At 46.5% G+C, this 288,358-nt stretch overlaps 1 protein-coding gene across 12 annotated transcripts; it reads left to right on the top strand.

Annotated features, from left to right (window-relative positions):
- Positions 1 to 21,075: 21,075 nt before the first annotated feature.
- Positions 21,076 to 160,637, top strand: RGS3 (regulator of G protein signaling 3). 12 transcript variants are annotated; one of them, XM_049895057.1, is made up of 23 exons: positions 21,076 to 21,271; positions 40,143 to 40,193; positions 43,605 to 43,663; positions 45,784 to 45,878; positions 47,667 to 47,735; positions 57,883 to 57,943; positions 59,120 to 59,210; positions 59,890 to 59,945; positions 67,363 to 67,444; positions 68,245 to 68,350; positions 69,400 to 69,751; positions 70,659 to 70,698; positions 76,671 to 76,867; positions 79,800 to 79,883; positions 85,960 to 86,071; positions 90,996 to 91,039; positions 98,512 to 98,634; positions 144,057 to 145,025; positions 152,982 to 153,046; positions 156,536 to 156,637; positions 157,021 to 157,082; positions 157,671 to 157,837; positions 158,606 to 160,635. In XM_049895057.1, the coding sequence occupies exons 1-23, from the start codon at positions 21,190 to 21,192 to the stop codon at positions 158,789 to 158,791; spliced, it is 3,255 nt and encodes a 1,084-aa protein (XP_049751014.1). In that variant the 5' UTR covers positions 21,076 to 21,189; the 3' UTR covers positions 158,792 to 160,635. The 12 variants fall into 12 exon arrangements, with proteins under 12 accessions (XP_049751014.1, XP_049751016.1, XP_049751024.1 ...); XM_049895059.1 differs by lacking the exons at positions 144,057 to 145,025; positions 152,982 to 153,046; positions 156,536 to 156,637; ... (1 more) ...; positions 157,671 to 157,837; positions 158,606 to 160,635 and adding an exon at positions 103,296 to 108,951; XM_049895058.1 differs by lacking the exons at positions 21,076 to 21,271; positions 40,143 to 40,193; positions 43,605 to 43,663; ... (3 more) ...; positions 59,120 to 59,210; positions 59,890 to 59,945 and adding an exon at positions 60,939 to 62,737 and having other exon boundaries at positions 158,606 to 160,633.
- The last annotated feature ends 127,721 nt before the right edge of the window (positions 160,638 to 288,358 follow it).

The raw sequence follows: 288,358 nt of genomic DNA on the forward strand, positions 1-288,358 counted from the left end.
GTCTCATAGGGCTTTCTAGGCCGTAATCGTTATGGGAGCAGATCTCCAGGTCTTTCTCTACTGGAGCTGCTGGGTGAGTTTGAACCGCCAACCTTTCCGTTAGCAGCTGAACACTTGACTGCCTAGGAGACTTATATTCCCAAGAAATTAGTCTCCTAGTTACTTTGTTCTTTGATACTTTCTTTGTAATTCCTACCAGGGACAGGTCACTTGGTTTGGGTCACCATGGTTTTCTGAGCATACTTCCCAAAGACACCTGGCCAAGTTTGACCTGTATGTAGAAGCAGTCAATAAAAGCATGTTCAGACATTCTGTGCCTGTGCTCTCTCCCTGACAGAGCCAGCGATCCTTTATCTTGGTATAGGTCCTGACATCTGGGGTGACAGACTCTGTTTTTCACTATTGCTGGGTTGTAGAAAACTCCCTGAGTTTGGTGCGAGATAGTCAGGTCCCTGATAACTGAACCTTTAAAAAAAAAAAAAATCATCTATTCAAATGAGATCAAAGGAATTATTTGCTAAATTAAGGACAGAAATACCTCTGACCTTTAGATAGAAATGATGAGAGACACTTTGGAGTCCAGATGAATCTAGGAAAAAATTTCTCAAATTTCTCTTTCAGTTGCCATAAGGTACTAAGGTGTGAAATTAATTTGTCCTTCTGTTTAAGCACTTATTTAACAAATATCTGTTGAGCATCTATTATATGTTAGAGAATCAACCCCTAATTATCTTGATAGAGAAAGGAAATTTTTGGAGAAATGGAAATTCATTCCCAGGAATATAGCTCCTCAGGGAAATTTTCCCGACTAATTGGCAAGGTTGTCTGCGACCACTAGGTGGTGATATTACATTATGAAAGTGAAGCTTCTCTTCCTGACCTCCTCGAAGACCGGAGGCCTCTGTTTGGGAATGAACTCCACGGCAAGGGGTTTTGGTTTTGGTTGGAGGCCTTTAGTTATTTCTGAGGGCAGTGTATATGCAGCCAGAGACTTCTCTGTGAGTAAATGGAGAAAAAGAAACAAATTTCACTATTACATATGCGATCTACTTTAAATGCTCATCCTTGAGGAATGAGACTGTGTTTACTGATATTATGGTTATAGCCTTAACGTGCTAGGCACTCAGTAAGTAGTTGAAAATAAATGAGTTTCTGAACAATTAGATTGTCACTGGCAGAGCCATTTCAAAAGTGGTGGAACGTGCTCAGAGACCTAGGATTTTGGGGACTTAGGAGTTATTGGGAAACCCTGGTGGCATAGTGGTTAAGTGCTACGGCTTGTAACCAAAGGGTCGGCAGTTCGAATCCGCCAGGCGCTCCTTGGAAAATCTATAGGGCAGCTCTACTCTGTCCTATAGGGTCGCTATGAGTCGGAATCGACTCAACGGCACTGAGTGGGTAGGAGTTATTGGTGATCCGAACAGCTGGGCAGACACCCAGGGAGTCTCTGGAAAATCTTTGGGAAGACAGAAATATCAGAAGTGACCTGAGGCTCTTATATTGCTTTGTATCCCCTAACTTTGTCGTGACCAAATTTCATCTGTTTAAAAATACAGGGAAGGTATAAACCAATAAATCATGTTTTTGTTTTTTTTTCCCTGCGTCTATATTACTTTAAGGTTGGCTTTGCCCTGGAAGGAATCTCCAAAAATAATTTAATCAGCCCTTCTATGCATCTCATTCATTGGTCCATTTGCTCATTCATTCATTTGTTTTATTTTATTCAACAAATATTTACTGAGCACTTATGTGCAAAGGACTAATCTAAACTGTGTAATAGCCTACGACCTTTTTATCTCACTGGCCCCTTTGAGTTTACTAATCACCAAATCATATTAGTATCGCATCCAAATCCGTCCACTTCCCTCTCTTCCTTCTGTCCCTATCGTAGTCTAGACTCCTATCTTTGTTGATGTGACTTACTGCATCAACCTGCTATTTTCACCCTCTACTAACCATTCTCTCATCTTTCCAACATGCATATATGATCATGATACTCTTTTGCTTAAAACCCTCCTTTGCTCTCATGATAGAACCCAACCTTTTTCACTTGTTCTACAAGACTTGCAAGGCAGGGCCAAGACCTGGTTGGGCCCGGCTTGTCTCCGCAGCCCCAGCTTCCCCCACGCCCTCCTTGTTCTATGTGCTCCATGTCCTCTCTGTCAGACATTTGTTCATGCTTTCATTTTGTTCTGGAAAATTCTTTTCTTCTCTGTCTGCCTGGCTATTTTCTCTTTATTCTTCAGGTCTCATCTTACATGTCATGTATTCTGGGAAGATTTCCCTGACCATTATCAAGGTGAGGTTCCCCTCTCACTTTTCTTCTTGTAGCCTCTATTGAGGTTGATGCCTTGCCTGTCGCCACCTGCTGCTGCCAGACTATGAGTTCTGTGAGTGGCAGGGCCTTGTCTCTCCTCACTGCATATCCCCAGCACTTAGTTGAGTGCCTGGCATGTTGTAAATGCTCAATAATACATGCCAAATGTGTGAATGAATGAGAGAAAAATATACATGACATGTAAAATGTCTCCTTCCTTTTGAGTACTTATAATCTAGTAATGTGAGCTAAGTGGTACTCAGAAAGAGCTATAACCCAGTGCCCAAAAGAGCTATAGTGATGAGAATTTCAGGCTAGGTTAGTTTTGGCAAGTGGAGAGGGTGTGAGGTGGCCTTGAGGTGGAAGGAGGTGAACTGGAAAAAGCCTGGGGGATAGGCAAGGAGTACAGTGTTCCTGCCTGGTAAGGGTGAAGGGGGGGTGTGGGGCTGGGGAGAACTCACAAGATATTGCAGGGCCTTGAATGCCAGGCTAGAGAGCAGGGACTCTATCTGATAGCCCATGGGGAGCCACTGATGGCTTTTAAATAGGGGAGGAATAGGTCTAAATTAGTGCTTTTAAAATGTTAATCCAGTGGCAGTGTGAAACCTGAATTGGAGAGAGACTACATAAGCATTTAGGAGGCCATTACAGAAGTCAAGACGGGAGGTGATCTGGGCCTGAATTATGTAGGTGGCAATAAGAATGGAAACAAAGGGACATTGTGCAAAGGAAGAATTAACAAGCACCTGGAAACCGGAAAGAAAGTGTGAGGAAGAGGAAGGAATCAAAGAATTTTCAGCCTGATCCGGTGAGGTGCTATCAGTATCAGGAACTATGAAGTCAAGAGGAAGAAACAGTTTAAAGAAAGACAAACTCATTCATCAAACGTTTAGATAATGGTTATATATGCATTTAACCAATGGAAATTCAATTAACATTTGAGGCAAAAAAGAAAGCACAAGTGGGAGGGAGTGACAGAGAATATAATGCAACTGTTGTTGCTAGGTGCCGTTGAGTGAGTTCCGACTCAATGGGAAACCTACGTACAACAGAATGACACACAGCCTGGTCATGTGCTATCCTCACCATCGTTGCTATGTTTGAACCTATCATTGCAGCCACTGTGTCAATCCACCTCGCTGAGGGGCTTCCTCTTTTTCACTGGCCCTCCACTTTACCAAGCATGATGTCCTTCTCCAGGGACTGGTCCATCTTGATAACATGTCCAAAGTACGTGAGATGAAGTCTCACCATCCTCGCTTCTAAGGATCATTCAATTGGTTGTACTTCTTTCAAGACAGATTTGTTCATTCTTCTGGCAGTCCATAAAAAAAAAAAAAAGTCCATGGTATACTTAATATTCTTCACCAACACCATAATTCAAATTCATCAATTCTTTTTCGGTTTTCCTTATTTGTTGTCCGGCTTTCACATGCATGTGAGGCAATTGAAAATACCATGCCTTGGGTCAGGTGCACCTTAGTCCTCAAGGTGATATCTCTGCTTTTTAACAGCAGATTTGTCCAATGCAATTTGTTATTTGATTTCTTGACTGCTGCTTCCATGGGCATTGATTGTGGATGCAAGTCAAATGAAATCCTTGACAACTTCAATATTTTCTCCATTTATCACAATGTTGCTTATTGGTCCAGTTCTGAGGATTTTTGTTTTCTTTATTTAAGGTATAACCCATACTGAAGGCTGTAGTCCTTGATCTTCATCAGTAAGTGCTTCAAGTCTTCTTCACATTCAGCAAGCAAGGTTGTGTCATCTGCATATCGCAGGTTGTAAATAAGTCTTCCTCCAATCCTGATGCTGCTTTCTTCTTCACATAGTCCAGCTTCTCAGATTATTTACTCAGCATGCAGATTGAATAAGTATGGTGAAAGGATACAACTCTGACACACACCTTTCCTGATTTTAAACCATGTAATATCCCTTGTTCTGTTCGAACAACTGCCTCTTGGTCTATGTACAGGTTCCACATGAGCACAATTAAATGTTCTGGAATTCCCATTCTTTGTTTGCAGTGTTACCCATAATTTGTTATGATCCACACAGTCAGAAGCCTTTGCGTAATCAATAAAACACAGGTCATCTCTCTGGTACTCTCTGCTTTCAGCCAAGATCCATCTGATATCAGCAATGATAGATAGCCCTCGTTCCACATCTTCTGAATCTAGCTTGAATTTCTGGCAGTTCCCTCTCTATATACTGCTAAAACTGTTTTTTAATTACCTTCAGCAAAATTTTACTTGCATGTGATATTAATGATATTGTTTGATAATTTTTGCATTCCGTTGGATCACCTTTCTTTGAAATGGGCACAAACATGGATCTCTTCCAGTTGGTTGGCCAAGTATTTATCTTCAAATTTCTTGGCATAGATGTGTGAGTGCTTTCAGCACTGCATCTGTTTGTTGAAACATCTCAGTTGGTATCCTGTCAATTCCTGGAGCCTTGTTTTTTGCCAATGCCTTCAGTGCAGCTTGGACTTCCTTCAGTACCCTTGGGTCTAGATCATATGCTGCCTCCTGTAATGCAACTTTAATGCAGTTCTACTCTGTCCTATAGGGTCGCTATGAGTTGAAATTGACTCAACGGCAGTGGGTTTTATTTGGGGTAATGCAACTAGGGGGACTTGTTCTAGCTCTCCCACTCAAAGAAAATACATCCCAGAGGGAGCCTGAGATGAAGAAGACAGATTTACTGTTCCCCTTTCTATTTACAAAACCACGTGTATTTTATGGGCCATTTAAGGGATTTTTTGAGGGAAATCTTGGCTATTCACAATCTGTGCCTTATGTATTATTTTAAAACTGAATTTCCTAGCAAGATTTGACTTTTTAAAATGTGTACCAGATTTTAGGCTGGCCAAAGTAGGCAGATACTAAGAAGAGATCCACCTTGGTCACTGCTCACAATCTAGTTGAGTAGAAATATGGAAGCAGATAATTAGGGCTACAGTTGTGGTGAACAGTAAGGTTGAAGGGTGGGTGCAGTGAGGGAGGAGATTTGTGTTTGGTGTGACGAGGCAGATATGGTCCTGGGCCCTGGAGCCTATCATCTGAACAGGTGAGAGTAGCAATAAAAGGGGGTGAGATCTTAAAGAGAGAATAATGAGGAAGGAACAGGACTAAATGCAGAGCCATGAAATAGAGAAATCGTCAGAGAAGTGGGAGGAAAACGAAGGCAAGGTGAATGAGGACTGAGAAGAGGCAAGTGATTTAGATAATTAGGAAGTCATTGGTGATGGGTGAGTGAACAATTTTAGTAGAGTGGTGAAGGCAGAAAAAGGGGTACAGGAGTGATTAAAAAGAAACTGGAAGCCAAGGGAATATATATCTCTCTCTTCTCTCAGTTACAGCTCCAGCCAAACCAACCTAGATATGCTCCTTGGTTCCCAGTGAAATTTCCCTGGAGAATGATTGGTCTGGATGCCATGACCCCTGCCCCTGTATTTCTTCCCAGTATGACCTTCTGCTACTGTGCCTTGAAAGGGTACTTTGCCATCACAGTGCACTCATCTGGAAATACGTTTTGCTCTACATAAACCTTATATTCAAGCTTCAGCACATTCCAGCTGAGCCACAGATTTCAGCAGTGGTTGCTGCATTTTATACTAAGCATTATCTATATTATTTTCTTCCATAAGTAGAATACACATTCCCACATGAACTGCAAATGCTAACTTTCTAATAGCTTCCCTGGAGTTTGCTTCCTGCAATTACCTCATCAGAATTTAGACAAGGCAACATATAACAATTTATTCCAGTATGCAGGGAGCTCTGTTTTTCAGTCAATGATTCTTTATCCTAGTTATATTGTTCTCCTAAAGAGATTTGAATTTAAGAAGAAAAAAGTCTTTTATATGTACTTACATAGTTACCACTTCTGGTGCTCTTCATTCCTTTGTATAGATCCAGAGTTCCATCTTGTACCATTTTTCTTTCTGCCTGAAAGATTTTCTTTAACATTTCTTGTAGTGCAGGTTTGTTGATGAGGAGTTCATTCTTTATTTCACCTTGGTTTTTAAAAAGATATTTTTGCTGGGTGAAGAATTCTAGGTTAGTGTTCTTTCTTTTTTCTTTCAGTACTTTAAAGATGGTGCTTTACTGTTTTGGGGGGGCTTATATTTTTTCTGACGAGAAGTCTGATATCATTCTTATTTTTGTTGTTCTGTATGTAATGTGTCTTTTTTTTTTTTTTTCCTGATTGCTTTTAAGATCTTCTCTTTATTACTAATTTTAAGCAAGTTGATTATGATGTGGTTTGGTGTAGATTTCTACATGTTTCTTCTGCTTGGGGTTCACTGAGATTCTTGAATCTGTGGGTTTATAGTTTTCATCAAAAATTTTACTCACTATTTCTTCAAATATTTTTTTCTGTTCCCTACCTCCTTCAGGGATTCCAGTTACACATGTATAAAAAAAAACAAAAAAACAAAAAAACATGTATTAGGTTGCTTGAATTTGTACCAGAGTTTACTAATGATCTGTTCATCTTTTTTCACTCTGTGTTTTATTTTGGATAGTTTCCATTGCTATGTCTTCAAATCTACTAATCTCTTTTTTTTTTCCCTGCAGTATCTAATCTGCTGTTAATCTAATCCTATGTAGTTTTTTTTTTTTTAATCTCAGACACTGTATATTTCACCTCTAGATGTTCATTTTGAGTCTTCTTTTTTTTTTTTTAACCTTCCAGGTCTCTACTTAACATGCTCTTAAGGTACTGCTTGGACATATACCATATAGTTATTGTAACTGTTTTAATGTCTAATCCTTTTGGCTGATTCTTTCCTCAGCTTTGGGGAGTAAATTCCTCACACACATGAGCTCATTAGTACTTAGCTGAAGGTTTGATGGGGGACCCTCTGCAGATCTCTGGAGCTTTCTCTTTGTGAGTTTTATTCTTTCTGAAACTCTGTCCTGTGAACTCTAGCTGCTTTGACCCCAAATTCCTCGACTCAGGGGTTAGGAGTTGGCCTGTGTTCCCTCACCCTTTTGGAAAGTCTCTCTAAGCAATAAGTTGAGGTAATCATAGAACTGACCTTGTTTGTTCTCTGTTTCTTGGGAATCACTCTCCTTCATTGCCTAATGTCCAATATCTTGAAAACCATTGTGTTATATATTTTGCCCAGTCTTTTAGTTGTTTGATGTGTGAGGGAAAATTCGGCCCCTGTTATTCCATTTTGAGTGGAAGCAGAAGTCTTTATTGTCCTTTAAGTCTGAAAAACTTTTTGATGGCCTCTGGAATGCAAGATTATGTCAAACCAAGTTGTGTATTATCAGGCCAGGAAAAGGGATACTTTCTGAAGAAGCTAACCAAGCTTCTAACATAGCTGCAAGGCCACTGAGCCATTCTAGGAGAGATGGGGCACAGTGCCTTTCTTTTCTAACTCTTATCAGGTCATTGGCTTTTCTCTTCAGATTCAACTTACTATTTTACATTCCTTTGGTAGTGATGGTTTTTGTCTTTTCCACTTTGGAGCAACACCTCTCAGCTCACACTTAAAATCTTGAATTTTTTACTTGGTTCCCAGTTAGACCCTGTTTGTGTTTGGAGGTCACCAAAGGCTTTTACATCTGAGGCAAATTAAAATTTCTCAGTGGTATTTACAGCAAGCAGTATCTGCTCCTGTGGGGAACCACTAACACAACGATGCTGTGTTCTACCTTGAAGAAGAGTTGCAGACATACATATAAAAAGCAAATCCTTCACTTTAAGGGTGAACAAAATACCACTGAAAAAAGTGTTCCAGCTGGTTAAATTTAGGACAAGAAAAAACCTGACCCAAGAATATTCTCTGGCTTTGAGCCCAGGGTATTTTTCCTTTTAGAGTGAATTGAGTACATTTTCATTCATGTGGAACTGTTGCCTCCCAGCATTTTATTCTGGGATGGAAGGTTAACAACGACTGCCTTGTTGCTAAATCCAATGGACACTTCTCAGTTATTAACCTACTTGACCTCTCAACAGTATTTGACACTGTTGATTATTATCTCCTTCTTAATACAGTCCGTATTCCCTGGTTTTCCTTCTCCTGTCCTGGCCTTTCTTTCTCTGCCTGTCTTTTCAGTTGGCACACTTCTTGGTTCTGTCCTGAGCATTCTTCTCACACTGAACATTCCCTTTGGGCTTTCTTGTGCATGTCCATGGCTTCCCTAGAAATTCCTAAATCTATATTTCTAGCCTAGGTATTTTTCCTGAGTATCATTCAGTTGTTCACCTGACATGTTCACTTGGATCGCACACAGGTAACTCAACCTTAGCACGCTCACAGTTGAACTCATCAACACACTGTTTCTCTTTGGCCTCAACTTACTCTTCCTCCCATGTTCTCCACCTCAGTAAATGGTACTTTTAAGTACCCAATTTCTCAAGTCAGGAACCTTGTATTCTCTCTTCCAATCAATCACCAAGTCCTACTGATTCTACTTCTTTCTATTCCTACTTCTGCTATACTAGTTTGGGCTATTTCCGTCTTTCACCTGGACTACTGGAAAAGATATCTCCTAATAGTACTTTCTACTTTCATTCCTCCTGTCTCTCCCCACATCTACTTTTTACACACTAGCCAGAGTGATCTTTTTAAAACATGAATTAAAGCCTGTTGAGATTTTGCTTAAAATATTTCAATGGCTGCCCTATGCTCTTAGAATGAAGCCCAAATTCCTTATAATAATATATGAGGCCCTGTTTGATCCCCCCCGCAATTAACCTTTCTGTATGTTACTCCCTTTCTCACATTCTAAGTTTCCTACTATGCTTTCCATAGTTCAGTTCCTCAAACATATATAATGCTTTCTCTCTCTCACTTTCTGGCCTTTGCATGTTTTATTTTTTCTGCTTGTTACCTTTCTTCTACCTCCAGTGCTTGGCTAAGTCATCCTTCATGTCACTTCCTTTGAGAAGTTTTCTCTGACCCCATTTAGCATCTTGGTCTGCCAGCTCCCCAGACTAAGTGAGATGTAACACTCACCCAGTCTGCTACTGGACTGTAAACTTCATCTTGTTCACTTCTATATCTCCAGTGCCCGTTTAAGGCTCGGCACAGAATACGTGCTTAGCAAACATTTGTTGAACTGAATTTAGACTTGTGAGAAGCCATGGAAGTCTCAATTCTAGTAGTCTGTAGCCTAGCCACTCTGTGTGAGCAGGGGAATTGGTGTGAAAGATGGCATTCTGTAGTGGTTCTTTTGCTGGCAGCTGGAGTCTTGCTTCCTCACTGTTTACTTACTACTTTAGCAACCTGATTCAGTTAATGACTGTGAACCTTAGTTGCCTTATCTATAGACACAAATGCTTGAACTTCCTAAAGGCAAATAGTGGGACCAGATTTTTTTTTTTTTCCATTTCTTTACTTAACTAGTATTTTATGCATTGTTGTTGTTGTTAGGTGCCTTTGAGTCCGTTCTGACTCATAGCAACCCTATGTACCACAGAATGAAACATTGCCCGGTCCTGCGCCATATTCATGATCGCTGTTATGCTTGAGCCCATTGTTGCAGCCACTGTGGCAATCCATCTCCTTGAGGGTCTTCCTCTCTTTCACTGACCCTCTAATTTACCAAGCATGATGTCCTTCTCCAGGGACTGATCCTTCCTGACATGTCCAAAGTAGGTTTGCTTTAGTCAACTGCATGTCCTCTCTCTCCTGTTCATGTTCTTTGCCTGTTTTTCCTTCGATATATTCTTTTTAAAATTGTTTTATTAGACTTCTTTGTGTTGTTGTTGTTAGGTGCCGTCGAGTCTTTCCATTCCTACAGTTTCTCATAGTGATCCCATGTGACAGAGTAGAACTGCCCCATAGGGTTTTATAGGCTGTAATCTATATGGTAGCAAATCTCTAAATCCGTCTCCCATGGAGCCAATGGGTGGGTTTGAACTTTGTACATATATGTATGTATTTGTCATATGTTTTAGAAATGTTTTTTAACTCATTTTTTAATTAAAAAATTAAACGTTTATGGCCATAGAAAAGTATTTAATTTTTATGTACTTAGAGCTTTTCTTTTAAAAATCTTCTTTTATTTTTGGTTTCATACCTTTTCCTTTCTGGGAACAGATAAATTATCACATATTTTTCTAGTTAATATTTAAAGTTCTAAATCTACAATTTATTTGTTTTTTTAACTGCAAAAGTAGCCTATGTTCAAAACATTACAAAAAATTGAAGTGCATAAAGTAAAAAGCGGAGTATATGTTACAAATATTCAAATTTACCACTTGTCTTTTATTTTTTTTATAATGCCTTTTACCATACAGTTTTAATTTTTTTTTGAACACATATAGCTTTTTTTTATTGTGGTAATACATATATAAATATATATATGTACATATATAAATACACGTATAACATAAAATTTGCCATTTTAACCATTTTCAAGTATACAGTTCAGTGGCATTAATTATAGTCACGACGTTGTGCAGCCATCACCATTTGTTTCCCAAACCTTTCATCACCCCAAATAGAAACTGCACCCATGTAAGCCTTACCTCCCCATTCCCCACCTCCCCAAACTCATGGTAGTCACTAATCTACTCTCTGCCTGTGTGTATTTGCCTATTCTAGATTTTTCATATAAGTAGGATCATAGAATATTTGTCTTTTTGTGTCTGGCTTATTTTACTAAGCACAATGTTTTCCTGATCCATCCGTGTTGTAGACTTTTATTTCTGTTTTTTTAAAAAATTTTTATTGTGCTTTAAGTGAAAGTTTACAAATCAAGTCAGTCTCTCACACAAAAACTTACACACAACTTGCTAAAACCAAAAACCCACTGCTGTTGAGTCGATTCTACATACGCCCAATTGCTCTCCCCCTAATGAGACAGCCCGCTCCCTCCCTCCACCCCCTCTTTACGTGTCCATTTCACCAGCTTCAAACCCTCTCTACCCTCCAGGCAGGAGATGCCAATAGTCTCAAGTGCCCACCTGATCCAAGAAGCTCACTCCTCACCAGCATCTCTCTCCAACCTATTGTCCAGTCCAATCCATGTCTGAAGAGTTGGTTTTGGGAGTGGTTCCTGTCCCGGGCCAACAGAAGGTCTGGGGACCATGACCACTGGGGTCCTTCTAGTATCAGTCAGACCGTTAAGTCTGGTCTTTTTACAAGAATTTGGGGTCTGCATCCCACTGCTCTCCTGCTCCCTCAGGGGTTCTCTGTTGTGTTCTCTGTCAGGGCAGTCATTGGTTGTAGCCGGGCACCATCTAGTTCTTCTGTTCTCAGGCTGATGTAGTCTCTGGTTTATGTGGCCCGTTTTGTCTCTTGGGCTCATAATTCCCTTGTGTCCTTGGTGTTCTTCATTCTCCTTTGATCCAGGTGGGTTGAGACCAATTGATGCATCTTAGATGGCTGCTTGCTAGTATTTAAGACCACAGACCCCACTCTCCAAAGTGGGATGCAGAATGTTTTCTTAATAGATTTTATTATGCCAATTGACTTAGATGTGCCCTGAAACCATGGTCCCCAAACCCCCACCCCTGCTACGCTGGCCTTCGAAACATTCAGTTTATTCAGGAAACTTTTTTGCTTTTGGTTTAGTCCAGTTGTACTGACCTTGCCTATATTGTGTGTTGTCTTTCCTGTTACCTAAAGTAGTTCTTATCCACTATCTAATTAGTGAATACCCCTTCCCACTTTCCCTCCCTCCCTCCTCTCATAACCATCAAAGAATATTTCCTCCTCTGTTTAAACTATTTCTCAAGTTCTTATAATAATAGTGGTCTTATACAATATTTGTCCTTTTGCAACTAATTTCACTCAGCATAATGCCTTCCAGATTCTTCCATGTTATAAAATGTTTCACAGATTCCTCACTGTTCTTTATCGATGCGTAGTATTCCATTGTATGAGTATAGCATAATTTATTTATCCATTCAGCCGTCGATGGGCACCTTGGTTGCTTCAATCTTTTTGCTATTGTAAGCAGTGCTGCAACGAACATGGGTGTGCATATATCTATTTGTGTAAAGGCTCTTATTTCTCTAGGATATATTCCAAGGAGTGGGATTCCTGGATTGTATGGTAGGTCTATTTCTAGCTTTTTAAGGAAGTGCCAAATTGATTTCCAAAATGGTTGTACCATTTTACATTCCCACCAGCAGTGCATAAGTGTTCCAATCTCTCCACAGCCTCTCCAACATTTACTATTTTGTGTTTTTTGGATTAATGCCAACCTTGTTGGAGTGAGATGAAATCTCATTGTAGTTTTGATTTGCAGTTCTCTAATGGTTAATGATCATGAGCATTTCCTCACGTATCTGTTAGTTACCTGAATGTCTTCTTTAGTGAAGTGTCTGTTCATATCTTTTGCCCATTTTTTAATTGGGTTATTTGTCTTTTTGTAGTTGAGTTTTTTTTTTTTTAATTTTTATTATGCTTTAAGTGAATGTTTACAAATCAAGTCACTCTCTCACATAAAAACTTATATATACCTTGCTACATACTCCCAATTTCTCTCTCCCAATGAGACAGTCTGCTCTCTCCCTCCACTCTCTTTTCGTGTCCATTTCACCAGCTTCTAACCCCCTATACCCTCTCATCTACCCTCCAGCGGGAGATGCCAACATAGTCTCAAGTGTCCACCTGATCCAAGAAGCTCACTCCTCACCAGCATCTCTCTCCAACCCATTGTCCAGTCCAATCCATGTCTGAAGAGTTGACTTCAGGAATGGTTCCTGTCCTGGGCCAACAGAAAGTCTGGGGGCCATGACCACTGGGGTCCTTCTAGTCTCAGTCAGACCATTAAGTCTGGTCTTTTTATGAGAATTTGGGTCACTGCTCTCCTGCTTCCTCAGGGGTTCTCTGTTGTGTTCCCTGTCAGGGCAGTCATCGGTTGTAGCTGGGCACCATCTAGTTCTTCTGTTCTCAGGATGGTGTAGTCTCTGGTTCATGTGGCCCTTTCTGCCTCTTGGGCTCATAATTCCCCTGTGTCCTTGGTGTTCTTCATTCTCCTTTGATCCAGGTGGGTTGAGACCAATTGATGCATCTTAGATGGCTGCTTGCTAGCATTTAAGACCCCAGACGCCACTCTCCAAAGTGGAATGCAGAATGTTTTCTTAGATTTTATTATGCCAATTGACTTAGATGTCCCCTGAAATCATGGTCCCCAAACCCCTGCCCCTGCTGCACTGGCCTTCAAAGCATTCAGTTTATTCAGGAAACTTCTTTGCTTTTGGTTTAGTCCAATTGTGCTGACCTCCCCTGTATTGTGTGTTGTCTTTCCCTTCACCTAAAGTAGTTCTTATCTACTATCTAATTAGTGAATACCCCTCTCCCACCCTCCTTTCCTCCCTCCTCTCATAACCACAAAAGAATGTTTTCTTCTCAGTTTAAACTATTTCTGAAGTTCTTATAATAATAGTGGTTCTATACAATATTTGTCCTTTTGCAACTGACTAATTTCACCCAGCATAATGCCTTCCAGATTCCTCCACGTTATGAAATGTTTCACAGATTCCTCACTGTTCTTTATCTATGCGTGGTATTCCATTGTATGAATATAGCATAATGTATTTATCCATTCAGCTGTTGATGGGCACCTTGGTTGCTTCCATCTTTTTGCTATTGTAAACAGTGCTGCAATAAACATGGGTGTGCATATATCAGTTCGTGTAAAGGCTCTTATTTCTCTAGGATATATTCCGAGGAGTGGGATTGCTGGATCATATGGTAGTTCTACTTCTAGGTTTTTAAAGGAGTGCCAAATCAATTTCAAAACTGGATTTACCATTTTACATTCCCACCAGCAGTGTATGAGTGTTCCAATCTCTCCACAGCCTCTCCAACATTTATTATTTTGTGTTTTTTGGATTAATACCAGCCTTGCTGAAGTGAGATGAAATTTCATTGTAGTTTTGATTTGCATTTCTCTAACAGCTAATGGGAAACCCTGGTGCCGTAGTGGTTAAGTGCTATGGCTGCTAGGCAAAGGGTCGGCAGTTCGAATCCACCAGGCGCTCCTTGGAAACTCTATGGGGCAGTTCTACTCTGTCCTATAGGGTCACTATGAGTCAGAATCGACTCGACGGCACTGGGTTTGGTTTTTTTTTTTTTGGTTAATGGCTAATGATCGTGAGCATTTCCTCACGTATCTGTTAGCTACCTGAATGTCCTCTTTAGTGAAGTGTCTGTTTATATCTTTTGCCCATTTTTTACTTGGGGTATTTGTCTTTTTGTAGTTGAGTTTTTGCACTATCATATAGATTTTAGAGATCAGGCACTGATCAGAAATGTCATAGCTAAAAACTTTTTCCCAGTCTGTAGGTAATCTTTTTACTCTTTTGGTGAAGTTTTTGGATGAGCATAGGTGTTTGATTTTTAGGAGCTCCCAGTTATCTAGTTTTTCTTCTGCATTGTTAGTAATGTTTTGTATACTGTTTATGCCATGTATTAGGGCTCCTAACATTGTCCCTATTTTTTCTTCCATGATCTTTATCGTTTTAGATTTTATCTTTAGGTCTTTGATCCATTTTGAGCTCGTTTTTGTGCATGGAGTGAGGTATGGGTCTTGTTTCGTTTTTTTGCAGATAGATATCCAGTTATGCCAACACCATTTGTTAAAAAGACTGTCTTTTCCCCATTTAACTGTTTTGGGGCCCAGTTAAAAATTTTTGCATTGCTTATTTTTTTATCTTTTCTATTACGGTTTCTAGGATTCACGTTATGCTAAGAAAGGTTCTTCTCAATCTGAGTTATGAAAATATTTTAATATTTTCTTCTAATACTTCTTTTGCTTACGAGAGGTCAGGAGTTCAGTCCACGTGGGATTTAGTTTGAGAATGGTGTAGCTCTGTAGGCTTTACCTTAATATTTTTTTCCAGATAGATGTAAGTCTCTCAACATCATTTATTCCATGATTTTTTTTACTGTTTTTAATACTATCTTCACCTTTATTAATTTTGCACTTATACATGGGATCATTTCTGAACCTTATTTTATTAAATGGATCTATTATTTATTTCTGCACCTGTACCACATCATTTAAATTATTGCAGATCTATATCTCATAGGTTAATTTTGCCTTTTTCTTTTTCAGAAATGTCTTGACTACTATTTACTTTTCTAAATGACCTTTAGAATCATCTTTGAAGATTTAAATTGGAATTGTGTTGAATTTAACAACTTCTATTTACTCAGTGGGTAGTAGGTTCTATTTACTCAGATCTTCTTTTACATATTTCAGAAAATTTTTGAAGTTTTCTTCACATAGGTATTGCATATTTCTTGTTTATTCCTGGGTATTTTATAGTTTCTCTTGCTGTTGTGAATGGGATCTTCTTTTTATCACTTTTTCTAAATGATTATAGTTGGTATATAAGAAATGTATTAAGCTGTGTAATTATGTTTTGTCTGTTTTTTTATTAGTTTTAATACAATTTCAGTTGATTCTCTTGAATGTTATTTATAGAAAACTATGACAGCTGCAAATAATGAGAGTCTTTCATTTTATTACTTATGTTTTAAATGTATTTTTCTTGTCTTACTGCATGACTAGAGCTACTAGAACAGTGCAGATTAGTAAACATAACAGGCATTTTTGTCTAGTTCCTGAGTTAATTAGAATTCCTTTAATGTTTCCAGCATTATATATATTTTCTTTTAGTTTCTGAAAGATAACCTTTTTAAGACAATTTTCTATATTTCTAATTTTTAAAAAAAGTTTTATTTTGCTTGTTCTATATCAGAACGGGAAACGCTGGTGGTGTAGTGGTTAAGCGCTACAGCTGTTAACCAAGAGTTCAGCAGTTCGAGTCCACCAGGCGCTTCTTGGAAACTCCATGGGGCAGTTCTACTCTGTCCTATAGGGTGGCTGTGAGTTCGAATCGACTGGACGGCAGTGGGTTTTTGGTGGTTATATCAGAATGGTGTTCAATTTTATCATTTTTTCTTTTTGCAATCTATCATGATGATCATATAACTTTTCTTGTCTAATCTATTAGTACAATGGATTATACCAACATGGGGATTGGCAAACTTTTTCTGTAAAAGGCCAGGTACTAAATATTTTAGACTTTGCAGGACATAGAATCCCAGTAGCAACTACTCAACAGTGTCCTTGTAGAGAGAAAGCAGCTATAAATAATAGGTAAATGAATGAGCATGGTTGCATTCCAATAAAACTTTATTTATAGACACTGAAGTGTGAATGTGTCACAAACTATTCTTCTTTTGATTTTTTCCCAACTGTTTGAAAATGTAAAAACTGTTCTTAGCTTTCCTACTCTGCATACAGAAGCATGTGGCAGGTCAGGCCATAGTTTGCCAGCCCCTGTGCTAATATGTTTGTTAATTTTGAACCGTCTTTGCATTCCTGAAATAAACATCAATTGGTCTTGGATATACTGCTGGATTTGATTTGCTAATATTTCATTTAGGATTTTTGCATTTATATTCATAAGTCAGATTACTCTCTGCAGAGATTTCAAGCTAGTTGATGTATTTTATATGGCCTCCATAATATTTTTAAAGCTTTTGAATGAGTGGTCAGTATTTAAAAATTGGGAGACATTACATCAAAAATTTGAGATATTTGGCTTTTCTTCTAAAAAAGGAGGGAGGAGGGGAGGAGGGATGTGACAAAACTGGGAGGTTGTGGGCCCAGTTTTGCCGCATTTGTAATAGATCTCTATTTTATGTTTTCTATTTTATTTTTGCCTTTTGTATATAGTTGTCTGTTGCTAAGCTTACTTGGTTTTTGTTTTTGCCTAGTTTTGTACCTAGCACTGACAAATCTTCCAGTTTTTTCTAGATTCTGGAAATTAAATTACATTGGCATCATTTATTTCTTGAAGGTTTTATAGAATCAGCCTCTAAAACTAGCTGGGTCTTTTTTTTTTTTTAATTTTATTGTGCTTTAGGTGAAAGTTTACAGCACAAATTAATTTCTCACTCAAAAATTTATACACAAATTGTTTGGTGACATTGGTTGCAATCCTTGAAATGTTTCAGCACTCTCCCCCTTTCTGTTTACACCCTGGTTTCCCTGTGTCCATTCGTCCAGGTTTCCTGTCCCTTCCTGCTTTTTCTTCTTTGCTTTGGGGCAGGTGTTACCCATTTGGTCTCGTATACTTGATTGAACTAAGAAGTATGTTCCTCACATGTGTTATTGTTTGTTTTATAGACCTGTCCAATCTTTGGCTAAAAGGTGGACTTCGGAATTAGGGGGCCGTAATCTCGAGGGTTCCTCCCTATCTGGGTCTTTTATAATTTTGTCAGATAGAATTTTGGTTTACTTTTCTATTCTATCTGTGGTTAGTAACCTACTAGAAATTTCAACCTCTTGTATCAGTTGTAGTAATTAATACTTTCTAGAAATTCATCCATGTTTTCCTAGATTTTCTAATTTATTAAGTTGCAATGGTTTTCTTTTGTAAGTTAAAAAATAATTACCTTTGAATCTTGGTTATCCTTTCTCTTTCCTGAACTTGTTTATCTGTGGTTTTCTTTGTAAGTTTTGCCAGAGGTCTATTTTAATAATCTTTTCAAAGAACTAGGTTTTAGTTTTATTGTTGAAGTCTAGTTTTGGGGAGGAGAGGAGGGGAATAAATTTAAACTTTACCTTTATTATTTCCTTTAAAATTTTCTTCTGAATCACCTTGTTCCTCTTATAGCTTTTTAAAATGAATCTTTAGTTCATTTATGTTTAAAATCTGTTGTTTTTTAAATAAAGTATTTTTCCTTATACTTTTTATTCCGTTACATTGATCTGTTTGTCTTTTTTTTTTTTTTCCTGGTACTATGCTATTACAGTACTATTTAACAACTAACTTGTAATCCCAGTCCTCTTTATTATTATTTTTCAAAAATTTCTTGGATATTGGGCCAGATGATACCTTAAAGGCGCTAAGGCTCTTTAATAGTTAATGTGAAAATGCACACTAATCCCTACCCTCCAAACCCAAGTAGTCCTTATTTTCAAGATACAAAAAAAAAAAGCCTGTACTGTAATCACTCTGTGTGTGTGTATGTGAATGCGACGTATGTATATATATGTGGTGTAATTAAGCGTGTGTTGCATGTATCTGTGGTGTGAGTATGTGTATCTATATAGGATGCATGTACGGTGTATGTGGTGTGTTCATACATATGTATGAGATGTGTTATCTGGTGTGTTTCTTTTTAGGGTGTGTGTATAAGTGTGATATATGTATATGTATGGTGTGTTTATGTACATGGGATGTAGTATGGTGTGTGTGTATGTGGCGTGTTTGTGTATGTGCATGGGTGTATATATGTGGTATGTATATGCATATGTGTGCAGAGTGTGTAGTGTGAATGTTTGTATTGTGTATGTGTGGCATGTTTATGTACGTGTGGAGTGCGTGTGAGGCATGCGTGAGGTGTAAGAGAGATTCTGAGACCTGTGGTCAGAGGATGCCAGAATGCTTAGGGCATGTCAGAAAGCTGGCACTGTCCTCAAGCTCCCCAGCCTTCTTGGGAGAAAGCAGGGTCATAACCATGACCCCTTCTTGATGTCCTCTGTGGGCATCAGTGTGGGGAGTTAATAGGGCTAGTCTCTTCTGCAGGGATTTATTTGGGTGCATTTTCCCAGGCCCTCTGTGTCTTCCCTCCACTGAGAAAAAGGTAACCTAACCCTTTAAGAGAAGGAAGACTCCAAGCCCTCACTAAGCAGAGGGACCTTGCTGGTGGTGGTAAAGGTGGTGCCACTAGAAGGGTCAGCTCAGGATCAGGCTGGCCTTTGGATCTCCTAACTGACCAGGTTAGCTGCTAAGTGGGGTAGTAGGAGTTGGGAGGGAACCTGTAAGGGACCTTTGTTGTGAGTGGAGGTGGACGTGCCCAGTGTGGGCCTCGATCTTTTCTCCCCCAGGCTACGTTTGGACAGTAGAACTCTGTCCAGCTCCCTGGCTAGTAGGCATGTGCAGGCTGCTCACTGCCTCCTGAGTACAAGGTGGCCTTCCCCAGCACAGGACTCTACAATGGTCCCTGGCAGAGCTGTGAAGAGGCAACTGTCCTCTTGGACACATGGCCCTCCCCCTTTCCTGTGGACCTCGCTTTGCCTTGGCTCCTGACCACCATGCTTTCCAGTTCCTGCATGAGCACCACTTGGAAGGGCATCCTCAGGCCTCCTGACTCATGGCCCAGTCTTGCTCCTGCAGGTCTGTAGCACCTTCAGCCTCAGTATTCTGTGGTTTGAGCCTGAGGTTGCCATCTTCCCTGGCTGGATGGGGTGGCCAAGCCAGGATACTTCCCTGCCCAGAAAGAATGCCTGGACTCAGACTTCCCCAGCCAGGAGGAAGATCAGGCGTGCTCAAGTTCAGGGCGCAGGTAAGTTCATCTGCCATAGGGTTGGGGCCACATGCATGGGCCTGCCCCGGCTAAGGGCAGTGCTCTTGGTGGCGGGTGGAAGAGAAGAGCAGGGCAGGGCTTTACAGAATGCCAGGATTCAAACAACCCTAGGCCTTTATGTGGCTGATTTGACAACTAGTTTGCTGATTTAAGGACTCCTTCTCTGGCCTCTGTTCCCTGCTGTCGCTGCGGCATCCAGTTTCCTTACGTGGCTCAAGGCAGCAGGTCTGCTACCTCCATCCTCTGTTGGCCACGGGGCAGGTATGAGGAGGCCAAAGAATAGAAGGAGGATGGCCCTTGGGGCAGACAGGTCGGGGTTCAAATTTCAGCTCTGTCTCTTCCTAGCTCTGCAAACCTTGGACAAATCACCTACCCTTTCTGTCTGAGGTTCATCCCTGGTAAATTGTGGCTAATAACTTCCTCTTGTAACTGTAAGGATTAAACAAGATGATATGTGACATTGCTCAGCTCAGGTCCTGGCATGTGATACTCAGTATAGATTCCTTTTCTCCCCACTTTCTCTCTTGTGTCCCACAACCCTGCCTTGAGTGTATCACAGAACCACAAATATCCATTTGGCAATGAAGTCAGGGGAACAGGGACACATTACATTTTTAGATTTACATCTGATCAGCAGCTTTCCCTCCCACAGCCGCAACAGTCAGAGATTTGCACAGCAGATGTCTTGGTGTGAAACAGCTCCCTAGAGGCATCCCATGAATGTTTACCAACAAAGCTGTGCAGGGGCTGACCTTCCTTCCAGCACTTTCTCTCCCGCTCCGTGTCCTGTGCTTTTCTGTCCCCTCAGGCTCTGGGGTCCTGGCCTCTTGTCCCCTGGCACCAGACTGCGGGTGGGGCTGTAGGCGGGGCGAGAGCTAGCCGCTCATGTCTGGACCTGTGCCAGGCTGCTTTCATCCAGCGGGAGGCTCAGAGGGCCATGGAGGTGGCCGGGTTTGGGAAGGGGGTGCAGCCTGGTGGGAGCGGTCCCTCCGAGTACAGAGGATACTTTTCCAAACCCCACTGCACTGGGCGAGGAGGGTGCTCCTTTGCCCTTGCTTGGGTCTGGATGATTACAGGTCTGAGCTTCAAAGCACGCTAATTGCGGGCCTGGGGAGCTTGGTGAGCAGGCCAACCCCGCCCGGGTGGCCACGCGGGGGCCGCGGGCCTCTCGACCGGGCAGGCACTTCCAGCCCGAACGCGGTCCTGGAGCCAGGCGTGGCCGCCCGTCCTGCAGGCGCCTCGGGTAAGGAGCCGCCTCTGCCGGCAGGTGGCTGTCCTCGCTGGTCCCGGCGCCAGCGCCGCCTCCCCCCTGGCCCGGCGTCTGCTCCGTCAGGTGGAAAGCTTCGCATTCAAAAGAGCACGGGCCAATCAGGGCCTGGCGCGCCCGGCCGGTTCAAACTCGCGCGGCTCCAGCCGCGTCTCCAGCTTTCGCCGCGCTCCCGCCTTGGAGACGCTGGCGCGGGGGGCGGGTGAACCTGCTGCCACAGTTACAAGGGAGAAACATAGACACCTCGGGTTACACGCATTCCTGCCCGCGCCTGCCCAGAGCGGGACAGCCATGGAGGTGCGCTCCCTGCACCGTGTCTCCCTTGGGAGCCGGCGGGACCACCGGGACTTGTCCTTCTACCTCACTACCTTTGGTAAGTGCTCTCCGGTGCTGGCCGCCGAGGGCTGCTTCACCCTGCTCTGAACGCCCAGAGAGGGCAGCCTCCCATGGTGAGAGGTGCGGCTGGGGGCAGACGCAGTTTCTATTTGGGGGCACTTTCTCTGGCCCCCGTCCTCCTGTGATTTCCCAAGAGGGGCTCAGGGCTTAGGCCCTGCAAGCTGCTGGGCACCACCTGCTGCCTGGCCACTGTGCCAAGTGCAGTTGGTTCTGCCTCACTTGGCTGGAATAATCACTCCCCAGCTAATCTCTTGGAGGCTGGCTTTGTCACCTTTGAGTTTCCCATTAGCAAGCAGCTCAGGGTTAAATCAAGGTTCTGTTACTGCATCTGAAGATCTCTTCCACTTTCCTTTGGCTCAGGCACAGAACAGGTACCAGGTCAGCCCAGGGAGCCTTGGCTCCTTGTGGACTCACTTTGAAGGCTGCAGTCTGACCACTTCCGAGGATATCAGATCCACAGGGAAAAGAATTCTCTTTTCCAGGACAGACTAGGCTCTCAGTTGGTTCACAGGGCTGCATTGGGGGCTTGAGGTTGAAAGAAATGGGCAGTAGGCTTCCTCTCCCAAGCCCTTCAATAGCAGAACTCCAACCCAACCCCAACCCATTGCCGTTGAGTAGAACTGCCCCATAGAGTTTGAAGGAGTGCCTGGTGGATTCCAACTGCCGACTTTTTGATCAGCAGCCTTAGCTCTCAACCACCATGCCACCAGGGTTTCCATAGCAGGACTGGGTCCCCCCAAATAACAGCTGGGCAGAAGCTGCCCCAAAGACCTGGACAAACCTGGCCTGTCAAGTAGCCATAGTAAATTTAACAACCCTTCTGTAGAGCACAGCCCTTCTTGACTCTTCCTTAGCCCATTGGTCCTCCTACTCCCTCCTGGTTGAGAGGCATTATTTTTCCTATGTAAAGACTTGAGATCCAGAGAGAGGAAGGTCTCACAGTGAGTCTGTGATAGAGTTGGTCCCTGAGCTCAAGCCTTCCCACAACCTGTTCAGCATATATATATATATATATATGCAATTTTCTTTATGAAGGTTGGGACAGTGACTCTGCAAGCATAATTGGATTTTGCCCAGATTTCAAAGGTAGAGTACCTAAGAAGTTAGGCCCTGACTGGGGTTCCTTACTCCCTGGCTCTCAGACTCCAGTCCAGCACGCTTGGCTCTTCACAACGTGTTTTTTTCTCCAGGGTCACAGGAGTGATGGAAAAGCTGTGGCCCAGTTGGTGGAGGATAATAATTAACTAGCCATCATTCACTGAGCACTTACCATGTGCCATGCATTGTGCCAGGTGTTTTACCCACATTGTTGTTGCTTGTTGTTCGCTGCTTGTTGAGTCAGTTCTGACTCATGGCAACCCTATGTGTACAGAGCAGAACTACCACATAGGGTTTTCAGGGCTGTGACCTTGCAGAAGCAGATCGCCAGGCCTGTCTTCTGAGGTGCCTCTGGCTGGGTTTGAGCTGCCAATCTTTCAGCTAGTAGTTGAGCGCTTAACTATTTGTGCCACCAGGGACTTCTTTACCTGCTTTATCTCATTTAATTCTCCCAGCCCTATGAGGCAATTCATGTTAGCCCCATTGGGATGTGGGGCTCTGCCTGGCAAGGGAGATTTCCAGAATGATCTGGGTTGGTGGGGTTAGAGGTGGTCAGAAAAGAGTGTCAGGGGGCTGTGAGAACCTGATACCTTAGCTGTGCCCTGATTAAAAAGTAAAGATATGTTTCATTTTTCTCCCCTCCTTATTATCATGGTAAGATGTATATTCATTGTTGAAAACTTAGTGGAAAGAAGGAAGTAAAAATCAATTGTAATCTGACTCTGCAGAGAAGACCATTGTTAACATTTTGGTTTATATTTTTCTAAACTTATTTCTCTCTCTCTCTCTGTCTAATTTTAATAAAACTGAGATCATACTATAATGTGCAGTTTTATAACCTACCTCTTTTCCTTACTGGTATGATGATATGAATATTTTCTTCCATCAGGCCATATTCTTCTACTGTATTAATCTCCCTGCCAGATCTGGGTAGTTGGGGAGGGTCCAGGGCCAGCAGAGAAGGAATCTTCTGCCCAGCCGTGACCTCAGGGCTGTGCCCAGTGGGTATCAGTGAAGGCTGCTGCTTGAATAAGTGACTGTGACCTGAGTGTGCACGAGGCAGGCAGGAGCCCAGCTGGGGTAGGGAGCCTCCTGCTCTTCTGTATGCAGGTTTCTCTCAAATCTTACTGAGGACACTAATTAAAATGTTCGAAAAGTTCTCTCCTGTTTCCTGTGTTACGTCTGTTTCTTTGGGTGCCATTTGCTGTGGTTGCCCAGCTTGGCGCTCCTCCTTCAGGCTGCTTATTTTCCTCATACACTGCGTGATCTTTCCTCCTCCGACCATGAATTCGTATCAGTGGTTATCAAACCTGGCAACTGTCAGAAGCCCCTGGGGAGCCTGTGATAAACACAGATTCCTAGCCTCTGCTCCCAGAGATTCTGGTTTAATAGGTCTGGAATGGAGAATCTATGTCATGGATTAAATTATGTCCCCCCAAAATGTGTGTATCAACTTGGTTAGGCCATGATTCTCAGTATTCTGCAGTTGCCTTCCATTTTTTGATTGTAATTTTATGTTAAAAGGATTAGGGTGGGATTGTAACACCACCCTTACCCAGGTCACACGCTTGATCCAATGTAAAGGGAGTTTCTCTGGGGTGTGGCCTGCACCGCCTTTTATCTCTCAAGGGATAAAAAGGAAAGGGAGGCAAGCAGAGAGTTGGGGACCTCATACCACCAAGAAAGCAGCACCAGGAGAAGAGTGTGTCCTTTGGACCCGGAGGCCCTGAGCCTGAGAAGCTCCTTGACCAAGGGAAGATTAAGGACGAGGACCTTCCTCCAGAGCTGACAGAGAGAGAAAACATTCCCCTGGAGCTGATGCCCTGAATTTGGACTTGTAACCTGCTAGATTGTGAGAGAATAAATTTCTGTTTGTTAAAGCCATCCATCTGTGGTATTTCTGTTATAGCAGCATTAGATGACTACGACAGTCTATCATTTTAAGAAGCCACCTGAGCGTTCTGATGGTCAGCCAGACTTGGAAGGTTTGAATCTAGACTCATCAGTTTTGGCAGCCAATTAATGTGGGCTCCTTGAACTGTGAAGGCCTTTGCTAAGTTCTCCCCCAGTTAGCTGGCCTTGTCCCAACATGGCAGGTGGCTCCTGGCCTTCAGTGGTGGGCTTTGTGCTGGCAGGAGCAGATGGAGTGGCTGCCCAGCTGCTAGTTAGTTTCCTGGGCATGCATATTTAAAGGGGGCTTAAGCATCTCAGGAAATGTAGAGAGTAGAATTCCCTTCGGGGAGAGTACTGTGTGGTATATTGTTGGCAGGGATACTTTGATAAGTTCCTTAGACTGTGTGTGCAGTGTGCATGCATGACCCTTTGTCCCTCAATAAAGGGTATGTTCAAGTGACTTTACTTGGCTGTATACTGCCTTCTAAGGAGGTGAGGGGAGGGGAGTATGCAAGCTGGGGCTAGAACCAAATGCTTGGAGCAGCGAAAAAGAGGCTGAGCGCGGTGTCCTTTCCTCTGCAGCCCTGGCCTCTTCTAAAAATATGTGTCAAGTCTAGGGGCATTTTTTTCTTTATCTATAAGAATTTTTTTTTTTAAGAATTGGTTTAATTAAAAAAGCGTTTTTATTGTGCTTTAGGTGGAAGTTTACAGCTCAAGTTAATTTCTCATTCAAAAACTTACACCTATATTGTTTTGTGACATTGGTTGCAGTCCCCACAATGTAACAGCATGGCCCTCCTTTCCACCCTGAGTTCCCTGTGTCCGTTTGTTCAAAAGAACTGGTATAATTTGCACAAACCATTATAGGTCTACATAATATTTTTTTCAAGATTATATCTTTTAATTTTATTAGGGTGTTTGTTAACATGCTTTTTTCTCCTTTTTTTTCTAACAATTTTATTGAGCTGTAATTCACATACCATGTAATTTACCCATTTAAAGTGTACAATTCAGTGGTTTTTAGTATATTCACAGAGTTGTGCAACCATCATCACAATAAATTTTTAAAACATTTTTGTCTTAGTTATCTAGCGCTGCTATAACGGAAATACCACCAGTGGATGGCTTTAACAAAGAGAAATTGATTCTCTCACAGCTCAGTAGGCTAGAGGTCTGAATTCAGGGCGTCAGCTGCAGGGGGAAGCCATTCTCTCTGTTGGTCTTCTCATCAGTGTTGCCCCAGACTAGGAGCTTCTCTGCTCAGGAACCCCAGGTCCAAAGGTACTCCCGGTGCTTCTTTGCTGGTGGTGTGAGGGTGTTCCCCCCAACCTCTGCTCGTTTCCCTTTCCTTTTTATCTCTTGAGAGATAAAAGGTGGTGCAGGCCACACCCCAGGGAAACTCCCTTTACACTGGGTCAGGGATGTGATCTGGGTAAGGGTGTTACAGTCCCACTGTAATCCTCTTTAACGTAAAATTACAATTACAAAATGGAGGACAACCACACAATACTGGAAATCATGGCCTAACCAAGTTGACACGTATTTTGGGGGGACACGATTCAATCCATGACAATTTTCCTCACTTTAAAAAGATAACCGTACCCTTTAGCTCTTACCCTCTCTACTCCCAACCCCCTAGACCTAAGTAACCACTAATCCACTTTCTGTCTCTAAGGATCTGCCTCTTCTGGGCGTTTCATGTAAGTGGAATCGTGTAATATATGGTCTTTTGTGACTGGCATCTTTCACTTAGCATAATGTTTTCAAGGTTCATCCATGTTGTGGCATGTATCAGTGTTTTATTCCTAGGGTAAAATAATCCTCCACTGTGTGTATATACCACATCTTGTTTATACATGCCTCACTCGATGGACACATGGGTTGTTTCCACCTTTTGACTATTATGAATAATGATGCTATGAACATTTATGTACAAGTCTTTGAGTGAACATATGTTTTCATTTCTCTTGGATACGTACGTAGGAGTGGAATTGCTGTGTCAAATGGTAAGTCCATGTTTAACTTTTTGAGGAAGGGCCAAATTGTTTTCTGAAGTTGCCGCACCATTTCACATTCCCGCCAACAATGTACGAAGGTTCCAATTTCTCCACATCCTTAACCAACATTTGTTATTATCTGACTTTTTGATTACAGTCATCCTAGTGGGTGTGAAGTGGTTCTCACTGTGGTTTTGATTTGCATTTCCCTGATGACTAGTGATGTTAAGCATCTTTTCATGTGCTTATTTGCCATTTGTATATCTTCTTTGGAGAAATGTCTATTCATAACCTTTGTCCATTTTTAAATTCTGCTATTTACCTTTTTATTATTAAGTTGTAAGAGGTCCCTTCTCGGATGTTAAAAAACAAAACAAAAAAACAGTTGCTGTCAAGTGAGTTCTTATTCATGGCAACTCCATGTGTGTCAGAGTAGAACTGTGCTCCATAGAGTTTTCAATGGCTGATTTTTTGGAAGTAGACTGCCAGGCCTTTCTTCCGAAGTGTCTCTGGGTGGACTCAAACCTTTAACTTTTCAGTTAACAGGCGAATGTAGTAACTGTTTGCACCACCCCCATACCTGTTGCTGTCGAGTTGATTCCAAGCCATGGCAACCCCATGTGTTACAGAGTAGAACTGTTCCATTGGGTTTCCTAGGCTGTAATCTATATACATGCAGATCACCAGGCTTTTCTTCCATGGCACCGCTGGGCAGGTGTGAACCGCCAACCTTTAGATTAGTAGATGAGCACAAACTGTTTCCGCCACCCAGAGATCTTTTCACCATTCAGGGACTCCTTATCAAATATATGATTTGGAAATACTTTCTCACATTTCTGCGAGTTGTCTTTTCACTTTCTTGATAGTGTCCTTTGAAGCACAAAACTGTTAAATTCTGATGAACTCTAATTTATCTTTTTGTTGTTGTTGTTGTAGCTTGTGCTTTTGGTGTCAAATCTAGAAATTCACTGTTAAATCCAAGGTCACAAAGATTTACCCCTATGTTTCTTCTAAGGGTTTTATAGTTTTAGCTCTTACATTTAGGTCTTTGCTCCATTTTGATTTTTGTCTATCGCGTGAGGTAAGAGTTGAGTTTCGTTCTTTTGTATGTGGCTATACGATTTTTTTTTTTTATACGATTACTCCAGCGCCATTTGTTGAAAAGACTATTCCTTCCCAACTGAATGGGCTTGGCACCCTTGTTGAAAATCAATTGGCCATAGACACATGGGTTTATTTCTGAACTCACAGTTCTATTCCATCATCTGTACGTCTGTCCTTATACCAGGACCATTGTGTCTTGATTACTATCGCTTTGTAGTAAGTTTTAAAATTGGAAAGTGTGACTCCTCCAACTGTGTTCTTCATTTTCACGATTGCTTTGGCTATTCTGGATCCCATGAGTTTCCATATGAATTTTAGGCATATTTTATATAGGCAATAAATATTACTCAGAAAAAACCCCAAATTCACAAAATTGTTGGCAAAATATTTAAGAAATATCTTCTTGAAGGGATGCCAGCTTATTAGCTTGTCTGAGGAAACAAGTTATTAATGAGCCTGGGGTCTCTGGAAGGAGCCCTGGTGGCACAGTGGTTAAAGTGCTTGGTTGCCAACCATAAGGTTGGCGATTCGAACCCAGCAGTGGCTTTGTGGGAGAAAGATGTGGCGGTCTGCTTCTGTAAAGATTTACAGCCTTGGAAGCCCTATAGGGTCGCTATGAGTTAGAGTCACCTAGATGGCAGTGGGCTTGGGTGTGAGGTCACGGGATGTAGTGAGTGGTCTGGGGAGAGAACAGATGGCCTTTTCTTAGGGTGCCTTGGCCAGGATGTGACAGGCAGGCTGGACATTGGGTGACATAACCCAACTCTGTTTAGAACTGCCAGCCCCAAATGAACCCACAGGGTGAAAGCTGTAGGCAGCAACTCTGCATGCAGGCTTTAGAGGGGTGCCTGGAGTCTTTGGTTTGCCAGTGGGACGTTGGAAAGATATGGTTCTGAAGGCAGAATAGACTGAGGAATGTCATTAATTTGCTAAACATTTTCTTTCTTTCCCCATATCTGTGTGGCAGCGCGATGTTAGCTGGGGCTCCATTCCATTCATTTCTCTGTCAATTTCAAACCTCCCTCTTTAGAAGCCACAGAGATAAATAACCCATTTTCTGAAGTGAGGCAGAAGCTTGGGAACAGATGCCAGCCAGCTGCTCAGTGTGTTGGGTAGTGTGAGGTTGGGTCCTGAACTGGAAGACTTCAACATGCCCCTGCCCGCTGCCCCTGGTTCACCCTTGTTCCCAGTCCTGGGGCTCTGAGCCTGGGAGATTTTCTAGGGTTGGCTAGGGAAACTATTTCTCAGGAGCTCATCATTTGCTGGTTGGAGTCCTCGGCTTTTCTGTCATTAGGTGTCCATCTGCTTCGAAGGTTTCCAAAATTCCTCAAAGTTTCTGGCCTCTCGATAGCCTTTTGTTCTCTTTTTCAATTCTGCTGTGTATGTTTTTGTTTAACCTTTTTTATTTTGAAAATACAACATACAAACAGAAAAGTGTCCCCCCAAATGATGTGTTGTTCAGTCATTTATCACAAAGCAAATACCTGTGTAGCCTTCATCTGGGTCAAAAATAGAACACTGCCAATATCTAGAACCTCACATTTGATATATAGTTTTCTTTGCCATTTAGTTCAAAATATTTGATAACTTTCATTGTCATTTCTTCTTCAATCCAGGGGTTATTTGGGAATGTATTTCTTGATTTCCCAGTAATATTTTTATTATTTAGTTTACATTTTGGTCAGGGAATGTATTGTTTCTGATTACGATTCGTTCCTAGGGAACAACCCATTAGAGTTCCAATCCAAAAGGTGAGGGCTCAAAAGGACCCCAACTCCTTGGTAAACCCTGATCTCTGATTCCTGTTTCTCTGGCTCCGGGAGGCTGGCAGAAACTACTCAGCCTCTTAGCTTTTCAGTTGCTGCTCTGGAGCCTGAAAGAGCATGGGAGTGAAAATTAGCACAAAGAACGCTAAACGTCATTCCATGAACCTCCATCCTCCCCAGATCTTGGCCTGGCAGTTCTTCTCTGTCTTGTTAGGTCTCCAAGAAGATGCTTTTAAATATTGTCTGGGTTTTCTAGCTTTCCTCAGTGGGAAGGTTGGTTCAAATTACCTGGTCTGTCACCCCAGAAATGGAAGTCTGTTACATACGTTTTCTAATTTTTCGAGGGTTTTTCCTTTTTGTCATTTCAATAGGGGAGGTAGGTAATTGGGCTCAATTTATATTGAAACTCGATGCTTGTTTGGATGGCATGCTGGTGAGGTCAGAAGTGCTATATAGTTTTGATCTAGGACAGGTGGTGCTTGATTGAGATGCTTCGTATGGGTAATATTAGGAAACTTTGTTCTCCTCAAATGATTTCCCCCTGTGGCATTATCTTACAGAGGTAGATTTAAAAAATGCTATTAGTTTTTGAGTATCTTCTATGTGCTAGGCACTTCACATGTATTAGCTCTCATTTTTACAACAACCCTGATAGAGCTGTATTATTGTTATTCCCATTGTAAAGATGAGGGAACCCAAGTCCGAGTGATTAAGGATCTTAAGTGGTGGAAGCAGGATTTAGACCAGATTTTACTGACTCCAAAATCCATGTTTTGTTCATAGTTCCATGCTGCCTTTCTTTTGTTTTCACATTAGTGCTGGAAAACTTTATTTGATAGCCTTAATAAAGTGAAACGTGATGAAAATAAATTATTGATTTCATTGTGTGGCTTAAAGCAATCAGCACGCATACAAGGCTCTCATCATTATAAAGTAACACATATTTGCTATGGAGAAAAAGTCTGTAATATGAAGTAGATGATGCTGAGTAATTTATAAAATGTGGAAAAACTGACAATTTTAGAATAAAAATTGTACGACTTTATATGTATAATTTAGGATTCACTGAGTAGCACAATGGTTAAGCTCTGGACTACTAGCTGAAAGGTTGGTGGTTTGAACCTACTCAGAGGGGCCTTGGAAGACAGCCCTGACGATTTGTTTCCCCAAAGATCACAGCCTTGAAAACCCTATGGAGCAGCTTTACTCCTCACACATGGGGTTGCCATGAGCTGCAATTGACTCAACAGCAACTAACAACAACGATATAGATGCTTTAAAAAATCATCACAGTAAAATCTAAAGGAAAACTGTGAAGGGCAGAAATATGTGAATTTTGTACACATAATAGTATTTGTGTGTACCAATATGTGTATATACCAGTATGTGTATACCAGCATGTATAGAAGAAAACTATTCGCCCTGCAGGTAAAGCGTGTGCATGAAGGTGCTGGGGTATCCTTGGGTTAATGTGGGACAGTTCCACGTTAGGCAGTTTGGAATGAGCATGGTTCGAGTCTTTCCAAATTCTTTATTAAGAATCTCAAGGACCTCAAAAACAGGAGGCCTTCTGTTTTCTTAGTCATATTTACATACAGGTTTATCTTAGAACTGTATTTTAGCCTAACAAATTAAAGACATATGTTCAAAGAAGCACTTGTACAAGAATGTTCAAAAGCAGCATTATTCGTACTAGCGAAAAGGTGGAAAACAATCCAAATGCCCATAAAGCGATGAATGGATAAATAAAATTCAATGTATCCATATAATGGGATATTATTTGGCAGTAAAGAGAAATGAAGTACTGATACATGCTACAACATGAATGAGCCTTGAAAACGTTATTCTAAGAAGCCAGTCACAAAAGACCATGTATTATATGATTCCATGTATATGAAGTGTCCAGAATAGGCAAATCTACAGAGACAGAAAGTAGATTAGTGGTTGCTGTGGTTATGGGGAGCAAGAGAAAGTGGAAGGAAATGGGGAGTGACTGGGGTTTCTTCTGAGGGGGTGAAAATGTTCTAAAATTAGTGATGATAGTTGGGCAACCCTGTGAATATAGTAAAAAACATTGAATTGTATGTTTTAAATGATTGAATTGTATGATATGTAAATTATATCTCAATAAAGCTGTTAAAAAGAAAAGCCAAACCCAAACCCATTGCTGTCGATTAGATTCCGACTCAATAGTTACCCTATAATTCCTTTTATGTTCTAGAAGTCATCCATTATCACTTCCACCATATTGTGTTTGTTAGAAGCAAGTCACCAAGTCCAGCCCATACTCAAGGGGAGGGGAATTAGGCTCCACCTTTTGAAGGGAGGAGTAGCCAAGAATTTGTGGACAAATGGTAAACCGACGATAGCCGTGTAGTGACATGAGAATGGAGGCTCTGGGGCTGGAATGCGGAGATTCAAACCCCATCTCTGCCGCTTACTGGCTGTGTGACCTGGATGAGCTATTTAACTCTTAATCTTCAGTTTCCTGGCCTGTAAAATGTAGATTAAAAATAGTTACTATTTCATGGAATTGTTTAGAGAAGTAAAAGAAATAAAAAACATTCAGTAAAGTGCTGAGTACATAGTCAACATGTAATAAACGCTGACATTCTTTGCCCAGTGCTTGTGCCCAGCCTAGTGGCTCAGTGTGGCCTTGAAATCTGTGGTGAGAACGTGAATGAGGACTGTCCTGCGTTTGCGTGTGAGCTCCACAGGACAGCTAGACTTTGTGTTGTTATGGTTCAGCCAAGGTTCCATGCTGACTGTGGTAGATTTGGAAATTTTATTATACTGGCTTGCCCAGGAAGGATCTAGACTCCCTTGTGAATGATCCACAAGAATCTAATTCATCAAGCAATCTGAATGCTAATTTTTTAGTCGATGCTGAAGATAAAATCACTGAGTGGACTTTCAGAAGATTTATGCTGGCCAGTGCAATCTCTTCCTGGAAAGAAAGACAGCTTGGGAGACCACATTAATATCAGATTTCACAGGAAGCAGAGAGTCAAGCAAGCGAAGGGGGTTGAATTGACCCATCACAATTTGCATCCCACCCCAGTAGCCCCCAGCCCACTTTTACTCTGCAAGTCTCCTTCTGTTAGCAGGTACCATCAAAAACCAGGACCCCTTCTCTGAATGGAATTCAGGATATCACCAGCAGATTCTCCTCTTCAACACAACCAAAAAAAAAAAAAAAAAACCAAACCCACTGCCGTCGAGTCGATTCCGACTCATACCAACCCTATAGGACAGAATAAAAAAAATTAGAACTGCCCAGTAGAGTTTCCAAGGAGTGCCTGGTGGATTCGGACTGCTGACCTCTTGGTTAGCAGCCGTAGCACTTAACCACTATGCCACCAGGGTTTCCGTTCAGCACAACAGACACTTGAAATTCTCCAGGATTGTGTTCCAAGAGCTGGGTTCTTCCAGGTCCCCAACACTGCTGCAACCTACCATTTCTCCTGTAGAAGGCAGAAAATGAAATTGATAAACATACATAACCCTCTTGTGTCTTAATGAGGGCAACGGTGTGGATGAGGTGGTTGAAAGGTACAAGACAAGGTGTTTCTGGCAGCTGGCTAGGCTCCCTCCCTCTTGTGCACATGGCCTGTGGTACAGATTTGTCCTCACAAATGAGGGGGAATCTGGAATTGCCGATGACTGGCTAGGCTCCATGTAGACCCTTATAGACCCAGCCTCCTTTGTACATTTGTCCTGGTAACATCACTCTTCCTGTGGCTTTTAACACATGACAGTTCTTAAATGAAAAATTGTTTTTTGGGGGGTGGAGTGTGTTTTAGGATGACTGCTGCATCATGCTACCCAGCTAATGCCCTCGTAGAGGCATTCCCTGCACACCTAGGGTGGCAGAGACTCCCTCTGGGACACTTTTGTGCTGACTTCTGAGCCCAGCAATGGTGTGCAGCTCCATCTTCTTGCTTCACTTTCTGGGTATGTCTCTTCCTGACTATGTCCAGAGATTCAAATTTCATCTTCCTGTGGTCCTCTCTGACTAACATCTGCCAGATTGCATTTCTTTACTTAGCTTCCATAACATTTTTCCACAGTGTGTCTGAACCCCCCAGATTATGTACCTGGCAGAATTTGGGTTCGTTGCCTTCTCCACACTTTCTTTGAAGCTCACTCTCATCCAATATTTTTCCTGTCATATGTCCGTCTGTTCTCCCTTTGGCTCTGGTTGCCGGCTCCCTGCTGCACTCCAGCAGCCTCTCTAGGTACCTGTCACCACCACCCTTTGTAGATGGAGTTGGTGTCTAACTGTAGTCCCATGGTAACTGGGGACATGTCCTTTCCAGGGTCCTTGTATAACCTTGATGAGGATGACTTCAGGGTCTTTAGCCTAAACTTTCCTGGACATTCTCATAGGCCGTATCCTGAGTCTGTTGAGGAAGTGAGGATATCAGAAGGGCCAGAGATTTGGGGGCTCATGAGGGGCTGGGGAGGTGCAAGCAGTTTGCTCTCAAGTACTAACCAAAATGTTGGCAGTTTGAACCCATCCAGCAGTGCCATGAAAGAAAGACCTGGCGATCTACTTTCATAAAGATTACAGCCAAGAAAACTCTATGGAGCTCAGTTGTATACCATAACACATGGGATCACCACGAGTTGGAGTTGACTCAACAGCAGTGGGTTTGGTTTTTTGGCCACGGGCTGGATTAGCTGATACCAAGACCAGCTGAAGGCTCCAGGGATTCAACCTGACTTTCCCTTCAGTTGGTGGTTTATTTCTCTAGACTTGGAGTCATTTCTTTGAGCCTGCCCTCTCTTTGGCTTCTTCTTGGCTTCTCAAGAAAAGCTGTGGCACCTTGTCTTGTACCTGATGGCTCTCTCTGCTCCTAAAGCCAAGGGTTGATTGGCAAGCAGGGTCTCCTCAGGGAGGGCCAGGGTGCCCTAAGCCCTACTACGGCAGAGAAACCAAACCTAGCAGACCATGTCCCAGGCTTAGGCCTCCCAGTGCAAGGCACACCCTACCCCAGCCCCACCCTCAGACTCACAAAACCAAAAAACAAACAAACTTGTTGCCATCCAGTCGATTCCGACTCATAGCGACCCTATAGGACAGAGTAGAACTACCCCATAGGGTTTCCAAGGACCAGCTGGTAGATTCGAACTGCCGACCTTTTGGTTAGCAGCATAGCTCACTGTAGCTCTTACCTCAGATTCACAGATGAGGGTAAAACGATGAGACCCTTCCCTCGGGTCCTGTGCTTTTCCCCCTCTGCCTCCCCCCATCAGCCTACTCCATCAAATGTCCAAGAGTCAAGGCCCCTGAAGTCATCATGCCCAACCTCATTTGACAGCTGGAACAGTCATGCCCAGATGTAGAAGGTGACTTGCCCTGGGCCCAGAGAGACCAGGGTAGCCCCAGAGCCATGACTGGAGACCAGAACCCTGTCCCCATACCTACGTTCTTTCCTGCGCAGGACACCAATGTCCTAAACACCACAGCCCTCTAACGTGCACCTTCTGGGCTTCTGAGACCTGTGTCATGGGCAAGAGAGCAACAGGGATTTCTGACCGGGTAAAGAACCAGACCTGGTTTGCTGGAGGCTGAATCGCTTAAATACCCTAAAGGGCAAGGATCAAATAGAGGTCAGTTCATAGTGGTTGGTGGGCTCATGAAGAATTATGAGAGGTTTATATTTCCTCTTTCTGTTCTCTAAGCCCTGCCTGCCTCTCCTCCAGGCAGCAACAAAGCAAAGTCCCAGCCACCATCCAGTTTTATGGGGGCATGTCCACAGATGAACAGTTGGAGCAATGAGGGATGCCTCACTGTGACATGAAGAATGGTGGAAGGACTTTAAGTCTAGAGATAAAACCCATAGACTGCAGAACCAGGTCTGGTCAATGAAAGTTACAAGAAGGCCACTTTTGGCTCAGTATGAGAGGGAACATTGAACAATCAGACATATCTCAAAAAGGAATGGGTTCCCATTGTAGGAAGTGAGCTCCCCATCACTGGAGGTGATTGAGCAGAAGTAAATGACTGCTAGACAATGTTGTTATAGATGGAGCAGATGCAAGGGTTTTCTGTTTGATGTGCTGGGTTGCTGCAGGCTTGGAGGCCCTTACCTGGCTCGCCTCCCCTGTGCGTGTCCACTAGATGAAATGACTTCAGCAGCTGTTAACCAAAAGGTCGGCAGTTTGAATCCATTAGCTGCTTCTTGGAAACCCTATGGGGCAGTTCTACTCTGTCCTGTAGGGTCACTATGAGTTGGAATTGACTTGATGGCAACAGGTTTTGAGGTTCCAGAAGATTCTTAAAGACTGAGATAAAATTTTTTGACATGTCAGCGAGGAAGAGGGGTGTCTGTGAGGATGAAATAAAGTTTCGTCCTTTTTTTTTTTAATAAATACTGGAAAAGCCAGGGGAAAACCTCCCCCAATCTCTCATTCTTCACCTGCTTTGTGGCTCTGGTCTTTCATTATCTTTATGTTCTCCCTCCCTCCTTCCTATGCTCTTCCTCTCTGTCTCCCTTCCTCTCTTTCTCTCTCCTCTCCTCCTTTCCTCCTTTCTTTGTTTTCTTTTTCCTTTATTTTTAATGATAGAAGTGCTATAGTACATGGATATATTCGTATTGTTAAAGCGACAACAATAGCAGTACTGTATTTTTACATGAATAATGCACGTGTTATATGTTTTTGCCAACCATGCAGCCCTGTCACGTATTATTTTCCTAGGTGTGGTATGCGTGTCACATGTGTGGGCATGTTATTTACGTGGCTGTGTTTTTTGTGAAAAAATACAGGAAACTGAAATTCCTTTTGACCACCCTACCTCCAATTCCCAGTCTCTAGAGGTGATCATTAGTTTTAATTTGGGGTCCTTTAAGGACTCCTATTTTGAATGTGTGTATGTATATATAGAAATGTATACACATTTAGAAATAAATACATGTACAGAGAAATATATACCATATGTATTATTCTGCAACTTGTTTGTTCCACTTAAAAACTTGTCTCAACAGTATTTCCATATGTTGTGGATTGAGTTGTATCTCCTTAAATTTGTGTCAACTTGGCTAGGCCACGATTTCCAGGATTGTATGGTTGTCCTCCATTTTGTGATCTGATGTAATTATTCTCCATTTTATGATGCATTGTAAATCCTAACCTCTGTATGTTAATGAGGCAGGATTAGGGTGGGGTGTATCTTGAATCACCACCTTACAAGAGGGTGTAACTCAAGTCATACTGTTACTGAATTCACACCCTTACCCTTACTCAAGTCAAACCTTTATTTGAGTCGTACCTTTTATCTTACAAGAGATAAAAAGAGAGAAAGGCAAGCAGAGACGGGACTTCGCCACCACCAAGAAAGAAGAGCCAGGAGTGGAATGTGTCCTTTGGATCTGGGATCCCTGTGTTGAGAACCTCCTAGACCCAGGAGACAGAGCTGTGACACCAGAGATGGCCGAAGATGGTGAGAAGTGGTGGCAGAGAACCGACAGCAGCAGAACTAGGAGACCTGCAGGAGGTGGTGCAGTGGGTATGCTGACCCATGGAGCAAGAGAGCTGAGTGCCTTTGGGCAGAAGGCTTGCTGGCAGAGTGGGAATAGTTATCAAACCCAAAACCAAACCTGTTGCCATTGAGTCTATTCCTGCTCATAGCGACTCTGTAGGACAGAAACCCTCATAGGGTTTCCAAGGCTGTAATCTTTATGGAAGCGGACTGTACATCTTTCTCTTGCATAGCAGCTGGTGGGTTTGAACCATTGACCTTTTGGTTATCAGCTGGGAGCTTTAACCACTCCACCACCAGGGCTCCTTAGTATAGCCATGTTGTTGTTGTTATTTGGTGACGTTGAGTTGGTTCTGACAGAATGAAACGCTATACATTATAGTACTATACAAAAACACACAGTTATGGAAAAAACCAAAAAAACCTTTTGCCGTCGAGTCAGTTTGGACTGATAGTGACCCTATAGCTATAAGTATGGTTTATTTAACTGTGATGTGGATGCAACTGCTCTTCTGACTGCCCATCAGTGAGAGTTCTCCAACATTGACTTGGGCTACCTTGAAAAGTAGTGAGCTCCCCGACACCAGAGGGATATGAGCCAAGGCTAGAGAACCACTGCTGGAGGTGTTGCAGAAGGGACTCCTGATATGACGAGGAGACTGAATTAGGTGGCTTCTGAGACACCTCCCAGCCCAGAGACTGTATGAGTCTTTGAATTAACCATCTTCATACTGATAGACATACCAGGTTTTTCCAGCTTTTCCTTGTTCTAAACAATGCTGCAGCGCCAGCCTCTGTGCACATGTGTGAGTTTTGCCTGAGAGTTATCTGGAAGTAGAATTGGCCAGGCTGAAGAGTATGCACATTTAAATTCTAATGAATATTGCCAGAAATTACCCTCCATTTTACATTACCTCCAACAGGCTATGAGAGTTCCTGTTTTCCTATACTTTTACCAACATTTGACATTATCCGTCTTTTCAATTATCTGCCAGTTGGATTGGTGGAAAATGGCATTTCAATGCTATTTAATTTGCATGTACCTGATCTCTTTGAGGTTGAGCATCTTTCCATATGTTTCTTGGCCGTTTTGTCTTCTCCGAATTGCCAGTTTGTGTTTTTTGCCTGCTTTTCTATTGTGTTGTCTCATAACTTTGTTTATGATATCTTTTTTTTTTCTCGTATATGTCTTTTCTTAGACATATGAATTCATTTTTTTAAATTGCGATTTAGGTGAAAATTTACAGAGCAAATTAGTTTCTCATTAAACAGTTAATATACAAATTATTTTGTGACATTGTTTGCCAACCCCGTGGTGTGTCAACGCTCTTCCCTTCTCCAACCAGGTTCCCTGTTTCCATTCGTCCAGTTTTCCTCTCCCTTCCTGCCTTCTTGTCTTTGCTTTTGGGCTGGTGAACCTGTTAGTCTCATATACATGATTGAACTGTGAAGCAGGTCCCTCATGTGTGTCATTGTTGGCCCTATAGACCTGCTGTCTTGGTCATCTAGTGCTGCTGTAACAAATACCATAAGTGGATGGCTTTAACAAAGAAAAATTTATTCTCTCACAGTCTAGTAGGCTAGGAATCCAGATTCAAGGTGCCATTTTCAGGGGAAGGCTTTCTTTCTCTATCGGATCTGGAGGAAGGTCCTTTTCATCAATCTTCCCCTAGACTAGGAGTTTGTCAGCACAGGGACCCTGAGTCCAAAGGACATGCTCTGCTTCCAGTGCTACTTTCTGGCTAGTATGAGGTACCTGTATCTTTATGCTCACTTCTCTCTTTTATATTTCAGAAGAGATTGATTTAACATAATATCTAATCTTATAGATGTCATCAACATAACTACCACTAATCCATCTCATCAGCATCCTAGAGATAGGATTTACAACATATAGGAAAATCCCATCAGATGACAAAATGGTGGACAATCACACAGTACTGGGATTCATGGCCCAGCTAAGTTGACAGATATTTTTGGGGGACACGATTCAATCCATGATACTTGCCTAATCTTTGGCTGACGGGTGAACCTCAGGAGTGACTTTATACTGAGTTAAAAGGGTATCTGGAGTGTTTATGATATCTTTAATTTTAACAGAATTTTAAAAAATATTATGGAGTCAGATTTATCTATCTTTTCCCTTGTGGCTTCTGCATTTTGTGTCTTGCTCAGGAAGCCCTCTCCAAGCTTGTAAACATGTTCAGAGGCTTTTCAGTATGCTCTAGTCCAGGGCTCCTCAAACTTAATGTACATTAAAATTACTAGGGATCTTGTTACATCGGAGATTCTGATTCAGTGGGCCTGGGGCGGGGCCTGAGAGTCTGAGTTTTTAATTTCCTTCCAGATGCTGCTGATGTTCCTGGTTCTTAGACCACACTTCAAGTAGCAAGGCTCTATGCCCGGGTGACAGAAAGCCTCCTTAGTTTTTCTTTAGGGACTCAGGATTCTGTGGAAGGGTTGGGGGTATGTCTTAGTTATCTAGTGCTGCCATAACAGAAATACTACAAGTGGATGGCTTTAACAGTCTAGTAGGCTAGAAGTCCAAATTCAGGGCGTCAGCTCCAGGGGAAGGCTTTGTCTCTCTGTCAGCTCTGGAGGAAGGTCCTTGTCATCAATCTTCCCCTGCACTAGGAGCTTCTCCATGCAGGAACCCTGGGTCCAAAGGATGCACTCTGCTCCTGGCACTGCTTTCTTGGTGGTGTGAAGTCCATCTCTCTGCTTGCTTCCCTTTCCTTTTATCTCTTGAGAGATAAAAGGTGGTGCAGGCCACACCCCAGGGAAACTCCCTTTACATTGGATCTGGGATGTGACCTTAGTAAGGGTGTTATAAATCCCACCCTAATCCTCTTTAACGTAAAATTACAATTACAAAATGGAGGACAACCACACAATACTGGGAATCACAGCCTAACTAAGTTGACACATGTATTCAGGAACACAATTCTATCCATGACAGCTTGGTAGCATTGACTTTGAAGGATCCCCCTCCCATAACTGGTCTCTTCTTTTTTGCATTTCCCCAAACTGTGATTCACTCAGTGTCTTTGTGCTGGTACTACCTCTTGAGAACACAGCTAGCTGTGTCTATCACAGCTGGAGGGTTTTTGCTGACCCACCTCGCCTCCCCAACCCCCAAATAGCGTTCTAGCCAAGACCCAGGATCCTTAACTTGCCAGTCTAGACTTACTGTGATGTGGATGCAACTACTTTTCCAGCTGCCCATCAGTGATAGTTCTCTAACATTGACTTGGGCTACCTTGTAAAGTAGTGAGCTCCCTGTCGTCAGATGGATATAAGCTGAGGGTGGAGAACACTGCTGGAGGTATTGTAGAGGTGACAGGTGAGGAGGCAGAACTAAGTGACTTCTGAGATATCTCAACCCACGGACTGTATGCATCTTTGAATTGCTTCCCATGAACAAAAGAATATTCCTATCACTACCACTCCGTTTTTACCCAACAAGGAGATGAGGTGAAGTTGTTCCCATTGTTGTTTCCTTAGGTCAGCTGAAGCTGTCGATCGATGCCCAGGACCGTGTTCTGCTGCTCCACAGTGAGTACGGATGTGTGCCAGGCTCCTCAGGGAAGGAGTGTGCCACTCAGCCTCCCACCTGGAGCCAGGGATGGGTGGGGTGTTACAGACCAAGGCTTCATTCTCATCTTTGTATAGTATCTTACCAACCCAAAACCAAACCTGCTGCTGTGGAGTCGATTCTGACTTAAAGTGACCTTAAAGGACAGGGTAGAACTGCCCCATAGGGTTTCCAAGGAGCAGCTGGTGGATGCAAACTGCTGACCTTTTGGTTAGCATCTGAGCTTTTAACCACTGTGCCACCAGGGCTCCATATAGTATCCTACAGTGTGTCCATTTAAAAATAAGTGAGTGTTCACTTGGGGCTTTTTCTAGAGGACTTGCCCTTGTTCTGCCCCTGAGGTATATGGAACCCACACCATGGGCATTTCTCCTCACCAGGCTGGAACTGTCTCTGGACACGACAGCATCATCCTCAGCCCCAGAAGAGTGAGCAGAGCAGCAGGAGACCATTCCTATCCTCCCTCTTCCCTCCTTATCTGAGTTTTCTCTTTTCCTTGCTCATTCATTCATTTGTTCATTGATGGGCAGCGTAGTGTCATGGTTAAAATCACAGTCTTTGGAATCAGACCACTAGAATCTGAATCCTGGCTCTGAAACTTTACTTGCTGAGTGGACTTAAGCAAGCTCAGTTTTCTCATATGTAAAATGGTGGTAATAATAGTACCTACCTTATGGGTTGTCACTATGAGTCTGAATTGACTCAATGGCAATGGGTTTGGTTTTCTTGGGTTTTTGGAATGGGTTGTTACAAGGATTAAATGAGCTAATGTTAGCAAAGTGCTTAGAACAGTGCCCAGTATGTATTAGACCTGATATAAATGTTTGTTAAATAAGATAGAAAACCATAATTCTGATAATAGTGGTTGGGCATCAACTTTGTGCTCGGGTCTGGGGACACCAAGAAGAGGCATCTGCCCCTGCCTAGGTGGTGCTGGTGGGATACCAGGGGAGGCTTGGCAGACAGGGTGATGTTGACACTCCATCCTGGAGGAGGAACTCTGTTAGTCAGGCAGAAGGGAACAGAGGAGGGAGCATTCCGTGCAGAGGAGCAGCCAGTGCAAAGACCTGGAGATCAGAGAGACCCTGGTACATCTGAGGGATGGTCTAGCATGGATGGGGCACAGCACAGGAGGGTGTGGAGGGGTCAGTTGGGGCTGGGCAATGAAGGTCCTATGTGCCACCCAGAGGATTTTGGGCTTTACCTGTCCGTCCATTCACCTGTTCATCCTCCCGTCCAGCACATATTTACTAAGCTTCTGTCGTGGCCCCCACTGCCTAGACTCTTCTGTTTAGCCCAGAGGCCCTGCCTATCTCTTGCTGCTGAATGTGTCCCCCATCCCTTGTTCTGTGCAGCCACTTGCCCACCTTGAATGCATCATGCTTGCTCATGCCTTTGCAAATACTTTTCATTGTATCTGGAATGTTCTTTCTTTTTTGAATTCCTTTAAAAAAAATACCCACCCCCCCTCTGATTTTATAAGGAATATGCCTACCTTAATCATCATTAAGACTCAACTTGGGAAGGCTCATATTACCTCATCCCCCCACCCCAGGGATTGCCTTCCTGACCCACCAGCCTGGGCTGAGTGTGTTGTATCCTCCTGTGTCCTCATCATAGCCTTGACCACACTGTGCTTCCCTTGTCTGCTCAGGGCTCTTTCATCCCACCAGCCTGGGAGAAAAGTGAGGGCAGAATCCATGTCTGCCTCTGCTCTGTGTCCTTGGGGTTCAGTCAAGGGGGAAGGAACCCCCACTCGGGGCCAGGGAGACCCAGGAGTTCATCAGGCCTGGACCCTGCCCTCAAGAACCACACCCTGGAGGGGAGGAATGGGCACAGGAACAGTAACTGGAATACTAGCAGGCGCCTGGGTTTCTCTGGACTTGGCCTTGGGGGTCCCAAGGTGACGTTCCCAAGGACCAGCAGAGGGACGTTCTTTGCCTGCCAGGGCCTGACTCCAGCTGTGCAAACAGTTTTTGCAAAATGCATCTTGGCCTCCACCACTCCATTTGTCCTGCACAGTTTGCTTTGGCTTCATCCCAGTCTCAGGCCCTTCATCCCTTCCAGTCCATTCCCACTCTCTCCTTTGGCTTCCCAGGCCTCATGGCTCAGACTACTGAGAGCTCCCATTGAGCCAAACACTAGGGCCCAGGCAAAACCAAACAGAAAAGAAAATAGCAGAGAGGCTCATCTTCTGTCAGGTCTACCATCTGATTTCTTTAGATGGTAAGCAAATGGACCATGCTTGCTCTCATGATCAGACTTCCCCTGCCCTCCACCTCCCAACAATCCTTTGCCTTTGTTTATTTATTTTTCTTTAGCAAACATTTGTTGAATAGTTAATTTATTTGCCAGGCACTCTACTAAGCACTTTAGACACATATCATTTAATCCTCAGAACTACCATGTGGAAACCCAAAACCAAAACCATTGCTGTTGAGTCAATTACAAGTCATAGCAGATCTATAGGACAGAGTACAACTTCCCCACAGGGTTTCCAAGGAGTGCCTGGTGTATTTGAACTGCTGAGCTTTCGGTTAGCAGCCGGAGCTCTTAACCACCACGCCACCAGGGTTTCCATGTGAAGTGGTTGTTATTACTATTACTTAAAAAAACTTGCCCACTAAAAAATGGGCAAGCCCAGTCTCAGAGAGCTAAAGCGACTTGCCCTAGTTCACAGAGTTACTGTTATAGAGCTGGGATTCGTAGTTGGGTCTGTGTACCTCTCGAACCCAGGCTTTTACCTTCTTTGTTGTACTGTCCATTAGCCACAGCCCAGCTCATTCTACAGGGTCTGCTCTCCAGCTTGGCCCCTCTATTCCCAGAAGGCAGTTCTGCATGGTGGAAGGAGCACCTTCTAAACACAGTTCTCATCCCATTGCTCTCAGATTTTAAGCAAGTTTCTTGCTGTCTTTAGGCCACCCTCCCCTTAAAAAAAACAAAAAACAAAAAACCCCAAACCTGTTACTGTTGAGTCAATTCCGACTCATAGCAACCCTGTAGGACAGAGTAGAACTGCCCCATAGAGTTTCCAAGGAGCACCTGCTGGATTCAGACCGCTGACCTTTTGATTAGCAGCCGTAGCTCTTAACCACTACACTGCCAGGGATTCCCCTCCTACCTCCTAGAACCTCATTTTCCCCTTTAGATAAGGGGTTGGACTCAATGAATTTTAAGTTCCCTGCAGCTGTCAGATTCAGGGAATTGTACGGGCTGTGTAATGGTTTGGTGAGGGAGCTGTCAGAGTGTGGGAGATGGTGGGACTGGGCTAAATCAGAGAGGAGTTAACATCTAATAGTTGTTATTCAGATTAAGTACCAGGTAATAATCCTTCCCACCCACCCACCCCAACATCTTAATTTTCTGTTTAGTCATAGAAGGCAAAGGCCTGATGAGCAGAGAACCTGGAGTCTGTGATGCCTATGTGAAGGTACATGATGGGGCTGGAGGTGAGGGTGTATATGAGTGGAGTCGGGGATGATGAGGGGCCATCTCACTGAGCTGGGTCCCAAGGTACCAGCACATCTGTGGACCTGGGGCCATTTGAGGTGGCAGTTAGTCTCCCATTTGTTCGGTCACTGGGCATTTATTAGACATTGTGATGAGGCTCTGTCCTTAGCTTGGTACCTGGGGCTTCCTGCCAGAGCTGTAATCTTTTTTTTAAAATAATTCCTTTTCTCCCCCTAAATTTTATTTCTTTTATTGTCGTTGTTGAGTATATACACAGCAAAATACACACCAATTCAATGGTTTCTACATGTACCATTTAGTAGCACTGCTGACATTCGAGTTGTGTAACCATTCTCACTCTCCTTTTCTGAGTTGTTCCTCCCTCATTAACATAAACTCACTGCCCTCTAAGATTCCTACCTAGAGTTGCTGTTGTCAATTTGATCCCATATAGATAGCTCTTAAAAGAGCATAATGCTCAAGGCAGACTTTTTTTTTTTTACTATTTAAGCTAAAGTATTGCTCGGTTTTAAGATGACCTCAGGGGATATTTTTGGTTTAATGGTTTAAAGATTGTCTCAGGGCAATAGTTTCAGGGGTTCATTCACCCTTTATGGCTCCAGAAAATCTACAGTCCATAAGAATTTAAAATTCTGTTCTGAATTTTTCCCCTTTTGATCAGGATTCCTCTATGGAATCTTCGATCAAAATGTTCAGTAATCATAACTGGGCACCATCCAGTTCTTCTGGTCTCATGGCAAAGGAAGCAGCTGTTCGTGGAGGCAGTTAGCCACACATTCCTTATCTTTCTCCTATTCCTGACTCTCCTTCTTCCTTTATTGCTCCAAGTGAATAGAGACCAACTGTTGTGCCTTGGATGGACACTTGCAAGCTTTTAAGACCCCATGCTCTATGCAACAAACTAGGAGGTAGAACAGAAGCACTAAACAGGTTATTAGGCCGATTAACTGGGATGTCTCATGAAACCATGACCCTAAACCTTCAAACCAAGGAACCAAATCCCATGAGGTGTTTGGTTGTACATAAGCAGCCTTAGCAGCTACTCTTCTTTCTGTCGTTGTTGAAAATATATCTATCACACAACTTCTGCCACTTCAACTTTTTACAGGTGTACAACTTATTGACAGCAATTACAATAATCGGCTGTGCAACCCTACCCCTTAATCAGTGTGATTTTTCCATCACCGTTGACTCTTCTTTTAAGAGCTGGAATCTTAAGAGCTACCTTGGTCATCCACGTAGGCGGGCACATTAAGTGTGTACATGACTGAAATCCACAGACATCCCCGTGTCCCCTGTGAAAAGCGACATTTTCTCTTTTCTGTCCCCGAAGCTCTGTACATGAGGAGGCAGAGTGGCCAGGTTCTGGTGGCAGAGTGAAGGGAGAGTATCTAAAGGCTGGGAGACCTGTCTGGGTTGGCCCCTTGCAGTGAAGCCAGATGCCCCATCGGGGCGGGGGCCTACTTTCAGCAAGAACCAAAGGCCAGGAGCCTTCCAGAGTGTGGCATCTGGGTGCCAGATACAGGCCCCAATGCACCACTCTGCATTATTCCCGAAGCCCCCAGGCTGGGTCAGAGGTCCCTGAGGGCAAGGACTTGGCCAGCGGCAGGGCCAAAAGCCTGAGGCAGGGGAAGAATTGGCCCAGGGTGAGAGTATGGATCTGGGGCCTTGACTGAAAGCCGACCTGGAGCCTCCTGTGAAGGGAGCACTCAGAAGCTGACCGGGAACTTAGAAAAGGGGAGGCCCTTTGCTTTTTGGGAAACCTCTCTTTTTCTCTGCTTAGAGGAAGTACAGAGATGATAAAGGTGTACCCCATCTCTGGCTGGGCCTGGGGCACATGGTGGGCCTAGTGCCACCCACTGTGAGGCCCTGTTCTGGCTTCTGATTCCAGTGCCTCTGGCCCTGGGCTCCTAGCTCTTTTCCAGCAGCCAACTGAGGACTCCACTCTGTCCTCTGCAAAGGCTGGTCTGAGGGGCACATGGGAATCCTTTAACTTGGAGGTGAACAGAATCGGCTGGTAGGCTTAGGTGATTACATGGCTACGAGATCAGCTAATGCTTAACTTTTCTCCAATTCAAGATCTCTTTGATCCCTGAAGATAACCGAACACGCCGGCAGAAGACGGAGACTATTCCAGACTGCAGAGACCCAGCTTTCCACGAGCGCTTCGTCTTGTAAGAGTCTGGTGCAGCCAGGCCCTGGAGAGGAGAGGGAAGGAGTGTTTATCTGGAAACAGCTCCGTTTGCCAAATCTAGAGCTAGATCTAAGCAGAAACACAGTGACTTCTAAAGGATGTCTTTGTTTTCTCATTCACTTGTGTCCTTGCGCCAGTGGCACTGGGCCCAGCAGTGAGGTTCACAGTGATAAGGTATCATTTGGCTGGTTCTCACAACCCAAGTGCCCAGCCTGAGGCTGGCAGCCCCTGAAAAGAGTAGGCAGTTTCCCACTGTGCTTTGGGCCAAGCTTTCTCCCTTAGCAGTAGAAGGAATTTTCCAAGCTGAGGGATGTTTTGTACCACCCGCCCCCCCCTTTTTTGAAACTCACTGACCTCTCTGGGCCTCAGCTTCCTTATTTGTAAAATGGGGCTAATAATAGTACCGGCCTCAGAGCGCTGTGAGGTGTAAATGAGACAGTATAACACAATGCCTGGCAGAGCCGTAGCTATGATTGTTGCTGTTGTTATTATTTTCTCCTTTCTCTGAACTCTGGGGCTAGTGGGAAGGTAATGGACATTTTTTCTTTTCCCTATTTGTGAAAATTAATAATATTTTGTTTTTTTCCCCCTAACTACACAGGTTTATTGTAGAAAAATAGAAAATATAGATAAGCAAGAATAACACAATAGAAAACACCCGTGTTCCTACTACTCATGGATACGCCTTGTATTTCTTTTCAGACTGTTAATTTGTGTGAGCGTGTATGTCTGTATGTATATGTGTGTATTTATAGAGATGGAATTGTTCTGTGATACTGTGTTGTAGCCTACTTTATTGTCCTTAACAAAGTAGTATAAACTCTTTTACCTATGTAAACACTCATCTCCCACATTATTTATGTTGTTGTTGTTGTTAGGTGTTTTTGGGTCAGTTCCAACTTGTAGAGGCCCTGTGTATGACAGAATAAAACATGCCCGGTCCTGCACCACCCTCACAATTGTTGCTATGGTTGGGCCCATTGTTGCAGCCATTATGTCAATCCATCTCATTGAGGGTCTTTCTCATTTCTGCTGACCCTCTACCAAGCATGCTGTCCTTCTCCAGGGACTGGAGATATGTAGGTAATGTTTATGCAGATAACATGTTCAAAGTTCGTGAGATGAAGCCTCGTCCTTGCTTCTAAGGAGCATTCTGGCTGTACTTCTTCCAAGATAGACTTGTTTGTTCTTCTGGCAGACCATGGTATATTCAGTATTCTTTGCCAGCACCATAATTCAAATGCATCAATTCTTCTTTGGTCTTCCTTATTCTTTTTCCAACTTTCAGATGCATATGAGGCAGTTGAAAATACAATGGCTTGGGTCAGGTGCACCTTAATCCTCAAAGTGACATCTTTTTTAACACTTTAAAGAGGTCTTTTGCAGCCTATTTGCCCAATGCAGTGCATCGTTTGATTTCTTAGCTGCTGCTTCCATGGGCACCGATTGTGGAAATCCTCGACAACTTCAGTATTTTCTCCATTTATCATGATGTTGCTTATCAGTCCAGTTGTGAGGATTTTTGATTTCTTTACGTAGAGGCGTAATCCATACTGAAGGCTGTAGTCTTTGATCTTCATCAGTAAGTACTTCAAGTCCTCTTCACTTTCAGGAAGACACTATTTATACTATAGTTTGTTTATTTGACCAGCTCCTTGTGGTTGAATATTTAGATTATTTCCAATTTTTTTGGAATTATGACCAGCTCCGTGAGTCTGGCCTGGAGCTCAGCCCTACTAACCCCCTGATTGTCTGATTTACTTCACAGTCCTGTCCAAGAGGAAGATGATCAGAAGCGTCTTCTGGTTACTGTGTGGAACAGGGCAGGTGACTCCAGGTAAGGAGAGTTGCTGAGCTGGAGTGGGGATCTTGCTCTGAGCTAGTGGGAGGCAGCCAGATGATTAACATACAGCAGGGGCCCCATTAGTACTTGTTGGATGGATGAGTGATAGCAGGGACACTAAACTGCCACCTCCAAGTCCCCACCACTCCAGGGGATGCCAAAGATTGTGTTATCAGTGAGCATTTGTTGAGTACTTGGTATAAACCAGGCACCATGGTGGGCACTGGGATGCCAGCGGCTTCTGTTTGGTAATGGGGAGATACTGAAGGGTGGATTCTCCTCTCAGCATGTCTACTGTTCAGTTAGAGACACCGGGCACTGCTTGGAGATAAATTACAGTAACAACATGCACACGCTAAGTTCCCCAGGACTATAAGCTCCATGAACATAGGCCTATTTCTCTCTTGATCACCACTGTACCCAGTGCCTAGCACATAGGTGTTTAGTAACTGTTGGTTGAATGAATAAAGAAATGAAATGAGTAAGAAGGACAATATACATGGAAAAGAGAGAGTTCATTATGGGCTGAGGTGATCAAGGAAGGCTTCATGGAAAATGTGGGATTTTAAAGTTGGGGCAGAGATTAAGAATAAGACAAGGAGAGAAGCCTGGAAAAGGTGTTCCGGGCAGGGGCACAGCATGGGCAAAGACAAGGAAGCAGGAATATGCATAGGAAGCAGGTGGGCTCAGGGTGCCATGAGCGAGGCCAGTTTAGGGTGTGCAGGAGTTTTGTGAAGTAGAATCCAAACAGGCTCATCTTCCAGGCTTCCCAGGACACAGTACAACAGATGCCCTCATTGGTAATTGTGGTTAGTCCGAGTAGGGGAGGTGCACTGAGAAGGTGAGCTGAGAACTGGTTCCTGAGGAAAGGGATGAGAGCAATTGACAGACTGCCTGGGACACAAAGAGACAAAGCCTTGCAGGGCCATTTCTCATGCTGTGGTCTGTTGTGAGCAGCAGGGGTTTGTTCTGCCAGTGCAGCCCAGGAAGTCTGGGAGACTCTGTGGCCAGTAACATTTGTCTGGTAATCACAGGACCAAGTGGTGATTGAAAAAGGGTCCAGATGAATGACAACTCAACTCACCAGCTGAGACCCAGAAAATAATTTTGGGTTGAATGTTTTTTAATTCCCAAAATTTAATTAGCTGGGCACTGGTGGCCCAGTGCTCAAGAGCTCGGCTGGTAACCAAAAGGTCGGCAGTTCGAATCTACCAGCTACTCCTTGGGAACCCTATGGGGCAGCTCTACTCTGTACGGTAGGGTTGTTACGAGTTGAAATTGACTCGATGGCAATGGGTTTGGTTTTGGATTGGTAGTATGCTTTTTAAAGTTGGGTCTTATTCAACCTTCAAAATGAATGATTTGTCTTTTAATAAAACATCTACTTTTAATCATAAAATGATGCTTAGGTACTATAGACCACATCCATTCATTCATTCAGCTGCTATTTCCGGGGTACCAAAGTGGCAGCATTGTTCTAGGTGTTGGGGACAGAGGGGGTCAAATTATACTATCTTGCTCTCAAGGGGCTCACTATAGAGAATTGGGGGTGTCGGTAAGGAGCATGCTGTTAACAATAAGAGCAGTCATTTACTGGGTGCTTGTCTTGAGCCAGAGGTTAACAGTACATTATCTCATTTAATTCTTGTTGTTAGGTGCAGTCCAGTCGATTCTGATTCCTAGCGATCCTGTGTACAACAGGACAAAACACTGCCCAGTCCTGTACCATACGCAAAATTGTTGCTACAGTTGAGCGCATTGTTGTAGCCACTGTGTCAGTCCATCTCGTTGAAGGTCTTCCTCTTTTTTGCTGACCCTCTGCTAAGCATGATGTTTTCCAGGGACTGGTCCCTCTGATAACATGTAAAGTAGTGAGACAAAGTCTTACCATCCTTGCTTCTAATGAGTATTCTGGTTGTACTTCTTCCAAGACAGATTTGTCTGTTCTTCTGGTGGTCCATGGTATATTCTTCACCAATACCATAATTCAAATGCATCAGTTCTTCTTTCGTCTTCCTTATTCTTTGTCCAGCTTTTTCATGCATATGAGGCAATTGAAAATACCGTGGCTTGAATCAGGCACACCTTAGTCCTCAAAGTGACATCTTTGCTTTTTAACACTTTAAAGAGGTCTTTGGAGCAGATTTACCCAATGCAGTATATCATTTGATTTCTGGACTGCTGCTTCCATGGGCATTGATTTTGAAGCCAAGTAAAATGAAATCCTTGACAACTTCAATATTTTCTCCATTTATCATGATGTTGGTTATTGGTCCAGTTCCGATTTTTGTTTTGGTCCAGTTCCGATTTTTGTTTTCTTTATGTTGAAGTGTAATCCATACTGAGGCTGTAGTCTTTGATCTTCATCAGTAAGTGCTTCAAATCCTCTTTGCTTTCATCAAGCAAGGTTATATCATCTGCATACTGCAGGTTGTTAGTCTTCCTCCAGTCCTGATGCGGTGTTCTTCTTTATGTACTCCAGCTTCTCGGATTATTTGATCAGCATACAGATTAAGTATGGTGAAAGAATACTGTCCTGACACATACCTTTCCTAATTTTAAACCATGTAGCATCCCCTTGTTCTGTTAAAACAACTACCTCTTGCCTGTGTCCAGGTTCCTCACGAGCACAAAGAAGTGTTCTGGAACTCCCATTCTTTGCAGTGTAATCCATAATTTGTTGTGATCTGCACAGTCCAATGCCTTTGCACAGTCAATAAAACACAGGTAAACATCTTTCTGATATTCTTTGCTTTCAGCCGAGACCCATCTGACATCAGCAATGATAGCCCTCGTTCCATGTCCTCTTCTGAATCCAGCTTGAATTTTTTTGGCAGTTCCCTGTTGATGTACTGTTGCAATTATTTTTGAATTTTCTTCAGCATAATTTTACTTGCATGTGATATTAATGATACTGTTCGATAATTTCCACATGCCATTGGATCACCTTTCTTTGGAATGGGCACATGTATGGATCTCTTCCTGTTGGTCGCCAGGTAGCTAGCTGTCTTCCAAATTTCTTAGCATAGACAAGTGAGTGCTTCCTGTATTGCATCCATTTGTTGAAACATCTTATTGGTATTTTGTCAGTTCTTGAGCTTGTTTTTTGCCAATGCCTTCAGTGCAGCTTGGACTTCTTCCTTCAGTACCATTGGTTCTTGATCATATGCTACCTCCTGAAATGGTTGAATGTTGACTAATTCTATTTGGTACAGTGTCTTTTTTTGATGGTTATTTGTTGTTCAATGTTTTGCCCATATAATCCTTGAAGACTGCAACTCAAGCCTTGAATTTTTCTTCAGTTCTTTCAGCTTGAGAAATACTGAGCATGTTCTTGCCTTTCTAACTCCAGCTCTTTGCACAATTCCTTATAATTTAATTCTCAGAACACCTAATATGAGTGTGTTTTTATTTTAAGTTTTCAGAAGAGGAAACAATCTGAGAAAGTTTAGTAACTTGTCCAAGGTCACACAGTAAAGAGGAGAGCCAAAATAGGAACCAGGCAGCTGGACCCTGGAGTCTTCATTCTCAACATTCCTGGGCACACAAGCAAAAGGACAGAAGAAAAAGCTAGTATAGTGTACAAGGCCAAGCAGGGCAGGGGTGGAGTGGGGAAGAATCTGCAAGCTTGTTGGTGTTACTGGAAGGTCAAGTACAAAGTGGGGACTCGCTAGAGATACGGTGAAGAGGTTGCCATGAACCAAATCAGATGGCTCTGTAGGTTCTGTTAGGAGCTTGGGTTTTCTTCTAACAGCCGGTGGTTCTTGATCCTGTCTATGCATCTGAATCACGTGGGATGCAGGTGCCCAGATGCTACCTCAGACGATTAAGTCAGAGTCTTCCTGGGTGGGACCTAGGGATCCGCACTTAAATAAGTTCTCAGGGTGATCCTCCCACAGCCAGTTTGGTATTTAGGAATGTGTTTGGCGATGAGGAGCTGGTGAAGGGTTTTCAGCAGGGGAATGAAAAGTCCAGATGTGCATTCAAGAGCTATCATTTTGATAGGCCTGTAAAAGATGGAGTTCGGTTGGGGAGGAATTAGGAGATTCTTGCCATGATCTATGTGAGAGATGATTTGGATAGAGGAAGGTAAACAGATTGAGGGTGTATTTAGGAGATTAAGCTAGTAGTACTGTGAGCCGTGGGAGAAGTTAGGATAACTCCTGGGTAGATGGTGGTGTCCCTAGCTAAGAGAACGTATACTAGATGGGAAGGTGAATTCAGCTTTGGATACAGTGAGATGCAGGAGCCTGGAGAACAGCTGGGTGAGATCAATGCAGGAGGAGGTTGCCTTTACTGACCCGATCTCAGGGAAGGGAGAGCTCTGTGCTAGGATAGTGACATGGGAGCCATCACCACCAAGGCAGTGGCTGGAATTCTGAGCAGGTGAGACCACCCAGGAAGAATAGGGAGTGTCAAGGACCAAGGGCAGAATCATGTCTCTTTTGGGACAGGCAAAGGAAGAGAAAGCCCTGGAAGAGACAGGAGCGTCAGAGAGGCAGAAGGACATCCCCCCGTGAGGGCACTGCGTAGAGGCAAGGATTAGAGCAGGTGCTGGAGGCAGACACCCAACTGTGGGAGGAGCCGCTCTCTGCACTGTGTTCTGGAGCAAGCCGGCAGAGAGCTGCTGGAGAAGCAGCTAGTGAGGCAGTTCACAGTTTTTGGAAAAGCAAGGGAGGCTGGGGAAGGTGAGTCAGCCTGACAGAGGCAGTGTCTCCACTTGTTGCCTATTTTGGGAAACTGCGATTCCTTATTAAACAAAACACAGTTAAACTCGTGGTCACAGTCCCAACCCAAAGTTCAGAGGGACAGAACAGGCTCGGACAGGCTCCCTTTGGGAACAGATGGCCCTGCTGATGCTGTTAACACCACTGAGGCGGCTCAGCTGGGGGCTGGGGGAGGTAGCATAGATCCACTTCTGAACGAGAAGGCCTCTGAGCCAGAGGAGGAAGCAGAGAGATTGCAGGGAACTTCTGCCCTGCTGAACGCTTTCAGATCAAATTGTGCTTCTCAGAGGGACGGACATTCACCTCATCCACATGAAAGACGATTAGGGAAGGAAGGAAACAAGCATTTATTGAACTCTTCTCTGTGCCAAGCACTTTGCATACATTATCTCACTTAATCCTCATAACGGCCCTGAAAGTTAGGAATTATAATAGTCCCTCTCTGGAGGGAAGAGGACACAGAGGTGAAGGAATTTGCCTGAGTTTATAGAACAATGGCTCATATTTACTAAGCATTAACTATGTGTGGACATTAATCTAAGCACATTCCATGCGTTATCTCATTTAATCCTCACAACACCATGTGGGGTAGGTGTTAGTATTGTCTCTCTTTTACAGCTGAGGAAACAGAGGCACAGAGAGGTTAAGTAGCTTGCCCAAGGTAACACAGCCAGGATGTAGTAGAAACAAGATGAGAATCCAGGCAGTCTGGCACCAAGTCCATGTACTTGTAACCAGGTTACAATACGCTTGACCATCTCCAGGGGAGATAAGTGACCCAAAGCCATATTCTTTCTGTCAGTACACTTGTTTCTCAGGCCTTGGCTACTTCTCATAGCATTTATAGTGTAGTTTTATATAAATCTTCAGCTGAATGTGTAGTGGCCACATTCTGAAACCAATAGCAGATAAAACAGAAGCATCTGTTTCACAAATTGTCAGGATCCTTCAAACGATGGCTGTAAAATTTTATTAGAGAAACAAGATGATCTACAGAGAAGCCTGGGGAAGGGCCAGATGATTTTAACCGGTCATGATGCTCACAGAGGGAGCTGAGGAGAACCAGGCCTAGAGAAGTAGGTTTGGCTTAGCTTTGACTTGCGGTGAGGCCGAGGTTAAGTCCCTTTCCTTGTCTGTAAAATGCATTGATCTCTGAGGCTTCTTTCAGCATTGAGGCTCTGTGAGTTACAAAGGTGAGCTATTATTTAAATGTTTAAAAAAATTTTTTAAATACTTCTAAGCATATGCAAGAGTAGAAAGTATCATATAATAAAACTCCATATACCCATCGTCCAGCTTCATCAATTATCAATATCTGGCTAATCTATTTCATCTGTGTCCCCACCTACTTCCCTGCTTTGGTGTGTTATTTTAAAGCAAATCCACTGTGTACATCTCTAAAAGATGACTTTAAAATAATACAACCACAATGCCATTATCACACATAGAATATTAACAGTAATTGGTTAATATCATTGAATATGGAACTGAGCTATTTAAAAGTTCTGTTTGATGATTTGGTAAAAGCCAAACTGAAGCTATCAATCGTATTGTTTTCAGAATTTATGCCAGAAAACAATCTTGGAGAGAATCACAATGTTACATACGAAGTTAAACAAAGATGTATATAATTGAAGAATATACTCTTTTATGCCAGTAGTAATGAAATTTATGGAGGGGTCTGCTTACCGTGTGCCAACGTCCTGGTCAATGGAAGTACATTCTCATTTAATCTGTTTCACAAACACGACCTCACTACCGAGTACAGCTGCCTAATGCTAAAGATCTTGTGACCAGAGGTGGGTACCAAGCCAATGGAAAATAATGAATGGAAAATATGTGTTCATTTTAGGCCATCAAATTAAAAGTAAATTCATTAGATGGCATAACAGAAATAGTTTACTAATAACCAAACCCATTGCCATCGAGTCAATTCTGACTCATAGCGACCCTACAGGACAGAGTAGAACTGCCCCATAGGGTTTCGAAGGGACAGATGATGGATTTGAACTGCTGACCTTTTGGTTAGCAGCCTGAGCTCTTAACCACTGGGCCACCAGGGCTCCGGGAATAGTTTAAGTCCCCTTAATACCTGTTGCTGATGAGTCGATTCCTACTCATAGTAACCCTACGGGGCAAAGTAGGACTGTCCCATAAGGTTTCTAAGGCTGTAATTTTAGCAGAAGCAGATTGCCACATATTTCTCCTGCAGAATTGCTGGTGGGTTCAAACCACTGACCTTTCAGTTTGCGGCCGAGCACTTTAACCACTGCACCACCAGGGCTCCTTAAGGCCACCTGGAGAGAGAATTAAAGTGCATTTCCAAAAAATAATGTGTTTTCATCTTGCAGCATGTCTCCCGCCCTGTGCTCAAAAGTAACTTGAATCCATGTATGCTCCAGGAAGTCTTACCTCTGATCATTTGCAGTGGCTATTCCCTCTGCCTTAAATGCTCTTCCTCTCATTGTCTCTGGCTAAACTTGTTACACCTTCTTTGAGCCCTAAACTACCTCTTGCCTCTTGGAGCTTCCAGTGTTTGTTGCCTGCACTGTTCATCTGTCAATCTCACCCTGTCTTGTAACATCCCATGTATTGCTGTCTTGAACTGCTATTTAAATCCCTAAACATCTTGTTTCCTTAGCACGGCAGCAGCTTCTTGCCCAGTGGCTGCCGATCATAGGCCTGATGGATTCATCCATTCGTCAAGGCTTTATTGAGCGCACCATGCCCTGAGCTCAGGGCTTGACATTCAGAAGTAGCTAGGGCTTGGTCCCTGAGCCTTTGGACCTAGCAAAATTTCAGGCAGTGCTCAGGGTGAGTGCTAGTTTCCGTGTTTAAGGACTGACCCCATGGTATATTGCCATGTACTCAGGTTGCGTGTGAAAGAAGTCTTTCTTCCTCCAAAGAGCTTTCAAAAGCTGACTTACGTAGCTAATTGAAGAACACTTAGGTTTCTGATTATGAACATTAATTGTGACAATTTACTCTGCCTGAGTTATCATGAAATCATTGGAGGCTCCTTAGCAGGAAGCAAAGCTCAGGGACGCCATTAACCATTTAACATTCTCTAAGCACACCAGGGAGGAAACCCTGGTGGCATAGTGGTTCAGTGCTATGGCTGCTAACCAAGAGGTTGGCGGTTTGAACCCACCAGGCACTCCTTGGAAACTCTGTGGGGCAGTTCTACTCTGTCCTCTAGGGTTGCTATGAGTCAGAATTGACTCGATGGCAACAGGTTTGGCTTTTTTTTTTTAAGCACTGGGGAAGGATCCCTGGTGGCACAGTGGTTAAGTGCTTGGTTGCTAACTGAAAGGTTGGTGGTTTGAACCCACCAGCCGCTCCTCAGGAGAAAGATGTGGCAATCTGCTTTCGTAAAGATTACAGCCCTGAAAACCCTATGGAATAGTTCTGCTCTGTCTTACGTGGTCTCTGTGAGTCGGAAATCGACTCAATCGCAATGGATTTTTTTGGGGGGTGACTTTTTTGTCTTAGGACCTTGGTCTGGAACCTTCTTAGAACTGCTGTTCTTTTTTTTAAATATATTTTATTTATTTTGTTGTTGTTGAGAATATACACCCCAAAACATTAACCAATTCAACAGTTTCTATATGTACAATTTATTGACATTGATTACGTCCTTTGAGTTGTGCAGCCATTCTCACCCTCCTTTTCTGAGTCGTTCCTCCCTCATTAACATAAACTCATTGCCCCTTAAGGTTCCTATCTAATCCTTCCAGTTGCTGTTGTCGATTTGATCCCATATAGATCGTTCTTAAAAGAGCATAATGCTCCAGGCAGACCTTTTTTACTGCTTGGTTTTAAGATGATCTGGGGGATATTTTTGGTTTAAGGTTTAAAGATTATCTAGATTATCTCAGGGCAGTAGTTTCAGGAGGGGTTCATCTATCCTCCATGGCTCCAGAAAGTCTACAGTCGCTGACAATTTGAAATTCTGTTCTGGATTTTTCCCCTCTTGATCAGGATTCTTCTATGGAATCTTTGATCAAAATATTCAGTAATGGTAGCCAGGCACCATTCAGGCAAAGGAAGCAGTTTTTCATGGAAGCAATCAGCCACACATTCCGTATCCTCCTCTTATTCCTAACTCTCCTTCTTCTTCTGTTGTTCCAAGTGAATAGAGACCAATTATTGTGCCTTGGATGGCTGCTTGCAAGCTTTTAAGACCCCAGGCACTACGCAACAAACTAGGAGGTAGAACAGAAGCACTAAACAGGTTATTAGGCCAGTTACCTGGGGCAGCCCATGAAACCATGACCCTGAACCTCCGAACCAAGCATCCAAATCCTCTGAGGTGTTTGGTTGTATATAAGCAGCCTCAGCAGCTACTCTTTCTTTTTTGGTCATTGTTGTAAATATATCTATCACACAACTTTTGCCAATTCAGCTTTTTACAGGCGTACGACTTATTGACAGCAATTATCATAATCGGCTGTCCAACCCTGTCCTTAATCAATGAGATTTTCCCGTCACCATTAACCCCCCTTTCCCTCTCCCTCCTGCCCCTGGTAACTACTAATAAACTTTGGTTTCCATACAGTTGCCTTTTCTTGTCTTTTTATTTAAGTGAGATCTTAAAATATTTGTCCTTTTGTGATTGGCTTATTTCGCTCAGCATAATGTCTTCAAACGCCATCCATATTGTAGCATGTATCAAGACTTCATATGGTAGTTCTATTTTTAGTATTTTGAACTGTTACACTGTTTTCCGCTGTACTATTTTGCATTTCCACCAGCAACGAGTAAGGTTTCCAATTTCCCCACATCCTCACCAACATTTGTTATTTTCTGTTTTGTTTTTTTTTTTTTAATCTTAGCCATCCTAGTGGGGGTAAAGTGGTGTTGCATTGTGGTTTTGATTTGCATCTCTCTGATAGCTAATGATGCTGAGCATTTTTTCGTGTGTTTGCTGGGCATTTGAATGTCCTCTTTGGTGAGATGTCTGTTCAAGTCCTTTATTTCATGATTGGGTGGCACAAAGCTTCTTGAGCCTGAGGTCTCATAAATTTTCTCCTCAATTGAACATAATGTGGGAGCTGAAATTTCCTGTGGAGACCAGCTCTTCAAATCTACTCAGCACCAGAACAGTTGAAAGCTGCGACGTCAGTCAGAGCTTCTGTGATTGGTGGAGATTGTGCTGCACAAAGGCATAGGGTACTTGGGTTTCCAATGGGAGGGGAACCAACAGAGCCTCAGCTTTCCCCTCTGTAAAATGGAGATGATAATTCCCCTCTGGCTGACTGACGAAGTTGGAAGAATCAAATAAGATGATGCAAGTAAAAGTGCTTTGTAAATCACAATGCGACAGGCAAACCTGATACTATACCTGATAATCGGTCTCCCTCCGATGTAGCCCAGTGAGAAGGTGCTAACTCAGGCCTCTGCTGTTCTTCCAGACAGAGCAGACTTATCGGCTGCATGAGCTTTGGGGTGAAGTCCCTCTTGACTCCGGACAAGGTGGGTCCTAGGGAAGCTTCTGGTGGGATCATCCCACTGGGATAGGCAAGAGCCTTTCTCTGGAAGCCCTTGGGCAGAGCCTCTGTCTGTGAGATGGTGCTCCACTCAGACAGGTGCCCAGCGCCCTGAATAACCACACTGTGTTTGTTATGTGCCTGACTGAGGAGGGCTTGGGTCCCTTTCTTGGTTCGCTCTTACCTGAGAGCAGTTGTCAGGTGGTCCAAAGTCCTCCCAGAAGGCTCTGAGTCTGTCGTCTGCCAGTAAGGGCACTGGCAGGTTCCTCAGCGTTCAGAGCACTTCTGGGCCTGCCCTGGAGGAGAAAGACCAGGTGCTTCTTATGGTCTGCTCCAGGGTACCTTGATGTTGTCTACCAGGTCTTATGTTTCTGGGTCTAGCATGGGCTCAGGGATGGAGGGAGCAGCACCATCCTCTACCGAGCTTTCCCTCAGGCTGGGTGAGGCTCCATGGGATCTAAAGAATGCTTCCTTTGAGTGGCAAGTCTGTCATCCATCTCCACTCTGCACTGCCCTCTGAAATGGGAGGATTTTGAGCAGGGGAGGGATGCTCTCCTTTTGCACACCCTGGGAATGTCCTAATGGCCTGCTGCATGGAGTTGCCATGTGGCCTTGCTACCCAGCTTTGTCTTCTGGTGGTAAAATCTGGGGGCAAGGTGACTGAGGACCCTTAACCCATGTGTGGATCCCAGTTATCTTCTCTTAGCTCCAGCCTCAGCTTCATTCCCTGGGGAGAAAATGTTCTCCCATGGGGACTGCTCAGGAGCTTCAGGGTGTCTACTTTCTTGTCTCCCTTCTGTTCTTTTAACAAACACTTATTGAGCTCCTATGGTATACCAGGCCCAGTGCTAGGCACATCAAGGAGCCTGTTCATAGCCTGTAGGGGAGGCAGGCATGCAAATAGACGGTTGTCCTCCAGGGATAAGAGGCCGTGGGAATTCGGAGCAGGGGAGGACGAGCTCTGCCTGGAGCATCAGGGAGGGCTTCCTGGAGGTGCAGATATGGGAGACTTCAGGGCACAGAGGCTGGAATGTCTGTTTCTACAGAGATGCCACTCCCTAGGGAGGGTCTTCAGCTGCTGCTTTTTGTGGGGGTTGGTGATGGACTGACCTGTGCCTTCTGCCGCCTTTATCTGAGCACATCACCTTTTCTCTCATGACAGGAGATCAGTGGCTGGTACTACCTTCTTGGGGAGGACCTGGGCCGGACCAAGCACCTGAAAGTGGCGAGGCGGCGGCTGAGGCTCCTGAGAGGTGCATACATACCGCCTTCAGCTTTTGCCTGCACACGCTTCCCTCCCTAAGCTCTCCCTTCCCCATCTGGGTAGTGGCATCAGCCCCTGTGTTTTGTGGCACTTGTCACCCCAGGCTGTGATCAGGCTGCAGGGTCCAGGGACGATTCCTCACGAGCAACCGGCAGAATGCAGGCTGCAGGAAACCTCGTACCTGTGACACCTTTATTTATCTGGTTGGACTCTCCTAGGGGAGGGTTACAGGCCTGACTCCACGTGGTTCAGCTTCCTCCACCCCTCACTGATGGAGAGCTGGGCTCAGAAACTTCTGGAATGGCCCCATCCCAGGCTTGGTGATCTCAGGGATTCCCTCTGGACAGCCTTGCATCACAGAGCAAACTCTGGATCAGAGATCCAGTTCTTGCCTATACCTATTAACAGTGGGTTTTAGACCCTGTCATGAGTCCTAAGGCCCAGGACTTGGATTTTACACCCTCTTCAGTTCTGTCTTTCCTACGCATGTAGCCCTGGCTCCAGAACCCCTACCTGGGCTGAGCCTCGGGCATCCTCACACCCTGGAGGCCAGAAGTGGCCTAGGCAGCCATATGGGCCTGTGCCTTCAGCCCTGTCCTCTGGATGGCCTGTGGAATGGTCCCATCATGTCAGCAGAAGGTTTCTGACTCTGCTCTGTTACCTTCCAGACCCACTGCTGAGAATGCCAGGAGGCTGGGACATGGAGAATGGAGACAAACTCCAGGTATGTGGGGACAACCATGGGTGGGGCTGACAGTACCCTTGATTTATCATCCCTTGCATCTATCAATCTCTTGGCCCAGGAGATCCCCAAGCAGGGCAGCATTTGGCGTCTGAGACTTGGGTTCATCTGGTGCTTAGAAACCCAGCCAGTCATGGATGCCGAAGGGTCTTTCTTGACTTTCCTAAGGCGTGCTATAGTAAATGAGTGCTTGTCTTGGGTTGTTCAAGGTCAGGGAAGGGGTGAGGAGGGAGCTGGCCCCATCTGCGGATGGAGGAGCCTGGACCTTACGGACCTTCAGTCTCTCGAAACCAAGCCCTCCCCTTTGCACAGGCTCCCTCCGGCTCCTTGCTTCCCCTGGCACTGTGGCTGGACTACCCCTTCAGGTTAAGACCTCCTGATGTCAGGGAGCAGCCATAATTCTGAACCTGAGACCATTAGGAGTCTTTACCTAGGGATTTGGGAGATTTCAAAATTCATTCTGTCCCTTTGCAGGGCATGGCTGGTGATCCATGGTTTTCTCTAACAACTAAGAGATGGAAAAACAAAATCCCAGTGATTTTGCTGGGTGCTGTTATGTTATTTTTTATTAAATCCTCACCGCCACCTCTGAAGTGGTGCTTACTTCCCCATTTTACAGACAGGAGGGTCATACTAGGTTCAGAGACATTAGGTCAGTCTAAATGGCCACACAGCCAGCAGTGCTGGAAGCAGGACCTGAAGCAAGGTCTGTTGGACTCCCAAGTGTACTACACCATGCCACCTCCTGGATGTGACCCAGTTGGGAAGATATGACATTGATATTTTCAATAATAATATCTTGCAGTCTTGTATATAGGTATATTATAATCCACAAAACATATTCCTTTTAATTTAGTTAATTCATTTATTCGCTCACTCATTCATCTGTTAAATATTTATGGACACCTGCATAGGCCAGGCCCTGTGCTGGGTGCTGGGATGCAACTGCAAACAAGCCCAAGATCCCAGCCTTCATACAGCTCACAGTCTAGAGCTGTGCTGTCCAGTATGGTAGCCACTGGCTACCTGTGGCTATTGAGCGCTTGAAATGTAGGGCTATGGAAGTGAATTTTAATTTAATTCATTGAAATTTACCTCGCCATGTGTAACTAGTGATTACCGTACTGGTGGGTGCAGTATTAGAGCAACTTGCCAGGTCTGTGGCTCTGTTACCCCAGCAGGAGGTTATAGAAGCTTTCCTCTGGCCTCAGGGTTGTTGCTACAAAGACATCTTTCTCTCTCTCTCCATTCTTGCTGAGCAGAGCAAGGACGGTGACCAGGGAGTCTACTGGGTGATTTGTGAGGGTTACAGGGACATCGACACAGCAAGTTTCTAGCTGCGTTAGGAAAGTCCTGTTTTATGGTAGATTCTGCACACAGGCCCTGGGGCCTCTGGGACAGCGTGCTGAGGTGCACTTGCTTTCCTAGTTTTACACACTCAGAGATGTCAGGAGGCTCAGCAAATTGGGGGTGATTGTCAGAGGCTTAGCTGGGGCTGGAGGAGAGGTCACCTTTCAACTCCTTCATTGTGCAGATGGGGACATGGAGGCCCTGCCCATGGTCACACAGCAACCAAAGTGGGGCTGGACCAGGGGTCATTCTGGTATCAAGGATGCAAGTGGGTGGGCTTCAAAGGGGTGCAAGAGGGAAGAGGCCCACCATGTGATGCTCTACGCAGTGGGATTCTGGGGCCACAAGTCAGGAGACAAGGCTTCTGGTGCCAGCAGTGCCGCTACCCTGCTGTGTGATCTGATCCTCTCCAGGCCTCAGTTTCTTCATTTGTAAAATGAGGAGGCTGAGTCATCTGATGTTTTGGAAATCCTTTTTAGCTTTGACATTACAGGCTACATACCAGCATATTCTTAAGGCAGCCCAGATATGTGAATGAGGAAACTGACTTTTAAGTTGCTTCTGAGGCAGGCAGGTCCTGTGTCCACAAATGCTTTATGTTCCTTGTCTTAAGGTTGGGCTGTCTATGGGTGCAACCCCCATGGCATCCATGGGTTCTTTTTTTTTTTTATTGTGCTTTAAGTGGAAGTTGACAAATCAAGTCAGTCTCTCATACAAAAATTTATATACGCCTTGCTATATGTTCATAGTTGCTCTGCCCCTAATGAGACAGCACACCGCTTCCCTTCACTCTCTATTTTCGTATCCATTTGGCCAGCTTCTGACCCCCTCTGCCCTCTCATCTCCCCTCCGACAGGAGCTGCCAACATAGTCTCATGTGTCTGCTTGATCCTCATGGATTCTTTAGGCTGGGTTAGCCTCCCACATTTGCTACCGGGGACCCTGGGACTGGCAGGGGGAGGTGGCGTTGTTATAGAGTGGGTGTGTTTTCTGCCTGGGTTCTCATCCAGCGAGGGGTGTTTGTGAGAACATTGGAAGCACAAAGTGGCCCATGGCGGAGAATGCAGCCAGAACAAAGGCGCCCTCTCCCCGCCGGGGCCTGGGGAATACTAACTAGTTGACAGGAATTTTAATATAAAACTCTCCCTCTTCCTTGTCATTCTGAGGTTTCAGGAAGCCTTCAGGCTTATCGTGCAGAGGCAAACAGCGCAGACAGGGCTTGGGGAGGTGAGAGGTGATTTCCTGCCATTCTTCTACGGGGCGGGCTTCCCAGGGCGGTCATGCCAGGCTGACGGGGCGCAGTACGGGCTCCCGCTGCTGGGGGAGAGCTGGGTTTTCATGGGGCGGCAGCCAAGACGGGACCCGCAGCCATGAACCGCTTCAATGGGCTCTGCAAGGTGTGTTCGGAGCGACGCTACCGCCAGGTGGGTGCTTGGCCCCTTGGGAGATCACGGTGGGGGCTCAATGAGCAGGACTCCTCTCCACACACGGCCGTTCTTAACTCCCCAGATCCCTGTGTGGGACCATTTTGATCTAGTAGGAGGGTAGAGGCAGGAGTTGGACCCAGGGTCCAGCCGGCTACCACCACCCCTTTCCAGGGGGAGATGAGACCCACCTCTGTGAGTTGTCCTAACCACTGACTGGGTGGAGTCCTAGGAGAGGTTATCTTATTCTCTTCGTTTTTATTTGGGAGGATGTTTAAGGAGATATCCCTAGGCTGAGATTGGAAATGTCTTGGTTGCTGAGCAGCTGGGTGTTTCTGGAGGGGGTTTGGTATATTTGCTAACTTGATCCCGTACTTCTGTTGGGGTGGCATTGCCTGCCTGTTCTGTATTCTCTCTGTGTGTGTGTGTGAGATGTGTTTTTGTTTGTGTTGGTGGCTGCTTGCATGTGAGGTACAATGTTTCGCTGTACCTGTGTGCATACATTGTTTCCCTTCTCTGTAGCCCTGGTGCCTTGAGGTGCCTCAGGATTCCTTTGCCTTTGGAGCCCAGCTTCCTTAAGAGGGTTTGACCTCTCAGGCTCCAGACTTGGAATGTGGGGCAGAGTGGGGTGGAGAGCGATGATCCAGTTAGCCCCCTAAGCCCCTTCTGGAACTGTGATGGAGCATTTTTTTTTCTTATGAAAAAGGGATGGAGTCAGGGAGGGTGAAGGCAAGAGATGTCCAGTTTTGGGAATGTCTAAGCTGGAAGGAATCTCAGAAACGGTCCTGATTTTTAAAATACAGAAAAATCTTTCTGCATGTTTTAGCGACCAGATGGTAATCTGGGTCACTGACTCCTTCCCACATGCAGTGCTTAGGTCCCAGAGAGATGACCAGAGGGGCCCCCTGCCCCCAAGCACCCACCTGCTATGGGGCCCCAGTGTTCTTCCCCCAGCCTTCCACAGCTCTCAGGTCCTGCCTTGCCACCCCACTGTGCTCTCTGCTCTCCCTCCCTTCCCCCCCACCCCCCCGCTCCAGTCCAGAGCAGCCCCTGGGACATCAGCAACTGGGCAGAGTAGTGAGGCAGAGAGAACACTAAATGAGCAGTCTAGAAGTCCCTGGTCACCCTGGGACTCTGGGCCAAAAGACCAGGGCATGATTGGGTGTCAGATTGGGACCAGGTGTGAGTGCGATCTGGACCTGGGGATTTGGGGACCCAAAGCTCAAGACAGATCCTGGGTTAGAAACCAGTGCAGTGTGCAGTGTGGCGAGCACCAGCTTTTTGTCAGACCTGGGCTCAAATCTAGCTCTGCTCCTCCTTAGCTGTGACTCTTGAACAAGTCACTTTACCTGTCTGATCTTCAATTTCCTTGTCAGGAAAATAGGGATAATATCCAGTGAAGATGCTGTGAGAGTCAATGAGCTGATGTGTATGAAGTAACTGGCACAGTGTCTGGTATGTACATGTATGTACATCTAGGTAAATCAATAAATGGTGGCAGTCGGGGTTGAAATCTAAGCATGACAGAGGATCAGAGACCAGGTAGGAGAGCAGAAATGAGGTGCTGGCACAGTGAGACCTGGGAGCAGTGACAGTTCCTGCAAGAACCACCCCCAGGAAGGGCAGCCTCTGTCAGGAGCAGTGAAGTCTCAGACAGGGGCAGGGCTGCTCCCCTCATCTCCTGAACCGGAGGGCTCAGACCTGGGGCCTGCCACTTTTTCCCTTCTGGCTTCGGTTTCCTTCTCTGTAAAATGGGCATTCTAAAACTAGCCCTGCATTCCTCTCAGGGCTAAAGTGACCATCAGGAACCTTGGACAGAATCCAGCTAATGTGGCCGTTGCTCACAATGGATGGAGCGTAATTTTGCTTCCTTCACCGAATCACGCTCCCTCACAGAGCCAGATGAACTTGCTCCCTGACACCCTCTCCTCTTCCCTCCTCCCACCCCCACCTGGGTTGGACTGCTGTTTGGGTTGGCTCTTCTGAGGTTGGTGCTCAGGAATGGGGAGGGGACTCCAGTCCACAGTCCCACCTGGATGAGGGGGCCAGGGTGTGGGCAGGGGAGGCTCTTTTGCTGGAGCACACTGCTTCTCTCGAGAGTCAACTCTGGGGCTGGTGCCCAAAGTTTTAGCACTGAGCCCTGGTGTGCTGGGATCTGTTTTCCAGAGCCAACACCCCAGGCAGGAAGGGCTGTGGTCTCTTGGTGGGTTAGGACTTGGGGAGTGCTAGAAAGGCTTTGGAATTCTAGCTTCTGCTTGGGTCGAGAGGTGGGTTGCGTGGCCCCATAAAAATTCCCAGCTTGTCCCACGGAGTGGACCAGGCTTCTGACATCTTCCCCTTGGCCTTGGGCTGGGCCTGACAACTAGTAGTCCGTCCTCTCCTCCAGCTTTCCGCACTCACTCCAAGGTTTGTTTTTCTTTCTTTCTTTCCATTTTTTTTTCTCTTCCTGTCTTAGCTGCGTGTTTTCCCAGAATTCTTATGGGAACGGGGTATTTTCCTGCCCCCTCCCCCTTCCCCTTGTCTGTCAGATTTCCTGTTTTACAAACTTGCTTTGAATTTAGGCCCAGGGCTGGTGGGAAGCAGAGCCTCAGGAGCCCTGGCAGCTTCCAAGAGCCTTGGTCACCCTGGGCCCCCTCTCCCTCCCCTTCCTCATGCCTAACCTTTGGGACAGCCTGCAGGTGAGTGCCAGGCACCCAGCCCTGAAGGAACAACCCTTAAGGGAGGAGACACAAGTCTCCCGACAAGGCCTGCCCTTGACCTTCTCCAGGACTGCTGAGCTGGCTTCTTCCTCAACCTGCCTGGGACACCCTCCCCGATGCCTCATCAGGCCCTCTCCAAGTCCCAGTTCTTCTAGGGGGTCTCTTAGAACCCCTTTTCTGACTTTTCCTGCCCTTAATTCTTCAGCTCTCATCCAAATGTTCCCAGTGACCTTGAATTGCTCTTTGGCTGGGCAGGGGCTGGGCTTCTGTACCCCCACCCAAAGCCTAATAGGGGGCAGCTGCAGAGGAGGGGAGTGTGCAGCAAGACTGGACTGACCTGAGCCAGCAGACCCCACTGTACCTTGACAGTTTCCTTCTGCTGATGGGACCCTGCTGACCGGCCTCATTCACTTAGCCTTGCCGAGTCCCTACTGTGCACTAAGTGTGGAGCCCAAAGTCAAAGCTCTTAAAATAAAAAGTTTTTATTTTACTTAATTAAATAAGTATTTTATTTAATTTTTGGTGAAGGTATACATAGCAAAACATGTATCAATTCAATTTCTACAAGTACAATTGGTTTTGGTTACCTTACTTTCTCCATGTAACATTGGTTACCTTCTTCAAATCGTGTTGCCTTTTCTCAATATCCTTTTCCAAATTGTTTCACCATAGTCAGCACGAATTCACTGCCTCCTGAGCGTCTTATAAAACCTTTCAAGTTGCTGTTGTCAGTTTGATCTCATATAGGTAATTCTCTAAAAGAATACAATGCTCAAGGTATGCATTCTTTTCTAATTAAGCCAAACTACTTTTTGGTTTAAAGATGACTTCAGGAGATATTTTTGGCTTAAGGTTTAAAGATTTTCTCAGGGCAATTGTTTCGGAAGTCTTCCAGTCTCAATCTCTGGGTGTCCCCAGAGATTTTAGATTTCATGAGCATTTGTAGTTCTGTTTCACATTTTTTCCCCTTTTGATCAGAATTCTATTGAACCTAAAGTCAAAACACTTTTGTCTGTATTCCCAAGACAGTCCTCACACTGTATTCTAGCGCTTGCTGTGGAGAGGTCTGTGTATGCTCGTGCCCCTCTAGGAGTCAGAGATCAAGGCTTCATGCCTCTGTACCTCAGCAAACCTGACATGTAGTAGAGTCTCCATAAATGTACTGCATTGAAAAGAACATCCAGATGGCAGGGCCCTTCCATGGGACTTCTGAAAGTAGAGGTTGTGAACCTGCTGTGCACATGGGCCTGAACAGGCACAGTAGGTCAGTGACTTAGGTCAGGTTTAGCGGAGGCCTATCTGTGCCCCTCGCCTGGAAGCCTTGAAAGCCCTTACCGAATGCCTGTGACACTAGAAATGGACTGCCTGGAGAACCCAGCACTCTTTCCCTGACCCTTGGCCTGAGATTGTGAATGTGTGTCTCTGTCTTCCAGCCTTGTGTTCTGAGAGGACAGCAACTAGATCTGCTTTGTCTATGGGCTCCAGCCCTCAGCACAGGGTCAGCACTGGGCTGATGCTCTGTGAACCTCTGGGGAGGCAGGAATGGACTGAAGCAGTCAGTGGGTCATAGGCAAGGTGGAGATGGGCAGGTCCAGTGGGCCCCTTTGGACAGGGCTGGACTGCATGTTTGCCAGGACTGAGGAAGGTGAGCTTTACCTTCTCAAGGTTCTGTACCAGGCCCTCCCCACATTGGCCTGGGGCTCTCTCCTGAGCTCTCACATTCCTACTTGGCTCACACTCCAGTTCTCAAGATGCCTGGGCTGAGATAGGGACACCAAAAGGCCAGCTGGCTTACTTCTTGGCTCTAGTTCCTCAGAGAGGAGGGCGGCTCCAGGATGGGGCCTGTGGGCTCCCAATCTTGGAGGCGCAGAGGCAGTGCCATGGCCTTGTGGCTTCTGGAAATAACTGGACAGGGCTGTGTCCTAGATTACCATCCCAAGGGGGAAGGACGGCTTTGGCTTCACCATCTGCTGCGACTCTCCAGTCCGAGTCCAGGCTGTGGATTCAGGTAAGTGAGTGACTTGGGTGATGCCCAGCCCCCCTTACCCGTCATACACCTGGGCTTTGCAAACAGAGGTTAGAACTGAACAGGGGTCCCCAAACTGGAGCAGTGTCCTGGTTTTTCAAAATGAAAAGAATAATATTTTTAAATGACCACAGACAAAACTGAGGTTTATGAAAATATACCCACTCTCTTTTTATCAAAATGAAAATAAGTTTTTATATTTTGGCTCCCAGTCATTTTGAACAGGAACTAAACCTATATTTTCAGTAATGACTGCATGGGAAAATGAGAGTTTTTTATGAACCCTGTTTGGAATTGGTCTTTTATTCTATTCCAAGCCAGATTAGCACTTAAAATAGTTATTCCTCCCTACTTTTCAGAAATAAAAGACTTCTCTTAATCACAGAGTGGGCATCTTAAGGGCAGAAGACAGGGCTTAGTATCTGGGTATCCCCAGAGCCTACATGGGCCCCGGGGCATGAGGTTAGTGCTCAAGGAATGAATGAGGTATGTGAGCCTGGCAACAAGGAAGGGCTCTTCGTGGTGAGGAGGCCCCCGGGAGAGGGGGAAGGGGCTTGAGTGGAGGGTGGGCAGCAGAGAGGTGAGCCAGCCCTAGGGCGAGGCAGCCGGGAGGTGGTGAGGGCAAAGGCCCTGAGAGCCACCAGGTCCAGCCCCTCACTTCACAGATGAAGAGATGAGAAGGGCAGTCCTTGCCTGAGGTTACCATGGAGGCAAAGGACTCAAGTCTTGTAGGGGGTCTCGGGCTTCAGGAGCCCCTGAGTGGCTTTTCTTTGTCCTGGCAGGGGGCCCGGCAGAGCAGGCAGGGCTGCAGCAGCTGGACACAGTGCTGCAACTGAACCAGAGGCCTGTGGAGCACTGGAAATGCGTGGAGCTGGCACATGAGATCCGGTGACAGGGCAGTGGGTGGGCTTGGGCCTTAGGCTGATGACACACCTTCCCACCCAGCCCGGGGCACCCCACCCTGCCCTGCTCTTGCCTTTCCCTCCTCTGTCCAGCTGTGAGCTTTGCTCCCCAGGGAATAAGCTTCTTGGCCTGAAGATGGGAGGTTCAGACTTAGAGCAGTTTTGGCTCCCAGAGCAAACAGGGTGGAAGCTCTCAAGTAGATCCTGTGTTCATGACATGGCTCAGGGGTCACTTTCTAGTTTGGCTAATCATTTGTGCTACCTAAGAGCTTTTTTTTTTTTTTTAAGAGCTAGGCTGAAGGATATGTAAAAAAAAAAAAAAAAGGATGTGTAGATGTTGCCAATTTTTAAGTGGCACAATTTAAACATTAAATAATTATTTTTTAAGATCTTTGAGTTCCCTAAATTTTGATGCCCTGAGTTCCTGGGTGGTGCAAATGGCTTGTGGTTGTCCACTAACCTAAAAGTTGGTGGTTTGAACTTACCCAGCAGCACTGTGGAAGAAAAGCCTGGCTATCCTTCCATAAAGTTATTACAGCCAAGAAAGCTCTATGGAGCAGTTCTATTCTGTAACACATGGGGTCACCATGAGTCAGAATCAATTCGATGGCAACAAGTCTTGTTTTTTTCGGGGGATAGTGAAGCCCAGGTGGTCCCATTTTTGGGTTGACCTCTAGAATGACTAGATGAGGGGTCGCGCATGGGTGGTTTGCTTGCCCCTACTTGCTTATATTTTGCCCATGGCAGACATCGTTAGTTGAGTATGGCAATTTCTCCTGGTACATCATCCGGGCCTTGGCCTCAAGGTCCTTCTCAGCCACCGTCAGTTGATTAGAGTTGACCTAAGATCCTTTGGCTGTCTTTGCTTTAGCTGGCATCTTCTATCCCTTCCTGCAGTGACATTGGGAGCATCTCCCCTGCCTCTGCTTCCCTCTCCCCTACTCTTTTTCTCTGCCCTTGCAGGCCCCCACCCTGGCTGACTTTGGCCTCCCCCAGACTCAACTTCTCTGTGTGCCCCTCCCCCCCAACCTCCAGGAGCTGCCCCGGCGAGATCATTCTGCTCGTGTGGCGCATGGTCCCCCAGGTCAAGCCGGGACCAGATGGCGGGGTGCTGCGGCGGGCCTCCTGCAAATCAACACATGACCTCCAGTCACCCCCCAACAAGCGGGAGAAGAACTGCACGCACGGGGCCCAGGCCCGGCCCGAGCAACGCCACAGCTGCCACTTGGTGTGTGACAGCTCGGATGGGCTGCTGCTTGGTGGCTGGGAGCGCTACACCGAGGTGGCCAAGCATGGGAGCCAGCATACCCTGCCTGCCCTGTCTCGTGCCACTGCCCCCACTGACCCCAACTACATCATCCTGGCCCCGCTGAACCCTGGGAGCCAGGTATGGACAGCTGGCTCAGGGAAGATGAGGGGTATTAGGTCCCTGTGCAAGCCCAGGAAGACCTGAAGGCTCAAAATTGTGTTCAGAGGAGCCTGTAAGAGGTTGGGGTGTTAAGCCAGGAGGTGAGGAAACCCAGGCGGGGTGTGTATTAGCTCTGGCTTCTGCAGGGCTGTCCTGGGCAAATAGAACAGATGGGTCGAGGTGGCCTCAGGGAACAGATCCAGGATCACTGGGGGATGTCCCAGGGTGGAAAATTACAACTAGACTGAAGAAAGAGCTTTCACAAAGCTCACTTTTCTGCAGTGGAATGGGCTGCCTTGCAAGGCAGTGAGCTCCCTGTTATGGGAGGTATGAAAGCAGACACTGGATGATTGCACGTAGGGATGATGTTGTTTCCCAAAACATGAGTCCTGTGAGATACTTGGGATAAAGTGTTCTGAGGTCAAAATAGATTTGAGAAATATTCTATATTCTCTTCCTCTCTTGGGAGATTCCCAATGCACAGTAGCCTATTTAAGGCTCTGAGGCTCTCAGTAAAGACATATCCAGTATTTCTCAACCTTCCCTGACAGTGGCACTCTTTATGGCCTGGTTGTTATTGTCCCACAGTACCAATGTTCCATGGAGTGCACTTTGGGAACAGCTGCTGTAAAGGAGGTTGGGGAATTGGCCAAGGGGTTAGTCTTGATGGCAGCTCAAGCCTCTTTCAAGCTGAACATCCTGGGATTCTGTGTTCTCTTCAAGCTCCTTCCCTCAGCTGGTTAGCTGGATTGCTGTTTTTCCCTTGTGCCCTCAACCACTCCACTCCCTATCCCCCAGCCCTTTCTTGGCCTGGTGTCCAGCAGTCTGTTTGTCTGTCCTGCCCCATTCCTGGGGCTGAGATGGTTCTCGTGTCTTTTCGTTGCAGCTGCTGAGGCCCGTGTACCAGGAGGACACCATCCCCGAAGGTGAGCCTGTCCTCTGCTGCTGTGCTCTCTGAGTCCCTGACAAATGGTGGGGACCAGCTGGGCATCTGGCCCAGTCTCCTCCTCTGATTTCAGAGGCCTTTCCAACACAGTCAGGTTCTTCTAGCATATTGACACAGATTCTGTCCTCTTGGTATTTTTTCATCCTCACTCAACCACTCACCCAACCAGTGTCTTTTTTCCCTTAGAGCCAGAGCTAAGAAGGAAGAGAGGTAATCTTCCTGGAGCAGTCTAAGAGACAAGGTCTTCAAGAGTCATTCATTCAGTTGAGATTCATCCAGTTTTACTGGGCAATCAGTATATGTTTAGTGCTATAGGGAATGTGTCTGGGCTGCCCAGGAGGGAGGCATAGCATTTGAAGCTGGAAAGTCTCAAGTTTGAGTTCTAGCTATATAATTTTGAGCAAGTCACATCCACTTGCTTAGCTTCAGTTTCTTTATCTGCAAAATGGGGCCAATAATTCCTGCCTCAGAGAGTTATTAGGAGGACTAGGTTAGATAATGGTTGTGAGTAGTAGCCTGTCTACTGTGAGATGTTCCACAGAGGGTGATTGTCTTTAAAGTACGCAGATATCTCTGCTGTTGCAACTGACTCTTCTCCTTTATCTTTCAAATCCCAGCCAAGGGTAGAAGCTGGGCTCAAAAGCAATTCCTTCTTCCAGGAAGCATGAGATGTCAGTCTTGATGCTGGAGCTGGTGGCCATTCTTTTAAATCCTCTATGTGCCTGCTTGGAGCCTTGGTGGCACAGTGGTTAAGAACTTGGCTGCTAACCAAAAGGTCAGCAGTTCGAATCCACTGGCCCCTCCTTGGGAACCCTGTAGGGCACTTCTACTCTGTCCTATAGGGTTGCTATGAGTCAGAATCGAATCAACGGCAATGGTTTATGTGCCTGTTGGAGACCTCTGACTCAGCAGTCCAGATGGTATCTGGAAGGTTGAAACTAGCCTTGCTGGTGCCATGACGCTCACTTTAGGTGTGTGTGAGCCCTTCCTCTGGTGCGTTCAGAATGCCCTTTGACCTCCTTTGATGGTGGCCTTGACCCAGCCACTCCCAGACTTGCTTCCTTGCCATCTCTTCCCATCAGTAGTATGAAGATGCTGCTGCTTATAGTGAGTACTTGGGAGAGTGCCTGTGCTATTTTGGATGAAGAGGGCTCCCATCAGGTTCGGGGTCATGATAGAAGGCATCCTCTTCATTTCTAATCTGAGGCATTTGCGAAGTTGGGCCTGATCTCTTGGAAATGAATCTGTGTTCCTTCTGGGGAGAAATCAGATAATAATTCAACTATGAGTTTAAAAAAAAAGTTTTTAGTCAGCACATTAGGTTAGAGTGGAGATGCCACTGCTAAATAGTGACTTCATTAAGGGCAGAGCCGGGGCCTGGCTCATTTCTGGGTGTCTAGTGCCTGATGCAGGATAATGGTTGTAAGTAGTAGCCTGTCTACTGTGACTTGGCTGAGTGACTGACTGAAACAGAATGACTCTGATTGCCTCCACGGGTTTGAAGACTGGCCGTGGAGTCAGAAAGCACATTTCTGTCCCTCCAGCTGGAGGCTGTGTCACCTGCAGTGAGCGATTGGACACAGGCTCAGTGCTCTGGGATTGAATCTCTCTTGGCCTGAGAGATGCCTCTGTGTCTCCCTGGTGTCCTCCTAACCTGTATTCATGTTTTGATTCCTGAGAGTACAAGACTTACTGAACCAAGAAGAGCATAGCATGGCCATCTAAGCCATGGGGAAAGGGCAAGTAAGGAAATGATGATGGTTTTAGTAACAGTGGTAACTTTTTGAATGCATCATATCTTGACTCTACTTTGCTTATTCTTCATACTAATAATAAAAAATTTTGGTATCTAAGGACATCTTTACTCTTTACCAGGATCAAGTCTTCCAGGCTTTCAGTCTTGGGGATCAGAGAAGGAGTGGCATTTAGGATGCAAAGTTTCTCCTAAATACACGAGGGCTGACAGTATCTCGATGCCCCTTCTCTGGCTGGGCTGCCTGGCTCCCTTTCAGGAGGGAGGGTCGAGCCCTCCTGAGTTGAATAGGGTCTGGTGCCCTTCTGGGGTCTGGGGCTACCTGCCTGCTGATGGTTGGCATGTTCACTGGGGCCACTACCGTCTTTAGCATTGTCCCTGCCCTGTAAAGGCAGCTGGTCCTCAGATTTACCACTGCCAGGGAAGGATGCCTGCCGAGGCTGTCCTTGGAAGTCGTGAGCAAAGCTGTGTGATGACTGTGTTTGGTCAGTGAAGCGGGTGTTTGAGAAAAAAGGGGTGACCTGGGGGTTTGGACGAGAGGTAGTAAGGGGTAATAGGTGGGAAATGACGAGTTTATCTTCACAGAGCTCAGTAGCTGGGTTGTAACCTGGACTGTTTTTAAAACAGATACCTTGAAAATCAGTTTTGGAGAGCCATGCCCATTTGCCACACTTTGTCCAGGATGTGTGGAGATGGGTCGATCCCACCTTGTACTATTTACTGCCCAAATGACCTTGGCAAGTAACCCAACCACTCCAGGCCTCAGTTGCCTTATCTGTAAAATGGGGGTAAGCAGAACTTTCCTGCCTGAAGTTAGAGGTATTTGTCAGGTTATGACTCTCTATGCCCAAGATTCTATGCCAGCCCTCTGAATCTGGGCAGAGAAGAGAAGAAATGGATTCTTTTAGTCAGTCTGAGACTGAGGAGCACAGGGTCCCAATTTTGGCATCTACAAACGCTACTCTTTTTTTTTTTTTTAATTTTATTTTGTTGTTTTTGAGAATATACACAGCAAAACATACACCAGTTCATTTTCTACACGTACTGTTTAGTAACATTGATTACATTCTTCAAGTTGTATAACCATTCTCACCGTCCTTTTCTGAGTTGTTCCTCCCCCATTAACATAAACTTACTGCCACCTTAGGTTCCTATCTAATCTTTTGAGTTGTTGTTGTCACTTTAATCCCATATGGATGGTTCTTAAAAGAGCATAATACTCAAGGCAGATGTTTTTTTACTAATTAAGCTAAGCTATTTTTATTGTTTGGTTTCAAGAAGACTTAAAGGGATATTTTTTGTTTAAGGTTTAAAGATTATCTCAGGGCTATAGTCTCAGGGATTCATCCAGGCTTGAAGTCTCCAGAAAGTCTGGAGTCTACGAGAATTTGAAATTCTCTTCCGCATTTCCCCCTTTTGGTCAGGATTCTTCTATGGAATCTCTGATCAAAATGTTCAGTAACGGTATCTGGGCACAATCCAGTTCTTCTGGTCTCATGACAAAGGAGGCAGTTCATGGAGGCAATTAGCCACACATTCCATATCCTCCTCCTTCCTCTGTTGTCCTAGGCGAATAGAGACCAATTATTGTGTCTTAGATGGCTGCTTGCAAGCTTTTAAGACTTCAGGCACTACACATGCATCAAACTAGGAGGTAAAACAGAGGCACTGAACATGTTATTAGGCCAATTAATTGGGATGTCAAACAGTACACCTCTTTAATTTTGGTCTGCTTTGCCTTCCCTCCTTGCACGTGAGTCATGTGTGATTTTTCTTCTCTGTGCTAGGCTTGGCCATGTTAAATTAGACAGTCTAGTTCCAGGCTGACCTTGTGGCCCCATTCATAGTATGGTTTAAGGTCCAGTAGCCCTGTCTATCCTGCCACCACCGATTATTCAGTGGCTGGAGTTTGTAATAACTCCTCATGCACTCACAGTGACACAATTCACAAAACCCTTCCCCATCAGGTCTTTGTGTGAGCCTCCACTGGCCCTGGGGCAGGCAGGGCAGCAATCCATATCATTTGCACTTGGCAGTGGAAAAAACTCTGGCTCAGAGAGGGGAAGAACCTGTGTAGGGGTACACGGCAGGTCTCTGGGGGAAGTCAATGCTCAAATTCATTCAGGTCTCTGGTCCTGCTAAATCTACTGCAGATCTTGAGAACCTACCTGGGTCTTTCAGTGAAGGGGCTAGGACTGGGGCAGCACAGACTGCTCTGGGGCTGGGGTCCATGGCCAGATGGGATTTGGAGCTGAGTAACTTCTTCTTTGCATCTGCCCTCCTGCACCATCCTGGGCTCATTCTCCTCCCACTCCTCTCTGAGCGACTCACCAAGGAGGCAGGAAGTGGTTTAAGTCATTATGGTTTGAGTGCTGCCCCAAGGCGCGACTGTGATCAGTGGTCACTTGTGTATTGGGGGGGAGTCAACTTGTTTTTCTCACTCTGCTTGGTGAGAAGGGGCACGGATGTGCTGAGGAGGCGAATGTGAAACCTTCTGAGCTGAGTTTTTCCTCTGAAGCGGTAGCCTCGCGTTGGTGGGGAGCTTCCCCGAGAAGTGGCTGGGGTCAGGTCACCTGTTCACTTGAAGCAGCCTCCCTGGCTGCCAGGGATAGGGGTGGCGGAAGCAGGCAGGGGCCCCAGGACATGGGTTGGGCATCCAGGTCAGGGAGGGCCAGGCCAGTTGCCCAGCTGGCAGCAGGAATCCCTTGGAGGGGCCCAGGTGTGCCTGGAGCCCGACACCCTCCTACCTGTTTGCCTCCAAGAATCCCTGACTTTTTAGCTGCCCTGTATTTTGCCCTCCTCAGTTTAATGGGACATGGTAAAGACACGTGTACCACCCCTGGTCAGTGTGAGGGTGTACAGATGTGTCCCCTTGAAGAGGGTCCTCTTGCCATCACAGCAGGAGTTCTCTCTTTTCTGGGGGTGGTCGTGTTTCTCTCTCTCTCTTCTTTTCTCTATTATTTTTTTATTAGAATAATTTGTGAGTTGGTAGCCAATCCAGGAGTACCTCCTGGTTGGAGTGAGGCCTAGGATTCCTAGAGTCCATTGGGACACCCGATTAACTCGCTTTTCCAAGTGGAGGAATCACAAAAACAGGAACAACAATAACGTAACAGCTAACTTTTATTGCATACTTACCAGGTTCCAGGCACTGTTCATGAATTCCCTGCGTGGCACAAACAGTTAAGCACTCGACTACTAAGCCAAAAGTTTCGTGGTTCAAATCCACCTAGAGGTACCTTTGAAGACAGGCCTGGTGATCTGCTTCTGAAAGTTTACAGCCTTGACCACTCTATGGAGTGGTTCTACTCTGCAACACATGGGTTCGCCATGAGTTGAAATCAACTCGACAGCAACTAACAACAGGCACTGTTCTAAGGGCTTAATTTAGAGCATCGCATTTAATCTCAAGCAACCCAGGGAGCTTGATACTATTATTACAATTGAGGAAACCAAGACTCGGAGCGGTGACGTGAGTCACTCCAGGTCACCAAGCTAGTGAGCGGGTAGGGACATTTGAGCACAGTTCTGGAGCAGCACGTGCCCATTCCTTGTCCTAGACTGACCTAAGTGAGCTAGGCTGCTCCAGAGCCTGCCGCTGCTCGAGGATAGACTCTGATTTGTCCTGGGAAAGCCTACTGTTTCTGTTAACGCTGCAGAACGTGGATCTCCAATCCCTTTGTCCATGGGGCCTGGGCTGGGCTGGCTGGGCTGAGAGTAGTGGGGATGGGGACAAGGGGGAGAGCACTTCACCTGCTGCATGAGACAGTCGCTGCTCTGCTCCACTGCTCCATGTGGGACTATGGGCCCAGTAGGCAAAATCTTCTGATTTTTCAAATACGAGAGATTTCCTGATTTTTTAAAAGTGTGAGGTCAAACTGATAGCTCTGATAAGGGCTCTGGGCCACTAGATGGGCACTGCTGCCTTAAGTCATACTTGGTGGCTCCCAGCTGTGCCCTAGCCCTGGAGTGGCTTTTTTACTTGTCAGTATCTCTCACTAGAGTGTGAGTGAATCCCTTGAGGCCCGAAACTCATCTGAAGCCTCTGTATATTCTTAGCACCTTACACAAGACCTGGCACATAGTAGATGCTAGGAAACGGTTGTTGATTGAATGCACCTATGTTCCCTGTTTCCATAGCCAGGATGCCTTTACAGAGCTGATGGAAGTGTTTTACAGCTCCCATCTCTGTTCCACAGAATCAGGAAGTCCAAGTAAAGGGAAGTCCCACACGGGCCTGGGGAAGAAGTCTCGGTTGATGAAGACGGTGCAGACCATGAAGGGCCATGGGAACTACCAGAACTGCACAGTCATGAGGCCGCACACCCCGCACTCAAGCTATGGCACCTATGTCACCCTGGCCCCCAAGGTCCTGGTGTTCCCGGTCTTTGTTCAGGTGAGCTGGTGGCTGGTCCCAAGGGTTACCTCAGGAGGAGCTGAGAGAGAGGAGGAGCCTATGCCCCAGGACTGAGGGCCCCCTTTTTGGAAAGATAAATATCTTTAGATGCTTTGGAATTCTGGGGCTTATACTGAGGGACCAGAAGCTTCTAGAAGGGGGAACAGGAAATGGGGGCACGGGAGGCCAGCAACAAGAGGGTCGCCTCCTCCCCACTCCTTCCTCTGGGCACAGGGCAGGCACACTACAACTTCCTACTCCTTGTTGAGTAACCGTCTATGGCTCGTTGTAATGTCACAGGCCCTATTGCTGAGGCACCCGCTCCCTTGCTCCTCCAGTGGTTTGTTGGTTGGAGATGATGGAGGGAGAGCCTTGAGGTCTCAGGATCTTGTCCGGTCTCCTTGGTGTTAGCAAACATGTCTGGCCGGTATTAGCCGGTAGCCTGAGATTCTTTTAGATCTTCCTTCTTCTCCTACTTCTTTCTTCTTCCCTTCTTCCCATCTACTTTTTCTTCCCTTCCTCCCATCTACTTCTCCTTCTCCCAAAATATAACCCTTATTTATTCCACCACCCAGATACAACCAATGTGAACATGAAACAGATTTTACTGCACATTTTATATCTTATTTGTCTTTTCTTTTTGAACAAAAATGATAGCAGGAACATTTCCCATATCATTAAATATTCTTTGAGCCTGGGCTTTGTAGTGGTTGTACACTCTTCTATTATATGGATGTACGATATTTATTCTGAGTCCTGGTGGTGCAGTGGTAAGGAGCTATGGCTGCTAACCAAAAGGTCAGCAGTTCAAATCCACCAGCTACTCCTTGGAAACTGTGGGGCAGTTCTACTCCATCCTATAGGGTTACTATGTGTTGGAATCGACTCGACGGCAGTGGTTTGGTTTGGACCAGATTTATTTAATCAGTTCTCTGTGCAGTTACTTGCGTTACGCCTACTTCTTTTGCTATTGATAATAAGTCTGTGATGAAAATCCTTTTTAATGAGTTGCCTCTGATTATTTTCCTCGGGAGAGCTTCCTATAACTGAAATGACTGGGCCATGGATCCTAAACATTTTAAAGGCTCTTTATACATATTGACAAATCACTTTCCAGAAAGACACTATTAGTTTATCCACTCACTAGCAGCACAGAGGGGACTCGGCCCCGCGGGACTCATTTATTATGGAGCATTCCTTCTTTAGGCTCCCTGGCACCCTTTTCGGGGACTGTCACTGTCCAAGGGGATCTTTTTTGTTGTTGCTATTGTCTTCCGATCTTAAAAAAAAATTTTTTTAAATCTTATTGTGGTAAAATATATACAACAAAGCCTTTACCTTTTCAACCATTTTTACATGCACAGTTCAGTGACTTTATTATGTTCACCATACTATACAACCGATGTCCAGCGAACTCACACTTTGTTAGAATGTGGCCTTATCTCCAGTGGGCGACGCTCCCCTCCCCAGGCAGATCTGTAGGCCCTTGACTTTCAGTAGGTCTCGTCTCTTTCTTAGGATGTTAACACAAAAGTCTTGGCATTAATGGGAGTTAATCCTTCATTGTCATCTTTAAATTTTTATAAAAAATTAAAATTAGTTTTTAAAAAAGTTATTAAAACTTGAATTGTGAACTATGTAAACCCAAAACAGCATAACCCTTTAGATGTACCATTTAACAAATAATTATGAAGTGACTCTCCTCTGAGACAGAGCCCTGGTGACACAGTGGTTAAGAGCTCGACGGCTAAGCAAAAGGTCAGCAATTTGAATCTGCCAGCTGCCGCTCCTTGGAGACCTGATGGGGCAGTTCTACTCTGTCCTATTGGATTGCTATGAGTTGAAATTGGCTTGATGGCAATGGGTTTGGTTTGATTTTTTTTTATCCTCTGAGATAAAGGAATAGACTATTGCCACCACCCCAGAAGCCTTCAGAGAGCTCCTCCTGACCCTAATGCTGTCCCTCCTGACCAGGTATATTCACTGGCCTGACTTTATGATAACCATTTCCCTGCTTTTCTTTAGTTTTGCCATCCATGTATGCTTCCTTAAATAACCTGTTTTGTTTGGCCTCTTTTTGGATGGTGTTTAATGAAACCTCACTGTTCGTTTTCTTTTGGGTCTTGCTTCTTTTGCTTCACATTATTTGTAAGATTCGTCCAGGTTGTTGTGTGTAGTTGATATTTGTTTCATTATCTTTCTTCAGACACCTTGCTTGGTGTCAAGCACTCAGAAGGCACCTTATGAATCTACATTCGTGGGGATAATCCAGGGATCAGAGAAGTTTCTCTGGGCTGGACAGAGTGGGCATGAGGGGAGCTCCTCAGGGTGTCTGAAGCAGAATGATGGGGTATGGTAAGAGATTTGGGTGAGAATTGGTCCCTGGGGAACTGTTAGAGCAAGCCTGGTATGGATGCAGAGCAGGGACTGGCCTGGACTTGAAGGGGTTCAAGTGACTGAATCTCCTTGCGTGAGTGTGGGTCGCAGGCTGGGCAGGAGGCATCCCTGAGAACATGGGCCTGATAGCAGAAACTTTTATGTGAGGCTTGAGCACGGCGGAGAGTGTGGGGGCTGGGAGGGCCCAGGAGCCTGGGGGAGGGGGTGGGGGAGTGCAGAGGGCCTAAACATGTGGTTGGACTTCCTGCCAGAGAGCACAGCTCTCAGAACAAGGGTTGGTGGGGAAGGTGGCAGCAGCAGTTCCGCACAGAACAAGAGGGTCTGTCTTTCTGTTTCCATCTTGGGTGTTGTGCGTGAGGGGGCCTGTGGCTTCTGGGGGGTGGGTAGAAGGGGGTGGGGAGGAGGGGCTGGTGGGCTTCTCTCTGTGGAGAGGGCTCTCTTTGGCTGGTTGGAAAGCTGCCTCCTCCCTCCCCGTACTGTTTCCACCAGACCTCTTTGAACTGCCCACTCAGCTCCAGCCTTACTTTGTTTTCAGCCCTTAGATCTCTGTAACCCTGCCCGGACCCTCCTGTTGTCAGAGGAGCTGCTGCTGTACGAGGGGAGGAACAAGGCTGCCGAGGTAAGACTCACAGGGGCATTTCCCAAGTGGAGTTTCTTGGTGGGTCCATTGGGCATCCTATAGGCCCCTAACTTTTCTCTCTTCGTGATGGTCTTAGAATTATACAATCTCAGGGTAGATGAGACCTGAAAGGTCTTCCAGCTCCACCCCCTACCCTCTCCCTACCAAATGGCCATCCAGGTTTTTTTGTATGCGTCTAGTGATAGGGAACTCACCACCTCTCAGAGCTATTTAGTCCATCTTTGATGATTAGAAAGTTTTCCTAGCCCCTAAAGATATCCCATTGTTTCTCCCCAGTTCCTCCAAGAAATGCCAGTTCACCCCAGCTGTGATGAGTAACTTTGTGGGTGAGAAGATTAAAACTTAATCAAAGAGAATTTTTAGAGGGGTATTAGTTACCCAGGTTTTCTGGGTCTGTAATCCAAATGCCAGATCCTCTTCTGAGGGGTCAGTCTATGATTTCTCCTGGGCTCTAGCTCTGCTGACAGGGTAGTGGAGGGAGGGGCATGTCATTCTTTCTGGGAGCTGGCCCTTGCTTATGTCTAACTAGGGGAGCTTCATGTACTCGCACAATCCCCAGAGCTGGCCAGGTTCCAGGTCAGTTGCATGAATTTAAGGCTAAAGGATCTGGCTGAGCTACCTGGGGGTCCTGGGGGTGAGGGTAGGGGGTTTGCTGCAGATCAGGCCCTGACTCAGATCTGGCAGCTTGGGGTAGTGGTAGATCAGGAAACTTGGAGGCAGGAAGCCTATAGCCAGTTCCAGCTCTGCTGCTGGCTCACTCATGATTTTCCCCTTCTTCCTCAGTCTTCCTGTCTAAACAGTGGGTATGTGTATATTTGAGGCAGCAAGTGTAAGATCTGAGGTTGGCTAATCTCTAAGGGCCTTTTCTGCCTTTGTGCTTGTATGATTATAACTAAAGCATGAGGCTGGTTTTGTTTTTTTTTTAAAGAAGTAGACCAGAACTCTTGTATTCCCAATTAACATTGTTTTGAGAAAGCTCCCTGGGAAGACTGCATGAGTATTTCTACCACACTGGGATTGCTCACTATATCCTGGACCTCCTCTTTGGGAACTTTCTTAAGAACCTTGGCATATTTTCTGAATTGCCTCCATGGAAGTAAAACATCATCTGTTGAAGGTGATTCGAGTTTTAGGAACAAGAAGTCATTTGGAGCTATGTTTGAAGTGCTACTCTGTTCTACAGAGTCGCTATGAGTCAGAATTGACTCGACAGCAATGGGTTGGTGAATAAGGTTTGTGATGGAGCTAAGTCAGGTGGCCAAGAGTCAGTAAGATGTGGCTATAAATTCACAAGATTCATAAAAATGGCAGTTAGAAATGGACATCACGCTGAAATCTATATATGTCTAATTTTGTTCTTTTATCTATCCAGTAACCATTAAGTCTGCAAGTGTTCAGCAGCTGCTGTTTATCTTCACCGTGCACGCAGTTTACATACTCTTGGCTCTTGCAGCACCTCCAGGAGATAGGCTTGGTTGTCCCCGTTCTATAGATGAGGAACTTGAGGCTCTAGTGGGATTCACTAGGACCTGAGGGTCTCAAGGGATGGAATCAGGATTACTACACGGACCTCTCTTGACTCAGTGGTACCTTCCATTATCCCATGCTGCCTCCGGCATGTTTGTTTAAAAACACAGACACAAGCTGAAGCCATAACCCGGTTACTCTACAATTCCAATCTGTCCAAAAAATCTTTGCATAGTGGATCTTTGGAGCCTTACAACTAAGAGTCATCCCTTTAAAAATTGAGGGAAGTAATTTGAAGACAGATTAAATAAATACATTTCTTTTTCTTGAAGAATAATAGGAACCAAATATGTAGATGTTGGTACCCTCTCATGTTACTCAGGCCAAAAATATACATGAATTCAAGAAGGGACTGGATATGTTCATAGACTCTCAGTGTTGATTAGTCCCTCAGAAGCCATCTATTCTAATTGCCTCCTTCTAACATACCCAGAAGGAGCCCTGGTGGTGCAATGGTTAAGCGCTCAGCTGCTCACTGAAAGGTTGGTGGTTCGAACCCACCAGCGGCTCTGTGGGAGAAAAGACCTGGTGATCTGCTCCTATAAAGATTACAGCCTAAGAAACCCTTTGGGGCACTTCTACTCTGTCGTATAGGGTTGCTTTGAGTCGAATCAATTCGATGGCACACAACAGCAAGAACATTCCCAGCCAGTGGTTTTCCAGCCAGTTCTAGAATCTGCAGGGGCAGCAACTCCAGGCAGCTGGTTTTATTGCTGGAGAGGGCTAAATCGTAGAAAGTTCTTCTTTACCCTAAACAAAAAATCTTTATTCCTGGAATGTTGCCCCTTGGTTTCTTGTCCCATCTCTTCTCTGGGAACGGTCAAGTTTGCTAGTGTCTGTGAAGTGATCCAGTCCCACACCATGAAGAGTCCTCATTGCTCTCCCTCCCAGAAGCCACGAATGCCATTAATGCGCCCTGAGATCAAACTGCATTTTGGAGCAACCTCATTTGTACATTCAGGCAGTAGTTACTGAGCTTGTACAGTGTAGTTAGGCCCTGTGCTAGGCTCTGGGGATATGAAGGGGCACAAGACAGACACACCCTCAATTTATATACTGACTAATTGAGTTTACTATTAACTAAGGCACCAAGGTCTTTTCTGCAAACCCTGACCTTAGGCCAGATTCCAGGGAGGAAGTTTGGTTAGGAGCCACTTGGAAGAAGTGACCCTCCAAGTTACAAGGATTCCCTAACCAAGTGATCCCTCAGCCCTTGACCCCTTGGGAAGCCAGATGTGTCCTTAGAGCAAAAGTAGGGAAGACAAGGCTTGTGGTGGAAGGCAGCAGGTAAACGGGCCACAGAGATGGCATTACCCTACCGTGGGCTGCTGTGCTCTTACTGGGTCAAGGCTAGCAAGATGCTGGTGAGGTGGAAGGGCACCACCTGCACTCCACTGGTACTTTGCCCACTCTGCCCTGCCTCCAGCTGTGTGCCAGCTCTGTCCTTTCCCTGACCTGACCTTTGGGGAAATTCTTCATTCATGCCTTAATCACTTCCTGTCTAGACCACTTTCTTAGTTCTGGGAATCTGGGCCAGAGCGGAGGCCTGGGCTTTTCTTACCTTGCTCATGGCTTCTCGCTGCCTGCCAGCCATTTAGCCCCGAGAGGGGCCTGGCCCATCTTTTTTATTTTCCAGGGTCCTGATAAACCATCTCCTCCGACTTTTTCCTATCAGCTTTGTTGTGGGTCCTTAGGTGGCTGCCAGATTTCCCTTGAGTCGGGGAGATGGCCTGGGGAGCTGGAGGGTTTTCGTTGGTTCCTGGCTGGTTTAGAACCTTGTCTGTTCCGTTGCCTGGATTTTGAAGTCCTTTCCTGTGACCACCAACCCTTCAAATACTTCTGAGCTCTTGGATCATTTTCTTCTCCTCCCTTAACTTTACTTATTTATTTTTTCCTCTCCTTTGGTCCCTGTTTAGATTCTTTCACATTCAGGGAGGGGATGGCTATAGGCATATTGCTACTTTGTATAGTGAGAGCTTTAGTGTCATCTAGAACTGGGTAATAGTCCCTGGCTGTGTGGCTTTGGGCAGGTTGCTTAACGTCTCTGAGCTGTAGGAGCCTCATCTGTAAAGGAAGGCAGTGATGTTATTTACAAGCGAGGATCCACTGAGCAGAAAGTAGGGGCTCAACATATGGAGGCTCCTGCGGGGCTGTGGTGGGAAGGGCATTAGATAAGGTCACCACCACGGTCCCTTCCAGCCTAGGGTTCCAGTGCCCTCGAGTTTGGGCCCCAACTGAGAGCCTCCTGTTCAAGGACCTCCCCCTATTGTCTCTAGCTTGGATTACCTCAAACCTCTCTGTTTGTGCTACCCTCAAGGACACAGGCGGTCCTTTAAAAAATATGTATATATATTTTAAATTACAAAAGTAACATTCTCATTGCAAAAATAAAAATTAAACAGAAGTGTAGAAAATAAAATCCCACTCCCCAGAGAAAACCATGTGGAGGGTGTGGTGAGTATCTTTAAAAAGTACATAAATATAGGCCTATAGTTTTGTTTCACAAAATCGCATTATGCTATGGGTGTTTTTCCACTTTTCACTATTTTGACCCATGAGGGACGGATTTCCATTTCTGCCCACATGTTGTTGTTGGGCGCCATTTTGTCAATTTCAACTCACAGTGACCCCGTGTGACAGAGTAGAGCTGCCCCATAGGGTTTTCTAGGTTGTAATCTTTACAGAAGCAGATCGCCAGGTCCTTCTTCTGTGGAGCCTCTGGATGGGTTTGAACTGCCAGCCTTTCAGTTAGCAGCAGAGCGCTTAACCACTTGCACAAACAGGGCTGCTTTCTCCCCACAAGGCTCTTCATTCTTTTAATGGTTATGTAAAATTCTACCATATGAAGGTAAAAAAATCATTGCTGTCGAATTGATTTCACCTCATAGTGACCGCACAGGACAGAGTGGAATTACCCGGTAGGGTTTCCAAGGAGCGGCTGGTGGATTTGAACTGCCACCAGTGTAATTTATTTTGTTCATCCTCTCTGAATGGCTGTGTTATTTTCTTTTTTTTTTTATCATAAGAATGCTGCTGTTCTTACGTTCATATTTATATATCCTTGTTAGTGTTTCTGTAGAATAGAGTCTTAGACGTGGACTTGTTGGGCCATCTTGGTAGCTACATGTCAACATGTTGACTTTTAAAGTTCAGCAACAACCTACCACACACCCGCTGTGCCCCTTGGTACGTGTAGAGCCCTTCTGACTGACTAGCTCTTAGTTCGGAAGAGAGAAGTGTCAGGTTCACTTAATTAAAAGAGAATTTCACATCATCAATAATATTTTGTTTTCTTTGGGGGATCTAAGATTGGATTTTATTGCTTTTGACTAAATGCCACTGCAGGATTTACAAAACAAAGGACAGTGTAATCTTTAGAAGCATTAGTGGGTCCAGCGGATCTTTTTTTCCCAAGTAGATTTTTTTTAGCATGAAAATATGCTGAGCATGCCTGTTGGTTTACCTATAATGTCTAAAAATAGCTTTCGCCTTTATTTTTGGAGCAGCTAGTACATAAAAGATACAAGTTATGTACCTGTCTGTATTGGAGCCTAAGCAACTTGCTTTTTCTTCGACTGATCTTGCATTAATGTAGTTAAAATCCTCTGCAAGGAATTTAATAGTAATACGTCACATTTCATGATGCTTCACTTCTCATTGTGCAAAGAGCTTGTGGAAGGAGCCCCTGAGAAAGCCAGGCAGAGACTCTCACCACTGGTTGTGCAGATGAGAAAACTGAGGTTGACGGGGCTTAAGGGAACTTACAGGTTTTCACGGCGAGTTAGTGGCAGAGCTTAGATAGCAGCCTCATGATTTTTGACTCCAAGTCCAATGCTCTTTCAGCCAGACACTTAAAGCTGAATAAAAGCGAATGTGGAACATTCCGTAGTTCAAGGGTAGCTCCAAGCTCAGGGTGCTGGGCTAGAGACTCCAGAGCATTTGGTCAGATAGGTGGGCCTGTGGGGCATCAGGTTACAGGGAGACCTGTAGAGGCCATCTACCGTGGAAGGTGAGGGTTGTTTATTCTTCTGTATATTTTTTACTACTTGGAAAAGTGGGGGGAGCAAAGGGAGTCTGGACTGCATGTGAGGTCTCTGCTCTGGGCTGAGGCCACACTGAAAGTCTGCTCCTGGTTCTGCCCAAGATGTGTTACTTAGAACTCCAGGGGAGGTGGTGGCTCCCGGCCTCCAGGGGACAGTGGAGCAGCCAGGCTCTTCCACTGGCCTCTTCTCCCCCACCCCACTCCCCACCCAAAGCACAGCCACTTTGAGCCTTTTAGCAGGGGGCTGAGAAAACAAGGGTCCTGGAACGGAGTAAGGATTTCCTTCTTGACATCAGTCGACACATATTACCGAGTTACTGCATCACCCCCCTCCACCTGCCAAATACTCGGACTGGAATGGGTCCTAGCACATAAGAAATCAGTGGGACTTAGATTGTCTGAGCTGGAGAGAGGGGGACAGAGAGGAAGGGCCTGGGCAGTGTGTGCGTGTGTGTGTTCCATTCTGTTTGCTGTCCCCTGGCATAGGTGACGCTGTTTGCCTACTCGGACCTGCTGCTGTTCACGAAGGAGGACGAACCAGGCCGCTGCAACGTCCTGAGGAACCCTCTCTACCTCCAGAGTGTGAAGCTGCAGGAAGGTAAGTAACAGTCCTCCTGCTCTGGGCAGCATGAATGCCCTGGTTGGGTGCCCCTCTGCCAGCTGTTGGTGGGGCATTTAATCCTCATAGGAGAGGAGCATCTGTCTTGGTTTCTGCCTTGGGAGTTGTGTGTAATGGGCATGTGGGCTCTCGTGGGGTCTGGCAGTGGTGCTAGGCTCTGTGCCTAGCACTGACTAGACACTGACATTCCATTCTAGGCTGATAAGCCTCTCTATATATCCTGATCTTTGCTGGGAAGTTTCTGTTCCAGAGACATTCTAGGGAGGTGATGGAGTGAAGTGGGAAGAGCTCTGGACTCAGACCTGTGTTCAAATCTTGGCCTGGCCCCTCACTACCTGTGTGACCAGGGCAAGTTGCTTCATCCCTTTGGGCCTGTTTCCTCATGTGTGAGTGAGGATAATAATAGTATCTCAAAAGATTGTTATGAGGATTAAATTAAGTCATCTATGCAAAGTGCCTGGCATACAACAGATGCCCAATAAATGTTGGGTGCCACCCCAGCACCACACACATCCCTGGACAAGGAACCCCTGCTCCTTGTCTGCCCAAGTGCACTGCTCTGGCAGAGTCGAGGGAGCTGGAGCATGTGCGGTGGGGGCTGGCGAGCAGTGGGATGTGGGAGTGTGAAGTGAGTTCCAAACTTTCCATCGTGCCCTCCTACACTCGGGGAACGGGAAGCCAGCTGGGAGTATCTGTCGAGTGGTTTGGTTTGGCGCCTGAGGTCTCCGCTGAAAGGGGCTCGATTTCCTCTCCCAGATTATGAAAACAACAACAGACCTGTTTGAGCATGGTGACAGGGGCAGGGAGGAAAATATTACCGAGTGAAAGAATTCTGTTTTGACGGTTTTTGCTCCAGGAAAACTTCCTGACTGTTTGCAAACCCATCCTGTGTGCTCAGTGCCCTGGCTGTTCTTCCCACTTGGAAACCCAGCCTGTGAGAAACTCCACACTTGCCTCCCTACAGGAAGTCGCTTACAACTTCTTCTGCGGCTCTGACTTTCTCCTGCCCACTGACCAGGGTGACTGCTGAGAGAAAAAGCAAGGCGGCTTACTCTGTCCAACCTGTGCCTCTGGGCGGGCTTAGTCTGACCAAAGGGCAGGGCTGAGGGGCAGTCCTCTGAGCTCCTTCAGGGCCCCCACCAGGGTGCTCCCCTGTGCCTGCTGGAGGGAGAGCTGGGTAGAGCTACCAAGGACTCTGCCCTTGGCTTTGCTGCCACTTGCCCACCTCGCCTTGCCCCTGCCCCTCCCTTGGTCCCTCACACCCAGCTTCCCTCACGCTCACACTCACACTCCCATTCCGCCTCCCTCCCACACTGCCTCCTACACACACTCACACTGTCCAGCCCCTTCCTCTCTGTCCCTGCCTCTCCAGCTCAGACAGGCTAAGTCCCATTGATTTCTTATGCGCGAGGACCCATTTGAATTTGAGGAGTACTGGGGTGGGAGCAGTACTCAGTAATATGTGTTGATTGATAACAAGAATGGAACTGTCACTCTGTTAGTCTGCTTCCCAGGTCTGGGGCCATGAGCCTCGGAGGCCTAAAAGAAGGGAGGCTGAAAGTGGGTGTGCTTTGAGTGGAGAGTGGGGTGAGGGAGAAGAGGGCAGTGGAAGAGCCAAGGGTAGGAGCTGGGAGTTTAAGAATCTAGGTTTGGCTTTGCTACTAACACGTTGTGTGACTTCAGCTGGCCCTGACCTTTTTGGGGCTTTGGTTTCTCTGACTATGAAATAAGGGTTGGGCCAGCCCTTTATATTCCCTCCCCACTCTGACAACCCTGGAAGGACCCGACTGCCAGGATTGCTAAGAGAAGTTGGACAGTGCCCTTACCATCCTGCCCCCACCTCTCAAGGGGCCCTCGACTAGGGATTGGCTGAATACTCCCCTTCTGGAACCCCCAGACCCAAAGCTGCAAGTTGGAAGCAGGGTGAGCTCCATCCTCCACTGGCTGGCCATGGTCAGGTTGGGCTGTGTAGGGCCTGGAGGTGTTGCAGAATAACCCTCCAGATGCCGAGCTGTGTGTGAGCAGCAGCCTTGTACAGGCATGGTTTCTTGGTCTAGGACCACTTCCTCTCTCCACAGATGGTGGGTAAGCTAGATGAGGGCTAAGGGTGGCCAGGGCCAGCCCTCCTCAGGACAGATGACCACAACCTTTACAGCTTGTTGGGTAGGTGTGGGAGAAGGGTGTGTGTGTGTGAGTGTGTGCCAGCCCTGCGTGTGTTGCGCAGGCAATTTGGTTCAGACAAATTGTTTTGCTTTCCCTAGCAGTGTCAGTAAGGAGCCCTGGTGGCACAGTGGTTAAAGAGTTTGGCTGCTAACCTAAAGGTCAGCGGTTCAAACTTGTCAGCCACTCCTTGGGAGAAAGATGTGACTGCCTGCTTTCGTAAAGATTACAGCCTTGGAAACCCTGTGGGGGCAGTTCTACTCTGTCCTTTAGGGTCACTATGAATCAGATTCAAATAGACTCGATGGCAATGGATTTAACAATGTCAGTCGCAAACACGGGAATGTGTCTTGCTTGAGAGCTGCTGAGAGTGAAGGAAATGGCTCAGTGTTACTGAGTCCTCAAGGTGTACATTCCAGTGCTTAAGATTTCTTTCCAGGTATTGAAGGTGCCCTTGCTTCCCCCTCCATTACTCCCTGAGACAGGCCTGTGGGTCTCACGGGAGCCTGGGGACACCTTCTCCTGCTGTTGGAGTTGGAGCTGCAGGACCCAATGTTCTGAATCCTGGCGCCCGATTTCCTGCCTGCCTCTCCTGCGCCCCCAGAGACCCGCGGCTACAGCAGGGGCCTGAGTGAGGCTTTTAAGAGATGCATTTGGGGCCTCAGCTGGACCTTCTGTTGCCAGAGTGGCCTCTGATTAACATTGCTCACAACTCCTAGGTTCCTTGTTTGTCTTTTTTAAATCAGCATCTGTGGAGAGTTCAATTTGGGGCAAAGAAGATGGTAAACAAGGAACACACCCAGCCTTTCCTCCTGGCTGGGGCTGGTAAGGGCTGCTCCCTAGCAGGGGCAATCTGCCCCACCCCAGAATCAAGGGCTCCCTGTGGGACTTGTCTGAAGGGTACTTAGCTCCTCTGACCAAGAGTCCTCCCAGGGCCTACCTGGCATGGGGCACAGAACATCCTAGGTGCCCAGTGAATGTTTGTTGGATGAATGAAAGAAAGACTGAAAGGAGATGAGAAACGCTGCCTCAGCTCAGGAGCTGGGGTGCACCCCTCCCCCAGGACTCCTGGCTGGGTAGCCACTTAAACTCTGCCTGCCTTTCTCTTGCCCAGCCTCCCCCAGGCTTCAGAGGGACTGGATGGCAGTGTAATGGGAACAGGCGGAGAGCTGGCGCTAACATCTCCGGTCAGCCGGGGCCCATTGTGGTCTCTTCCTGCTGCTGCTGCCTGCTAGCTTTGTGGTCTTTGTGTTTCTGCCTCCCGGGCGTCCAGCATCCCGCCCACAGCATGTCTTCCTGGCCTGCTCCTGTCTCTCAGGAGTGGCCTGGAAACGTCCAGCTGATTCTTCGGCTCTCCACCCACCCTGAGGAGCCAGGTGTCCAGTCTTGGGAATTCAGCTGCTTAGGTTTTGGCCACTGGAACCCTTGGAGTTAAATCTTAGGCAGCATTTTCTGAGTAAATCCTCAGAGCCCACCTCAGTGGTGGCCACCGGGCGATCACAGTGGAAGAGACACGTTTGCAGCCCTCTGGAGCTCATAGCCTGGTGGAATGACAGATGAGTAAACTGGTAGAGGGGGATGAACTGTGACGATGTGGTCAGGAACACAGGCTTTGGAGGCATCTAGTCCTGGGTTCAAATCTCAGCTCTGCTACTTAGTTATTGTATGACTTGTACAAGCTGTTTTCCCTCCCTGGGTCTCAGTTTCTGTGTCTGGAGAATGGTGACAACAACCTTCCTGGCTTGCCTCCCAGGTGGAGAGGGCTTGGTGAATGGTTGAGTTGGGGATCCTAGACCAGGGTGAGAGGGTTCCAAAACACACAAAGGGGCCAGACCCTGGCAAAGCTATCTTTCGGCTTTACCCAGCTCATGGCTGGGGATCCCCTCTGTATTGGCCTATGCATCCCTTGGTGGGAAGCAAGGTCCACTCTGGAATGAAATGTTCCCTTGTTGAATTTCAAAATAGCAAAGGCAGTTGGACTGCTTAAAGGAAAAGCCAAATGTCGGCTCTCTTGGTGTCCCTCTTCCTCTACATGAGTCCCGAATTCCTATGCACTCAGTCATCTTCTACCCTAGGGTAGGGGTTCTGCCTTCTCTCCTGCTGGAGGAGATGGAGTAGTGACAGTCCCTCCCAGCTGCCTCCCAGGTGGAGAGGGCTTGGCAAATGGTTGGGTTTGGGATCCTAGGCAAGGGGTGTGAAGGCTCTAGGGAAACACACAGGAGGGTCAGGTCTGGGCTGGGAAGTCATCTCTGGGCTCCACTCAGCCTATGATTGGGGTTCCCCCCTCCACTGGCCCACACATTCCTTGTTGGGTAACAAAGCCCACCCAGGAACTAAATGGCTCTTTGTTGAATTTCAAAATGGCTGAGGCAGTTGGATTGTTTAAAGGAAAACCTAAATGTCTGCTACCTGGATGTCCCTCATTGCAGGAATCATGGAAAGAGGGAGACCTCCTGGCATACGATGGCTCCCTACTCCTGGCTACCTCTCATGGAGATCTGGGTGCAGCATTCCTTGGGCCAGGTTGACCTGCAGACAAGGGCCTGATAACTGTGCATCACCCTGTGTGTTTATCTAGTGGCCTTTGCTCCAGGGGTTCCCCTGTCCCTTGTGTCTGGCTCTTTCTTCCTCTTTTTTCCAGGAAGCACCACACAGCCTTCTGGATGAGACAGCTGGCTGTGCTCAAACTACTGAGACTCTTTAGCTAGTTCTAATGCAAGTCTTGCTTTTTGTTTACTCATAGGTTCTTCCGAAGATCTGAAATTCTGTGTGCTGTACCTCGCAGAGGTGAGTCCTTCCTTCTGAATTTGAGGAGAGAGATCTGCGGCCAGGTGCCTGGAGGGAAGACACCGGGCAGGGTTCTGATACCAGCCTCCACACCAACACATGTAGTGTTCCTGGGCAAGGCCAGAAAGCCAGTTCCTTGTGCTGTCTCTGCCCCTGTCTCCCTGACCTCTGTGTAAAAGAGCAGTGGACAAGGAAGTGCTTAGAATGGGCAGGACACTTGTGATCTCTGCTCAGGGCCACCTGTGGGGTTCCTAACAAGGGTGTGGCCTGACAGCTGTGCATTCCCCAGTTTGCTTACTTAGTGGGTCCCTGGGCGGTGCAAACTGGCTGTGCTCAACTACTAACCGAAAGGTTGTTGGTTCGAACCCACCCAGATGTGCTGTGGAAGGAAGCCCTGATGATCGGCTTCTGTAAAGATTTGTTGTTATTAGTTGCTGTTGAGCTGATTCCAACTCATGGTGACCCCACGTGTGCTGAGTAGAACTGCTCCATAGGGTTTTCAAGGCTGTTGTGACGTTTTGGAAACAGATCACGAGGCCTGACTTCTGAGGTGACTCTGGCTGGGTTTGAACTGCCACCCTTTTGGCTAGTGCTTAACAATTTGCACCACTCAGGGTCTCCAGGAAAATCCTATGGATCTCAGTTCTACTCTGTAGCCCGTGGGGTTGCCATGAATCAGAATCGATTCGAAGGCAACGGGTTTGCTTTTTTTTCCCTCTTTTATTCTTGTGTCTGTCTCGTTCTTCCCCCATGGCCCCTTTTACAGGGTCTTGTCAGGGTTTCAAAAGGCCTGCTGGTAATTGTACATTTACCTGGGCTGGATAATGCAGGATAAAGAAGACATCAAGTGTCTGGGTTTGGGGCTGGAGTGATACCCAATCAGTGTGACTGATATTTCTAGTTATCCCCTAGACCCTTTCCTGCCCTCAGCCTCCACTTAAATCCGTCTCACCCAACAGTCTTGAAAAACTGTCTTGTGGAAGGAGTACACTGGCTACACCCTAGGGGTCGGGTCTACATGGTCTACCCTGGCTGACCAAGAGGAATACACCGTTTAGAGAAGGAATTAGTGTGCAGCTTGTGATTGAAAATCATTCCTTCAGTTCCTGGCTAAGAGAACTGGTGTAAGACCTGGAGTGAGTCTTTGAACAGACCCATGGGGAAGAAGACAGAGTTGATGAGAAGTTAGCTTCAGGGGAGAGTGGAGCATTTCAAAGACGCAGTGGATGTTGTCAGACTACAGTCTGGGATCCTGGCTGCCTGCAGTACAGAACTGAGGGCCAGGAGGGCACTGGATGTCCTCCCCTGTGTCAGCCACATCCCCACCCACGCACAGGAAGTAGCAGGTGGAGGCGCTGCGGAGCTGGGGGTCTTCAGTTGCACAGAGCTGAGTGAGCAGAGCACAGCTTAGGGGAAGCAGTGAGCCATGCTGGGAAGAGCCAGAGCCTCTCTGCCCTGAGACTAGGCCCCTCCACCCCACCATTCTGGGTTCTCAGTCTCTCGGGCAGTGCCTGAAATGAGACCCAGGTTCTTTAATGCTAAGGAAGCTTCCTGCCAGGCTGGGTTTGTTTTTCCCAGAGAAAAGCACTTCTGTTGCATTGGTTTCCAGGGAGCTGTGACCTCCTAGCCCTCCAAAGATTGATGAAGGGATATTGATTTGGGGCCTTTTATTTCAGTAAAGTGCCAGGTTATCTGACTGTGAGGGGTTGGGGGATTGAAGCTCACGGGCAGCTAGAAGCCTCCTGTTTCTCTTAATGGATTGTTATGTATGAGGGGCTTATCTGTAATGGAGGGAAGACATCTGCTTTCTCTGTAGCCTGGGAAATTCTTGACACAGGTAATATTTCCACAGAAAACTACAAACTCACATCATAGTTGGAACTTCCTAATATGAATTATGGCACCCAGACAAGAAACCAGGAGGAAGGGAGTCAGAATTTAAAGAGATTTTTCTATTCTACATTGAGAAAACCCCAGCTGCCTGGGTGGCAGTAGCTCAGATGATTCTCCAGTGCCAGGGTCCTGGATGGGGTTGCCCTGAGCAGTCTTGGCCCTGGGGTCTCTGTTCTCCTGAGCAGTTGTCCCTTGTTGTTGTTGTCAGGTGCCATCGAGTCGGTTCTTATTCATAGTGACCCTATAGGACAGAGTAGAACTGCCCGGTAGGATTTCCAAGGAACAGCTGGTAGATTTCAACTACCGACCTTTTGGTTAGCAGCCAAGCTCTTAACCACTATGCCACCAGGGCTCTAGCTGTCCCGCAGTACCTGCAGATCCATGGACAGATGTAGCACACTACTGGCTTCAGAGCTCTGGGGGCATTGGGTTGATGGGCCAGAGGCCATTTTATAACGGAGAATCTGATGCTACCTCCGTTGATATAAGAGTCTGGGTTTTAGAGTTAGAAAGACCTAGATTTGAATGTTGGCTCTGCCATTTCCTAACTGAGTGATCTGGGGCAAGTTACAGGCTCAGCTCTGAAAGAGGCTGATGATGCCTGCCTCCTCACAGGGTTGTTGTCATGATTAAATGAGATTCAATAAGATGCTGTGTCCAAAGCACTTAGCACAGAGCCTAGCACACAGCAAATGCTCAATAAATGGTGGCTATTATTGTTTTTTTTTTATTATTGTAAGCTCCATAACAAGGGGGAGAGCTTTTCATATTCATTTACTCTCCATTAAATACATCACAAATGATTTGTTGATCTTTTAAAAAGAAAGCTAAGAGAAAATATCACACATTCTTTATAACGCACATGTACAGTTATGCAAATCTGGCAAGATCACAGGCTCTAAAGGAGGCAGGAGACAGAATTTGAGTGTCTCCTCTCCTGAGACCTCCTGGAGCCATCAACTTAACCTCTCTGAGTCTTAGTTTTTTCAACTGAAAAATGGTAACAGCAATGCCTTTCCTCTCTGCCTACATCGTAGGTTCATTGTTGTGAGGTGCCATTGCATTGAGTCAATTCTGCCTTGTAGAGACTCATGTGACAGAGCAGAACTGCCCCATACGGTTTCCTAGGCTGTAATCTTTATGGAAGCAGATCACCAGGTCTTTCTTCCAAGGGAGCCACTGGGTGGATTTGAACTGCCAACGTTTCAGTAGCAGCCGAGTGCCTAACCGTTATGCCACCAGGGATCCTTACAGGGTCATAAAACCTGTTGCTGTCGAGTTGATTCCGACTCATAGCAATAGCATCGGACAGAGTAAAACTGCCCCATAGGGTTTTCCAGGAGCGGCTGGTGGATTATAACTGCTGACCTTTTGGTGATGGAATTAAATGTCAAAACAAATGAACAAAGTTAAATCATAGCAAAAGAAGTTTTGGTTTTTAAAGAAATAAAATTAATTCAGGAACAAGGACGTGAGGTATTAATTCAGGAGCAAGGAGGTGAGGCAAGATGGGCGTACTGGGTGTGTGGCTGGATTTGGGGGTGCTCACATTTCAATGCAAAGGACCGGCCCCAATGCCTGTGCGTCGGAGAAATCAGTGCTAGGTAACCACCCTGGTTTGAGAGCACAATGTGCAGCAGCTCTGAAACCAATCAGTTGCATCAGTTGAATCACACACTGGGTTAGGAGAGCCGGTGCACATTCAGAGGCAGGCAGGCAGGCAGGCAGTGGGGGTCCTGGATTTAGATACATGGAGAGACAGACAAGTAGGTAGCAGATGGCCCAGTTGATGGGAATTCAGCCTGCCTGGAGGGAACTGGCTCAGCGCTCTCTCCTTCAGCCAGGCCAACCTCCAAAGCTCCAGGCAGCACTTAGAGAGGAGCCTGCAGAGCAAAGGCCTCCTGAAAATGTTTGCCCATAGAAGATAGCAAACAGTTAAGCACTCGACTACTAACTGGAAGGTGGGCAGTTTGAACTCACCCAGAGGTACCTGAGAAGACAAGCCTGGCAACTGCTTCCAAAAGGTCATAGCCTTGAAAATCCTGTGGAGCAGCTCTACTGTGCACACATGGGGTCGCTATGAGTCAGAATTGTCTCTATGGCAACTAACAACAACATCTAAGACAGCACGCCCCTGCCCTGGGCCAGGCCTGGGTTTGGGACCTTGGTGCTTCGAAAGTGTTCTGGGTCCTCTAATGTTATGGGGCCTTCAACTGAAGCTCTCATAGCCAGAAGAGCTAGGGCAGCACTCTGCTGTGAGGCTGGCAATATGGTCTCTACCCTGGGTGGAGAAATTTGGTTTTCAAAGGAGAGTCTCCAGGAGGTGCAGTGAGGATGGTGCTTGTGAGTGTCAGTAAAATGGGGATAATCATAGCTGCTGCCTTACAAGGTTGTTGGAAGGAATATCAGACACCTCTGGTAAAGTGCAGAGCACTGCGTGGGGCATGGTGTGTGAGACGGCTGTTTCTCTCTCCCTGCGGGGCCCGCCCAGTGTGGGGAGGCTTTCTTGAATGTTGGTGAAGAAGGGCTGCCAGCCTGGAGCTCAAAGCAGTGGACAGCTGAACAAAAAGCTGCCAATGGACTCTGCAGCTGCTCTGAGGCCACTGGCCTACGGAGTCTCTTCTGAAGGATTTTGTGCTCTGGTTGCCTCCAGGCGCTGGTCTGCAAGGGAGAGCATTCCTGCCAGCCAGTGGTGTGGGGGCTTCCGAAGAGACCTCCCCAGACTTTGGAGATGAAATCCTAGCAGCTGGTTCTCCAAGAGGTTGAGTCTTCCCTATGCTGCTCACTGGTGATGTACTTTAGGGAGGCTCTTAGCCACTCAGAGCCTTGGTTTTCCCATCCATAAAATGGGAATAACAATCCATGCCCTCCCTACCTCTTGATGAAATTATCAAGATCAAAATGAGATTATGAATGGGAAAATGCTTTTTAAAATTGACAGAGTAAAGGAATTATTACTAAGGTGGAATTTTAGCCTCAGAACGGAAAGAGAGGAGGAATTGAGGCTCAGGGAGACTGAGGGATCTGCTGAAGCACACACAGCTAGGTAGAGGCAGGGCTGGGAGGTTCCGGCCAGGGCTAGCTTTATGTAGTGATGGCCTTTTCAAGTTGGAAGGGACCTAGATCCCGTCTCACCCCTCCCTTCACAGGAAGGGATACGGTAAGAGTGAACAGAAGGTGCTCTGGTCAGATTCTGCCTCGCCGCCTTCTCCCTGGGGAATCTTGGGGTCCTTTGCTGGACATGCCCTTCCCCTGCATAGGCCGTGGGTTCTGGGAAGTGAAGGGAACCTGTTAAGTGGTAGCTCCAGGTTTGCCTCCCCATATCCACCTGTTTCCCTGAAGCCAAGGGGTGGGGTTTTCTTCCCTCTCTCCTCTGATGCTTTTCGGAAGATCCACTTCTGAGTCCTGTTGGGCAGGGGAGGAATGGCGGGCACCCTGGACCCCTCAGCCTAGGGAGGTGGCCCTGCCCTGAGGGTAGCATTCCTGAGGGTGGGTTTGGACGGCAGGGTAGGAGATGTCCCCAGATGTTGTTAGATGATGTCAGTAACCATCCCTAGCTCAGGGGCTTTGCATCTGCTTTCACTTCTGCCTGGAACAAGCCTCCCCAACTACTTTGCATGGTGGCTCCTTCTTACTGTTCAGGCCCCATCTCAAGTGTCACCTCTTCGGAGAGGCCTTTTTTGGCCACCTAGCTCAAGTAGGACTTCTCCCTTTAGGACCTTCACGGCATTTACACAGTTTGTAATTATGTGGTTCATTTGTTTCTTGTCTCTGCCCCACAACCTGAAGGCAAGGGCTTGGTCGGTCTCATTTACCTCTTTATCCCAGTGCCAAGTACAGTCCCAGACACATAGCAGGGGATCAACACATATTTATTAAATGGATGGATTACTGTACAATACCACTAGGTGTGTCTGTTGAGGGCTGCCGTTGTCCTTAGTGCTTGCCCTCCCTGTAGCTCTGCAATGTAGGTGATGCCATTATCACTGCTGTTTTACAGAGAGTTTGGGAATTCCCTGAAGTCGATAAGTAGGAAGAGGTAGAACCGGGATTTAGACCAGGCCTGTCCAGCTGCAAAATGAGGAAGGCCTGGACAGAAACACTGCATTTTTTCTCTGTTCCAAGCCATCCAGTTTATGTTCTTGGCTCCCTGGCTGAGTTCATCTAATCGCAGCCCTGTGGGGTTATAATCAAATTCCAGTGGAGTCAGAAAGTGCTTGTAATCCCTGATCAGACCCTTGTGGTGGGCAATAACACTGGGCATGCTGCCCCGCCCAGCCCCGCCCTCAGCACTGTCTGACTGGCTCCTGGCTGAGCCCCTGGGTCCCAGCAGCTCCCTGGGCTTGTGCCAAAGGTGGCCTGGATTTGACCTCATACCGGAAGTTCCTCCAGGCAGCCAGAGATTACCCAGGCTGCTGCATGCCAAGCACTGTGCTAGGCACAGATGAAAAAGGCTTCCATAGAAGGACTTTACAATCTAGTCAGGGAGACAAGCACTTAACAAGATTAGATAGCAAACAAAACAAAAACAAAAAAACAAAAACCCATTGCTGCGGAGTCGATTCTGACTCACAACGATCCTCTAGGATGGAGTAGACCTGCCCCATAGGGTTTCCAAGACTGTAATCTTTACAGAAGCCAACTGCCACATCTTTCTCCCATGGAGTGGCTGATGATTTCAAACCACTGACCTTTTGCACTTTAACCACTCTGCCACCCAAACCCCCAAACCAAAGCCATTGCTTTCAAGTCGATTCTGGCTCATAGCAACCCTGCAGGACAGAGTAGAACTGACCATAGCGTTTGCAAGGCTGTAAATCTTTATGAAGGCAGAGTGCCACACCTCCAGTGAAGCAGCTGGTGGGTTCAAACCGCCAACCTTTTGGTTAGCAGCTGAGCTCTTTGCCACCGGGCCACCAGGGTTCCTTAAATAGCAACGTGAAATTTAAATCACAGCAGTGCAAAAGATGTTGGTGCGCTCAGCTAAGCTGAACAGCCATTGATCAGACACAGATCATGTGCCAGGCACTGGGAGGTGCTGCAGAGGGCCACAGGACTGTTCACCAAAGACTCTCTAAAGGGACCAGAGTTGCTGCTTGGGTTCAGTTGGTAGGTCCATCTGGATTTGTGTGTTAGCCTTGTGATTAGATAAATGTGCTGAGGTGGGGGAGGGGGTCGTGGAGTCGTGGGGAGGGGCCCTGGCTCCACAGAGCCTCAGTCCAAGACCTTGGCCCTCTGGATTTCCCAGTTGCTGCCTTGTGCTGCCTGCCCCCAGAGGTGACCTCACCATCTCTGTCCGGCAGCTCTCCACAGGCCTCCACTGTGTTGGGAACCACCAGCCTCCCTCCCCTCCCTTAGCCGTGGGCACACGGTTTGCCAGCTGGCCCACAAACCAGCTTCCTTGCTCCTCTGTCCGCCTCGATGCCACCAAGGATTAGTGTGCATTTGTGGCTTTTAGCTGACACTCCCCTTCCTGCTGCAGCCTCGCCCTTTGGAGCCCAGGGATGGGCTTGGGCCAAGGAGCCCCCTGAACCAGGGAGCAGCCCTGACCATCCTTTCTCTGTTTTCTCTGACGTCAGAAGGCAGAGTGCTTATTCACTTTGGAAGCGCACTCGCAGGAGCAGAAGAAGAGAGTGTGCTGGTGTCTGTCGGAGAACATCGCTAAGCAGCAACAGCTGGCAGCCTCACCCCCGGGGAGCAAGGTAAGGGCCTCACCAGTGGCCGCAGCCTGGGCTGCCTTCCTTCTCCCCGAGTTCGGACGCTTGAGCCTCTGAACTGAGCTTGGGGCCAGCTCAAGCCTAGAACTTGTATCTGGGCAACGAGCTCTTGGCAAGAGGCCCTGTGCTCGAATGTCTCTCCCCTTGGCGTTTCACTGGGTATGCTGACTGGGTTTACCATTGCTCTGTAGAGCAGCAGAGCCAAAGTGAGCATGACCCATCAGTTCTTGACTCTGTTCGCTGGTTTGCCTATGGCAAGGTTGAATTTGGGCTGGCCTCCCTGCTGCTGCCTGGCAGGCATCCTCCCTCTGCCACTGGGTAGGCAGTGCCCTGGGGTAGCACACTGGTGTTTAACACAGAACCAAGGTAGGCATAATTGAGAGAGGATGTTTGCTGCTGAAGAGGTTAGTTAGATGCAGGCCAGAGCCAAGTGGAGCCAAGCGTGGACTGTAGGGGGCTGGGGACCAGCCAGGCTGACTGGAAGCCAGCTGGAGTTCCAGGGAAGATTAGAGACACCCACAGAGGCTGACCTGGGGTGGGTGCTGCTCAGCTGGTGTGCCCACTGTCAGTGTCTGGACCACAGCCTCCCCCTTTGACATCCCAGTGCCAGCCACAGGCACAGTTATAGTCCCCTATTTGTGAGTCATTCAAAGTCGCTTCTCTTGCTGAAAGTGCTGGCCATTTTGAGACTTGGTCTGGCTGGCTGCAAAAGGAGCTGAGGTGGTCGCTGTGCTAGATCTGGGGGGACAGGCGATGTGAAGAAAGTGAGCAGCCACGTGTCAGCTCTCTGGCCTATTGCTTCTTCCTGGTGTGTTGAGGCCTGCTGTGCTGAGTGTAGCAGGCACAGGGAGGGGACATGGGAGGGCAGGCCTGCTGAGGGCAGGAGGTGAGGAAGGGGTGGTGGGGCGGCCTCTCCTGGAGGGGCAGTAGTGAACAGCAGCTCCCCAGTGATCCCCTGAGGGAATAAGAATCTGAGGACTATAATGTTAGGCTTAAAAGTTGTTATCTTGTTTTACTAGCCAGGGGGCAAGAATAACTTTGATGAGGGAAGACAATGGGAAGAGACTGTCTGGTGACCTTGGTCAAGTCACTACTCTACTTTTGCGCTTTGATGTCCCCATCTATAATCTAGGGACAATATTTCCTACCCCTAGGGCTGTTGTGAGAATTAAATGAGATGGTGCATACAGTGTTAGTAGCATGGTGCCTGGTATACAGGAGGTGCTCAATCAGCCATAGCTATGGGAGTACACTGTCCTCACCCCACCCAGGTGGCTCATTGCAGCACTGGCAGGTTCCCATTATTAGGTTCTTTTGAGCAGAGATCTGCCTTTGCTGCTGCAGGCTACCTTGCCCCATAGGTCCTAGGCTGTTCACAGTCAGGAGCCAGTCCATCTTCCTGGGCAGCCCCACAGATGGTGCAGAACTGAACTGGTGCCCCCCAGCTTTCTTTTCTTTGGGCTTAGTGCCTTCTGGTCTGGGTCTGGAGGAGAGAGTTCTTTGTGCTGACTCTGGAGTGTGTTGGCCTCAGCTGGCTGTGGAAAATCTCCATCTTTGGGTTCAGGAGGGCAGTCTGAATGACTGAAGGTGGGCTGGGGTCTGAGACAGGCTCTGGTCCATGTAGAGCTGCAGGGTTGGCTGGCTGACTCTGCAAGGGCCCCGGGAGGTTGGGGACTGGTTTCTGGGCCACACCAAGATGTCTGGGCATCCTGGGCAGAAACAGTTTAGGTACTTCTTCAAACCAAAGCTCTTTAAACGTGTGTTGAACGGAGAGGCTGTGTGCTGGGAGAGGGTGAAGAAAGAGGGCCTTACTGCTGGAAGAGCCTCAGAATTGCCTTGTTGGCCTGAGAATGGGACCCTGCCCCAGACTTGCAGCCTCCACTGGGCCCACCTGCCTTAAAAGGCAGTCCTGTAACCATCTTTTGTTAGGCAGGTCCCTTGGGGGTCTCACTATCTAACTTCCTCTTTCCCACCTACAACATACACATGTGAAGAGTCTTAGCAACTTATTCCTTCCAACCACTTACAGAATGCTCCCTGAGACAAGTTCTGGCAAATAGGATTTTCTCCAGTGCCTTATAGTTCCAGGAATGTTTTTCATTCTTAGTGCCCGGGCCCAGTTGGTGGTCCAGCCGGCCCACACTGTCATTTACCTGTGCTCAGCTCCATTGGGTCCCGGCAGCCTCTGCGGACCTTCTTCCCAAGGGTGAGGCCTCAGCCTTTGCACTAAGGTCACTGCTGTCCATGGGAGAATGGGGAAGGCCAAGCAGAGCTCAGAAATAGGCTTCTTGCTTTTCAGGCAGAGAGGGTCCTGCTTGACCAGTTTGTTCGGAATCCTGACCGAGGAGCACACCTTTTTACACCTTTTCTTTGTTCTTTCCGTGAATGCTCCACCTTCTGCTGAGCAAATGCTGCCTAAGCCACCCCCCAACTCAAATGCCTCTCTGGGGAAAGTGAGGCTCGCAGGGCAACTCCCCAAACACCCCTGCTAACCCTTCCCAACCCTCATCCCTGCTCCTTTCAAGAATGTGTTTGCTGACAGCTTGGCGTGGGAAATTCTTTAAACATCTCAAGGAATGCAGCGTTCTCCCCAAATTTGCGAAACATAGTAAATATGATTTGCCTTGAAAACTAAATAGATACTTGTTGGGAAGGACGGAAGGAGTTGGGGGAGGATGGACTCTAAGAACAAGAGGGAGGCAGGTGTGCCATTTTCTGCCTTGTGGTGTGTGTGACCTTTGGCAGTCGCTTCCTGCTGTAGCCTCAGTGGTCCCATCTGTGTGTCGATCAGGTGGCCCTTCCCAGCTCTTCAAGCTCTGTGATGAGCGCCTGGCCTCGCCTAGTCTCCATTAGGGAGCCGTGCCCTAAGGATTTCTGTACAGCTTGACTACCTGTAAGATCTACTGCCTTTAGGAGTTAGGTCTGTTCCCTTCTGGGTGTGTGTGGGTGGGGTGGGGGGAGGGACAGGCACAGGCTTTTCTGCACTATCTCTGAGGGCTGTGGCCTGAGGCCTTGCAGCGTGGGGGTTCCAGCTGTGACAGGTGGGCGCAATGAGGCAGGTGGTAGCTAGACTGCATCTGTCCCCTGGGAGCTCCATTCCCTTCCCCCTGCTTGCTCTTAGCTGACCACAGTAAGTAGCAGGCTGCTCTGGATAGGCCTGTGTGCTCTCTTTCTTTGTGCGGAAATAAATAACCTACTTCCTCTCCTTTCCCAGTTTCTCCTCCTTCTTCATCAGAACTCTGCTCCCTCCCTTGCTTCCTTATCTATCCCTGGAAAAGGGCATCTATTTTTCTTTTTCTGCCTGGGATAACCTTTATTAAACTCCCTGACATGGGAGTGTTGCTTCTAATCTAGAATAACTCAGAGGGAGTCCTACCTCTGGCCATTGAGATTTAAGCTAATTGGTTTTAACCAAAACCAAGCCAAATGGTGACCCCATTGTTACAGAGTAGAACGGTTCTATTGAAGTTTCTTGGCTGTAAACTTTATGGAAGCAGATCGCCAGGCCTTTCTTCTGTGGCACTGCAGGGTGGGTTCGAACCACCAACCTTTACGTTAGTAGTAGAGAGCAAACCGTTTGCGCCATATTCAACCAAACTTATATAATAAATGCTTGCTCTGGGCCAGGCTCTAGTTTAAGTCATTTGGGGTCTCAGAGATGAATGAGACTTGCTTTCTTTCATTAATGGAGTTCTTCTAAACGGAGCGAGGTGGCAAGGCCACCAGAGTATTGATCTGAACATTCAAGGCCATGTGTGATGGGTCCTCAGAGCGGTACAGAGGGGTCTTGGCTGCACATCACCATCCACTTGGTGAACCTCTGCTGAGCACCTACCAGGATCCTTCTCAGAAGAGTAGGCTCTAAACCCAGACCTCAGGGCTGATAAGGGGGAGTACAGTGCAGTGTGTACTGGCCCTGGACTTGGGCCAGACCCTGGGCTAGATGTCAGGAATAGAGAGATGAATCTGTCATACTCTTTACTCAAGAGATCCCAGTTCAATGCCAGAGACAGATATGTCAACAGATAGTTCAAAATAACATAGTAAGTGATATGGGAGGTTCTTATCAGTCTGTGATCTCAGGCTAGCATCTTTGAGACTCAGTTTTTTCATCAATAAAGTAGATGAAATAACAGTGTTGTTGTGAGGATTAAGCCCATGTAATGTGCTTTTTTTTTTTTTTAATGTGCTTTAGCACAGTGTCTGGCATACAAGAAGCACTCTGTGAACTAGCTGCTATCACCATCATCACCATTATCACCATCATCATCATCATTCTCATCCTTTTTAAGTGATGTCTGTATAGGAAGATTCATCTGGTGGCCTTGCTTACTGAAGTTGAATGCTGCCGCTCTGAGCACGTGTAAGATGACTGCTCCATGTCAATTCCTGGTGGCCACCTTCTGTATTCCAAGGCCCAGGGAGGAAAACCGAGTCCTCTTGGGTCTGCGTGGCTCTAAGACTTCTCCCATATGTGACACTGAGGTGTGTGGCACCTTGTCATCTCTGCTGGGGCAGTTATTGATGGGCTGGAGATGCCAGGGTCTGTCTGAGTGCTTTAGAAAGGAGCAGAGGCAGGTCCTGGAGTCAGGCCGCTCTGGCCTAAGTAGACAGCAAGCTAATTCCAGTTCTGTCTGGTTCCACAGAAACTCCACCCTTACGGCTCTCTCCAGCAGGAGATGGGGCCAGTCAACTCAACCAATGCCACCCAGGATAGAAGCTTTACCTCATCAGGACAAACTCTGATTGGCTGAGCAAACCCAAGGGCAGGACTCTGCTTCTGGCAACTTAACCCTTTCTTGGGCATCCCCCTACCACACAGTAACATCACCTCAACTGGACCCAAAATGGAGGACCAAGATGGTGGGCCCAGGGCCATCTGAAAGGAGTGGCCCAGGGGTGTGTGTGGACTGGCATCAAAAGGACCACAGTAGTGTGAGAGGCCCTATGGGCATGTGCAGACTGGCATCATAGAGTCTTAAATGAAGAAGACTCAGAATCTTATCCCTTCAAGGAAGAAGGAGGCGAAATGGCAACTGGGCTTCCAGGTGGTTCCAGCACCTGCTTTGGAGGCCACAGGAGAGGTTGGGAGAGGCCACCCCTGATGGAGAACAGCACCATGATCTGCTGCCACCAGAAGACCTATCTACCCACTCACTAATTTTTCATCTGTACTTATTCAATCATTCGTTCAACGGATATTCTGGGAGCAACTACCTTGTGCCAGGCGCTGTGCTAGTAGCAGGGGATATTGTGGAGTAAATGACGTACATGGTCTCTGCCATCATCGAGATTCCAGTCCTAGTAAGGGAGTGAGCCATTAAATAAATAACACCAACACACACACACACACACACACACACCCTCACGATTACAAACTGTGATAATCTACAAAGGAAAAGAACAGATTTCCTCTAAGAGAGAATATTATTCAGATTGCTATGTGTGCGTGTATGTGTGTTTGGGGGGGAGGGGACAAGGCTTCTCAGAGAACGTGATTTTTAAGCTGACATCTGCAGAGCAGAAAGGTTAGATAGTCAAGGACTTTTGGAAGAGTGTTCCAGATAAATGGAACAGCATGTAACAAGTACCTAAGGTGGGCAGGAGCCTGGAGTGCTGGGGGACCAGACAAGGCCAGTGTGGCTGAGCTTCGTGAGAAGGAAGACCAGGTGGGTGGGGGCCAGATCATCAAGGCTTTGGCAGCGAAGCCTTTACTGATTTCATTCTAGTGAGAAGCCACTGAAGGCTTTTGAGAAAGGAAGTCGTAGAGTCTCAGGTACATTTCTAGAAGATCAGAGAGCAGATAGGAGAGGCCCAGATGGGCATGAGAAGACCAGTTAAGAGGCCCTTTCAGTCTTCCAGGTGCGGGGTGATGGTAGCCTGTCTTGGAGTGGTGGCTGGATTGGTGGGTCTGTGAATGCCCAGGCCCTAGGGTATGGAGAAGGCTCTGGGACGAGAAGAGATGATTCCTTGTCTCCCCCACCTTGCCCTCATTCTCCACCGTTGTCTTGCTCTCTCAGTGGGTGTTATTGAGGATTCAGTCCTCCCTCACAGAGCCCCTCCCTGCCCAAGCCTGGGCTAGGGGCAAGTCCTGAGTTCTGTGAGTGTCCCTGGGAGTTGGGAGCAGTGGGTGCTCAGACCAGCCAAGGTGAGAAAGTCCCCAGCCCCACAGACCTTAGCAGAGGTTGCTGTGCTGTCCCTCCATCCTATGCTGAGTTGTCTTGTAGGAAGCTTGTAGACAGTGCTCTGGAAATTGACTTGGGTTTGCTTTCTGCAGGACTCCTAAAGGTCAGTGACTTGGCCTGGGTGTGGCTCAGCAGCTCTAGTGAGACTGTCATACCACAAGGCTAAAGGAAGACCTACCAAGGGGATGGTGATTGGAACCCAGGCACTCACTGCCTACTGTACCCCCAGCTGGTGCTCAGGGGTCGGCAGCTCTCACGCTCTTTCCCAATTGCCAAGACCGAGAGGGTGGGAAGCCTGAAGCTGCTGCTTGAGTGGCATGGCTCATGCACAAAAGGGTGTCTGTAGGATCAGTGTCACCTGCATAGGAAAAGGAGGTCAGAGAGGCTAGAGAGATGGCTTAGGTCAGAGGAGCCCCCCAACCTCAGACGCTCTTTGCTTTGTGTCCTGTAAGACTTCTCAGTGTCTTTAGAGAAGAGTTCCTGTGCCTTTGTGAGTTTGTTCAGCTGCTGTGGCCACTTAAACCCCAGGAAGAACGGCCCAGAAGAGAATACATCCCCTGCCCCCGCTTACCCTTCTCCCAACCTAGGAAAGATCAGACATACCGTATCAGCAGCCTAACAGGGCACGGGATGTATCTGCCTGTGATCAGGCTAATGCCCCGGCCCAGCAGGGGAATAGACACTGCCTGAATGGAGACCAGTGATGCACAGTGTCTCTGTCAGCCAGGGCCCAGCCCGCAGGATAATTCTGAGAGGCCGAGTAGCTGGGGCTGCACAGACAGCAAGCTGCACTTTGATTTCATTTGATTCCCATACAAAATGACATTAAAAAAGAGGGATGTGAGGCACAGGAGAATTGCCTGTCTGGGAAGGCAGCAAGCTTGTCTCTCTCCGACCTGGTGTCCTGCCTCTGCCCACAAGACAGGTACAGAGGACAGGTGGTCTGGCCACAGGGAAATGGAGAATTTGAACACAACACCTAGCCCTGGGGACAGGGCTTTCCTCCCAGCTTGTCTGAACAAGCTACAGAGCCGAGTGGCTGCTTCTACCAGGGTCCCAGGCCCACTGGCTGTTGGGGAGGCAGATGTCAGACCTGGTGGGTCCTGGGCTGGTTTGACCAGTGACTGTGGTCAGCCACAGGACCATTGCCTTGAAAATCAATGAAATAATTAATTTGGCTACTTGGGCTTGAGAAAATGAAATATGACCTGGTGGCCACTGCTCTTCAACGTCCCAGTCCATCCCAGCTGTCCAGGATGATAAACACACTATCGAAATTGCATTTGAGAGTCATAATCACGGGAAGCACTGCCGAGCCCCTCCCCGACACATAAATCACACTAAGAGGCACACAATGGCCTCTTTCCTGATGGGCCAATTGTCTTGGTTTGGTGTCTCGGGGCCCAGGAGCTGGGAGGATGAGAGCACAACCATTTATTGTTGAAAAGGCCATCTGTGCGCTTTGAATACAAAGCAATCCTTTTAGTTCCCTGTACACCCTCTGATCCCATTTTCATGTTTTCCTATGTCTCAGACTCTGTCTGAGTCTGTCCCATAAGCAGTCATGCCCAAGTCTCTACTGGCTCTTTGGTTCTTTGGCAATTAGGACAGCATGGACCTGTTGGAAATAATGAGGACATTTATTTATGTGTGTCTTGTTTTTTCTTTTCTTTTTTCATTAATTCCTCCATCAAAGTCCTCATTTCTCACACCTGGCACCAAGAGGGTTCTGCAAAGTGAGAGTGCAGGCTCTCGCAGTGTGGGAGGGTTCCCCACAGTGAGGGCCCCAGACACTTGCATGGGCTTTGGAGATGGCAACTGGGGTGCCCAGGTGTTATCTATCTCCCCTGAGCCTCCCAGCATTTGTCCAAAGTCACACAGCTGGAAAGAGGCCCTCAAGCCAAGACATTTCAACCCCAACCATTGCCCTCTTCAGATGCAAAGGTTTGCCTTTTAGGGAAGGAAATAAGAGAAATCAATCATCTCCTCCGGCAAGAGGCAGGAGGAGCGTATCCGGCGTGTCAGAAGTTGTAGCCTATAAAGCTCTAGAGGGGATGCTTTTAGGGTAAATAAAATGAGATGCCTTCTTTATCCAGTGGAGAATCAACTTCCAGAATTCATTGTTCTGAGAGGCTGGCACAGGCTGAAAAGACAATAGCTTCACAGAAGGTTTGAAGAAAGTCTAATATAAACGACAAGGTTGAGTTCCTCAAGACAGGCTCTCAGTGACCGTCCCTTCCCGTTTTGAGTTTGGCCATCAAGTGGACCAGCAGACACATCCTATGCTTTTCAAAGACAGAATCCTGAGCTTGGGATACCAGACAGCAACTGGAATGTTGGCCAAAGGCAGAAGGTGATAGCTTCAGGCTCTGCCTGGGTGCCTTGAGCATAAGTACCAAAGAAGGCCTTTGACCTGAGCCCATTTCAGGGTGGGGAGAGAACCTGCCTCTGCTGACTCCTCCAGGTTTGGTGCCCAGATTTTGCTAATTTGCTGATTTTGAATCTCAAGACTAAGTGGACAAGTAGCTGGGAACCAAATGGACTGGACTTCAGATATTCCCCCAAAGAAACAGACTCTTCTCTAAAAAGCTCAACTGTTTTCCATTCTGCCTCCAGCTTTCCTCCCTCCTTTCTTTTGGCTGCAGGAAGCTGCCTGATGGTCTGGCTATACCATCTTGCCATTGGTCCTGGCGATCTTGCTCTTCTTTTTTAGCTTTCAACGAAGACAGTATAACCTTTCCCTCTGTCCTTACCTTGTAGTGTCTTGACATTATCTTCTCCCAAGCCTTACTCTGGATAGGGGCCTGTTAAAAAAAAAAAAAAGCTGCTGTTGAGTTGGTTCTGACTAATAGTAATCCTATAGTACAGAGTACAACTGCCCCATAGGGTTTCCAAGGCTGTATATCTTTAGAGATGCAGACTGCCACATCTTTCTCCCAAGGAGCAGCTGGTGGGTTTGAACCCCCCCAACCTTTTAGTTAGGAGCCAAATGCTTAGCCACTGCACCACCAGGGCTCCTTTGGATAGAGTCATCCTCCTCCAAATTGTTCCCAGATCCTTGGTTAAAGGTAGAATGATAGTACTAGGTAACATCTGACGAGCTCTTATAAGGCAGGCATGGTGCCAAGATTTCTACCTACATTATTTTGTTTAATCCTCACTACAACTTTATTTGTGTTGTTCTCCCCATTATACATTTACTCTCATTACGCCTGACTCATAGATAAAGACACTGAGTCTTAGAGAAGTTAAGAAACTTGCCCAAGATCACATAGCCAGTGGGTGGCCAGGATTGGAACCAAGGCAGCTGGCTCCAAGATATTTCAGTCTTCGCAATGAAACAAGAGTATAAGTGTGTGGGTTTATGCAAACATCATACCTGGTTAGTAGTCATGATGTACACAGAAAACATAGGTATACTTGTGGATCTTATACAGGAAGGGATCCTCATCAGGGTCTGCCAGATTGGAACCCAGGCAGCTGGTTTCAGCTGCTCTTGACTACTCTGCTATTCTGCTTCCCCATAATCATGGACTGTTTAAGCTGGGAGGGGCCAGGGAGACTGAGCAGCATGCTCCCCTTAAGACCGTAGTGGGAGGTCATTGTCTTCAGAATAAACCCCAGGCTTTATCTTGGCTCTCAAAGCTCATACTAGTCACACTGCACTCCTGCTTGCACCCACTGGCTGGCCACACTGGATTACTTCCCCTTCTTTAAGCCCACCGTGCACATTCATTTTTGGCCTGTCTCTTCTGCCTGACGTTGCCTGCCCTTCTTCACTGTCCCTGCTGGATGCAGTCCTCCTCAACCTTCGTAACTCAGCCTCACTGGCACCTCCCCTGGGATACCTTTCTCAGGGATAGATCAGAGGCCATTGCTTTCCCCTTTGCATTTTGTTCATCCTTAGCACGTTGTGTGAGGCAGATATGTCTTTCTTGTAAGACTGTGAGCTCCTTGGTAGCAAGTGAAGATCATGTTTTATTTGTCTTTGATTCTCTTATTGCCTGGACATTAGTAGGTGCTCAGTACATGTTATAGTATTGAACTGGGTCGTCTAGTTCAACCCTTTCATGTTCTAGAATCTAGCTGAGGAAACTAGGCTCAGAAAGGGAAAATGATCTGTCCAGGGTCATGGGGCAAGTTAGTGTCAGAGCTGGGACTCAGGTCTCCTGACTCTTGGCTTAGAGATTTTTCTGTTACAACTCAACTTTTCAGGGACCTTGGTTTATTAAGCAATCTGGCCAGGTTCACTTCGGGGTTATGGATACCACCATATTTCTGTGCTGATTCCTGGGCATCCTGGAGGGAAAGGAGGCCTGATCGGAACCACTCCTACGAGCCTCTCCCACAGGTTAGTGAGATTCCTCTCCCCTGAGCCCCAGTCCTTCAGAAAACAAGAATAAGATTCTGAAGATCTTGGTTCAAATCCTGATTTTCTTGTAACTCACGTTTGACCTTGAGCAAAGCACTTCACCTCTCTGATCATTAGTTTCTTTACCAATAAAAATGAGGGAGTTGAATTAGATATGACCTCTGGAAGTTATCCAAAATGTTAGAAGACAAAGATGAATATAAAGTAGTTACTCCCCTCAGAAAGGGTGAAGACCCTGATCTAGGGCAAGAATTGGCTCAGATTCTTCATCACAGCCGTTGTCTCAAGACGCGTAGGAGGGATCACCGAATCAGTTCTGTGAGGGATTTCAGAGGGGAGAGTAGGCAGAGGTCAAACTCTCTGGATGGACTCTAACAGGCTAAAGGAAGAAAACAGACATTACAGTCTTCACATTGAAATGAGTACATGTGCGTGGATATGTCCAAAGGTATCTGGTTAATAGTCACCATGCGCACATAAAATCTGATATACTTATGGATCTTATACAGGAAGGGGTCCTCATCATAAACACCAAAATTATACGCGCACTTCTGCCCCCTTCCCACCCAAAGGTACCTCCTTTTGGGCTTCCCACTGGGAGGCCAGCACAAGGAGCTTTCTAACCCGACATCTTCTGTCATCGCTTCTTCCTTTCTGCTCAGGTGGTTGGACACATGCTGGACTCTTGTTTGAACCTCACATACATGTGTGCGCACGCATGCTTTTTAACTTTTCCAGCTGCTGGTCTATGGCATAAAGTGAATTTTCAAGTGGAATTTATGGTCATCAATAAGCAGTACCTTTAGTTTCTTTTTTTTTTTCGTGTGGCTAGGAGTCTTCAGAATCTTCCCCAGAAGTTGCCATGGACATTCTCATTGCCTTTAACCTATATCTTCTTTTGCTTGAACAATAGTATTTAAGATAAATCTTCTAAAAAGGTGTCTTTTAAATGTTAGTGCTTTTCTGTTTTGGCTAAATTCTACTCTTGGTTCAGAGCTTTTACTGTTACGCCTCAGTGATAAATATAGTCTTCTGCTGTTTCTCTTTGGTGGAAGAACATTAAGGGTTAAGTAGGCTAGCCTAGGAACCCTGGGTGGTGCAGTGGTTAAGAGCTGTAGCTGCTAACCAAAAGGCTGGCAGCTCAGATCCACCATCCGCTCCTTGGAGACGCTATGGGGCAGTTCTACTCTGTCTTACAGCTTCGCTATGAGTTGGAATTGACTGGATGGCAACGGGTTTGGTTTTTTGTTTTTTAGGCTAGCCTAGGAAGCTGACCATCATTTATAGCATGGTTTTCAATGGGAAAATGCATTCTGAAGACACATAATCAACTCTTAGGTGGACTTTGGGAACACAACTCAACACACATCCAAAGGCAGAGAATGTAGTGTTCTTTTTATGAGTCACTAAAATTTTGATAGAACCATAGAATCTTTAAATGTGGAGCTGAAAGGGATACCTGCCCCCGCCCTGCCCAGCTCCACACCAGATTGATTAACAAGCTGATTTGTAGAAACAAAGACCAAGAGAGAGGCAAAAACTTGGCCAAGGGCACATAGTCACTTGTAGAGCTGAAACTAGCACCCACCTCCTGACTTCTAGCCCAGTGCTCCTCTGTCAGTGACTTTTGAAGATCCTGTCAGTTTGGGGGTGGAGTGGGTACACAGATGGTCTTAGAGAAGCTCTCACCATCTCACTCACAGTCCACTGTGCTGTCGTCAGGAAATGTAATTCACCACTCAGGCTGTAATGGAAATAGTAAGAAGTCAGACCAGCTAATGGCGTGGGGAGAGGTTGTCTAGTCGGCTGGCTTGTCTGTAAATTCCTGGTGTGTTCTTGCTGGAGCAGAATGAATGGGGTTGTTGTGTTTTACCTGGAGCTCTGAGATACCTGAGCTGGGGGAGATGCTCCCTGTGGTCTGTTCTAAAAATGGCAGTGGGAACGGAGCTAAGGGGAAGAGGAGGGGGCTCCTTCGGGAGCTGGGTGGGGATGCCCCACCTCCTTCCTCTTCCTGCCAGGCCCTATGTGAGGAAGTCCCACGGATTCACAGAATCTGAGATCTGGCAGGGTCCTGGAGCCATCAGCGCCCACTTTCCCATCTCATACAGATGAGGAGGCCCCGGAGGCCCAGAGAAGGGAAGGGACTGGCCAGCGGTCACCGAGCCCAGAGAGAAGGTCCAGACGTCTGGCCATTTTCCTCCTGCTGTTTCAGCAGAGTGGATGTTGGCCTCGCGAGGTTTTTTCTCACTGCCTCTGGGCGTGCACAGGGCCTGGGAACTCCTGGGGAAAGATGTGGCCGGGCTTCCTGAGAGACGCCTGGCAGGCGAGGAGTCCCTGGCCAGTCTGCCCTGAGCCCTGACCTCGACCAGCTGGCCTTCCAGCACCACGCCTTCCCCTGCTGGTGTCCCCGCCCTTGCCGACTTGTCATTCTGTCACTCCCTGGATTGTGCAGCATTCTGCAGGGAGGGAGGCCAAGGGCTAGTGTGGAACTGGCCTGCAGGAAAGAAGGCCTCATGTCTCAGGGCCTTCCTCTGCCTTTCTCCAGGAAGGAGCAGAGCCAGCTAAGTCAGGAGCAGGAGGCTGGAGCTTAGAGGTAGGCAGGCCCAGGTTCAGATTCCAGCCTTGCCTCTCACTAACGGTGGGATCACCAGCAGTCACCTAGCATCTGTAAAATGAAACAAGGACATATACTTCACTGGGTTATTGCGAAGATTAAAGGACATGATGTGTGCAAAGCGCCCATTATAATGCCTGACACATAGTAAGTACTCGGTAATGGTAAATATTATTGCGAGATCAAGTGGTGAACACATGCTTGACTCTCTGTAATCCCCTTCTTTGGGGCTTCCACCCACGTGGCATGGCAGGTTTTTTTTTTTTTTAAAGTAGTTATTTTTTTTTTTCTTTGTTGTGCTGTTGTTGCTAAAGTAATTTGAGTTCATTACGAAGAAAATATTTAATGCTTATCAACCAGGAGAAGAAAATGAAGTTCATTCTTCATCCCAGGACCCAGAGATGCCACTGTTCACATTTTGGGGTGTATCTGGTCAGGCATTTATTTATACACACACGTATTTTATTTAGGATTACTGGTGTTCACAACTTTTTAACCTTTTTTCCATTTAACAATGTAGTGTGTCTGTGTTTGCATGGCAATAAATATTTTTCTACAATATCTTCTTTGTGCCTGCAGAGTATTTCATTGTGTAGATGAAACATGCTTTATTTAAATAATCTCCGGTAGTTGGACATTTAGATTATTTCCCAGTTTTTGTTGTTGCAAAAAACTGAGATAAAAGTACTTGTCAGTACATCTTGGTATCTCCAGCATCCAGTTAGATGCCTTAATGGAAATGTTTGACCCTCAACAAATATTTGGTGAATGAATGAACATTTTATTAGAAAAATTCCTGGTAGTATTTTGGATTAAGGTATATGTGTGTGTGTATATATATATAAAATGGTCCTTATACCTATTGACAAATTATCCTCCAGAAAAGTTGTACCAATTTATAATCTCACTTTACGGTGATCAACTCCTCCTAGTTTGCCTGGGACTTTCTTGGCTTTGGCACTGAATGTCCTGTGTCCCAGGAAACGCCTCAGTCTTTTTTGTTGTTGTTAAGTAATTTTTTTTTTTAATTGTGTTTTAGGTGAAAGTTTACAGCTCAAGTTAATTTATACAAAAATGTATACACATATTGTTTGGTGACACTAGTTGCAATCCCCACAATGTGACAGCACACTCCCACTTTATACCTGGGGTTCCCTGAGTCCATTCCACCAATTCCTGTCCCTTCCTGCCTTCTCATCCTGCCTGCAGACAGGAGCCACCCATTTGGTCTCACATATCTGATTGAACTAAGAAGCACACTCCTCACATGTATTGTGTTTTGTTTTATAGTCCTGTCTAATCTTTGTCTGAAGAGTGGCCTTTGGGAACAGTTTCAGCTCTGGGTTAACAGAGCATCCGGGGACCATAGTTTCGGGTGTTCCCCCAACCTCTGTCACACCATTAAGTCTGTTCTTTTTTTGTGAATTTGAATTCTGCTCCACAGTTTTCTCCCACTCTGTCTGGGACTCTCTGTTGTGTTGCCTCTCAGAGCAGTCATCGGTGGTAGCTGGACACCATCTAGTTCTTCTGAAACCCCTCAGTCTTGAGCAAACAGAGGTGGTCTGGGTAAGAGAATGTCTGTTTCCCTATACCATTGCCGACACTGTGTATTTTTAAATTATTTAAGAGGTTCATTTCTTCAATTACTAGAAACATTGAATATCTATTTATATGCTTTTTAGCCATCTATATTGCTTCTTTTGTGAGTAGCCTATTCAAGTCTTTTGCCCATTTTTCTATTGGGCTGTTTATACTTCTATTATTGAGTCCTGAGACCTCTTCATGTAATAAGGATGTTTATGCGTTAGTCTTTTATATGTATTTTTTGAACTACAGTTGTTTCTGACTTATAGGTAGTCATATTGGTAAATTTTTTAAAAAGTACCTTTGGTTTTGTAGTATTTGCTTCAGGATTATACAATACTCATTTATTTTCTTGAACTTTATGATTTTATCTTTTAGCTTTTAACATCTTAAGTTTATCTGCAATTTATTTTGGTATATAGTATGAGTTAGAATGCTTTTCATTTTTACCAGTTATTTGCTTCAGTGCTTAAACACTATGTTAGAACAAGTACCCTCTCATTACTCTTCTTTAAAAATTGTTTTTTTACTATTCTAACATATTTATTCTTTCAAATGAACTTCAGAGAAATTTTACTCAGTGCACAATTCCCCCCTGCCCCTCCCAAGAAATATCATTGAGATTTTGGTTGGAATGATAGTAAAAGGTGATACACTAAAAAGAGGACAGCTGATACCTAGACAATACTGTCTTCTCGTCCAGGGTCAAAATTATATGTCTGCATTTACGTGAATCTTTTAAGATTTCCCAGGTGAAGTTTTGAACAATTTTTTTTCCCCATAGGTCCTGCACCTATTCTGTTAAATTTATTTAAGGAAATGATAACTTTCAATTTATATTGTTAAAAACCAAAAAAAAAAAACCTATCGCTGCCGAGTCAGTTTGGACTCACAGGGACCCTGTGTACAACAGAACGAAACATTGTCTGGTCCTGTGCCATCCTCAAGATAGTTGCTATGCTTGAGCCCATTGTTGCAGCCACTGTGTCAGTCCATCTTGTTGAGGGTCTTCCTCTTTTTCACTGCCCCTCTACTTTACCAAGCATCATGTCCTTCTTCAGGGACTGATCCCTCCTAGTAACATGTCCAAGTATGTGAGACGTAATCTTGCCATCCTTGCTTCTAAGGAGCATTCTGGTTGTACTTCTTCCAAGACAGATTTGTTCATTCTTCTGGCAGTCCATGGTATATTCAATATTCTTTGCCAGCACCATAATTCAAAGCCATCATTTCTTCCTCAGTCTTCCTTATTCATCATCCAGCTTTTGCATGCGTATGAGGCAATTGAAAATAACACAGATTGGGTCAGGCACCCTTTAGTCTTTAAGGTAACATCTTTGCCTTTTAACACTTTAAGGAGATCTTTTGCTGCAGATTTGCCCAACGCAGTGCGTCATTTGATTTCTTGACTGCCACTTCCATGGGTGTTGATTGTGAATCCAAGTAAAATGAAATCCTTGACAAGCTCAGTCTTTTCTCCGTTTGTTATGATGTTGCTTATTGGTCCAGTTGTGAGGAATTTTGTTTTCTTTATGTTGAGGTGTAATCCAAACTGAAGGCTGTGGCCTTAGATCTTCATCAGTAAGTGCTTCAAGTTATCTCCACTTTCAGCAAGCAAAGTTGTGTCATCTCCATAATGCAGGTTGTTAATGAGTCTTCCTGCAATCCTGATTCCCCGTTCTTCTTCATGCAGTCCAGCTTCTCAGATTATTTGCTCAGCATACAGGTTGAAAAAGTATGATGAAAGGATATAACCCTGACGCACACTTCCCTGACTTTAAACAACCCAGCAGCCCTTGTTCTGTTTGAACAACTGCCTCCTGGCCTATGTTCAGGTTCCCCATGAGCACAATTAAGTGTTCTGGAATTCCCATTCTTCATGATGTTTATCCATAATTTGTTATAATTCACACAGTCGAATGCCTTTGCACAGCCAATAAAACACAGGTAAACATCTTTCTGGTATTTTCTGCCTGCAGCCAGGATCCATCTGACATCAGCAATGATATCCCCGTTCCACATCCATGCACATACGTAGATGTATATTATTTTTGATTTTGGTGCAAATAGTAAACTTGCTCATCTGCTAACAGAAAGGTTGGTGGTTTGAGTCCACCCAGAGGTGCCTCGGAAGAAAAGCCTGGTGATATACTTCCAGAAAATCAGCCAGTGAAAACTCTATGGAGCACGGTCCTGCTCTGACACACATGGGTTTGCCATGAGTCGGAACTGACTTGACAGCAACTGGTTTTTATCCCAGTATACATAAATTTCTGTAACTCATATTTAAAAAAACTTAATGTATTATAAAAATCTTTCTATATCCATACCTTCTTTTTACTGGTCGGTGGACCATCATTTATTTAACCATCCCCCTGTTGATGGGCAGTTAGGTTGTTTCCAGTGTTTTATATTATGAGGAATGCTACAATAAACATCCCAAAAATGTGCTGTATGTTACATATTACTGTACTTTTCTGTAGGTTGAACAGTGCGCATATGCAACTCAACACACACCAGCAAATGTCCTAACGGTTTACATTCTTACTCACGGCGAATGAGTGCCTGTTTCCCTGCAACCTACCTAACCTACCTAACATTGGATGCTATTGCTCTTTTAATTCTTTGTTGGTGTGAGAGATGAAAAATTATATTTCATTTTAATTTGCATTTTTTTGATTATTAGCAGAGTTGGGCTTCTTTTTGAGTTCATTAATCATTTTTATTTCTTCTTCTTTGACTTGCCAGTTTATATCATTTGTCCAGTTTTCTACTGGGGCATTTGTCTTATTTCTAAGAGCACTTTAGATGGTTAGAATATTTAAATGGTCAGAATATTAACCATTTGCTTCTTATCTGGGTTGCGGATGTTTTTTCCAGGTTGTCATTTGTCTTTTAACTTTATTTATAGTATATTCTGTCATTTGTAAGTTTAACATTATTTTTAATCAGATATTTTTGTAGTCAAGTGCTTTTTAAACTTTTTTAGTTTGGTCATACTTTCTAAGGCCTTTACACTGATAAAGAATATTCTTATATGTTTTCTCTAGATATTTTTTATCCTTTTACTTTTTATGTTTAGATTTTTAATCTGCAATTAATTTAGTTCCTGGTGTCTGATAGAATTCTCGCTAATTTCTTAACCCAAAATAGATGACCAGTTTTTCCCACTTTGTTTTTTCAATTACCTTCTTTCGCTCACTGATTTGAAATGCTGCCTTATCATAGACCAGATTGCCTCATGTATGTGGATTGTCTTCTGAACTCTCTAGTCTCCCTCATTCATTTTTCTCTTCCTACATCGTATTGAGATTTAATTACTGCAGCTCTAGAGTATGTTTTAGTAGCACTGAGGGTACAAATGGTTAATGTGCTCAGACTCTAACCAAAAGGTTGGGTCTACCGAGAGGTGATTTGGAAGAAAGCCCTGGCAATCTCCTTCCGAAAAGTCAGCCATTGAAAACCCTGTGGAGCACAGTTCTACACTGACACACATGGGGTCACAAGAATCAGAATTGACTCGACAGCAACTGGTTTTAAGCATCTGAGGCCACCCCCCATCGTTCTTCTGCAAGATTTCCTTTGAAGTTATATACCCTAATTCTAGTGTACTTACGGTTTTACCCTTACCTTTTTCACAAACACATTTCAACATTAGGAATTACACCATATCTATAATAGTTCATTTTCACCTTCTACTACCCATAACAAGCAGTTCAGCTGGCCTGTGCTTGTCTTTGCTTTCCTCCACACCTCCTGGGTATTGTTGAAATAATCCTCTGGAATTTTAATTTCTGCTGGCTACTATTTTTAACCATTAGTTCTATTCTGCTTTAAGAATCATTGACTTAAAAACTGCATTCAGCTTCTCAATCATGTCTTCAATAGTTAGGTCTGTAAATGTTGCCGGTTTCATTGCTTGCCAGTGTTTCTTGTACACTACAGCCTGTCATCCTTGACTTCTTTATTTTGATTCATTCTTGTCTGGAGAGCTTTCTTGAGTAATTTTTTCAGAATGGTTCTGTGGGTGGTATACTTTCTGAGTCCTCATATGTCTGAAAATATTCACCTTCACGCCTGAGTCATACTTTTCCTGAGTAGAGGATTCTATGCTAACTGTCTTTCTCCCCCAGAAACCTGAGAGGCGCACTCTGTGGTCTCCCAGCATTTAGAGTAGTAAGAAGTGAGATGCCCACTTGATTCTCTAAAAATGCTTTATGGAAATAAGTAGGATTTTTCTTTTCACTCTGAAATTCAGAAATGTCACCAGATTATTTCTAGTTGTTTGTTCTCTCGGTAATCTTCTCTGGTACTAACTAGGTAAATACTTTCAGTCTGAAGACCCAAGTCTTTCCTTAGTTCAGGGAAATTTTCTATTAAATTTGGAATTATCTTCTGTGTGTTCAGTTCTTTCTGGAAGTCCTACTATAAACAACATTAATATTAATAATAACAATACTGGCAGCTAACATTTATTGAGTATGCTTTCCTTCTGTTAAACATGTGATCTGCCCAACACTATTGTTATTATCCTCCATTGTACCGATGACAAAGCAAAAGAACAGATAGGTTAAATTGTACAAAGTCTCACAGCTGGGAGACGTAGGCCATGGTCCAAACGCCAGAGCCTGTGTTCTTAGCTGCTACACTATACTCCCTGTCTGTCAAGCCCAGTCTTCCAGACCTGACCCTGACCCTGACCCTGACCCCAAATACCCTTCAGTGAAAACGTTGAGTGTTGACAGCCAGAGTCTCTATGCTATGACCAGTGGGAGAAAATGTGGGGTTGCTAGTACCATGGAGGTGGAAACAGATTGAGAGATGAGGCCTAGAGAGGGACAGAGAGCTGTCATAGGGTTCCCAGTGAACTTAGAGTTGAGATTTGTCCTCTCTCTCTCTTTCTTACCTCCTCAGCCACCCTCTTCAGGGTTCATCTCTGAACTTGGGACTCCTGCATGGCCTCATTGTGGATCTCCCTGCTCCTAGCCCTGTCCCTTTAGTGTTCCCTCTCTGAACAGTAGCCAAGATGGATTTTCCTATAGCGCAAACTGGGCCACCTGCTCACTGTCCAGAGGTTTCAGAGGTTCTCGTTGTCTACAGAATAAACACCAAGCTCCTTGGCTTGATATTGAGTGGCTCCTACATCCTTTTATTTTTATTCATTCTTTCATTCCTCTTTTATTAAAGATGAGCTGAATGTTTGTTGAATGACTATATGAACGAACAGATATTTTTAGAGTGCCTATTGTGTGTCGGAACCCTGGTTAAGAGCAGTGGTTAAGAGCTTGGTTGCCAGTCAAAAGATCAGCAGTTCGAATCCACCAGCCGCTCCTTGGAAACTCTGTGGGGCTGTTCTGCTCTGACCTATAGGGTAGCTATGAATCAGAATTGACTCCACGGCAACGGGTTTGGTTTTTTGGCTTACTGTGTGTCAGACACTGTATGAAGTACTGGTGACACAGTGTGCGTTAGTCAGGAATTTTCCAATTCCGATGTGAACCCAACTGAAATTAGCTTCAGCCAGGAAATGGAATTTATTGGAATATGGAGGGTAGGCTTCAAGCATAGCTGGATTCACGGGCCCAAGCAGTGCCATGAACTGGCCATACTCTCTCCATCTCTTGGTTCTACGTGCTTATGTGTTGGCTCACTCCCTTAGTGGAGGCAGATGGCTGCCAGCAGTACTGGGGTTATGGCCTTACAGTTTGACTCCCTCCATCATTTCAACAGTTGTCCTGGGCCTGATTCTCACTGGCCCAAGTTGGATCATGGGTGCCTATCCCTGAACCAGCTACAGAGGAAAACAGAATAGGATGAGCTGATTAGCTGAGGCCTGGGTCACATGCGCAACCCTGGAGTGGGAGATGGGTCATCTCCAGTTGAATCACTTGGTTTGAGAATAAAGGCAGGAAGGGTAGTTCCTCAGGGAAAATCAGATGGTGAGGAAGGATGAAAGGAGGCTGGTCAGGTGAAGCCTCAGATGTCTTCTACCTTGTGGCTCACCAGCCAACACAGTCTCATCCCCATAGAGTTAACAGTATAGTATGGTGGGGGCAGAATGGGGAGGATGATTGGAGGAGAGACAGACACTAACTGTCTTAGTTCTCTAGTGCTGCAGTAACAGAAATGCTACAAATGGGTGGCTTTAACAAACTGAGTTTTATTCTCTCATGGTTTAGGAGGCTGAACGTCCAAATTCAGGGTGCCAGCTCCAGGATAAAGTTTTGTTTCTCTGTTGACTCTGGGGAAGGTCCTTGTCATCAGTCTTCCCCTGGGTCTAGGAGTTTCTCAGCACAAGGACCCCAAGTCCAAAGGACGTGCTCAGCTCCTGGCTGTTCACTCTTGGTGGTAGGAGGTCCCTCTCCTCTCTGCTTGCTTTTCTCTTTTATACCTCAAAAGAGATTGACTCAAGGTACAACTTAATCCTGTAGATTGCATCCTGCCTTGTTAACATGACTGCCTCTAATCCCGCCTCATTAACATCATAGAAGTTAGGATCTAGGACATATAGGATAATCACAGGACATCAGATCGCAAAATGGTGGAGAACCACACAATACGTGGCCTCGCCAAGTTGACACATATTTTGAATCTATAATACCAACCAAAATATAAACAATATATAATGAATTGGCGACAAAGGACCCAGTGAGAGCACCTATTGGGAGAGCCTGTTCAGAGGCATTAGGAAAGTTTCTGAGGCAGGGGTGAGGGGCTGGGCTATAGGAAGAATCATTCTAGGTGAGGATCTTAAAGCAGGCCAGTGTGGGTGGAGGAGTGAGGAGGGTGTACAGGGCATGAGATGAAGCTGGGGATGTGTGCTGGGCCTGAGAGGCTGTGGTAAGGAGTTTGAACTTTATCCTGAGGGCAGTGGGACCTGGTGTGGTTAGATTTGTGTCTAGGAAGCTCACTCTAGTTCTATTAAGAAGAATGGCAAGGCCTGAGGCAGGGAGCAGTTAGAAGGTGATGGTGCTCTGGGCTAGGGTGGAGGCAGTAGGGATGGAGAGAGATGAAAGAACTGAGTGATGTGTAGGAGGTGGAGGCTATGGGATTTGCTGATTAATTGGGTGGGGAATGTGAGGGAGAGGGTCCCTGTCCAAGAATCTGGCTCAGGCAAGAGGGTGAATGGTGGTGCCATTCATTGAGCAGGGAGCACTGGAGGAGGAGCGGTTTGGGTGACAGGATCATGAGTTCCACTGTAGGTGTAAGTACTATGGCAGAGGCCCAGTCAGTGAGCTTTCATAAATCAGGGCCATCTAGACCAAGGCTTCTCACACTGCCTGCGATGAAGAGCCTCATACTTTTGTAAAACTCACGCTTCGTATGAGTCAGTTTGACAACACCCAAACTTGCGTATACCCTGTTCAGTGAGACCCATCCACTGACCTTGGCTTGTAGTGGGAATGAATGTCAAGTTGCTATCAGAGTTTCTAAACACTCTGCAATTATCCCATTGCAGACCGGTAATAAGCAGCGTGTGGACCTGTACCATCCTGTGGACTACATTTTGAATAGCATGGATCTAGCGCAAGCAACCCCCGTGCCCGTTTTAGAGATGGGGAAACTGAGGCTCAGGGATGGGATTGACCTTGCCCCAGGCCTTGCAGAAGGCAGACTTCAGTTCAGTCTCCCCCATCCTGACCCTCTGTTTTAACGATCTGGCTTAAAATCCAACAGCCCGAGCCACGGATGGACTGGAAGGAGGGCATGGATGGACTGCTCCTAGCAGCCAGTGCTGCAGGCTGTCCTCCGCCTGTCTGAGTCACTGACTCTGTGCTCAACGCTTCGCAGGAACTCAGGCTGTCAGGATGCAGCCTGGCCCTGGAGCTGGCACAGGCACAGTGGATGGAGGATTACTCCCAAATGCCTGAAATTTCAGGCCAGCATGTGGCTCGCTGGGCTGGAGCCGTGAAGGGAGATGGTCGTGGCTCCTGGCCACCCTGTGCTGCCGCGGCTGCCCAAGACCAAGCTGATGCAGCTAGGACGACTTTGATGTGTGCTTCTGTGGGCGGGAGTCGGCCAGTGGCAGTCCTTGGTGTCAGCTCTGCAGGGGGACATTGGACCGCCGCCTCATATGGGCTTCTCCTTGCTGTCGTTGGGAGATACAGTTCCCATTACCAGGCTGAGAATCGTCCTTGTTGCCTAAAGTTGCTGAGGAAGAGGCAGATGGTGAACAGAGGGACGTTTAGGGGACCTGAGATTGAGAATAGAGTTTATGGGTTAAGAGCATAGGTCCTGGGGCCAGACCACCTGCTTCATCATTTTCTAGACCTGTGTTAAGCTTTCTGTACCTTAGCTTCCTCATCTGTAAAATGGGAATGATGATAATAGGCTGTTGCTCAGTAAGTATTAATGATTATCAGCTATTAGCATATGCCAGCCACCATGTTAGACCCTCAACAGATAGTACCACATTTAAGTTTATTCTTTAAATCAGCCCTCTAAGGTACACTCTGCCCTTTTACAGATGATAACAACAGCAGCAACCACACAACAGTGGTGGCTCCCATTTATTGAGCACTTACTGTGTGCCAGGCACTCCACCTGTACCACCTCATTTAGTTCCCCCACAGGTCTAGTGAGATGGAGGGCAATAGCCCCATTTTACAGATAAGAAAACTGAGACTCAGAGATGTTAAAGTGATTTGCCCAAGATAGTTCACACTCAGATTTTTTAAAACTCCAAAGCCTATGCTCTTTCTAAATACCAGTGGCTAAACCAACTCTTCAGTGAGGGAGACTTGGGGAGCCTGGGACTGACCACTGAAGGGGAAGAGTGGGACTGGGGCCACTGAACACCCACTCCCACTCCTCAGCCTCATTTTCAAGGCCAGGAATGTGAAGGAACTTGCCCTGGGTCCCACAGGCTACAAGCCAGGACTCCCTGTGAACTTGAACCTGAGGATACCTGCTCTGTCCCGCCTCACCCCACCACTTGTAGCATGTGCTTGAGGAACAAGGCTGGTGCCACCAGGAAGAGCAAGGTCCACGCCTTAGCAAGCAGTGGGAGAGTGTGTTCTCTGCCCTGGTATTAGGGCCGTAGAGGCCAGAACACGGCAGGAAGGTCCCTGCTTGCAGCAGGCTGCTCCTCTGTCATTTTTGTACCCTTAGTTCCAGCACAGTCTCCTGCATGTAGTAGGTAGGGCCTTGGTAGTTATCGAAATAATAAATGTTTCCTGGCTGACTCTTGGGTGGGGGAGGCCTTTTTGCGTGGAGTCTATAGGTCCTTAAACTAGGGCTGTAAGACCCAAGTGAGTAAAAGCCTAAAACTTTCTAAGCTGATAAGCAAGTTGAAAGCTTGGGCTGGGCTGGGCACTTCCACAGAGTTTCAAAGGGCAGCCCAGGCTCATCACCCTCTTGCACCAGGTTGGGTCAGGGCTAGGGCTCTGTAGAGGCGAGTCCAGTAGGCACCCAACACAGGCTTGGGGTGTCTGGGGTAGCAAAAGCGTGAGCAGCTGCTGGCAGGGGGTAGTCTTAGTCTGTCATATGCTCTGGAATTCCTAGGACCACCCCTCCCCCCTGGCTTTTGGCCCAGGTCTCCTGCGATAGCAGCACCTTCCTCTCCACCCCAAATGAAATCCCAGTGGACTTCAGATCCCTAGGATGGGGAAGCTCACTAAATAGCCATTGGCAGGTACCCTTCTTCCTTGGAGAAGGCACTGCCCACAGCTTAACTTCGCCCAGGTGGAGTCTGCATGGGGAAAGGAGTGGGTTCCCCTCTGGGCAAGACTCATGGTGGGGTCTTGGGAGCACAAACCTGGGTGTACTGGGCTTAACGCGGTGGAGGCCACTAGTGAAGACAGTGGAAGCCTCACTGTGGTGGGGCTGCAGGGGAGCCGCCTGTCCCTGGCACTTGCTGCATCATCTCTCTAGGGGTCTTTCTGGAACTTTGAGTTCTGTCTGGGGGTATTACCCTCCAAAAATGGGAAGTGCATTACTCACTAACTTCCTGCCCACGCTCACCCGTCCCAGCCCTGGAAGCCACTGAAGCTGGTCTAAACAGGGGGGAAGTTTGCCTGTGTGGCTGGGCTGCATGGCCAGCTGGCTTCTCAGTCTAATTGGTGGCTAGTCTGTTTCATGGGCCACCTTGTTCAGTGGCACAGGCCATAGTGGAAAGCAGACTAGCCTTGGACCTTAGCTGTCTGCACTTACTACTTTGTGCCTTTGGGTAGGTTTCATAATCTCTCTATGCCTCTGTTTACTCATCCATAAAATGGGGATATTAGAAATCATGTCTGATAGGGTTGTTATGAAGATTCTATGAATCAGTAATTGGGAAGTGTTTAGAGCAGTGCTGACACATAGTGTCAAACAAGCATTTGTTAAATAAAATATGTGGATCAATATATGGGGCCCAGGCCCTGAGTGCCCAAGTGTTGACCCCCTGTAGCCTGTGGACCACCTCTATCTTGCTGCTCCCTAGATCCCAGTTCCCCTTTACTGAACAGCACCATTGTTATCTCAAGTCTGAAAAGCACTGGGTTGCCGTAGAGGGCGCATTGGACTGGGAGTTAGGAATCTTGGGTCCCAGATCTGCCACACATTTGTTCTATTTCCTTGGGAAGCTCGCTTTCCCTCTCTGGGCCTCAGTCACACAGGCTGTAAGTGGGGAATAGGAGTGAAGATCTCCTAGGGCCCTCCCGGCTTAGGCAGACTGGCTATTGGTGACTCCCCCTGATGCCCCAGGCCTAGGCCCTCCTGGGAGGGTCCACCTGTCCTACTGATTCATGTCTGAGGCTCTGGAGAGCACAGAGGCGGAAGGCATTGACGGCCCCAGGGCCCCCCCAGGCACTAGCCATTCTTCTAGCCTGGCCTGGCAGGCTCTTGGGCCCCAGGGCACTGAGCTGCTATCCCCTTTCCTCATTATCCTTGTGCCCAGAGCATTGATGCATGGATTCGGAATCTGTTCTGGACCCGGCGCCTTGGGTTGGCAGGGCCACTCTGTCTGTCACAGCATAATGTCTGATTATGGACTCACTGGTCTTGCTGTGTGGTTGACATCTGCTTCCCTCCCTGACTGTCAGCCTCGTGAGTGCAGGACTCTGGTCTGTCTTGTTCTCCATCACATCTCCAGGCCTAGTACAGTGCCTGGCATACAGTTGGTGCTTTAGAACTATGTGCAGATTGAAAGAAGGTGAAGACCCTTCTGAAGCTTGAGGGCCTCTCTCATGTCGAGGAACCCTACATTTAGGCCCTCTACCCTAAGAAATCTGTCCCCCCCCAAAAAAAAACCACCAGAAATTCCATCCTAGCAACCAGCCAGTCCCACTGGGAATTGGACAGCCCCATGGACACTGGCTGTCTCCTGGCACCCACCTCCTTGGTTCCCGAGGCAGGTGTGGACCCTCGGAGGAGGGTCCTGCAGGATGACAGCCTTCCCACCTGAGCCCTGCAAAGACAGCCTTGACTCTGTTCCAGGAACAAGGCCAAGCACTGGTTGGAGTTTGTCAGTGACCAGCTCAGCTGCGGGCTATTCTGGGTTGACCCTGATAAGGGTGTTTTCTTATGCCAGTGTGCATGCATGTGCTTGTATGTGTGAGAGAGACAGGAATAGAGAGTCAGATAGACAAGGGCAAGGAGACAGGCAGAGATAGACGTTCAGAAACAGAGAGACAAGGAGGCACGTTGACACTAATATAGGGAGTAAGAGGCTGAGAGACAGCGTTCCAGCCCAGGGTAGCCGAGGCAGGGTAGGGGAAAGGGGAGGATGGGGGCTCATTCTGCCTGATTTTCTCTGTGCCTACATCCCAGGGTGCCTACCACTGAGAAAGAGGGGGTGCTGGGACTGGGGCTGGAGCAGGCCATGGGATGGGCACCCCCAAACCTGGGCCTCAGACACAGCCTAGGGTGCGTTTGGCTACATCAGACAACAAACCACAGCAACTATATCTGCAGTGCTGGAGAACAGCTTTGAGCTGGCGAAGCATCTCCCTGCAGTGTTGGGGCTGTGCGGTGGTTAAGAGTGGGCGCAGTGTGGCTGTGGGCAACTTCCTCTGCCCTTCTCTCCCTCGGATTCCCCATTTGTAAATAGGGTAATAATAGTTGCTGGCTCACAAGATGGTGGTGAGGTTAAAATGGGTTTATGCAGGTAAAGCTCTTGGAACAGTGCCTGGCACAGAGTTAGTGCCCAAGAAAGGGTAGCCAAGAGCCAGTGTATTGAATCATCTATTAATCCCCCCTTTGAGTGTCATCAATCCCATTTTACAGATGAGGAAACCAAGGTTCAGAGGGCGGCAGGCACTTGCTTAGTGACACCCAGCTAGCCAGGGCTGGAGCTGGAACCCTCTCCTCCAAGTCCAGTGCTCTTTCCACTGTCCCATCCCCCACCCCCCCATCCTTCTTTTAGGGTTGTCTTTTTCATTTGAGGCCATAACTCTTGGGCTGTTGAAATGTGCCCCACTCAGCCATCACACTGGGGAGAGGAAGCACCGAGCTCTGTGTCCATCCCGGGTTCCCCAGAGTTTGGCAGAAAAAAGTGCTAAATAAATAAATGTGTGTCCAGCTGCTCTAGATGGTGCTGCTGGGAGGTAACTGAAGCAGCGGCTCCCCCACCCCAAGGGAGGGCGGTTGCATTCTCCGAGTCAGTGTGTGTTGGCTGCCCGACCCTGGGTTAAACTGCAGCCGCCCATGGGATGAGAGCAGCATGGGGGTGGGGGTGTGACAGGGGAGCCTCAGTGATTGGATCCCTCCTTCCAGGGAGCGGCAGCCAGCGGCTTTGCGCTGCCCCGGCTGGGAAGCCCTTCGAATAAGCGTGGGGTGGAGCAGGCTCAGGCGCCCAGTGCCGGGGCTGCCGCTGTGAGAGATGGACGCCTTGCCCTCCAGAGCAGCACCTTAGGGGCCGGCTCGGGCCCCTGGGACGGGCCGCAGGAGACCCCAGGCGAGTGGCCCATGTTTGTGAGCCTGTGAGCAGGTAACCCAGGAGCCGGCTGGCCCCTTGGGGGCTGGAGGACTGGCCGCCGAGGACTCTCTTCCTCGAGACATCCCAGACTCCTTCCCGGATGAAAGTGGTTTGGGAAATCACAGAGTTTTCTTTTTGACAGAAGAAAGAAACCCAGCGTCTCTCCAGAGTGGCTGCTGCTGGCTGGACAGGGTGTGTGTTTGGAAAGAGTGCTGGAGGAGGAGGAGGAGAAGGAGGAGGAGGAGAAAGAGGAGGAGGGACGGGTGATGCAAGGGTTTTGAAAACGCTACCTAGATGTGGGAGGTGGAACCTGGTCATTTGGTTCTGCTTTTCCCAGCAGGTACGGCTCCCCTGGGGAACTTGGTAAGTCCATAAATAGCTCTGCTGACACAAAGGAGCTCTGTCTGGGGAAGGCAGGCGCTTGACACGGCCGCCAGGAGCTGCCACAGCCACGGCTGCCTGCCCGCCTGCCCGCCTGCCTGCAGGAGGAGCCGGGTGGAGACCTGGGCAGGCGGGCTGGCAGGAGAGCAATCCACGAGTTACCCGGGTCCCTGCCGGAGTGTACCGGGTAGGTGACTTGGTGACAGGGGTGTGTGTGTGGTAGGCGGGAGACTCTTGTCCAAGCCACCTTGTGCCCCTGTTTCTATTGTTTCTTCCCCAGGGCAGCCATTGATAGGCATGTTGCAATCAAACCGTTTGTGTTCTGCTCTGAGATAGCTTTGTGTGTGTGTGTTTGTGTGTCTGTCTGTCTATCTCAGGGGGTGGGGGCCCCGCAGGGCTTCCACTCTTTACTGCTTCCACTTCTAGGCTGACCAGCCGGGCTTTTCTTTCTCAAAGAAACATGGAATGTTTGGTGACCGGCAAGTCAGGACACTGCACAGGGAAAGGGACACTGAGCCAGCAGTTGAGGGGATTGTGTCAGGGATGCTGGCCAGGCACCAGGTGCTGGGGATGGCAGCTCTTGCCTAGGTCCACTGGCAGGGAAGGAGGTGGTCTTGGGGGCTGGTCTCAGGGTGTTGCCTCAGATCCTGAGACTTCTGCAGAAATGTCTGTTGGAAGAACAAGAAGGGGGTGATCTGCCTTGAAGCTCACAGCTCTTTGGGGAAGGTCTTGCACCTGCTTGCTTAGCTCCAGCTGAGCTCTGTAAGGAAAAGGGGTAGGTGATTAGGGACCTGCTGACCCCACAGCACCAGCCGCTGTGAGCTGACAGGGGCCATTTCTTTTCTTGATTTGAAGGTTCCACGTCCCTTCTCTTGCTCTGAGGTCTCCAGGAAGAACCCTTAAGCCCTAGGACTTCAGGGCTGGAGGAAGATCCGGGGCTCAGAGAGGGGAAGGCCTTGTCCAAGTTCACATAACGGGTCTGTGGCTCAGCCAGAACCAGGAAGCAGGGCTTCTGCCTCCTGGAGCAGTGAGGACAGGACTCATGGAGAGCTATTACTCTGACCGGACCTGAGTAATTCAGCTCTGAATCTGGCAGTCCCGGTCTGGCTTGTTTCTAGCTTGGTGCAGGGCCACCAGGCCCCTCACTGACTCTCACAAACTTTCACATCCTGCTGCCCTGAGGCATGGTGGCTGAGTGCTACCTGGCTCCCCTCTTGGAATGGCTGGAGGGGGTAAATCTCCTCCTGGAAGGAACTCCAAAGCCTGACCCACTGCCGCCCTAGGGATTCCAGCCAGAGCACTGTGGCCATCGTCAAAGTTTCCATTGAGGCCCCTTGAGTCCTCCGCACGAGCCAAGGGGCACCTCCCTCTTCCCTAGCCCTAGCACTCGGCATGGCTTAGCCCAGGGCAGGCCCTCCAGGGAGCCAAGTTCTACAGCAGGGTTTGCTCCAAGTCCAGCCTGGCATCTGAAGACAGGGTAGGGGATGGTGAGTATGGAGGCAGCTGAGGCTAGTGACCTCTTGTTGGGAAGTCTCCAGGGCTTCGAGCCACTTCTATGAGGCTTCTGATTAGAAGTCCTTGGTATCAATGAACCTACTGCACTTCCCATTTTTCTTGCCTTGTATATGCTGTTCCTTCTGCCTGGAAAGCCTGTCTCTTCTCTCCCAGTCTTAATTCTACCCAAACTTTGAAAGAGAAGCTAATACCTATGTGGAATCTGCTCATTGGTGGTGGCACTTATGGCGGTTGCTTCATGCCCTATTTATGCAGGATCTGGGCCTTTTCTTCCCTCGGCCTCAAGTGCCTGGCCTGGGTCCTGATAGGAGAGGTGTGTTGAATTGCCCTGGCTCTCTTTGAGGACAAGCATTGATGTCCAAGTAAGCTCTGTCTGCCCACCTCCTAGCTCTGTGCCTAGCACAGAGTGGGCACTGCCAACCGGAGGGCCTGGCGAGGAGTCCCTTTAAGGGATGCCCTAGTATCTGCATGGCAGGGTTGCTTCCATAAGGCCAAGGGGTTGGGGAGTGTAATTTGACAGGAGGTGAGGCAGGCGAAGTGTTGGCCCTGAGGAGAGCCCACTCACGGGGTCATGCTGGGCTGGGAGGTATCCACACAATGGACTGGGCCACAGAGGGTAGAGGGGGCAGGCCTGGCTGGTTCAAATGAAATGTTCATGGTCTGTTGCACAGACTAAGGGGCTTGGAGCCCAGCTCCTTTGGCCCACCGGCGAGGTATACTGAGGGGCGGTTTCTCATCTAGTGATCTTTCTGGCTCCCCCAGAGGAGACACAGCTGAGGAGGGAGTGCTTGTGCCCAACTGGGCCCCTGGGGGCCCTGAGAGCTGCTTCCCATTTGGTCTCCGAAGGCCCTGGAGATAGCTGAGCCCTTTTCCCTTCTGGGCAGATAGGGGATTGAGGCAGGAGAGGAAGGACTTGCCCAAAGTTACATATGACTTAACAGCAAAGCAGGGACAAGAGCCCAAGTCTCTGGCTGCCTAGTCCAGGGTCTCCACCACAACAACTGAACGGCTCAGAGTACCTGGGCTTCATCGTGGTGATCCCTCTTTTTCAGACTCCCCCATGACACATTCCTTTCTGGGAACCTTGGGGGTCCAGAGCTTAACATGCTGGAGCCCTGCCATCTCTGTAAAAGCAGTGTAAAAGCTAAGAGAAAGCCCTTAGCCAGCAGGTGGGAGACCAAGGCACATTCTAGCCCCAGCTCGCTGCATGATCTCAGACAAAGGTGCCTCTTTCTCGGACTCAGTGCCCTCTTTGGAGCAACCAGGGACTGGACCAGGTATTGCCAGGCCCCTTCTAGCTGTCTGAGTCTCTGAGGTGTGGCATTGCCTGCAGACCCTCTCCCCTTCCTGGGTTCTAGGTTAAGGCCAGGGGCTGGTTCAGTGAGGAAGCAGCCCCCAACCTGTTTCTCAGGCACTTTTGGTTAGAAGCCTTCTCATGCAAGCAGGAGCCTAGGCTGAAGCTGAGAGGTTTGTTGTTGTTTGTGGAGCCAGGCCGTTTCCAAGATGTCATTGCTCAGGGAAAGCCATCATTCCTCCCAGGGATAAACAAGGCTGCTTATGGCTCAGCCTGCTAAGCTTGGAGAGGCTGGAGCCACTCATAGCAGGCCAGCCAGGCTCAGCCCCAGGGAGCCACCTTCCCCTACCCAACCAGCTGCACCCAGGCGCCCTGGGGAGTGGGGCTGGTGCTAGAGCCATGAGCCACCTGGGAGAGCAGAGCTTTCCACACAGAGGTGAGGGAGAAAGTCCCAGTATACCCCCTTCCTACTGGCAGCGGGCTTGGGTCATCAGTCCAGATGTGTGGACAGCTGCCAGATGTGCCCTCTGATCCAGATGGACCAGGGCTTTCCCTGTCCACAACAGGCCAGGCTTCTGGCACTGTGACTCCCAGGCTGCCGAGAACTGTCAGCAGCTCCCAACTTAGAAAGGGGGGGTGCGGTAAATTATTTGGAACTGGGCATGCTTCTTACCGCATAGCCAGGGCTCTCTGTAGTGTCCTCAGTTACCTCCTGGTGGAGTTAGCCTTTGGCTAACAGCAGAACCTCGAGCCCCCTGAACAGGGTGGTTGGTGGTGGAGGGGTCATGAGGAGAGGCAGAGAAAGGGCTGGGTAGAACGTCTGGGGGCCAAATAGCTGGCAGCAACATTGGAGAAGGCTGGAGGCAGCTAGGGCAAGGACTACGGAATGGAGGGTGGCGTGGCAGTGCCACCTCTCAAGTCTTAAGTGTTGTAACTGATGTCCAGCAGGACACTAGAACCTTCACTGCTCAGACCTCCATTAATAGAGATCTCAGTTAATCAAACACTGACTCTGTACTTGTCCTTTCTGCCTCCCTCTCTTCCTTCCTTCCTTCCTTCTACATGTGCTATATACCTGTCACGTGCCATGCACTTTGGCAGGTACTAGAGGTATAGAAAGGAGCCCTGGTGGTGCAAACGGTTATGTGCTTGGCTGCCAACCAAAAGGTTGGCAGTTCGAACCCACCCAGAGTCTCCATAGGAGAAAGATGGGACGATCTGCTTCTGTAAAGATTACAGCCAAGAAAACCCTGTGGGGCAGTTCTACTCTGTCAACTCGATGACATCTAACAACAACAACAGAGGTGTATAAGCCCCATCTTAATCTAGTGCCAGGGATGGGCTTGTGACAGACAGTCACAACAGGGCTTTAATGAGGAGGTACAGGGGGCTGTGGGGGCCCCAAGGAAGCATCTGACGCCGCCTGGGAACCTCAGGGAGTGAGGCTGAATCTTGTTACATAGACACTTGTTCATCAAGGAGCTGGCCTTTATCCCAGTCTATGCACCCCTCTAAGGTGTTGGTGTGACTCTTGCCTGGCCATAGAAATCACTTTTGTGAATCCAGCCATGCATCGCTCCTTATCCTAGGGGAGGCCATATAATATGTTGTGTCGGAGTGTGGGTTCTGGACTTGAGGGCAGACTCTACCACTTCATAGTTGTGTGACCTTGGGCAAGACACTGAACCTCTCCACGCCTCCATTCCCTCAGGTAACGGCCCAGCCTTCTAGGGTTAAATGAGATAGTACATGCAAAGCACTTAGAATTGCTTGATGCATATCGACATTGAATCATGCTACCAGTGGGAGTGCCATGGGCACCTATGGCAGTTTGTAAATGAGATGGTGCAGGTGAGGTGCTCGCCCAGGGTCTGACACAAAGTAGCCCTTCAGTAAATGGGAGGTGGCGCAGTAGCCTCTTGCTGGGAGAACAGTTGGAATATTCTATCAGAGATGTGTACAAGGGGCAAGGAGCCACTGCCCCAGCCCAGGGAGCAGAGAAGGAGACACTGGGTGAGGTTTTTGTTTGTTTGTTTTTTAAGTAAACTTTTAAATTGAAGTATAAGCATACTTACAGAAAGATTATAAGTATGCAGCTGATAAATTTTCATAAAACGAACACACCCATGTTACCACCACTCAGATCAAGGAATAGAACATTCCAGTACCCCAGAAACCGCTCTTGTGCCCCCTTGCAGTCACCACTTCTGTTATTGGTTGGTATTGCCTGTTTTTGAACTTTCTATAAATGGAATCATTGAGTAGCATGGATGCTTTTATGCTGACTTCTTTTAATCAGCATTTTGATGGTGAGATACATCAGTATCGTGTGAAGTTTTATTTTGTTCATTCTCATTGCTGTACGGTATTCCACTGTGTGAATAGACAACATTTATCCATTTTTACTGCTGATGGACAGTTGAGTTGTTTCCAGTTCATGGCTATAATGAGTAGTGCTGCTGTGAGCATTCTTGTACCTGTCTTTTGATGCACACGTACTTGCTTTTCTGTTGGGTAAATATCCAAGGTTTGAAATTGCTGGGTCTTAGAGTTGTATATAATTAGCTTTAATAGATGCAATCATATAATTTTCTGAAGTGTTATACCAATACACCGTCCTTCTTGCAGTGTATGTCTGAGAGTACCTGTTGTTCCATGTCCTCACCAATATCATTGCTGTTAGATACTGTGATATCTAATTGTGGTTTTAATTTGCATCTCCTTGACGACTCATGAGGCGTAACACCTTTTCGTATGTTTATTGGCCATTTGGTTATCCTCTTTTGTAAAGTGCCTATTCAGTTCTTTTCCCTATTTTTCTATTGGATTGTCTGTTTCTTATTGATTGTGGGAGTTTAAATAATATTCTGGATCTGTGTTCACTGTTGGATATACGCATTGCGAATATCTCCTCCCACTCTGTGGCTTGCCTTTTCACTCTCTTAACGGTATTTTTTGAAGAATGGAAGTTCTTAGTTTTAGTGAAGCCCAATTTGTCAATCTTTTTCTCTATAGAGAGTGCTTTTTGAGTCCTGTTTGTTTGCCTACTGCAAGGTTATGGATATATTTTCCTCCTAGAAGCTTTATTGTTTTGTTTCATATTTAAATCTCAACTTTACTTGAAATTGATTTTTATGCATCGTATGATATGGAGGTTGAAGTTCATTTCCTCCAGGTGAATATCCAATTGATGTAGCAGCATTGATCAAAAAGAGCATACTTTCCCATTGCAGTGCAGCATCGCCTTTGTCTGAAATCAAGCGGCCATAAGGGGGTGGGCGAGTTGAGTTTTGAGGGATGAGTAGAAGTTCTCCAGGTTGACAGGGAGGGGAGAGTATTCCAGGCAGGCAGTACAGTGTGAGCATAAGTTTAGTAGTAGCATTAGTAGTACTTGGAAGTAGAGTGTAATTGGGGAGCTACGAATAGCTCAGGCTGGCTGGGGGGCAAAAGAGGAGAAAACAGTGTGGTAGAGAGATTGGCAGGGGCAGAACGTGCAGGGTAAGGATCTGGGACTTTAACTCCAAGGCATGGAGGGGTTTTGAACAGGAGAAGAATGGAGTCAGATTTGTGCAGTGCCAAGGGTGATGGAAGAAAGTTCCATGACAAGAGAATGACAGGAGGATGAATGACAGGAAGATGACTGTAAACCCAGCCTTGACACCACCCTTCAGCAGAGAAAGAACATCTGTTTTAGGAGGCAGCAGTGGAGGCAGGGGCCAGCCAGGGGCTTTGCAGGGTGAGCTTTCACCTTAGGGTTGCCGCTGAGTGCAGTGACCAGATGTCTGCTGGTGCCCTCAAGTGGAAGAGCCTCCTCTCTGCTGCCCCCGCCCCCTATGCCCACACCACTGCAGGCCCTGAAGGAGGAGGGATTTTAGGAACTGGGGCAGGGAGAAAGGAGCCCTGGTGGTGCAGTGGTTAAAGCACTCAGCTGCTCTGTGGGAGAAAGAGTGGCAGTGTGCTTCCATAAAGATTATAGCCTTGGAAACCCTATGAGGCAGTTCTACTCTGCTCTATAGGGTCGTGATGAGTCAAAATCAACTCGATAGCGATGGGTTTGGTTTTTGGTTTTGATTGGGGCGGACAGGCCAGGCAGGGATATGTCTGGAAAGGGGAGTCTTTCTGCTTCTTCTGTCCTTGATGTATGCACTAGGAAACCTGGCCAGGCCTTGGGCCCTGGACTCTGACCCTTCCAGGCTTGCTGAGATTCAGAGCTGGATGACCCCTGCCAGGAGAGTGAGGCCCAGAGAGGGGATTGACTTGGCTGTGGCCACATGGTGAGCCAGACTGATTCAGCCCAGGGGGAGTATGAATGCAGACTCTGTCTACCTCTCCAGCCTCCAGGGCCTTTGGTGTGGGCCTCCCCTGAAGGACGCAGGTAATAGTACGCCCACCCTAGGCTGTTGTAGGGTTAGAGCACGTCGAGTGCCTGGTCAAGAGTCGAAGCAGGAGAGGGGCTGATGGTGGTGATGATGATAATGAGAATCATAATTACAGGAACTGCAAATGTTTATTGAGCACCTACAGTGTGCCAGGCCCTGTGTTAAGCTCTTTACGTGGACTATCTCCCAACAATGCCGTGAAGTAAATACTCAGAATTTATACCATTTTACAGATGAGGGGATTGAGGTAGCCTGTCCAAAGACACTGAGCTAAGAGATGGCAGAGCCAGGATTTGAACTGAGATTTGTCCTTCTCCAGACCCCGGCTCTTTATCATCAACAGGCTCCCCCTGTGGTGTAGTACAGGCGAGTGCAGGTGTAGTGTACTAACACCCTGACTGGTAAAGTGCTCCCTATTCTCTGAGCTAGCCCTTGGAGTTAAGTCTTAGTTTCAGGGTTGGTCCCTGGATTGGTCCCTTGCCCCCTGCCTCCCCGCCCCCCTCCCCCCCCGCCACGCCCTGGAGAGGTCAGCATTGCCCTGAGCAGAGCACGACTGCGTGCCAGGCCCTAGCGGCTCTGTGAGAGAAGCGTCGCATGAGAAAATGGAGTCTCAGAAATGTGAAGTGACTGGATCAAAGTCACACGGCTAGGAAGTGGGATTCAACACCAGGCCTGTCTCGTGAGCGCGGTGTTGTTTGTGCCCTTCCCAGGAGTCTTCCTGGCATTGCAGAACTTTTTTGTTTGGTCAAACTAGTGTAGAACATAAGAGAAAAGCCACGTGTTTCTGGCTCTGCCCACCTGTGAAGTGGTCCCTGGGAGGGAGATGATTTGGGAGGGTCACCAGGTGTATGGGATTCTGCACCACCCCTCTCCTATGTTACCCCCACCAGGTGAGTCAGACTCCCTGTCCCTCCAATCTCCACCTCTTTGGGCTAAGAGCAGGGGCTCTGCATGTGGTATTGCTCATCCCTGTATCTCCGGTGCCTAGCACAGTAGCCAGCCAAGGTAAGTACTCAGTAGGTCTCTTTGGAAGGAAGGGAGTGAGGAGGGCAGGAAAGGAGATCATGGGGTAGTAGAAAGAGCAGGGCTTTGGCAGCAACAGACCCTGGGTTCAATCTTCACTCCTCCACTTATTAATTTTGTGAAATTGCACAACTTATTTAACCTCTTTGAGTCCCAGTTTCGTTATTTGCAAAATGGGGCCGTTGATATTGACCTCATATGTTGTCATAAGTGGGAGAGTACACGTAAAGCAAGTGCTGCCGGGCTGGGTGTATGTAGATGCTCAGTTAATGGTCTATCCCGCTGTACCCGCCCCCCCGCATTTTTCTTAGCGTTATCTCTGTTTCCACCATCTCTAGCTCCACCTTCCCTGTTTCTACAGCAGCACTAAGGTAAACATTGCCCTCAGGGTAGTCTGGATTCTTTAACATATCTGTACCCCTGTCCCGTGGAACCGCCTGCACTCTCTCGAATATTCCATGCTGTTTCTGGCCTCACCTGGAATATTCACTCCTATCCCTTCCCCCCATTAATACTTGGAGTCTCAGCTTTGCCATTATCAACTCCCACAAACCATCCCAGTCTTTCCTGCTGCCTCTGTGCTTCCATGGCCCCCTGTACTTCCCTGGGGTGGTTATGGTGGGCGGGGGAGTGACATGGGCCCTTTAATGCTGCTCTCCGCACTAGACTGAGCACCGTCAGGGCACAGAATGTGCCTTGCCACTGTTTGGCTTTAGTGCCCAGCACAAGCCCTGGCACATGGCTGGAACTGTGCAGGCATTTGCTGAGTAACTCTGGAGGGGTGAGTAAGCCAGGGACACGATTCTGATGAGCCAAAACAGGGGCCCGCCTGGGGTTGGCAGGGGAGCCGAGAGCCCTCCAGCCAGGGCCTCCGAGGGAGGATTTAACAGAGACTCAGGGGGATGGGCAGGAAGTAGACTTGAGGAGGTAGAGATAATAGGGAAATGAGATGGCAAGTACACGCGCATGCACGCACACACACGGGCACTTGGAGTAGGCAGAGAAGGAGGGTGTCAAGGCAGAGAAGGAGGGTGTCGGGTGGGAAGGGAAGCAGTGGTGGAGCCCACAGGTGAACTGGTTCTTGAGCAGATCACTCAGGAGTGGGCAGAAGAGGGCCAGGGGGCCCTGAGGCCCTCATTCTGACAGAGGCATCAGTCACCACTGGAACAGGAAGAGGATGGGGAAACCTCTGGTTTCAAGTCTCACGCCTTTCAGATGAGCCAAGAACTGGGAGCGTAGAAGGAGCCTTTGGGGCTGTGGGGCGGGGGGCAGAGACTGCAAGTCTACCCCCCACATTGAAGCAGTGGTTTCAGAGACCCCGAGAGAAGGGGTTTGGCCAGGACCTCGCAGCAAGGTGGTGATGGGGGAACCCAGGACCGGAAGCAGACCTCAGGAGCACCCTCCCCCTGCCCGCGGGAAGCAGCTTTGCTCCTCTGTGCATCTAGGTGGGTAGTGGGGGAATCCAGCCAGCTCCAAAGGCCAGGCCTGAGGGCACATCCTTCCGGCTTAGCCAGGTGAAAGCATCAGGGGCGAGGAAGGTTTCTAAGAGGGGCCTCCTCTCATCTCACTCCTCGGGGAGCCCTCTTCTCTGAGTGCTAGCTTTGCCTTGATATTTTCTGAAGTGAGAAGTGTTGCTTCCCCTCCTCTGTGCCTCAGTATTGCTTTCAGTAGACTGGGTATCTCCTTGCTGTTGCGTGTTGCTCTCCTGAGCCCCAAATAGACCTATGAGTAGCTGTGACATCCTTTAGGGACAGAGAAGTTTTAGTCTGAAGTCAAATTCCTTCTCCTTCCCCCCTCTCCTCCTGCAGTTGGGCCTTGATTTATAGGAAGCAAGAATGGGTAGCTGACTCTAGTGGCCTTGCCATCTCCTCAACCTAGAAAAGGGGACTTCTGAGGTCATGCCTCTTCTGAGTTGACTTCCTATTATAGAGGGAACTGTGTGTGTTGGACCTAGTCCTGGGCTAGGTTCTGATCTGGATTCTAGTCCTGATTCTATTGGGTGATCTTGGGCGTATCACCTCCCTTCTCTGGACCTCAGAATTATCTGGGGAGTCAGAAAAAAGTCAAGATGCCCGGGCCTAATCTTAGGGAAAACGATCAAGTAGGTGCAGTAGGGATTGGGCCTGGAAGTAGGTATTTTGAAAATGCTACACAGGTGACTCTAAAGTGTATGTGTCTGTGAGAACCTATAGTCTAGATCAATGCTTTTCAAACTTTAATGTGTAGGTGAATCATCCGGGATCTTGTTAAAATGTAGAATCTGATCCAGTAGGCGTGAATTGGGGCCTAAGATTCTGTATTTCATACGAACACTCCGGTAATGGTGTTGCTGCTGCTGCTGCTGGTTCACAGATCATGCTTTGAGTGGTAAGGGTCCAGGTGGTCCCGTGAGCCTGCTGAAGTTCATTGAATTGCCCATTCATTCATTCATCATTAAACACTTAAGTTGGGGAGTGGTGAGAGGTGAGGTTAGAGGGAGTTGCAGATCCCAGCATCTTGCGGGGCTAAAATATTTGGACTTTATCTAGAAGGTACTGGGGATCCATGTCGAGGTTTTACGCAGAGGAGTGACAAGGTCAGATTTGCACTTAGAAGACGCTTGTGGCCGTAGTGCAGAGAGTGGATTAGAGTGGTCTGGACTCCCAGGGAGGGAGGATGCTGGTCTGGAGGGAAGTGGTGGTAGCGAGGATAGAGAGAGTGAAGAAAACCTTGAGATTTTATGAGGGATGATCACAGGACTTGGTGACCAGGAGTGGGAGTGAAGGAAAAGGAAGAGAGAATGACACCCAGGTCTCTGGTTTGAGTGGCTGGTGGTGGCATCATTGACACAGAGAACCCAAGAAAAGGAACGGACTTGGGGGGAAGACAGTACATTCAGTTTGGGGTATGTTGAGTTGGAGGCACCTGTGGGACATCCAGAAGAAAGTCGGGTGGCCTCTTTGTCTCCCTCCCTGGCTTCAGCCATACAGGTGTCCTCTCCATTCCACAACTGCGTAAGCCCTTTCCTGGCTCAGGCCTTCGCACCTGCTGTGTCCTCACCTCATGAGCCCTTCCCTGGCCCCCCCCATCAGATTTCTGTCTCAATGTCATTCCGCAAGGTGGCCTTTCCTGACACTCCCCTTTATTCTCCCCCATAGCACCTCCTCATAGTTTTCCTTCACATTACGGGTCACAGTTGGTATTTATGCTTTTGTGGGTGATGACTTGGTTAATATTAGTGGGTCCTTCGCCACTAACCTGTAAACTCCATGGGGATGGGTGTTGCATCTTTCTCACTCCTGTTGCACCCACAAAGCCTAGAACAGTATTTGGGTGCAGCACTGTTCCATGGGGACGTGGTGAAGCCTTGCCTGTACGGTGTAGACTCAGGATAGAAGTCTGGGCTGGCAGTGTCGAGTTGGGAGTCGTCGGCAGCCAGCTACTGACTGTGGCCTTGGGAGCGGATGAGAGCACAAGGGAGTGCGTAGGAGCAGGACTAGAGGGGGCCTGGAACAGATCCTGATGAACACGGATGGACGAGAGGCCCATGACAGCTGAGAAGGGGCCATCAGAGCGGCTGGAGGAAATCCAGAGAGGGGATATCAAAGCCAAGCAGTGCTGCAGTGACCATGACTGCTGTTTACTAAGTGCTTATGTGTGCCAACATTAGCTCATCCACTCCAGATACACTGTGAGGAGGTATTATTAATCTCATTTTATGGCTACGGAAACTGAGGCACAGAGAGTTTAAGCCCAAGGTGACCCAGCCAGTAAGTGTGAAGTGGGGAATCTCTATCAAGAGCCCTTAGCCCTCTAAGGTGCTGCCTCTGTCCTCCTGGACTTTGCAAACCTGTTGAGTTGTGGGCAGGGGCAGAGGAGAGTAGCCACAGCCCTCAGCTTCTCAGGCCTGGAGAGCCCCTGAGCTGGCGGCATAGGCCATGGTGGTGGCTCCATCTTCCGGGTGTCAAGAAGCCAACCCTAGAGGAGCTAGACTGAGACTGGGCTGGAGGAACTAAGTGTTGCCCAAGCAGCTGAAGTTCCTAGAAGTCAGCACTGAGCTAGGGACCCGGAAGCTGGGGAGCTGGACAGGGATCCAGGGAGTGCCAGACTTAAAGGAGCAACGTCATTTCTAAAGCCAGGCCTGGAGGTCAAATACTAGGCCGCGTTTCCCTTTCTTAAATGATTTTCCAGTTCACAGAGCACTTTCCTGTCCTTTCTCAGACTTGGTCCCCTTAAATCCCTGGAACAGGGTGCAGGAGGCGTCATCACCCATTTCGTGGCAGAGCAACTCAGGCCTGGAGATCTGACAGCCTGGGATCACATAACTGGCAAATGACCAAGTGGGGGTTCCAGCCCAGGTCTTTCTATAGGACTCTGTCTATAAAATTCTAGTTGTGTAAGGGCCACCCCAAGATAGGGAATATACAGTGCACCCCCATACCCAGTACAGGAAGTGGTTTTTGGGGGCAGATTCTGAGCCCGGCATTGGTGGCGGGTGTGATGAATCATCCACAGTGAGAGCTGCAGCTTAGCTCCGAGGTCAGTAGACCTGGGTTTGAATTCTGGCTCCTCATTTAGTAGCTATGTGACATTGGCCAAGTCACTTCCAGCAGTCTACTACCACCCCCACCCAATAGCAGGTGGCGATCTGGGGACCAGTAGCCATAGCTGGTGTGAGCAGGAGCTCTGGGTGTCGTATCTGCCTCCTTTCCCCAGCCTGTTCCAAGCCCCGAATTGTATTTGAGAGGGGATTTGATTAAATCCTAAATAGTGACTCCATTTAGGTGGCCTGGTTTATTTCCTATCTGCTTCTTTCTAGCAAGCAAGACATGGGTGGAATTAACTCTGGCCCAGCCAAGCCAAAGAAGTGATGGATGGGAGAGATACAGATCCCCAACAGGAGGGAGGGCAACAGTGTCCAGCGCTCTGGACCAAGGCCCAAATGAGCAGGCTAGACTGTCTGGGTCACCCTGGCTGGGTTCTTTTTACCTAACTGGGTGTCCCTAGTTGCCTACACTTCTCCATCAGCACATTCACCATGCTCTTTAAAACCAGTTGTCTAACCTCTGTTTTTTCTGCTCAGCAGAGGACAGGGATTGTGTCTGGCTTGTTCAGTGCTGTTCCCCAGTTCCTAATGCAGCACCTGAATAAATGAATGCATGAATGAATGCATGCATGTATATCCCAGTCTTCTCTCCACCCCTACTGTGTCCTGCTCACACTGCCCAGAGCAATTTTTAACATAGCACAGCTGTGTGTGTGTCATTCTGTTGCTTGAGGCACAATCCCACATCTGACATTCATTCTTCCACGTGGTCCTCTTCTTCATCTCCTCTCTTGCCTCTCTTTCTCTCCCACACTTGTCCCCCACTGCGAGTTCCTTAGGGTTCCTGTATTTGCTCCAGAGCTCCCCCTAAACATTGGCCTGACCAAACTTGCCCACAGTCGCTGCTGACACAAGCCCTGCCTGGGAGCACAGGAAAGAACCAGTGAGCTTGGGTCATTGTGGAGCTTCTGCTCAGTGAGGAATGAGCCCAGGTGAGGTGCCTCAGGCTGTGCTTATAGCCTGCAACCCCTCCTTTTAGATACCCCAGAGCACCTAAAACCCTTGCATGTAAGGGTTTGAGGGAACAGGGGGAGACCGTTGGATGGGAGATGTGAGTTCTAATCCTGCATCAGCCTCTGATTTCTTGGGTGTCCTTAGGTAATTCCCTTACTCTCTGGGGCCTCAGTTTTCCCGTCTCTAAAATAAGACTAATAGTGTTGTTGTTCGGTGCTGTCGAGTAGATTCCAACTCGTAGTCGCCCCATGTGACAGAGTGGAACTGCCCCATAGGGTTTTCTTGGCTGTAATCTTCACAGAAGCAGATCACCAGGTCTTTCTTCCGTGGAGCCTCCGGATGGGTTTGACCCACCAGTCTTTCAGATAGCAACCAAGTGCTCAACTGTTTGTGACACCAGGCCTCCTTAATTATCCAGTGCCCACTGCCATTGTAGTGACCTTGTAAGGACAGAGTAGAAGTGCCCCTTAGGGTTTCCGAGGCTATAAATTCTTACTGAAGTAGACTGCCACATCTTTTTCCTGTGGAGTGACGGGTTAAAACTATTGACCCTTTGGTTAGAAGCCAAGCATTTTAACCACTGTACCACCAGGGCTCCTTTTTAACTAATAATAGCTACCATTTTATCAAATGCTTTTCCTGAGCTGGGCACTATGAGGAGCACTAAGGATAGTCCTATGAGGATGGCATCCCCAGGCTTCTGGTCCAGATGAGGAAAGAGAGGCTGCGAGACATTGAGAGGCTTGGCCAGAGTTGCACAGCTAGAAAGTGGCACCGTCGGTACCAAAATCAAAGTCTGACTTGGGCCTCTGAACATGTAACTGCTGGGCACTCTGAGAGCCCTTCAGCCCTGGGTGGTTTCTCAGCCGCCTGCCTGGGGCGGGGCCCTCTGGGGCCAGCACCTCTACCGGAGCGGCACTTCCCCTCCTGGCTTTGTTTGGTTTGGCCTCCATTTGGGGCAGGGTTGGCAGAGGCAGGCTGACTTGCATTTCTGGTTTTGGGTCTGTTGCACTTTCCCTGAGGGGTGGGCGGGCTGGCCAGCAGTCACCACTGGGACAGGCCTGGGCCCCACCCCCACCACCCAGGAAAGGGGAAATGCAGGCCTGCTCCCTTCTCGGGGCCACTTGGAGCCAGGCCCTGAAGGCAACTAACTGGTCGCTGCTTCTTTCTCATCCTTTCCTGCCGACCCTCAGAGGCAGGTGAGGTGGGGGGTCTGGCTGTGGGGGAGGGTGATGTACATGGCACCAAGGAGCTGGCTGTGGGGCGATTTGTTTTTCTTGATGGAGAATGCTTTCTGGTGGGCAGGGTGATGGGCAGGGCACTGGGTGGCTCCTGGGGAGTGAGAACAGAAGCTGGGCTTGGTAAGAACCAGGAGCCAGAGGCTACAGCTCTCACCCCAGCCTAGGCAAGTCCTAGCTGAGCTTCAGTTTTCCTGTCTGTTCAATGGGAGGTCTCTCTGTCCACCTGGGAATAGGCTGATGGGGTCTGAAGCTCAGCCCTTAGTCCAAATGAGAATTCCGGATTGGGGGCCTAGCATCACAATTTCCAACTTTGATTCTGGGTGTTTGTCAGAGTTCGCTCCACTGCTGGGGCTCTATGGGAGAAGTCCCTGACCTCAGAATTTCCCTCTAGATCCGAGTGTTTTTTATCACCACAATTTCCACCAGCACCGTCATCCCCTTAAGAGTTTTATATTTTCTGTTGCGTATTCTCCAACTTGGGCAAGTTGGTTATCTCTATTTAATAGGTAGAAACCTCGAGGCCAGAGGGTTTGGTGACTGGCTCTGCCTGGCCCCACTATGTGATTCAAGGTTGGTTCCTGCCCGTCTCTGGACCTCAGCCTCCCTGTCTGTGCAGTGGGGATTTGGGATGGCTGGTGTCTCAGGATCTGAGATTACCCGGTCCCAGGGGTCCCTGGGGGGAGTCATCTTCTGTTGGTGTCTCAGGATCTGAGGTTACCCAGTCCCAGGGGTCCCTGGGTGGAGTCATCTTCTATTGGCAGGCAGGAAGCCCTTGGGGCCAGCTGGGCACCTGGCTGTGCCTGGGAACGAGAACCAGGGGTAGCTTCTCTGACCCTGGCCAGAGTTTCTCAAGGCTTCCCCTCCCTTGCTCAGCCGTTTCCTCCACTCTTGGCCTGCCCCGCCTTTTACGTTCATGCTCCCAGGAGGCTGCTCTTACCCACACGAGCTTTCACATGTGCTCTGAAGCTCCCAGATGCCACCGTGGCCTCTGACACATGTGCACAGGACCCTGTAGCCACAGCTGTGCAGCCACGCCTGGGTCGCTTACTCCTATGTGAGGCTTGCCTGGAGCTTCGTTATCACAGACCGACTCCCAGGGCTCAAACGACTTCTCAGGAAAGGACAGCTTTTGGCACAGCCTTTCAGTCTCTGGGCAGCTGTGCAAAGGTCTCTATAGCAAGAGCTTTTAGTCTATGTTTTGGGAGTACTTGCACTCTGAAATTCTCCACCAATATTTGTGTATGTCTATGTGCATGTATGTGTGTGTTTGTGTCCATGCATCCCCAAGCACCTGTACAGTTCCCCGCTACGCATGGGGTCTTTCTCTTCCATCAGTTCCCTTGGCCTCTTCAAGGACAAAACCTGGGCTCTAAATGGTTCTAGCTCCAGCACTCTAAGCCCTGAAATGTGATGAGGGGCCCCAGCCCCAGGCCTGAGTGCTGCTTCCCTGTCTGGCTGCGACACCATGGACCCTCCTGACCTTCTCTGAGCCCCACTCTTCCTGTGAGATAGCTGTGTTCAGATTTCCATCATGGGGTCGGTCAGCTTTTCCCATTCCAAATGTGTTCTGCTGTAGGAACCCAGCGAAAACCCTGGGCCTTCCTTTGGTAGCAGTAGTGGAGCATGCAAGGCAGGAAATGCTTTGTGTTTCGTGGAATCCCTGTGGTTCCTCCAAACAGTTTAAAAATCACTGGGTGGATGGTCCCTCAGTGAGGGCCCATGTCTGTGATATCTGTCTAGTCCAGGTGTGGGCAGTATTTTGAAGCCGTGGTTTTATTCCAGATCACTAGTGAAAAATATTTAAACACAACACACAGAGCAAGTTCTTGTTTGAAAGATGCATTAGACGTTTTTTAAACTTTGATTCAGGTAGAAGATAATCGTTGGCTGGGTTCAAGATTCTGTTACCTGGTACTGTTCTGGTTTGGGGGTGTGGCATGGTTCTGGGTCATAAGGGATAGGCTGCCTGGCTTCCCCTTTACACACAGAGGTGACTTCACCTCTGTTTCCTTCTCTGTAAAATGGGGACAATAATACTTCCCATATAGGGCCATTGGGAGGATTACGTAAGAGGGGGATTTTAAGTTAGCCCGGTTCCTGGCATGCAATAGGAGCTGGGTAAATGGTAGTTACCTTTTCCCCTTCTCTCCTACATGACCAACCATGTTTTTGGTGGAGCAGAAGGGTGAGATCCCTTAGACAGCCAAGCCAACGAGGCCTTCAGGTTTTCATCTGGCACTCCTGGCCCTCAGATGGTGGGGCAAGGGGTGTGGCATTCAGGCAACTGCTTGTGTTTCAGCCACTGTCATGTTGGCTCAGGCACAGCGGGTGACATCTCCCAGCCTCTTTCTGAACCTTTCTTGTTTTCTTTTTCTTGCCCAGATGTTTGAGACAGAGGCAGGTGAGAAGAGGGAGATGCCCTTGGAGGAAGGGAAGGGGCCAGGTGCCGAAGATCCCTCACCCAACAAGGACCGCATTCCTGGTCAGGAGCCTCCTCCAGGACAAGACCTTTCACCCAACAAAGACTACTCTTCTGGCCAGGAACCTTCTCCTCCCCAAGAACCACTAACCAGCAAAGACTCGCCTTCCTGCAGGGAACCCCCTCCAGGCCAGGAACCCCAACCAAGCAAAGACTCCCCACCATACCAGGATCCCCCCCCAGCCCAAGACCCCCCACTCTGCCAGGGCCTTCCTGCTAGCCAAGAACCCCCTGCCAGCCAGGATCCTCTACTCAGCCAAGACCTCCTTGCTATCCAGGAAACCCCTGCCCAGGACATTCCACCCTGTGAAGACATGCCTCCCAGCCGGGTCTCCCTGCCAGCTGAGGCTCTTGCTGAGGAGACTACGGGCTCCGGGGGACCGCTAGCAGCCATCAGGGACCCTCCTATGGCCTCCAGGCCCACCTTCGTGATCCCTGAGGTCCGGCTGGATAGTGCCTACAGTCAGGAGGCAGGAGCAGAGGGGGGCAGCTCAGGAAATGAGGAGGAGGCTGAGGAAGGGGATGAAGGGGATGAGGGCGAGGAAGACGAGGACGAGGACACGAGCGATGACAACTACGGGCAGCACAGTGAAGCCAAGCGCAGCAGTATGATCGAGACGGGCCAGGGCACTGAGGGAGGCTTCTCACTGCGGGTGCAGAACTCCCTGCGGCGCCGGACACACAGCGAGGGCAGTCTGCTGCAGGAGGCCCGAGGGCCCTGCTTCGCCTCTGACACCACCTTGCACTGCTCCGACGGTGAGGGGGCATCGTCCACCTGGGCCATGCCTTCACCCCGCACCCTCAAGAAGGAACTGGGCCGCAATGGTGGCTCCATGCACCACCTCTCTCTCTTCTTCACGGGACACAGGAAGGTAAGAAGGCCATGAATGGGGGGAGGAAGGGGATAGGTAAGACAGACACCGGGGCTCCAAGGAGCCAGAAGTCACCCTTTCCCCACCCTGCCCTCTTCTAGGCCTCCCAATGAACCTTCTCCCCATTTGATAGATGATAAAGCTGAGGCTTGGAGGGAGCGAAAAGGCAGAGCCTGGACTTAGACCCCTGACTTTATGTGTTTTTACAGCTCTGTTGATGATCCCCACAGAAAGTAGGGTGGGTGTGGCCTAGCCCAGGACACTGGGCATTTAGATCTAAAAGGTCTGAGACAGTAGAAATACAGAATTTAGACTTAGTCCAGGCCTAGCCAGACTAGAAACCTTTTAGCCAACAACATCGACAAAAACACATGTTTTAGTCTGTGCGGGGACTATTCTAAGCAATTTACATTAATTCTCACAGTGGCCTTATGAAGTAGATACTATTGTTATCCTCCTTTTACAGATGAGGAATCTGAGGCAGAGAGAGGTTGTCCAACTTGCCCCAGGCTACATGGTTTATAAAACGACTGAACTCGAATTAGAATCTGGCTCCAGGGCTGGAGCTCTTAAGGGACATGCTATTTGCATCTTGCAAATATTTATAAATAGATGAGTAAGTGTTTATTGATGTCCTGCTGTGTGCCAGGTTCTTTTAGCCCACCGGCCAGCTTGAGTCCAGGCTTTGCTCCTCACCTACTGTGTGGCCTTGGGTGAGTCACTGACCCTTAGTTTCCTTCTCCGAAAAGTAAGGGTTAATTGCACTAACGTCTCAGGGTGGTTGAGGGTGATTTGGAAGCACCTGGTACCTGAGGACATTAGTGCACACCCTATGAAAGTGCTGGTACCCATTTCTTTTCTTGAAATGCTAACAGTTAGCGCAAGGCACTGTGCCGGGAACTCTTAGGCTAGGTGCGTGGAGGGGGCGGCAGGGCCCATGGAGATCAGCTGACCCTCAGAGATCTTGGAGCTCAGGGAAGAGTGTCTCTGGGGCCTGGGGCCACCAGGGAAGGCATCTGAAGAAAGAGCCTGTAAGCTTGGCCTTGGATGTTGAACAGGTTTAGAATAACAAGAGGATGAGGCAGACATTCTGTGAAAGAGGAAATGACCTGGACAAAACTGTCTGTGGAAGCCAGTCTGGTTAGAGCAGGGGATTCCTAAAGGGCAAGGATGCCAAACACATGGCACTCATGCTGCCACTCCTTGCTCCAAACCTGTGGCAGACATCACTAATGGATTCCAGCACTCTTTCCTACTGGACTGGGGCATGACCTCAGAAGCCTTCTTAGCTTCTTGACCACTAGCAAGCAATAAGGCAGACTTGGCACTTGAGAGGAAATCTCGTGGTCAGGCTGGAAGGGCAGCCTGGGGCCCCCCAGAAAAGGACCTTGAACTTTAGGCCTAGGAATTGGGACTGCATCCTGAAGGCCAGTGGTTCTCAAACTTTGATGTGCTCCATATTCTTGGGCCCTAACGCCAGACCGCTAGATTCAGAATTTCCAGCGGTGATGCCCAAACCTAAAAAACCAAATCCACTGCTGTCAAGTTGATTCTGACCCAGAATGACCCTATAGGACACAGTAGAACTGCCCCATAGGGTTTCCAAGACTAAACCTTTATGGAAGCCAACTGCCACATCTTCCTCCTGTGGAGCGGCTGATGGGTTCAGACCACTGACCTTTCAGTTATCAGACATGTGCTTTAACCACTGCACCACCAGGGCTCCTCTAGACCCTGCATTTTAAGCAAGTCCTCCAAGGATTCTGGTGCTCCCTAAAGTTTGAGTATCATTACCTTAGGCCATTTCTTGGTACAGTGGCTGCAGGAGAGGGCCCATCCGAGGTGAGGCTTCAGACTTTCTCAGGCCGGGCCTGGCCACTTCTCTCTGGAGCGTGGCCGAGGCTTAAGGGCCTACCACTTGCCTTGAGCCCCCGCATTCTGATTTTCCCCACCAGACCCTTTCAAGTATTTGCACACAGATAAATTCACACACATTTATGCATACACTTCTAGTTCCTGCTCAGTTGATCTCAGCTGCTATTTTGGGACAGACACTTCCGCCTGAGAGTCCAGCAGACCTGGATCAGCTGGCTCCTGTCTCAGCTTCCTCCTTTGGGTGCCCAAGGTCCCCACTGGCATCTTCTCCTTCCCCACCCTCTTTTGACCTGTTGCTTTCTTTCCTTGGCTCTAGTGACTAAGCTGCAGGAACTTCAGAGGCTCCCAGCCCTGAGGCAGCCACTTTTCCATGTGGTTTCCACTCAACAGGCCCGAGTCCTCCATCATCATTCACATCCTCCTCCTTCTAGCCAGCTGGCTTCAGTAAGAAGTCCACTCTTGTCAAGGGGAAGTGAGGGCCTGGACTGGACAAGCACCCTGGTCTAGCTCAGTGGTGGTGGGCTTGGGCAAGTCCCTGCCCCTCTCTGAGCCTCAGCTTCCTCATTGATGAAATGGGTATGGTCATACCTCCTTCACTGGGTTGGTGGGAAGATTAAATAGCTTGATTCAGACAAGGCACTTAGGGCAGTGCCTGGTACCCAGCACCTGGTGAGTGTTCCGTAAATGACAATCAAGTTGAGGAGTAAGTGGAGGGTAGTAGTAGCAAGAGTAGTAACAGTTATCACAACATTCACAAAGTATGTCAAGATCCCTTTTCTAACCTTCACACCCTTGCTGCAAGGTGGGACTTGTTGTACTTGTCTTACAAGTGGGGAGGATGAGGCTGAGAAGCGATTGCTCCAGGCTACACAGGAAGGACCGGTGGGGCAGGATGATGGCCTCTTCTGGCCCTACTTCAGACGCTGTGCATCTCATGAGGGTGAGGAGCAGGGGCAGAAGAGAGGTGCTGGCAGAAGGGAGAGGTGCAATTCCCTGGCTGGGCCTGGCTTTCTTGGAGGGTCAGCTAGTGCTGACCGGCCACTGGCAATGCCCAGGAAAGGAGAAGAGGAAAGGAGGGAAGTCTTCAGGCTGTGGAGTCAAACAGACCTGCATTCAGTCTCAGCTCTGCCTCCTCCTGGCTTGCTTCCTTCCTCTGAGCCTTGATTTTCTTTTATAAATTAGGAGTACTAGCCCTGGTGGTGCAGTGGTTAAGAGCTAGGCTGTTAACCAAAAAAGTTGGCAGTTTGAATCCCCCAAGCGCTCCTTGGAAACCCTATGGGGCAGTTCTACTCTGTCCTATAGGGTCACTATGAGTTGACTCGCCAGCAACAGGTTTTTAAGTCTTTGTGGAAGGGTTACCCAGTGAATCTGGCTCCCTGTGCTGAGCTGAGTGGCCCCACGGTGCCCCCTGCTGCCAGATCCCCGCCTTGCCAGCTGCTCCCAAGAGATCCACTGGCCTACACCTGCCCTTTTCTAGGGAAGCCAGAGAAACCCTCAAGAATAAATCCTGAGTCTGCGCCCAAGATGCTGCCATCAAATCTTACCCCAGCCTGGCCTCACTTGGCCCAGGGTCACTGGCCGTTGTTCAACAGTGAAGAGACCACAGGCTGTGTCCCGTCCTTGGCTGAGCTTCCTTTTCCCTCTCCCCCTGCAGAGGGCTGGCTTGGACAGGGGCTGTCAGCTGAAGGTGCTAGTCCTGCTACCCTGAGCTGCCCCGCCTAATCTGGAAGTCAGACAAGATGACCCCTAAGAGGCCTTCCAGCTCCAAGATGTGATAGCACATCTTCAGAAAAAGCCTAAAGAAGAATTGTTTCCTATGTCTAAACAATTAGCCACAGAGTTTAGATTCAGTGTTTTCACATGCCTCCATAGGGCTCCCAGGCTGGGCTTGGTCAGAGAGGGCAGCCAGGCATGGCCAGAAGTCAGATCAGGATCAACAGAGGAAACCAAGTGAGGCCTTGCTCACAGAAGGGGGTGGGCTGGAGGGGTGCAGGCTCTGGGGCTGGGGCTGAAATTCTCTGCTTTTTGTCAGCCCTGAGAACCCAGGCCAGTTATCAGCTCTGGGCCTCAGTTTCCTCAGCTGTACACAGGGTTAATAACAGCAAGTAGTTCTTAGGATTGTTGTGAAGATGAAATTAGATCATGTACTTAGCACAGTGCCTGACACATAGTGAGTGCTTAAATAATACTAATAGTATTACCATTAAAAAAAAAGAAAAGAAACACCAAACCAATTGCCATCAAGTTGATTCTAACTCATAGCGACCCTACAGGACAGAGTAGAATAGCCCCCATAGGATTTCCAAGGAGCACCTGGTGGATTCACACTGCCTACCTTTTGGTTAGCAGCTGTAGCTCTTGACCACGACACCACCAAGGTTTCCAATATTACCATTACCCAGTATAACCCAGTGCTGTCAAGTCGATTAGGTAGTAATAATAACCACAATAGCTAATAGTTACTGAGCAACTCCCATGTGCCAGAAGCTGTGCTAATCATGTCACGTGTCTTAACTTACTTAATCTTCACAATAGCTCTGTGAGGTAGGTTAAATGATTATCCTCATTTACAGATAAAGAAACTGAGGCAGAGAGGAAGGAGCTCTGGTGGCGTAATGATTAAGTACTAAGCTGCTAACCAAAAGGTTGGTGGTTTGAATCCACCAGCTGCTCTGCAGAAGAAAAGACCTGGAGATCTGCTCCCATAAAGTTTACAGCCTAGAAAACCCTGTGGGGAGTTCTCCTCTGTCCTGTGGGGTAGCTATGAGAATCGACTCTATGGCAAACAACAGGCAGAGAGGGGAAGTAACTTGGCTAAGGTCAATTAGCTAATAAGTGACTGAACTAGGATTTAAATCCAGGAAGTTTAGATTACACACTCTTAACCACTACTATTATTATAGTTATAATCACAATTATAATTATTATTCCCAGTCCCTGGAGGTAGCCAGGCAAGGCTGGGCCAGGCATCAGGACTCCTGCCTGTGGTGAAGAAAGAGCTGGGTGGAGCTGTGCTCATTGCATTTGCCCTTCAACAGGGCAGAGTTGCTTGAAGAGACAGTGGTGAGCAGCTGGACTGCTGTGCATGTTGGGCCCCCAGGTGGGCCTTGCTACAGATTCAGGTGGGAGGAGACTTGGGGGCCACTCTGGCCTCTTCTAAGACTGGAGGCAGGAGCCTCCCTGGGGAGTTGGGGAGTTCCTGGGGCTGGGAATCAGAACCCTGGCTTTCGGTCTCAGTTTCTTCTCTTCCTGGCTATTAGGACCACCCTGGGTGCCTGGGTTCCCTCAGCTGCCTGTGGGGCTGACTCCCAGGGTGCGAGCTGCTGGCCCTCTCTATCAGGCCAGCTTGGCTGGGCCTGTCACTGCTGAAGATGATCCCCTCCCAGTGGCAGGAAGAGCCCATTTCCCAGCAGTGCAGAGGCTGGGGGTGGCGGGTGGGGCAGGAGGGGTCCCCAGGCCCATTGTGTGGAGCCGATAAAGTACGGAAGCTGAGGTTAGAATGGGAGGAAGCCCAGCGCTGAGGGCCCGTTCCCACGGGTGGGGGCTTCAGGCCCTGGCCAGCCAGGTCAGCGTGACTGTAGCCTGTGTGTATAATGGGGTGACAGTAGTAACGCTCACAACAGGCAATGAACACTGGCAGCCTCTGGTTACTAATGGTGCCCTGTGTGCCAGGACTGGACCAAGGAGGCCCAGAATTTATCCTGGTGAATCTGCCAACAGCCCTGTGGGGCAGCTGTCACCATGCATATGGTATAGCTAAAAAACTGAGGCTGAGAGGCTAGGAACCTTATCTAAAGTCTGTGGAGGCAGGCTGTATTCCCAGGCCTGGCTCCAAACCTGAGCCCTGAAACCACACACCATATGAGGGTGTGTGCCTGTGTGTGCACGTATGCACACGTGTGCTTACAACCCTGGTGGGGCAGCATTGTTGGGAAGGAGGCAGCATTTCCCGAGTCTGTCACCGCAGACATTCAAACTGTGCCCTGTCCTTGTATTTGAGTAGCAGCATCCTCTGGCGGAGAAAGACGGGCCTTGAGTCAGACCAGCCAAGTGACTCCTGAACTTTAGTTCACTTTATGCATTTACTGTGAGGATTGATGAATTAGCATCTGGACAATAAGGGACGCTAGTGGCGCAATGGTTAAGTGCTGGACTGCTAACTGAAAGGTTGGCGGTTCCAACCCACCCAGCTACCCTGCAGGAGAAAAACTTGGCAATCTGCTTTCATAAAGATTGCAGCCTAGAAAGCCCTACGGGGCAGTTCTGCTGTGCCACGTGGGGTGACTATGGGTCGAAAAATCAACTTGATGGCACCTAACAACAACAACATCTGGATAATGCTGGTCCCAGTCTGGCCCATAGTTCGAACTCCATAAATAGAGTTGTAACTCACCAATTTATCCACCCACCAACCCATCCATCCACCATCCACCCATCCACCCACCCACCCATCCACCATCCACCCATCCACCCACCCACCCATCCACCATCCACCCACCCACCCATCCATCCATCCATCCATCCATCCATCCATCCATCCATCCATCCATCCATCCATCCATCCATCCATCCATCCATCCATCCATCCATCCATCCTCCCTCCCTCCCTTCCTTCAGTGGTAGAAGGTAGGCTGCGCCAATGAGGCTAGTCATTATTCCTGCTGGCTATATCTGGAATAAAGCCACTTTTCTTTCTAGAAATAAAAACGCAGCATTTTAGGGCTTAGGCTGTCTTCTTTATTTTATAGAAGAGGAAACTGAGGCCCAAGTGGATTTCATAAAGAGTCAGAGCTGGTATCCATACCTGGTGGCCTGCTCCCTGCCTTAGGACAAAGCATCCACACCCAGCTCACTCTGGGCTCCTCTGCTGACTTGGAGCATTTCTTGGGCTTGTGCTCCGGGCCGGCACTGCTGAGATCCTGGGCCCAGGCAGGGAAATAGGGCAGCCACAGTAGAGATGGCAGGAGGTTGGAGTGGTCTGGAGGCAAGGAGGAGGGGCAGACTGGGAGGAGGCAGAGATGGAGGGGAAGAGGAGAGAGAACCTTCCAGGGAAGGGGCACTGCACAGGCAAGGGCAAGGAGATGGGTGTGGGTGTGGTAGAATCTGTGAGCCGCAATGGAGCGATGGGTGATGAAGTTGCAGGACTGGGTCTCAGCCTAATGATTCAGCAGTGAGGGTCTCAGACTCATTGTCTTATGCTGGGTTCTCTAGAGAAGCAAGACCAGCCAAGTGTATACATATAGAGAGAGGGAGAAATTTATTTCAAGGAAATGGCTCACGAAGTTGTGGAGGCCGGCAAGTCCCAAATCTGTGGGTCAGGTGTCAGGCTGGAAACTTCTCCTGACTCATGTGGTTGCAGGGGCTGACAAACCCCAAATCTGCAGGTCAGATGGCAGGCTGCTGGCCCATATTCTGAGAACTGGAGGTCAGAGTATGACAAGTTGGATGCAGGATCCAGAGAGGGCGAGCTTTGCCAGAACATTTATATATATTGGATGCAGGCCACACCCCCAGGGAAGCTCCTCTTTCAACTGATTGGCTGCTTATATCAGATCACAAAATGGAGAACGATTGCATAGTATCTGCCAAACCATTGAGAATCATGGCCTAGCCAAGTTGACATGTAACCTTAACCATCACACTAATCTTACTGGGTCTGCTTCCCACTCCTGATTCATTCATTCATTGGTCAGATACTTCTTGAACTCCTAACATGTGCTCAGAGAGGCTCAGAGAGGGGTGGCAATTTGGCCCAGTCACTCAACAGAACCCCGACTGGAGCCCTGCTCTCCAGCCTGCCTTACTGCCTAGGACAGTGCCTTCCCTCATTAGTACTGTTCTTCTGGCTTCTTCCCAGCAGGCGGGGTTCCTACATGCACCAGGAAGAGAACCCTTTGGCTGGAGGCTCTGCCAGGCAAACCATACTCCACATACAGGCTGTTCCCAGCAGTAGGGTCTCCCACAAGGAGTGGGAGCTTTGGGAGGGCTGCTTGTGGGAGCTACTGGATCCCGGAGCCATTCCTTGCTTGGGCAGCAGCCCCTAGATACCTAGGCTATAATGTGTCTGTCTTCTCTCTGCAGCTGAGCGGGGCTGATGCTGCTGGTGACGATGATGAAGCCTCCCGGAAGAGAAAGAGCAAAAACCTGTACGTTGAAGAAAAGACCCATGGCCCTCACTCTTGTGATCAGAGAGGCTCCTCTGCATCCCTCTTCCTCCTGGCTTCAGGCTTGCCTCTTCTGCAGGCATCCAGCAGGGGAGAAGAGGCAGTGCCCAGTCCTGCCCACAGCCTCAGACACCAGTGAACAACAGGATCATGGCGCTTAATGGTGGCCCCAGGGTGGGGGCACCAGGGTCCTGAATGTCCAGCACCGTCCTTAGTATTCACACAGAGTGAGGGACATGAACCAATAGAGGCCTCAGCCAGGATGCCCTGGCCCTGGCCCAGCCTCTGAGCTGAGCAGTGGCCGAGTGACCTCAGCAAGTCCTTTGCTCCCTCTGGGCCTCCTCCAGACCGGTGACCAGAGAAAGGGTTGAACTGACAGTTCACGGGTTCTTGTCTCTCCTCCAGTCTTCAGGTCTTGAATGCTGACCGTCTCTGAAGCTGCCAGGAGGGGGCACTGCTGGCCCAGATAGCAGATCCCACGCTCTTCTAGCCTTTCTGGCCACACTCTGGCCCTTTTTATTTTCATTTTGGAGGAGGTGCCAATTAATGGGGTGTGCGCGTCGGTTCTCCTCTGTTCTTGTCCCCTCAGGCCCCAGAGACTTGGAGCAAGCACAGGGGAGGGGACAGTGGGCCACACTGTGGCTCCCAGAGGTCCTGAAGCGCTCAGCATTATGCACACTTTGGGCCTGGGGGAGGAAGATAGAACTCCTTCCCAGACGCCTCCAGCGGCCCTCTTCCTTAGCCTTGACCTTGGCTAGGGTCCACTGCCCTGGAAACTCTTTCTCACCCCAGTTCCTCTACCCTCTCCAGTTTTCTGCAGCAACTGGAGGCTTCTCCCACTCTCTAGCCAGGAACAATTTGCACTTTCTAGGGAAGGCAAAAGCATAAATAAAAATAGTCCTTTGCACTAACTGCCCTGGTTTAACCGCTTTTAGGACAGAGAAGGCTCCGTTCAAGGCCAGAGAGCTGGGGTGGAAGAGGGTTCCGAGGAGTGGAACGGTGCGTGGCAGCAGAGGGCCAGCATCCAGGAGGCTGAGGGCCAGCCACACGCACGCGGTGGGCTCACCAACTCTGGCCTCCTTTTGGAGAGAGTGCTGCACTTCGAATGCCTGAAGCTTATACTCTTAAAAGCTTAGTCAAGGACTCTTATAAAAAAACCTGGGATAATGATAAAAATAATAACCAACATTTCTTGTGGCAGGCACTGTTCCACGTGCATTATAGCTGTTATCTAATCTTTTCCAAAAGCTTACAGATTAGGCTTTGTTATTATCCTTATTTTACATAGGAGTAAACTGAAACACCAAGGGTTAAGTTGCTTGTCCAAGGTCACATAGCATGTAAAGTGGTGGAGCTGGGATTTAAGCCTGGCATGCTGGCTCCAGGGCCTGATATTTTTAAGCTGGGTGCGGAGTCCATCTGAGGTAGGTCCCTTTCCACAGTACCCCTGCCAAGTAGCCTTAGAGCCCCTAGTGACAAAGCCCACTCCCCAAGAGGCCACTCATTCTGACTTTTCACGGCTCCATTAGCTTCCTCTTGTGGGCCCCCGTTCTGCCTTCTGGGTCCAAATAGAGACACGTGGGATCCCTCTGCCCCCCATCCGTCTGAGATTTGCCCATGGGAATCAGGGACTTCCAAGGGCCCCTCAGCTGGGCTCTGCAGCTGCGTGTCCAGGAGGAAAGGCGTGTCTGGCCAAGAGCCTCAGCCTCCTTCAGCCATAGAGAAACAAGGAGCCCAGGTGGATGGAGGCAGCCTGCAGGTTGGAGTGAGTGTCCCCTGAATCCCAGGAAAGCCCCTCCCCGTCCCTGGGCTTCTTTGTCCTCAGCAGTGGACCTGGGGAGGGCTCTCAACACAGAGCACTGTCTGGGTGGCAGCTTCTGAGCTCTGTCTTAGGGAGCAGTGCTGTCTCTCTCCTAGCTGTCCCAGGGCTCTCTGAGGACCTCGGTCTTCGCCCAGAGGGCTCCCAGTACCCTGACTCCTTGGCACTGTTTCGGCTTGGAACCTGCTAGAGTAGGGTCCCCATCCCTGGGCAGCTGTCCCAGACCCTCAGGACATTTCTGGGCCTCCTGTCCAGCTACAGTGTTAAGCACTTTTGTGTCAGGTGCTGCGCATCTTCCTCACTGGGTTCTTGCAACAACCCCAGCAGATGGGTACTGTTATCATCCCTGGTTAACAGATGAGTAAACCTGACATTCAGAGAGGTAAGGTAACTTGACAAGGGCCACACAACCGGTAACTGTTGGAGCAAGGATTTGAACCCATGGCTGTCTAGCTCCAGAGCTTCAGCTCTTAACCTCCACCCTGTTCCACTTCCCTTAACTTCACAGGGTGTCCCAAAATTCTTCATGCTGTTTTAGGCTGTAATAACTTAAGAAGCATAAGTGCTACAAACTTACAAAACACTTGAAAGGTTCATAATTTAAATTTGTGCTTACTTAGTTTTGTGACTTTGATGATAAATTTTTAATTAAAAAATTTGCTTCCAGTCAGCATTTTCCATCTTCAATAAGACAGAAACCAAAAATTAAAATAAAAATTTTATTATTCAAAAATCACAAAACAGAGCACATATTAAAAATTTAAATAGCTCAGCTTTTAAATGGTGGTTTTGCAAGTTTGTGGCATGTGTACTTTTTAAGTTATTACGGCTTAAAATTGTCCTTCGACTTTTGGGACACTGCCTGAGAGGTGGGCTGGGGAGCTATACTCTGGGAGGTGCCCAGTGTTGGGGGTCAAGGGACAAAGACTGGGGCAAGAGGCATTTAACCCTTTCCTTTCGGGTAGCTTCGTCCAGCACTGACTCTGCTGCCTCCGGAGGGAGTGGCAAGGCTAAAAATGGTTCTTGGTTAAAAATAGCCAGGCTTACCACCCGGGTGGGCAGGGCCTCCCCTCCTTCCCTTCCAGCAATTTGCTGACTTGTTTTCTCCTCCTTCCCCTGGCGCCGCCATGGTAACAGGGAGGCCGGTCACAAATAACTGGGTCTGGCTTCCTGCCGGCCGCCCCGGAGGCCGCCCCTTACAGACACATGCTGCTTTCACGGGCTCCCGCTCCTCTTCGGGTTGGCCAGTGGGGATTTTTTTTTTTCCGCTCCACGTCCTGGTCCCTCCCATTTCCTGGTCCTTCCTCTGTCTGAGTCTCAGCCCTGGACTGTGCCTGGGAGTGCAGTCATCCAGCGGGATCCCAGCGAGCGCTCGGCTACCGCGGGCTGCACCATCGCCGCCTGCCTACCTGGGACGCAGGGTGGGGGCAGCAGCCTGGGGGTGTTCTCTGCGGACCCTTCCGGGTTCCTGAGGTGAGGGGGGCCTACAGAGATGCTCCGAGGCATGTACCTCACGCGCAACGGGAACCTGCAGAGGCGGCACACAATGAAGGAGTAGGTGCCCCTCGCCCCAGCCCACCCTGCTCCCACCCTGCATTTGCAGGGGCCGAGTGTGCCAGACTGACTGACCTCCTCTCTGCTTCTGCCTGCAGAGCCAAGGACATGAAGAATAAGCTGGGCATCTTCAGGCGTCGGAACGAGTCCCCCGGGGCCCAGCCAGCGGGCAAGGCAGACAAAGTGATGAAGTCATTCAAGTAGGTCTTCCCTGGCACCCCTGGGCCCTCTCAGGCACTCACTAGCCTGGGAGCCGGGCTGGGTGGTGGGATTGACTAGAAGGGGCTTCTCTGGCTTGGTCCCCCTCTGGGGAGATGGAAGCCCTTGTAAGGGAGCCTGGTACCCAGCAAGCAGCAAACCTCACAGGGAACAGTTGCCCTGAGAGGCCAGGTGGGGGGATGTGGAGGGCAGAAATGGTGCTGGTGCCAAGAAAGGGGGTGGGCCAAGATGTCGGTGGCTGGGGGCTGCCTTCCTCCTGGACTCAGTTGCTGCCTGGGCCAAGGGCAGTTAACAAAGGGCGCCCAGCCACAGCCTGGCCCAGGCTTTACCATGCCCTCACTGTGCCCCTTCCCTCACCCCTCAGGCCCACCTCAGAGGAAGCCCTCAAGTGGGGCGAATCCTTGGAGAAGCTGCTGCTTCACAAATGTAAGTGGGGCCAGCTGGCCTGTTTTCCCCCTGCCTCTCTCCCCTACCTCCATCCCTTCCCTCCCTCTTTGTCTAGACCCTAGAGAGTGCCTATTCCTCTGTCATGGGTCCTGCTGTTGAGGAGAGGCTGGGCCTGGGCAGAGGCTCTTGGTCCGGCTTTCAAGCTGGCTTCTGCCAGCCCCTCCCTGTCCACAGGCGCTGGCACCACTTGCTAGAGGCCGTTGGGACCTGTGTGCTCAGACTCAGATTCCCAGAATAACAATAAACATTTCTATGCACTGAGGGCTTACACTGGGCAAAATGAACCAGCCGTCTAATGGGCAGGGTCCCGCCTGATCCTCTCAGGGCTCGAATAGAGAGGACTTGCGGCCCCCATTTTACAGATGAGGAAAATGAGGCATAGATTGGGGAGAGACCTTCCCAAGGTCTATCAATAAAGAGGCAATGGCAGGGCTGGGACCACATCCCAGGGCTCCCGGCTTTCCAGCGTCTCCACCCTCAAGGCCCAAGGAGGGTAAGCTGGGGAGTCCTGAGGGCAGGAGGGACCTGCTGTCCCTCTTACCCTGGCGTCTGGGTTTCTCTTAACAGACGGGTTAGCAGTGTTCCAGGCCTTCCTTCGCACCGAGTTTAGTGAGGAGAACCTGGAGTTCTGGCTGGCATGTGAGGACTTCAAGAAAGTCAAGTCACAATCCAAGATGGCAGCCAAAGCCAAGAAGATCTTTGCTGAATACATTGCGATCCAGGCATGCAAGGAGGTAGGACCTCAGACTGGGCCCTCAGTCCCCCCACACCCACAGCATCCAGTGGCCCTTCTGTGGTAGGGGGTGTTGGCAGCCTCAAGGCAGTAGCCAGAAGCTCAGGAAGGGAAGAGGCCAGAGTGACTCTTGGAGGCCAGGGCAGAAAGAAAGCAAGCTGGGCCCAGGCAAGAAGGCAATCCTATTAATAATAAAAACTGCTATCGTCTAGGTGTTGCTATATGCCAGGCATGTGCTAAGCCCTTTATGTATATGCTCTCATACTTAATCCCCACAAGTAAATAGGTTTTAATATTATCTTCATTAAAAAAATGAGGAGACAGTTTCAGAGAGCCCAATATTAGCAGCTCACATCTATTGAGTGCTTGCTGTACACTAAGCACTGGATGCAAAGTGCTTTTTATGGATGATCTTGTTTAATATTCACAGCTGAGGAGTATACTGTTACTGCTAGCGTGCGGCTAAGAAATCTAAGGCTTAGAGCACTTGAGTGATTTGCTTAAAGATGCACACCTAGGCATGGCACTGCTAGGATTTGAGCGCAAGCAGCCTGACCCTACAGGTGGTGTTTTCAGGCCCTGTAAATTCTACCACCCTTACAGTGATTAAGCCAGGACTTGAATCCGATGACCTGAGGGCCTCTGCTCTGAACGCTAAGGTGTGGAGCAGAAGGGGTTTGGAGGCAAAGAGGCTGAATCGGTCTGATTCCCAGCACCTGGCCCCCACGGTCAGCCCCTTGCAGAGAGCCCTGACCCTGACCCCCCGCAGGTAAACCTGGACTCGGACACACGGGAACAAACCAAAAACAACCTGCAGAGCGTCACACGGGGCTGCTTTGACCTGGCGCAGAAGCGCATCTTCGGGCTCATGGAAAAGGACTCGTACCCTCGCTTCCTCCGCTCTGACCTCTACCTGGACCTCATTAACCAGAAGAAGATGAGTCCCCCGCTTTAGGGGCCACCAGGGCAGAGCTCAGCGTTCACACCAGGCGGGCTGGGCCCCCCTTCCCACCTGCCGCCCTCCCCTACTGCGATGGAGGGGACAAGAAGGCCCCCGGAGGCGTCATCTCTGGACGGACAGACGGACATTTGGATGTGAAGCCTGGACCAAGAGAGGCCCAGACCACTGGCGGAGTAGAAGGGCTGGCCCCATTGGGTCCCCACTGCCCCGGTACGAGGGGGCCCAAGGGCCCTGGCAGGTCAGGGACCCAGCTGAGCCAGTTCCGGAGCTGCTGCTCCCTGCTGCCGAGACTTCAAGTTGACCAAGTTCCTTAAAGAACTGGCTGACGGGACAGGGGGCCCAGGCCTGGCCTCGAGGGCCCTGCTAGGGGGCTACTGGGGCTTGCAGCTCAGACCCCCTCCTTGCGTTCTATTTATTTAAACAGTAGTTGGATGCTTGGCACGTTATCCTGTAATAGGAAACACCCTTGCCTCATCAGTTTTCCTAATTTACAAGTGCAATATTTTAACCGCCTTGTGAAAAGCCCCCTTACAGAAAAGGCAGGCACCATTTTCCAGTTTCAGGGAATTTGCTGGTCCAGGGCGGGCAGCCGGGCCCTCTGGACTGATGGGGGCTGTAGGGGTTCTGCAGTCTGACCTCACAGAAATCTGGAACCCCTGGGTGGGGTGTCCCTGATGGGCTCCGGGAAAGCATGTCATCCTCAGACTACACAGCAGCCAAGTTCTGGAGCAAATAAAAGGCCTGTGTTATTTCTTGTTCTTGGCCTTTTCTGTGTGTTTCTAGTTTTGAGCCTTCCGGGGTGACTGGGCTGGGAGGATTAGAAATTGTGATGTCAATCCACTGCTTCTCCCCTCTTGCCATCACTGCCCCCTATCCTGAAGCTATACACAGCAGTGAGTGCTATTCCTGGTAACTGCTGCCTCTGTGCCAGGCATTATACGTTACATGTTACACATTAATCATTGCTTCTTCACCGTAAGCCCACGAGGCAGGTATCCCCATTTTATAGATGAGGAGAGTGAGGCACAGAAAGGGGAGGTGACTTGCCCAAGGCCACACAGCCAGCAAGTAGCAGAGACGGGGTTCAGTGTAAGCCTGACCAGCTGAGAGCCTGTCTTCCTGATCACTGTCCTCTGCTGACGACAGAATGGAGTCTGAGCTTGACCACCTTTGGAAAATTTCTTCACTTCTCTCTTCTGTCACATCCTGAGGTTCCAATAGAACTTCTAGGTAGTCCAGGGATGGTTGGTGGAGGTAGGTGGGGCCAGAATCTCAGGCCTCATGGAGGCCTCCAGGACAGAAGGGAAAGATGGGAAGATGACAGGAGAGAGGGATTGCAGGGAGTCTCTCTGTGGCCCTGGAGAAGACCTTCCCTCTGTGCATTGTTTCCCTTCCTGCCCAACAGGAGGTGCAAATTTAGGAAAGGCTCTGTCCAGAGTCCCACTGTAGGGGAGGCCCTGATCCACTTGACTAGAAGGGGGTGGCAAGGGCCCCAGAACCCAAGCCGAGCTGATGCTGAAGCTGGCCCCTCATACCCACACACACAGCCTTCTGGGGTCTGGGCAGAAGCCAGGGCATGGCCTGGGGTGGGGACTGGCTCAGCTGGGCTGACTTAGATGAAGCTGGAAGGAGCTGGTGCAGGAGGGGCTGGATCTTGTTCCCTGCCTGGGGTCCTGGGCTCAGGTCTGCCCACTGGGCCTTGGAGCCATGGAGGACATGGAGCTATTCAGCTGCTGTCCCCTCCCACTTCTCCCCACCAGCCTCCCTGCACAATGAGGTCAGAATTGGTGGTCTCTGGAGGCCATCAGGGAGGTTTTAGGGTGAGCTCTCCACTGGGCTGCAGGGGCCTTGGGGTTGGGGCCTGGGTGGGGAGCAGCTCTTCACCCTCATTCCCCTCTGCAGAGCTCGGGGCCTTGGTCAGAAGGGAGAGGGGAGCCTGACCAACCCTTGGGCTGCCCCTGACTGCTGCCTCATAGCAGGTGGCACTCTGTCCTCCTGCCCACCCTTGTGACTGTAGTGGAAGAACCACCTGTGTGCAAACAATAGCCCTGCTCAGTAGATAGTCCTCTTCTCTGCTTCCCAGGAAGCCACGTCCCTCCTTGTTAGCCCTTACCAAACAGCATCAGAGTGAGGTGTGTGCTTGTCTGGCTCCAAAAGCTGCTGGGCTGTGGACTCAGGCCGACTTGGGTTTTTGAATCCTGCCTCTGCTATTGACTTGCTCTGTAACCTGGGGAAGTCCCTGCCCTTCTCTGAGCCTGCAAAGACAGGGGAAACACCTCTGCCTTCCTGGTGCTGGAATGAAGGTCCCGCAAGCCAATACACAGGAAGGGCCTAACCCGGGCCCAAGCCTGAGGCAGGTACTCAGTGCACGTTGGCAGCCTTTTCCTCAGCACCCAAGCGTCAACTCCTGCAGGAGTGGGGCTGGCTCTTACTCCTCCAGGTGCACAGGGGCCTAGCACTGGGCCTAGCCAGCAAGCTTGGTGTGGCTTTGGAAACCATGAAGGGCCTTCCCACCTCGGAGCCTCCAGTCCTTGGAGGCTGGAAGGGCGGGAGGGCAGAGCAACGCTCCTAATTCTGAGCAAGGGTACCATTCAGGTCTCTTTCAGGCCTGAGATTTGGGGACCTGACAGCTGAGAAAACAGGCTCAGAGAGGACTGTAATACCACTCACCACCACCCCCAAAACTGTTAGAGGCAGAGCTAGCACCAGAGCCTAGGACTTCTAAGTCCCTGCCTACCCTGGCCTCTCTGTGCTGTCTTCCCCTGGGAGGAGCCCCTTTATTTAGGTTCCCGGAGAGCCAGGCCTGCCACCTTCCCACCCCCAAGTTGCCATGGAAACCAAAGTCCAGGAGAACAAAGTCAGGCAGATGGAATTCCCATTTCGGAAGGCCCCACTGCTGGATTTCCATTACTCACACCCTGGTTCCCTTGGCCTCAAAGCAGCTTTGGTTGCACAGAGCAGCTAGATAGCAGACTGGAAAGATGCCTGGGTTCTCCCGCTCTGGGCCCCACATGGGCTCTCTGGGGGACCTCAGGTTGTCACTCATCCCTTGGGCCTCAGTTCTGTCATGTGTACCGTGTTGTCCGGGCTGCTTCCCACCACCCCCATTTTTCTTGCAGATATGAGTAAGAAGCAGGCTCCTTGGTTTCTGTCTAATAATCCCAGGCTGATCAATGTGGGGTCTCAGAGCTGTGAGGTTATTATGTCCAATTCATTCCCCGTTTCACGGACTAGAAGACTGAGGCCTTTGGTGGAGGGAAAGATGATGGAAAGGTGAAATGCACTGGAGTCAGGCTGTAGGGGGTCAGTCCCTGGCTCCACCACTTACTAGTTGTGCACCTTTGGATAAATTACCTAACCTTTCTTTGCCCTTGTTTTCCCATCTATAAATTGTGCCTACTGGCACCTACCCCAGAGTTGCAATGACTAAGAGAGATTGTGCTTGCAATAAGCTTAGTCCAGTGCCTGGCACGGGGTATGTGCTCCCTATACGCAAGCTCCTGTTGGCAACATCATTATTCGGGGTCACAGGGTATGTGGCAAAGCCTATCCTCCAGTTACTCAGGCCAGGCCTGTACCCCTGGGGAGCCTTTAGTCTCAGACCCGAGGTCCTTGCCCTTCCAGGAATGATTTTGCTGGAGAACAAAATCAGACTGTTCCGGGGAGTAAGTCAGAAACAGCCTGTCCCTGTGCCGATGCCCAGTTTTGGCTGGGCTGGGAGCAATGAGGGTCAGCTGGCAAATAAGGTGTGGATGGGTGGAAAGGGAAGAGGGTACAGCAGTGCAACTCGGTCGGATGCCATGTGGGGGGCATGAGCAGCCGCCTGCACCAACTTCTACCACACTCCTTGCTGGCAAGTCTATTCCCTCATGCATCTACGGTGTTAGTGGCTTGCTCTCTTGGCCTGACTCTAGGAGGGCAGATATGGCCTCCTAGACTCTCCAGCCTGGAGGAGGTCATCTAGTCCCAACTGTTACCTAGTGCTTGGGTCCGTTCTTGAATTTCGCTTGCCTCCCTCCAGTGACGGGTGGCTCATTATCTCCCAAGGCAGCTTGGGAGGGCCTGGGATCCTCTTGGTAATTCTAAAGTTCTTTCCATCTGGAGCCAGTCTCCCTGGGGTGGAGGTGGGGAAACGGGGGCAGGTCCGCAGTAGCTCCTGCAGGTCTCCTTCGCAGGCAACCACCTATAGGTCCAACCGATTCCCCAGCTTCACTCGCTGCATTCTCTTCCTCACCAAGCTCTGAGCTCCCCACTCCTACCTCTGTGCCCCCCGCCCCCCACCTTCCTGGATCCCACCCATTGACATCCTACTCTGGAAGGCTTCTCTGATCTGCCTCTCTTCCCCACCAAACCTCAGGCTCCTGACTTCCAGGCCGGCCTCATGCCTTCCCCTGCACCCTTGCCTCTCCCTGAGCACTCTCGGCCCCCCCCCCCGCAAAAAGAGACCTGTATTCTGTTGTTTTGCTTACAATGGACAGCATCTGCCAAGCATCTGGCTTTGGCTGTCCTATCCTGCTGGCTGAGGAAGGGGGTGCTCTGGGCCCCCTGGTACTGGGGTGCCCTTTCCGTGGTGGGAGGAAGCAACGGGGAGGGGGGGACGAGGAACAGCTGTGAGCTGACCTGGGTCTGCTTGGCATCAATGAGACAAGGGCAAGGCCAGGGTTGGGGGAGGGTAAAGCCAGGCTGAAGATAAAAAATAACAGCCACAGCCACACAAAGGCACCCACCAAGTGTGTTACATGCCCGATCTCCATCAGTTCTCACAGTGCCCTAGGAGACCTAGGAGAAAGGGCTGGTCGTGATTTTCATTTTACAAGGGAGAAAATCAAGCTTTAGAGAAAGTGGACAAGCATGTCATGGCTGAGCAGGGCCTGAGACCCCAGGCCCTACCTTCCAGGTAAAAAAAAAAAAAAAACTAGTTTGGCTCAGCTAAACCTTTCTTGAAACATTGCACACCTTCAGCCACTGAGCAAAGTAGTGGCTCTGCTGGAGGAGTGAACTGGGGCTTTCACTGCCAGTTCTCCTTGTTGTGAGGGCAGAGATATGTGTATGTGGGGGCAGCTGGTCCTCGGTTGTATCTTGGTTCCCAGTGGAACTGTGTGACAAACTTTTGCCTTGCCTATAGGAGCCTCACTTGCCTCACCTATCAAATGGGATTATGGGAATGTGTAAGCCCAGCACAGGGCCAGGCACAGAGGGAGCACACAGGTGGGGGCAGGGGCCAGAGGCCTGACCGCCATCTGGCAGGCTAGTAGTGGTTCCTTCTCAGAGCCCAGCCCGGGGCTGTGACTGTGACCCAGGAGGTGAGGTCGGGCCAAGCCCTAAGCAGCTGCACAGGAGGAAGCAGCCCCCGCATCTGCTCTGTGGCCAATTTCTCAATAGTGGCCAGTGACTCAAGGACAAGGCAGGGCCCCAGGAGGGGGGTTTGGGCCCCAGGCCCCACATGGGCTCAGCAGGGTCCTATCTTCTGTTTCAGGGGCAACTGAATAGCACCTACCCCGTAAGATAGCTGGCCTGGCAGACAAGAGGTCTGGGTTCTGCTCCCAGATCTGTCCCAAACCCTCTGTGTGACCTTGGACAAGGCCCCTCCCTGCTTCCAGCCCTTGGTTTCTTCTCCTGACAAAGAGAATACAGATTTTTGTCCTGCCTGAGGACCTTCGGAAGGGGCAGATGGTGCCTTGTGTGGTGTTAGGGGCTGCGATCCAGGCCAAGTATGTCTCTGTATGTGCAGTGTGTGTGTGTGCCTGTGTATATGTGTGTGCAGATGTGGATGTGTGTGGATGTGTGTGGTGTGCAGATGTGTATGTGCATGCAGATGTGGATGTGTGTGCGGATGTGTATGTGTGTACAGATGTGTGTGTATACAGATGTGTATGTGTGTGCAGATGTGTATGTGTGTACAGATGTGTGTGTGGATGTGTATGTGTGTACAGATGTGTGTATACAGATGTGCATGGTGTGCAGATGTGTGTGTGTGGTGTGCAGATGTGTCTGCAGATGTGTGTATGGTGTGCAGATGTGTATGTGTGTACAGATGTGTATGTGTGTATAGATGTGTGTGTATACAGATGCGTGTGTGTGTAGAGATGTGTGTGCAGATGTGTATGTGCGTGCGGATGTGTGTGTGCGGATACATATGCGTATGCGTGTGCGGATGTGTATGTATGTGTGGATGTGCATGTGCGTGCAGATGTGCGTGTGTGTATACAGATGTGTTGTGTGTGCAGGTGCATATGTGTGTACAGATGTGTGTATACAGATGTGTGTGGATGTGTATGTGTGTACAGATGTGTGTGTATACAGATGTGTATGTGTGTGCAGATATGTGTATACAGATGTGTATTGTGTACAGATGTGTGTGTATACAGATGTGTGTGTGCGGATGTGTATGTGTGTACAGATGTGTGTATACAGACGTGTATGTGTGTGCAGATGTGCGTATACAGATGTGTATGTGTGTGCAGATGAGTATGTCTGTACATGTGTGTATTCAGATGTGTATGTGTCTGCAGATGTGTGTACACAGAGGTATGTGTGGTGTGCAGATGTGTATGTGCATGCAGATGTGTATGTGCGTGCAGATGTGTATGTGTGTGGTGTGCAGATGTGTATGTGCATGCCGATGTGTATGTGTGTGTGGATGCGTACATGTGCGTGGATGTGTATGTATGTACAGATGTGGATGTGGGTGGATGTGTATGCCTGTGCAGATGTGTATGTATGTGTGGATGTGCATGTGTGTGTAGATGTGTGTGTACAGATGTGTATGTACAGATGTGTATGTGTGTACAGATGTGTGTATACAGATGTGGATGTGTGTGCAGTTGCGTATGTGTGTACACGTGTGTATGTGCATGTGTGCGTATGCCAGCAAGTTGTTAGAACTCTAAACGCAGAGTTTATAGCCACTTCCCCAGAGGACTACAGGGGCTCATGTGGCTGGAGCAGGCTGTTTACCACTTGCCGCACAGTCTGTATGGGTTCACGCCCCTTGAGGCACTGCTCTCCATGTCCTCTAGCCAGGCTGGTGCCCTGAGGACGGATCTGCTGGTTATTTATAAGTTCCTTCCCTTGAGGTAAAGTCCTCAGCCCCTATCCCTCCCCTCAACACACACACACACTGAGGGGGGGCCAGGGCAGCCCCTCCAGGAAAGTGAGCTTAGTTTGCAAACACCAGAGGAAGATATAAAAATGACGAAGGGGATGGGTAGGCTCTGGAGAGGAAGGAGGCAAAGCTGATGGGCCTGGACTGGGAGGAAGGAACTCAGCGGCTAGGTCTGGTTCTGCTGCCAATTTGCAACAAGTTCCTTCCTCTTGGGCCTCAGTTTTCCCATCTGAAAAAAGGGGTGGTGTTCAAAGTGCTCTCCAGAGACCATCTGACTCGGACACAGTCAAGCTGTATTGCTTCTCCCTCTGACGTCTTCGTGCACAGGAACTGGCTCGCTCCCTTGAATTCTGTCTATTCCAAGGCAGTGGAGGATGGGGATTAGGAGCCAGGCTTTGGAGGCTGCCCCACCTGGATTCAAGTCTAGGCTCAGATGGTTCTTCACTGCATGACCTTGGGCAAGCCACTTAACCTCTTTGAGATACTGCTTCTTTATTTATAAGGAGGGGATAATAATAGGTGCCACTCAGTAAAGTTTTGTGTTGGACGACAGTAGCCGGTGGCTGTCTGAGCTACAGCCCTGCTGGTCTGCCTTCAGTCCCAGAAAGCACCACTCTCCCTTCCATGTCAAGACCTTTGCACGTGGAATTCCGTCTGCCTGCAATACTCTCCCCCCGCTCCTTCATTGATAATAATGATGATGATAATAATAGCTAACATTTATTGAGTGCTTGTTGTTTGCCAGGGACTGAGCTAAGTACCTGACTAATGTTTTCTTATTTCATCCTCACAGCAATGACATGAGTTAAGAGCTATTATGATTAACCACTATGGCATAGTGTCCTGAGGATAGACGGGTGCCAGATTGCCTGGGGTAACTCCCAGCTGTGCCACTTATTGGCTGTGTGACCTTGGGCAAGCTGCTTCAACTTTCCAGTTTACCCTTCTATGGTGTAGGAAGAGCACCTGCTGTTGTTAGCTGCCGTCGAGTCAGACCCCGACTCATGGTGACCCCATGCGCAATGGAATGAAACGCTGCCCAGTCCTGCATCATCCCCATGATCAGTTACAGATTGAACTGTTGTGATCCATCGGTTTACAATGGCTGATTTTTGCAAGTAGATCACCAGGCTTTTCTTCCTAGTCTATCTTAGTCTAGAAGGTCTACTGAAACCTGTTCAGCATCCTAGCAACACGCAAGCCTCCGCTGACAGATGAATGGTGGCTGCGCATGAGATGCATTGGGTGGGAATCGAACGTGTGTCTATAATGAAGACTTAAACACTTAATCCTTGTAAAATGCTTAGAATAGTGCCTGGCCCGTACTAAATACTTTTCTAATTGTTCTGTTAACAAAATCTCTATTTTTCAAAGAAAATTGAAGCACAAAGATATTGTGTGCTTTGCCCAAGTTTACACAGCAGAAAGGGGTGATGAGATTTGAACCCGGGCTGGCCGGCTCCAGAGCCCATACTCTTCACATTAGGCTGTTTGCTCTCCTCCTCCCCCTTCAAAGCTCAGTTCAGATGTCACTCCTTATGGAAGCTTCTCTGCTAGCCCTGACTACAGGAGAGTCCCTGCTGCCTGCTGGAGAAGTACCTCGCGCTTTCTCCCACGGTACTTTTCCCAGATTGTAATTACCTATATATGTATGAGTTCATTTCATTGCTGTCTGTCTTCTCCTCTCATCTATAAAGCCCTTGAGGGCAGGGGCCATAACTGTCTTTCTTCTCACTCTATCCTCAAGCACTTAGCACAGTGCCTGACTCGTAGCAAATGCTTAACCAGTACTTATTTAATGGATGAAAGGCCAGTGGGGTAGCATGGTGGGTTGCGCAGGATAAACTCATGAGAAAAGGTAGTCTTGATAAGAAGCCACTGTGTAAGTAAAGGTTGAATTCTTCTGTGAGTGGCAGAAAGTGCAAGTTTGTATGTCTCTCACATAAAGAAAATCCAGGGCTGGTTATGGAAGCTCCACAAACATTAGAGATACTAATCCTTTCTATTTTATTGCTTCACCATCTTCAAAATGCAGCTCCCCCCTCATGTCTAAAATGGCTGCTTGAGCTCCAGCCATCATTTCTGCGTTCCGTTCAGAAGGAAGGGTAAAGGGGTTAAAAAAGGTGGGGAGTGGGGAAAAGATGAATGTCAGTTATTTTTTAGAGAAGGTTTCCAGAAACTGTTACATTCTCTTACATTCCATTGACCAAAACTTAGTCACATGGCCACATCTACTTGCAATGGAGGCTGAGAAATGTAGCCCATATGGAATGGTAGCCATATGGCCAGATAAAGATCAAAAGTTCTATTATTTTGAATGTCTTAGTTATCTAGTGCTGCTATAATAGAAATACCACAAGTGATGGCTTTAACAAACAAATGTATTCTCTCACAGTCTAGTGAGCTAGAAGTCTGAATTCAGGACACCAGCTCCAGGGGAAGCTTTTCTCTCTCTGTTGGTTCTGGAGGAAGGTCCTCGTCATCAATCTTCCCCTGGTCTAGGAGCTTCTCAAGGCAGGGATGCACTCTGTTCCTGGCACTACTTTTTTGGTGTATAAGGTCCCCCTCCTCTCTGCTCGGTTCTCTCTTTCATGCCTCAATAGAGACTGATAACCTAAACCTGTAGATTGAGTCCTGCCTCATTAACATAACTGCCTCTACTCCTGTCTCCTTAACATCGTAGAGGTAGGATTTATGACACATAGGAAAATCACATCAGATCACAAAATTGTGGACAACCACACAATAACTGGGAATCATGGCCTAGCCAAGTTGACACACATTTTGGGGGGGACACAATTCAGTCCACAACACTAGGGTAACAGAAGGGTAGAACAGATGTTGCCATACAACCAGCTGTCTGCTACAGAGACTAAGGACAAGAATCCATCCTCTTAGGGCTGGGGAGAGGGGGCGGGGCAAGTGGGCATGTATCAGCCAGCTGTTGTCACAACGGTGCTGCAGAACAAACAACCCGGGCAGAGGGTCAGCCTCTACATGGGGAAAGTTCTCAGTGTGATGGAAGCATGTATATATTTTTTTAACTTTTAATTTTATAATAATTACATGTTCATAGGAAATAGCAAAGATAGTACACAGATTGGACCTTCACTCAATTCCCTCCCCCCCCCGCAATAGTCGCATCCTGCATAATTATAGTACAATGTCAAAGCCAGGAAACTGACATTGGTACTGTGTGTGTGTGGGTGCCCGTGTGCATGTGTGTGCGTGATTCTATGTCAGTTTATCACATGTAGAGATTCATGTAACCACCACCACAATCAAGGTGCAGAACTAGTCCATCAGCATGACGATCTCCCTCATTGCCCTTTAATGGTCATACCCATCTGCCCACCACCATCCTAACCCCTGGAAACTGCTAATCTGTTCTCTGTCTCTGTAATTGTGTCATTTTAAAAATGTTATATAAATGGAATCATGCAGCATGTGATCTTCTGAGATTGTCTTTCTTTCACTCAGCATAATGCCATTAAGATTCATTCAGTTGTTGCATGTACCAATAATTCGGTTCTTTTTATTACCGAGTAGTATACCATGCTGTCTTAGTCATCTAGTGCTCCTGTAACAGAAATACCACCAGTGGGTGGCTTTAACAAAGAGAAATTTATTTCCTCACAGTAAAGTAGGCTGAAAGTCCAAGCTCAGGGTGTCAGCTCCAAGATAAGTCTTTATCTCTCTGTCGGCTCTGGAGGAAGTCCTTCTTGCTAATGTTTCCCCTGACTAGGAGCTTCTCTGCGCAGGAACCCTGGGTCCAAAGGACGCGCTCTACTCCCGGTACTGTATGAGGTCCGCCTCTCTCTCTGCTCCCTTCTCTCTTTTGTATCTCAAGAGACTGCCTCAAGACACAATCCCATCTTGTAGATTGAGTCCTGCCTCACTAATACAACTGCTACCCATCCTCCCTCGTTAACATCGTAGAGGCAGGATTTACAACATACAGGAAAATCACACGATACCAGGAATCACGGCCTGGCCAAATTGATACACACACTTTTTGAGGGACATAATTCAATCCATGACACACGGTGTGGAAGTAATACAGTGTGTTTAATTTTTTACGTACCGAGCGGTGTTTTGGCTGTTTCCAGTTTGGGGCTGTTACGCATAAAGTTGCTATGAACAATCGTGTAGAGGGTTTTACGTAGTCATACGTTTTCATTTCTCAGGGATAAATGCCCAAGAGTGCAATTGCCGGGTCATATGGTAATTGCATGTTTAGTTTTTAAGAAACTGCCAAGCTATTTTCCAGAGTAAGCTTGTACCATGAGAGACCTAGTTTCTTCACTCTTAGCCAACATTTGGTGCTGTTGCTCTGCTGTATTTTAGCTGTACTAGCACTGGGTTTTTTTATAGATGGGTAAGGAGCCCTGGTGGTGCAGTGGTTAAAGTGCTTGGCTGCATAGAAAGGTTGGTGGTTTGAACCCACCAGCTGCTCTGTGGGGGAGAGATGTGGCAGTCTGCTCCCTTAATGATTTATAGCCCCGGAAACCCTGTGGAGCGGTTCTATTCTGTCCTATAGGATTGCTATGAGTTGGAATCTACTCCATGGCAATGGGTTTGTTTTTTTAGAATAGCTGTGTGGTGGTAGCTCCTTAAGGTTTTCTGTTGCATTAATGGCTAGTGCTCTTGGACACCTTTTCATGTGCTTGTTTTTCATCTGTATGTCCTCTTTGGTGAAATGTCTCTTTGTATCTTTTGCCCATTTTCTAATTGGATTGTTTGCTTTTTTTACTGCTGAATTTTGAGAGTTCTTTTTATATTTTAGATACGAATCCTTTGTCAGATGTGTGGTTTGCCAATCATTTCTCCTAGTCTGTAGTGAAACAGATATTCATAGAGCAAATATTTTTAATTTTGATAAAGCCCAATTTATCAATATTTCCTTTTATAGAGCATATTTTTGATTTTATGTCTAAGAACTCTTACCCAAGATTTTCTCCGATGTTCTTTTCTTAAAGTTTTATAGTTTTACTTTTAAATCTATGATCCCTTTTGAGTCAATCCTTGTTTAAGAAGTGAGGTTTGTGTTTTTTTACATAAAGGAGATTCAGTTGCTCCATTTGTTGAAAAGACAATCCCTCTTCCATTGAATTGCTTTTTTAAAAATGACATTTTTATTGAAATATAATTAACGTGGCATACAATTCACGTACAAAGCATACAATTCAATGGGTTCTAGCACAGTCACAGAGTTGTACAACCATCATGGCGATTGATTTTAGAGCAGTTTCATCACTCCCCCAAAAAACTTCATACCTATCGTCAGTCACTCCCCCCACTCCTATACTCCCAGTCCTGGGAAACCACTCATCTGCTTTGTCTCTGTAAAGTTTCCTATTCTCCCCACTTCATATAAATGGAATCATACAATATGAGGCCTTTTGTGACTGGCTTCTTTCACTTAGCATAATGCCTTCAAGGTTCATCATGTTGTAGCATGTTTCAGGACTTAACTTCTTTTTATTGTGAATAATATTCCATTGTATATACCACATTTTACATACCATACTTTATATGCCTCGTAATGTGCCACATTTTATTTATCCATTCGTCAGTTGATGGACATTTGAGCTGTGTCTGCTTTTTGGCTATTATGAATCATGCTGCTATGAACATTTGTGTACAAATTTTTGTGTGAACGTATGTTTTCAATTCTTTTGGGTATATACCTAGGAATAAAACCGCGCTGGGTCATGTGGTTATTCCATGTTTAACCTTTTAAGGAACTGCCAAAGTGTTTTCCCAAGTGGCTGCACCATTTTACGTTCCCACCAGCAGTGTGTGAAGGCTAAAGTTTTTCCACATGCTCACCAAAACTTAGCATGTCTTTTCTTTATAGCCATTCTAATGAGTGTAAAGTGGTATCATTGAGTTTCTTTGTATCTTTGTTAAAAATTAGTTGGCTGTACTTGTGTGGGTCTATTTCTGGGCTCTCTGTTCTGTTGCATTGATCTATGTGTCTACCCCTCTACCAATACCACACAGCTGAATACTGTAGCTGCCTACAGGTCTTCAAATCAGGTAGAGTGATTCCTCTCACTTGTTCTTTCTTTTTCAAAATTGTTTTAACTATTCTAGTTTCTTTGTTTTCCATGTAAATTTTAGAAGAATCTTGCCTAATCTCAGAAGATCTTGATAAGAATAGTGTTAAACTTGTATATCAATTTGTGAAGAATTAATATCTTTACTATGTTGAATGTTCCAATGCATGAGCATGGTATATCTCTCCATTTATTTAGGTTGTTTTTTTTTCTTTTATCAGCATTTTATAGATTTTACCATACAAGTCCTGCACATGTTTTATTAGATTCACACCTAAGTATTTCTTTTTTATTGTTTGTTTTGAGCTATTGTAAATGGTATTGTATTTTTGGAAGCCCTGGTGGCATAGTAGTTAAGTGCTACAGATGCTAACCAAAGGGTCGGCAGTTCGAATCCACCAGGTGCTCCTTGGAAACTCTATGGGGCAGTTCTACTCTGTCCTGTAGGGTCGCTATGAGTCAGAACCTACTTGATGGGACTGGGTTTGGTTATTTTTATTGTATTTTTTGTTTCCTCGTGTTCATTGCTAGCATATAGAAATACAATTGATTTTTATGTATTGGTCTTGTATCTTGTGACCTTGCTGAACTCACTTAGTAATTCCAGGAGCTTCTTTGTAGATTCCTTGGGTTTTTATATGTGGACAATGGTATTACCTGCAAATAGGCAGTTTTATTTCTCCCTTTCCAATCTGTATGCCTTTTATATCCTTACCTTATTGCTTTCACCAATAAGTATAATATTAGCTATAGGATTTTTGTAGTTTTTTTTTTTCTATCAAGTTGAGGAAATTTTTCCTCTATTCTTAGTTTTCTGAGAGTTTTTGTCATGAATGGGTGTCAAATTTTATCAAATGCCTTTTTGCATCAAGAGATGTGATCATGTGATTTTTCTTCTTTAACTCGTTAATATGGTGGATTACATTGATTGATTTTCAAATACTGAAACAGCTTTGCATCCCTGAAATAATCCCTACTTGGTCATAGGAATCTGTGTGTGTGTGTATACATATATATAGCTGAATTCTATTTGCTAATATTTTGTTTAAGATTTTTGTATCTATATCCATGAAGGATACTAATCTGTAGTTTTCTTTTTTGTACTGTCTTTGTTTGGTTTTGATATCAGGGTAATACTGGGTTCATAGAATGAACTGGAAAGTATTCTCCCTTTTCTGTTTTCTGGAAGAGATTGTGTAGAATTCGTGTTAATTCTTCATTAAAATGCAAGTGTGTTTTAAGCTTCTGTTGGAGCTTTGTCTGCTAACATTCCATCGGCAAAACAAATCACAAGGCTGTGGCTGAAGGCAAAGGGCAGGAAGGATGTTCCATCTCTCAGAGGAGAAACTGCGAACTCACCTGGCAGAGGTAGTGGGTAATGGGAAGGGTGAAGAATTAGGGTCAATGAGTCCACAGGGTTCTTGGGAGCAATGTCTGGTGCATTTCTCTCCAGGTTCTCCAAGCACTCACAGGTAAGTGCACGCTGTTGCCTTTCTGGGACCCACACCTGCCTTTGTGCAATATAGGTGGGCCCAATCTAAGTTGATTATAAATGAAACCCCCAATGTACAAAAACACAAAGCATTCCTTCTTTCCACCACCGGTTGCCACTGAGTTGACTCCAACTCATGGTGACCCCATGTGTGTCAGAGTAAAACAGTGTTCCGTAGGGTTTTCAATGGCTGATTTTTTAGGCAGTAGATTGCCAGGCCTTTCTTCTGAGGTACTTCTTGGGGGACTCAAATATCCAACCTTTCAGTTAATAGCCAAGCACTTTAATTGTTTGCATCACCCAGGGACTCCAGGATCTCCTTACAGGATAATTAGTCAGTGATCAAATTTCCAGAGTCCAAGTAAGTTTAAAAATAGGATTTAATTTACTCAGTTTGGTTAATTTCCACCTATTCAACAATTTCACTCAACAACATTCTTTGGGTGACTATTATGTTTGTGTCCATGGAGGATTCAGAAGATAGAATCTTGCCCCTAAGACTTTTCCAGACTCATTTTCCCTCACGGCCAGGCCCTCCACTGTCATTGCCCCCACACACATACCAACTGGGCTTGCTTGTACCCCAGAGTCTTTGCACACACTGCTTTCTGCCTGGAACATCCTTCCTACCACCTCTTTACCTGGCTGTCTCCTACTCAACTTTCCAGAATCAACTCAAGGAGGTATCATCTTCCAGGAGCCCTTTACTGGTGTTCCAAGTCCAGAGGAGGGGCCCTTCTCTAGGCGTTCCTGGCACCTTGCTCAGGTAACTCAGCCCTGGAATTGCTGGATTGTAAGCCCCTCAAGGGCTGGGACCTGGTTGCATCTGGGTTCTTCACATGGAGCCCAGGGCCTAGCCCAGAGCAGGTACTTGATAACTGGTAGTTGAAGAATTGAATGGTCACAGGCTGACTTGGGCCTTCACAACCCACATGCAGACCCTCTGAGGGCTACTCAATGAGCCTCTGGTGAGCAACCCCCTTTCTGAGACCTGGGTGGCTTGACGGGGGGCATCCTCTCTGTCTTCACCAGCCCTCGGCTCCTCCCTCAAGGCTTGTGACTGCTCCTTAGGGACAAGAGCTGGGAGGAGGCCCTGCAGGTGAAGACATCCATGGGGCCCACACCCAGGCAAGGTGTGGCCTCGAAGTTCAGGAAAGCCTTGCCTGGCATCCAGAGCCCTTCTTAGCTGAGTCTGTGCCTTCCTTGCAGATCACCTTCAGCTCTGCTGGATAGAGCTGGTATGTTGCATTCAGCCTCATCCCTTGTACCTTGCTTCTCCGGTTCCTGTCACCTGGAAAGTCTTTCCCTGTTTCTCTCTACTCGCCCATTCCGCCATATTCTTCCAGGCCCTTCCTCCCGACCCACTGCAGGCTGACCTCCCTGTACCTCTGAACTCATACAGCCCCCAAGTCTGCACCAAGGGCCTGTCCCTCAGGGAATCATAGCCACTCTTGAATTTTCCACTAAATATTTTGTGGGTGTGAGTTTGGGCTCTCCAGTAAGGGTAACCTGGGAGCTGGCCAAGCTGGACCTCACCCAGAGTAGTGGCCAGGAAGAGTGCGGGCAGCTCCTGACCCCTGCGGTGAGATAAGCAGCTGGACCCAAACACTCCAGTGGGGTTATTTTTAGCTGCTGGTTCCCGGCAGGCCTGGCCTGGCTTGGGCCTGGAAGGAGAACAATGAGCAATTGAGCCTTATCCCTGCAAGGAGGCCCGGGAGGAGGGCAATGACAGTGTATGGGGGCGCCAGGGCTCAGAGAACAGGGGCTGCCTGCTCCCCATGCCTACCAACAGGAAAAGCTTCTATCTGGAGTTCGTTGTCAGACTTCCTGTGGATCCAGGTGCTGGCCAGCTGAGGGATCCTGTGAGGCCTTCCTCATTAGCAGCAATAGGATCACTGACGTTTCATAAGCCTTTTCCACGGCCCAGTCACTGTGCCAAGCACGTGCATGTGGTATCTCATTTAGCTCCTGCAACCCCCCGCCCCAGCCAGGTGGATGTATTTATCAGCCTCGTTTTACAGATGTGGAAACTGAGGCTGCAGCTCAGAGAGGTCAACAACTTGCTCACACACTGCAAGTAAGAGGAGGAGTCAGGATTCAATCCCAGCTCCTGTCTGTCTCCCATCAGAGAGTGGGGCACTGCAGAGCCTCCCCAGCAGACCCCAGCTTTCCCTGCTTAGGTCTTCCCTGGGAACTGTGAACTTTAGCCACTCCATTTTTTTTTTTTTAATATTTTTTATTGTGCTTTAAGTGAAAGTTTACAAATCAAGTCAGTTTCTCTCACAAAAACCCATATACACCTTGCTACACACTCCCAATTACTCTCCGTCTAATGAGACAGTCCGCTCTCTCCCTCCACTCTCTTTTCATGTCCATTTCGCCAGCTTCTAACCCCCTCCACCCTCTCATCTCCCTTCCAGGCAGGAGATGCCAACATAGTCTCAAGTGTTCACCTGATCCAAGAAGCTCACTCCTCACCAGCATCCCTCTCCAACCCATTGTCCAGTCCAATCCATGCCTGAACAGTTGGCTTCGGGAATGGTTCCTGTCTTGGGCCAACAGAAGGTCTGGGGGGCATGACCACCAGGGTCCTTCTAGTCTCAGTCAGACCATTAAGTCTGGTCTTATGAGAATTTGGGGTTTGCATCCCACTGCTCTCCTGCTCCCTCAGGGGTTCTCTGTTGCGTTCCCTGTCAGGGCAGTCATTGGTTGTAGCCAGGCACCATCTAGTTCTTCTGGTCTCAGGATGATGTAGTCTCTGGTTCATGTGGCCCTTTCTGTCTCCTGTGCTCGTAATCGCCTTGTGTCCTTGGTGTTCTTCATTCCTCTTTGAACTGACCACTCCATTTTTATGGCCCTGACTCCATGAATGACCTTGGACAGGTTACTTGCCCTCCTCAGGTCTCAGTTTACTCATGTGCAAAATGAGGGGAATGAGGCCAGCCTAGTCCCACCTTTCAAGATTACATGTAGTTGAGGGTCAAGCCTGAGACCAGGTGGGATGGTGGTCACAGATGGAGAGGGGCAGTGAGGGAGGTGGGTCTTGAAGTGTGAGTTGGAGGTTGCCAAAGGAGGGAGAATGGCATTCCAAGCAAGGGACCCTGTCAGAGCATAAGCCGAAGACTCCAGACAATATCTTGCTGAGCAGTCTCTTATATGCCAGGTTCTGAACTGAGCCTCTCCCATAGATAATGAAAGCCCGCAGCTGTACAGGACTGGTTAGCTGGCCATAGCCATGTGTGGGGTACAAGGTGAAGAGGTGCAGGAGAGAGCAACAGGGATGCTAGCTAGACTGTGGGGGCCTGGAACAACCAGCTGCAGAATAAGGACTTTATGCCTATGTGTTACTGTAACACTGAATAAGTTTCAGCAGGGCTTCCAGACTAAGACTAGGAAGAAAGGCCTGGTGATTTACATCTGAATATCAGCCAATGAAAACCCTATGGATCACAACAGTCCCATTTGCAACTGATCTGCAAAGACACAGGACTGGCAGCATTTCGTTTAGTTGTACATGGGGTCACCATCAGTTCGCAGCAGCTCACAACAACAACAGCCAATGCTAGGGAGCCAGGAGAGACTTTAAACAAGGGAAAGGTCAACTGATATGAGCCTGAGAGGGAGGGGCCTGATTGTGTTTGACAAGGGGTCCAGCGGCAGCCAAGAGATCAAGGTGGGCTGCTCCAGGCCCCATGGGTGGCCCAAGCACCAGGTGGCATCTTAACAAATGGCCCTCCTGCTCCTGGGAGAGCCTGGTAGTGGTTTTCCAAGAACCACCATTTCTTTCTCCCCTGTGGCTTCTGCTGAAGGACCTTTGGACAAGTCAAGTCAAGCTTGTAACTCGTGGCTGACCTGGGCAGCCCAGGACAGGAACAGGACGCACATTGATCGAGAGCCTCCCCCGTGCCAGGTGCTTTACACACTGCATGTGGTACTCCCAACCATCCTGGGAGGAAGCAGTGTCATCCCCATTTTATAGAGGCGGAAACTGAGGCTCCGGGAGGGATGGACCCAGTGCTGGTATAAAGCCTTGAATCTGGGTCATTCTACCAAAAAGCCCATCTCCCAAGAAGCTCCCTTTGGAGCTGGCTGCCTCAGTTTCCTAGATGCAGGAGGTGAGCCTCTAGCAGTCCTTCCTGTCTCGGAGAGAAGGAGATTCATGGTTAAGAGGGTGCTTGGCCTGGCCGAGCTGCTCTGGGAAGGGTGGCATTTGGGCAGGGAAATGCCCACGTTCCTGCTGTGCCCAGCCCCATCCACTGCCCTCCTACCCTGCCCCACTGCCCTGATTGCCCTCCTCCCTCCCTGGCTCTGATACTGGGCAGGGGCTGAGGGTCTGCAGCAGGGAAAAGGAGGCAGTAACCCTCAATGGAGCTACACTCTGCAAATCTGCAAGCCACCCCCAACACCTCCACCTGATCCCCAAAGCTAAGAGGCTGCCCTCCTGGCTTCAGAGACTTCTCTGCTCCTGGTGGCTCCCAAAGGTCTGCTTTCACCTCTGTCTCCCCTCAAAGTCTGCTCCCTCCTCTGATAAAATAGCAGCGATGCCCCTTGATGGGTGGTTGTGAGAGAAAAATAAGGCCACGTTTTAGAGAGCCCAGGCACTTGAGTGCCATCTCTGGGCGCTGTTGCTGGGCCGTTATGATCATTGCTGGATTGTTGTGGTCACTTTTGTCACAGCAATGCCATTTCTTTGCTTGTTGGTTCTTTGGCACTGAAGGGCCTCAAAGGCCAGGCCCCACCGTGGGGAGGAGGGAGCCGGGCTCTAGCTCCTGTTCCTTGGGTAACCTGGGCCCATGTGCCCTCTGCACTGGAGCTTTGTCAGCAGCGGCTGTTTGAGCCCGAGGATTTTAGGACTGGGCACCCCCAGAGGTGAAGTCAGGGTCTGATGTCAGGGGCAGGGATTGGTGGGGAGGAAGTTCGTAAGACGGGTCCTTTTCCTTCTACCACCTTCTCCTTCTCTACCTATCATCCTTTTCTCAACAAATCACACTGGAAAGATCTTAGAAAAGCACCACTTTGGAGAATGTGCTCAGGGGGAGCAGGTCCCCTCCCAGCTTGTGCCTCTGGCTGCCACCAAGAAAAACCCCTGATTACAGCATATACACATGAACGCACATACACACCACAAACCACACTGCCTGCACATGTACGACACATGAACACATAATATATGTGAATACACACATACCACAAACTACAGCACGCACACAGAGCACACACACTACACATAAACACAGAAACCCACCCAGTGCCCTCAAGTCGATCCCGACTCATAGTGACCCTATAGGATGGAGTAGAACTGTCCCATAGAGTTTCCAAACACATATGATGCCCAAACATGCACACACCACACCACACAACACAATACATATATACCACATATCACACACAAAAACCATGTACACATATATCATACACACAGATTCACACACATACACCACACGCACTCTACCACACACGCTGCGCCACACATATAATGCACAAACATGTACATGCCATACAATACAACACAAATATAACCCACACGTATACATCCCCACCACACATCACACACACAAACCATATACACACATAATACATACAGATTTACACATACACATGCACACACACACCCCCCCAGCAGATCTCTGGTGTATTTAAGCTTCTTTAAATTGAGAAAATGCATCTCAACTACAAGCCGTATGAATTCAGTGACACTTGGAATGATTTCATATTTCATTCATTCTGACAGGGTCTTCAGACGGTTGAAAACCAGCCATTCAAAGATGTGTCAAACTCGTTCTTTATTCCAGTCCCAGACAGTGCCTGGGTCCTAAGCAGCCAGCCAGCCAAGGTGGAGGGCTGCACACCCCAGGGCTCTGGGGTGCAAGTGCGGGGACCCCTGCTTCGGGCCCCCATTCAGGCCTCCCTGTGGGGGGACTTGGGCTTGAGACACTGATGGCTCGAAGTCCCTCTTGCTCCTCCACTGTCTTTAATTCAGTGTGTGGCTCCCCACTGTCCATGTCACATGCCTGAAGTGTGTGTGATGCAGTGTGTGTGTGACTGTATGTGTGTGACGCAGTGTATGTGTGTATGTGTGAACCAGTGTACGTGTGTGAGGCAGCGTGTGTGTGAGGCAGTATGTATGTGCGAACCAGCGTGTGTGCAGCAGTGTGTATGTGAGACAGTATGTGCGAGGCAGTGTGTATGTGTGAAGCAATGTGTGTGTGAGGCAGTGTGTGTGTGTGAGGCAGTGTGTGTGTGTGAGCCAGTGTGTATGTGTGAAGCAGTGTGTGTATGAGGCAGTGTGTATGTGTGAACCAGTGTGTGCATGCATGTGTGTGAACCAGTGTGTGTCTGTGAGGCATTGTGTGTATATGTGTGAACCAGTGTGTGTGCGAGGTGTGAGTGTGTGTGTGCAAGGCAGTGTGCAGTGTGCAGTGTGTGTGTGTGTGAACCAGTGTGTGTGTGTAAGGCAGTGTGCAGCGTGTATGTGTGCGGTGGTTATATGTGTATGTGCAAAACAGTGTGTGTGAGACGATGTGTGCATACATGTAAGGCTGTGTGTGTGTTTATATATGAGGCAGTGTGTGTGTGTGTGTGCGCGTGTTGGGGGAGGGAAGCAGGCGTCGTGTCCATGACCACTTGCTCTGCCATACCTATGAGCTCATAAACCGCTGTCCTGAAGGATGCTCCTGCAGAGAAGCTTCCCCGCCAGCTCCACCCAGAAGGGAGACCAGATGGAAAATCGGAGCAAGCCTTCCTCTCGGGTCAGGGAAGAAAATATTCTTTTTTTCCCTTCTCTCTAAAAATATGCTCGGGCCTTTTTTGAGTCTTGATGCAATAAAAACCAGCTGTGGCTCAGAACAGCGGCCCCCGCAGCCTTTGCCCAGGGAAAAGGAAAACAAAAACAGCCTCTAGAGGCGGGATCAACGCTTGTGTCCAGGCGCTGGGCCCAGCCTCCAGCCACCTCCGACCCAGAATTGCAGCCCAAATGAGCACCAAACAGTCCCTGTTTGTTTGTCCTGGTGTGGGCTCAGGCCCCAGTGGCCACTTAGCCCTCTCTCTCTTAATCTTGGGGCTGAGGATGAGAAGAGACAACAAGAGGTGGGTGTGGCTTAGACTCTGCTCCTGGTACCTCCCCATCTCCTGGTGGAGACAGATGGGCACGTGAGGTACCCAGACACAGTCCAAGAGAGTCCTCTGGTAGCCTGGAGGAGGGAGGGACTGTGTCTGATCAGAGGAGCAGGAAGGCTTCCTGGAGCAGGTGGCATTTGAATGGGCCTTGAAGTAGGGAGACCCAGGGAAAGACGTTGAGGATAAGGGGCCGGCATCAACAATCCTCAAAATGAGCCTCAAAAAAACCCCACCCAACCCATTGCCTTCGAGTTAATTCCAACTCATAGTGACCCTATAAGACAGTAGAACTGCCCCATAGAATTTCCAAGGAGTGGCTGGTGGATGCAAACTGCCAACCTTTTAATTAGCAGCCAAATGCTTAACTATTGCGCCACCGGGGCTCCCAATGAGTCTCAGGTGTAGCTCATGCAGATGCCTGACAAACATTTAAATCGAATCAAACTAAATTTAAAGAAAGGATTTAATTCAGTGGCTCTCAAACTTGTGTGCATGTTGTCATTACCTTGGGGGGATCGAAAACTCCCAGTTCCTGTGACCTACCCCCAAAGGTTGTGACTTAATTGGCTTGGGGTGTGGCCTGGGCTTTGGAACTGTGAAAAGATTCCCAGGCCCTTCTAATGTGCAGACAATTTTGGGAACCACCAGTTTCCCTGAGGAGAGTTTAACAAAGGGACCATTTTACTAAGGTGTAGCCACAGAGTGAGAGAACCCAACAGGGATGGTGAAGCATCAGGACTAGCACCGGCAGGAGGCTGTAACTATGCCAGCCTTGAAGGGGCAGGAGGAGAGTACAGTGTGACCAGAACCTGGCCAGAGTGGAGCCCTGGGCAGGAGCGGTAATCCTGGGTAGAAGGCACAGCCATAGCCACAGCCAGAGCCCTGGCCAGGCAGAGAGGGCACAGGGAACCTTCTCTGACTGTTCTCTTCTCCAGCCCTCTGATCTCTGCCTGGGTGAGGTCAGCCTCTGGGGTGCACAGCAGGACAGGGAGGGGCAAGAATGAATCTGGGGGACAGGGATAGAGGCAAACAGAATTACCAGCAAAAGAGGTATATGTTGCTAACTCCATTTTATAGTTGTGAAAATGGAAAAAGTTTGGCATAGCTTGGAAGTGGTTGGACCAAGGTTTGAACTCTGGTCCCTGGGTGGCACAAATGGTAAGTGCTTGACGTTTACTGGAAATATTGGTGGCTTGAACCCACCCAGAGGTGCCTTGGAAGACTGGCAAGCCAGGCAATCTGCTTCCGAAAGGTCACAGTCTTGAAAACCCTACTGTGCACACGTGGAGTCACCATGAGTCAGAATCTACCAAACCAAACCCGTTGCCATTGAGTCAATTCCAACTCATAGTGACTCTATAGGACGCAGGAGAATTGCTTCACAAGGCTTTCAAAGAGCAGCTGGTGGATTTGAACTGCCAACCTTTTTGATTAGCAGTTGAGCTCTTAACCACCGTGACGGCAACTAACAACCACAACTACCTGACTCTAGCCTGAGTATTCTAACCATTAAGTGCAACTGCCTCCCAGCTGGGGGCAGCACAGTGATGGGTGGGGGGCTCTACTGGCCACAGTGCCAGGCCCTCCCTCGGGCTTGGCCAGGGCTGATCTGCCTCCTTCTCCCTCCCTCCTCTTCCGCTTAGAAAGTGAAGGGACTGAAAGGCAATTTTCTTCTGGGTGGGTGGGTGGCGGGGGGACGGCAGGGGGGTGGCCAGGAGAATCATCCAGCTAAAGACAATCAGCAATTTCTAGCTCTGCCGCTATGGGATACGCTAAGCACATTGGTGCTCCTGGAATCACCAAATCTTGGCACTGAAAGCAGCCTCACAGACTCTGGGCCAAATTCATTGTCCAGAAGGAGAAACTGAGGCTCCATCTCACCTCTGAGATGAGAACCCCAGGGCTCCTTCCAGTGCAACTCTGTAGGGTCCCCCTCTCCGAGGAGCCTAGTCGTGGAAGGACGCTGCTGTGGGCTGCTGGGCCATTCTCATCCAGCCATAAAGCAGGTCCCCTTGGGCTGGTATTTGTAGCACTCCTATGGATCAGGGCGCCCTTTTGAATTCTAGACGGGCTAGGGGACTTATCCTTTGGACGAAGAAAGAAATTGCATTGGTGGGCAGGAGAGGGGACCAGCAGGCCAGGAGGAAAGCCTGTCTTCCAGTGTTTAGTGGGCACTAGTGGCATCTGGGTGAATCAAGTGAGCAGGCCAGCCACCTTCCAGCCCCCAACTCTGGGCTCCCTGTGCCTGGAAAGCCACCCTTTGTGGGTTTGCAGCCCAGAGGCCCTCTCAAGGCTTGACCTGGAAAAGCCACAAGATCTCGGACTGTCCCCGCTGGATTGGCTCCTAGCAATCCCCATGTGCATCCTCTCGTTGTGGAGACGGGACAAACTAGGTCCAGAGAAGTTGAGTGACTTGCCAGGGTTGTCCTGTGATCTGCGAAGGCGCTGGCTGCGGCACAGTGGGTATGCTCAGAGCTCTTTCCTTCCTCCCCTCTCCTGGGCTTGGCAACCACCAGCCAGCATTTTTGCAAAGTGATGTCATCCTTTGCAGATAATGGTTTTTCCGTTCCTGGTGGAGCAGGGGCTCCAGATATTGCACTTTGAGGGAGGGGTTCTGGAGAACTGATTGTTCACTCCCCCACCCCCACCTGGTGAGGGGCCCCGGTTAGACCCCTCTCCTCAGACAGCCCCTTCTGAGGTGCTGAAGTCAGGGCCATTGTCTCAGGTCTCCTAGACTCCCTGAGCTTGGAAGGACCAAAGCTGTGAAAGCCCCAGAGATGAGCCTCCCCAGCCTCCTCTTTGTGCAAATGGGAGCCTGAAGCCCAGAGGGGGAGAGCCTTGCCCAAGCTCACACAGCATTTAGAGGTAAAACCTGGACTCACACCTAGACACTTAACATCCTGGGCCACTTCCCTATGGTTCAGGATTGCTCAGTCTTGCTCTATTGACGTTTCGGGCTTTGTTGTGGGAGCTGTCCTGTGCACTGTAGGATGTTTAGCCACAACCCTGGACTCTATCTCCTAGATGACAGCAGCACCTTTCCCCAAGTGGGACAACCGAAAATGTCTCCAGGCAGTGCCAGATGTCCCCAGGGGCTGGGGAATAGCAAAATCATTCTCTCTTGAGAACCACTGTCACAATTGTAGGACATAAACCATTATCCCCTGTTTTTAGGAAATTTGGGGGCCCAATACAAGAGGTGAGGACAACTCCTTTGGCCCTAGTAAGAAAGTAACTGTCCACTCCCCACCCCTTTAGCCACTGCTGTAGGCAGGAGAGCATCCTTGAGTCAGAAGCCCAAAGGTCGCTTTGTTCCAGGGTTGGACTCTGTGTCAGATACCTTCAGGATGTTAAAGCATCTCCAAAAGGGCCGTGAGGGGCTGGAAGGAGGCCAGGACCTCCTCCTAGCTATGAACACTGTTTTCTCTGACCAATTTTCTTGGAGCAAAACTGCTGATTTATTTTCTTGGGGAAATAAAAATAAATGCTGGCTTTTGTAATCTCATCCCCAATCCCATCTGGAAAAACCAGGCTCACAGAGCTTGGCCCCCTGAGCTCTGAGGGCTGTGTCTGGAGGAGCTGGAGTCACAATGGGCCCTTACTCAAGCATCAGAATAGGCACAGCTGACATTTCCTTTCCTGTTACATGGTTACTTGGAATGTTAACCCCAGGACGTAGCCCGTGGGCAGGCGGAATTTGGTGAAAAGAGCCCTGGGCAAGCCAAAGGCCAGCTCAGCTTTTGACTTGCTGTGTGACTTCAAGCCATTGTCCTTTTCCTTTCTTGGGCCTTGATTTGCCCATCTGTGAAATGGGGGGATGGTCGCTGTTTCTCAACATGTGAACCAGGGACCACTTGCACCAGAATCACTTAGGGGATATGTTTAAAGTGCATATTCCTGACTCTTCTCCCAGACCTCCTGAATCAAATCTCTGAGAATTGGAAGCTTTTATGAGCTTCCAAGGGATTTTGAGGCACACACCTTTTAGCACAGGATCTCGTTTTCACTCCCATAACCAAATATGACCAGCTCATCTGAGGTGAGAGGGTAAAATTTTATGGTGGGCTGGGGCTGCAAATTATCTGTCTTCAAGCTCTTGGCAGGGTCCCTGAGGTCCTTGATCCAACTGAAGTCACTGTGAAAGCACTTTATTCCTGCGACGACGAAATTCTAGCTGCTAGTTACAGAGTTTGGTTTCAAAATTATGCCATTTATTATTTTTGTTGGATTAGCTTGTAAGCCTGCATGTAGTCATATGTCCTTTATATTGCATTACTCCACAAGAATGCATTTTCCAGATGTTGCCTCTTCCTTGGTTAACAACTTAAAACATTTATTTATTTATTTTTTAACAGAAGCCTTTCACAGTGAGTAACCTATTTCTACCATCTTAAATGGAGGCCAGGGCACATAGTTCTGCCCATTCTTGATGCGCTATTCTTGATGTTATTGTGAGTTTAGACTACTGGATGCATGAATGCTTTTAGGGGTCCCTAAGCTGTGTGGCGGCGTAGTGGTTAAGTGCTACAGCTGCTAACCAAAGGGTCGGCAGTTCGAATCCACCCGGCGCTCCTCAGAAACTCTATGGGGCAGTTCTACTCTGTCCTATAGGGTCGCTATGAGTCAGAATCGACTCGACGGCACTGGATTTGGTTTGGTTTTTTAAGCTGTGTGGCCACTGGGCCTAGGCACTGAGTATCTCCCAAGCTGCTGAGTCCTTGTCTCTGCTTTTTAAAAGCTTCATTTTTATTATTATTATTTTTTAAATAAAGATCTTTCCCCTCACAGTCAGGATGTCAATGATTACTTCTTACCACGATCATCATAACTCCCTCTAGTGGAAAACCAATGACCAACACATGCTGGAATTGTATATACATTGTAAGAGTTAATAAACAACGAATGAGAAGATTCTCTGATGAGTCAAAGGTGCAGACTTTTTTTTTTTAATTCAATAAGATTTTTTTTTTGTGGTAAGTACATAGGTAACAAAACATTTGCCATTTCAACAATCTTGACATGTACAGTTCAGTGACATTAAATATGTTCATCATGTTGTTCAACTTTCACCATTAACTGTTCCTGAATAAGGGTAGGGATTTCGACATTTATTTTGGCATCTGGAAGTGTGTGTGGGAGGGAGTTCTCTTCTATTTTTCAGCCCAGTTCCAGATGCCTCCAGATAGCTTTCTGGATAAATGAGATAAGTTTCTCCACGTAACTAATTTACATTTCAGGTGGATTTGTTTTGTGCTCATGAGGAACTTGTGCATAGACCAAAAGGTAGTCCACCACACATCTGTCAGTTCGTCTTACTGTGGTGGCTTGCTAGTTGCTGTAATCCTGGAAGTTTGCTGCCAGTATTTCAAATACCAGCAGGGTCACCCTTGGTGGACAGGTTTCAGTGGAACTTCCAGACTAAGACAGACTAGGAAGAAGGACCTGGCAGTCTACTTCCGGAAAAGTTAGCCAGTGAAATCCTCCTGAAGAGCAGTGGAACACTGTCTGACGTAGTGCCAGAAGATGAGTCCCTTAGGTTGGAAGGCACTTAAAATATGACTGAGCAAGAGCTGGCTCCTCAGAGTAGAGTCAACCTTACTGACGTGGATGGAGTCAAGCTTCAGGACCTTCATTTGCTGATATGGCACCACTCAAAAAGAGAAGGAAAAGCTGCAAACATCCATTAATAATCGGAAAGAGGAATATATGAAGTATGAATCTAGGAAAATTGGAAGTTGTCAAAAATGAAATGAAACACAGAAACATCGATATCCTAGGCATTAATGAGCTGAAAATGGCCATTTTGAATCAGACAGTCATATGGTCTACTATGCTAGGAATGGCATCACATTCACCATCAAGAAGATTTCAAGATCTATCCTGAAGTAAATGCTGTCAGTGATAGGATAATACCCATACAACTACAAGGAAGACCAGCTAATATGACTATTATTCAAATTTATGCATCAATCACTAAGTCCAAGGATGAAGAAACTGATGATTTTTACCAACTTCTGCAGTCTGAAATTGATCAAACATGCAATAAAGATGCATTGATAATTACTGGCAATTGGAATGTGTAAGCTGGAAACAAAGAAGAAGGATGAGTAGTTGGAAAATATGGCCTTGATGATAAAAATGATGCCGGAGATCCCACGACAGAATTTTGCAAGACCAATGACTCCTTCATTGCAAATACCTTTTTCAAAAACATAAACGGCAACTATACACATTTTTTTTTATATACACATGGATCTTGCCAGATGGAATACACAGGAATCAAATCGTCTACATCTGTGCAAAGTGAAGATAGAAAAGCTCAATATCATCAGTCAGAACAAGGCCAGGGGCCGACTGTGGAACAGACCATCAATTGCTCACAGGCAAGCTCAAGTTGAAGCTGAAAAAAATTAGAACAAGTCCGTGAGAGCTAAAGTATGAACTTGAGTATATCCCACCTGAATTTAGAGACCATCTGAAGAATAGATTTGACACATTGAACACTAATGATTGAAGACCAGAGAAGTTGTGGAATGACATCAAGGACATCACACATGCAGAAAGTAACCAAACCCATTGGTGTCGAGTCGATTCTGACTCATAGCAACCTTATAGGACAGAGTAGAACTGCCACATAGAGTTTCCAAGGAGCACCTGGTAGATTCAAACTGCCAACCTTTTGGTTAGCAGCCATAGCTCTTAACCACTACACCACCACGGTTTCCTGAAGAAAGCAAGAGGTCATTAAAAAGAGAGGAAGGAAAGAAAAGACCAAAATGGTTGTCAGAAGAGACTCTGAAAGCTGTTCTTGAATGTAGAATAGCTAAAGCAAAAAGGAAGAAATGAAGTAAAAGAGCTGAACGAAAAATTTCAAAGGGCAGCTCGAGAAAACAAAATAAAGTATTATTAATGAAATATGCAAAGACCTGGAAAGGAGAAAAACCAAAGAGAAGAACACGTTCAGCATTTCTCAAGCTGCAAGAACTGAAGAAAAATTCAAGCCTCAAGTTGCAATATTGAAGGATTGTACAAGGAAAATATTAAACAACACAAGAAGCATCAAAAAGTGGTGGAAGGGATACACAGAGTCACTGTACCAAAAAGAATTGGTCGACGTTCAACCATTTCAGGAGGTAGCATATGATTAAGAATTGATGGTACTGAAGGAAGAGGTCCAAGCTGCACTGAAGGCATGGGTGAAAAACAAGACTCCAGGAATTGGTGGAATATCAATTGAGATGTTTCAACAAATGGATGCAATGCTGGAAGTGCTCACTCTATCCATGCCAAGAAATTTGGTATACAGCTACCTGGCCAATTGACTGGAAGAGATCCATATTTGTGCCCATTCCAAAGAAAGGTGATCCAACAAAATGCAAAAATAATCAAACAATATCATTAAAATAACACACAAGTAAAATTTTGCTGGAGATCATTCAAAAGTGGTTGCAGCAGTACAATGGCAGGGAACTGCCAGAAATCCAAGCCTGATTCAGAAGAGGTTGTGAAATGAGGGGTATCATTGCTGATGTCAGATGAATCTTGGCTGAAAATAAAGAATACCAATAAGATGTTTACCTGTGTTTTATCAACTATGCAAAGGCATTCAAGTGTGTGGATCATAACAAATTATGGATGACATTGAAAAGAATGAGAATTCCAGAACACTTAATTGTGCTCATGAGAAACCTGTACATAGACCGAGAGGCAGTTGTTCAGACAGAATAAGAGGATACTGCATGGTTGAAAGTCAAGAAAGGTGTGCATCAGGTTTGTCTCCTTTCACCATACTTATCCAATCTGTATGCTGAGCAAATAATCCGAGAAGCTGGACTATGTGAAGAAGAGTGCGACATCAGGATTAGAGGAAGGCTCATTAACAACCTGTGATATGCAGATGATACAGCCTTGCTTGCTTAAAGTAAAGAGAACTTGAAGCACTTACTGAAGAAGATTAAAGATTATAGTCTTCAGTACGAATTACACCTCAACATAAAGAAAAGAAAAATCCTGACAACTGGACCAATGAGTGAGATCATGATAAATGGAGAAAATATTGAAGTTGTCGAACATTTCTTTTTACTTGGATCCACAATCAACACCCATGGAAGCAGCAGTCAAGAAATCAAAAGACGCATTGCACTGGGCAAATCTGCTGCAAAAGACTTCTTTTAAAGTGCTAGAAAGCAAAGATGTCACTTTGAGGGCTAAGGTGCGCTTGAGCCAAGTCATGGTATTTTCAATCGCCTCATATGCTTGTGAAAGCTGGACAATGAATAAGGAAGATCGAAGAAGAATTCATGCATTTGAATGATGGTGTTGGTGAAGAATATTGAATATACCACGGACTGGCAGAACAAACAAATCTATCTTGGAAGAAATACAGCCAGAATGCTCCTTAGAAGGGAGTTGGAGAGACTTCATCTTATGTACTTTGGACATGTTATCAGAAGGGACCAGTCCCTGGAGAGGGACATCATGCTTGGTAAAGTAGCGGGTCATCGAAAAAGAAGAAGACCCTCAAGGAGATGGATTGACAGAGCGGCTGCAACAATGGACTAAACCATAGCAAGGATTGTGAGGATGGTGCAGAATCGGGCAGTGTTTTGTTCTGTTGTGCATAGGGTCGCTATGAGTCAGAACCAACTCAATGACACCTAACAACACTATGTGTGAAGTCAGAACAATGCCTGCCACCTAGCAAATGTTCAACCAGTAGCCATTTGCGATGGAGTCAGTTCTGACTCATGGTGACCTCATGTGTGTCAGAGGAGAATTAAGCTCCATAGGGTTTTTCTTCCAAGGTGCCTCTGGGTCGACTCAAACCTCTAACCTTTCAGTTAGCAGCCAAACACATTAATAGTTTGCACTACCCAATAACTTCAGTAAATGCTCGCTCTGGGTTAATTATTACTGCCTTTCCCTTGCTCTGTGGAGCACTTTGGAGGTGAGATGGTTTAAGCTTTCAGTCCTGCTGAACATCTACCTCCTCCCAGATGCAGCAGCAGCCCTGGGACACACCAGCTGGCCCCTGGGGGCCTATTTCCTGTGCTGAGTAAGTCCGTGGTCACTCAGACATGACACATGCCCTGGCCACCCCCAACGGGACCGCAGGCATCCAGTCCTGGGCTAAAAATACCGTTTTCATGAATGGAGCCAGGGAAGGGCTGTTCTGAGCCCCACAATTAGCGTTTGTGTTAAAACTGAGTCTCTGGCTCTCTACCCCTGCACTCCGCCCCTTCCTTCTGCCACTGCTGCTGCTCCCTTGGGGGAGACTCACTCAGGTTGGGGGAACTATGTGTGGCAGGGGGAGGGGACAGAGGAGGGGTGAGGTGAACTCCTTTAACAAGCAAAGAGTCAGCAGCCCAGCAACCAATCCCCCTACAACCAACTTTGTGAGGCAGGAATGAGTCGGAATCAACTCAATAGCAGCTGGTATTGGTTATAGCGGAGGAGATGGAAGTTTCCAGAATTCACAGCCAGGAGGTATATAGCCAGGTTTGGCTCTGAATCTGTGGCCCCCTCCCCAAAATCTCGTCCTCCTCCTCCTGCTGTCATGTGATAGTCCCTGGGAGGGGTTCTGACTTGGCGGGGGCAGGGGATAGGAGGATCTGGCCTTAGCAGGCTTCTTCTCTCCCTGAGACCCAGAGATGGGGTCCTCTCATGAAGATCAGAAGGAGAGGCCCAGTTTAGGCAGCAGCAGAACCAGAGCTGGCAATGGGGCATGAGGTGGAAGATTAGAGCACCAGGACCAAGCGGGAGAGCCACTCTGCCGCAGACTGGAGTCTTGGGTGGGACCTGGGTTCAGGTGGGGAGGTGATGGCAGGGCAGCTCAGGCCCCCAAAAAGGAGTAAAACCTGGCCATGACACTGCCCTGTTTATAACCCTTCCAGGGCCCCTTGCTGCTTGATTGTCCGTTCCACTAGACTGCAATCTCTCTGAGCTCAGAGCTTTGAAATAAATGAGGAAGTGGGTCTTGGGCTCCAGGGCACTAGACAACATCTGTCCTTTCCTAGACCAGGATGAGGGGCCTTGAGGGGTATGGAGCAGGGTCAAATCCAGAGGGCCATGGAGTAGGCTAGGGACTCAGTGACATGGAGAAGGACTAAGGCCCAACTCACTAAGTTCAGGAACTTCCTTGGCTTCTTACCGTGGAGACCACTCAAAACTCAGAAAGTAATGACTTGACCCCTCCCCTGACCCTCAGGCCGTGCCCAAAGAGGGTGGCCTCAGCCCCTACCAGAGAAAAAGCAGGAGGTGCAGATGGTGGCCCTGCTCTTTTCAAGCCTCTCAAGCTGGATCCTGAGTAGACCCACAGTGGGTAGTCAGGGTTTTAGGATTTGGGAAGTTGAGGTCTTTGGAAATTTGAGAATCTTGGAAACTTTAGTACTTTCAAGATCTTGGGCCAGTCACACATTTGGAATCTTAGATTCTCTATAAATGTTAGTATCTTGGAAAACTTACAAGTCTTGAAATCTTGGAAATTTTAGAAACTTTGGCATCTTGAAATCTGGAGAACTTCTAGAATCTTGGACTGTTGACATTTTGAAGTGTTGAGGGACTTGAATTTGGGGCTCTTTTGGTCTTAGAGCAGAAGGCGTCCTCTTGTGTAGAGGTGGACAGTCCACCAGTGGACCTGACCCCTCTCCTCCCACTAGTCCTTGGAGCTTAGCATTTCAAATATCTTGATTTTGTCCAGTTTTTCATTTCACATTTCAAAAATAAAATTGTACTAGCTTAAATTTTTTATGTTGTTTCTCAGACAAGTGACAACAGTATTTATTGGCCTGTTGGATTTTTAAGTTTCCAGCTGTTTTGAAAAGATGGCTTTTGCTTCTTATGTCACAGATTCATCAATATTGATGCTGAGATGGACGTAGAGATCCCCTACTTTTACAAATGGAGAAATTGAGGCTTAAAGCGGGCACAGGATTTCTTCAAGGTCAGATCTGGCTTAGGTTCCTTGGCTCTGGGATCTGAGCTGCACCCACTGCCTCCCATAGGCCCACCCCAGCAACTCTATTTTTGGTTGCTGCCACACCCACTCATGCTAAGGCTCTTCAGTGCCTTTCTAAAGAGCATTCTCCCACTTGAGGTTCCTACTCTGAAGTGGGGCTGGGATTTCTTGAGCCAGGCCCAGGTTCATGTACCTGGAACATGAGACATGTGTAAGGAGCAGAGACTGCCAGGTCACTTCAAGCAAGCAAGATACATAAGGAAAACAGGATTTTAACTGCAACCCAGCCAGGCTTCTCAGAATCTGGAAAGGTCTTTGGAGAAGTAGAAAGTTGTTTAGACTCAGGTTAACTTGTCTTCTCCAGCACCCTTCTCTAGTGCTCACCCATTACGGCTTCTCTGCTCCTCGCTGCCTCTTCCTCTAACTGCCACTGTTGCCTGGTTTCTCCTGTCCATGGTTCATGTGGGTGCAGGGCTTCTGCAGCCCCATTGCTCCTTTTTGCTTCCCCCCCAGTATCTCTTAGCTTTGACTCTCACTCCCAAATTCTCCTACTAAAGTCTGGATTAGTAGGTAGCTGTTGAAAGAATGAATGAAAATGTTGTTGAATCAGAACTGATACAATATAGAAAAGCTTATGTATGAGTGATTAGAAAAATGGAAATGAATATTCAATAATAAGCCACTGAAAAAATATGTTATAGTAATCTACAATGAAATTAATACAGCCATTAAGATCACAATTTAAAAGTATATCCATTCTCAACATCATCATTCATTAGGAAATGAAACTCAAAATCACAATGAGATACCAATTCACACCCACTAGAATAATTAAATAATTAAAAAAACAGATACTAACAAGTGTTGGAGAGGGTGTGGAGAAACTGGAACCCTCATATATTGCTGGAAGGAACATAAAATGGGGTGACTGCTGTGGAAAATAGTTTCGCAGTTCCTAAAAAAGTTAAACATAGAGTTACCATATAACCAAACAATTCCATTGCTAGGTATAACCAAGAGAAATGAAAACACATATTTACACCAAAAATGTGTGCACAAATGCTCATAGCAGCATTATTCAGTATAACCAAAAAGTGGGAACAACTCAAATGTCCATCAACTGATGAATGTATAAACAAAATGTGGTATATCCATACAAAACCCATTGCTGGAGTCGATTCCAACTCATAGAAACCCTATAGGACAGAGTAGAACTGCCCCACAAGGTTTCCAAGGAATGGCTGGTGGATTTGAACTGCTGACCTTTTGGTTAGCAGTTGACAGCTTCACCACTGTTTCACCAGGACTCCATACAATAGAATATTATTCAGCTATAAACAGGAATGAAGTTCCAATACATGCTACTATGTGGATGAACCTTGAAAACATTATGCTAAGTGAAATAAGTCAGACACAAAAGGCCACATATTATATGATTCCATTTACATGGAATGTCCAGAATAGGCAAATCTAAAGAGAGATGGGGATAGGGGAGGGGCAACTGTAATAGGCCCGGGGTTTGTATTTTCGGTGATGGAAGTGCTCTGGAATTAGATAATGGTGGTGGTTGGACAACATAGTGAATATACTAAAAATCGCTGACTTGTACACTTTAAAATGGTGAGTTTTGTGTATGTAAAATATATCTCAATAATAAAATAAACTAAAAGTATATTCAGTGAATGAGAGAAGAGAATATTTGTGATTTATAAAAGGGAAAACACAGGCTACATAATCTAGGTACAGTATATATTACAATCTACATATACTCTAATTTCCTAAAAATTATTAGAATGTGTGTGTGTGTAGCAGGTACAGATATGTAACCACAAAGTCAGACGTGTAAGAAATGTCATGTTTGTCTAGATTTTAAAATTTACCTTAGATCTGACTCAGACCCCAGCCCACTAGACCAGTGGGAAATTCAGTTTGTCGTTTTGGGGTTCTTTCTGACTCCTCTCTCTCCATACTCGCCACCCGCTAGCCACCATGTTTCCCTCAGTCTGGCCTCTTTGATACCCCCTGTTCCAGTGTCTGGGGTTCAACTGACCTAGGTGCTCTTCAAAGCAGTCCCATCCAGGGTCTGGCCCTGGCCCGGACTGGCTTCCTGCCCTGGCTGGGAAACCCCTACCTTCCCTTCCCTTCCCGCCTCCCTTCCTTTTCCTTCCCTTCTCTTTTCTCTTCTTCCCTTCATTGTCTTTCCTTCCCTTTTCTCTGGCTTTTGGATTCTAGAAACCCTCCTTCCCTCCCCCTCATATTTGGGCAGCTGACAGCAGGAATCCCTGGGGCCAGGCTGGAGGGGTCCCAGGCTGGGGGAGGCCTGGCTGGCTCAGCCTTTCTCAGGCAGTGCTCTGCATTAACCTCACTTGACACTGATGTTCCTCATTTACTGGGAGCCAGGCAGAATCCTCAAAATGTGAGAGGCTGAGCTTTTCCCTGTGGTTGTCGGTCTGGCACCCTGCTGATCCTGGTCAGGGGATCCAGGCAATGGGGTTTGCAAAGATATGCAGCTGGGTACAAAAGAAGGACCTTGTCGCCAAACACCCAGCCTTGGGGGCACGATGGCATCAGTCTCCAGACTGAAGGGAAAGTTTTCCTGGGCCAGGGGCTGCCTCTGGAGGCAAGAGCTCTGTGTTCCAACCTCATCTGCTGTGTGACTTTGCCTCTCTGGGCTTCATGAGTTCACATGTAAAAGGAAGGATTGCTTCTCCATCCAGAGTCCTTATGTGTGTGCATACCTGTTCATGTGCTTGTGCAGGAATGTGTATGTGAGAGACAGATGGGGGGCTTTGGAAATGTGGTAGGTGTTTTTGGTTGTCACAATGACAGGGGTCAGGGTGGGGGGCTATTGGCATTTAGTTCTGGGAAGCCCGGGATTCTGTGTCCTGCAAAGCACAACACAGTCCCCCACAATGACTGCCTATCACATAAGGGCCGATTGATTGTACCTCACTGAGAAATTCCAGGCAATGTGATTTTCGAGGTCTGGGACTTTTGGTATTTAGTAACACTGTTGGAAAAAAGCGAGTCCCTGAGCGGTGCAAACAGTTAAACGCACTGCGCTGATGACAGAGAGTCAGGAATAGGAGGAGGATATGGAATGCGTGGCTAACTGCCTCCATGAACAACTGCCTCCTTTGCCATCAGACCAGAAGAACTGGATGGGGCCCAGCTACCATTACTGAACGTTTTGATCAAAGATTCCATAGAAGAATCCTGATTAAAAGGGGGAAAATACAGAACAGAATTTCAAATTCTTAGGGACTCCAGACTTCCTGGAGCCTTGAAGGCTGGATGAATTCCTGAAACAATTGCCCTGAGATCATCTTTAATCTTTAAACCAAAAATAACCCTTGAAGTCTTTTTAAAACCAAACAATAGTTTAGCTTAACTAGTGAAAAATATCTGATTGAGGAAGGGGCTAAGTTGTTGTATCTCTGTAGATACACACCAAGGAACTGAGAGGCTGGCGGGCCTACTGAGGTGAACCACAGTGAACTGACTCAGAAGGCAGAGATGAGAAGCAGAGAGACCGTGAGAAGGTGACAACTCCCACACCAAAATCTTGGGGAGGGCTTTAGACTGCCACTGGCATGTAGTGAGGGGTTTATGGCAATCCGATAGCAGTAGTAGTGATGACAACTAGCATCTATTGAATGTTTGCCCAGAAGAGTTTTGAAGGGCGGTATTACACAGTCGTTAAATATACAAGCTCCCAATTCAAGTTACCGGTGAGTCAGTTCCGATTCATAGTGGCCCCATGTATTGCAGAGTAAAACTGTATTCCATAGGATTTTCATGGCTGTGGCCTTTTGGAAGCAGACCATCAGGACTGGTACAAATAATTAAGTTCCAGGCTAATAACTGAAAGGTTCAAACCACCAACCTTTCAGTTATTAGCCTGGAACTTAATTATTTGTACCACCCTGGGTCCATATCCCAGTCCGCCCTTTTTACTTGTGTGGTTTTGTCAAGTGGTGCACACTTCTCTAAGTTTAATGTCCTCATCTATAAAATGGGGGTAGTGCTGGTGCCTCCCTCAGATATCATTGTGAAGATTAAAGGACATGATCCACATGAGGCACCGGGCACAGTCTCTAACACAGAGTTCTCGGGAGTGATCAGTGGTTATCATGACAGTCCCTGTGCTCTACTATCTCAGTGGCCATGGAGATGGTGGCTGAATTTGGGTTTTGCGTGTGGTCTCTCATTTCATTCTCACATCAGCCCCCTAACGCAAATATTTTAACCTTCGTTGTACAGAGGGAGAAGAGGAGGCTCAGACAGGTGAAGTGGCTTGCCCGAGGTCACACAGAGTTTGTGGCGCCCAACAGTAGAGTGAGATGCCTCGATAGGTAATGAGCCCCATGTCCCTAGGCAAACTGGAAGAGGATGTCTGCTCTGGGCAGGCCCATAGATGGTTCTAGCTCTAGGCTTCAACCCTATGACTCCATCTGGGGCCTCGAGAAGAGTTGTGGAATTACTGGTGAGCATCCAGATCTGGGTTGTGAGGTCTGAGAGGCAAAGGGTTCTAAGAAAGCTGGCAGACTCATGCTGCCCTTAACATATACGGTGGGGTGTGTGTGTGTGGATGCACACCCATACACAAGTGTGCGCTGAATCCACACTGTTTTCTTTTTTTCACCAAGAGCCCTAGCCCTGCTGGTGAGGTCACTGCCACAAGGAACAGTCCAGACCTGAGGTCACAGGTAGTGACACAGGATGTCTTAGCTTCCTAGTGCTGCTGTTACAGAAATACCACAGTGGCGTGGCTTTAACAAACAGAAATTTATTTCCTCACTGTTTAGGAGGCTAGAAGTTGGAATTTAGGCCATCGCCTCCAGGGGAAGACTCTTTCCGTCCATTCTAGGGAAAAACCCTTTCCTCAGCTTCTCCAGCATACTTCTTGGCATTCCTTGGAGACCTCCATGGGGCATCTATTTTTACCCCATTTGTGTTTCTTACTTCTGTCCCTAAACTTTTCCCTTTGTATCCCAGAAAGTGATTGCTTTAACACCCACCCTACACTGATACCGCCTTATTAACATAACAAAGAAAACCCTGTTCCCAGATGGCATTATATCCTCATGTATTTAAAAACTCTGGTGGTGTAGTGGTTAAGTGCTAAGGCTGTTAACCAAAGGGTCAGCAGTGCAAATCCGCCAGGCGCTCCTTGGAAACTCTAAGGGGCAGTTCTACTCTGTCCTATAGTGTTGCTATGAGTCGGAATTGACTCAACGGCACTAGATTTGTTTTTTTTCTTTTGGTATTTAAAAAAACAAAACAAAACCCAAACCTTTTGCCGAAGAGTCAATTTCAATTCATAGCAACCCTGCAAGAGAGAGTAGAATTGCCCCATAGGGCTTCCACAGCTGTAATCTTTACGGAAGCAGCCTGTCACATCTTTCTCCCTGGGAGCAGCTGGTAGGTTTGAACCTTCAACCTTTTTGTTAGCAGCCAAGTGCTTAATCTATATGTATAACCCACCAAACCAAACACACTGTAGTGAGTCATTTCTGACTCATAGTGACCCCATAGGGTTTCTTAGGCTGTAAATCTCCACAGAAGCAGGTTGCCACATCTTTCTCCTGTGGAGCCGCTGGTGGTTTCAAACCGTTGATCTTTTGGTTAGCAGTCAATCGCTTTAACCACTGTGCCACCAGGGCTCCTTAATCCACATGTATAGGGATTAGGATTTACCACACATTTTTTTTGTGGGGGGAAGGGGACACAATTTAATCTACAATACAGGACATGACACAAAACTCCAGGAGAAATTAAGCAGGGGGAGGAGTAGAGGCTTGGGACCGCTGGGTCCCTGACACTATTTAGAAAACGTGGTCCTTCTGTTCTCTGGGGCTGGCTGACGGAGCCTGCCTCAGGAGACAGGGGAGTGAGAGCCCCACAGGTGGGCCCGGAGGTCTGGAGAAGAGACAGCAAGTCAGGATCCTGGTGTGCCACCAACTCGAGGGTAACTGTCTCTTTTTGCATCTGTACCAGAAGAGGCCTGGGCTAGGATCTGGTGCATAGGGAGGGTCCTGCAGCTCTGACTCAAATTCCTAGGAATTCCCCAAACTGTGAAGGCGCAAGAGTATGCCCCTAAAAGGACTGGTGGGTGAGTGACTGGCCCATAGAGGCATTATTGCATCACAGAAAAGGAAAGCAATTTCCGGTAGGAAAGGTACCTGGGAGATTGCTGGGTTGGGGAGGCGGACGCTTTCTTCCTGCTTCGGACGTGTGAAACCTCTCGGAGGAAAAAGAACAGCTGATTCCCATTGCCTCAGACTGAGTGTAAGAAAATAGATGGGAATTAAAACAAGAGGGATTAAGATTAGATATACAGTTCAACTGGGTAAAGCAATCACTTGGATCCGCTCCCTCTGAGAGGGATTGGGCCTGAAATTGTAAACAGATTTAACAAGGCTTGGAGAAATCCACAAAAACAGGACAAAACGGAGACGCAAGGGGGAGGTAAGGTTCCAAATTAACAACAGATTTCTAAGCATCAGGCATATTCCTGGTACTATGCTGGGCATCTTGGCAACAGGTACATGGCCCCCATTGGCCCAGAAACTTGTAGAATGTTGCTGGAAGAATCTGAGAACCAAAAGCCAAAAAATGAAAGAAAAGGAGGGAGGAATAGAAAGAAGAAAGGAAGGAGGGAAGGGAGGCAGGCAGGCAGACAGGAAGAATAAGGTCCTCCAGGATGTTATATTGATTGAGCACTTGCTGGGTGCCAGGTGGTTTCCATGAATGAGATCATGAAATACTCACATTCGCCCTATAAAGAAAATAGTATTTATATCCCTGTTTCGGTAAGAGAGGGGGGCTCAGAGAAGGTATGTTCCTTGCCCAGGACCATACATCTTCAGCAGTAGAGCTGGCCCTCCCCACTGGCTATACCTCTAAGGCCCATGCTAGCAGGGGGCCTTTCTCATTCCTTCTCGGTGCCAGACTCTGTGCTACATGGTGGGGGTTCTGCGGAAAACAGGCTAAACCGTGTCCTCAAGGTCTTAATGCTATGGCTCACTCAGAAGAGGACCTCCTGGCAGTTATAGACCCATTTCAGGGACATGCAAGGCAATGGGACACCAGGGCTGTAAGTCCTCAGGAAGGAAGGCTCAGAGAGGACACTAGTGTTCAAAGCTGTCTTTGGGAAGATGGTCAGTCTAGGTGAAGACAGATGTCCCCAACTCAAGGGTCAGTCACAAATGCTAGGTTCACAGGGGATGGAGACCTTGGCAGAGCCTCTGGCTGGAACACCTGGGTTTCTGACGCCCCAGGCACACAGTGAATGTGACCCTTGGAAGCAGAATGGCAGAGTGGCTAGGAACACTGGCTTTGGAGTGGGGAGATCTGATCTCCTATTCAGCTCCAGCTCTGTGTGACTTTGGACAACTTACTTGCTCTCTATGAGCCTCAATTTCCCTATTAAGTAAGAATAATAATGCTTTCTCTGAAGGGTTGTTACACGTGTAACACTTAGCCCAATGCTTGGCACAAATTATAAAAAAAAAAATAGCACCCCCTAAATGGGAGCTGCCAGTATACAGTTGATGATTATGTAAATCACTTCTCCACCTGCTTTCTGGCCTCAGTTTCCCCAGATAAGAGCTTCTGAGCAGCTCTGAGAGGCCAGGGCTTTGCCAGAGACTCCAGGCAGGGACTAGCCAGCGCTCAGTCCCCACGGAGATCAAATTCCCAGTCCCTCAATGGAGCCAAGTAAACACAGGGGAGACAGCGCGGCTCCTTTGGCTGCCCACTAACAACCAGATTCTGAAGCCACCACAACCACGACTGCGCTCTCTGATTGTGTCTGGCTCCAGTGTCCCTGGGCCCTGCTGCTGCTGCCCTCATGGGATGCCTGGGTTTGGGGTGAGGGTGGAGAGGAGGTGATGCAGGCCAGTTTTGGGAGTGGGATTGTGGCAGGGTCAGCAGTGTCAGCAGCTTATGGGAGCAGATGACTTGTTTCTGGGAGTTGCCCTTTCCAGCTCCCTTCCTCAGCTCCTCACCCTAGCCCAGGTCCCAGACCCTGCTGCAACCCCATTTTTCTGAGGCCAAGGCTAGTGGCCCCAGTTTTATGACCTTTAAATTCCCCTTCTATTCTCCAGCTTCTCATCTTCCAAGAGAAATCAATATACATTTACTGAGTACCAACTATGTACTAGGCATAAGTGAGCAAAACACAGAATCCTAGCCCTTAAGGATTTGACACTTTCTGCCTGGTGAACTCCTATACATCCTTCAAGGCCCAGTTCAAATATCCCCTCTCACCTCTCCATGCTGCTTATCTCATGCCGCTTTCTCACATGGCCATGTAAACTTGGAGCATCTCCTTGGGGGCTCCTTCCCTCTTGAAGATCTTCACTGGTGCTACCACCTCTACCCCATCCCACCCCACCATTCCTGAGCAACTCATACTCAGCCTTCAGATCTCACCTTAGATGTCCCTCCCATGTACACAGAGTGAAGGCCCTAACATTATCCTCAAGGTCATTACTGAGGTTTGCAATTTAAGCATTTACAGTGTATTTATTTGATTCCTGCATGTCTCCCTCATTGGAATGTAAGTTCTATGGGGACAGGGAATGTATCTGTTTGATCACTCTTGTCATCTCAGGGTCCGGCCTGTGGAGGGCTTTCAGTATGCATCAGCTGAATGACTTTCTCTTTCATGAAGTCCTCTCTACTTTCTTCATGTGCCATTAGTTTCTCTGTCTTCTGCACACCCCCAGTGCTTTCTTTCTTGTTTTGTTGTGTTTATGATATTTTAAAGGAGCCCTGGTGGCACAGTGGATAAGTACTTACTGTTAACCACCAAAAGGTTGGCTGTTCAAACCCACCAGCCACTCCATGGGAGAAAAATGTGGCAGTCTGCTTCCATAAAGATTTACAGCCTTAGAAACCCTATGGGGTAGTTCTACTCTGTTCTATTTGGTCACTATGAGTCAGAACGGACTTGATGGCAACGGGTTACAATATTTTAATTCTAAAATATTCTACATGTATAGAAAAGTGCATAAATACATAGGTACAAATTAACAAATAATTTTAAAGCAAACACACACTCAACCACAACTCAGGCCAAGATATAGAACATTACCGTAACCTAGAACCTCCTGTGTGCCTTTCGTCTCCACTAAAACTAACCAGGATCTTGATTTTTTGATCATTTTCTTTATATTTTACCATCTATGTAGGCGTTTCTAAACCCAGAGTTTAATTTTGCTTGTTTTTGAACTTCATGTTCATGGACTCCCACTGCACCTATTCTTTTGTGTTTTGCTTCTTTGACTCAATATTGTTTGTGAGGCTCACCCATGTTGTGGTGTGTAATTGCAGGTCATTCATTTTTTTTTTTTTTTTGCAGTGTGGTATCCTATTGCGTGTTGTTGTTGTTGTGTGCCATTGAGTCAATGCCGACTCATAGCAACCCTGTAGGACCGAGTAGAACTGCCCCACGGGGTTTCCTAGGCTGTAATCTTTACAGGAGTAGATCGTCAGGTCTTTTCTCCCATGGAGCTGCTGGTGGATTCGAACCACTGACCTTTTGGCTAGCAGCCAAGCGCTTAACCATTGCACCACCAGGGCGCCTTCTTTCTATTGCAAACCATCGTTTATCTATCCACTTTACTGTTGATAGAAATTGGAACTGTGCTGCTATGAACTTTCTTTTTTGTCTCCTGGGGCACATGTGCACTTATTTTTCTAGGGTATATATCTCGGAGTGGAATTGATGAGTCATAGAATATGCATTTTACTAAATAATGCCAAGCAATTTTCTAAAGTGTTTGTATCAATTTACACCCTCTCAGCAGTGTGTGAAAGAGTTGCCATTGCTCCACATCCTTGCCAATAGTTGTTATTGCCAGATTTCAAAATTTTTGCCAATCTGGTGGGTGTGTTATTATATCTCGTTGTGATTTTAATTTGCATCTCCCTCATTAGTAAGCTTGAACATCTTTTCACATTGTTATTAGCTATTTGGATTTCATTTTGGGGAAGTATCTTTTCAAGTCCTTTGTTCCTTTTGAATTGGGTTGTCTTTCCTTTTCTTATTGATTGTAGGAATTTATTCTGATATGAGTCCTTCTTTAGACCTGTGTTGCAAATATCTTCTCCAAATCAGAGGTTTGTCTTTTCACTACCTTAATTATATTTTTTGATGACTAGTGTTTAAAATTTTAATGTAACAAATTTATTAAACTTTTCCTTTGTGTTTAATGCTTTTAAAGAAAACTTCCCTATCCTGAGTTCATAATATCATTATATTATCATGCAAGTTTCATAGTTACTTTTCATATTTAAGTCTGAAATCTGCTTGGAATTAATTTTAAAAATTTGTGGGGGGGCTGTGGTGTGAGGTAGGGGTCAAGGTCCATTTTTTCTTTCATATGAATAACCAGTTGACCCAGTACCATTTTTTGAAAACACTGCCCTTTTCCTACTACATCATCTTTGTCATAAATCAAGCGTCCATCCATGTCTGGGTCTGTTCATGAGTTGCGTTCTGTTCCATTGGACTGTGTGTCCAATCTTGCACCAGTAGCCCACCTTACAACAGCTTTATTTTACTATACTATAGCTTTAAAATAAATATTGATACCTGGTAAAGCAAGTCTTCTATCTTGTTTTTCTTCTTTGAGATTGTCTTAGCCCTGCGACTTTCCATATACATTTTAGAATCAACTTTTCAAGTTCTATTAACACACACATGCCTCTGTTCATCCCTGAGCTTTCTGTATCCTCCTTCACAGCACTGAGCTCTGGACTACAGATGTTAGTGTGTCTGTCTCCCCATTCACACTGTGAACACACCCAGGGCAGGAACTGTGCCTTCTCTTCATCTCTGTATCCCAAGACCTTCCTTCCTTGCTTAGTGGTGTGGATACACTGGTCTTACCCACAATCATCTAAATGGTCTCAGAGAGCAAAAGAATGATGTTGAGAGAGAACCTGAACATGTTAAATACTGTGAATGATTCTGGCTCCCATTCCATTCAGTGGGTGTATGGCCTGGAGGGAGCAGGGAATTGAAGTCGTGAGCCTGTGGTTCTCCAGCAGGTGTCAGTTCCCACATGCTGCTTAAAGCCTGAGCATTTTTCCACCTTGAGTATGCATCTAGTGTTAAAAACATGTATGCATGTGTGTACAAAGCCCCAGAAAGCCAGCTATCTCATCTAATGCTCAACCAAAGAAACTATAGTCAGATCCATACTGGAGGGGAAAAAAAAAAACCCACTGCCATTGCGTCAATTCCGACTCATAGCTACCCTATAAGACAGAGTAGAACTGCCCCATAGAGTTTCCAAGGAGCGCCTGGTGGATTTGAACCGCCGACCTTTTGGTTAGCTGCCGCAGCACTTAACCACTACACCACCAGGGTTTCCTACTGGAGGGAAGCTGGCTAAATTGAATGTAGTGAGAGATATTATAGAATGTTGGTCTCCAAGATGGCACCTCCATTAGGAATTTTCAAGGATGATTTAAACTATGCCCTGTCTGTCACCTGTCTGCCAGCTTGTCAAAATGTGGTGCCTCATGTGTGGCAATGATGCTAGAAGCTATGTCACTGGTATTTCAAATACCAGCAGGGTGACCCACGGTGAACAGGTTTCAGCAGAGCTTCCAGCCTAAGATAGACTAGGAAAAAAGGCTTGGCAATCTGCTTCCAAAAATTAGCAAATGAAAATTGTATGGATCACAGAATATTGTTTGAGACTTCGACTTGCTTGTTTGCACATGTCATCAGGAGGGGCCAATTACTGGAGAAGGACATCACGTTTGGTAACACAGAAGGCCAGCAAAGGTGAGAGAAACCCTCAGTGGGATGGATCGACACAATGGCAGTGACAGTTGACTCAAACATACAAACAATTATGAAGATGGTGCAGGACCAGGCAACATTTCACTCTGTTATGTATGGTGTTGCCATGAGTCAGAGCTGACTCAATGGCAACTAACAGCAATAACAACAATCTAAGTGACAGAAACCAGATCAGTGTTGACTGGGGCCAGGGGTGGAAGACATTGCCTAGGATGGGTCCTGAGGGAATTTGGGGAGTGGTGATAAAAACGTTCTAAGTCTCGATTGTAGTGGTGGTTACACTGATATATAGATTTGTAAAAATGTATCAGAATATACGCTTAAATGGATGCATTTCACTACATGTAAATGATAACTCAATAAAGTTTATTTTTAAAGGAGTTTTTTTTTAACGAAACCTATTCAGGGAAGGCAGGAAGGAAGAAAATGTGGAAGTCAAGGGCAGGATTGGGAATTAAGTCTAATTCTACATCTCATTAATGGATCCATCTCACTGAGGAATGACTGGGACAACACGGCCCATGTGTCTCTCCCACCTCCCCATCAGGCTACCTGGGGCAAAGGCAGGAGTTCAAGGAAGAAAGTAGAGCTGTGCAAGCATGTTTTCAAGACTTTGCTTGAGTCAAGTCTACGAACATCCTATTGTCCAAAACAAGTCCCACGGCCAAGTCTAGATTCTGGGCTTAGACTGGGAAACACACTCTGCCTCTTTAGCAAGGTGTGGATACACAGAGAAGCGGAGAGTAGGGCCATCAACATCCTTGCCTCCTTTCCACCTAGGGTCTTCTCACACTCAGCCTCAGCTTCAGCATCAAGCTCCTTTGAGAAGCCTTCTCTGACCACCTTGGGGCAAGTCTGTTGCCTGTTTTTTCTCAGTCACAGCCCTGATTTACCTCCTTCCCAGCCCTCAGCATACTCCATAATTATTTCCTTTGTTTTCCCATGGGTTGGGTCTCCTCTACGAGCCTGTGCGAGCCACAGGGCAGGGCACATATCTGTGTGCCCATTGTGCTCACAGGGTCAGCCAGGGCTGGCACACAATAAGTGCTCAGTAAACATTTGTGCACCATGGCCACGCTCTTGGAGAACAGAGAATGATGCCAGCCTCTGAGGGGTCAGGCCCCACTCCTGAGTTACCATGTCCCAGCAGTGGGGCCTTAGAGGAAGCAGCTCACACCCTCAGCCTGTGCTCTGTTTCCTGAAGCATCCTATAGCTGTGAGGCCACGCTTGCCTTAAAAAATGAGGTTTTTGAGACAGGCTGGAAGCCGCTGACCTAGTGGTCACGCTCCGGCCACGAGTCACACTGCCCTGGCTAGAGGATTGGGCCATTCTCCCCCAGGGGACATGCAGACTTCACTCCACTGTCCTTCACTCTTAAAATAGATTTTAAAGCCGCCATGCTAACTCAGGACCCCTGGTGTCTCAGAGCAGGAAGGGCAGAGCCTGCAGGTCCTCAAGCCCTGTCAAGGCTGCTCAGTGGGACTTGAGTGGGACAGATTTTGAACCCTGCCTCTGCCTCCCAGGGCTGATTTTACCCCGCACCCACCGAGTCCCTCTGTGTCACAGCAGTAAGGGCACTGCTGCCCTGCTCACCATCTGGGGCAATGTATTAGAAGTGAAATACTGAACTGTGACCTCCTTCATCCTCCCCAACACTAATGTCAATAATAATCATGGTAACCACTATTTACTTGGCATGTACTATGTGGAAAGCATGTTGTACCCCTCATTTAATTCTTACAATGCCTCTGTGCCCTGGTAACATTATTATCCCATTTTACAAATGAAGAACCAGAGAAGGTGAGGCATTGCATCACTAGGAGTCGGCAGAGGGGGGATTTGAACTCAGGTCTGTCTCACATTGTAGTCAATGCCCTCCTCTTCCACTAAACCAGGGCTGCACCTCAGCCTCCCCTCTGGCAGCACAGGGCCTGGACCAAATCTCTATGTTCCTGCCCTCTCCTACTGGCTCCTTGGCCACTGTAGGATCTGTGTCTGTGTCTGTGTAAACTACTCAAGGCCTTGCTTATACCCTCCTTGCCCCATGAGCAGACCCCTGAGTCGCTGAGGGAGTACCCTGCTGGCCACCCAGGGTCTGGGCCAATAGCAGGCCTGGCTGTTTGTGCAGGCGGGACAGGAATGTGGAAGTCGCAAGTGTTTTCCTATCGGGGCCTTTGTCTCTCCCATAATTGGGACCTGGCGGTCGTTCCAGGTCCCTGAGGGACTTCGAGGCCCTGGGCCAAGTCCTTGGGAGAGCAGCTGGCTGAGGATGCTGAGTGGAAGCAGATGTACCCAAGCCGCACCCGGCCCGGCGTCCAGAGGAGCCTCTCCATCAGCAGCCCTGTTTTGCTAGAGCTGGGGTGGTGGCTGGTCTCAGAATGAAGCTGCCTCCCACCCGAATATTTTAATCTGGTTGGTTTAGGAAAGAAATTAAGTCTTCCTTTTGATTGTGTACACCAGAGCTGTTTCTGAGCCAAAGGAGGTTAAAGATCAACACTCAGTCCCTGCCTCATTTTACAGATGGGGAAGCTGAGGCCCAGGGAGGGACAGGGACTTGTCCAAGGTCACTCAGCGCTTTGTGAACCATGACAGGCTCTACACATTAGGGTGACGATCCTAACTAAGATCAGAGCGAGTAGGGAAGAGCGGAGTGGGTCCCCAGTCTTCCTCTGGCGAAGTACTCGCAGGCATCTTTCTTGTCTAATCTGAGTGTGGGCCTCAGAACCATGAAATGTTCCAAAAGAGATACACCCCTGCTATTCTAGGAATGGGAGAGATATCCAGTGTCAACCTGCTCAGTCAGCTCAACTTCTGCCCCAGAGCCCCAAAGGGCTGCTTCACCACTGTTATGGATTGAACTGTGTCCCCCCAAAATGTGTGTCAACTTGACTAAGCCATGATTCCCAGTATTGTGTGACTGTCCACCAAGTTTTGTCATCTGATGTGATTATCTTGTGTGTTGTAACTAACCTCTACGATGTTAATAAGGCAGGATTAGAGGCAGTTATGTTAATGAGACAGGACTCAATCTACAGGATTAGGTTGTATCTTGAGCCCATCTCTTTAGAGATATAAAAGAAAGAAACAAGCAGAGAGACATGGGGACCTTCTACCACCAAGAAAGAAAAGCTGAGGGAGCAAAACACATCCTTTCTGCCTGGAGTCCATGTGCCAACATGCTCCTAGGCCAGAGGAAGATTGGTGACAAGGACCATCCCTCAGAGCTGACAGAGAGAGAAAGCCTTTCCCTGGAGGGCACCCTTAATTCGAACTTTTAGTCTCCTAGACTGTGAAAGAATAAATTTGTTTGTTAAAGCCCTCCACATGTGGTATTCCTGCTACAGCAGCACAAATAACTAAGACAACCATTTTCTAGCAAAACAGACACATCTCCAGGGGAGAGGAGAACCTGCCTTTCTTTAATAACCCTGATCATGCAGCCTTTTGAGAGTGACAGACTTGAACTGGGATTGGGAGCCCTCAGTTCAAGTCCTGAGTCTGCCTCTGACATGCTGTGTGACCTTGGGCAAACTGCTTCCCTTATTAGTTTTTCCGTCTTAAAAATGGGGATAATAATATCATAAAATCTACTAGAGGGTCGCTATGAGTCAGAATCAACACGACAGCAATGGGTTTCATTTGGAGTCCTGGTGGCACAGTGATTAAGCTTTCAGATGCTAACCAAAATGTTGGCAGTTCAAATCCACTGGCCACTCCTTGAAAACGCTATGGGGCAGTTCTACTCTGTCCTGTAGGGTCACTGTGACTTGGAATCTACTCGACAACAACGGGTTTGGTTTTGATTCTTGGTTAATGTCTACTAGGACAGCAGAATATGTACTTTGAAAATCTAGCCCCTTCTCCATTTCTTGAGAGCTTCTAAAGTCAGCTCTTTGAGGTAGGAAGAGCAGTATTATCACTCCCCTAGAAGAGAATCAACAGCTCTATGGTCGTCTCCTCTCTGGAGACCCACTGGCCTCTGCCTGGCCACATGGCATGGCCTTCAGTCCTGGACTTCTTTACCACCTTTCACTAGGGAGCTGAAAGTGAGGGCAAAGGTCAACTCCTTGGGGCTTGCTGCACCTCCCTGTTGGAAGGGACCGCTGAGGCTCAGCAGGGTGCTTGGCCCTGAGAACCTCTTTAGCTTCCCTGTTGAAGAGGGAGGCCAGCCAACTGTGGTTGGATAGCTCCCTGATGGGAGGCTCACTACTTCCTGGGGAGCCTGTCTTATCCCAGGTTAGCAGTGACTGTGAGGAAACGTCTTCACCCTGGGCTGAGACCTGACTCTGTCAAAATCCCTCCCAGATGCCCCTTCTGGGTGGTGACAGGCTGACCCTCAGCTGGGGTGGCCCAGGAAGCCCAGGGGGCTGGGCCTGTCCAAGGCAGCATTGTTCTGAGCCCACAGGTCTCCCAGCCTCCTCTCATCTGGCTCCTGATGCACAAGATCTCCTTCACTGAGGCTGCGACTGCCCTGCAGTAGCAGGCTGGAATCTGCTCCTCTCTTTCCCCTGGCAACACTGGAGCGACTCAGGTGGTGAGCTGTTGCTTGGGTCATGTCCTCCTCAAGGGATGTGACGGATGCCCTCCATTCTCATGGGGGAAGGACCAGACTTCTGGGAGGGGCCAGGAGGAAGACCACTGGCCCGGAAGTCAGAACGCCTGAGGCTGAGCATTTCTGCCACTAACTTGCTATGTAATAATCTTGGATGAGTTGCTTTGCTTCTCTGGGCCTCAGTTTTCTTATCTGTAGGATGGGATGGTCATAATCTCTGACCAGCAGGGCCCACAGGCTTGTACAAAACCTGTCAGTGAAAGCCTAGCCGACTAAAATAGTGACCCAGGGGAGGATTATGTGGAGAGGTGTGTTCACCCGGTGTGGCTCTGGACAAATCTGAGCCCCCAGACTCCTCCTGCAGCTGTGGAGGGTCCCCATCTGTCCCACAAGTCCTCAGCTCAGGTGTGACAGTGACCCTTAAGATGTCTGCTACAAAACTGAGGCAGGGCTGCCAGGGTCCTGGGGCTCCTCCAGGAAGGAGAGAAGCCATAGGAATCACGGAGTAGGAAAGTTAGTTTCTGCTGATGGCAATTTAAAACATTTTTTAAAATATCAAAGCAAACATTGGTATGTTATGAAACAGAAGGAACATTTGGCATGAATTTTTAAGATAAAATGCAAGGCTGAGGAGACTTCAAGGCACTTGCAGGCTGTTGCCGCTTGGCTCTGCCCCAGCCCCGCGCTGGTGTGTGCTCGTTCTCTGTCCACAGCAGAGGGACTTGTTGGTGCAGCCCTGGGCGGAACAGGTCAACCCAACAGATCAAATGCTTTGTTAACACTTCCCCCCACCCCGCCCTTGGCCACACCTCTGTCGTGTTCCACTCCTCTTCATTTAGAAATATTGGTAAAATATATGAGTCCCTTCTCAGAGATGGTAGTCCTTGTCATTGTCATCATCGTCCCTTCTTACAGAGGCAGGTATGAGAATCTGCCTTTCTGACAAAGGCAGCCCCAAGCCATCAGCCCATGCTCCCAGCTGGACAAACTCAAGTTCAGAGAGACTCAGGGAGTGCTTCAGGCCAGGCTTCCCAGACCCTCCTGTGCACACCAATCCCCTTGTCAGATCATAGAGATCTCGAGAGGTCTTGTCAGGATGCAGATTCCGACTCAGAGGTCTGCATTTTCAATAAGCTGCTGGTCCAAGGACCACACTAGGGCCCACAGCCAGTCAGTGATGGAGCTGGGGCTGCCATCAGTACGGGCAGAAAAGCTCTGGGCACCCTGGACCAGTCTCAGAATGATATCACGTTGAAAAGAAGGACCAGCCCTACTACCCACCTACCTAAAGAATTGGAAAAATCAGCATTTTATGGCCTCCGAAGTAAATAGGTAATCCAGGCAAGACTCCTGAATGACTGCTAAAGCCAGTGGGCGACAAGTTGTTGAAGAACAGGATATTCACACAGTCTTGAAGTCTCAGCCCCCAAGATCAGTAATTAATTACAGAGGAAAAATGGGCTCTGACGATGGATAGATCTGGTGGTCAAGACCTTAACGAAGCGGTCAGACTTGGCCTCGTCATTGGTGGGAGGGTTTGACAGCGTGTGCCGTCTTTGCTGGAAACTTTTCACCTGAAGCTCACAGGGACATTCTGCAGGACACCTGGCCTGGATTCTTTAAAGGATTTAGTGTCGTGAGGAACAGAGTGGGGAGATATAACAAGGAAATGATGCTTGATTAGGTCCTGGACTGGGAAAAATAAACGGCTATAAAGCACATTCGGGGAGCAATTGGGGAAAAGTGAATGTGGGCTTTGTGTTGGATGAAGCTCTCTCTGGTGTGGTGATGGGTGGGACTGTGCAGGAGAATGTTCTTGTTCCTGGGAGACGCATACTGAAGCATTTGGGGATGAAGTGTCATGATGTCCACGGCTGACTTTTGGATGGTTTGGCAAAAGGGAAGTGTGTACGTGTGGAGAGAGAGAGACAGAGGTAGAGTGGATGTGGCAAGATATTAATTGTGTGCCTAGGAGCACAGTCCCTCACATCAGACCCCCCGATGTGAAGTCTCACTCTACTCACAAAGTGTTTAAGCCTCTCCAGGCCTCAGTTTCCTCATCTGTAAAATGGAGGAAAATATCAGTACCTGCCTGACAGCATTGTTATGTGGACTAAACGTCATAATGCAGTTGAAGCACCCAGCAGACAGTAAATGCTCAAGGTTTGTGTTGGGTGCTGTCGAGTTGATTCCAACTCATGTTGTGGTTAGGTGCTGTCGAGTTGGTTCCGACAAACTGACCCCATGTACAACAGAACGAAACACTGCCCAGTCCTGTGCCATCCTCACAATCATTGTTATGCTTGACCCCATTGTTGCAGCCACTGTGTCAGTCCATTTCATTGAGGGCCTTCCTATTTTTCGCTGACCCTCTACTTTACTAAGCATGATGTCCTTCTGCATGGACTAATCCTTCCTGACAACATGTCCAAAGTATGTGAGATGTCGTCTTACCATCCTTGCTTCTAAGGAGCATTCTGGCTGTACATCTTCCAAGACAGATTTGTTCATTCTTCTGGCAGGCCATGGCATAGTCAGTATTCTTTGCGAACACCATAATTCAAAGGGGTGGATTCTTCTTCAGTCTTCCTTATTCATTGTCCAGTTTTCACATGCATATGAGGCAATTAAAAACACCTTGGCTTAGGTCAGGCATGCTGTAGTCTCTAAGGTGACATCTTTGCTCCTTAACACTTTAAAGAGGTTTCTTGCAGCAGATTTGCCCCGTGCAATGAATGCATCTTTTGATTTTTTGACTGCTGCTTCCATGGGTGTTGATTGTGGATGCAAGTAAAATGCAATCCTTGAGAACTTCAGTCTTTTCTCCGTTTATTATGATGTTGCTTATTGGTCCGGTTGTGAGGATTTTCAATTTCTTTATGTTGAGGTGTAATCCATACTGAGGGTTGTAGTCTTTGATCCTCATCAGTAAGTACTCAAGTCCTCTTCACTTTCAGCACTTTTTGACTCTTAGTGACCCTGTATGACAGAGTAGAACTGCCCCATAGGGTTTTCTTGGCTATAATCTTTACAGAAGCAGGTCACCAGGTCTTTCTCCTGTGGACAACTGAGTGGGTTTGAACCACCAACCTGTCAGTTAGCAGCTGAGCACTTAACTATTGTGCCACCAGGGCTCCCTAAGTGCTCAGTAAACAACGTGATTGCCCATGGCAGATTGTCCTGTCCCAGGCCCAGTCATTTCGGAAAGCTCAGCTAAATGAGGACTAGCCCCAATTGTGGTTCGCAAGCATCTCTGACCATCCATCCAATGATGTGTAGACAGACATTAGTGCCCTTCCTCTTCTGGCACATGGGGTAATTGACAGGGGATGATTGCACCAATAACCACCTGAGGCTGGGCATGATCACATGACTTGCTATGGCCAATGAAATGTGAGCAGAAGCAAGGAGTCATTTCTAGGTGTAAGCATGTAATTGAAGGTGCTTGACTTTCCCCCTTGCTCTCTTCCTCATCTGGGGTGTTAGGGAAGCCTTTGTTGATACGTGTGGTCATGCTCTGCACGGACTCTGTGAATGAGAAATACATCTTTGGGGTTTCAAAGGATGCAAGAGTTCTTTTGTTTCCCACATAACCTTATCTACTCTGCCTGATAAAGTGGGGTTGCCCTGTCCCAGGCTAAGGCTTTCTGAAATACTCATCAAGATGAGGGTCAGTCTCAACCAAGAGGCTTCCCAAGTGTCTCTAACACGCAGCCAATGCCTTCACCCTGTTAGGAGCTGCTAAGCTCAGTTCTGCCAGCCCCAGGCAGCCTCCTTGCCCTGGCCCAGGGCCACTGAAACATGGTCACAGAAAGAGGGCTTGCCTCATTTCCCCCAGTATAGGCTCTTATCAGCCTCATCTGCTGCGGAACGTTTGGTCATTGTCTTAGTCTAGACATCAAAATTAAAATCTCTTATCAGCTCATACACTGGGGAAGTTGGGTCAGGCAGCGTCAGAGCCAAAATTCCTCTGCTTGCAGCACAGCTGCTGCTGCTGCTACATCAGAGATGAAGCTTATTGGAAGGGAAACCAGGGAGGAGGGAAGGAGCCTGGGAGCCAGAAAGCCTGGACTCCAGCCCTGGCTCTGCTTCTTCCTGTGTGATCTTGGGCAAGTCACTTTCCCTCTCTGGGCAGAAGATTAAACAGCTCTGTGGTTTGCTGCCTGAAGGCCTTTGCGCAAGCTATTCTCTTTGTCAGAACAGTTCTCACCATCTCCCTCCCCCTTCACCTGGTCAACTCAGCCATCACATCTCAGTCAAGACACAGTGTCGACATGTTCAATGCATCCCGATCCTGCATGCCGCCTTCAGAGAAGACCAAAACCAAAACCAAACCCACTGCATCAAGAAGATTCTGACTCATAGTGACCCTGAAGGACAGAGCAGAACTGCCGATAAGGTTTCCAAGACACCCCTCTTTTAATTACTTGCTCAGAGATTGTCTCCTTGCTAGGCTCTACGTCCAATGAAAGTGTGAACCTGTCTCTTCACCTCTCTGTGACCTAATCAAGACTTACTGAAGGAATGAATGATGTGTGTGACTCTGACCAGTGAGAGCCAACAAATCCCTGGAAGCCTGGGCATAAGGGTGGCATTTAAAGGTACCAGCTGAGCCTTTTAGGGGCTGCAGGAAGGCCCCTCTCTTCTTGTGACCCTCTCCCCTTTCCTGTTGGTGGGTTGGGATCCCTTGACAAGAGTGAAGCAGTTTGGTGAGTTGGTCCTGTGCTGCCCCCTGCTGTTTATTTCTAAGATGACCCTTCTCCCGCTCCACCTCTTGATTGAGCATTTTTACCTGGGAAGAGGGCCATGCAGGGCGCTTTCATTCCTATCGTTCTCACCTAACCCCGTGAAACGGGGATTACTATGGCCTGTTTTATGAATGAGGAAAGACCATATTGGTTCATTTATTCCGCAAAAATTTATCGAGTACTCGGGGACAGATTATCAGATAAGCAAGGTATGCATGGGTTTACTCGTGCTTACTAATGTGTAGTGCACAATTTCACCCGTTTTTCACATCAAAGATGTGATGAAACCCATGTAAAACTGTGCACTACAGTTTAGTAAATTAACACAGTTAAGCCCGAGCACACCTTGCTTACTGTAAACCCACGTGTATCTTGCTTACTGGTTAATCCGCCCCTGCCAGTGCTTACTTTCTGCCAGGCAATTTGCTGAGGGCTATGATGAACAGACCAAACTTTCTGCCCTCAGGGAGTTTACATTCAGATCTGATAGGGAAAGAAGACAGTGAACCAATGAGCAAACAAGTGTGCGTGTGCGCATGCGCGCACATAAAATATCCAGGAATGGAAGCGCTGTGAAGGAAAATGAAGCCAGGTAAGAGGCATGCCAGTGAGTGGTGGGTGAGGCGCAGTGGTGGGCTGCAGGGCCAGGTCTCCTAGGCCATGAACAGAAGCTTGGATTTGGTATGAGGTGTGATGGGGAGCCACAGAAGGGTTTTCTTCAAGGGAGTGGTGTGATTTAAGCTTTAAAAGCTCACTGTGGCCGCTGGAAGGAGTACAGACTGCAGGTGGGCCAGAGTGAAAGCAGAGAGAATGTGGAGGAGGCCACTGCAGTTCTCCAGGCGAGGGATGATGGTGCCTGGGACTTTGAGGCCTAGATGTTAGGTGACTTGCCCAAGGTCACAGAAATGCAGCTGAGATTTGAACCCAACACTAATAACTATCATAGCTAATGACCATATAAGCCCTAGCTGTGCCAGGTGCCAAACCAAGTGCTATATATATATCCACTTGTTTTAGTCTCACAACAACTCTATTGTTAACCCATTTTGCAGATGGAGAAACTGAGGTACAGAGATAATAAGTAACTTGCCCAAAGTCACTTAGCTGCTAAATGGTGGAGCCAGGACTTGAATCCAGGCAGTTCGGCTCTAGAGCCTGTCTTCTCACCACTGTATGACCCAATATGTAGGAATTTTGATGACCAGGGCTCCAGTGGCAGAAGCCATTAAGACAGTGCCACCGTCTCCTCCCACCCCAGCCAAAAAGGATCAGAAGAGTCCATCCTGGCCAGTCCCTGTCTCTACCCGGAGAGAATGGGGAGGAGAGGGTGCCGTGGGACAGCCCCTGTCCTTAGGGATCGCGATCGGCTGGCCGTGGGAGCAGAACCAGAACCAATCCTGCCGGGCTGTAAGGTGGGGGGCTCAGAGTACAGAAGTCTAGGGAAGGCTTCTCAGAGGGGGCGAAGGGGGAGGTCGGCCCGTGCTGAGTAGGATTCAGAGGTACAAGCGAGTGGGTGGAGCAGAGGGAATGCGGCGGGCTGAGGCGCAGAGAAGTCAGGCTGATGATGGGCTCCGAATCTCAGGCTGAGGAACGTGGCCTGCTGTGGGCTGGGGAGCTCCTCAGATCGGGGCTTTGGAGGAGCAATTGATCACAGAGTGGAGGGTGGGCTGGCGGGCGGTGAAACTTCAAAGAGGAAAGTGAAGTGGGAGCTGTGGCAAGCGTCCAAGTGAGAAGGGCAAGGGCGGCCAGGGGGCAGAGATGAAGGATGCCATAGAGTCTGAAGCCAAAAACGTGAGAGCCAACTGAGCGGGTGGAGGAGCTGGGGAGAGGTAGGGACTGCGGAGGAGAGGGGCTGGGGGGAGGGGCTGTGTATAGGGGGAGGAGCTGCGGAGAGGCAGGGGCTGAAGAGTGGGAGGGGCTGGGGAAGGAGGGCTTTGGCATCACGTGGCCTGGCCTCTGATTCCTCCGCTTTCTCTTCTCGTCCCCTCAGTTACTTGGTGTAGCTTGAACACTCCAAACTGTCATCTCAGGACTGGCTGGAACACTCTTCCCGTTATCCGCCTGTCTCAAATGTCACTTTAACACTGAGGTCTTCCCTGACCACCCTCAACGTGTTTCTTCCTAGCACTCATCACCTTCTGAGTCCGACAAACTTGTCTGCTTATTTGCACATTGTGTGCCCCCCCAGCCCCCCACCCCCAGCAGCTAAGCCCTGCCAGCAGGGACTTTGTCCGTTGTGTTCAGTGCTGATTCACCAGCTCAGTGCCTGGCACACAGTAGGTGCTCCGTACGTTATTGTTGAATACGTGAATGAATGAATAAATTAAGTCCTTGTTCTGTTGCTTATTATCATGCGCCCTTGAGCGAGCCATTTCCTGTCTGGGTCTCCGTTTCCTCAACTTCAGAATGGGGCGATAGGACCCATTTCATAGGATAGCCAAGGAGGAAGCACAGAGCCTTGTTCGTCAGCTCGGTGATGACCATGGGCGGTGGCGGCAGCAGCGAGGGTGACGTTTCCGGCGATGGTGGGCAGCTGAAACTGTGATGAAGATGAAGGATGAGGTCGAGGCGGTGCTGGAGTTGATGTAGTGTGGCTTCTGGCAGGCAGAAGCTCAAATGGCAGCAGCTGAATCGGGGCAGGGCTAATGTTCTCGCCTCCATTCTACAGATGAATAAGGTGAGGCTGGAAACCCTGGTGGCGTAGTGGTTAAAGGGTCAGCAGTTCGAATCCACCAGGTGCTCCTTGGAAACTCTATGGGGCGTTCTACTCTGTCCTGTAGGGTCGCTATGAGTTGGAAATCGACTCGACAGCACTGGGTTTGGTTTTTTGGTTTAAGGTGAGGCTCAGAGAGATCAGGAATACAGACAAGGTCGGCGCTGCGAACCCTTAAATGTTACCTGGTCTGATTCCTTCATTGCCCAGATAGGACCCTGAGGCCCAGAAAAGGGTTGTGACTTGCCTAAGGTCACCGAGCTTCTGCTTCATTTTGGGTCACCTGCCTCCCAGGTAAGTGTTCCCAGGAGGCCCCATCCTGTTGCTCTTTAATCTGACTCGCCGATGGCAGGAAGCTCAGGGACTGTCGATACTGTGTCCTGGGAACCTGCCCCTGCCCCCTTGCCCTGGACTCAGGCAAGACCTTCCCCAGAACTGAAGGCCCTTTACCCTGCTGGGGCTGGGCACTCACCGGGACCTTGCTCCACTGCCACCCTGCCTCATGTTGGCAGCATTGTAACCCCCAACCCTCCCAAAAAAACCAAACCCATTGCCGCTGAGTAGATTCCAACTCATATTGACCCTATAGAACTGCCCCATAGGGTTTCCAAGGAGTGGCTGGTGGAATCGAACTGCCCACCTTTTGGTTAGCGGCCAGAGCTGGCTGTAGCTCTTTACCACTGCGCCACCAGGGCTCCCTTATAACCCCCAGAGGGGTCCATTTGCAGTGTTTTCTGAGCCCCGCCCCCCAAGTCAAGAGCAGGCCCTGGACCCACTTCTCCCCATGTAGCTAGGTTGTGAGGCCCTTCTGACATTTCTGGTGAATAGGAGATGAGATTTTTGAAGTTATTCTGCCGTGGCATTTTCGTCTTATTTTCCATAACATTCCAAGATCTATGAAGGCAGGGACTGTTTGGGGTATTGTATTCCCAGAGACTGTCTGAGGGCTGGGCTTGAAAACGCTCAATAAATATTTATTGTATGAATGTTATGTAAATAATTCATTTGTTATGAGCTCACTACTCTGGATCAGTCAGGAATCTTATCAGAGCACCCACTGTGCTTCTGCTTACAAAGTCTTCCAGAGGGAAATAAAGCCCAAGCTCCCTTACCTGGTATTCAGGGGCCCTCCCTACCCTCCCAGACTCAATCTGTACCCCAGCCCGCCCCTGGAAAGGGGAAAGACATGTGCAGAGACCTGGAGGTGTGAAAATGTTGCATGGCCATGCAAATGCTTGTCAGGAATTCTACACATATTTCTCGAGCACCTACTATGTGCCTGGCACTGAGCTGGGAATTGTGGACACAGCTTCGAGCAAGACAGGCAGGGTCCCTGCTCTGAGGGGCGGAGGCAGTGAGCTGTGCAGAGAACTCACATTATGCACAGGAAATACAAAACAATTTCAGATTAAGATTTGTGATAAATGCTATGAAGGAAAAGATGGAAGATCGGGAGAGAGAATTAACCCCAGTTTAATTTATAAGGGGGAGGGGGCGCTGGGGCTGTCAGGGGAAACCTTTCTGAAGAGCTCAATTTGGGGCCAAGAACTGAAGGCAGAACAGTTGGCTAGGGGAGGTGGTTGGGGCAGATATCTGCCAAGCCTCGCCCTTAGGCTCTGCTCCATTCTGGCACAGCTTGAGCAAATGACTCAGCCTGTGCCTCAGCTTCCTGCTCTGTAAAATGGGAATAATGATAGTACTTTCCTCATGGGGTTGTTGTGAGGAGTTGAGGAGACAGTTCATGTGCTTAGCTTAGTGCATAGTGGGTCTTAGTGTGCAGTAGGCTTTCCATGCACTGTAGTTATTGGCTGTTGACCACTGCATGGCCAAGTCCTGTGCAACCTTCAATGGCAGCTCCAGTGTCCCTTATCCTGGCTTCCTTATCTCCCTCAGAAGGCAAGATGGGGCAAGCTCAAGAGTCAATAACACACATACATATGCACACACATGCATACACACACATACATGCACACATACACACGTGCCCACCTGTGCCCACACATACATGTGCACGTGCACATACATGCAAACGCTCGATACATGCATGCACAGGTGTGCACACATGCCCCCACACAATACACATATATGCACACACATGGCCACACATATACACATGCATGCACACACACGCACTTCTGACACCCTGGTTCTGACCCTTCTCCTCTCGTCGGGGCAGGGGCCACGTTATCCCAGGGCCTGGCACAGGAACTGCGTGAGTCACAGCCACAGCCACAGTCACAGTCACAGCCATAGCACCAAACTCCTGGAATACTTGTGGACTCAGTAGCTGAATGAGCCATGCCACTGATCCTCTGCTGCCACCTTGTGGCTACTTCCCAGATGGCACCACGTGGGAGGCTGAGCACTTTCCCTGGTTCCAGTCCCAGCCAAGTCCCAGCCATAATCCAGAGGGCTCCTGGGAAACTATGGCCACCTCTGAGTCTTGCCACTTCCTGGAACAGGTCGGTGGTTTTGCCAGGTTTCGTGAGTAAATAGTGGAGCCAGGGACAGGGCGGTGGCACTACCTCTCCCCGCTGCCCCACCCAAGCTTTCCATTCCTGCTGTTCTGTACTCAGCTCTCACTTCCAAGCTCCACACTTCTCCCCACCTCCCAGGGGTGTTTTCTCTGCTTGGCACACTCTTACCTTCCCATCTCTCCACTGCTTTGTGAGCTCCTTCCGGACAGGAGCCTCATCCTGCTCAGCTCAGTGTCTGGGGACCTCACGTGGCGTCTGGCACAGAGCAAGTGCTCAATAAATGTGGGAGGTGGAAAGGAAGGAGGAAGGAGGGAGAGATGTAAGGAGACAGGGAGAGCATTCAGGCCATGAGGAAGGGGGAAGCACAAAGGCTCAAAGGCAAGAAGTCTGGGTGTGTTTTCAGGACCCAGGGGAACAAGTCCCTTGGAGTGTGTGGCTGTCTTGGCAATGAGCAGAAGGATGGCTGGAGGAAGACTGGGTTTTCTCTGCAGACCTGATGTCCTCCCATTTTTCTGTCTCCTCCTATCCTTTCTAGTAGCTCTGGTTCTGAAGAAGGTTAAAATGGCAAGATATTTGAAGGAACTTGGGCTGTGGATGCCAGGGAAGATTTAGGTAAACAAAATAATTTCTCAGACATCTGTAGATTTATTTTGGATGGTTCCAGAGGACAGAACCAGGAACACGAGTTTGTAAGGACACTGATTTTTCCCCTGAGTGAGAAAAATAGAGCTGTTCAAACACAGAATGAGCTGTCTACAGAAGTAGTGAGCTCTCCTTCTCTGGAGTTATGCCAACTGGAGGGCCACATGTGGAGGGACTGGGGTGAGGGAGAGAAGTGCTAACCTGGATAATGTCTAAAGTTCCTTCTGGAGAGTCTGGGATTCTCAATAAAGCAGTGTTGTAGAGAACATATGTGTAGATTGACTAGCTGGTCACGAAGTAGTTTCCTCATCTTCCTGGGCACAAAGCTAGACTTCCTAGCCTCCCTTGCTCCTAGCCTCTCGTTCTATTAAGCATGGTCATGTGATGGAGTTCTAACAATGGAGTATAAGCAGAAACATGACCCTCACTTCCTGGTCTGGCCCATGAAACCTTCCAGGGGTGATCCTCCATACTCTTTGCTCTTCTGCCAGTCTGACACAGATGATATGAAAAACTTGGAAACTTCATCTTGAAAATGGCAGAGCCTCAAGATGGAAGGAGCCTGGTGTCTTGGTCATCTAGTGCTGCTATAACAGAAATACCACAAGTGGATGGCTTTAACAAAGAGCAATTTATTCTCTCACAGTCTAGTGGGCTACAAGTCTAAATTCAGGGCATCCACTCCAGGGGAAGGCTTTCTCGCTCTCTGAGCTCTGGAAGAAAGTCCTTGTCGTCAATCTTCCCCTGGTCTAGGAGCTTCTCCACGTGGGAACCATGGGTCCAAAGGACTCGCTCTGCTCCTGGCGCTGCTTTCTTGGTGGTATGAGGTCCCTGTGTCTCTCTGCTCACTTCTCTCTTTTATATCTCAAAAGAGATTGGCTTAAGGCGCTATCTAATCTTGTAGATCTCATCAATATAACTGCCACTAATCCATTTCATTACATCATAGCGATAGGATTTACAACACTTAGGGAAATCACATCAGATGTCAAAATGGTAGACAATCATACAATACTGGGAATCCTGACCTAGCCAAGTAGACAGATATTTTTGGGGGACACAATTCAATCCATGATACCTGGGTTCCTGAATCACCACTTAGATGAGAGACCCCTCTTCTCCAGGCAGGAACATCCACTTTGGATTTTTGAGAGAAGTAAACTGCTTTTGTATTTGAACTATGATATAGTTTACGGTTTCCTTGTTACTACAGCTAGCATTACCCTAACTAACACAGGCCTCTTGGGCACTCCTGTCTCAGCTGACTAAAATTCTCAACTATTTGCTATATGAAATTTCTTACTTCATCTGTGGAAAAGATGGACTGGATAAGGAGAGTAGTGGGCCTATACCGAGAGATGACTGACAACGTTGTAATGAGAAGTGAGAACAAAAGCATGAAATTGGTCCACGATCTTTTAATTTTGCTCTAAGTCATGAAAATTTTGGCTTGATTGCAAACACTTTGATTAGAAAATAGAGGGAGTTTTCATCTCTCATTGTCCTAAATGATAAAGTGAAAGTTACGGTTGGATGTGATATCTGTCGATCATCTGTGGTGTAAAAGGAAGGACGTTCCCTACCTTAAGGAAGCAGGGTTCTGGTTGATCCAGGGAGCTTAGCTAGGGCCGAACCCCACTTTCCTAATCCTCCTGTAGGGGAGAGGCAATCTTCACTTCTTGAGCTTTTTTTTTTTTTTTTTTTATTGGGGTAGATACATACATCACAACATTTGCCATTTCAACATTCTTCACGTGTACGGTGACATTAATTATGTTTATCATCTTGTTCAGGAATCACCATTTCTAAATTTTGCCCTCACCATCAGCAGAAGCTCAGTGCCTACTAAGTAATGATGAGTCCCCTCCTTTCCTCTTCCTCCTGTGCCCCCCTGGTAACCACTGATAAACTTTGCTCTGTATACACTTGCCTGGTCTAGATATAACTGCTTGGACTTTTTTTTTTGCCTTTTTTAAAGAAACTTTATTTTGTTGTTGCTTAAAATATACACAGGAAAACACACACCAATTCATCAGTTTCTACGTGTACATTAATTACACTCATTAATTACACTCGCAAGTTGTGCAACCATTCTCACCCTCCTTTTCCAGATTATTCCTGCACCATTAGCATAAGTTCACTGCCCCCTAAGCTTCCTATCTAACCTTTCGAGTTGCTGTTGTCATTTTGCTCCCATAGAAAGGAGCAAAAGAACTGCTTGGGCTTTTGAAACAAAGGAGAGAAAACCTCACTAACAGAGGACTGAAAAGCCAATGCTGATAATATGATCATTATTTGACATTGGAAACGCTGGTGGCGTAGTGGTAAAGTGCTATGGCTGCTAACCAAAAGGTCGGCAGTTCGAATCCACCAGGCGCTCCTTGGAAACTCTATGGGGCAGTTCTACTCTGTTCTTAGGGTTGACTGTGAGTCAGTCCACTCGATGACAATGGGTTTGTTTGTTTGTTTGTTTTATTTGATATTATTTGGAATAGATAATAGACAGAACTGTGTGGAAAACTCCCTTTAACTGATGTCTGTCTCTTGGAATTCTGAATAGTTCTCTCATCGCCTTGTAAAGGGAAGCATTTAATTTTTCAGTCTAGCAAGGAGAAGGGCGTCTTCCCTGTCCTTTGGTTAAGAATTCATTGAAACCATTTTATTTGAACATCTGTTATGTGCCAGTAACAGTTCCAAAGTTCTGGGATAAAACAGTGATGATACAGACATAATTCCTGCCCTTGTGGGCATTACATTCTAAAGGGATGTAATTCTGAAGAGAGTACATTCATCAACAAACACCAGTCGACCAGTTGCCCTTGAGTTGACTCCAACTTATAGCGACCACATTTGTGTCAGAGTAGAAGTGTGCTCTGTAGGGTTTGCAGTGGTGGACTTTTTGGAAGTAGATTGACAGGCCTTTCTTCTGAGGTACCTTTCAGTTTTCTGCCACATCTGTTCTGCTGTTTACTGCCACCAATGTGGACTCTGATCCTGACATTATGTTTCAAGTTTCCTTGCAACTCTTCTTTATCACACCCTTCTCCTTTTTCATCTCATCCTCTTGCTTTTCATAGGCTCTGTGCCTTCTTGTGAGTTCCTGGGTGGTGCAAACAGTTTAGTACTCAACTACTAGCTGAAAGCTGGCAGTTTGAGCCCACCCAGAGACACCTCGGGAGACAGTCCTGGTGATCTACTGCCGAAAGGTCGCAGCCTTGAAGACTCTATGGAGCAATTCTACTCTCTCACATGGGTTTGCCATGAGTCAGAATTGACTCAATGACAACTAACAACAACATGCCTTCGTGTGATTTATTGAGGATGCCTAAAATGACCTGTGATGGATCATTTTGGGTTGTTTTGGCCACATCTTGGATACCATCTCCATTTCCCTTGTACCACACTTGTTTTTTTCATAGCTTCCACGCTGGCTTTTTCACCTTTGTCATCCTCAGGTGAGGACAGACCACAGATCTGCTCTCTCTTTACTGGTTTGGTGGTTCACTTCTCCAGACCTTTAGCAGGAGGGCAAGGTGATGTTTGCAAACATCAGGTTTCCAATTTCTAACAAAATTTCACGGAGTAAAACTGTGCTCTGTGACTTCCTCTTACCTCCATTGTTTACTTTCCTTTTAGTCCTGAGCAAGGTTGAACTGAGAATTGCACCCCTGAGGAAACTGCCAGGGGCACTTTCTCACACCTCTTCCCCCCGCCCCTCACAGGACTTGACCTCTCAGAAGAGCCACATCATTGCCAAGGTGCTCCTTTCTTCAGTTTTGGTGCAGCTTTAGGTGAAAGTTTACAGTGCAAAATAGTTTCTCGTTCAAAAATTTATATACAAATTGTCCTGTGACATTGGTTGCAATTCCCACAATGTGACAGCATTCTCCCCCTTTCAACCCCAGGTTCCCTGTGTCTATTCCTTCAGTTTTCCTGTCCCTTCCTGCCTTCTCTATCTTGCTTTTTTGGCCAGGAGTTTCCCATTTGGTCTCATATGTCTGATTATCTAAGAAGCACGTTTCTCATGTGTGTTATAGACCTGTCTAATCTTTGTCTGAAAAGTGGGCGTTGGAGGGGCTTCAGTTCTGAGTTAGCAAGGTGTCCATACTCCCAGGGATTCCTCTAGTCTCTGTCAGACCAGTAAGTCTGGTCTTTTTTTGTGAATTTGAATTTTGTTCTACATTTTTCTCCCACTCTGTCCAGGACCCTCTATTGTGATCCCTGTCAGAGTGGTTGGTGTGGTAGCTGGGCACCATCTAGTTTCTTCTGGGCTCAGGCTGGTGGAGGCTGTGGTAGTTGTAGTCCATTAGTCCTTTAGATTAATCTTTCCCTTGTGTTTTTGGTTTTCTTCATTCTCCCTTGCTGCAGATGGGGTGGGCTTAGTGGAGTATCTTAGATGGCTGTTCACAAGCTTTTAAGACCCCAGAAGCTACTCACCGAAGTAGGATGTAGAACATTTTCTTTATCAACTATGTTATGCCAGTTGAGCTGGATGTCCCCGAGACCATGGTCCCCAGCCCTCAGCCCAGTAATTCGATCCCTCAGGGAGTTTGGATGTATGTAGGAAGCTTCTATGACTTTGCATTCATCAAGCTGTGGTAACTTCCCTAGTATCGTATACTGTCTTACCTTTCACCAGAGTTACCACTTATCTGCTATCTAGGTAGTGCTTTTCCTTCCCCACCACTCCCCTCCCTTGTAACCATTGAAGATTGTTTCTGTGTGTAAACCTTTTCATGAGTTTTTATAATAGTGGTCTTATACAGTGTTTGTTCTTTTGCAATTGACTTATTTCACTCAGCAGAGTGCCCTCTAGATTCATCCATGTTGTGAGATGTTTCACAGATTCATCATTGTTCTTTATCGTTGCATAGTATTCCATCAGTGTATGTACCATAGTTTGTTTATCCATTCATCTGTTGATGGGCACTTAGGTTGTTTCCATCTTTTTGCTATTGTGGACAATGCTGCAGTGAACATGGGTGTGCATATGTCTATTCATGTGACAGCTCTTATTTCTTTAGGATGTATTCCTAGGAGTGGGATTGCTGGATGGTATGGTATTTCTCTTTCTTACTTTTAAAGGAAGTGCCATCTAGTTTTCCAAAGTAGTTGTACCATTTTACATTCCTATCAATAGTGCATAAGAGTTCCAATCTCCCCACAGCCTCTCCAACATTTGTTATTTTCTGTTTTTTTGATTAGTGCCAGTAATGTTGGGGTAACATGGTCTCTCATTGTAGTTTGATTTGCATTTCTCTAAAGGCTAGTGTCATGAATCGAATTGTGTACCCCAAAAATATGTGTCAACTTGGCTAGGCCATGATTCCCAGTATTGTGTGGTTGTCTTCCATTTTGTGATTGATATAATTTTCCTGTGTGTTCTAAATCCTAATCTGTGGCTGTGGTTAATGAGGCAAGATTAGATTATGTTAAAGAGGATTAGGGTGGGTTGTAGCACCCTTTCTCAGGTCACATTCCTGATCCAGTATAAAGGGAGTTTCTCTAGGGTGTGACCTGCACCACCTTTTATTTTACAAGAGATAAAAGGAAAAAGAAGTGAGCAGAGAGGGAGGGACCTTATACCACCAAGAAAGCAGCTCCGGGAGCAGAGCACATCCTTTGGACCTGGGGTTCTGCGTGGAGAAGTTCCTAGTTCAGGTGAAGATTAATGAGAAGGACTTTCCACCAGAGCCAACAGACAAAGCCTTCTTCCCCTAGAGCTGAACCCCTGAATTTGGACGTCTAGCCTACTAGACTGTGACAAAATTAATTTCTCTTTGTTAAAGCCATTCACTTGTGGTATTTCTGTTATAGCAGCACTAGATAACCAAGACAGCTACCGATCACAAGCATTTCCTCATGTGTCTGTTAGCCGTCTGAATGTCTTCTTTGATGATGTGTCTATTCATTTCCTTTGCCCATTTTTTAAATGGATTATTTGTCTTTTTGTTATAGAGGTGTTGGATTTTTTCATAGATTTTAGAGATTAGAACTTTGTCGGATAGGTCATAGCCCCAAATTTTTTCCCAGTCTGTAGGTTCTATTTTTACTCTTTTGGTGAAGTCTTATGAGCATAAGCATTTAATTTTTACAAGATCTCTGTTATCTAGTTTATCTTCTGGTATTTGTGTATTGTTAATTATGGTCTGCATTTCTATTTATGCCGTGTATTAGGGCCCCTAGCATTGACCCTATTTTTAGTTCCATCATCTTTATAGTTTTTGGTTTTATGTTTTAAGTCTTTGATCCATTTTGAATTATTTTTTGTGGAAGGTGCGAGGTATGAGTCTTGTTTCATTTTTTTATAGATGGACATCCGGTTTTGCCCACACCATTTGTTAAAGACTGTCTTTTCTCCATTTAATGGATTTTGGGCCTTTGTCAAAGACCAGGTGACTGTAGGTGGATTGATTTACATCTGGGTCTTGACATTAGTCAATGTGTCTGTCGTTGTACCAGTACCAGGCTGTTTTTTTTTTTTTAAATAATTTTTATTGTGCTTTAAGTGAAAGTTTACAAATCAAGTGAGTCTCTCACACAAAAACCCTTATACAACTTGCTACATACTCCCAATTACTTCCCCCCCATGAGACAGCCCGCTGCCTCCTTCCACCCTCTCTTTTTGTGAGCATTTTGCCAGCTTCTAAGCCCCCCCCACCCTCTCATCTACCCTCCAGGCAGGAGATGCCAACATTGTCTCAAGTGTTCACCCAAACCAAGTAGCTCACACCTCACCAGCATCCCTCTCCAACCCATTGTCCAGTCCAATTCATGTCTGACGAGCTGGCTTCGGGGATGGTTCCTGTAGTGGGCCAGTAGAAGGTCTGGGGGCCATGATCACCGGGGTTCTTCCAGTCTCAGTCAGACCATTAAGTTTGGTCTTTTTATGAGAATTTGGGGTCTGCATCCCACTGTTCTCCTGCTCCCTCAGGAGTTCTCTGTTGTGTTTCCTGTCAGGGCAGTCATTGGTTGTGGCCGGGTACCATCTAGATCTTCTGGTCTCAGGATGATGTGGTCTCTGGTTCATGTAGCCCTTTCTGTCTCTTGGGCTCATTATTATCTTGTGTTCTTGGTGTTCTTCATTCTCCTTTGATCCAGGTGGGTTGAGACTCATTGATGCATCTTAGATGGCCACTTGCTAGCATTTAAGACCCCAGACGCCACTCTCCAAAGTGGGATGCAGAATATTTTCTTAATAATTTTATTATGCCAATTGACTTAGATGTCCCCTGAAACCATGGTCCCCAAACCCCTGCCCCTGCTTCGCTGACCTTCAAAGCATTCAGTTTATTCAGGAAACTTCTTTGCTTTGAGTACCAGGCTGTTTTGACTACCATATCTGTATAGGAACTTCTGAGGTCGGGTAGTATAAGGCCTCCTACTTTGCTCCTCCTCTTCAATAATGCCTTACTTATCTGGGGCCTCTTTACTTTCCATATAAACTTATTGATTAGTTTTTCCATCTCATTAAATAATGCTGTTGGTATTTGGATTGGGAATTGTATTGTATTTGTAGATTGCTTTGGGTACCCCAAAAACACAAACCCATTTCCATCAAGTTGATTCTTGTTTGGGTAGGGTTGACATTTTCACAACGTTGAGTCTGCTTATCCATATAAATAAATAAATAAAAATCCATAAGCATGGTGTATTTCTCCATTTATATAGGTCTCTTTTGGTATCTTGCAGGAGTGTTTTGTAGTTTTCTTTGTATAGGTCTTTTATGTGCCTAGTTAGATTTAGTCCTAAGTTTTTTTTTTTTAATTTTGTTTTTTAGGTGGCTATTATAAATGGTATTGCTTTCCTGATGTCCTTTTCATAGTGTTCGTTATTGGTGCATAGGAATCCAAAACATTTTTGTATGTTTATCTTTTACCCTGCTACTCTGCTAAATCTATTTGTTCCAGTAATTTTCTTGTGGAGTCTTTAGGGTTCTGTATGTGTAGTATCCTATCATCTGTGAATAGGGGAAGTTTTTCTTTACCAATCTGGATGCCTTCTATTTCTTTTCTTGCCTTATTACTCCAGCTAGGTTCTCCTGTACAATGTTAAATAGGAGTGGTGATAAAGGGCATCCTTGTCGTGTTCTCGTTCTCAGAGGGGATGTTTTTAGCCTCTCTCCATTGAGAATGATGTTAGCTGTTAGTTTTGTATAGATGCCCTTTGTTATGTCGAGGAATTTCCCTTCTATACCTATTTTATTGAGAGTTTTTACCAGAAGTGGGTGTTGGACTTTATCAAATGCCTTTTCTGCATCAATTCAGATGATCGTGTGATTCTTTTGTTTATGTAGTGGATTACATTGATTGATTTTCTAATGTTGAACCATCCTTGCAAACCTGGTATGAATCCCACTTGCTGGTGGTGTATTATTTTTTTAAATATATGATGATGAATTCTATTGGTTAGAATTTTATTGAGAATTTTTGCATTTATATTCATGAGAGTTATTGTCTGTAATTTTCTTTTTTCTTGTGGTGTCCTTGCCTGATTTTTATATTACGGTTATGCTAGCTTCATAGAATGAATTTGGAAGTAACTTTTCCTTTCTATGTTCTGAAATTGTTTGAGTAGTACTGGTGTGAGCCCTTCTCTGAATGTTTCATAGAATTCTCCAGTAAAGCCATCTGGGCCAGGTATTTTTGTTGTTGTTGGGAGTTTTTTTTATTACCTTTTCAATCTCTTATCTTGTTACAGGTCTGTTCAGATTTTTTAACCTCAGTTTTCATTAGTTTAGGTAGGTAGTGTGTTTCTAGAAATTTGTCCATTTCTTCTAGGTTTTCAAATTTGTGTGAGTACTGTTTTTATAATGATATGTGCAAAGATCTGGAGATAGAAAACATGCTCGGCATTTCTCAAGCTGAAAGAACTGAAGAAAAAATTCAAGCCTCGAGTTACAATATTGAAGGATTCTACAGGGAAAATATTAAACGATGCAGGAAGCATCTAAAGAGGATAGAAGGGATACGCAGAGTCACTGTACCGAAAAGAATTGGTTGATGTTCAGCCATTTCAGGAGGTAGCATATGATCAGGAACCGATGGTACTGAAGGAAGAAGTCCAAGCTGTACTGAAGGCACTGGCAAAAAGCAAGGCTCCAGGAATTGACAGGATACCAGCTGAGATGTATCAACAAATGGATGCAATGCTGGAAGTGCTCAATGGTCTATGCCAAGAAATTTGTAAGATAGCTACCTGGCCAACTGACTGGAAGAGATCTATATTTATACCTATTCCCAAGAAAGATGATCCAACTGAATGCAGAAATTATTTAGCAATATCATTAATATCACATGCAAGTAAAATTTTGCTGAAGATCGTTCAAAAGTGGCTGCAGCAGTATATTGACAGGGAACTGCTAGAAATTCAGGCCAGATTCAGAAGAGGACATGGAACCAGGGATATCATTGCTGATGTCAGATGGATCCTGGCTGAAAGCAGAGAATACCAGAAAGATGTTTACCTGTGTTTTATTGACTATGCTAAGGCATTCAACTGTGTGGATCATATGAAATTATGAATAACATTTCAAAGAATGGGAATTCCAGAACACTTAATTGTGCTCATGAGGAACCTATACACAGATCAAGAGGCAGTCATTTGAACAGAACAAGGGGATACTATGTGGTTTAAAGTCAGGACAGGTGTGCTTCAGGGGTCTATCCTTTCACCATATCTATTCAATCTGTGTGTTGAGCAAATAATCCAAGAAGCTGGACTATATGAAGAAGAACGGGACATCAGGATTGGAGGAAGACTCATTAAAACCTGTGTTATGCAGATGACACAACCTTGCTTGCTGAAAGTGAAGAGGACTTAAAGCACTTACTAATGAAGATCAAAAATCCAGCCTTCGGTATGGATTACATCTCAATATAAAGAAAACAAAAATCCTCACAACTGGGCTAATGAGAAGCATCTTGATAAACGGAGAGAACATTGTGTTTGACAAGGATCTCGTTTTCCTTGGATTCACAATCAACGGCTGTGGAAGCAGCAGTCAAGAAATCAAAAGACATTGCATTGGGCAAGTCTGCCGCAAAAGGCCTCTTTAAAGTGTTGAAAAGCAAAGATGTCACCTTGAAGACTAAAGTGTGCCTGACCCAGGCTATGGTGTTTTCAATCACCTTGTATGCATGGGAAAGCTGGACAATGAATAAGGAAGACCGAAGAAAAATAGATGTCTATGAATTGTGGTGTTGGCAAAGAATATGGAATATACCATTGACTGCCAAAAGAAGGAACAAGTTTGTCTTGGAAGAAGTTAAAGTTACAAGAATGCTGCTTAGAAGCAAAGATGGTGAAGCTATGTCTCACATACTTTGGACATGTTATCAGAAGGGGTCTGTCCATGGAGAAGGACATCATGCTTGGTAAAGTGGAGGGTCAACGAAAAAGAAGAAGACCCTCAACAAGATGGATTGACACAGCAGTTGCAATGATAGGCTTAAGCATAGCAGTGATTGTGAGAATGGCACAGGACTGGGGAATGTTTCATTCTGTTGTATGTAGGGTCACTATGAGTTGGAGCCGACTTGATAGCACCTAACAACAATGACTGTCATGATCCTTTTTTTTTTTTTTTTTTTTTCAGTTGGGTGTGTTGTAATATCCCCCATCTCATCTTTTATTTGAATTATTGGCTTCCTCTCCTGTTTTTCTTTTGTTAATTTGGCCAGTGTTTTGTCAATTTTGTTCATCCTTTCAAGAACTGACTTCTTGTTTTGTTGATTCTTTCTATTGTTTTTCTATTCTCTATTTCATTTATTTCTGCTCTGATATTTATTATTTCCTTTCTTCTGGTGGCTGTGGGCTTCTTTTGTTGTTCTCTATTTTTTTCTAGTTGTAAAGATAAATGTCTTGATTTTTTCCCTTTTGATGTGTGTATCTAGCTATAAATTGACCTCTGAGTACTGCCTTTACTGTGTCCTGGAGGTTTTAGTATGATGTATTTTCATCCTCATTTGATTCTAGGAATGTTTTGATTCCATCTTTGATTTCTTCTATTACCCAGTGGTTTTTTAAGCAAGGTCTTATTCAATTTCCATGGCCTTTTTTTTTTTTTTTTTTTCCTTTCTCTTCCTGTTATTAATTTCTGCTTTTATGGCATTGTGACCAGAGAAGATGCTTTGTATTATCTCGATGTTTTAGATTTTGTGAGGGTTGCTTTGTGATGTAAGATGTGGTCTATTCTGGAGAACATTCCATGTGCTTTGGAAAAGAATGTATACTTTGCTGCTGTCTTAGTCATCTAGTGCTGCTATAACAGGCATACCATAAGTGGATGGATTTAACAAGGGGAAATTTATTCTCTCACAGACTAGTAGCCTACAAGTCTAAATTCATCTCCAGGGGAAGGCTGTCTCTCTCTGTCAGCTCTGGTGGGAAGTCCTTGTCATCAGCCTTCCCTTGGTCTGGGAGCTTCTCAGTGGAGGCAACTCTGGTCCAAAGAATGCGCTTTGCTCCTGGTGCTGCTCTCTTGGTGGTATGAGGTCCCCCTATCTCTCAGCTCGCTTCTCTCTTTTATATCTCAAAAAAGACTGGCTTAGGTAGACCTCATCAATATAACTGCCACTAATCCATCTCATTACATTATAGTGATAGGGCTTATAACACATAGGGAAATCACATCAGATCACAAAATGGTAGACAATCATACAATACTGGGAATCATGACCTAGCCAAGTTGACAGATATTTTGGGGGGGACACAGTTTAATCCATGACACTGCTGTTGGGTGGAGTATTCTATATACACCTATGATGTCAGTTGGTTGATTGTGGCCTTTAGATCTTCTATATCTTTGTTGAGTTTCTTTCTAGATGTTTTGTCCGTTACCAAGAGTGGTGTGTTGAAGTCTACTGTTATTGTGGAACTGTCAATTTCTCCTTTCACTGCCGTTAGAGTTTATGTACTTTGGAACCATGTCATTGGGTGTGTAAATATTTATTACACTTACGTCATTATGGTGGATTGTCCCTTTGGTAATTCTATAATGTCCTTCCTTGTCTTAACGGTGGATTTTGTCCTAAAGTCTATTTTATCTGAGATTAATATTGCCACTTTTGCTCTTTTTGGTTGCTATTTGCTTGATGTATTTTTCTCCATCCTTTGAGTTTTAATATATTTAAGTTTTTGTATCTAAGGTGTGTCTCTTGTAGACAGTATATTGATGGATCTTTTTAGTTTTTTAAACCATCCCGTCACTCTCTGTCTCCTTATGGGTGCATTTAAGCCATTTACATTCAGTGTGATTATCAGTAGATGTGAGTTTGTTGCTGTCATTTTGTAGTGCTTTTTTTTGTGTGGTGCTGACATTTTATTTGTTCCTCTTACTCTCCTGTGCTGAGTTCCTTTTGTTTGTGAGATTTCTTTTCATTTCTTTCATTTTTGTAGATTTTTTATTGTTGTTGGGTGTGTTTACTGAGACTTTATGTTTTTCTTTTTTATTTTGATGAGTAGGTTTGTTAACTTTCTTTGTGATTACCTTGAAATTTACCCTTATCTTCCTAAGTTTGAACCAGGCTTTTATTAGTTGATATTGTCTTGACTTCTTCTCCATTTGAAAGTTCTATACCTACACCTTTTATTCCTCTTTTTATTATTCTGACATTGTTGTCATTTACAGATTGACCTCTCTTGTTCCCTGCTGTAGATCTTTTAGTTTTGTTCTGTCCTTGAAAGTTTATTACCTAGGATAGTATCTGGCTGATGTTGACCTGTGTGCTAGATTCAGACTTTTGTCTGGTGTTGTTTCTCTAACTGAAGAATTCACTTTAATAATTTTTGTAAGTTTGGTTTGGTTTTTACATATTCCCTTAATTTCCGTTTATTTGGAAATGTTCCAATTTCACCATCATATTTGAGTGAGAGTTCTGCAGGATATCTTATTCTTGGTTGGCAATTTTTTTCTTTCAAGGTTTTTATATATGTCATTCCATTGCCTTCTTGCTTGCATGGTTTCTACCAAGTAATCAGAGCTGTCTGATTTTTTACCTTTTGTATGTGGCTTTTCATTTTTCTCAAGCTGCTCTCAGGATTCTTTGTCGTTGGTTTTGGCAAGTGTGATTATGATATGTTTTGGTGACTTTCTTTTGGGGTCTCTCCTATATGGGGTTGAACTTCTTGGATGATCAGCTTTTTATCTTTCATGATATTAGGGAAGTTTTCTGTCAGCAAATCAACAATCCTCTCTGTGTTTTCCATTTTCTCCCTCTGTTCTGGAACTCTGATCACACACAAATTTTTGCTCTTGATTGTAGGTTTTCTTCATTCTTTTTCTCTGATTTTCCCTCAAAGTGGCATCCATGTATTTGTCTTCAATTTCACTGATTCTGTCTTCCATTGTTTCAAATTTACTCCTAAAACCTTCTATTGTGTTGTCCACTTCTGAAATTTTGTTGTTTATCTTTTGGATTTCTAATTGCTGTTTTTGTATAATTTCTAATTGCTTATTTATTTCGACAGATGTTCTCGTATTATTTTCCTAAATTCCTCCGTTGCTTTGTCTGTGTTTTCCTTAATTTTGGCTATGTTTTGTTTGTGCTTTCCATGATTTTGTCAATTTTTTCCTTAGTTTTGTCTGAGGTTTCCTTGATCTCTTTCCCAATCTCTTGGAGAGCCCTGAATATTAGACTTTGGAATGCCCTTTCAGGTAGTTCCAGTGCCTTTTATTCTACTAGAAGATCACCTGATGCTTTATTTTGATCCTTACTGGAGCCATCCTGTCCTGTATTTTTATATATTTTGATATTGTCTGCTGTCTCCAAGACATTCAGGTATTATTTTCTTGATTGATTGTATGTTTGTTTGTTTCATCTGCTTTTTTGTTTAGTTTGGTTATGTCTGGGTGGGATAGCTGGGTGTGTTTTGTTGCTTGCTCGTCTCTGGGCATGATAGTTCTTACCACCTTGTCCAAGTGGGTAGGGCTGGTTTGTCTCTCAGCTATGGTGCAGCAAGGCAGGTGGGGGGACAGGGATTTGTTGTTTGTCTGTGGCAGGAATCAGGGCTGGTGGGGCAAGGGTGTAGGGGCTGGGCCAGTCCCACTCAGGGCCCCAGCACGAGGTGGAGTGAGGCCAGAGGCAGCAGGGTGGGGTCTGGGGTCTGGGGACTGGGCCAGTCTGCTCAAGGGTGTGGTGCAGGCAGGGTGGGGCCAGAGGTGGCAGGGAGGGATCTGGGGTCCAGGTCAGTTCCACTTGGGGTGTGGCACATGGCGGAGCAGGGAAGAGAGGCAGGAGGGGGATGAAGGGAGTGGTAGATGGGGCTAGATGGAGGAGGGCAATAGGGTGGGTTAACACTGTGATCTCTGGCAGTCAGGGCTGCTGAGATGGGGCGGTTCTTGCCGGTATTCACCAGAAGGGTGGGGGTTGTGTGAGCATGCTCCTGTGGTTATCACTTGAGAGTGTCTGGGCACTTCTTTGAGCTGCAGCCAGCAAACGTGGTCTTACTGAGCTCTGGGTGTGTCCATGCCATACTTCTGTCTTCTATTTGAAATCCTGTGAAGGTGCCTTTCTGCATTCTTCACGTGAGATTGTTTGCTTTATTCCAAGATGGCCATGCTGTGTCCAGCTGGTTGGCCAGGAACCTCCTCTCTGTATCTCTCTGCTTTCGGCATTTTCCGTCAGTTTCTTCTTCTCGGTGGTTTCCTATCTAATATTTTGTCCATGTGCTTAAGGTTCTGGGTTTCAGGATTGATGTCTTTATCTGTTTGTTTTTAGCTTTTTGAGTCTTTGTTACAGAGAGATAGCTTACTGCTTCTGACTAGTCCACTATCATGGCTCTGCCACCCATGGCTCTCTTCTTAAAATAAATTATTGACTCCTCGTGTTCTCAGGTTAGTGTCTGAATGCCTTAATATGCTTCCCAAAATTCTCTTAATTTTCATCGTGCCCTTCTCTCCAGCCTTAGGTCTGCACACCATCCTTGAACTTTATGTGGCATTCTAAACACTTCCTGCTCTCCACAGACCTTTACACAAGCTGGTCCTTTGGGCTTCAATGGCTTCTCTTCCACACTACCCCATCTCTACTTGGAGAAGGTTAATAAGGCAGAGCTCAGGTGGCTGAATGAGGTCCCCCCACCCCTTGTGCCATACTGCGTCCTTTCATCTACATATCCACTATCCATTTACTGACTCTTATTTTGTTTTAGGCTCTGAAGCTTTCTTACACTTTATCGTGAAGAGCAGGTCTTATTCAGTGTGTCTCCAGGGCTCAGAAGAGGATTTGGCGTATAATAGGTACTCAGTAAATGCTTTCAGAACTAAACAGAGGTGCCAAGCTACCCAGCGCCAACCTGGGCCACGCTTCCATTAGAAGGCAGCACTTTAGATGTAATCCCAACAGTTGGTGGTGGTGGGGTTCTGGAAGAGGCAGTTGGAAGGGCCACAAACTCCAGCTGGGCAGCTCCAGAATGTCCTGGCCATCTGACTGAGGCCCTTCAGCTCTGCCCTTTCCCTGCCATGCTCCAAGGCCACTCATCATGTACCATTCAGTTATTGCTAAGATCATTTTAGAATCCAAGAAGGCATTTGAGGGCGCAAAGAAAGGGAGGCATCTTCTCCCAGAATGATGTAAAGGTGTCTAGTAGTGGTGAGCAGAGGCTCAGACAGAACCTGAAATGGTGGATTTAGAAAATGCAAGGGCGGAACTAACATTATACAACTGGACATTTACTAAACTATTCTTTTTCATTTAGCATTAAAAAAAAAAAAAAAAAAACCATTGCCTAAATTGCTTTAGAAATCTGAAAAGATCTATACATAATCCATCTTTCCAAAGACAGAAACTCAATCCTGTTATGCTCATGGGAATGGATATAAAAATAATCACCAGCTTTAGGACCTGAATGCCTCCTCAGTAGAGGGGGAGATGGGGTGCAGGGAGCAGTGTCCTCCTTGCGGGGTGGGCAGAAATGAACATTCCAAACTGCCCTCTGCAGAACTGTCATTCAACCAGGTTAAAAAAAAGCTATTCCCAAACAGGCTTCTTCTGACGGCCTTGGAGCTGATGTTGAAGCCGCCAATGTGTGTATTTGTGGAGTTGTAAGTAGGTCAGATATTTCTGTCGCTAATTATTACTTGTGAAAAAAATGTCTTGAGCTTGCTGCAGGGAGAGAGTATCGGAGGCAGCACTGATCTTTGGAAACACCAGCCAGGTTTATCATATGGGGCTGGAATCCTGAAGGTTGCCAGAACAGGACAAAATGTCCTAAATCCAGGCCCACCTGGGGTAGTTATGGGAGCTCCAGCAGGAAGTAGGGAAACCTGGATTCCAGCCCTTGAATTCCACCTCTCTCTTCTGGGCTTCACTTTTCTCTTCAGATCAGATTTGATATTCAGCACAAAGATTATGATTCTACCTTCAGTAGAAGGCGATTTCCCTGGAGTCTGGGGTTTTCCTTCTGTTTAAGGGATATGGGTTATCTTCTGTTCCAGGCATTGGAGTGGGGTGGGGTGGGATAGGCAAGGAATCGGTTAAAAGTGAGAACAGAATTTTCTGGCATTGAATATTAGTGGGAAATTTTGCTGCACTTGGATTAGACCCACATGTCTAAATATTTCCTGAGTGTTTAGTGGGTGTTGGACATTGTGATGGATGTGGTAGACACATTAATGCATATGATTCTACGCATTCCTCTATGTGTTTGGGATTGATAGCTCCTTATTACTGAGTATCGGAGGGTGAGATAACAGAGGCATAGTGAGGGTAACAAGCGCCCAGGGACAATCTCTAAGTTGTCCCCCCACCCCATTTCAAGATGAATAGACATTAATAGCAGAGATGCAGCAACGCATCAGCAGATACGCCTTCCCCGCCCCTGTCTGGCTGCCTCAGTCAGGTGCCTTTCATATTTGTAGTGCCTTGAAACATCATTCCACATCTTGCCTGGTGCCCCCTTGGATTTGCACCCTCTACCTGTACGCCCCCCATGCCTCTGTGAGATAATTTGCCCAAGGTCACACAGAGAGTAAGTAGCAGAGTCAAGATTAGAACCCATTCTCACTTCAAGTCAATACTGCCCTTAACCCTTTCCTTGGAGAAGAGTCCCAGCCCCCCACAGTTTTACTTGAGTGAGTGGTGAGGAGGACAAAGATGCCCCCTTCTCTCTCCTTAGATGCAAAGTCTGGATACCAGGGCATGACGCTGTGCTAATTAGTTTTATTTTATAGGCTCTGAGACTTGTCAATGCTTTATGCAAAGTTAAGTAGAATATGTAAATTGAGGGTCGCTCCGGTTATGTTATAACCAGCATAGCACCTGTGATTCTCTGATGTGAAAAGTTCTACCTACAGAGCTTTCTGGTGGCATGGGCTGTGGGAAGGGTGCTGGGCTCCTGTTCACAATGCCACACCTGCTGGAAATTTTCCTCAAGGAGGTGTGTTCAGGAACTAGAATGTAAATGCCCCTGCCCTATGGAAAGAATTCGCCCAGACACCTGGGCAGGGATCAATTTACTTGAAAGGCTTTTGTTTTTAAAGCAAGTGGGCCTGTTTTCTTACCTTCGAAATGGGTGAGTTGGTCTCAATGAGCTTTGAAGTCCTGTTATAATCCTGAGCATATAGAATCCCATATTGAACCTTCTGGTTAGTCCCCATCTCTCTTTTTCTTCAGCACTCTGTATATGATGCCCCTGCCCTCTACCCCTCTCTAGCATTCGCTCTGCTCTATTCCCACATGCTTATGCTGTTCCCAATCAACTTCTAGAACCTTCCATATGCTTTCTTGTCCCCAGTGCTATGTGTGTGTGGCTCCTTCTTGGAATGACTTTCTCTCCCTTCTCCATCTGTCTAACTCCTACCTTCCTTCAAGTGTCAGCTCAGACATCATCTATTCCTGCCCCATCTCCAGGCTACATCAAGCCTCTTCTTCGCACAGCCCTCTTGATAGCATTTACCAGCTTACTACCTGGTCACTTGTCTACCTTCCTGAAGAGGCGGTGAGCTCACTGTGGGCAGAGACCTGCTGCCTCTTTTCTGTATCTCCCTAGGCATGTGACCAAGGACTGGTGAAGGCATCTCTAATCAACATTTGAGGAATTAACAAATATAAAAGCATGCCCACCCATTTTAGTTCAAAGGAAGCAGTAGGGATGAACTCCTCCCACCCAGCATGTGACTTTAGAATAAAAATAGGTATAGGGGTGCCGGGTTCCTCTAATTCCGTACAATGAATTTTAATTTTTAATAACTTGAGAAATCAGTGAGCGAACTATACCTTTGGGAGAATGATGAAGAATCAGTCACAAATATTTTTTTTTATGTGTTCACATTGTCTAACTCTTAAGTGTGAATAATAATTAATTATAGATTCTGCATATGATCTTGTCTTAGAGAATCCTCTAATCCAATGTGAAGGAATTTAAAAAGCCTTTCATCACTCCCCTGTGCTCCATCCCAGGCCAATACATAGATGGCAATGGCCAAAGAATTTTTCCATAATTCCTAGAAATAATCATCTCAGAGAAAAAATAACACTTATTAGGAGCACAGTAATTTGGAAAAAGAAGCTGCACCCAAGTGTTTGTTAATGCTGTTGTCATCTGACCCATTCTGCCCTTTCTTTCTGTTTTCTTTCATTCATTCACTGCATGCTCTGTGGTATATGGAGAGGTGATACGGTAAGTGGATACTAGCATGAACTCTAGAGCTGTGTGACATTAGATAAGTCACCTAACCATTATGCACCCCAGTTTCCCTATCTATAAATGGAAATAATAATAGTACCCATCTTAGACAGTTGTTGTGGGGGTTAAATGAGCCATTATGTATTGAGTGCTTAGCATAGAAACTCAGTAAATGTTAACTCTAGCTGTGGACCTATCATTGTGCTGGGTGCTGCCATATAAGACAGACTGAGTTCCTTCCCTTTGCTGACTGCTAAGAGAGACAGCAAGCACTTTTCTAATTACAAATTATGTTAGTTCCATATGGAAGTGAGTACAGTATTATAATAGGGAAAAATGGGACTTCTTACATTAGGAGGTCAGGGGCAGCCTCTCTGAGGAGGTGACATTTAAGTTAAGATCTGAAGGGCAAGAAGGAGCTAAAGAGTAGAGGCAGGAGGTTTCAGATCTTGGTTTACGTGCTATACTCTCTACCTGGATTGCCCTTTCCTTGTTTCTATTTTTTAAGGCGTGACCCTATCGTGTCAGATATTAAGGCAAACCACAGAGCCAGGTGATAAAAACAGTGCAGTACAGGCACAGAAAAGTCAATAGGATAGTGGCAAAAGCTAAAGATCTCAGAATGAGGCTTCCGGATGCTTAGAACCTTGAGAATAGCTTATAGTAAAGGGGGCGCTAAGCAGCCCTGCTGGAGCAATGGTTAAGAGCTCAGCTGCTAACCTGAAAGGTGAGCAGTTCTAACCCACCAGTGGCTCCGTGGGAGAAGAGACCTGGTGATTTGCTCTCGTAAAGATTAAAAAAAAAAAAAAATTTTTTTTTTTTTTTTTACAGCCTAGGAAAACCTATGGGGCAGTTCTACTCTGTCACATGGGGTTGCTGTAAGTCAAAATTGACTTGATAGCACCCAACAACAACAAAGGGGGCGTCACAAAGCAACGGGGAAAGGGCAGATCACTTAGTGTTTAGAAAATTGGCTTGCTATAGGGAGAAAAATAAAGCTAAACCCTGCCTTTCACTACACAAAAGGCAGATTCCAGATAGATTAAAGATACTAAGTTAAAACACTCAAGGAAATAGAAGAGAATTGGGAATAATATCTTTCTGACTTGAGGGATGGGAAAAGACTTCTTTTACTTAAATGGACAAGGTACAAAAAATGAGGCAAAATATTGTTAGATTCGACTACGTCAAATGAAGGATTTCTGTTCAGCAGAGGACAGCACAGACAAAGCAGGCAAACAGATGCCAGGCTGGGAGAAGACTCATGACATCTAAAACTGAAAACAATTATTACTATAATATGCAAAGAATTCCTTCAAATTAATAGGAAAAACAAAAACTAGTAAACTCAGTAGAAATGATCAAAGGATATGCCTAAGCAATTCACTGAGGGAGAAGACCAAATGGCCAAAAGTTCATGAAGAGATGCACAAACATACTTAAAATCCAAGAAATGCGAACTGAAACAACACATAGAAACCCCTTTGTAAGCCTCAGAATGGGCATGGATAGAAAGGCGGTAACATCAAGGATGCAGAGAGAAGGTAACACTCGTGTTCTGCCACTGGCAGCCATTCTCAAGAATGCTAAGTATAATTGTGGTAAGTTGCCATGGTTGAAAGCCAGTCATGCCCCAAACATCAAGCCATGCACCCTGGCGTCAGGCTGGGTATGCCTGGAGGAAATCACCAAATCACCGCCTGCCAGCCAAGTCTTGGATCTGTGGGGCTGCATCTACCTGGAAGGGGCACCTTTTTCTAGTTTGCACAAAGGTGCCATATGGGCTATAGAGCCTTGGCCTTTGGAAAACCATTTTGACCCTGTTATTGCTATTATTAGGTGCTGTTGAGTTGATTAGGACTCATAGCAACCCCACATGACAGAGTAGAACTGCCTCATAGGGTCTCCTAGACTGTAATCTTTACAGAAGTGGATTGCCGTATCTTTCTCCCACATTGCTGCTGGCTAGGTTCAAACTGCCAACCTTTTGGTTAGCAATCAAGTGCTTAACCATTGCACCACAAGGGCCTCCTTTGGCCATAACCAAAAACTAAACCACACCTGTTGCTGTCGAGTCGATTCCAATGCATAGCAACCCTACAGAACAGAGTAGAACTGCCCCATAGGGTTTCCAAGGAGCGGCTGGTGGATTTGAACTGCCAACCTTTTGGTTAGCAGCTGAGCTCTTAACTGCTACACCACCAGGGCTCCATTTGACCATAAAAAAACCCAGTGCCATCGAGTCGACCATTTGGCCATAGCTAATAAAATTAAGTATTTATCCATGACCCAGGAAGACTAGTTCTGGATGTATATCTCAGACATGTCACACAGGCCAAAAGGGGACCCCATGAAACTAATCACAGCGTAGTTTGGAGGAACAGAGAGTTGGAGGCCACCAGGTATCCATCATTGAGGAAATGGATGAGAAAAATATGGTGGATGTTCGCCATGGAATACTGTGCACAGTTAGAAGCAACTAACATACACCACTGGATACTCCTTGGGGCTGAGCAAAAAAAAAGAACCAGACAGACCTCCAGCACAGAATCAGTCATGTTAATTAAAAACATATACAAACACAGCCCAGCACGATGTGTTTTATAAGGATTCATGCATATTTAAGAAAATAGATACATTAGCAAGGATGCCTGTGGGGGAAAGGGAATGGGAATGGGAGTCAGGAATGAAGGAGAAAACATTTAAAAACAAACCTGTGAGGAAGATCTTGCACAGTCAACAGTGAGAACATGCTGGGAGCTGAGGTGATGAGTACCTCAGCTCTTGCATCTACAGTCTAATAACGATGGGAAGACAACAAATAAAAAGCAAAATCCCTCCCTGTCTTTTGAGGCTAAGCTCACACTTTCTCCTTCAAGGGGCAGGCCACCACCTCTTTCCTCTTCCAAGTGCCTTGCCACATGCTCCCTTCTGCCTGGGAAATAGTGAGCCACTTGGAGATGGAAACTCATTTATTTGTTGTCTATTTTTCTACCTATTGCAAACAGCAGGCCCTCATAAGTGCTTGCTGCATTGATTTTCTGTTTCCTTACGCTTCAGAGCACCACCACACATTGATAAGCATGCCAATTATAGTAACACTGAAAGTGATGTGACCTTAGAATCAAGATTTTAGGGTTCTGGTCTGCATTCTGCCACCAGGTTGGTGGGTGATTGTCACTTTCCCTCTCAGGGCCTCAATTTCCCAGGGGTAGTTCCACAGTGACAGAGATAGGTTATTTCCCTTCTCCTCCTGGGCTGACAGCTTGCATTTCCCAGCCTCCCTTGCAGTTAGGTGCTGCCATGTCATTGGTTTCTGGTCAAAGAATGTGAACAGAAGCGATTTCCAGGCCCAATCTATGAAAATCTCCCACATGATTTTCTGTGTTCTTCCATCCTCTGCTGTCTGGATTCAGAAGATCCCACAGGGATCCTGAGTTCCTGAGTCACTACCTGGAGGAGAGCCACCCAAGAGAGCTTCCAAGCCAGAATCACCCCTGTTGGATGGTTGTGTGAACAAAAATGAACTTTTGTTTTGCTCTGTTATTGAAATTTGGGGGTTTGTTATATCAGGTGTCCTCTTGACTAATCCATTTCCTTTTGGCCTGAGAGATTGGGTCAAATGTCACCAGAGAATCCGTTACGGTGTGCAGTGCTTCTCCACTTTTCCAATTGAGGTTTTGTGACCCAGCTCCTTTAGACTACTCAAAAGTAGCTCAATAGCCTGAAATAGCACTTGAGTACCAAAAAGAACCCGTCTCAGTGCTGGAGTACCCGCTGCATCGGCTCAGCTCACATCTTGCTCTCTATAATCCACCCACTATCCTGGATAGAAAAAGAAGTCAGATGCTGTCTCTTTCCCCAAAGGCCTTCTATGGCTCCCTATTGCCCTCAAGATGGGCTTATGCCTACAAGGCCCCACAAGAACTGACCCCTGTTTATTTCTCTCTCTTTTTCCGCTTGAGTCTACAGTTTGAGAAAAGCCGTTCCTCCAATATGCCAGCCTCAGAGCCTTTACACATGCTGCTCGCTCTTCCCAGAATGTTCTTCCACCCACTCCTTCTCATCATGGGGGCCTTGGCTTACGGGTCACTTCCTTAGGGGATCTGGAGCATTCATGCTCACCCCATTGATAACGCTTGCCTTTACAACACCCATCACAGTCGTAATTACTTGTTCAATCTATGTCTCTACCACTGAACTGTCGGTGTCCTGAGGAAAAGCTCAAGCCTGTCTTGCTTCTGGTTGGGCCCCCCATATCTGGCCTGGCTCGCTAGCAGTGCTCAGAAATAGGTGTTGATCACCTGCATCAATAAATGAACAAATACTGAGTGAACAAGTGAGTTCATGTCCTTGGGGGCTCATATTCAGTCTCATTCCGGGAGGACAAATGTATTTCTTGGAAGGAATAATGTCTCTCAAGTGGATAAAAAGGTTGTCCCTCGGTGCATCGGGTCCCTGTGGGTGTTGTGTTAGGTTTGTAACTTGCCAGAGAGAATCTGCGAAGCCGAGGCCCTTGGTTCACAGAGGGAGAGCTGCCAACGGGAAACAGCGTGGGCCACTGAATTCTGGTCTCCATCGGAACACCGAGACTTGTTAAGACGCTAAAATAAAGCCTAAGGTGCCAGGGATGTGATTAGTGTTCGTAAAGTGGACATCCTGAGGAGGGAGATCACTCGCCACAAACCTGCAGCCTTTTCAGATGCACAAACTCATCTCCCTGGCAATTGCTTTCTCTGCAAGTTCCCTCGAAGCAGCCATTTGTGTTCCTTGATACTCACTCAGGCATGACCGTGTTGGGGCCTATTAGATAGAAATGAGATAAATGCTCCAACAACACAGGCTTCTCCTGCCCACTCTCCCCCTGGCTAATTGCAACATGCATCAAGAGGTCTCTTCAGTGGATTAAATTGAGAGGCCTGACCATTAATTTAAATAACAAATACTGTCAGCTCGGCCATCTGCTAACAGCGCCCAGCCGTATGGCTAGTCTCCATCAGTGTGAGGATCTGTTCTCTAGGCCCAGCGAGATCATAAAAACCCAGTCGTTCCGCTGCGCATGGGGCCGCCACGAGTCAGGGGCCAACTCAATGACTCTTCGGGATCCTCTGAATCCAGCCAACGATAAGAAACTCCAGGACTCCCCATAATGCCAGTGCCCCGTGCAGTAAGGAACGCTAAAGTGTCTCAGAGGTTGACGAAAGCCTGCAGGGCCAGACCGTTTGTCTAGCACTCTCCTTAAGACGTGGCAGTTTACTGATTTCATCCTTTTTCACCCCTATTAAGGGAACCCGAGTCTCTTGACCTATTATTGCTGTTAGGTTAATGATTAGCATAAATATTACTTTCCAATTACTCAGAATTTTTGAATTTTTTCCCCAAAGCATTTGCTTGGTTATTTCACTGTCTCGTCTTTCCAAATCACCTCTTCCCATTCGTTTAGGATTTCAGCCGGGCCACTATCAATGGGATAGTGGGAGGGAGATGTGCTGTGTCTCCTCCTTCCAGGGACAGTGTACTGACCCTACCCGATGGGCTGGGCCCAGCTAGACCCAGCAAGGCTGTTGTGGCTGAAAAAGCCTTATTTATGGGCAGGAGGCTGAGGCCAAGAGAAGAGCAGCAAGACACTGCCTCAGGGCAGAGCCAGGGTCGGCCCACAGCTGGCAGACATTTTCTGAGCTACCTGGTTGGCACAAATGGTTTATGTTTGACTGCTAACCTCAAGGTCGATGGTTCGAACCGACCCAACCTGGTGATCTGCTTCCATAAAGATTATAGTCAAGAAAACCCTTTGGAGCTCGGTTTTACTCTGTAACACATAAGGTTACCATGAGTCAGAATTGACTCACCAGCAACAGGTTTGGTTTTGGTTTTTACTCTGGGCCACACAGAAAATGTCCTTGAAATGAACTGTGTAGCAGATTATTAAAAAAGCCATCAGTCAAGCAGCCTTTTGGAAGAAATGGTGGAGGATTCGCAGAGCCTGACCTTTCTGGTGAGTGTCCTATTCTTTGCTCTTCAGGTCATGGCAAGTGTTATAGGCCAGTGTTCTAGGGGCTGGGGGGCACAGCAATAAACAAAGCAGACAAAAATCCCTGTTTGGGTCTAGTAAAAAAGGTTGAAGAGTTTTCTTTTTTGCAGGACTTCTGAGAACCTTTACTATACTAATGGGCATCACCAAAAAAGGTTAAGGCCCAGAGACTTACATCATCCGGAGACCAGAAGAACTAGATGGTGCCCGGCCACAACCGATGATGACTGCCCTGACAGGGAGCACAACAGAGAACCCCTGAGGGAGCAGGAGATCAGTGGGATGCAGACCCCAAATTCTCATAAAAAGACCAGACTTAATGGTCTGACTGAGACTAGAGGAATCCTGGCGGTCATGGTCCCCAAACCTTCTGTTGGCCCAGGACAGGAACCATTCCTGAAGACAACTCATCAGACATGGAAGGGACTGGACAATGGGTTGGAAAGAGATGCTGACGAAGAGTGAGCTACTTGTATCAGGTGGACACTTGAGACTGTGTGGGCATCTCCTGTCTGGAGGCGGGATGGGAGGATAGAGAGGGTTAGAAACTGGCAAAGTTGTCACGAAAGGAGAGACTGGAAGGAGGGAGCGGGCTGACTCATTAGGGGGAGAGTAAGTGGGAGTATGGAGTAAGGTGTATATAAGCTTATATGTGACAGACTGACTTGATTTGTAAACTTTCCCTTAAAGCACAATAAAAATTATTTAAAAAAAAAAAGGTTAAGGCATGCAGTGTTTGCCTGTTATTGGACCCCAAGAGTTCTTGTTTTGAGGGGTACCTCCTAGAACTGATGTTCTGTGAAACAGACTTAGAGAAATACTAATCCAGTCCAACACCCTATTGTACATTGGGGAAATGAGGCCATATTCAAGGTCACCCATGCAGAGCTGGGTCTCCTGACTCACTGCACAGTGCTTCCACTCCCTTTGCCCTGTCTCTGGTTTTCTTTCTCTTTTTTTAAGGCCAAACCTGACTTAAAAGTGTTTATAATTTGGGAGGCCGTAATGAGTCTGAATACTGGAGCTAAAGAGAGCTGGGAGTGCCCATGCTTTCCATGGGGCTGCCCAGACTAAAGTCTTGCTGAGATGTCACACCTCAGTCGTGTCTCATGACCTCTCCCTAAGCCCAGCCCCTCCCCGCCAAATGTGAGAAACTGCTGTCCCGTGGGACAAGAGGCAAACCAAGACATGGAAAGAAAAATGTGACTGTTGGGGGAAAAGCTACTTTATGAAATATGGCTGACATTGCAGTGATTAGGAGAAGTTATCTGCTTCCTTGATTAGCCTTACTGTGGGGGTTCACTCTCCTCTGTGGGGCACCCTTGGGTGCTTTAATGTTCTTCAGTCCATCCCTGAAGTATGGGGACCATGTTTGGTGTCCGGAATCCACTAAGAGCTTGCAGTGTCCAGGGCTGTTGCTCATGCAGTGACCAGGCCAGAGGGGGAAACTGAGGCATATGAATGTAAAATCACCTGCATAATGTCATCACTTGATGATATCACTTGGTGGAGGTGCGACTTGAACCCATAGTCCTCCAAAACTATGTGTCAACTTGGCTAGGCCATGATTCCCAATATTGTGTGATTGTCCACCGTTTTTCCATCTAATGTGATTTTCCTATGTGTTGTAAATCTTACCTCTATGATGTTAATGAGGCAGGATTAGAGGTGGTTATGTTAATGAGGCAGAACTCAATCTACAAGATTAGGTTGGTCTTAAGCCAATCTCTTTTGAGATATAAAAGAGAGAAGCGAGCACCAAGAAATAAGAGCCAGAAGAATAGTATGTCCTTGGGACTCAGGGTCCCTGTGCTGAGAAGCACCTAGACCAGGGGAAGATTAATGACAAGAATATTCCCCCAGAACCAAAAGAGAGAGGAAGACTTCCCCTGGAGCTGGCACCCTGAATTCTGACTTCTAGCCTCCTAGACTGTGAGAGAATAAATTTCTCTTTGTGGTATTTCTGTTATAGCAGCACTAGATAACTAAGACAACCATCCTCCCCCGACCACCCATGCTATAAACTACTAAGCCAGTTGTCTTTAGGGAACTAAAAGCTTTTTTTCTATGAAATAGGAATGAGGATCTCAGCTCTGAGGACCTCAGAGGGTTTTGGGGGCATCAAATGAAATATTATTTGTCAGAGAATGTTGACAACACTAAAGGAAGGAGGGACGGCATTCACTTTATGTCTCAGGCCCTGTTCTGGTGCTCATCAAACATTATCACTGTAATAAACATCACAGTGCAGTAAACACATTTCGCTAACAAGGAGACAGCTCATGGGTGTAAAGCCACTTCCCAGTAATAGAGAGCCAGACTGAGACCTAAGTCTGTCCAAGTTGACAGCTGCATTCTTTCCACTGCCTCACGTGGTCTCATACGCTGCACAGGGTCATGGAGCTGTGATCGATGACCATTCTCAAGAATAGCCTATAGATCAATCATTTCTGAATACAGACTGCTCTATCAGCCTGGCACCTTTCCCTTCTGGAAGGTTCCACCTTTCCCTTCCTCCTTGCACTTGCCTCCTGAAAACACCTTACAATTGGCTCCACCAGCCCTTTGACTGGCTTCTTTCTTCTCTAGATATTTTTGTTAATATTGTATCTTTGATTTCAAGGCATTAAAAAAAAAAAAAACACAAACCCAAAACAATCTTAACATTTTCCCCTGAACTAGAAAAGTAAAAAAAAAATACAACATCTACTGAGGGGAAAAGGCAAATTGTACGTTCTTTTGTTTACACTTGTGTAAACAAAATCAGTATAGATCTCCTTACGGCCTTGGTGATTATCCATTGTGGTACCAAAAGAGGAATGGATAGAACTGGAGTTTGTGAGCAATTCTGAGGAATTTCTTTTCCATTTGGGTGGCCCCTGAAAGGCTCCTGAGCATATAGCTCTCTTTGAAAGAAAAAAAGGAAACGCTGAGGGGTGCCCATCACTAGCAATAGTTCACCCAGATGTTAATTTATTCCGATGTTTGCTTATTTTGATTTTTATTTAGCCTGATGTTTTGATGCAATTTGTTGGTAGTACTTTGTTTTTGACCTTAAATTGGTATTATTTTTTGGGGCATGCCAAGAAAGGCAATGGACTATCAGTGACTGAGAAGCAGACTATTTTTTTTTTTTTAAACATGACCCAGCCATTTTTATTGAATTAATGTAGAAAGAGGTTAATCTTCCAGTGGGGGTGGGGCGGTGGCACTGCTTTGATCTTAACTCTCTGTGATCACAATTTACTCTTCGGCTGCCTGGAATAAGAGCTTGTTTCCTCTTGTCCAAGGCTTTCACCAAGAGGCCTTTACATTTGGGGGAGAACTTGAGATAAACGTGACTCATGAATTCTGGATGCAAAGCAGGCAGATTCCAAATGAAGAATTCCACTTGATGTTGCAGCTAGCTTGCTTTCCTCAAATTCTGAGCTATGTAAATACGAGGTACAGCAGACTGAGCACTGGAATGGGAGTCAGCTAATGTAATCCTCACAAAAACCCTTGGAGGAAGGTTATTATTGTTGATTTTACAGATGAGGATACTGAGACTTGGAGAGCTAAAATAACTTGCGCAAGCCAATAAGCTGTGTAGTTTTGCATTCAAGCTCAGGAGCTCTCCTTCCAAAGGCTGGGATCTTAATGACCAAGCACAGTGCCTCTCCAGACCCACTGTGTGACCTCGGGTAAGCTCTTCTCTTCTCTGGGCCCCAATTTCTTCTCTAAAATAGGAGGGCTTGGCTGGGTGATTTCTAAGACCCTTTCTAGCAGCGACTACATATACAATTCTACCATCTTCCCAGATGTCCAGCAGGCATTTAGACTTTAACAGGAGGTCGTGGCCAAGTTTGGTTGAGAGTCTGAAGAAAAACAATTTAGTATGGATGGAGAGAACTAGCACTTAGTAGCGACTGCCTGCTCTGTGTTTTACACATGTACTGTATCTCCCTTAAATCTTCACCATAGTTCAATGAGGTAAGTGCTATTATTATCCCATTTCACAGATGAAGAAACAGGTTCAGAGAGGGGGTGTGGTTTGTTCAAGGTCACGTAGTTAGGGAGTGGTGAAGCCTGGATTTGCTTCTGGTTTGGGGTAGGGCCCTGTTCCTCCCCCATCAAAGAGTACTTTGTAATTGCCTGTTTGCCTAATTGTGTCCAGTCTAGACTGTGAGTTCTGAGCATCAGGGACCCTGTTTTAGTCTTCTCTGTATCTCTAGGGGTCAGCACAGACTCTGGCCCAAAATAGATGGTCAATAAACATTGCCGAGTAAACAAATGAACAAGCACTTTTTTCCACTCAACTATGGTAAAAAAAAAAAAAAAAAAAAAGGGGGGGTCCCAGTTGGAAGCAAAAAATGGTTTGGGGAGAGGGACTTAGAAAATGTCTTCAGTTATAGGATCAGCAGCTTGAGCTAATCCCCTCCCCAAATCCAGATCCCCACCCTCCTTCACGAGCTCAGAATTGAATTCAAATTGGCAAAACATTTGTCAAACTACTTCTATTTTTGCTTTTTATTGTTGTAAAAATATATATAACATACATTCGCCACCAAGTCAACATTTTTCACGTGTACAATTTAGTAATGTTAATTACGTTACTCATGTTGTACAACCATTACCAATAATTGTGGGAAAATTTGGCAATGCTTCTATTCTTTTTATTCTTTCTCTTCTTTTTAAATAAACACCTAGTGAACCAAGAAGCTTGTAACCTCATTCCTTTTTCCTGCTGGTCATGATGTCGTGTAAGAAACACTTACCCTTGAGTTATACTTTCTTCTTTGTGCTTTTCTGTATTTTCAAATGTTTTGTAATGCTTTTTAGAAAACAAAAGTTCAGACTTTTAAGGGTCAATAATAAATTTCAGTCTTTATCTTTCAGGGCTTTGGCGAATAGCAAAGTGGTGGTTTGCGGGTACTATATTCATAAAAATCGGCACTAAATTAAAGAGTACTTAAAAAATAAATAAATAAAACAAACTCCTTGTCATCGAGTCAATTTCAAGTCATAACGACCCTATAGGACAGAGTAGAACTGCTGCATAGGATTTCTAAGGAGCGGCTGGTGGATTTGAACTGCCGACCTTTTGCTTAGCAGCTAAGTTCTTAACCACTGCACCACCAGGGCTCCAAAAAAACAATAAGAAAAGGAAAAGTTTCTACCCAGCAGAAGGCAGAACACGTTGGGAAACCTGCAGCTATGGCTCTTGCCCACAAGAGGGCAGCCCAGGGTCATCAGGAAAGCAAAACACAGCACAAGATCCAGCCCCCAGCCCCTCGCTGCCAATGACTGATGAGCAGGCCCCAGAATACCAGCCATGGCCCTGCCTCTCGAGCACTTTACAGTTTACATCAGGCCCTTCCTCCTCCACCTGTCATTTGGGCCTCACAAGGCCAGTTGTCCCAGTGGTTCCCATACTTGAAGTCATTAGGAAACATGCTGGGATCATTTGTGGTTCTCTCCTTGCCTGGGCTGGGAACACTACTGGCATTTAGTGAGTGTGTGTGTGAGGCTGGGGAGGGCAGAGATGTAAACGTCCAGCCACCAGCTGGACAGGCCCCTTCAGGAAGACATGGTACTCTCATTCTGCCAATAACACTTCCTTCGCAAAACTCAGGGCCCTCAACAACCATATTTAGACATTTTTTCACCAGTCTTGTCAAAATTATCCTGGGTTTTTAGAGTAGAGGAAGTAAAACCAATGAACAGACAACTTTTCCTTATGTCTCCTGAGAAGGAGAATCGCCGAGGAGACTAAGGTGAGAAAGCAGGAAGCATCTTTCCTCTGCGAGAAGGGAGTCAACTTGTCTGAGACCCAGCATGGACACTTTGCATCTATCATCATCATCATCTTATGGCCCACAAAAATCCTGGGAGGAGGAACCGCTACCCCCATTTTACAGGTGGGAAAACTGAGGCTCAGAGAAGCTCGTTTATCTGCCCAGTGCCACCCAGCTCTTCAGTGACACACAGAATCAAGATTTTAACCTGGGAAGGTCCCAGGCTCCCCCAGCCCTACCCCCACCTCTGTAGAGATGATTTTCCAGGAAAGCAGTAAAAAGCAAGGGGTGGCTAGGGCTTAGGCTCCTGACTTAAGGAGGCCAAATGACCTACACCAGAATTCTAGCAGGCTGTGGGGGGTCAGTCTCCAGTTTGAGCATTCTGCAAGCCAGCACATGAAATCTGTTATCTTTTTCCCATTAATGCATTCTGTACTTACACTTCTCACTATAATTACTCTGCAGTAATTAACAAGGGAAAATAACACATCTGGGTCTATACTACAGCTCCAAACAGATATACAAAATGCAGAGGGATGTGGAAGTCTTTCAATTATTTCACAAATACACGTTGAGCACCTACTATGTACCAGTCTGGTTAGGTGCTAGGGGTCCAGCAAGGAGCCAACTGGGCAAGGTCCCTGCTGGCCCTCAGGGTAGAGTCTGTGGTGGGAGGTGGGGGGCAGCAGACAGACAACAGGTACATGAACATATCAGAGATGTCAGTTAATGATGAGCGCTGGGAAGGCGATAAGGTAGGGTGATGTATATAGCCAGGGAGGACCTCTCTCTCCCAGGAGGTGACATGTGAGCTGAGACCTGTGGAGATCTGGGGAGAAGCATGCTGGGCTGAGGGAACAGCAGCACCAAGGCCCTGGGGCAGGAATAAGTTTATTGAGGACCCCTGGATCCCTCCTTCTCCCTGGGCCTCAGTAGGGTGGATTGGACTAGATAGCCCCTCTAACATGCGCTTTCTGTTGGTTTTTCTATCTCCAACCCCCGCTTCCTAGTTTGGGGAATTTCTTTATCTTCGCGCGCGTTGGGGTGTGGGGCAGAGAGTGAGAAACGCAGCTTGTAGACACAGTTCAATTTACAAACACAAGTGGAGGCTCGAGAGATAAAAGCCTGGTTCTGGAGCCACCCACACAAGGCAGATCGTTGCCACCTTCTAGTAATGCCTTGCCCTATCCGCCCCCCGCCCCCCCCCCCACTGGCTTTTCTGGGCCCAGAGGTCCCCTCTACAATGATCTGTCCTGCCCCCAGCTCCCTTCTAAACGCTCCCCGGGGCCCTTGCTCTCTCCTGCCGGCGGATGGGTGTAACAGGAGATGTTTCCAGGCTGCAGAGCGTGGTCTCTGCTCCAGGGTACAGAGCTTTGGAAACTGCAGATTCAGCGCTTCAGCCGCTCACAGCCTCTGCGGACTGGGTGGGGGTAGGTGAGGCTCAAGGAAGCTAAGGGAAGAGGGAAGGAGAAGAGGGCCCACCCTGCAGCCCTGAGCTCCAGCCGACTCTCCTTGCCCCCAACCCAAATACTCCCTCTCTCTTCCCCACCTGCACCCCACAAAGGGGCAAAGGGGGAAGAGCACCTGACCAGGAATTTACACCTGGCTTTGTCACAACCCTGGTGGCCTAGTGGTTAAGTGCTATAGCTGCTAACTGAAAGGTTGGCAGTTCAAATCCACCAGGTGCTCCTTGGAAACTCTGTGGGTCAGTTCTACCCTGTCCTATAGGGTCACTATGAGTTGGAATCAACTAGAGGTCAAGGGGTTTGGTTGGTTTGTCACTGACTTGCTGTTGACCTTGCGCTAGTCCTGCCCTTCTCTGGTCTTGTTTCTTCTTTGGAAAACTGTACAACTGCCATGGAGTCGATTCTGACTCATAGCAACCCTACAGAGACACTACAGGACAGAGTACAACTGCCCCATAGGGTTTCCAAGGCTGTAATCTTTAGGAAGCCAACTGCCACAACTTTCTTCGGCTGGAGTGGCTGGTGTTTTGGAAACGCCCCGTGTTTCGGTTAGCAGCCCAGTCTTAACCGCTGTGGAGGTCCAGAATAATATCTGCCCAAAGAATGAGCCAATGTTTGTCAAAACCACATTGTAAGCAAAATTATGTGTTTATATACTGGGGGGCGGGGGGGGGTGTTCATTTTCCTCAAGCAGAGACAATGAATCATTCATTCAGCATATAGTCACTGAGCTTCCACTTTACACAAGCATCACTAGGCATCAGGGCTCCAGTTCCTGCATTCATGGAGCTTACGTACAATGTTGGGGGTGGGGGTGCCTTTATGTGCCCTGGAGGCGAACTAATGTGGTTAAGAATCTGAATTCTAATCCCAGTGCTGAGTGACCTTGGGGGATTCACTCAGTTCTTTTGTGCCTCAATTTCCTCATATGTGAAGGGGGGTGATGTTAGTAGCACCTGCGGAGGTTAGTTTGAGAATGTGAAATGCTTAGAAGAGTGTCTGGTACACGTGCCCTATTAAGTGATGGCTGTTGTTATTTCATCCCATTTTGCAGGTGGGGATAGTGAGGCTCCGGATTCTCTTGTCTTTGCTGGGACACACAGGTGATCAGCGGCAAAGCCCAGGTCTGCAGGGACCCTCTATAGCTATTCTGTCAAACGGTGGTGTCAAACACACTTGGATGCCCCACTCGGCTCTCCTGTTGGTCTCAGCTACCAACCCCTCTCCAGACTGTTCCTCTGAGGATGAGTCAGAGCAGTGGACCAGCTCTGAGCTCTTGTGGGAGTTTAAGGCAGCCTGCCAAGTTCAAGGCCCTTGACCTGAAGGCTGCCACTGTTTTGACTGTGCAAGGCAGTGGCCAGAATCCTGGGCATCAAGCCATCCTTGGAAGTTCCTGCTGGCTCTGTCGTTGTTGTTGTGTGCCATGGAGTTGATTCTGACTCATAGCGACCCTATAGGACAGCGTAGAACTGCCCCATAGGGCATTCAATGTAATATTTACAGGGGCAGATCACCAAGTCTTTTCTCCCACAGAGTAGTTGGTGGGTTCAGCTGGGGGGTTCGAACAGCTGACTTTTCAGTTAACAGCAGAGCACTTAACCATTGTGCCACCAGGACTTCCTGCTGGCTCTGTAGCACAGTGGAAAGATCCCAGGCTTTGGAATCAGACGGTCCTGGGTTTGAATCTTGTTTCTGCCACTTATGCTTGGTGTCCCAGGGCCAGTACCTCCCCTCTCTGGGTCCAGTTTCCTTAATTGTAAAATGGACAGTAACATCTACTTTGCAGGATAATAGCAAGGCTTAGAGATAAGGTATGCAAAGCCCCTCCCATAGTGCCTGGCACTCATTACGTGGTAACAGGTATCAGGGTTATTACCATTACTAATGACCTGTTATGTGAACTTGGGCACATCTACTCTCTCTGAGCCTCGTTCACCCCATCATGCTAATGAAATGGCTGATCAGGGAGTTACAGGTGTTGAGCTAGGAAGCTTTGGGCACACACAAAGCCAGTGAATGCCTTCACATTCATGGCTTCACTCGATTTCCCCCATAAACTGACCAGGAAGTCTTTATTATAATTACTATAATTATTATTTATATCATCATTGGATTTATCTCATTTTACCATAGGATGCCACCACTCCCCACTCCTGGGCCCCTGGCAGACATAAAAAATCGATCAGGGTGTTCTTGGTGGCCTCAGAATCCTTCTCCACTACAGGCAGTCACTACCAATCAACTGCAGTTGGTATGAGAGCTGAAACCCATTTTGCTCCTCTGGCTAATGACTTTCCCAACAACAATACTTACTAAACTGAATTGAAAAGTTCAAGGAGGAAGAGGCAAGTTAGGCCCAGGGCCTGGGTTCCCCAATGCACGGTCCAATCTCTGCACGCAGACATCAGTGAGAAGGCTGCTTCAATGAACGAGTCTCACATTTCTCTGACTTCCTGAGACAGCCCCAGACACTGTGACACATGTGCATGGGCGGGTGCACGCCCACACACACACACGCACACACACACACATGCATACACACACATAAAGAGACGAATTTCTTCGTTTATGGCAGACTCCTCTTAAAACTTTAAGAAAATCACTGAGCAGTCAGTGCTGGCAACAAGATCAGTCCAGATGGAGTTTGGGGTTTGGGCCAGTTACTACAGCCAGGTACTTTGGCTTCCTAAACCACAACATGGGGCCACAAGGAGGCCTGCACTAGAAAGAATTAATCACTGATAACAAAGACTCAAATTTACTCTTATCTCTAAATAGGGAAACACTTTCGACTAGCAAATTGGAAATTTTCATTTTCGTCACTGCAAAAGCACATATTTTCTCTTTATTTGTTGTTTCTCAGATGGAAAGCGTACCTCCTGCGGCTCTGGACCAGCTACGGGAGGCCCCTATTTCACCAGTCCCTGCTGGCCAGAGTGGCCAGAGGCCTTGCCGAGCCACTCCAGAGCAGGGAGACATGGCCATGCCACGTGACTTCCCTGAGCCTCAGCTTCCTCTCTGGGAGACTGCAAATGCACGTGCCTGCCAGTCTGCCACAGGGCAGTGCGGTGGGGTCCACAGGCTGGAACCGAATAAGGCCTGGACACTTACCAGCTGGCTGACTTTGGGCAAGTTGCTTTGCTTCTCTGGCCACAGCTTTCTAATTGAGAAAAAGGAAAGGATGATCTTTTCTTTGAAGAGATGTTGAGTGAATAATAGTCAATGTGTATGTGAAAGCAGTACCTAGGAAATACAGAAGGAACCCTAATGGTGCAATGCTTAAGTGTTTGCCTGCTAACTGAAAGGTTGGCAGGCATTTCGAAACTACCAGCTGTTCCATGGGATAACCAAAAAAACCTGTTGCCACTGAATTGATTCTGACTCATAGCAGCCCTATAGAACAGGGTAGAGCTGCCCCATAGGGGTTCCAAGGCTGTAATCTTTACAGAAGCAGACTGCCACCACTTTCCCCCGCAGAGTGGCTGGTGGGTTTGAACTGCAGACCCTTGAGTTAGCAGCCGAGCTCCTTAACTACTGCACCACTAGCGCTCCTCCACAAGAGAAAAGACCTGGTGATCTGCTCCCGTAAAGATCACAGCCTAGGAAACCCTATGGGGCAGCTCCCCTCTGTTTTACAGGGTTAGTATGAGTTGGAATTGACTGGACAGCACACAGCAACAAGAGAAAGCTCAGAGCTCCATCTTGTTAGTCTCCTTGCCCTGATCTCAATGGATTGTTGTGAAATGAAAGAAGAGGACTCAAGAGAAAGCACTGCCTCCACCAGCGCTGTCCCTTAGAACTTTCTTTGATGATGGAAAGTTTCCCTATCTGCACTGTCCATACATTTGCCACTAGACACATGTGGCTATCGAGCAATTGAAATGTTCTTAATGCAACTGAAGGACTGTATGTGAAATTTTATTTAATTTTAATAGCCACGTATGGCTAGTGGTGACTAGGGTGGACCGTGAGATCTAAAAGTGATCTAACAGTGGGGCCTCTGTTAGGAAGCACATTTCTTCTCCATCCCCCACCAGAGGGAGCACATTGACTCCGAGCAGTGACTGAAGTCCAAGTGTGCATGAGTTCAGAGCCCAGTTTAGATTTCCAAGAGCCTTTTTTTTTTTTTAAGAGACCATCCAAGCCAAATTCACCATTTTTTATATGGAAAAAACTGAGACCCATTGAGGGCAGTATGACTTGCCCAGTGACAGATAACCCAGGTCTCCTGATTTCTGGTGCAGTGCTGTCTCCACCAGCAGGAAAGGCAGCCACTAGCCCTCCCCCAACACCTGCCCCCCAAAACTAGTCAAACACTTGTCTAGTCAACCCCGTCTCATGGAGGCCCTGTGTATGTCAGAGTAGAACTGTGCTCCATAGGGTTTTTAAAAAATATTTTATTGAATTTTTGGTGAAAGTTTACACAGCAAGTTAGCTCCCCATTTGACAATTTCCATACAAATTGTGCAGTGACATTAGTTACATTTATCACAGTCTGTCAACATTCTCTCTCTCTCTTTTTTTTGAATGGTTTCTACATGTACAATTTAGTGACATTGATTACATTCTTCAAGTTGTGCAACCATTCTCATCTCACCCCCCTTTTCTGAGTTGTCCCTCCTTCCTTAACATAAACTCACTGCCCCTAAGGTTCCTATCTAATCTTTCGAGTTGCTGTTGTCAATTTGATCCCATATAGATAGTTCCTAAAAGAGCATAATGCTCAAGGCCGACATTTTTTAAATAGTTAAGCTAAATTATTGTTTGGTTTTAAGAAGACATCAGGGGATATTTTTGGTTTGAGGTTTTAAACATTATCTCAGGGCAATAGTTTCAGGGGTTCATCCACCCTCCATGGCATAGGGTGTACAATGGCTGATTTTTTGGAAGTAGATTTGCCAAGCACCTCTAAAGGACCTAAACCTCCAATCTTTCAGTTAACAGCTGAGCTGGTTAACTGTTTGTACCACCCAGGGACTCCATCTCCTGCCTGTGATTCTTCTTCTACCTGGGGACAAGGTCAGAAGTGACCTGCACGATGAGCTCCGTCTGCAGTCTCAGATTGAGACCGCTCTAATTACTGTTAAAATTATTATTGCCGATTCCTGACATAAGAGTGCCTGTGGCAGACTAAGAGTTTTTTTTTTTCTTTCTTTTGCTTCGAGGATCCACAAAATAGCCCCATCTCCCCCCTACCCCACCCTCGAAAGTGAAGAAGTGTCAGGCTGAGTGACTTTCCTATGGCCTGGAAACATGGGAGTGCCATTGGTGAAGCCTCAGGTAAGTGGCAGCCAACCCGCCCCCTAAAACGGGCAAAGGTCTGAAAAATCTGAATTTCTTCTCTTCTCATTAGAACTCTGCGGAAGCCCTTGGGGTAAATCTGGTTCACTGAAGTCCCCATAAAAGCACGTGGTAGGAGATAATGAAGATTCAGGGAGAAGGTTCTCCAGAGCCCAACAGAGAAATGGATTAACTGAAGCCAGGAATAGTTCATCTAAAAGCAGAGCCATTCACAGCGACAGTGAGGAGATTGCCCATAAAAGACACGTGTATTATCTAAGCTAAGAGGGCTTTAGTACTCAGATACTGCCAGAGCACTTTCTACTTTACCTGCAACTCTAGCGTGGAAACACGAACCTTACTGTGCAGGAAACGTGCTCTATTCTCCTGCCACAGCCTGCCTGCCAACCTCACAGGATGGTAGAAGGAGTCAGAGCTGGGAGTCTGGAAGGTTGTTTGGGTACTGCCACTGCCTCGCCGTGGGGCCATGGACACCTCACCTCACTTCACCTCAACTTTCTGGGCCTCAATCTACCCACTTATAAAACACCATAAGCTTTAGGAGGGCCCTTTAGTCAGCCCCAGTGACCTCTTGTCCCTACCTCTGCCCACAACCCCTGCTCCAAGGCTCCAGGCACCTGGGACTCCTCTGTTTCCTGAATATACCATGTGGTTTCATTGCTCAGGGCTCCAATACAGCTCAGATTATCCTGTTTGTTTGTTTTCTTGGTGAGTGTCCATCTCCTCCCCTGGAGTATCAGTTCTTCCAGGATGGAGAAGTTGCCTGTTTTGATCACCCATGTATTGAAGTATCCAAACCAAAACCAAACTCACTGCTGCTGAGTTGATTCCAACTCATAGCAACCCTTTAGGACAGAGTAGAACTGCCCTGCAGGGCTTCCAAGGCTGTAATCATTACAGAAAGCAGACTGCCACATCTTTCTCCTGCTGAGCAGCTGGTAGTTTTGAACTGCCTATCTCTCAATTAGCAGCCAAGTGCTTAACTGCTGTGCCACCAGGGCTCCTTCTATCAAGGTATACCCTAAGTCAGTACCTGGTACATAATAGTTGTTCAATAAATATTTGATGAGTACTCAAAATGGATCATAGATCTAAATGTAAGAAATAAAAATAAACCTCTTAAAAGAAAACATAGGAGTACATCTATGTGACCTTGAATTAGGCAATGATTTCTTAGAAATGACTTCAAAAGCACAAGCAACAATAAAAAAGTAGATACGTTGGACTACAGGTAGTCACCAGCTTATGATGGGGCTCTGTTCCGATGACTTCATCATAAATTTTTTTAATGTAAGTGGGATACCTCATTTTTTTTTAGTTTTCATTATTATTGCCTTTTATTATCAGTATCTTTATAAATCCGATCTTTATTTGTCTTTGGGGGTTGAAAACATTACATATAAAATTACATATCTATTTTAACATTGTATGTAGTACATTGCAGGAGCCCTGGTGGCACAGTGGTTAAGTGTTCGGCTGCTAACCAAAAGGTTGGCAGTTTGAATCTACCAACTGCTCCTTGGAAACACTATGGGACTAGTTCTACTCTGTCCTACAGAGTTGCTATGAGTCAGAATTGACTCAATGGCAATGGGTTTTATGTAGTATATATTAATAACAATAAGATGTAAAAAAAAAAAAAGATGGTCAAAGGTGTGGTTCGTTGTAACTCGAATATGTTGCAAGTCAGGGACTACTTATACATCAAAATGAAAAACTTTCATGCTTTCAAGGACACCCTCAAGAAAGGGAAAAGACAACCCACAGAATGGGAGAAAATATTTTCATATTATGGGTCTGATAAAGTGTAGTATCCAGAATATACCAAGAACTCTCACAACTGAACAACATCCACTTGGATGACTGTCATAATCAAAAGGACAAGTAATAACAAGTGTTGGGGAAGGTATGCAAGTAATTAGAACCCTTGTACATTGCTGGTGGGAATGTAAAATGGTACAGCCACTTTGGAAAACAGTTTGGTAGTTCTTCAAAAAGTTAATCATAGAAATACCATGTGACCCAGCAATTCCACTCCTAGGTATATAAAGAAGAGAAATGAAAACCTTTTTTTTTATAGTTTTTATTGTGCTTTAAGTGAAAGTTTACAAATCAAGTCACTCTCTCACATAAAAACTTATATACACCTTGCTACATATTCCCAATTACTCTCCCCCTGAAAAAAAAAATTAGGGGGAGAGTAATTGGGAATATGAGGCAGCTCGCTCTCTCCCTCCACTCTCTTTTCGTGTCCATTTCGCCAGCTTCTATCCCCTCCACCCTCTCATCTCCCCTCCAGGCAGGAGATGCCAACATAGTTTCAAGTGTCCACCTGATCCTGGAAGCTCACTCCTCACCAGCATCCCTCTCCAACCCATTGTCTAGTCCAATCCATGTCTGAAGAGTTGGCTTCAGGAATGGTTCCCGTCCTGGGCCAACAGAAGGTCTGGAGGCCATGACCACCAGGGTCCTTCCAGCCTCAGTCAGACCATTAAGTCTGGTCTTTTTATGAGAATTTGGGGTCTGCATCCCACTGCTCTCCTAATCCCTCAGGGGTTCTCTGTTGTGTTTCCTGTCAGGGCAGTCATCGGTTGTAGCTGGGCACCATCTACTTCTTCTGGTCTCAGGATGATGTAGTCTCTGGTTCATATGGCCCTTTCTGTCTCTTGGGCTCGTAAAATTACCTTCTGTCCTTGGTGTTCTTCATTCTCCTTTGATCCAGGTAGGTTGAGACCAATTGATGCATCTTAGATGGCTTCTTGTTAGCGTTTAAGACCCCAGACGCCACTCTCCAAAGTGGAATGCAGAATGTTTTCTTAATAGATTTTATTATGCCAATTGACTTAGACGTCCCCTGAAGTCATGGTCTCAAGCCCCTGCCACTGCTATGCTGGCCTTCGAAGCATTCAGTTTATTCAGGAAACTTCTTTGCTTTTGGTTTAGTCCAGTTGTGCTGACCTCTCCTGTATTGTGTGTTGTCTTTCCCTTCACCTAAACTAGTTCTTATCTACCATCTAATTAGTGAATACCCCTCTCCCACCTTCCTCCCCTCCCTCTTCTGGTAACCACAAAAGAATGTTTTCTTCTCAGTTTAAACTATTTCTCAAGTTCTTATAATAGTGGTCATATACAATATTTGTCCTTTTGCAACTGACTAATTTCACTCGGCATAATGCCTTCCAGGTTCCTCCGTGTTATGAAATGTTTCACAGATTCCTCACTGTTCTTTATCGATGCGTAGTATTCCATTGTGTGAATATACCATAATTTATCCATTCATCCATTGATGGGCACCTTGGTTGCTTCCATTTTTTTGCTATTGTTAACAGTCTACAATAAACATGGCTTTGCATATATCTGTTCGTGTAAAGGCTCTTATTTCTCTGGGATATAGTCCGAGGAGTGGGATTACTGGATCGTATGGTAGTTCTATTTCTAGCTTTTTAAGGAAGTGCCAAATCGGTTTCCAGAGTGGTTGTACCATTTGACATTCCCACCAGCAGTGTATAAGTGTTCCAATCTCTCCACAGCTCTCCAACATTTATTATTTTGTGTTTTTTGGATTAATGCCAGCCTTGTTGGAGTGAGATGAAATCTCATTGTAGTGTTGATCTGCATTTCTCTAATGGCTAATGATTGTGAACATTTCCTCATGTATCTGTTAGCTACCTGAATGACTTCTTTAGTGAAGTGTCTATTCATATCTTTTGCCCATTTTTTAATGGGGTTATTTGTCTTTTTGTAGTTGAGTTTTTGCAGTATCATGTAGATTTTAGAGATCAGATGTGATTGGAAATGTCATAGCTGAGAAATGAAAACATTTTATCCACACAAAAACTTGTACATAAGTGTTCACAGTAGCTTTATTCGTAATAGCCAAAAAGTGAATGGAAGCAATCGAAATGTCCATCATTGACAAATGGATAAATAAAATGTATATCCATGTTGTTGTTGTTGTTAAGTGCCATTGAGTAAGTTCTGACTCATAGAAACACTGTCCAGTCCTGCGCCATCCTCACAATCGTTGCTATGTTTGAGCCCATTGTTGCAGCCAGTGTGTCAATCCATCTTGTTGAAGGTGTTCCTCTTTTTTACTGACCCTCTACCTTACCACGCATGACACCCTTCTCCAGGGACTGGCCCCTCCTGATAATGTGTCCTAAGTAAGTGAGACGAAGTCTCCCCATCCTTACTTCCAAGGAGCACTCTGGCTGTATTTCTTCCAAAACAGACTTGTTCGTTCTTCTGGCAGTCCATGGTGTATTAACATTCTTCACCAACGCTGTAATGCAAAGGCATCAGTTTTTCTTCAGTCTTCCTTATTCATTGTCCAGCTTTCACATGCATATGAGGCGATTGAAAATACCATGGCTTGGGTCAGGCACACCTTAGTCCTCAAAGTGACACTTTTGCTTTTTAACACTTTAAAGAGGTTTTTTGCAGCAGATTTGCCCAATGCACTGGGTTGTTTGATTTCTTGACTGCTGCTTCCATAGGTGTTGATTGTGGATCCAAGTAAAATGAAACTGACAAGTTCAATCTTTTCTCTGCTTGTCGTTGATGTTGCTTATTGGTCCAGTTGTGAGGATTTTTGTTTTCTTTATGTTGTAATCATATGTAATCCTACTGAAAGCTGTAGTCTTTGATCTTCATTAGTAAGTGCTTCAAGTCCTCTTTACTTTCAACAAGCAAGGTTGGATCATCTGCGTATCGAAGGTTGTTAATGAGTCTTCCACCCATCCTGATGCCATTTTCTTCTTCATATAGTCCAGCTTCTCAGATTATTTGCTTGGCGTACAGACTGAATAAGTCTGGTGAAAGAATACAACCCTGACGCACACCTTTCCTGATTTTAAACTATGTAGTATCCCCTTGTTCTGTCCGAATGACTGCCTCTTGGTCTATCCTCCTCATAAGCACAATTAAGTGTTCTGGAATTCCCATTCTTTGCAATATTACCCATAATTTGTTTTAATTGAATATTATTTGGCAATAAAAAGGAATGAAATACTGATACATGCTACAACAGGGATGGAACTTGAAGACATTATTCTATGTGAAAAAAGCCAGCCACAAAAGACCATATAATGTATGATTCCATTTATATGAAATGTCCAGAATAGTCAAATCCATAGAAACAGAAAGTAGATTAGTGGTTACCTAGGGCTGGGGGGAAGGAGCCCTGGTGCTGCAGTGTTTGAACCCTCGGCTGCTAACTGAAAGGTAGGTGCTTTGAATCCACCAGCTGCTCTGCAGGAGAAAGATGCGACAGTCTGCTTCCTTAAAGATTACAACCTTGAAAGCAGGGTCACTATGACCTCAACTATGAATCAGCTCAATGGCAGTGGATTTGGTGGGCTAGGGACAGGGAGTGGTGGGAGGAATAGGGAGTAACTGCTAATGGATATGAGTTTCTGATGATTGCATAACCCTGTGAATTTACTAAAAATATTTAATTGTACACTTTAAATAAGTGAATTGTATCTCAATAAAGCTGTTAAAACAAGATAAAAGAAAACTCTGAGGAAGCAGGGAAGGCTTCCAGGAGGAGGTGATGTCTAAGCTGAAACCTATGGTATGAGTAGAAGGTAGGGAAGTGTAAAGGCAGGGAGGAGGTATGGACAGTGAGTACTACATGAAGGAAGAACACCTGGGTGAAGGCCCCAGGAGGGAAGAATGACTCCAGGAACTGAAGGAAGGGCAGTGCGGCCGGAATGAAGCATGAGGCAGGAGAGGAAGCATGGGTGGGAAAGGCAGGCACTCTACTAATGGAAAACGGAATCCCACTTTCAAACCCTAGTCCTAAACAATTTGTATCTTGGGGGAATCTTGGTGGGTGTTCTGAGCAAAAGAACCCAGAGATGAAGTTTGTGGGCTTGACTTAAATATTAGCCAACTTTGTGGAGTGGTAACCACATTTCCAAGATTATGAGATATGCATGCTACCCCTGCACAATGGAACACCCTCCCCCAACACACACCACACACACACGAACATATACATGTGCATGTGCACGTGAGCATACACATCTACACACACACAATCACACGTGCATATAGTAATGTACAAACGCATGCGGGTACACACTCATGCACACATGCACATGCTCATGGGATGTACATGAGCGCAAACACACACACATGCATACGCAAACACACATATAACACACTTATGGACATATCCATGTGCACAAACACACACACACACACATGCATGTGTACACACATCCAGAGTGGGGCACAGGATCCCTTTTGCTGCCTCTGGGAGCCCCATGGGGTGCCTGGAAACCTATAGCTTCCTGGGCAACAGGCCCGCTTCCTTATCCACCTGGCTTTCCTTTCTGCCACTCTGATTTACTCATGTCAGCAAAATGTAGCTTTTAATAAGGGTGTTGGCATTCTGCATTTTCGTCTGGGTGTTATTGCAACTGCGAGTGATTCATGCGCAGACACTGAGAACATTACATTCCTTTGTAATGCAGTTTGTCTCTTGCTTCCTTTCTCCCGCCTTACCGTCTTGTCTATGAATTCTGGTTCCGCAAATGCTCAAAAGTTTGCTAGCTTTTGGCACATTTTCTTCCCCTCTTTCACCTCGAGTCCCATCAGATGGGGAAGGCCGCCTCAGAAGGGTTCCCAGCTCTGACAGAAGCTTCTTCTTGACAGTTGACCACAGGCCTTTTGTAAATTTGGGCTCTTTAATTCAGAGTATTCAAAGCCCTCTAATTTTAATCCCAGCTGTGTATAGGGACATATTTCTAACCTCTTGTAGCCTTGTCACCTATGGATAGTGGAGATGACACCCCCTGTATTAGTTTCCTAACACTGCTATAACAAAATACCACAAACCAGTGACTTATAAGACCAGAAATTTATTGTCTCATAGTTCTGGAGGCTACAAATCCACATTCAGGGTGTCAGCAGGGCCATGTTCTTTCTGAAGACTCTAGGGAAAGGTCCTTTTTTGTCTCTCTTAATTTCTAGAGTACCGGGTTTTCTTGCCTTGCAGACATGTCTTTACATGGCCACCATCTTTCTTTGTCTCTCTGTGTCTCTTCTCCTCTTTTACTGGATTCACTCAGATTGGTTAAGAACCCACCCTACTTCAATATGACCTCATGTTGACTTAACTGATAACATCTTCAAAGACCCTATTTCCAAACAAGGTCATGTTGATAGGTTCTAGGGTTTGGGACTTCAATAAAAATTTTGGGGAGACACAAATCAATCTATAACAGTAGATGTTCAAAAATATCTGTTAACAAGTAAATGGCCAGATGAATGGCCAGAGGCAGGGAAGTAGAGCCCTTCTAGGCTATGGAAGGGTCCATGACCTGGTTCACCCTCCTGGATTATGGCTCAGAGACAGTGAACACCTTGCCCAGGTCACATGTGAGTTAGCAGCAGGTGGCAGTTTCCAAATGGGGGCTTTATGGCCAGAGCTTGCTTTCTGGTTGGTGCCCCAGATTTCAGGTTTGTCAATCCAGGGGCCAGACACCTAGCTTTCTGATTGAAAAACAACAGCTGTGCATACTAAATGAGACCCATGTACTGAGATTCTTCAATCGGATCGGTGGCACCGTGTATAAATTTCAATAATAATGGGGATGCATTAATCAGACCTATCAATCATTGCCCCCTAGGCTGCTAAGACATTCCTTAATGTCAGACACAAGCCTCACAGACAGCTGTCTTTCCCTCCCAGACCTCAGTCTCCCTTTCTACAACAGGGAATGGGATTTGCAGTGGATAACTTTGCTCTGAGGGTCAAGTTTTCAGAGCTCTGAGCAGCAAGTTCATACATGATGAAACATCATTTCCTTGCTTCCTGCTCATCCATTGCTTGTCCAACTGCCTGTGTGTCAAACTGTGTCTCTCCTCTTCTAAAAGCACCTGCAATGGTTCTCTTTAGCCTGGGGAATGATGCTCCCACTCCTTACAATGCATTTGAGAACTTGCTTGGTCTGGTCCCAACTAGTCTGTGGCTCACTTACTTCGTGGTCCCTCCAGATACAAGCCCCCAGTCCCATCATGCCTTTCTCACTTCCTCCATCTCTGCTCCTGAGCCCCCTGGACCTCACTCATCTCCACCCTTCACCCTTACTGCCATCTTGCTCACGCCTAATGCCTGGCAAAGCACCCACGGCACAGTAGGTGCTCAAACGTGTGTTTTGCATTCCTGCTTAGGAGATTGAGGAAGGCTTCAGGGACAAGGTGACATTTAAGTTGTTTCATGGTGGCAGATCCCCTCCCCTACAGTTTTGTACTTTTAAAATGTTGAACCATATGAATGCATTACCTACTCCAAAATGAACAAATAAAGCCAACATTTTTATTTATGAAAATATAATCATGGTGTGTGCATATGTTAGGATGGAAGTGGATGAAATTAGAGCCCACTTCACAGAACAGTAGCATTTGGGCTTGGCTTAGAATTCAGTGCTTCCCACCCTTGGCCGCAAGTTGGAATCATCTGGGGAGCTTTAGAAATAGGGGTGCCTGAGCCCTGCCCCAGAGATGCTGGTTTAATTGGCCTGGGCGGGGCTTAGGCCTCAGGATTATAAAAGGTGCCCGAGGTGGTTCCAATGAGCAGCCGGGGTTGCTTGCCCCAGCTTAGATGCAGGACCAGGACTCTGCCAGGCAGTGAAAGGCTGGGGAGGGGAGGGTGGGCTGTGCCGAGGGAGTAGCATGAACAAAGGCAGGGCTGAAGTGGATGATTTGTGTAGAACGAAATGAAAACGAATTGCTTTGGGGGTGTGGATGCTTAAACAAAAGAACAGAACAAAAGAAAACAAAAAGGCTCCGCTTTCTGCGCCCTGGTGTGTATGATCAGTGAGTCAGTTCACAGAAATGCTCCACCTTTGTGGCCAAGTTGATCAATCCCAAAAGGAATTCATTGGAGGCATGGTAATAATGAGGTTTGATTATGGGGAGAAACAATAAGCAGTGTAAAATCTGTCACTGCACAGGGGCGGACTATCCAGTTCTGACCTCTGCCACGTTGCCCAACCTGCAGCCAGCGATGGTCTGGGCGTCCATAGGCTGCTGGAAGGGCCTGGGCCCCCCTTATGAAGCAGGTGCAACAGATGATAACCCCAAAAGATTTTCCTTGAGATTTCAGGGAAAGAAGGTCCCGTGCAGGCCAGGTCCTGTGTGACCCAGACAAGTGTGCTCAAGCCTCCGGGCTGGGCTCTACCTGCAAACCACCTAGGGGACCTTAGAAAGCAGATGCCACCCCCAAGTTCAGATTCCTTTGGTCGCTAGTGGGGCAGTGGGATTACTTGTTGAACTGTGGTTCTCTGGAGACCTCGGAGCAGATTAGATCAGTGATTCTCAAACAGTGGTGTCTCAGAATCACCTGGAGTGCTAATAAAGAAGACAGAGGCCTGGACTCAGTGAAATAAATCAGGGCCCAGCCTCTGTAAGTTAACTACATTCCCCAGGTGATTTTGATACACACGAAGGTTGAATTTTCATACACACTGCTTTGAAGCAGTAGTTCTCAAAAGAACCCAAAACCCAGTGCCATCGAGTCGATTCTGACTCATAGCGACCCTATAGGACAGAGTAGAACTGCCCCATAGAGTTTCCAAGGAGCACCTGGTGGATTCGAACTGCCAACCCTTTGGTTAGCAGCCATAGCACTTAGCCACTATGCCTCCGGGGTTTCCTCTTGAAGGAAGGGAGTGAAATACTGATGCCTTGGATGACTCCTGGAGATGCTGACTCAGTGAGTCTGTGGCATGGCCTAGGCACGCGGGTTTTTTTAAAGCTCCCCAGGTGATTCTAATGTGTGGCCAAGCTTGAGAACCACTGGATTAGAGAATCCAGAAACAAACCCAGTGTATGTGGGAATTTAGTCCCTAATAAAGTGGCATTTCAAGATCTGTGGGGAAAGAGTGGATTTTCAGTAATGGCGCTGGCTGAACTGGCTACACATTTGGAAATACGTACAATCAGGTCTTTCCGTTACATACGGTAATAAATTCTAGGTGGATTAAAGATGTAATTGTAAAGGATAAAGCAATAACATTTCTATATAGAAGAATATATTCATAATTTTGGGGTGCCTTTCAAAACATCAGGAAGCCTGGTGGCACAGTAGTTAAGAGCTCAGCTGCTAACCAAAAGGTCGGCAGTTCTAATCCACCAGACGCTCCTTGGAAACCCTATGGGTGGGTACTACTCTGTCCTGTAGGTTCACTGTGAGTTGGAACTAGCTCGACAGCAATGGATTTGGGGTTTTTTTGTTTTCAAAACATGACACGAATTCCAGAAGTCACAAAGGAAAAGGTTTGCAGATTAGTTGCACAAAAAATGTAAAACTCTATTAGGTAAAATAAACAATAAACAAAGGTAAAAGATATACAGCATGCTAGGAGAAAATATTCACAATCTATATAGACAACAACCCAATAAAAATGGGCAAATGATATAAATAGGTAATTCTCAGAAGAGGAAACACAGATAAATATAAGTCTCATAAGAAGAAACAGATAAATATAGGTATATAAAAAGCTGCTCACCTACATTAATAATCAAATGAGCATAAATTAAATAATGGCATTTTCACCTACCTGGTAAAAAAAAAATTAGAAGATGGATATTATTTATCTTGGGCAGGGAAACTTTCATATATTGTTGCTGAAAGTATAAATAGAACTTTTGGGTAGCATTGTTGTTGTTAGGTGCTGTCAAGTTGGTTCCGACTCATAGTGATCCCATGCACAACAGAACAAAACACTGCCCGGTCCTGCGCCATCCTTACAGTTGTTGTTATGCTTGAGCTCATTGTTGTAGCCACTGTGTCAATCCACCTCGTTGAGGGTCTTCCTCTTTTCTGCTGATCCGGTACTTCTCCAGGGACTGATTCCTTCTGACAACATGTCCAAAGTGTGTAAGATGCAGTCTCGCCATCCTTGCTTCTAAGGAGCATTCTGGGTTCACTCCTTCCGAGACAGACTTGTTCGTTCTTTTGGCAATCCATGGTATATTCAATATTCTTCACCAACACCACAATTCAAAAGTGTTAATTCTTCAGCCTTACTTATTCATTGTCCAGCTTTCACATGCACATGATGCCACTGAAAATACCATGGCTTGAGTCAGGCACACCTTAGTCCTCAAGGTGACATCTTTGCTTTTCAACACTTTAAGGAGGTCCTTTGCAGCAGATTTACCCAATGCAATGCATCTTTTGATTTCTTGACTGCTGCTTCCATGGCTGTTGATTACGGATCCAAGTAAAATGAAATCCTTGACAAACTTCAATCTTTTCTCTGTTTATCATGATGTTGCTTACTGGTCCAGTTATGAGGATTTTTGTTTTCTTTATGTTGAGGTGCAATGGAGGCTGAAGGCTATGGTCTCTGATCTTCATTAGTAAGTGCTTCAAGTCCTCTTCACTTTCAGCAAGCAAGGTTGTATCATCTGCATAACGCAGGTTGTTAACGAGTCTTCCTCCAATCCCGATGCCCTGTTCTTCTTCCTATAGTCCAGCTTCTCAATTATTTGGGGAAGGTAATTGCGCATTAATTTTCAAAATTTTAAACATGCTTCCCTTTTGACCTTGTAATCTCACTTTTAGGAATCTATCCTCCAGAAATACTAAAATGAGTACATAAGGATCTTATACAGGAGTGCTTAATGCAGCATTGTTCTAATGGTGAAAAACAGAAAAGAATCAAAATGTCCAACAATACAGGAGAATGATTAATCAAATTGTAATAGAGCGTTATGATCCTTTCAAACAATGAGTGGAGCTCTGTGTACTGATATGGAAAGCTACATGTATAGCTTAGTAAATTAAAGAAAGCAAATTGCAAGACAAGATGGGTAATAACAAGCAATTACTACCCTAGTGTTTTGGGGCAGCAGTGGGTAAGGGTTACTCAATGATGATTAATAGTTTCCACCATGATCTGCTTCTGCCAATGTGTGACCTTGGGTTTTCAGAATAATCGAGGCAACTTTTTAGTTGATAATCACGAGGAGTCTTTGAAGGAATGGCCCAAATAAAGAAACCTGGAGTTTTCTTCAGGCTTTGAAATAATAATAAATAATAAAATAGACAGCATGGATATAGTGCTTACTGTATTTGAAACACTGTCCTAAGTCCCTCACAAATATGGCAAAACCAAAAGTCCCGTTGCAGTCAAGTTGATTCTGACTCATAGCCACCCTGTAGGACACAGTAGAACTGCCTCGTAGGGTTTCCAAGGAGTGGCTGGTAGATTCGAACTGCCAACCTTTTGGTTAGCAGCCACGCTCTTAAGTGCTGCTCCACCAGAGCTCATATATGGCAAACTCAGGTTCAAATCCTAGTGTTGCCCCTCTCTCACTAGCTTTGTGTCCCAGGGCAACCACTCCTGCTCTGCATCTCAGAAGGGCTGTTGGTAAATAAGGATACTGCTTCCTTGAGGTTGCCCAGGCTGGAATAAGACGACTTTGGTTGGGTGCCTACCTCACAATGGTAATCGTTAGCTGCCATGGACTCAGTACCCCGTGTACAACAGAAGTGAATGAAACACTGCCTGGTTCTGCATGATCCCCGTGATGAGTTGCTGATCAGACTGTTGTGATCCATGTGGTTTTCATTGGCAGATTTTTCAGAAGTAGATTGCCAGGTCTTTCTTCCTAGTCTACCTTGCTTTGGAAGCTCTACTGAAACCTGTTTAGCATCATAGCAACACTTAGGTCCCCACTGGCAGATGACAGGTAGCTGTGAATGAGGTGCATTGGCCAGAAATTGAGCCCCGGTCTCCCAAAGGAAGGGCTAGAATTCTATCACTGAACCACCAGTGCCCCTATACCAAAAACCCATGGATGTCAAGTTAATTCTGACTCATAACTGCCCCACAGAGCTTCCAAGGCTGTAATCTTTATGGAAGAAGACTGTCACATCATTCTCCCTCAGAGTGGCTGCTGGGTTCGAACCACCAGCATTTCAGTTAGCAGCAGAGTGCTTAACCACAGTGCCTCCAGGGCTCCTACTGCCCCTATATGCACACAATTAAAAAAAAAAAAACAAAAAACTAAACCCATTGCCATCGAGTTGATTCTGACTCATAGCAACCCTAAAGCCTCCATAATTCACTACCAATCTAAGAGTCAATTCCTAACACTCATAATGTGGATTCAACGTTTAAACTCAGCCTATTTACTGACTTCCTTTCTTTAATGCTCTGCTATCAAATTTCCTGAGAATTATTCATGGTTTGGTTTCAAGTTTTCGATTCCTGAACTCTTGGGTAATTCACTGGGTCGTGAAGTCATTCAGTGTCAATTTTATTACTTCCCAGTCTAAGTTGTGCAGCCACTCTCCCTGACCCACCAAGGCCTCTGGCTGCATGTGACATTTTAAATACTAACTTTGGGGTTCTTATTGTCTTAAAGGGAGGAGAAATTAAGTTCAAACTGTGGCTCTTCAGGAATACATAAAACATAAGCTGGGCTTTTAATGGAAAAGTCACCTTCTTATCACCTCTTGCAGGCACTGCTGGGACAGGCAGATTTTGTCCCCTCCCTGTTTCAAAATCATGAGCAAATATTGGTTTACCCTTAACTAAGATGACCTCGGGCCTGTTCATATTGCAAATGGCTCAAATGCAAGCTGGAGCGATGACTGAGCCTGTGCCTCAGGGTCATCTTACTGTAGTGAGTTCAGCAAATGAAGACTGTCCAATTAAAAATGGCCTTTTTACAGGGAAGAATTCTTCAGCTAAAGGGAGGAATCCAGAAGTATGGAATTTCAGGAATCTGGGGAGTCCTTTAAGGCAGAGATCTCTCTCATGTGTTTATGTATTTAGCACTGGGCTGATCACAGAAGGAAGGAGTGGCTAAATGAATTTGCATTGCCATATGACTGACTCAATCTATTTCAGAAAGTCTTCCAAAAAATGCATCCTCTGGAGGACAGTGGTCATCTAGATGACTGTTTAGAGACAAACACTGAGATTCTGGTTGGACAAAACCAGGTGAGACACCAGCTTGGTGTTAGGTGGCAAACCCCAAGGCCAGGCTGCCTGGCTTTGAATCTTACCTTGGGCAATTACTAGCTGTGTGAACTTGGCCAAGTTATTTAACCCCTCTGTGAAGTGGGCATCTCCGCATTCCTTGACTTTGGGCTTGGCCGTGTGACTTGCTTGGCTAATGGGATATCAGCAGATGTGATGTGTGCAGAGGCCTTAAATATGCTGTCTTATTTGGCCTATTTGCTCCTCTGATCCTTGAGAAAAATACACCTAGAATAGCTCCTCATCAAGAAGATTGAATCCAACCCCACACCTGCAGCCAATCCCAGCCAACCTGCAACCTGGGGCTGAAAGAGCCAATCCACAGACTTGTGAGCAAGACAAACAAATGTTTTTGCTGTAAAGCACTGAGTTTGGGAGTGGTTTGTTATGCTGCATTAGCGCAGCAGTTGCTGACTAATACACTTCCCTAAATGAGTATCTTTAAAAAATGGCTCAAGGAAGGGGGAGATGGGAGAACCACAATGTTTGGGCCCCTGGAAACAGAGTGCAATAGACATTACTGGGGCCCAGATCCCCACCTTTCCTTGGTACACAGGAAACGTCCTAGGTCCCTTGCAGTTAATCAGAGCTGTGCAACTATTTCTGGTTTATGAAATAGGAGTGAAAGTGCCATGTGACACCTTCAGGCAGAGGCCATGTAAGTCCAGTGCAATTCCAGTTTCTCTCTTCCCCCGTCACGGTGATCATGGAGGGGCCTCATGCTGACATGGAGAGCACCAAGATCAGAGCCACTTCACTTGACCCGCCAGGGATTTTCCTGAGTAAGAAATAAATTGTGTTGTGCTAGGCCACAGAGATTCGGGGATTGTTTATTACTGCGTAACTCAGACTGTGCTGACTAATACACAGACTGAGCCAAAGACTACAGCTGGGGCTGCAGTTGCGGCCTGCTCGGTACCCCAATCCTCTTCTCCCCAGTTAATGAGAAAGGCCCTGCCACAAACTTGCCCCAAGATCCAGGAACACCCCTCACCTCTTTCCCTGCTTCCTCACTGGTCACATGGGGCCCACTGGCCCCTCCCTAGGAGCATGAGCTGGTGGCCCCTAGCCTGCTGCGTGCCTTCAGATGACATGAATGTATTCAGCAGAATCTTGCCCTGGGAGGGACAACACTGGTGCCCACAGGCAGGGGCTCTGGGTGCAGGAGGTTTGACTTTATTGGGTTTCATGAGGCCTCTTTGTGCAGTGAGCCAGGGATCTGTGGGCTCATTTCAACACTTCACAAATCTGTAAATATGCATTCGGAGTCACTCACTGCCCAGCCTATGTATGAAATCTGCACCTTGAAGCAAAGTCCAGAGAACAGGACCTTTTTGATCACACTAATGTGGCCTGGGCCTGGCTGGCACTGCCCCTCCTAGAGCCTCAGTTTTTTCATCTTTGAAGTGGGAAGGTAGTCTCTCCCCCTGAAGACCCTTGGGTCATGTTAAGGAGCAAGAGAGAGAACAGATTTGAGGGTGCTGTGTAGACTGTGAGGTGCTGGCCCCGCTGCCCTCAGCAATGGGTGCCGGTCACGCAAAAATGAACACAGCATAGCTTCTGTCCTCTTGTTGCTTGGGGACCCACTCAGATAAAAGATGACCCAGCACCCAAGGTGGGAAAGTGACAGCTGTGAGATGGTAGAGGGAGAAACGGTGGTCAGCAGGGCGATCAGGAAGGGCTTCCTGGCAGAGCTGCTCTGTCATCCAAGGCACAAGGGGGCATTTATGGATTTGTTTCTGGGGTTGGGGGAGAGTGAGTGGGGGGGGGTGCTAAAGAGGTGAGAGTAGGGGCACAAACAAGCAGGAGAGCCCATGCTAGCGTGGTCATAAGTGCTGGGGGATTGACTGGTGGGGAAGGATCAGAGCTCCGAGCAGGGAAGACTATGGTGACTTGCTTAAGTGCCAAAGAACAGAGACAGCAGGGAAGGCCCCCGAGGAACTGGCTGAAATCTCCAGGGGTCCCTGGACTTGCACAGCTCCGTCCTCCCACTCTCTTTGCGGGATTGAACCAAGTTTACCCTGAGGGGCGGGGGGTACCCAGCTGACACCTGAGTTATGCTGACATTAGGTCTGCAGTAACAGCAAGAGTATCTACATGATCAAATCCTTAAATGTGCCAGGCACCGAGACAAGAACTCTACAAGCGTTCTCCTACTTAACCCTCACAACCCTACAGGAATCCAATGTTCAGGGAATGTAAGCGAGTTGCCCAAATCATAGAGCTTCTCAGTGGGAGCAACAGAGTCAAGGGTCAGCAAACTGACTTCAGAGCTGGGACTTTTAGCCACTGCAGTGAGTTGGAGCTGACTCTGCAAATGAAAATAGACAGACAGTCAATGTTACAAAAATAGAAAGTGAGAAACAGATGCAAGGGTGTGATTTTATGACTATCTATATACATTTTTTATATAATAAACTATCATTTCCATGGGCAAAGGATAGGGTGTGACTAAGACCAATTGGCTATTGGGGAAAAATATACATTGTGTAAACCATACACTAAAAGAAATTCCAGATACTTGTAGGATTAAAATGTAAACAAATAAATAGTAATAAACGCAAGATAATTTGATCTTTATTGGGTAAGTTCTTCTGAAACGTATGTGCAAAGACAAAAACAATGAAAGAAAAAAGACTGACACATTTAACTGAAGAAAACTTTTAAAATTCCAGAAAACGAGAACACCTAAACAAACTCGAAAGTCTAACTATAAAATGACCAAAGTATTTATTATATGGCAAAGACCAAAGAACTCTGGCAAATAAGAATAAAGATGAAAAGGAAAGACATATAAAAGGGCAGTCCAAAAAAAAAAAAATACAATTGCCAACAAATGTATAAAAATATTCACCTTTGCTAATAATAAAGTGAATTCAGATTCGAATAACCATTTCTTCTTCTACCAGTAGTCAAAAATTAAAAATAGTATCGGTGAGGGTGGTTGGAAATGGGAGCTTTCAGGCTGAGATAGCAAACTGCTGGAACAACTACTCTGAGGGTGGCTGAAACACAGTGTATCAAAACTCTCAAAACCACATATACTTTTGTGTCCAGCAATTCTACTACTTCAAGTTTATCCTGAGGAAATAATCATAGATAAATGCTATGAGTCAGAATCAACTCGATGGCAACGGGTTTGGGTTTTGTTTTTTTGGTTTGTTTGTTTATATGCAAATATTTAGCAACTAAAATATGCTTTACAGAATTTTTTTATGATGACAAGATAAATGTCTAATACTAGGTAATTGGTAAATTATATTCTTCCAACAGAATAAACCCTCTACAGACATTAAAATTGGCAGTGTAGATCTAACCTTAAAAACAAGAAAAGATGTTCAAATTTTATTATCTAGATAAACAAAGCAGGTTACAAAACGGTGTGACCCCATATTTGGGAAAAAACAAGAATCTGCGTAGCTACAAATGTGCAAACGAAAAATCTAGAAAATTATACTAAAATATCAATAGAGGTTCTCTCTAGGGGGTGGGGTTTCTGGCGATTTAGGTTGTTTATTTGTTGTATTTGCTTGTTGTTATTTATTTCCTAAAAGATCTCATTTGCCTGAAAAAAGTATCTAGGGCAATCAGAGTAATAGAGTGATTTTATAGGATGCAGACATAGCAGTAGTTATAGGGAAATTCACAACTTTAAACAATATTATCGTCAAAAAGAGAAAAAGCAAAGAACTTTGTGTACTAGGAAAGGAACAAAAACAACCCAATGGAAAAATGGTTAAGAAAAATATAATAAAGATTAAAGCTGAAGTAAATAAGAGAACAACAACAACAAAAAAAGATGAACTTAATAAATAAAGCCAAGACTTAGTTCTTTAAAAAGACTAATAAAATAGACAAACCTCTGGCAAACCTAATCAAGGAAAAAGAGAACACCATCAAAATGCGCAATCGAGCGTAACCGCCGACATCAAAGGGATGAATACAGATGAGAAAGCACCTGGCCGGGTTTCTCGGTGATACATTAGAAGTGTCGTAATGAAGGTGGATCATTTTCTGCACACGTAAAAACTACCACAAGCCTCAAAGTATTCACCTCATTCGTACAATAATTACCCAGCCAGGAAGCCCAGGTGGAATGTACTTCTTCCTGTCGAATGCCTCTGAGGATCAGCCTTCCTTTCCACTCAACAAAATAAAAATTAATCAAATAAAGGCAGAGAAAGGGAAGCTTCTGTCAGAAGCTCCATCAAGCATGTCAAGATCAGCCTGAGAGTATTATAAGACACGGCAGCGCAGCTGAGTGAGATGACATCACTGGACAGAGGCAGAGTTTTCCTTCCAAGCTGCAAGCCAGCTCAGCCCTCTCTGGGGCGCTGGTTTCCCTGGGGCCCTTGGAGCACACGTGGCCTCTTTTACTTGGCAAGGCTAAGACTTTGGAGCGTGCTTCTAGGTGACGCTTTTGTGTCCAGGCACACCCAGTTCTGGTGAAGCTCCAGCCTTTAAAAACAAGCCTTGTCCCATGGAGAGAGTCTGCTCCCTGATGTGCGTTGAGGATCACTGCCATAACTGGTCCCTTTGGCACACAGCACACTGGCTTCCTGCCTTGATGACCATGAGCCTTGCCCCACAAGAAGCTTGGTGTTCTTTATGTGCCTTCGCATTTGAGGATAATAGTAAGAACCGAAGGAGGTGGGTGTTATCTTCTACATTCTTTGCTCTGACGTTTTCTAACTTAATCTGGGCCCTCTGTGAACACTAGCAGATGTTCATAATCGTTAACTGCAAAAGATGTCTTAAAGTGTGTCTCTTTTAATGCCTATTTACAGGAAACTATTGTGGACACCATAACCTAGTTATGGTGATCAGATGTTACCCAAGTGTGTAGACCACTGATGAACACCACACTGTACTTGTTTGGAGAGGAATAATAATTTGTCACAAACCATTTTTATTTAACAATTTCAAATTTCAAAGTGGAATCCTGTTGACTCAGTGGTTAAGAGTTCATCTGCTAACCAAAAGGTTGGCAGTTCAGATCCACCAGCTGCTCCTTGAAAACCCTATGAGGCAATTCTACTCTGTCCTATAGTGTAAGCTATGAGCCAGAATCAACTCAACAGCAATTTTTTTTTTTTAAATGGGTAATTACAAAATACAGTCCCAGAAAGAATGTCAAAGGGAAAACATGAGTCAGGACCTCCAGGTTTAAACTCCTCCCCCAAAGCCATCTATTTCCATGGAGCCTGGATTAAGGATCCTGGGTCTTATTATCATCCTAGCTGGAGGCACCTACATGGGTCCACAGGGTGTGGGAGCTGAGAGAGACTGGGAAGATGGGATTCCCACTCTACAGAGGAGAAGACAGAGTCCCACAGAGGCACAGAAACTCCCTCAACTCTTCAGTGAATCAATACAAACGACTTTCGGGGCATGGTTCCCACAGGCACTTTGTAGACTATCTTAGGTCCCATTGCTGGGGACCATGTTTTGAGATGGAGATCTGCATGCAGATGGCTTATGAGGGAGTATTCTTGGGAACAGGAGTCAGTACGTGGTGCAAACCAGCCGAGAAGCCCACAGAATCATCCAGGCTGCCATCCCTAGCTCCTTCGCTGCTGCTTGTTTCTTAGCCCTGGAAGTGGGGTGCGTGTTTCTTCCTTCTTGGCTCCTTCCTGGGCTTTGGCATCTGACACACTGACCCCCTTCACCAACAACTGCACACTCTATTTCAACCTCCTTGGCAGGGTCTGCTGCCTTCATAGCTGCCTTCACTGAGTCTTGGGCATGCAGACAGGAAACTCTCCCAGCCAGAGAGCTCCGTGTTCCCCAATGACAGAAGGTTCCTGGCTTTTTTCACTAAGGTTTCCTCAGAGCCTGGGCCTTGTCCCGGAGGCTCTCCTTTGTCCCTGTGCCTAGGCCAAGGCAAAGGAGATGATTGTTCTGGCCCCTACAGGCTGCCTCCAGATAAGGCAGCCACCTGTGTATCCCCCACCTCTACCCCATCCCCCTCCAGATCTTCTTATGGCTCCTGCCCTGAGCTCTGCAGACTGGCCTCAGAGTGGTGGCTCCTGGAGGAGATGACTCTTGATGGGATGGGCGGGAGGTAAATAGGTAAAAGGAAAAAATAAGTGAAGGGAACAGAGAACAGAGTGAATAAGCTATGTATGCAGCCAGTAGCCAGTTACTCATTTATTCAATCAACAAACATTCCTTGAGTCTCTACTGATCCAGGCCACTTGTAGGAAGGAAAGCGTACCAGCTTGGCTCTCAGAGGTGGAGAAGTAAGCCTGGAACTGTCTTGTAGGACTTCTCTCTACTTGGATGTTCCACAGGTACCTCTGCATGCCCCAGACTGACCTCATCGTGTTCATCTTGTCCTTGTTCTGGACTCCCTATCCTCATGAATGACACCATGAGACACACAATTGCTCAAGGCGGAAACCTGGGCAATAACCTGGACTCTTCTCTCCCTCTGTCACTCCCATATCCAGCTCATCAACCCTTCCTATTGAGTCAACCCTCTAACTAGCTCTCAAATCTATCTACTTTTCTCCATCTCCCGCCATGACCCCTGTAAGGCCCCATCATCTCTGGCCTGGGCTTCTAACTGGTGTCTGTGGTTTCACTCTTATCTCCCTCCTGTCCATTCTCTGCCCTGCAACTGGAGGCATCAATCAAAAGCATCAAGTTGATCATGGCACTTCTAGGATGAAAACCCTCCATTGCTTCCCCAACTGCCCTCAGGACAAGTATCTAAATTCTTTAATTTGGCCTGAAAGCCTTGCATGATCTGACCCCTGCCTATGTCATCCAGCTAATTTCTCTCCAGTATCTGGATCTCATCACAGCTGCTCCGGCTAGAAAGCTCCCCTGACCTCTAACAGGAGATGCTATTAGTGCCTGTGCCACCTCCACCTGCAGCTGCTGCTATGGCGGGCAGTTCTCATGCACATTGCCAGGCTTCCACCTCAAGTGTCTGCTGGTACCCTCTGATTCTTTTTGTCCCACCCTCCAATCCTTTGGAAGGACAATTCTGGGGCACATTCTAAACAGTTCCTCAGAGAGTCCCCTCAAGTTGAGCCCCATTTTCCCCCAAGTATAACCAACTCAATTTTGTACCCCAATGGTTTTTCCCCCTTCCCTCTCTCATGCTCCTCAGACCAATGGAATAGAATTGAGAGCCCAGAAAAATAAACCCATACAGTTATGGTCGGTTGATTTTTGACAAGAGTGCCAAGACCATTCAATGAGGAAAGAATAGCCTTTTCAGAAAATGGTGCTGGAACAACTGGATCTCCACATGCCAAAGAATGAAGTTGGATGCCTCACCATATACACCACACACAGTAGACAAAAATTAACTCAAAACGGAAAATAGACCTAAATGTAAGAGAGAAAACTCTTAGAAGAAAGATGTCCTTTCTGGGGCTTTATTTTGTAATTACCCATTAAAAAAACCCATTGCTGTTGAGTTGATTCTGGCTCATAGCTGCCCTATAGGACAGGGTAGAGTTGCCAATAGGTTCTTAGATATGACACCAAGATCACAAGCAACAAAAGAAAAAAGGTAGATAAATTAGACTTCATCAAGTTAAAAGCCTTTGTGCATTAAATAACACTATCAAAAAAGTGAAAAAACAACCTACAGAACTGGAGAAAATATTTGCATATCATCTATCTGATACCCCATTGCCGTCCAGTAGATTCCAACTCATAGCGACCCTATAGGATAGAGTTGAGCTGCCCCATAGGGTTTCCAAGGCTGTAAATCTTTATAGAAGCAGAATGCTGCATCTTGCTCCAATTCGAGGGTTAGTGGGTTCAAACTGCCAACCTTTCAGTTAGCAGCTGAGTGTTTTAACCACTGTACCACCAGGGCTCCTCATATATCTGATAAGGGTCTAATGTTTAGAATATATAAAGAACTATTACAAGTGAACAACAAAGAGACAATCTAATTTAAAATGGGCAAAGGATTTGAATAGACATTCCTTCAAAGAACATATACAAATGGCCAACAAGCACATGAAAATATGCTCAACAGCATTAATCCAAAACCAAACCCATTGCTGTCGAGTGGATTCCGACTCATAGCGACCCTATAGGACAGAGCAGAACTGCCCCATAGGGTTTCCAAGGAGCGGCTGGTGGATTCGAACTGTCGACCTTTTGGTTAGTAGCCGAGCACCACCAGGGCTCCTCAACATCATTAGTCATTAGGAAAAAGCAAATCAAAACCACAATGAGATACCATCTCACACCTACTAAAAACTTGTTTCAGCAAGTTGTCAAGTCAAGTCATCAAGTCGATTCCAACTCTTTGCGACCCCATAGGGCAGAGTAGAACTGCCCCATAGGGCTTCCAAGGCTATAAATCTTTATGGAAGCAGACCGCCACATCTTTCTCTGCAGAACAGCTGGTGGGTGTGAACAGCTGACCTTTTGGTTAGCAGCCAAGTGCTTAACCACTGTGCTACCAGGGTGGTTATAATAATAATAAAAGGAAACTCGCAAAGTATTGGCAAGGTTGTGTATAAATTGGAACCTTCATGTATTACTGGTGGGAATGTAAAATGGTGCAACAGTGTAAAACAGTTTCACAGTTCCTCAAAAAGTGAAACATAGAACTACCACATGTCCCAGCAATTCCACTCACAGGTATATACCCAAAAGAATTGAAAACAGGTATTCAAACAAAAACTTGTACACCAGTGTTCATAGTAGCACTATTCACAATCTCCAAAAAGGTGAAAAGAACCCAAATGTACATAAGAGATGAATGGATAAGCAAAATGTGGTTTATTCATACAATGGAATATTATTCAGCTGTAAAAAGGAATGAAGTACTAATACGTGCTACAACATGGATGAACCTTGAAAATATTATGCTAAGTGAAAGAAGCCAGACACGAAAGGTCACATATTATATGATTCCGTATATACGAAATATCCAAAAGAGGTAAATCTATACAGACAGAAAGCTAGGGGTTGGGGTGAGAAGGGAATGGGGAGTGATTGTTTAATGGGTCTGGGGTTTCTTCTGGAGGGTGATGAGAATGTTTTGGAATTAGAGGTAATGATTGTGCAACTTCGTGAATGTATTAAGTGCCACCAAACTGTACGCTCTAAAATGACTAATTTTATGTTGTGTGAATTTTACCTCAATTAAAACAAAAAAAAGCAGGGTGCTGTCTGGGTGTCCTGAATGCCTGGGCGAGGAGCTGGACTATTCTGGTTTCCCATCCTGCACTGCACCTGTGCACAAGCATTTGACAGAGACCCTTCTCCCCCGTTTCCCACAGAGCAGTTACCCAGGCCCTCAGAGGTAAAGCCACCGTGGTACTCACCCACCTCAGCCCTTCCCCACAGGGGCAGGGGCTGTCTCACAATTTGTATACTCCGTGTCTCTGGAAGCATCCATCAAAATTTGACCAGAACTGTTGCTCTGGGTAACAATTACTTCTGCCAAAGGTGTGTGAATATTTATAACTCCTCGTATGCTTTATGTTTACCACGTCAGCAGCACTGTTTGCATTCGTGCTGATATTAAAAACTCAGTTTATAATAAAAACAAGCAGTTTGCTGTGGAATTGGGTTTTAAGGATCCTATAAAGGCTTTGCAGAGATTTATTTTAGCCTAGTGAATGTCTTACCCCAGGGTGAGGCTTCAGAGCCTCGGAACAGTTCATTTGGAAGGATTTGGTTGCTGGAAACCTCTATAGCCTCTTTAATTTAGTGGGAGAAGAATAACAAACTGAATGGTCACCAACAACAATGGATTCCCCATATCTGAAATGTCTCACCATCCTAAATGGGTCAGGTGGTGCACAGGCAAGACTGTGAGGTTACTGGGAATTGAGAGACCTGAGCCCTAGGCTACTCAATGCTAAGTGACTTTAGGCAGGTCCCAGTTCCTTCTGGGCCTCTGTTTTCTTTTTTGAACAATTTGGGAATTGAATTTTTACATAGTAAGTGCTTTCAATCCCACACTTTGGAATTTTTCCTAAAGGAAAAAAATTCAGCAAAAGCGGAAAGTTATATGTTTGAAGCTGTTCAATGCACTGTTATCTACGAAGGAAAAACAGCAGAAACAACAACAAAAAAAGCCACAAATTGACAGTAGCTGATAGAATTACAGAACAGCTTTATGACAGAATGGTAAACTGACATTAAAAATAGTACCCCAAACCAAACCAAACCCACTGCTGTCGAGTCGATTCCGACTCATAGCTACCCTATAGGAGAGAGTAGAACTGCCCCATAGAGTTTCCAAGGAGCACCTGGTGGATTCCAACTGCCAACCTCTTGGTTAGCAGCCGTAGCACTTAACCACTACGCCGCCAGGGTTTCCTATTAAAAATAGTAATTGCCATGTATATGCCCCTTCTCCCCAATACCACCAAGACTGGGATGATGAAACAATGGTTATTTCTGGCCAATAGGATTATGGTTACTTTTGTTTGCTTCTTTATGCTTTTATATGTTCTTCAAATTTTCTATAATGAACACGCATTATTTTTATAATCAGAAAACAACTGCCATTGAAATAGCAACTAATTTTATAAAGAATACCATGACAAAGAGGAAAATGATTAAGTTATAATGTGAAATGAGAAGGAAATAGAACATGAAATGAATATTCAGATTGTAACTAGGTTGAAATGGTAACAGACCAAATCCCTGACAACCGCTTTGCCTAATTATCAATTCATCTCATAACCAATTCTTTGAAAATTCACACCTTCTGCCTTTAGGTGTTTTTGTGTCTATTGAGTTATCATATTGCTTTTCATTTTGCCCTCTTTTTTGATATGTTAAGTATTTTTTATCTAATTGTCTAAGAGTACTTCTGATAATTTGATATTTCTAAGAGTTATTTTAAACGTTCGTACCATTCCTTGATTATGGGATTGTTTTATATCCTTGTGTGTGTGATTGTTCCTTTTTAATCTAGTTTCGAATACTTTTAGGACTTGTTAAGAATCCTTTCTTCAAAATGTAATATTTCCAACAAACACTCTTTAGTACAATACACTAAGTACAATCAATTGTAAGACCTCCTCTGTTTTAACCCTTCACTGGAATCCCATCACCAAAGTTATGGATCAAGCAAGACAGGTTCTAGAAGATTACAATATCTTTTATGAAATGCTGAAGATTTGATTGTTATAAAGTGGCAAAAAGATGGCAAGAAACAGTAAGATACCCAGATGGATTTAACACTCTTAACACAGGGTCAGATTTAGGTGAATTCATCTTGAGGGACTGGCCGTAGGTGAACTGATCCAAAACCTGTGAAAATTGGAGGGAAATGGCAAAAAAAAAAAAAAATGTTGCATTAGGGTGGTGGAATTTTTGGTGTTTTTAGTCAAAATTCTCTTTAACTTTGGTTCTTAATCTCCCTCTCTGTCTGTCTGGAAGAAGGCATCTGAGTAGCTTAAGTTTTCTTTCAGCGATATAATTCAGTTGAAAATACCAAAGATGAGAACTTTTGACAAGTTTTGTGTTCACTTAAGGCATTCTTATGTGAAGGACAGAGTTTAATTGTTACTCATAGTACTTGCTGCTTTTTTTAGAGAGGGCCTTCCTGGTACTGGGAGCTTAAGGTGGTAACTTTGCAGAGTAGATTCATGGGTATAGGTATGAAAATTTTGGAAGGACTGCAACAACGCTAAATTGTTCTGCATAAGAAAGGAAAAGAGGACAGCCATCTGGGAGCTAGAGTTAGCTGCTGGGAAGACTGAGAGGGAAGATTGAGAGATAGTGACCCCTTCCATTGGGTTGTGATGCCAAAGAAGGATTTTAGGGAGGAAAACATCTAATGGTGATTTGTTGTTTGCCGTACAACGTCTCTATTTCTCTTACCAAACTGTGGGCGACATCCATTTTGCTCGGGAATGCTTTGGAGTAAGTGGAATTCTTAATGATGAACCTGAAGAAATGTTGGGTCTTACTTCAAGTTGGCCCTAGGCAAACAAAAATCAAGGCTGCCCAAAAGGACAGGCAGCATAAAGGTTAAAAAAAAAAACAAAAAACAAAACCTATTGCTGTCGAGTCAATTCTGCCTCATAGTGACCTATAGGACAGAGTAGAACTACCCCATAGGGTTTCCAAGGAGCGCCTGGTAGATTCAAACTGCCAACCCTTTGGTTAACAGCTGTAGCTCTTAACAGCTATGCATAAATGTTAAAAAAAAGACGCATAAAGGTTACAGCTAACTATTTCAGCATCTGTATGTAAACATACAGAGAGAGGATGAAAAGAAAGTTGGAAAGAGGAAAGGAAGGAGAGATGGAAGGAGAAAAGGCCAGAATAAAGAATTTTTTAAGAATGGCTTTTTATACTATCCCTGCAGGTTAGAAAATGAAATTATTAAAATTAATTATCCTCTACTTTAATAGAAAAGAAAGAAACTGAAATGGAACTTCAGATAAATATTCTTCAGAAAAGGGAGACTGGTTGCTAAATATTCCTCTAAAGTTAAAGGATGAAAGGAGTTCTGGATTGAATCGTGTGTCCCAAAAAAAGAAATGTTGAAGTTCTAAACCCTGTACCTGCGAATGCGGCCCTGTTTGGAAATAGGGTTTTTGAAGGTTAACATGAGGTCATCCTGGAGAGTAGGTTCTAATTCTGTACCACTAGTTCTATTATAATTTTTTGTCCTTATATTTTAAAGGACGAAAATAATAATAGGATTAGTCATATAGAATTATAAAAGAGGAGAATAGACACAGAGAGATAGACAAAGGGAGAAGATGCCATGTGAAAATGCATCTACAAGTCAAGGAATGCCAAGGATTGGTGGCTGCCACCAGAAACTAGGAGAGAGACATGGGCCAGTTCCTCTCTCAGAGCCTCAGAAGGAAACAACAGACATGATACACTAACTTGGACTTCTAGCCTTCAGAACTGTGAGACTATACATTTCCATTCTTTAAAGCCATCCATTTTTTTGGCATTTTATTACCATAGCCATAGGAAACTAAGACGAAAAGTATGAAAAACTTTAAGAGGTTGGAGCTGTTCTTATTTTCTTTTAATTAACTCTGGTAGTCTCTGATGTTAATGTCAGTTTAATCTGTTTATATTTATTTGACCACTGATTTTTGGATTTATTTCCATCTTTTTTTTTCTTTTCATTATCTTTTCCTTTGTTTCTTTTCTTCTTTCCTGCGTTGTTAACAAAGTCTTCCATGTTAATTCTGCCTTTTTGCCCTTGCTGGCTTGGATGCTTAGATTTTATTATATTCATTTAGTGGTTAGAGAAAAAAAAAATTTTTTTTTTTTATTTAGTGGTTACCTTTACATTTTTAATGTATATATTTAATAATTAATTTTTCTAAACCAGTCTAAAGTTATTCAGTATCTCCAGTCATCTTTTGAGCAAGTCAAGGATGTTGGAACATTTTTTATCTTCATTCAACAATCTTCCTTGTTACTGCATTCTAGGTATTTAATTTTACTCTGTATAAATACAAATAAATAGTGTGATTTTTACTATTCAGTCAATTGTTAATTAGATTTACCAATGTATTTTTTTTCAATTTCTGTGTTTATCATTTTCTTTGCATTTACCTCTTCCTTTTGATTTCAAATTTCTTTTTGATACAAAGGTCGGTGTATAGTAAATGATAATGTGGGGAAAAAATATTTATTTTGCCCTCCCTCTGGGATGATATAGTTCAGCTAGATATAGAATTCTAAGTTGATAACTATCTCCCTCAGAACTTTTAAGTTAATTCTCCAATGTTCTTTTTGCTTCTAATTTGGCTACTGAGAAATCAGCTCTCAGTATAATTTCTGTATTTTTTTTCTGGTAGCCTTTAAGATTTTCACCCTATCCTTAACTTTATCCTACTTGGAGTTTGTTAAGCTTCTTAGCTGTGCACATTAATACTTTTCATAAAATTTGGGAAGTTCTCAGCCATTAGTTTATCAAATATTCCTTCTGCTCCCCTTTCTGTCCCTCCTGTCCTTCTGGGACTCTCATTATGTATATGTTGATGTGCTTGATGGTGTGTTCTTTTTTCTTTATTTTTGTTTCTTTCTAGTCATCAGAGTGGACAACTCAATTGACATATCTTCAAACTCACAGATTCTTTCTTCCACCTGATCAAATCAGCTGTAATACCCTCCAGTGAATTTTTCGTTTCAGTTATTTTACTTTTCAACTCCAGAATTCCTATTTAGTTTCTTTTTATAATTTCTATTTCTTTATTGTTATTTTCTATTTTGTAAGACATCATTGTTCTACTTTCTTTTTGGTTTTGGGGCGTGGTTTACTTTAGCTCATTGAACATTTTTAAAATGGAGCCAAAAAAATTCTCCCAGAGCTCTTTGAGTATTGGGGTATGTCTTCATCACTCAACCAGGAAGTTGAAAACTCTGTCTTAGCCTTAAATTCCTGCTTGTGCAAAGTTTCAAGGTCAGCCTAAGGTGAGTGCTTTGGGTTTTCTTACGTCTTTCCTGAGCATGCACACAGCCCTAAGTATTCCCATCAACTGTGCACATACGCTTGGCCTCCTAGATTCCCAGGAACATGTCAGAGCTTTTTAAAGCCCCATGGATATCTCATTCTCCAGATTTTCTTTCTAAGCTTGTTGATTAGCCCATTGTTCACCACAATTGCTATACAGTATCTCAGGCAGCTTTGAAATTAATCAATAGCTACTAAATGTTTTTGGCAAACATTTCCAGGGAAAAGGCTTTTCACATGGGTGAGCTTCAAGTTACATCAAAGACAGCCTCTTAAGTGAAATCTTCCAGGGAATTTTCAGAAAGGTCAAATAATGGCAGTTCTCTGGGAATGAGGCTTTGAAGAAGCTCCAACCCTGGTCTGCTCCTTTGATGGCTTCCAGGCTGCTAGTTTTTACTGTAATTGCAGGCTGTTGATTTTCAAGGCTGTTAAGGAGCTGGAGAGTAGTGGATGGGGGTTGAGCAAATTAAAATGCCACAATGCTGATTATTCTTACTGAGATTTAGCTGTTTTTCTTGTATAAATGCTCTTTGAATTGTTGCACACCTTTGATTAATTTATAGAACTCTGAAAAAGTTGATTCCAAAATTTTTTGCCAGTTTTCTCATTGCTTTTACGGAGGAGAGAATTTTTGAAGGTCCTTATTTTGCCATTTTTACCACTTCATGTGTTTTTGAATTTTGTTGTTTTGTAGACTTAACTTCAGTGGGTTATTTCTCTCTCCACTTTCTCTCTCCCTTCATTACTGTTTAGTATCCCTTTGGGATTCTTAGTTCAGAGACAAATAAAACATTTGCAATCTATGGCTCCAATCCAATTGAGGTATTAGGGATATTTCAGACACTTTCCCTAAGTCAACAGCTTGATTGAGGTCCTGGCTGTAATGCTCTGTCCTCCTCCTGTCTCTCTAAGTTTGCAGTTTCATACAAGATGTAACCCCTAGGAAATGTCGGCAGATATTTTTCAGTCTCTTTTTAAGAGCCGAAAAAAAAAAAAAAAGAAAAAAACGAACAAAACCCATTGCCATTGAGTTGATTCCAACTCATAATGACTGTATAGGACAGAGTAGAACTGCCCCCCACAGGGTTTCCAAGGAGTGGCTGGTGAATTTGAGCTGCCAACCTTTTGGTTAGCAGCCGAGCTCTTTAACCACTGAGTCACCAGGGCTCCCTTTTAAGACCAGGAGATACCAGTTGGGATCCATGGTTTGGAGCAGTAAGCTTTGCTGAGTCGCATGTGGGAGGTTGTTACTCCCTGTCACATTCTGGGATCCGAACTTCCGCTTCTGCTTCCTTCCCAATCTGGAGCCCAGGAGGCCTACTATTACAGCCCCCTCTTCCTACTTTGTGGTTCTTTTCATTCTGGTCCATGGAGGTGCTTTTTTTTTGAGCAGGTATATGTCTTTTTAATTTTCTCTCTTTATATTTTATTTATTGCTACTGTGTGTTTGGAGCCCTGGCGACGCAGAGGTTAAGTGCCTGGCTGCTGAGGAAGAGATCAGCAGTTCGAATTCACCAGCCACTCCTTGGAAACCCTATGGGGCAGTTCTACTCCGTCCTGTGGGGTTGCTATGAGTCGGAATCGACTTGACGGCAATAGGTTTGTTTTTTCTGTTTTTTGTTTTTGTTACTGCGTGTTTGGAGAAAGAAGGGCTGGAAATGAATGATATCATCTTGGCTGTACATTGTACAAGATCTGCTATCATTTAAATTTTTTAACTATTTTCAACCTGAGACAGTATCTATTGACTCTCTGCCCTAAGAGATGAAGAAATTAACCTAGAATGACTAAAAATGATGATACATGTCTATGGCATGCTGACACACTGGGGGCAGCACTCCTGATAAGCTTCTCTGATAAAACTGTTGTTCCTGCATACAAAATTTTATACATATACCACACATTTATCTTGATTTTGCTTTCTAGGAAAACAGAAATAAGGCACTGATCACCATAACACGAAATTTTCCCTTTTCTTTTGTCCAGCATGTTTTATGAAGATGAATATGAGGCTGTAAGGAGGATATAAATAATTCTCAGAAAAACCATGATTCCGTCCAGTTATGATACTTGTAGGCATACATGTGAACCTGGATAAGTAAGGGAATGTCCAACTGAGTAGAACTTCACTAACTAAAAGTTTAAGGAATAGATTAGCCTGATCCAGTTTGACCAAGTTTTACTGAACTTTTACAAGGTGCAATTCATTGTCCCAAGTGTTAGGAGGATTACACAAGTGAATAAATACCATCACTGTTCTCCAGTAGGAGTGGAGAGGAATTAAAATAACATGAAGGCATACAAGATAGTCTTCACTGGCTCAGTGCCCTTCAGTGAAGTTGTCTGTGACTGCAGGCCTGAGGATGGAGTGCCTCCTGTGACAGCAGAATAGCTAAGAGCAAACTTCACCTTATTGTTGAAAGCCCAATGATGAGGAAACAATTAGTGGCTTTCTTTGAGATTTTCCCACTGACTTTTTATGGATCAACTCAATGAACAACTAATGTTCTAGAAATGGAAATAATAATAATCAAATGGCTAGGGATATAGCTCCAAAGAGTGCAAAGATTCAGTTATTTTAATGTTGAGATCTGAAGGAGGGATAGATGTAGTTCCAGAGGAAGTCCTAGCAAACAAGTAAAACCAAACCTCCTCTTTAGTCTGTGAGTTCTCGCTAGTTAAGGGATGAGATCTTGGAGGGGAGCATGGGATGTGCTCAGGGGGCAGGTGGGCGATGCTGGCCTGGGGATCAGGAGACCCCCTTTGTAGGTCCTACCATGAGACCTCTACTCTGGCCCTTCCAACTCCCTGCATATTAGGGCTAGCACTGTTTTTGTAGAACACACAGTAACTTAGCCATTCACCTGCCTAAAATGCTTCCATAACTTTCTATCGCCTTTGGAATAAAGTACAAATTCTAAAACATCCTTAAAATGCCCTGAATTGTCTGATCCCTGGCTGCCTCTTTAGCCTTATCTATTATCATTCTCCCTCCTCCCCGGACATGGCCCCAGACATATCCAACTGAGAACCATGGACCAATGGCTGTCTCGCCCTGTCAGGTGACTAACACCTCTGAGGGGCAGAAGGGGAATAGTGGATGCAAGAGGCCAGGAGTGTTACTCTCTTGATGTTCCCTCCACATAGAAACAGGAGGTAGGAGGGACAAAGTTTCCTCCAAAACAATCCCTAAAGAAAAGAATCATTTTGCCCATTTTATAGGCAAGGAAGCTAGTACCAGGAGAGGTGTCGTGACTTGCTGAGGTCACTCAGACATTAGGTAGCAGAGAATTTTGGAACCAAGTCTGTCTGGCTTCAAATTCTAGATTTTAGTCACTAGGTCTAAAAAAAAGTCTAGTAGCTTGTAAACTCTCTGAAGGAGGCATTAAAATAAACATGTCCACATTCCCTGCACCTGCTATCAAAGTATCAATTTATTGAAAGGCTCATGGCAGAGAGTTTGGTGTAAAGGCCTGGGGGCTCTGAGCCATGTTTGTTTCTTTTTTGTCCTTGTTGTCTTGTATTCAGCCAAGTTTCTTTACCAGAACAATTTACCCAGGAGCAGGAACCAGTGACGCGGCTGGGAAACTTCAACTCTGCTGATTTTGGATGTTCCCTTGTTGAGTTTACACTTCGAAGCACTTTGTCGTATTTCTTCAAAATCCGCTTTCTTCTTTGAGCCTCCCACTACTCATGGGGAGGAAAGGACCAGATGAAGAGTCTCCCTTAAGGACAGAGTGGGATTAGGGACCACGGGTGGTCCAGGCTGGCTCTTTAGTTATTAACTCTTCAAACTAATGCCTTTAAATATTTGTCCAACATGTATTTCAAGAGGGTGGGGAGAGATGGTTTTCTATTAATAAAAATTATACAGAAAATGAAATTCACTTACTAACTTACCTATTTGGGCAGAAGTGGTATCAACATTCTGAGAAATACCTGCCCAACATTTTTTACTTTTCTGTGGTTTTTATCCTTTCTTCAGTTTTGTTTTGCAATTTGTTGAACTGAACGACTTTTTCGGCAGACAAATTAAAGCATTTTTTATTTAGGTAATGAAATAAATCGCTTATTCACAGTAAACAGCTACACTCCAAGGAACACTCCTTTACAGGATTGTGAGAAACTTGATCTGCCCACTCAAGAAAGGGCTGTACTTGGGAGGAGTGTTTTATTTTATTTTTCCACTTGAGGGCGCTGTCTACTTTGGTGGAAGTG

The sequence above is a fragment of the Elephas maximus genome, chromosome 9 (assembly GCF_024166365.1).
Source record: "Elephas maximus indicus isolate mEleMax1 chromosome 9, mEleMax1 primary haplotype, whole genome shotgun sequence".
NCBI classification, from domain to species: Eukaryota; Metazoa; Chordata; class Mammalia; order Proboscidea; family Elephantidae; genus Elephas; species Elephas maximus.

What these genes read in the sequence shown, in the direction of transcription:
- RGS3 (XM_049895057.1), top strand. Translation starts at nt 21,190, where the DNA reads ATGGAGGTGCGCTCCCTGCACCGTGTCTCCCTTGGGAGCCGGCGGGAC. An exon ending in GTGTGCTGTACCTCGCAGAG is followed by an intron (nt 91,040 to 98,511) that starts GTGAGTCCTTCC and finishes CTCTGACGTCAG; the next exon opens with AAGGCAGAGTGCTTATTCAC. An exon ending in AAAGTGATGAAGTCATTCAA is followed by an intron (nt 156,638 to 157,020) that starts GTAGGTCTTCCC and finishes CTCACCCCTCAG; the next exon opens with GCCCACCTCAGAGGAAGCCC.